General features: G+C 39.7%; 11 protein-coding genes across 14 annotated transcripts in view; 7 read left to right on the top strand and 4 right to left on the bottom strand.

Moving 5' to 3' along the window:
• Window positions 1–62,597: 62,597 nt before the first annotated feature.
• lingo2b (leucine rich repeat and Ig domain containing 2b) lies at window positions 62,598–65,757 on the top strand. Its single transcript, XM_087780111.1, has one exon. The coding sequence runs from the start codon at window positions 62,637–62,639 to the stop codon at window positions 64,503–64,505; it is 1,869 nt and encodes a 622-aa protein (XP_087636237.1). The 5' UTR covers window positions 62,598–62,636; the 3' UTR covers window positions 64,506–65,757.
• A 30,496-nt stretch (window positions 65,758–96,253) lies between these two features.
• c9orf72 (C9orf72-SMCR8 complex subunit) lies at window positions 96,254–114,334 on the top strand. Its single transcript, XM_087780010.1, has 10 exons — window positions 96,254–96,533; window positions 97,474–97,954; window positions 99,423–99,518; window positions 100,220–100,284; window positions 101,917–101,989; window positions 102,401–102,517; window positions 103,450–103,685; window positions 103,747–103,804; window positions 105,576–105,685; window positions 110,856–114,334. The coding sequence occupies exons 2-10, from the start codon at window positions 97,508–97,510 to the stop codon at window positions 111,040–111,042; spliced, it is 1,389 nt and encodes a 462-aa protein (XP_087636136.1). The 5' UTR covers window positions 96,254–96,533; window positions 97,474–97,507; the 3' UTR covers window positions 111,043–114,334.
• A 3,491-nt stretch (window positions 114,335–117,825) lies between these two features.
• Window positions 117,826–168,798, top strand: bltp1 (bridge-like lipid transfer protein family member 1). The gene is made up of 91 exons (XM_087779782.1): window positions 117,826–117,975; window positions 119,938–120,073; window positions 121,261–121,377; window positions 122,204–122,282; window positions 122,350–122,414; window positions 122,488–122,659; window positions 123,965–124,046; window positions 124,155–124,348; window positions 124,535–124,614; window positions 124,697–124,847; window positions 124,962–125,118; window positions 125,836–125,914; window positions 126,630–126,721; window positions 126,793–126,910; window positions 126,974–127,129; window positions 127,317–127,414; window positions 128,355–128,539; window positions 130,177–130,283; window positions 130,604–130,830; window positions 131,376–131,594; window positions 131,828–131,965; window positions 132,855–133,031; window positions 133,500–133,628; window positions 134,016–134,135; window positions 134,368–134,681; window positions 134,790–135,037; window positions 135,104–135,344; window positions 135,811–136,305; window positions 136,371–136,644; window positions 137,653–137,790; window positions 137,866–137,936; window positions 138,009–138,182; window positions 138,264–138,384; window positions 138,467–138,616; window positions 139,450–139,577; window positions 139,643–139,836; window positions 140,122–140,322; window positions 140,394–140,605; window positions 140,691–140,842; window positions 141,347–141,497; window positions 141,557–141,709; window positions 141,793–142,033; window positions 142,483–142,628; window positions 142,700–142,931; window positions 143,014–143,163; window positions 143,742–143,926; window positions 143,992–144,167; window positions 144,589–145,168; window positions 145,475–145,673; window positions 145,747–146,013; window positions 146,900–146,993; window positions 147,162–147,212; window positions 147,630–147,836; window positions 148,067–148,302; window positions 148,858–149,102; window positions 149,169–149,274; window positions 149,351–149,448; window positions 149,511–149,699; window positions 149,768–149,936; window positions 151,238–151,449; window positions 152,240–152,323; window positions 152,775–152,973; window positions 153,044–153,103; window positions 153,170–153,399; window positions 153,475–153,651; window positions 154,767–154,897; window positions 154,971–155,094; window positions 155,165–155,277; window positions 156,095–156,185; window positions 156,328–156,387; window positions 157,420–157,691; window positions 158,924–159,139; window positions 160,008–160,188; window positions 160,274–160,463; window positions 161,101–161,262; window positions 161,831–161,970; window positions 162,041–162,236; window positions 162,321–162,521; window positions 163,525–163,701; window positions 163,818–163,955; window positions 164,025–164,267; window positions 164,341–164,497; window positions 164,656–164,813; window positions 164,900–165,089; window positions 165,156–165,373; window positions 165,900–166,151; window positions 166,446–166,649; window positions 166,732–166,926; window positions 166,998–167,132; window positions 167,812–167,983; window positions 168,044–168,798. The coding sequence occupies exons 2-91, from the start codon at window positions 119,968–119,970 to the stop codon at window positions 168,258–168,260; spliced, it is 15,531 nt and encodes a 5,176-aa protein (XP_087635908.1). The 5' UTR covers window positions 117,826–117,975; window positions 119,938–119,967; the 3' UTR covers window positions 168,261–168,798.
• Window positions 168,799–170,495: 1,697 nt separating this feature from the next.
• Window positions 170,496–173,601, bottom strand: LOC148060564 (fibrous sheath-interacting protein 1-like). The gene is made up of 11 exons (XM_087779786.1): window positions 173,474–173,601; window positions 173,146–173,259; window positions 173,029–173,080; window positions 172,617–172,783; window positions 171,984–172,065; window positions 171,891–171,917; window positions 171,362–171,463; window positions 171,166–171,290; window positions 171,001–171,090; window positions 170,797–170,934; window positions 170,496–170,716 (listed from the first exon to the last, which is right to left on the bottom strand). The coding sequence occupies exons 1-11, from the start codon at window positions 173,507–173,509 to the stop codon at window positions 170,705–170,707; spliced, it is 945 nt and encodes a 314-aa protein (XP_087635912.1). The 5' UTR covers window positions 173,510–173,601; the 3' UTR covers window positions 170,496–170,704.
• Window positions 173,602–173,992: 391 nt separating this feature from the next.
• On the bottom strand, window positions 173,993–179,957 carry LOC148060563 (hepatic sodium/bile acid cotransporter-like). Of its 3 annotated transcripts, none has more exons than XM_087779784.1 (6): window positions 179,909–179,957; window positions 176,390–176,770; window positions 175,772–175,976; window positions 175,114–175,292; window positions 174,776–174,975; window positions 173,993–174,712 (listed from the first exon to the last, which is right to left on the bottom strand). In XM_087779784.1, exons 2-6 carry the CDS (start codon window positions 176,755–176,757, stop codon window positions 174,651–174,653), a joined length of 1,014 nt encoding a protein of 337 aa, XP_087635910.1. In that variant the 5' UTR covers window positions 176,758–176,770; window positions 179,909–179,957; the 3' UTR covers window positions 173,993–174,650. The 3 variants fall into 3 exon arrangements, with proteins under 3 accessions (XP_087635910.1, XP_087635909.1, XP_087635911.1); XM_087779783.1 differs by lacking the exon at window positions 179,909–179,957 and adding an exon at window positions 177,658–177,722; XM_087779785.1 differs by lacking the exon at window positions 179,909–179,957 and adding an exon at window positions 177,648–177,720.
• A 6,274-nt stretch (window positions 179,958–186,231) lies between these two features.
• LOC148060562 (protein max-like) lies at window positions 186,232–190,627 on the top strand. Of its 2 annotated transcripts, none has more exons than XM_087780625.1 (4): window positions 186,232–186,394; window positions 188,198–188,305; window positions 189,709–189,832; window positions 189,918–190,627. In XM_087780625.1, the coding sequence occupies exons 1-4, from the start codon at window positions 186,359–186,361 to the stop codon at window positions 190,103–190,105; spliced, it is 456 nt and encodes a 151-aa protein (XP_087636751.1). In that variant the 5' UTR covers window positions 186,232–186,358; the 3' UTR covers window positions 190,106–190,627. The 2 variants fall into 2 exon arrangements, with proteins under 2 accessions (XP_087636751.1, XP_087636750.1); XM_087780624.1 differs by having other exon boundaries at window positions 189,694–189,832.
• A 1,152-nt stretch (window positions 190,628–191,779) lies between these two features.
• On the top strand, window positions 191,780–195,393 carry LOC148060561 (ras-related protein Rab-15-like). Its single transcript, XM_087780622.1, has 7 exons — window positions 191,780–191,973; window positions 193,206–193,266; window positions 193,344–193,404; window positions 194,446–194,523; window positions 194,594–194,683; window positions 194,904–194,969; window positions 195,036–195,393. The coding sequence occupies exons 1-7, from the start codon at window positions 191,850–191,852 to the stop codon at window positions 195,180–195,182; spliced, it is 627 nt and encodes a 208-aa protein (XP_087636748.1). The 5' UTR covers window positions 191,780–191,849; the 3' UTR covers window positions 195,183–195,393.
• Window positions 195,394–195,948: 555 nt separating this feature from the next.
• gpx2 (glutathione peroxidase 2) lies at window positions 195,949–196,956 on the top strand. The gene is made up of 2 exons (XM_087780623.1): window positions 195,949–196,170; window positions 196,603–196,956. Exons 1-2 carry the CDS (start codon window positions 195,949–195,951, stop codon window positions 196,954–196,956), a joined length of 576 nt encoding a protein of 191 aa, XP_087636749.1.
• Window positions 196,957–199,268: 2,312 nt separating this feature from the next.
• LOC148060559 (signal-induced proliferation-associated 1-like protein 1) lies at window positions 199,269–239,683 on the top strand. The gene is made up of 22 exons (XM_087779417.1): window positions 199,269–199,476; window positions 217,230–217,288; window positions 227,055–228,678; window positions 228,744–228,874; window positions 229,548–229,736; window positions 229,996–230,170; window positions 230,595–230,698; window positions 230,802–230,959; window positions 233,287–233,866; window positions 233,927–234,201; window positions 234,267–234,527; window positions 234,596–234,733; window positions 234,931–235,076; window positions 235,134–235,213; window positions 235,278–235,627; window positions 235,891–236,085; window positions 236,873–237,035; window positions 237,104–237,302; window positions 237,362–237,493; window positions 238,460–238,577; window positions 238,656–238,734; window positions 238,808–239,683. The coding sequence occupies exons 3-22, from the start codon at window positions 227,229–227,231 to the stop codon at window positions 238,949–238,951; spliced, it is 5,067 nt and encodes a 1,688-aa protein (XP_087635543.1). The 5' UTR covers window positions 199,269–199,476; window positions 217,230–217,288; window positions 227,055–227,228; the 3' UTR covers window positions 238,952–239,683.
• A 6,358-nt stretch (window positions 239,684–246,041) lies between these two features.
• Window positions 246,042–250,252, bottom strand: LOC148060558 (cysteine-rich protein 1). Its single transcript, XM_087780131.1, has 5 exons — window positions 250,096–250,252; window positions 247,348–247,442; window positions 247,227–247,284; window positions 246,217–246,257; window positions 246,042–246,144 (listed from the first exon to the last, which is right to left on the bottom strand). Exons 1-4 carry the CDS (start codon window positions 250,133–250,135, stop codon window positions 246,217–246,219), a joined length of 234 nt encoding a protein of 77 aa, XP_087636257.1. The 5' UTR covers window positions 250,136–250,252; the 3' UTR covers window positions 246,042–246,144.
• Window positions 250,253–272,306: 22,054 nt separating this feature from the next.
• The window catches only part of crip2 (cysteine-rich protein 2), an 18,038-nt gene continuing 1,986 nt past the window's right edge, over window positions 272,307–288,358 (bottom strand). The window contains exons 2-8 of the mRNA XM_087779922.1: window positions 278,456–278,550; window positions 274,886–274,943; window positions 274,686–274,811; window positions 274,545–274,613; window positions 274,393–274,487; window positions 273,356–273,413; window positions 272,307–273,153 (exon numbers count right to left, since the gene is read on the bottom strand). Of these exons, the coding sequence (XP_087636048.1) occupies window positions 273,086–273,153; window positions 273,356–273,413; window positions 274,393–274,487; window positions 274,545–274,613; window positions 274,686–274,811; window positions 274,886–274,943; window positions 278,456–278,550 (569 nt within the window). The 3' untranslated portion in view covers window positions 272,307–273,085. The remainder of the gene's footprint in view (window positions 273,154–273,355; window positions 273,414–274,392; window positions 274,488–274,544; window positions 274,614–274,685; window positions 274,812–274,885; window positions 274,944–278,455; window positions 278,551–288,358) is intronic.

The following is a 288,358-nucleotide window of genomic DNA, read 5'->3' as shown; positions in this document are numbered from 1 at the left end:
AAACCTAGTTTGGAAAGTGAAGGTTACTTGTTGTCCATTGGAGTTCATTTGTACAAGGGCGGCTTTAAAAATGTCACCGGAACGTGACAAATGCCATCGCGAATCTTTTCTTTAGCCCACGGCTAAATCATCCCTAAGTAGCTCTTTTTTTTTTTTAAATCTGATGAAGCGTTAAGTGAGTGCAGCGCGTGTCTTCGACGCTCGACTCGTGGTGGCGACCTTTAAAGGTCGATTTCTTTAATGCGCGATACGCTTTAAGAAAATACTGACGAGGGAACGAATCCGCAGGTGAGATGATAAATGGAGGGAAGTGAAAAAATTCAACATGAACGCTTCAGGAACCTAAATGTTTTTTAACAGCTTCTAATGAGTAAAGGTGAATCATAGCCTGAGGGGGCGCTGTTGTACACACTTTTTTTTAAACTTTACACTCATTAGAGTTCCTCAAATTTGCCAAAAAATCATTTAATCTTTCCCAGTTTTTCTCCGTCTTGAATTTGTATCTTCTAGGAAATCTTTTCAGTTGTCAATCAATTCTCACTTCAACTAACTTTTCTCTTTTTTCGATAAACATTTTTAGGGTCTTGATAGTTTCTTACTTTTATATTTTTCTACGTTCTTTTCTTTATGATCAACTACACTTACTAGATCAATTTAAATACTAAAAAAAAGTCATTTTTCCACTGGATAGGGGTAATTATTTGTATTTAAAAATATATATACATTTTTGATAAAAAACAAGGATATCATTTTTAAATTGTGATATATTGTACGGTACGATATGATATGATACGAAATGTATCACGATAAAGTGTCAACGATGCAATAAATCATGATACATTGTAGGGGTGTGTGTTGGCAAAAATCTGCAAATACAATATGTATCACGATTCAGGGTCAACGATTCAATATATTTTTTAATATAAAGCCATATTGTAGGAACAAGGATATATTTGTAGTATTGTCGAGTACTTGACTCTGGTTACAATGTTCATTTGTTTTGAAACCAAAATATGTCAAAACATCATCTTTAAAAGCTGCCGGAGTCGAATGTATCCTCTCGTCCTCAGTTATCGCCAGGATCTCGCTGGATTTAATTTTTCCTTTGGCTGTGGAGGACGTAATGACAGCTGCCATCTAAAAATCAATACCGTGCTGTCGAATTGCGACACGGTATAGTGAAAAAAAAACATTGAAATAATCTTGGTATCAATATTTAAACACCTCTACTGTCTACGGTCTTTTTTATCCTTCCTAGTAACTTAGAATAAGCTTAAATTTACATCAATTATTGACATTTTTTTTTTTTACCTAAATAACTTTCTCTTAAAAATTGTTGTCAGCCAGAGTTTTTTTTAATTATTATTTTCACAATTTATTAAAGTTTCTAGATTCATTTAGGAAATATATATTTATTTTTGCCAGACATTTTCTTTGTTTACATTCATCACCATCAAAAAGACTTGTTAGACTATTTATTTTCTAAAAAAAAAACACATTTTGGCTTAAATTGTTCGTTGTTGGCGTCAAAGTTTTTATTTTCATGTCTAACTTTTGTTTGGACAATTGCGTATTTTATTAAAAAAAAGTTTTCTTATTGGGTCAATGCGAAAAATAAAGTCCACAGTTAAATGTCACCTTCAACAAGGTATAATTAAATATATATATTAGTAGTAGTAGTAGAATCACAACACCTAAAAAAAAAGGCAAAATCTGATACTTGAAAGTAGCCATGAGTGCAGCATTGCTCCCTTACTAAAGCTTACCTTCAGGTCCATAAATATTAGCTGCTCTGTCGATGGACATCTGCTATAAAATTCCAACTCATGAACACAAACACACATTTAACTCTGAAACTCATGAAATCTCAAGTTGCGTCTCAAGTTGTCGTCTGAGCCGCCGGCTGCAATAAAGCCTCCTCAAGATAAATCTCTGTTGGTTCGAACCACTAAACACACCGTTCAGGAAACACATGTTCGGGCGAAAAAAAAAGCAATAAGCGGCTACAACATCACTCTGACGCGGAGACACGGACGAAACAAAGGTTACGTAACGACCGCGGTTTAATTTGCGCCGGGCTAATAGTTTTCGTTCTCTTTCGGGTCCAGTCAGAAAAATTACTCCCGGGTTTTTGGTGCAGTGAGTCTAAAAAAAAAAAACGGGACGCTGTGGGAACAAACCTGGCGGCTGATTAAAACACTCGCTCTTCTCGCTCATTACGGTGGCTCTAACAGTCTGTTCGGATGTTAGTCAAGCAGCCATATTGGCCTTTGAATGCTTCAATGATGAGCATGAGTCGTGAGGAAAGCCACAAATGGGGTTCAGGCAAGGGACAGTTGTTCACAAATCATACATTCTGAGTTCTAAAAGTACTGTGTTTATCCGCTGCTCGTACTCCAAGCTTATCACCGCACGTCTGATCCCTGGCGACCAACCTCCTATATCATGATACATAGTATGGGAGCGATATAGTACGATACATATCACGATACCGGTTCAACGATGCGATATATCGTGATTCATTGTATGGGTACGATATACTATGGTACGTATCATGATACATGGTCAACGATGCAATATATCGTGCTACATTGTAAGGGTACAATATAATACGATATGTTTCACGATACAGGATCAACGATGCAATATATCGTGATACATTGTATGGGTACGATATAATACGATATGTTTCACGATACAGGATCAACGATGCAATATATCGTGATACATTGTATGGGTACGATATAATACGATATGTTTCACGATACAGGGTCAACGATGCGATATATCGTGATACATTATATGAGAACGATATAATACAATACGTTTCACGATACAAGATCAACGATGTGATATACAGTATGTTGATACATTGTATGTGTACGATATAATACGATATGTTTCACGATACAGGGTCAACGATGCGATATATCGTGATACATTATATGAGAACGATATAATACAATACGTTTCACGATACAGGATCAACGATGTGATATATGTTGATACATTGTATGTGTACCATATAATACGATATGTATAACGATACAGGGTCAAACATGCAATACATTGTGCTACATTGTAAGAGTACAATATAATATGATACGTTTCACAATACAGGGTCAACGATGCAATATATTGTGATACATTGTATGGGTACGATATAATACGATATGTTTCACAATACAGGGTCAACGATGCGATATATCGTGATACATTGTATGGGTACGATATAATACAATATCTTTCACGATACAGGGTCAAAGATGCGATATATCGTGATACATTGTATGGGTACGATATAATACGATATCTTCAGGCAAGGGACAGTTGTTAACAAATCATACATTCTGAGTTCTAAAAGTACTGTGTTTATCCGCTGCTCGTACTCCAAGCTTATCACCGTACGTCTGATCCCTGGCGACCAACCTCCTATATCATGATACATAGTATGGGAACGATATAGTACGATACATATCACGATACCGGTTCAACAATGCGATATATCGTGATTCATTGTATGGGTACGATATACTATGGTGCGTATCATGATACATGGTCAACGATGCGATATATCGTGCTACATTGTAAGGGTACAATATAATACGATCCGTTTCACGATACAGGATCAACAATGCAATATATCGTGATACATTGTATGGGTACGATATAATACGATATGTTTCACGATACAGGATCAACGATGCAATATATCGTGATACATTGTATGGGTACGATATAATACGATATGTTTCACGATACAGGATCAACGATGCAATATATCGTTATACATTGTATGGGTACGATATAATACGATATGTTTCACGATACAGGGTCAACGATGCGATATATCGTGATACATTATATGAGAACGATATAATACAATACGTTTCACGATACAAGATCAACGATGTGATATACAGTATGTTGATACATTGTATGTGTACGATATAATACGATATGTATAACGATACAGGGTCAAACATGCAATACATTGTGCTACATTGTAAGAGTACAATATAATATGATACGTTTCACAATACAGGGTCAACGATGCAATATATTGCACTTTCATTTATCTAAAGCAGATCTTTTTATGCTCGTGAAAGGCTCAATTGTTTCGCCAAGAAATGTAAAGCAATTAATTTGTCCTTATGTTGATCCAGGGTTGCTAACAATCAGGAAATTGTCTCGTTCGTTACGGGGATGCAATCGGTGTTCAGAGCTGGGTTCTTTATCAGCTTTCATTGGGCGATCAATTTCCCATGGGCCCCTTATTTCCAGCATGCTTTCTTCACCCTGGAGACCTGAGGATCAATGCCTGGATTTGTTAGCGTAGATTAAGCGAGTAAAAGGTGGTAATCAGTTGGGTTGTTAGCCGACAGTTGATGGACGGTCTTCGGATCACAATTAATGCCTGTGCACATTCGCCCCGGCGTCCCCCAGTAAACGCCTCGGAGCACATAAGGCCAGATCACCGTCGCGTGGAGTCAACATGTTGGAGGTTTTTTAGTATCGATCCAGGCTCCCTGTACACCTGTCAGAGCCGATACTGTATATATAAAGCCCCGCAAATCAGGAGCAGCACAGAATTACCTCAATGGAGCTCTCGCTGCAAGTGTAGCATCGATCTCACCCGCGTCTCCCCGACGTCCGACAAGCGCTCGCTATTCATCTTCCGTCTCAGATTCACCCGGGAGTGTTGGTTCAATAGACTGGACCTGATCCATGTTTGTCGCGACTAGTTTGATTAGACTCAGACGGTAAAGTTAGATCTATCTATAGACCCGGGCCTGATCCATATCCTCTATACTATGGTGTACTTGAAAAATGAGTCACACCATTCACGTGTTATTGATTGTCAGACATTTTATAAAATCCCAAATTTCCCTACCGCTCCGAATAAAACTCTAAAGCAACGTGTCATAATCTTCTTTCTTTATTTCACGTCTATAAGTCCTGTTTGAGTCCAGCAATGCCTGAATTCCAGCTTCAGCCCAGTATTAGTGTGTTTTGCTGTGTTTGTCTTCTTTTTGTGTTTGTTTGTGTTAATTTGAGTAGTGTTTTTGGGGCGTTCGTGTTTATTTAACTTGCATTTTAGGTGCGTTTGTGTTCCTTATATGTTTCGTTTGAGTTGTGTTTTAATTGCCTTTGTGGTTTGTTGGTGTTCAGTTTGCATTGTGTCTGTGTTTCTTTTGAGTTGCGTTTTTGTTGCATTTGTGTTGCGTTTGAGTTTAGTTTAGTTTGTGTTGCATTTGTGTTTCATTTTTGTTTAGTTTGTGTTCCTTTTGTATATGTTCATTTTAGTTGCATTTGTGTTTCACTTTTTTTGTGTATTTTATTTGTGTTTCGTTTGTGTTGATTTTAGTTGCGTTTATGTTGCGTTTGTGTTCCTTTTGTATTTGGTTTGAGTTGCGTTCTTGTTGCCTTTGTGTTTCGTTTGTGTTAATTTGAGTTGTATTTTTTGTGCGTTTGCGTTCCTTTTGTGTTGCTTTTTGTTGCCTGTTGTGGTTTGTCAGGGTTCAGTTTGCATTGCGTTTGTGTTTCTTTTGAGTTGCGTTTTTGTTTAGTTCCTGTTCCTTTTGTATTTGTTCATTTCCGTTGCATTTGTGTTTCATTTTTTGTGTGTGTTTTATTTGTGTTTGGTTTGAGTTGCGTTTTTTGGTGCGTTTGTGTTCGTTTTGTGTTTGGTTTGAGTTGCGTTTCTGTTGCCTTTGTGTTTTCCCTTTGTATTTCAATGTTGTCGTATTTTTGTTTTTATTACTTGATGTGGAATATTAAAAAAACATAATCCTATATATTTTCGACGGCATTATTTTTAGTATATTATATTTGAATTTAAAAACCAAAATATAATTTTGAATCTCTATGTATACGTAAAATCAAACGACCAAAAGATAAACCATGCATTTTCTCATACCTTTACTTCCTGTTTATCACCAAAATAAAATGAAATATAAAAAGTATCAAAAGTCTTCAATGCTAATCTCCATCACATCTTAAAGGCAAAGACGTTAATGGTAATCAGGCTGATTTTTCAAAATAAAAGTTCAATATCCTGAAGGAGAAGAAGGAGAGGAGGTGAGTTGAATTCAAGAAGGTGGCAATAAAAACTGTCACAATGAGAGACGCCGCTTTAAACCTCCAGCATTTAGCTCCAGTTGACCTTGTGAGCCCACACCTGTTCCCTCCAAACGCCTCTCGTCCGTCGCTCTAATGACAGGATTGATATTTTGTGTGTCGCTGTTAATTGACGCTCATTACTTTGGTTGAACCGAGCCTCTCCATCACACCGACTCATTAATTGTTGCTAATTCCATTCAGCGAGCGTCAGCGCTGTCCTTTAAGACTCTGGCGCTCATCGCTATTCCATACGTTAGCTCGCGCCGCGACGACCATCCCGGGGTTTGAGGAGCTCTTTGAGAAGAAACTCAAGTGGGTCAGACGGAAACATCCTGCATGAATATATTCAATAAACCCCCATTACATTCCCGACTAGTCAGGAGATGTGAGGTTACACACCAGGTGTTATGTAAGCTAGTGTAGTGTTACGTAACAAACAGCAGGTGTCTTTTATTCTGAAATCCTTATGTTTGTCAATAAAAACATTTTCTCTTGGCTTTGACGAGTCGTATGAATATAACTCTGATGAGAACAGATGCAGAAATTGTTTCTTGTGTTGCATTTTTGTTGCGTTCTTGTTCTGTTTGTGTTCATTTTGTGTTCAATTTGTGTTGTTTTTTGTTACGTTTTTATGTTGCTTGTTTCTTTAGTTTGTGTTCCTTTTCTTTTTTAGTTTGAGTTGCAATTTCTTTGTGTCTGTGTTCTATTGTGTTTGTGTTAATTTGAGTTGCATTTGTGGTACGTTTGTGTTAATTTGAGTTGTGTTTTTGATGTGTTTGTGTTCATTTTAGTTGTGTTTTTGTTACCTTTGTGGTTCGTTTGTGTTCAGTTTGCATTGCGTTCATGTTTTTTTGTGTTTCGTTTGTGTTCATTTAAGTTTCAATTTTGATGCGTTTGTGTTCCTTTTGTGTTAATTTTAATTGCCTTTTTGTTGCATTTGTTTTCCATATGGGTTGAGTTTGAGTTAGTTTGTGTTCCTTTTGTTTTTGGTTTGAGTTGTGATTTTGTGTTCTTTTTGTGTTTCGTTTGTGTTCATTAGAGTTGCCTTTTTGTTGCATCTCTGTTCCATTTGGTTTAAGTTGAGTTGTGTTCGCGTTTGTGTATCGTTTTTGTTTAGTTTGTGTTAGTTTGTGTTCCTTTTGTATTTCTTTAGTTTTTTGTGCGTTTGAGTTTCTTTTGTGTTTCATTTACTTGCGTTTTTGTTTAGTTTTAGTTGCGTCTGTGTTTAGTTTGTGATGCTATTCTGTTACATTTGTGTTTCGTTTAGTTTGTGTTAGATTGTGTTCCTTTTTTACTTCCTTCGTTTTTTGTGCATTTGTGTTTCTTTTGCGTTTTTGTTTAGTTTGTGTTGCGTTTGGTTTCAGTTTGTGCTGCGGCAGTGTTTAGTTTGTGATTCGTTATGCATTTTTATTGGGTTTCTGTTGCTTTTTTGTAGCTTTTGAGTTGCATTCATGTTGTGTATTCCTTACATCCTCCTCCGTCACTCGACGTGTGCTTCCGATCCCCTCCCTGGTGAACGACAGACGTGAACTCCTGGTCTAAGAAACACGATCTAGTTCTTGGAGGAGCTGATCCTCATCATGGCCTTTTGCTTGTTTATATCGTCATATTTTCTTTATAAAACACCTCCGGCCATTCTGAGCCGCCAGGAGCCTCCGAGCGACGCTCTCTCTTCGCCGCCCACCTCGCAGGCCACTGTCACTTTGGTCGCTTGTTATCCGCCGCTAATTCCCAACCGGGACACGCATGTACACGATGTGCGTGAGCGTCTTGTCGACAACATGTTTTGTTTGTGTGCGTAATTGCTCCTCCGAGGCGTGTGATGTAGGTTTAACTGCTGTGAACAATATTCGGAGCGGAACTCTGCAGGATATCGCTTCGTGTCATCTAAACTCCTTGTGCCGTGTGAAGCGAGCTTTAGAGCATCGTCGCTGGTAAACACGGAATATAAAAAGCTGCTTCTCCAAAAAAAAAAAAACTGGTCTGCGGACAACATTCCAGCACCTGGGGTGAGAGGCAGGAGACTTCGCTGGCGAGGTCGTCGGTTCCTTCAGAGTCTGTGGGAGGAAACCAGAGTGCCTGCAGGGACCTCACGGAAACACAGCGCACACACACGCTAACAAGTGTCGACTCCGAATCTAACATTATCAGCGCATGTCAGTTCGTAGCCGTCCAGGACGAGCCACATGTTGGACCGTCTGTCTCTTCTGCTTCATGAACAGCTTCCCTCACGAGCAGCTGCAGGACACCCCGAGGCTTCACCTCCACCACCGTCCGGGAAGAGAAAGTCTAGGTGAGTTTCGACATCAGTGCGTAGAGAGAAAGAAGAAAGAAGTGAATATGACCATAAAAAAGTTAAGAGATGTCTTTAGTGCCCTCTGTTGGACATCGAGGTCAATTTTTCTTTACTTACACAAAATATAATTACAGTAGAGTAATACCTCGTCAGATCACATTTATATTTAACATGGTTGCTGAATACTGACTTTAAATTTGTACTGTTATGTTACACTTGTGAAACGTTATGTTTGCATTACTTTTATGTTGATTAATTTGTGTAGCAAAACATTTTTGCTATGTTAAGTTTGCACCACATTACACTGCATTGCTTAACGTTTGTATTGCGTCACATTTGTACTAAGTTGCCTTATGTTTGCGTTACGGGGAGTTTGCAGTGGGTTACGTTACGTTTGCATTGTGTTATGTAACATTTGCACTACATCAAGTTTCCCGTTATGTTTGTGTTGTTACGTTTTCCCTACATCAAGTTTTTTGTTTGTTATGTTTGTGTTGTTACATTTGCGTTACATCAAGGTTTTTCGTTTATGTTACATTGTAATTGTGTTGTTACATCTGCGTTACATCAAGTTTTTCATTTATGTTACGTTATTTTTCTGTTACTACATTTGCGTTACATCATGTTTTTGGTTTATGTTACGTTATTTTTGTGTTGTTACATTTGTGCTACATCAAGTTTTCCATTTCTGTTATTTTATGTTTGTGTAAAGTTACATTTGCACTATATCAAATTTTCTGTTTGTGTTACGTTATGTTTGTTTAAAGTTACATTTACGTTACATCAAGTTTTCCGTTTGTGTTGTGTTGTGTTTGTGTTAAGTTACATTTGTGCTACATCAGGTTTTTCGTTTATGTTATGTTATGTTTATGTTGTCACATTTGCGTTACATTAAGTTTTCTGTTTGTTTTCGGTTATGTTTGTGTTAAGCTACATTTGCGTTAAATCAAGTTTTTCGTTCATGTTACGTTATTTTTGTTTTGTTACCTTTGCGTTACATCAAGTTTTTCGTTTGTTATGTTTGTGTTAAGTTACATTTGCGCTACATTACATTTTTCGTTTATGTTTCGTTATGTTTGTGTAAAGTTACATTTGCACTATATCAAATTTTCCGTTTGTGTTATGTTTGTTTAAAGTTACATTTACGTTACATCAAGTTTTCCGTTTGTGTTGTGTTGTGTTTGTGTTAAGTTACATTTGTGCTACATCAGGTTTTTCGTTTATGTTATGTTATGTTTATGTTGTCACATTTGCGTTACATTAAGTTTTCTGTTTGTTTTCAGTTATGTTTGTGTCAAGTTACATTTGCGCTACATCAAGTTTTTCGTTTATGTAAAGTTATATGTGTGTTGTTACATTTGCGTTAAATCAAGTTTTTCGTTTGTTATGTTATGTTTGTGTTAAGTTACATTTGCTCTACATTAAGTTTTTCGTTTATGTTTCGTTATGTTTGTGCTAAGTTACATTTGCACATCATCAAGTTTTCACTCAATCTTATGTTATGTTTGTGTTAAGGTATATTTGCGCTACATCAAGTTTTCCGTTTGTGTTGTGTTTGTTTATATTACATGTGTTGCAATACTTTATCTTACATTTCATTGAGCTACACGTTTCATTTTTTAACTTGTGTTCATTTTTAGTTTCAATTGAATTATGTTACATTTGTGTGACTTGATGCTTGTGTTGCATTATTTCAATACTGTATGTTATATTTGTATTGTACTTGTATTGGTCTAAACTTTTTTATGTTTTTACGTTTTAAATGCAACAATGGTGTGCATTTAATACATCATCTTATGTCTCAAGCAAGTTAAACACACAACTCAAAAGATGAGTTACAACAACGATACGAAAACAGTCACGGTTGACTTCCCACAACTCTTACTGCCAAAGTGAAACAAAGCCAAAAAACATCTTTAATCACACGACTGGTCCATACGGAAACAATCCAAGCTTCGATGATGGTTCTCGTGAAACATGGCAACATTAATTGCGTTGTGCGACGAGCACCACCTCAGACGCTTCATGTTGGGATTCTGTCAGGTTGCCATAGCTGCCAGAATCTGGCTCGCCTGCTCTCTTTGATTCCGTCTTTACTGCATCTATTTTGGGCCCTGGCTCGGTCCAAAGTGTCAGGTGGCACAGGAGGGGAGTGGTGAACCCGTCTTTCACCGCGGGAAGGGGGGAACCGACTTCCAGCCCGTCTAGCCAGAACCCCGCGGAGGCGTTTGCCCCGCAGGAACATGCTAATGAGGACGGCGGAATCAATACACCTTCCATCTTCACCCGCCGCCGCCGCGCTAGCACACGTGCGCACACTACGCTCATCCATCATCGCCAAAGACAGCCATTAAAGTGATGGAGATTAATTTCCGAGAGCGTCATCCCAACCCCGTACCTTGAACGCCCCCTCTGCACTTTTAACCTGGTTAAGTGACGTCCTAGGGAGGTCGGACGCGCTCGGAGCTCTCGCACTTGACACTGAAACCATTGATCAACTTACAATTTAATTAAACACAGACTTAAACTCTCGACCTAAATATTACCTTAAACTCTCCTTCACCTTGTAATGTGTCGTCGTTTAATACATCGTGGTAAGAAAGAGCTGAGCCAAAATACAAAGCTTCCACCAGTTTTCACGGAAGGTTGCTGGACTTATTCCTAGAGCTCAGTTATTCAGGAGAGACTCAAAGTATAACCACTCATCCTCCAAGAGAAGCAATTTGAAGTCGCTTGTGACTCCCTAGCGCGGTGAGTAACTGGCAGGAAGTCTTTGGCCAGTCGGAGAAATTTGTTGTGTCTCCGACCGCCAGAAAACACAATGAAATCTCCCTTAAGAAACGGTGTGGAAGAAAAACAGGGTCATTTAAGTATTTATAGTCTGGATTTTTTGCAAGCCTGAAGCCCAACGGATTCATCTGTGTTGTGTAGTGGTTGTGTTGAACCTGTACATTTCATCGAGTTGTGGAGTTGAAGGAGTGACCCACTTATTTTTTCTTTTTTTCTCTCTTTCTTTGTTTCCCTTTTTTTTCATTTGAGTGTAGTTTTTCGTTGGGTTTAGTGTTCTTTTTGTGTTTCATTTTTGTTTATTTGATTTGATTTTTGGTACGTTTGTGTTTTATTTTATGTTCAGTTTGCATTGGGTTTGTGTTCCTTTTGTGTTTTTTTGAGTTGCATTTGTGTTCAATTTGTGTTTAGTGTGAGTCATGCTCTTCCTTAGTTTGCATTTCATCTGTATTACGTTTTTGTTGCATTTGTGTTCCATTTGTGATTAGTGTGAGTTGTGTTTTTCTTTAGTTTGCTTTACATTTGTGTTCCATTTGTGTTTAGTGCGAGTCATGTTTTTCTTTAGTTTGCATTGCATTTGTGTTCCATTTGTGTTTAGTGTGAGTCGTGTTTTTCTTTAGTTTGCATTACATTTGTGTTCCATTTGTGTTTAGTGCGAGTTGTGTTTTTCTTCAGTTTAGTTCGCGTAGCATTTGTGTTCCATTTGTGTTTAGTGTAAGTTGTGTTTTTTATCAGTTTGTGTTGCATTTGTGTTCCATTTGTGTTTAGTGTGAGTTTTCTTTTCTTTCGTTTAGTTTGCATTGCATTTGTGTTCCATTTGTGTTTAGTGTGAGTCCTGTTTTCTTTTTTTTAAGTTCCAGTCGTGTTTTTCTTTAGTTTGCATTGCATTTGTGTTTAGTTTGGGTTGAATGTTTGTTGCATGTGTTTAGTGTGAGTTGTGTTTTTCTTTAGTTTGCGTTGCATTTTTGTTCCATTTGGGTTTAGTGTGAGTCGTGTTTTTCTATAGTTACATTGCATTTGTGTTCCATTTGTGTTTAGTTTGAATTGCGTTTTTGTTGCATTTGTGTTCCATTTGTGTTTAGTGTGAGTTCTGTTTTCTTTAGTTTAGTTTGCGTTTCATTTGTGTTCCATTTGTGTTTAGTGTGAGTCTTGTTTTCTTTTTTTTGCGTTCCATTAGTGTTTAGTTTGATTCGTGTTTTTCTTTAGTTTGCATAGCCATTGTGTTTAGTTTGGGTTGAATGTTTGTTGCATGTGTTTAGTGAGTTGTGTTTTTCTTTAGTTTGAGTTGCATTTTTGTTCCATTTGGGTTTAGTGTGAGTTGTGCTTTTTTTCAGTTTGAATTTCATTTGTGTTAAGTTTGTTTTCCTTTTGTATTTGTATGTTTTTGTTGCATCTGCGTTTCACTTGTTATTTATATCCTGTGTTCCATTCCCTCTCTGTTTTAGCTGCGCTGAGCTGAATAACAACTTCACGTGACCAACTCAGAGATCGTAAATTGCCCCATTTCCTACGAGCACTCAACGAGTGCAAAGTAGCTCGACCTGATAATTGATTAAATGTCAACGACTTGTACGCATCGACTCCTTTAAAAAACAATGAGCTTAGATGTCAAGTCATAGGCTTCGAAATATCGTCTTTCAAATGAATTGAAGGATTTGGTTCAAACATATGCTGGATGAATTCTTTCCTGGCTACTATAATATTAGCTCATAGTTGATGTGATGTTTAATTTCGTCGTGTAAATCGAACACTCTTTAACTCGTGGATATGTAAGAACCATAAGAACATGAATATATCGCACATCTTGATTATGAAACTCGGGGTCTCCGGTGACTTCCTGCGGATGCGTGGGAGACTGGTTTGTTTGAGGATAAGAAAACAGAAAAAAAAGCACATTCAAAGTTGTCGGAATAGGAGAGAATTGAAGGAAACGAAGGCAATCGATGTCAAAAAAGCGAAACAAGATGAGACCCTGTCGGTGAGCTCGGCTCGACGCTGCTCACTCACATTAGCCGAGTGATTAACTCGGAAGGCAAAGCTTCCGAAAATACAGCACGTCTCTTCCTGTGGCGTTCTCCAAATTAAAAGTTAGGTTAACTGATCTAGATATTGACCTTTGGTCGACGTCCCCGGATAAGACCATCTGGGAATGACCACCTCTGACGATTCAATCCTTTCAGCCGGGGTTGATTGAGGAGCGGATCGATGCTGGGAGGTCTATAAGTAGCCGCGACACCTGATCCGAGCACACATTGATGCTTCTAAACTTGAAAAAAAGAGGATGTTAGCTGCTGGTTTGGAGCCAAGACGGTTAAAGGTTGCTCTTTTTTTGGGGGGGAAACTGATAACATTGGGTCGACTTCAGATGCGTGTCGAGCAGTGACTTTTCAAATCTGGATTCAAGGTCAATCAGGAATGACTTTGGTTAGTGTAGAGCTGGAAAAGACAGTTTTTTCTGTGACTATATTTGAGTCTACACTCTCGCTCCCTGGTCCTCTTAACTTCCACTGCAAGTACAACTTTCAGTCCGGCATGCTATTTCGGTCTGGGCATTATGTGATGACGTCACACGCCAAAAAGGCTAACGTCTTTTTCAAAGGGTCTCATGAGTGAACGAGACTTTAACTGAGTTATTAAATGACACTTTGTACCAATATCAAAATGTATTTCAGCAAAAAGACAGGTATCTTTTACTCCAAGGGAATGTGTCCAGGCTGATTGGCTGAACCGTATCCCATTCTAGTTCGACACTGCAGAAAACTGACCAGGAACTGTTTTCTCCAACAGAGAAAAATCTCTAAACTAAGAAAAATGATGTCACAACACAATCTGGAGCTTAAAATCCATGCGTTTGTTTCTTCTCGTCTGGACTATTGTAACAGTTTATTTTCATGTCTAAACAAGAAGGATCTGTCTCGCCTGCAGTTGATACATAACTCTGCAGCGAGAAGTCTGACCCGCTCTAGTAGGAGAACTCACATTTCCCCGATCCTTAAAACTCTTCACTGGCTGCCAGTTACTTACGTATTAAACTTATGAGTACTCAATACATTTCAACAGTTTTCGTTTTATGGTTAGAACATATATTTATTTGGCAACCCCTTTTAGTCACTGGATTGTTTATATTGCATTGTACGGTTAAAAGTATGCGATTCATCAAATCAGCGTATTTGTCGTCACATGCAGCCCGGGCATGTTCTGTTGCGGTAAAAGTCACTTGTGTCGTGAGACCAGGAAGTGAAAAATTGTGGAAAATTATACGATTGACAAAGACGGTCCTTCAGTCAGTTCGATTTCTGTTCACTCATAAAAACTTTTTTTTTTAAAGAAGTTCGCATTTGCGGCATGTGACTTCATCACGTAGGAAGTGCCCGTACCGAAAAAGCAGGTCGGACCGAAACGGTACTTACACCGGTAACTCTTTTTCAGGACAGGAATTGTATCTTTACCGAAAAGATTACCAGGTGCGTGTATGGATAGAGATGGAGAACAGGGGACCCCAAGCAATTTCTTCATCTTCTGTCTGTTTTGTACTTTACCCAGACTACATGGTTGTGTCTTTATCTTTCCCACTTTGGCATTCTATGTTCTATCTGCGCCCCTTACGGATTAGCAAACGCAGCCATTGCGGATTAGCACCTACATGTAGACGATAATTGCTTCGGGGAGAAATGGGTTACCGTCGTAGGTTGTGTACGTCTGGGGGCGGTCAATAAATAATGAGTTCACAGGAAAACCAACCACTTGAATCAAGATGGGGGTGTTCAGAGTTTTGTGTATACCCACAATTCATTGTTGCCTCATAATGTATCCCAACTTTATTTTCGCATGAGTAAGCATTTTCTGACGATTCAGAATATGGAGATTCTGCCATTGGGCCTAAGGGTGAATACCTTAGCATCTGCACTTCAGCCCACACAGCCAGCATCATCATCCCCCGAAAACTTTCCACTCTGGAGCCGCAAGTTGTCCAGTAGTTGCCAGGGTAGACAGAAACAAAGTATGATACTTGACCTCGACAGATTCAGATCCTTGTACAAAAGCCCTTTTTGTCTCAAAAATGGTGACCTCTGAGTCCCTTAGTCCCTTTGCTGTTGGGTGTTTGGGCCATTTATCAAAAGACACCTACGGACCAGCAGGACTCATCACAGGCCGAGAAGGCGTGGGCGGCCATTTTTGCTTCCCCCCCCCCATTCACGCTTCTTAGCCACTGTAGGAACTTCCTTCTATTCTACACGTCTTTTGATACCGCAACCCTTTGTTTCTGCCTCTGCTACAAGGTCGTATGTTGTTTATACCTTTGAGGTGTATGAAGTAAAATTCCGTAGCTTTCATCAGAAGTTATTTTTTTACTAGCAGAAGATTCTTACAGGTGTCCTACAGTATATCTTTCTAAACACACTCACCTACCCTGGCGAAAATACTAGCAGAGAGACTGAGCGCTGGACAGACGAGCTCCACTCTGTGTGACAAATGGTGCCATTAGTGGGATACCCAAAGTACGCTCTGAGTCTGTGAAGATTCATAAAGGTAGAAGGACACAGAGAAAAGAAAACGTTTTATTGGACTCCCTCTTATTTTAATAGTTTCAAACTTGTCTTTTAAATTCTCATATTTTAGATGAAAAGTATTAGTATGTTTTCTACTGCCAAGGCGACTGGAGTCTATCTCAGACAACTTTTTCGTGGAAGGGAAAACGGATCCAGTGCTGGGCAATTCAATTTTGTTTTTGGGGCCACATTTTATACTCAAATAAATCCAGATAAAGATGCTAATTTTTTTAATTATTTTTTTGTATAACATATACGTATATGGATATATATACATGTACACAGGCGAAAAGTGCTTTTATATGACATTAAATATGCTTTATATATATATATATATATATATATATATATATATATATATATATATATATCATATAAAAGCATGTTTCCCCTGTATTTTTATATTCACTTAAATATTTTTGAGGGGCAATTAATAAATATACACATTTATTGATAAGAAAATGATAAAAGCGGAAGAAAAAACGAAAAAAAAAAAACCCTATAGTCATATCTAGAGACTGGTAATGAGTAAATGGAAATAAATACGAAATAAATAACATGGAAAAAGTTTTTTACGTGATCTTTAATCTCATGAGGGGCCACTTGTGCATAAATCTGGAATTCCACAGCTTTTCTTTTTGTTCATACAAAAAGTTAAATATGTATTTTATTAGATGAATTGGTTAAAAAGAATATTATTTAAAAATATTAATTGTTTGGAAACAATATTTTTATATGTATAGTTATTTTTAAAACCATCAATTAATATAAGACGAATAAGCAAAACATGTTTTAACTCATTCTACGATGACTTCATAGAACTTAGAAGATAAACGTATTCTGCTCGTGACTCACATAAAGGCTTTTATTCTGAAGGCCTCTGTGTCTGCCTCTGGCTTTATGTGTCTCTCTCTCTCTCTCTCTCTCCTCCTCCTCTCTCTCTCTCCTCCTCCTCTCTTCTCTCTTGTCATCCTGCACGCTGCAATGTCTCGTTAAACCTGGGAGCTGTCGCCGGGAAGGATGAGCTGCCGGGGAGGAAAACCCCATCACTGAGGAGAGAGAGAGCGAGAGAGAGAGAGAGAGAGAGAGAAAGAGAGATTGAAAGAAAGAGAAAGAGAGAGAGAAAATAGTCCTGCGAGGGCAGACTTTGTGCGTGGAACACAAGAGTGGAAGAAGTCGTGAAGATCCCCGCGTTTACAAGTGTGTCAGAGTGACTCGGGACCCGGAGATGTGAGGTGGATTTTGGCATGTGGAGAAGCAGAGGAAGATAAAAAAAAAAAAAGAAGGTAAGACTCTTTAAGTTGAAAATCTCCCAGGATGACTCACAGCTTTAAGTTACACCTGGTAGACTGAAAGGCGTAGCCCCCCCCCCCTCTCTCCCTCCCCTTTGGTCAAGCAGAAGGGGGGTTGGATTTTGGGGGCTCGGAATAAAAAAAAAAACTTGCTCCCTCAGGTGATGACAGGCAGGACGACGACAACTCCCTCCTCAGATCAATAGGCCGTGTCACAGGTGAGGAGGGCGAAAGCGTCGACGCACATCTGGGTGACACGTTGACAGTGATTCACTTCGCCCTCTGGTGGGTGCACCCACGGAGACCCCCGGGAGCGCCCACGCTCGCCCGCACACGACTCTGCTCGGAGGACGACATGATTCTCTGCCTCGCTCCCGGTGACATCCATCTCACTCGTTCACCTCCCGTCGTCGTATCGTGTCACACGAGCTGAAGAGCAACTAGTTTAGAAACTGATTTTCTAAACTGTCGTCGCGTCGCTGTCTGACATTGTTTGAGCTTCTTTCTGTGTGGTCTGCAGTGGTCAGTGGCGGGGAAAACCACCTTCTTCTTGAGTGCTCTCCCGTCTCCCATCTTCCACCTTAACCTTGATCATCCTCCATCGTTACAAAGACGAAAAAAGGTTGTAAAAAGAACTTGTATTAACAAGAAAATTTAGTAACAAGAAGTTAAAATTAGGAAACTGCATATATATATTTTCGTTGACCACTAGAGGGCGTTCTAGGCGCGATAACTTAACCGATTTTGAAAAACCTTTTTTACGGATTTAAAAAACAACAACTTTTAGATATAACTATACGATTAATAGTCGTTTAAAATTGAACTATTTGGAGTATAAATTGCGTTAAAACACTTTTTATTTATTAACAATTGAACGCTAAGATAAGTTCGCAATAAAACGAAAATGTGTGAAAATGACCGAATGAAAGATAAATTCCATTTAAAACTTGTCGGTATTATTATATTATATTATACGATGTTGTTTCGAAATGCTTTTTGAAGGTTCATCACGAAAAAACAAGCTAGCTTCGGAAAGTGGTGGAAGAATACTTAAAAAAAAAAAAAAAACCTTCCTTAACCATTAAAAAAAAAAACGAGTTACATTCCTGATAATGCTGATTAAAATATGACAAATAAATGTTTTCTTATGAATGAAAGAAAGACTGAAAAGTTATGACCAAACTGACTTAATTTATTATTAATTCAAACGCGATAATTTAAAAATTAAAATAAAAAAACTCTCCATACATTCAGGAGATTTTAATGCTAGTTATGGTAATGTTACGGAGTTAAATTGTCAAATGTCCTCAAAAACAGACATTTTATGGGGAAGGACGAGTAGAGCTAGATTGGTTTTGGGTAGACAACAAAAGTGGTGATACATTTTTTGGTAACTTTGTTCACCTCTAAAAACTTTTAAGGGCAAACATATTCAGCTACAAAAAAAATTTTTTGCTTCTTTTCCTGATGTTTTTGGTACTTTTTTCTCAACGATTTTTATGTAAGAAAATGAATACAAAATACGTCACAGCTGCTCTACACAAACTAAAATAAACAGATCACTATCATCCGAAAACACTTCAGCCTCTCTGCGGCGTCTTCTCGTAGAGAAAGAGATGCAGACATTACCGTCGCAGGATACGGCGAGCAAAGAAAAAAAAAAAAAAAGAAAAAGAAAACGCGTGCGAGGCGTTGCCGTGGCAACCTGACATGGGTGTGTTTGGTCCCGGGAGACGAGTGAGCAACAGAGATGAGAAGCGAGGAGGAAACTATTCCTCGTTAAGGTTGAACATGGGGGGGGGATGGTGCAGGAGATAATGGAGGGAAGATGGAGGAAAAGGTTCCTGCTCTTCCCTCCCCTCCTTTGTTTGTTTTCATCTCTCCTGTTGCCGCTCTCGCCTTCATTTGGAAGTCGCTTGCATGTCTACTGCCGGAGTCAGGCGGGAGATTCCGATGCTTCATATCAAAGTGCGTTTGAACTCGTTGGCGTCATCCACTTTGATTGCCCGAAGAGTTGTTTTTTCATCTCCTCTCTTACGTCATTCACACTTGTGGCGCCGCAGAGCCCGTGACCTCGCTCCTGCCGGCGGGGCTTGATGAGTTCAGGTGTAAATCGCGGATCACTTTCTCCAGCGACACCTCGCCTTCCTCCCACGAGGGCTTCGACGGCTCCACCGGACCGTCTGGGAGGTGAAGATACTGATCCGTGTGTGCGCTTCAGTGGGTGGGTGGTGGACATTTTGTCCTCGGAGTTGTTGTATTTATCAATGGAATTTGCTACTAAAGTCAATGCACATCTTTCTCGGCGCTCCCTATCACCTAACTCCTCTTCCTGAACCACCCTGTACCTATTTAACTTCGTCTAAACAAGAAGGAGCTGTCTCGCCTGCATTTGAACTCTGCAGCGACTTGCTCTAGTAGAAGAACTCACATTTTAACCGGTCCTGAAAACGCTTCACTGGCTGCCAGTTTCTTTCAGGATCAATTTTAAAATTCTGGTTCTTACTTTTAGATCTGTTCATGGTCAGGCTCCTCTTTACATCAGTGATCTGATCCAGACTTACACCCCAGCTCGGGCTCTGAGGTCTGTGGATCAGAATCTACTGATGGTTCCTGAACACACTTCCAGACCAGAGGAGAGAAATCCTTCCAGGCTGTTGCTCCTAAGCTTTGGAACGATCTCTGTGTTTGATGATCTACTGACTCCTTCAAGAAACATCTTAAGACGTTTTTATTTGTTCAGGCTTTTCCTTGATTTTCTGGAACTCCCGTGTTTGTCTTATGTGTCTTGGCCTTTTAAAGTATATATTTTAACTGTGTATTGTTTTTGATTGTTCAAGCGCTTTGTGACCCTGGTCTAGAAAGGCTTAATTACCTACTTACTTTAGACACACTCCACCGTGCCTGCATTCTCTTCTTCACCTGGATGCTGTTTTATATATGTGGTGATGTTTCTATTTTTGGTTGAGCTACAACCTGTATTGTGTTGGACCTGGTAGTAGGGACGGTTATCAATAAGTTCTGACACGAACGGGACTATAGAGGCTAAAAAGCAAGAGATTCTGGCGCCTAATTTCGGTGTAATTTTTCCTAATAAATTATTTTGTGTAAAAGCCCCTCATGGACTCTTGCGCGCACAATTTATCCCCAAAGTTATACTGAAGAAACTTATCTTATGTCTGTTACAATTTTAGCCACTAAAATACTGACAGATATTCAGTTTTTACCTTTTGGGAAAACGCTTTTTTAGTGACATTTTAATAAAGCGACTGAGGGCCCAGGGACGAACCTCCTCCAAAAAGTGTGGAGGTATTTGGATGTTTTTAAGCATCTTTTTGGAAGAAGTTTGTCCCTGAGCTCCAGCCACTTCATTGAAATTAACATACATTTTTAAGGGTAGAAATAGAGTGAATTGGGTGAACTATCACTTTAAATGCCTTTAATCGCTACGAAAGTACCTGTTTGGCTATGGAACTGGTGTCAACCATGTCCAGAACAAGGACCGAGATGGTGCAGGTTATTATTAGTTAATGAGTCAATCACACACGAGTTAATGAACCAGCTGTCGGCTCAAACAAGAAGCACCTGACTGACAAACAACTGATTGCTGTCTTCAGACGCCTGATTGGTTCAACTATATGTGCTTGACTGGTTCGATCAAAAAACCTTTTCTGGACCGGATTGACACCTTCAGGCCTTGGTATCGGTTAAAAAAACTATACGGTATCAATCCCTAGATTGCAGTTGCCGGAAAAAAGTTAGGTCGCCTTATGATTCACTTTTGCTGTGTCTCAAATTGCAAACTTGCGTACTCAAAGTTAGTATTTTTAGTGCGTAAGTGCCTCTTAATTCTTAGTATGCGAAATGTAGTGCACCATGCACACTAAATCGGCGTACTAAAACTGCCGCAAAACTTAGTATGTATCGATGGACACTATCCACCCTAAACAGCTGCCATCTTAGTGATGTTGTAAACGGAAGTTGCGTTATATATATGCATAAATATGCTTACCTTACCTTACTTACAGGTGCATTTTCAGCCAACACGTCTTCGGTGCTGATACCAGCGTAAATATCTTGTAAATATTTCGTTTCTCATATTTTTCTTCCAAACTTGTAAAATGTGCTGCCAGCAGGTGTCGATAGCGTTCAAAAAGCTGGTTGAAGCCATCGTTAAATAGTAGTGGAGGAAGAAGAAAAGAAGAAAAAGAGTTGCGTCATTTCCTGTTAGTGCGTAGCAGCAGTGTTTGATTTGAGACGTACTATCTGTGTAGAATTCGCGTACTAGTTAGTATGTACACTATCCTGATGCATACTAACTTCTAGTATACTAAGAGAAGTATGCGATTTGAGACACAGCATCTATAACCCAAGACCAAGTGTAAATTATGAATTGCTTTCGCTTAATTTTTGACTCTTCCTTGGTTCAGTAAGACAGCAACAACTAGTGGCAACTGCAGTTACTACAACAATAAGCATTTTCTTAAAGGCTTGACCAAAGTACGGTCTGGTAGTCAACTAGTCTTGAGAGATCTCGCTTAGTTGACCGTACCTTTTAGTATTTATTTGGTTTCTATCAGGAATTAAAATCATTCAACTGCTTTCTATGGACGTCAAGTCTCCTATGAGCAAAATAGTTCACCCCCCCTAACTGAATAATACATTCAGTGGAAACCTTAAGTCAAACGTCACATCGGTTTGCCGCCTGTATCATCCCTAAGAGATGGTAGCACCACCGTCCAGCTAGCTGATGTTGGTCTTCAGCCTTTTCAATTTTTGTATTCTCCAATGGGAGATTAGAGTTTTTCCGCTAATTTATTAAGAGAACGGGGGATCACAAGGAATTTAAAGCTGGGACAAATTTCATAAAGCATCTGTCACCCCAACAGGGTACTCTCTTTAGATTATATTCCGTGGGAAATATGTCAAACCTTTAGGAGTGTCTGGCACCAGCGAAAGCCAAAAACCTTTTAGTTACTCCTTCAAAGGCTTATTGAGACCGAACCTCAACATTACATCCACCATGTTTTATTGATCAAAAATCCTGTTTAGAAAGCCGTAAGGTAAGCGAGAGACAGAGAGTCCCAGACTTCAAAATGGTTAAGAAAACTTGTCAAAAAAAAGAGAGCGCTGGCAGCGATACGACTGGAGAAGAAAGCTGGAGCGCCTCGGTGAGAAGACAGGTAATTAGACACAGGTGAACCACGCGAGGGCAAAACAAGGAAATGGCAGGGGCGGGAAGCTCAGAAGCGAAGGAGTGTAAAAAAAAGGGGGATGGCGCTGATCAGAGAAGGTGTCGGAGAAATGAATTCGTAAACGGGACAGAGGAAGATAATTGACGTCGAAACTGGAGCAAAGATTTTTCACCTCTGGTGTCATCGTGATTGTCAAATTTACTGTCAAAATGTTAGCCAAGTTCATGATCCACCCAACATGGAACACCAATGCTGCGTCTCAAACCCCATACTTCGCTTAGTGCACTGGCGGTTAGTATGCATCCGGGTAGTGTAAGTAAGTAACTAGTACGCAAATTCTCGACAGATAGTAAGATTCAAACCACACACTGCCGCTACGCACTACCCGGAAATGACGGAACGGCTTCTTCTTCTACTACTATTTAACGATGGTTGCAACCAGCTGTAGGAACGCCATCGCCGACACCTGCTGGCAGCACGTTTTGCAAGTTTGGATCAAGTAATATTAACCAAAATATTCACAAGATATTTACGCCGGTATTAGCACAGAAGATCCTGCTACAGCTGGCTGAAAATGCACCTGAAATGCACTCCATTTGACTGGTAGTGAAGTAACTTCCATTTACAACGTCAACGTCACTAAGATGGCGGCCTTTAGTGTTAAGTGTCCATCGGTTTATACTCAGTTTTGTGAGCATTTTAGTACGCCAATTTAGTGTGCATAGCGCACTGCATTTCGCATAATAAGAATTGAGACGCACTAAAAATACTAAGTTTAAGTACTCAAGTATGCGATTTGAGACACAGCTCTACATGGCAACCCACGCTACTGAAGTATGGCTGGTCTTTCCTTCCAGGGTTGCCTTAAGACTCACCTTAGAACCAAGGTACTATTGCTGGTTCCAGGTGTGGTTTTCGGTACGTCAATCAAAATTCCCTCAGATGTTTTTAGCAGGAAGTCGTTGCACTCTGACTGTGGCGCCAATGCCGGAGATATCCTTGCTAATCATGAAGAATCCGCTGTCAAAATTGGCAGCTCTGGCAACAAAAGCAATAAATCTTTCGGGGTTCCTATGGCGAGGACGTCACCTCTAGCAACAAAGAGCCGGAGCGTAATGGATTTACCCGCCTAAGAAGACAGATGGAAGTGTCTTCGCTAATAAGGGTTAGATAAGCAATACCACACTGTAGTCCCTCGTAAAATGAAGGAGTTGTTGCAAATGTTTTTACTTCTTGAGGTGCAAATGTTGATTCTCGCATTCTGGAGAAAAACCCCCCAAGAGATTTCAACCTTTTTCATATTAACTGTCCATTCTGTGTATACTTTCCACGGAAGTAAATGACAAATTTCAGATGGCAAATCTGAGGATTTGGCTTTAAATCCTGAGGTTCTTTTGGGAAAAGTGAAGCATCTGGTGTCAGAAATTGTTGTTCCTGGATATCAATGTGAACTTTTAATTGCCAAAATGACGATCCAGGCAAAACTAATTTGGTATTTTTTGGCTAAAAAAAAAAAATCCTTTTCCAATCTCATCAGATCCAAGCAGTAATAGTGTTTCCTCTGATAGCAAAAAAAACCCTCTGAAGTAAATTCTGGCCAAAGTGATTAATTCCAGCAATGAAAACCATGGATTTTGTTCATACAAATGAACATTTTTTCTTTCAGCAGAAATATGTATTTCTGGAAATAATGAATTGTTCCAATTGAAAAAGTGTGGATTGTGTCTTGAACTTGAGGTTTTTCAGTTGTTTTAAGTGTTTCTTCTGGCTTGAATCACCAGAGGACTTGACCTACCACATGGCCTCCGGTCGCATTGACCCGACTAGAACAATTAAAATGGCCACACAACATTTTCGATGACAAAACACGTGTTTCTGTCGCCTCGCCGGTCTTCGCCGTCCATTGACCGGTCGTGACCGGTCGCGGTCCGAGCCCCTCCTCCTCTGCCGGGGCTGGCCTTCATCAGGGCTCGGCCAGACATGACAAATTGAAAGATAATGAGTCCTCGATACAGATGATGCTGCGCTTCCTCTCGCTCATCAGCTTTATCGAATCAGCATTCGGTTATTTCGGGCTCATGACTCACTGACGGAGTCACAGCTTCGATTGTACACAATGTTTATTTCGCAAACAGCTGTTGTTCTGGTTCAAACAGAGTTGCTGACGTCACCCGACTGCCTCCTCTACCAACGTTTTACTTCCTTGTGTATCTATTTCACAACAAAAGAGATGATAACAAAAGAGCAGCTTGTATACACAAGTTTAATTGCTTAACAATTATCTTTTGTGTTTACCCCAAAATGATCGTAACAATGAAGCGAGCGAGGCGTCGAAGCTTTGTCGCCGTAAACCAATTATGTTGTTCCAATGAGCAGCATCGGGTTTTAAAAAGTGAAGCATTAAGTGTTCAATTGAGGCTGAAGAAAAGTATAGAAAGTAACGAAACCCAGCCAAAGAAATGACTTTGGCGGTGTTGAAAACATATTTACATCAGTTCACAAAACCTTTGGATTAAATCCTTGCTAGGAGTCTGCATTTCTAAGATGGCCGATACCTCAGACTGGTAAAAAACCCATGATTCAGTAACATGCTTTCTGTGACAGATACTACATCCAAATCTTCTACAGTCTTTTGTTGGTGTATTTAACACACTGGTGCGTTGATTACTGTGTTCATTTAGGACCTCAAGGAGCCAATGGATAACAAGTACTGTAAATACCAGAACGATGGTTTTGTTTCTGGATGGATTGGTGGCAATTCTAGAGGGCTGGTTGTTTTTAAAATGTTGTTGACACCATCTGGTTGCAACAGTTCCATTTGTGTACGTACAAAACCTCTTCGTCCGGTCAAAAGAACGAGAGTTATGAATCTGGTGGCAAAAGTTTGAGTGATGATTCGGTGGATGCTATTGTCTAGAAAGTTGAATCTGGTGGTACCTAAGTAGTAATGGTCGACGAAACTTCAAAGATTTTGTGGTTCCAACTGGATTAATCGTGACGAAAACAATGACTACGACGTCACGGTAGATAACTTGGGTCAGAAAAATGGTTGATTTGGATTCTGGTGATAAAAATGTCAAATCTGTAGGCAATAGAGACGATTCTAGCAGCGGGAAAGCTAGTTCTGGTGTCGAGAGTGATGAGTCTAATAGCAGAAGTTTCAATTCTACTGCAACGAGCGATGATTCGTTGGCAAAACTAAAAGGTACTTTGAGCCGGAGAGCGAATTCTCGTGGCGAAAGTGTTGCTTCCGTTGGCTTTATCTTTCAATTTTGTAGCCAAAATCATGACTTTATTGTGGCAAAAGTCCTCATTTGAGCCAGAAAATGTTAGATCCTGCAACAGAAAAATTTAAAATCTGGCTTTCCTTTTGCTGGTTCAAGCATCAAACATGCAAAAAAAAAGGTCAAATCTGTCTTCACCAAAGAATATTTTGAATCAGATTCTGTTGGAATAATTTGGTAGAGTTAATTTTGGCTTGATCAGGTGGCGAAAATTGAGGCTGGGTCTTGCGCAGATGGTAGATAAAGTATCAACTTCTCAGCGGCTTTTGGCAATTGAAAGCGATAATTTGTGAGTGTTAAAAGTGCAGATTCAAGTGCCAAACATTTTTTAGGTATCACCCTGTGGAAGATAAAAATAGGAGGTTGAAGAAAACAGAAAACATGACCATCGTGTTTTTACCAACTACACATCGGAGGGATGGAAGTGCTTGGGAAAAGCACCAGTAAAACCCAAACAAGGTCGTATTTTTGAGTCCCCGATCGGATCCCGGCGCCACAAAGCCTCAGACGAACACGTTTCTGCTGTTACTGGAGAAGATATTTCGTAGTCGTAAAGGGGTCTTCGGGGCCTCTTTTGCCCGAGCGTGATTAGCATTGCAGATGCATCTTTCTGTAGGCGTCAGTTTCGACAAACTCAAGGTTCGCGCCGTCTCGGGCCGCATGATTAAAATGTTACAGTGGTGCGTGGGAAACTCACAAGAGCCGGATTACGCTCCGCCACTCCAAAACCGGCCCCACTTCTGCTCAGGTGTTCTGGCCCCTCGCAAAGCTCCCTCCCTACCCTCGCAAAGGACTCAGCGGGGAATCTCAAACCACGGGCGACTCTCGTTGGATCCAGAATAGAAGTGTGATTTTTGCCAGGAAACGATTCCCCTCGAGTCGCGGCGAAGCATAATGATGCTAATAAACACGTTGGTTATAAAAAAGGAGCTGACGTCGCTACAGGGCTGCTCCTGGTGGATCAGGCCGGATCCCGATCCTCCCACCAGCGGCCGATACGGATCGATCGGATGACGCTCCATCAAACAATCGTGACTGACGGGGGCAGAAAAGTAGCTGTTATTTAATGAAGGTGAAAACGATTCGGCTCGTTCGTCAGGGGATCGATGTAGTTGTCGTCACACACACACACGTTACACACATACGAGAGGAGATACATGTGTAAGAAAGATTTAGAGCTCAGATGTCAAATATTAACAAATTTGTTTGATTAAAATCAACCATGATTAACATGATGATTTAACAATACCAGCTTTGAAAAACAACAAAATCAACAAATATCTGTAAATGTAAAAGAAAATGTTTTTTTTACGATCAAATAAACACATTTAAAAGTTATTTAAACACAGTGTTAATTACAAAAGTCCAAACTGTCTTAAGAAAAATACAGAAAATGCTGGTCTTGATCACAAAACTACAGAGCATCAAATTCAGGGGAAAAAGTTTAATATATTGGAAAATCCATTGGGTATGAACTTAATTTAAATTAGCTAACATTTTAGGAAAGAATCAAAACGTTTTATTTTAGCGTCATTACTTGTCATTGTTACTATAAATCTACCCCTTTTGTGGCTTTTACAAAGAACACAAAGTAAGCTCCAAATTATTCATTCATTCAAAATACTTTTTTTTAAAATTAAATATATAGTAACAATTATGTTTAATTACGAAAATATAAAGGTTCAAGTCCTTTTACAACCTTTTTTTGTAAAAAGGTAATGTAAGCTGATGTTATGTTAAATTTATTTAATCAAAGAAATGTAGTTATTTATATATTATCTTCCCCATTATGAAAACAATTGGAAAATCAATTGTTTTCAAAATAATCTAAAATGTTTGTAAAAAGATAAAAACTATACATTTTAAAGTTGTTCAATCTACACTTTTGACTCATTTTTTCAATTCAATTAAAATAACTTTATTGATCTCCATAGAGAGCAAACAAAAAAGATAAGATCACAAAATTACCAACCATTACATTTACTGTTAAAATGTGAATATCACTTGTTTAAGGGCAATTCAACTAAAAATGAAGGTATACATCTATGTTTGTATAAGTATATATATATCAAGTAAATGTAACCTAAGCAAGTATTTGAAATTTAAAAAAAAAAAGTACAAATAAAGTTTCGATAATTGCCTGTTACCTCACTTCCTGTTTTCCCTTTCCACTTCCTGTTCGCCTGCTCTGTCCATTTGTTTTTTGTCCTATTTTAGTTTTATTTAGAATATTTGCCCTCATTCTACTGTCCTACTTTACAAACAAACAGATTCAGCACAAATACTATTTATCTCTGTTACGACCCACTTTACAAGAGCGTTATTATGATGAGTCGTTGCGTTTGTGTAGTTGACAGACTTTCAAATCAAACATGACGTTATTGATGGCGTTTGAGTGAGCGATCGATCCTCAGATCCATGAATGATGTCAACAGGAAAAGGGAAACAGTATCAGCCTCATTTATCAGGAAATCAATGCGAAAAATCACACACATAATTTGAAGCTCATCAATTAACACTGTAACAAACAAATGTATTTCAGATGATATCAAATGATCAAATCAGCTACGCCATACCAATGTATTTATCACATTCTGAATGTTGTATCTGTCATTTCCTGTCATTTATGTGGTCTTTTGTATCACCTCCTGGTTTTATTGTGAAGTTGTCTTGGCAACTTCCTTTTGTGCTCCTGTTAGCCTGTTGATAATAAAGTAGCTCATTCTTTAATGCTGTTTCCTGCCCCGAGTTTTTAACTTGTTATAATCAAAATGATTTGCTATATAACAAAAGGTTTTTTAACTGATAGTATTCTTAATAATCCGTTGTATACAGTAACGTTTTTCAATTCATAGTATCCTTAATTATCCGTTATTTAAAGTAATGTTATTTTTAATTGATATTTAATTAAGTACATTTGTTTTAATTATAGTGTTCGTAATAGTCCGTTATTTAAAGAATGCATTTAAAAAAGACACTTTTTAAATTGATAGTATTCATAATAATCTGTTATATAAAGGCCATTGTATTCATAATTATCCAGTTTATAAAGAAAAGTTTTTTTCATTTATTGTATTTCTAATCATCTTTATATAAAGTAAACTATTTAATTATTCATTATATAAAGAAACGTTTTTTTTCCATTTCATAGTATTCTTAATTATCTGTTATATAAAGTAAGGTTTTTTTTATTTATAGTATTAGTAAAAAATCTGTTCTGTAAAGTCAAGGTCTTTAATTTATCCTATTCTTAATTATTCAATATAATATATAAAGTACTTTATTTGCTCATATTATTTAACTGGGAACGAGAGCAGCAGATGTCAAAAATGAATTAAACAATTTTCGATCCAGATGGAGCTTCAGAACAAAAGCTGAAATGAGCCACAATAACAAGTTAGTTGAGGGTAAAACTGTTAGTGAGTCTGCGTTGTTCTACACACAAACACATGAAAACAAAACTTGACAACTTGAATATTCCGTGCTTCCCACCACTTTAATAATTAATAACTTGATTTGTTGCTTAAATAAAAGATCGGCTGCACGTCGTACGACCCAAAGTTTGGTTTTTAAAACAAGTCTGTCACGATCACACACATCATTGACGGTGAGAACAAAGCAACACAAGCGTCTCTGGAGGGAGAAGAAGTCCTGTAAGAGAAACGATGCTGTTAGGTTTCTCCCGGCGAGGATGCCATGTTGTCTCTGGAGGAACCTTACATTAGCAGTAGTTAGACCTGACAGGCGGTTCAAAGAAGCTCTACTTGATTCTATGCATTGATAAAAAGCTTCTTGATGTGTTGACAGGTTCACTGCTACTTGATTGATGCTTTAAGCTCCGTAATAATATCACGATTCAATTTTATTCTGCATTATTAATACATTTAAAGACATTTTTTGATTAAATACATTTCATTATTATTTCGTTTTTTAATTGATATACCAAATATTTTAGAAATCCAGTGGCTAAGAATCATTTTAAAAGTTTCCAAAAATGAAATAAAAGTTATTTCTTTTGAATGTTAATAGAAATCTTATTCTCCTTTTTTGTCACCTTTACGATTAACAGAGATGATATCCACAGTTGGCTCCTTAAATATTTATTCAATATACCTGCAATTTTTGTATTTTTTCCTAACATCTATGTCTTTAATACAAATATATTAAATCGTTAAAGTAATTTTACATTGAATTTATTCATGTCCATGTTATGTCCATGTCCATCAAAATAATCAAAATGTATTCAAAAGAATAAAAACTGTCTATTTTAATTTCATTTGTTTAAATTTAATTTTCAATTTTTTTTTTTTGGGATCATGGTAATTATACAATCAATAATAAAATTATAAGTAAAAAAAAAGGTTGCCACACAAGGGAATATTATTTTAAGTGTTTTTATTTATTTATTTTACATTTCATATATTTGTTTACCAAATACTTCAATCCTAATGGAATAATTTCTCTATAATTCTTTTAAAAAATTCTTATATAAAAACTTTATATTGTAGACGGACGATTGGGACTAACCTACCGAAGAACTAGTTCACCGTCATACACTTGGTGCCGCGACCCGGGATACGAGTCAAACTCTGCATAAACATCGGTAATGAGATTACGTGTGCGTCCCGGCTCTTGCCACAATAGGACTTTACTGCGAAGGAGCGTCGTTGACATGACAGCGGCGGAATTAAATGTGACATATGACGCTGATTTGACGCCGGAGTGTCAGAGTAGCTCCCAGGCCTCGTGCCCTCATCTCCACGAGCTCCGCCTGCATCTGTGCCGCGTTCTATCATTAGCCCGTCGACCTCTCCCCTCGCTGCCATCGCCGCCTCGCCAAATTTACTTAAGTCACACATGCGGGAAGGAAATAAGAGCACGTCGGCGTTGAACAGATTACAGATTTTCTGCTCTATAGACAAACGACGGGCTCGGGGGGGTTTATAAACCTGGAAGACGACGGAAATGGGACAGGAAAGGTTATAAAGTCTTGGCTGAATTAGATAAGAGCCATGAGTCAACGGGGAGGCATTTTGGCGAGTGGCAGTGAGAGTGCACAAATTGTACGGCGTCGAAATGAAGCAAAGCTGATTCTCCAAATGAAAATGAGAGTGGAGGCAGGTGAGAGGAGGCGTTCTCTGAAGACTGATGAGCCAAATGTCAACTCGCGTTTGGATTTCTGCTGCCCGGAATCTTAATTTATGTTCCATGGAAATGAAGAGGAATGTGCCGGGAGTTGTTCAGCTCTGATGGATTCATCAAAATTCTCCTTTTCATGGACGACTAGTGGGCTTTTGTTTTAGCTAGATGAAACTTGGCTCCTTACTTTGAAGTACTTCCGTAATCCTACGAGACGGGATAATAGAAGGATGACGATGTCGGTTTCATCCCCAAAAAGAATGTGTTTTACCACAAGACAAGTCACGGTGCTGTCCCTTGTGATGTCGACATCTTTCACGCAGCATCTTGGTGACTTAACCAGGCCGAAAATCCAAAGTACTTACCCTTACTGAGGTGCACCTTGGCTGCCTCCCCACCATTTATTGTGTAGTATCAAAAGATCCCTTAAAAAAATCCTCTTTATGAAAGACTAGTCAAAGTATTCAGCATCGCCTGGGGATTTTTTTTTACAAGATACAAAACCACAAACAACATTTGAAATTAAAAATGCAAAGGCAATACATGTACGTTTTAAATATTTTATTGTCTATTTAACATGCTTGCAGGGACTCTAAAGGGTCCTGGTGTTATTTTCCGGCCAATCGCGGCAGAATCCGAAAAGTACACCGGCAGCTGCTAGGGGCTAAAAAAGGGCCAAAAATGTCGGAGGACTTGTGACTTTTAGCAGGCTGTAACTTGCCCGATATTTGAGCATTGGAAAACTTGGAATGAGACAATGAAAATGAGTCTATTCCCGCTAATAATGATTAGGGAGTAGTTGGCGCACAACTTTTTTCTGCAATTTTGGCTGGTCACATAAAGCCAAAAACAGACAAAAATAAGGCTTAATCCAGGCACAGAGTAACGGCAATTTTGAGTCCAAGAAGATCTCTGTAGGACCCCTGTAGGACCCATGAGAGGGTCACTAAGCTGACCCAAGTCATCCTGAGAGTCTCAAATGACGTTTTACCCAAGAAAATAGGACCACACCCAAGACGAGGTATGGGGCTACCCGGTATGACATGAACAACTTTTACGCTCCATTCAGACCCCTTGAAACTGCGAAAAATCCTAAGGTCCTTTCTCCTGCTGAGATGCCGCTTGGCTGCCACCTTTTTTTCTATCCTTGTAAAGGTGTATTCAATTTAACGATGTATGCATTGAAATCCCCCCCAACTAGGTTAATTTAGGCTCAGCTATTTTTGGAGCCAATGCATAGTTATTCATTTCGCCTATAGAGAAAAAAAACTAGTCCCACGAGACTGCTAGCGAAAGGAGGAAATAGGATTCACAGCTTGCGTAGAAACTACCTAATGTGAGTCTGTACTCGCCACTAACACTGATCTCCAACAGGGAGATTGACTTTTCACCATCTTCGATAATCTTCAGGAGGGTCCGACACACCCCGGGAGCCTGTTCCGAAACAGCCGATGTACTGTAGCGCCCGTCGATAGCGCCGCCCGCATCGAGCTGCAGCCCTTAATGCAGTCGCCCGTCATCTATCTTCGTTACAGGAAACTTGAAAGAACAGAGAGGTCATTAGATCAGCGGTGGAGCCTCCGGACTGTCAGCCGTCCAGCTGTGTGGACACCAGCTGTCTCACCGACTCTCTCCGAGAACACTCCTTGCTTGGGGGGGTCGGTGGGGGGAGCCGAGCAGCTAATTGAGGGTGGAAAACGTCGCTTCAGTGGCTCTTAAGAATGTCGTCGTTTCACGGCTGCTGCACCGCATTTGTGTTTAGAAGAAGCCTCGAGGACACCAAGAAAATGAAAGAATATATAGAATCCATGTTTGCTTCTGACACTGACCACCGCCTCCGGGAAGCCCCCCTCCTCGGAATCAAAAGAAAAAAAAAATCCCTCAAGTCGGAGCGATGATGTAATCTCGCCACCTGGTTCTCACTGTTGAGCCCTTCAGTGCCGGGTGTCCTTACGATACTTGAACCTCAGATACCTCCTCTTTTTTTTAGGAAAAGGCGTAAGCAAGAATGAGCATCATATCTTATTTGATCCTAGGAAACCAGTGCCAGTTTTTAAATCCTTCAATTCAGAGCATTTCATCTTGACCACCCCAGTAACAACGATTTATTATTTTACGGCATACAGCAAAATGCACTCCATTTAAAAAAAATGTTTCTTCTCGTAAAAATCTCTACAATTTGATATAAATAGTTTTATTTAATTAAGTGTTATAGGGTGGTACATTTCACCGAAGAATGACTAGGGCTAGCACTGGCTAAGCTAGCACGTATACCCATGTTACGGGGTGTTGTAGAGTTAAGTTTAATGACTTTATCCAACTACCCAAAATTAAGGAGGATAATTTGTGAGAGACTTTTGGCTCCTGGAAAAGGGATTTAATCTGCTGTTTTTGACGCAAAATAAAGATACAGTGTCTTTGTAATAGCAATAACGTGAATGTCGTTGAATCAAGGACTAATAACATATATTTAAGGGGGAAAATTGACAGGAAATCTTGCGGGAAAAGCTAAATTCATGACGTGGACAAATAGAAGAAGAATGAAATAAATCTTCAATCCATCTGGCGATGAGAGTCGAGACAACAGAAAGTGTTTGCTAGGAAAATAAAACTTTCCACGAGAAGAACTCCATTTGTCACATTTTGGAAGTGGATGCGTGCGAACAGAGCCGAGACAATTAGAGGAAGGAAAATCTCGACTGTGTCTATCTTGTAAAAAATGTGCGAGGATTACGCCAAACTGTGTCCGTCAGCTGCTTCAGCAATTAATTAGTATAGCAGGTTTTTTTTGGTGGGGAAAAAGGATCTGCAGACGTCTCTTCCTTCCAGCACTTCAAGTTAGTCACAGATTGTCGCTTTTCAAGGCAGCAGAAATGAAACGAAGCCGAGGCTTTAATACACAAGTCTGGCTGCTGTTCGCACACTCGCGGTTGTGAGCTGGAGGTTGTGTTGAGGGTCAAACACAGAGATGAAAAGATGGATTGTGCGACAGGAATCAGACCAGGAGTGTCTTCTGAGGACACATTTAAAGTGTTTAGGAAGGAATATGAAGGGATTATTCTGTGTATCTACCATTGAACATTTGTCTTTTGACGTGACCGATTTGAATATAATAGTCCAGAAGTGTTAGTGAAGTGAAGATGATTTAATTGCTTGTGTTTTTGCAGTTTCAGACTCTGACATGATGTGTTCAAGTTCAACCTTTGAATCATTGTAGAATGGTCAATAAAAACACTTATACAATATTGTAACTCAGACTATGAAATGAGCAATACTAATGATACAAAAATCATTGAATTGAATACATCTTTAGTGCCTTGACTTCTGGTAAAAATCAACATTTACAAATTGATGTCCGATCTGTAAACACAAAAGAGACATTTCGGGATAATTTTTTTTTTTTTTCCTAGTAAGATTTTAATTTAAAATAGGATGTCCATTCTTTTTTTTGTATTATTATTATTATAATATATATTTTTTTAATGTTTAAGATATTCTGTTCAAATGCAAAACCCCTTTCTTCTCCTTTTGATTACTTTAAAAATAGATTAATTTATTTTTCAATTTAAATCATGTGGGTCTAATTGACATTTATTACATTTATTTATTTATTCTTCCAACTGAAACTGTTTTTTTTAGAATTCCAATAGGTTCTTTGGCATTTCTTTTTTTTTTTTTTACAAATGCAAAACATTAAAAAATATATATATATAGATGCAAAACGTTTTTCTTCTCTTTTTGTTAGGTGATTGCTTTAGAATAGATTATTTTTATTACTCAAATCATTTGGTACTAATTTACATTAAATTATTTATATATTTTTTTTAAATTGAAACTTATTTAGATAAAACTAATTTGTACAATTCAAAATGTATTTTTTGGGATTGAATGAAAATCATTAATATAATATATATATATTTAAAAATATTTTTCTTTTTCCAATTTTTGTACAGACATTTTGTCAAAATGCAAAACTTTATTTTTTTTGGTTTTGTTTGTCTTTTACTTTAAAAATAGATTGTATTAATACTGGAATTGTGTGGGACTATTTAATATTTATCCAAATATAAATATTTTTGTTTATTTATTTAATCAAAACCCCTATTTTTTTTGTTTAAAATGGTTTTGGGGAATATTTATTTTGACCTTTTCTCATTTATTTATATGTTTATAACATTTTATTTCCAACCTTAATTAATGAAACATATGAATTGAACTAAAAACAACATCCATGTAGCTGTGGTGTCGAACTGTGTAGTTTATTCAACGTTTTGCTGAAGGTTCTCAAGAACTTTGAGGGAAAATGGCCAACATGAAATCGAAAGCTCCGACTTACTTCAATGCAATAGAAAGTCGAGAAAGAACAGTTTGAATTTTGATGAATTATTCTATTTTACCTTCACTTTAAACCTTCCGTCGACCAGCGATCGAGTATTAAGAGCGTCCGACCACGTGACCCGGACTTCTGCGGTGACTCTTCAGCGAGCGACGCTCAGAGGCTCAGGATCTATTTTTGAACTCCTGATTCCCGAGCAGGTGATCGTCCGCTTCGGCTTTCATTTTAATAATTGCGTGCAGGTGCTGCAGCCACCTGAGAGATTAACAAATGAAGGCGCCGAAGGCAACATGTGCGGCGGCGAAGGATTAACTCTGATCACCAAAACACGCTCAATCTGCTTCTCTCGCGTCACCTTCTCCATCTATTAACTATCGCCAGGCAAAGCGTCTGCACTCCAAATGGACGAGTGAATTACAGCAGCTGGAAGAATTAATTTGGTCATTTGTTGAAACTCGACTCCAGCGATTAGAACGAGCGACCATAAGTGGCGCTAATGTTTCCTGCCATTTGTCAGCGTTTAATGGAATCGCTCGAGGAACGGAAGCTCGTCAGGTTAGCGTGGTAAGTGCACTCAGTCAGTGCTGGTGAACCGCTCCTGTCTCCATCTTTGTATTCCCGGTAATCTCAACGTGGACTCCCTTTTTCAGTCTTTTTTTGATAAGAGTAGTAGTAGTTTTTTATGATTCATTCTTCTACGACTAAGTGTCCTTGACTCCGAATGAACTGTTTAATAACTACAATCCAAACAATTTCTTTCTTTTTTAAATTTTTAACCAATTATGTCCAAATAAAACCCACAAAAACCATTAATATAAGTTTAAAAATATTTTATGCTTGCTTTGTTCCTACTAATTAAATTTGTTAAAAGAAACAAGCACTAAACTAATCTTTACCACCAACAATTACCTGCTCTTAATACTTATTTTTTCTATTTTCCTTTGAAAAAATGACATCAATCCAATCCAATATGACTTTGACTGTTGCTAGCTTACATTTAGGGCATTTATCTCATCTTTTACTCTCCGGTTTGCCTCTATGTTACATCACAGCTGAGAGAACCAATAGAATTATCTTAATAAAGAAAAAAAAATGGCGTCATCATCCATCCGGTCATTTGATTGTTATAAAGTAACTCATTTTTTTCAGATATTTTCGCTTTCTCGCATTATTCATGAAAAATATTAAGTTTTTTTTGGTCGGTTTCATTTAGATTTTTCTGTTTTCTTCTGTCAATTTCAGTTTATTTACAACTTTATTGACACTATACCCTGGAGAACATTGTTTGGGCTGATTGGACCAACCCTTTGCTACAAACAACAAAATGAAAAATTTACCAATAGGCCGCTTTCTTTGCCATAAGCTCCGCCCATTGAGTCGGCGCAAGGGTTTTCATTGGTTAAGAAGAAGAATCAGAAACCTTTTATTGTCATCGCACAATGTACTTTGATAAATCTTTATTGAGAATTAATCTTCTCATGTATAAAAAAAAGCACTTCTATGGCTTCAAATCCCATGATGCACTGCAACAATCATTGATAATGGTAAAGGATATACATCTAAGAGAACCGCCCAAGATCAGAATTTAATAGTTTATGAACTTTAAAAGTCATTGGCTAATGGATATGTTGGGACAGTCGGAAGAAACTAGAGTTTGCGAAGTAAACCCACAAATAGAACTTAAAAAAACAGCCTCAAACTAACTAGCTTTGCACCTTCCTAGTTGCTTACCTTGCTAGCAAAACCTGAAGCGTGATCATTAAGGAAAAAGGAAAACTGTGAAAACTTCATAAACCAATAAACCAACGTCGCCAGCCTGGAGCTGCCTCGGATGTGACTGCGTTAGCTTCTATTTACTCGGCCGCTCGCGTCCCATGATAGAGAACAGATGAGGCGCTAATGGACGTGACTCACCGCTAGCTCTTGGTTTCTCCGTGTAAGACACCGGCTCGGCGACAGAGACGCCTTTGTCATCGGCTTCTCTCTATTGATTTCCTGGCATGCGCCGGGCTTCCTGAATCGCACAATTTGTAAGACTCTGAAAAGTCGGGACAGATTAGCCGCCGCAGACAGAGGAGTGTGTCGGAGAATAGAGATGCCGGGGTTTGCGTTGCCATTAAATCCTCTTGGAAAGCAGCTGTGCGCGAGATTGTGCTGGGAAATCTGGGATCACAAGATTTAGGAATCCCTGGTAAAAAAAAAAAGATTTCTTCTTGTCGTGTTACCCCAAAAAAATATATATATATCTGGCAGTAGCTCAGCACAGGTTGGCAGGAAGGAAGAGCTGTCTAGAGGAATCGAGGCGAGAACAGAAAGGGTAATTGGTCTGGCCTTTTTGCTCGTCGAGTTTCCGCGGGCCGGAGAAAAATAATAATGTTTGTATTCTACATTTTATTTTGATGATCCCGATGCCGAATGATTTTCTTGTTAGAACTCAGTTGGTTCATCCAAAGTTGACGTCGTCCAGGAGTTTCTCTTCCTTCAAAACTTATTTTGCAGGAATTCAAGGTCCGCAAACTATTTTAAAATTAGTTTTTTTTCCTCCAAAAGGTGTGGTTCTACTTCATATTGGTGCTCTGCCCTCTTTTAGCTTCGCTGGGCGACGAGGTCAGAGGGGGCCGCACCAATTCGTAGAACCTGAGATTATGATAGATAACTCAGGGGTTATTTAAGTTCTTTCAGTACTGTGGAGAAATCTTCAAGTAATGTATGGATCCAGATGGTAATTTGGAATATCTACTGCAATTATTTACAAATATTTTTGAGGTTTTTAGATTGAATTAAATAATGAAAACGTAGACAAAAGCATACCTCCTTGGCAGAGGTCGAAATTGAAAAGTTGTAACATGTTTAGTTTATGCCAATATTGGTCAAAAACATGCTTAATATCTCAACATAACCTTTGGTGAAATGTTTTTGATAGTTGATGAAATAGTTTGGGGAGAGATCTTTTAGGAAGATAGACTTGCTGAATATTTTTGGATCCAGATTTGGAACACCACATTTATTAGATTGAAAGACAGTAAGCAGACAAAAACATACTTGGGGAAAAAAATGGTATACGTCAAAAAAATGCTAAACATATGAGATTCAACTTTTGGAGATCATTTTGCGCAAAAAAAAAAAGAAAAAAGTTTGGAGAACCTTGAATTCCTGAAAAACAAATAAAGACATTCAGAGACTACCATAACCAGTGTGGATCAAAATGTTTATTTGGAACAACTAAAATTTTTACCATTTACATAAATTATATTCATGTTTTTTTGTTAGTTATCAAGATAGAAAAACATGTAAATATAGACAAAAACTTACCTTCTTGGCAAAAAGATGCACAACATAACTTTAGGGGAAACGTTTTAAAAAAAACCCCCAAAAAAACAGATTTTGGGGACCTTGAATTCCTACAAATAAGATAGTAAGCATCACAATGGGGAACGGAGAAACCCAGGCGCAGAGGTAATTTGCAGAAACTTGGTTTATTTTAATGGGGAAGGCAGAGGCGTAGTCAGGCAGTCCAGGAATCGGCATCAAGAGGCAAAAGCAGGGGCTTAGCAAACTCGGCATCACGGGGCAGAAACAGGTCGAAATAAAAATATAAATTGTGGGAAAAAATAGGTATTGATCAAAGACATGCTAAAAATCTATTTGGTTACTTTTTGGGAGATCATTTTGCGCAAAAAAACAAAAACAAATTTTAAAATAGTTTCCATAGAGAGACTTCCTAAAAATGTGTGGATCCAGATGGAAAGACCAAAAACAAAATCTACACAAATATATTTCCTTAGCAAAGGTAAAAGTAAATGATATGTTTCGTTTATAAACGTATTGCTAAACATAACCCCTGAGTTATCTATCATAATCTCAGGTTCTACGAATTGGTGCAAAGCCCTCTAACAGCTTGGCTGGGCGACAAGGTTAGAGGGCTTAGCACCGATATGAAGTAGAACCCTATTTACCTTTTACTCGTCCGTCGTCATGTCAGCCTCAGTAAAAACATCCGTCTGTAATATGACGACCGAAGCACTTCCTGCTTCACCTTCCTTCCTCCAAGACTCATAAACTTGGCTACGAAATCTCGCCCGGTCCGTCATTGTGGATCATTTGTTTTAGTTTATTTTTTAACTTTTAATACCGCTGCTGTTTCAAGATGCTGGTCAGTTCTGCGGGTTATGCAAATCACGTCGCCTCGATCCAATTTCCTTAATCCTAATTCTCTCTGGTAGTTTCTTTTTAGTTAATTGGCTTTTCTTTGGTTCCTTCTCTGAAGTTCTGTGAAGTGTTTTCAAGAAAATAGCTCGTAAAAAAGCTTCAAAACCAACCATCAGGCTACTCTGGTTTCCTACCTCAGGATCGACGGTGTCCCCTGTCTCTAGCCCTGTGTAGCTGGGATCAACCTCGCAGTATAAAACCAGCAATATAATAAATATAATTAGAACGGTAGGGTTTCCGAGTCGTTGCATCGTCTTGTGTCAAGACTCAAGGCGGGATAGTTAAAATAGCAGAGGATCAGGAATGAAGGATAAAGTGATTTATTGAACGAAAACAAAAGGATCACAGGAAGTCTAAACAGAAGACCGAGAACACTGCCGTGTCGCGACGGAGCTAAAGGTCAAAGCAGGGTTTCGATCCTAATCAGGGGGAACAGGGAGCAGGTGAGACGGCGACACAGGTGACACTGAGGTAATGAGGTCAGGAGCGCGGCAGGAAGTTGACGCGACAGGAACACACAGGGAATCCGGGCTTCACAATAAAAACAGGAAGTGAGACATGAGGGAACGCAAATCACGAGCGATGACAGTGTTGTATTATGTCGGATCATGTCTTAGTGTCGTGTGGTGTCATCTAGTGTCGCATCGTATTTTATTTGCGTTGTCATTGAGTTGTAAATGAACACGTTGAAAAAATGAATGCTACATTACTCAACTTTAGATATTTGAGTAAACCTGCCGTAAACTCACCTGCTGAGTCAGCAGCAAATGTTGACGAAGTGAGTCATGTACTACGAGTTTGTAAAGTAGTAGCTTAAGCAAATAGTAGATTAACATTTGTTGAATTTGATTAATGTATTTCAAGATAAGATAAACATTTGTCAGATCTGATAGCAATAGTTCTACCATGTTGATTTGTATTATATTGTGTCATGTTGTGTTGTGTTGTTTTGTATCATATCTTATGGTGTCATGTTGTGTTGTATCGTGTTGGATCATATCTTTTTGTGTCTTGTTGTATCATTTTGTATCATATTTTATGGTGTCATGTTGTGTTGTATCGTGTTGGATCATATCTTATCATCTCCGGTTGTATTGGTGTATTGTTGTATTGGATCATATCTTATGGTGTCTTGTTGTGTTGTTTTGTATCATATCTTTTTGTGTCTTGTTGTATCATTTTGTATCATATCTTATGGTGTCTTGCTGTGTTGTATCATTTGTTATATTGAATCATTATGTTATTTTCATGTTGTGTTGTATCATATTGTGTTGTGATTAATCATATCGTATTGTGTCTTGTTGTATTGGATTGTATCTTATTGTGTCATGTTGTATCATATATCATTGTGTCATGTCGTGTTGTATCGTTTTGTATCATATCTTATTGCGTCTTGTTATATCGTGTCATGTTGTATAGTATTATATCGTGTTGTGTTGTCTTATTTATCATATCTTATTGTGTCTTGTTCTATCTTATCTTATCATGTCATGTTGTGTTGTATCGTTTTATATCATATCTTATCGCGTCTTGTTATATCATATCTTATCTTGTCGTGTTGTATTAATGTATTGTTGTATTGTATCATATCTTATGGTGTGTCGTATCGTATCATATCTTCTCTTATCATGTCTCGTTGTATTAGTGTATTGTTGTATTATATCGTATCTTATGGTCTCATGTTGTGTTGTTTTGTATCATGTCTTATGCTGTCTTGTTATATTGGATCATTAGTTTATTTTCATGTCATGTTGGATTGTATCTTGTGTCATGTTGTATCATATATCATCATGTCATGTTGTGTTGTATTGTATTTGGTCATATCTTATCCGGTCTTGTTGTATCTTATCTTGTCGCTTTGTTTCGTATTATCTCGTGTCATTTTGTGTTGTATAGTATCGTATCATGTCTTATTGTCTCTTGTTGTGTGTCATCTTGTGTGGTATCGTTTTGTATGATATCTTATCAGGTCTTGTAATATGAAATCTTATTGTCTCTTGTTGTATTGTATCATATCGTGTTGATTCGTTTGATATTGCATTGAATTGTGTATCACATTGTATCGTATTGTGTCCTGTTGTACTGTGTCATATATCACGATGTCATGCTGTATAATTTTGTACGTTTTGTACCTTATATTTGTCACCAAACATAAGTGAAGATTCTATCCGTCCATCCATCTATAAAATCTTAAATACGCATTAGCATTAGCATTTTGAAATTACCATTTGCAACTTTAATAACAAGCTTTACTGTTTTCAATTTTCTCTACAACTATCATCCATCTATATGACATTAATCTGTGTTTACGCACTTTTTAAAAGTGTCTCTTCTGGTTCTATCAACCCTACATTTCGCGACAAGCGTTTTATGTCATTTGCTTCATGAACCACTGCTAACTCTCACGGTTACTAGTCGTGACATCGTGTTGAGAAAGAGCAATTATGTGGGTTTAAATGTCCCGTCGTGTTTTTGTACTGCAAGTTAAACGTCTCCTTTCAAAACGTTGCCGGTGTTGAGAGTGTTTTCAGTGTTTTGCAGCCGTGTCCTTTGACATCCACAGCAGGAATATTTTTCCCCGTTTCACTTCAGTCACAGGGCTCTGAGTGGATATCAGGCTGTGCGTAATGTTTTTTTTTTTTAATATTGATGCGAGCGTGCCGCGTTAAGCTAGTCGGGGATTTCCATGCTTTTAGCGAAACATTTAGACGGTTCACAGCGTCGACGAGTTCACATTTGCCACGCCATGTATTCACGGGAGCCACTCGAGCGGCAGGTGTAGACGTCAGGGCGAGAGCTTTTCAGATCCACATAAACAGATCACAATCGAGGAGCTTCTGTCTCCGGCTTCTGTCGCCGCTCTCTAACTGAGCTTTTATCGTATAGGGACGATTTCAGGGGCCACAAGAGACGCGTTAAGTGATCAATGATCGCCACGACTGACCGGGACAAACTGCAGTTTTTTAAGAGCCTGGGAATCGGCTCCGGAGAGAGTCGCGCTGTTGGGCGCTAAACTTGCGAGCGAGAGTTAGTTATTCATCGGGAATAATTCATCAAGAGAAAATGCAAATGATGTTGCTCCCCCCCCCCTTCCGACACAAAAGAGAACCCGTTGCCTCCTCGATTGTTTTCCGCGCAAATGAGCATGTTTGCGTTAGTGTCTACTTTCAAGCCCTTCGCCCTTTTATGCTGCTTTGTTATTTGCTAACCTTTTGTCTAATTAGGCGGAAAACTGCTTTACATTCCGCCGCCTTGTTAGTTTCTTAACGTCCAGCCGTTTTTGTAAAACATTTTCTCACCTCAAGGAGAGTCGAGGTGTTTGTAGGGATCGTCGTTCTTTCATGTGTTCTTCTGCTCTTTGGATTGAAAAGACGGCGCTAAATCACGAGAGGCTACTTTAGCCTCCAGATATTTACCTGCTGCTCTGAATGTAAAGCGTTCGGAACAAGTATGTCTTCGCAAGGTTTTTTTCTCTGAGAACACACCATGCTTTTATGGCTGGAAACAGGATCTTTTTTTTTTCTACTTTGTAAAGCAACACCTGCTTTCTCTCGGCATGCTTCTTATGAGTGAAGTTATGTGTTTTGCAACTTTCAGGGCTGTAGAAAAGCTGTTTGCAACCATCCTTGATGGGCTATAAAATACTATAAAACAGGGGCGTCCAACGTTTGTTCAAAGAGGGACACATTTGATGAAGAGAAAATGGGTAAACAGTGACATCATTCCATTTTTTTCAATGACAGATGTTTAAAATGACCTTTTAAGGGGAGCACCATAAACAATAGCAGCTTAACTTTGTGGTGTTTTCATGTGATCTTCAAAAGTTGCATTTTGATTTTATTATTGCTCTGGTTCAATAAAGCGGTTTATAATGAGGCGCAAAAATTTGCCTCAAAGTCCACTTTTGACACTGCTGCAAAGATGTTTTTATTCCAAAAAAATCAGAATCAGAACCTTTTTATTGTTGTAACTTAAGTGTTGTAAACACAACATTTTTTTGTGTTGTCAGTACAAAGTAAAATCCGATAACACACAAAATAAGCAATAGAGAAACAGAACCAAAAGACTTTATTAAAAGTTTTTTAACTGTTCCACGAAAATACATTTGAAAATTTTAGTACCAAGTACTTTTTCTCATTTCAAATAGTTTTTTTTTCAATTTCTCTGTCATTGAAATTCCGTTTGTTTGGACTTTGGAATACAAAAACTTTACCAATTGAAAACGGCTATAAGATTGTAATGATATAAATGTGTTATAAAAATAAGACTTAAATATGTGAACAAATTTGACACCTAATAAAATGCTAAAAACAAATCGATTTATTTCTTACCAGAATTAAAAAAAATGAATTGATCATTTTAAAGTAGTTAGAAACGGATAATATAAACAGTAGATAAGTAAGTTATTGTTTAATTTATGTTCAGTAATTAAAAAATGTTAGCAAGAAATAATTCTTATATTTTAAAAAAACAAACCCCAAGAGATTCATTTTTGACAATGAAAATATTGATAATTCGGTTTAAAACAACCTTTCTGTATGAATATGTTGGTAATATTTTGGCCAATCTATATTTTTGTTCTTTTTAAATACATTTCTGCACATTTTTACATCTTGGTGGTTCATCAATTGCCACAAGACTGCACAGGTTTGGTAAAAAGACCCTAAAACGGAAACCTTTTGTGAAAAAGTGGTGAAGAAATCACCAGGAACTGACTGATGGTTTCTCTTCCCATCAACTCTAATCCTGTCCGCACACCTGAAATATACATACGGGTCAATCTAGTTATTGACGTGGGGGTTGACAGGTGTGAACGCGAGCGTGAATACCAGAGCGCTCACCTGTCACTCAGCATTAGCCGGTCAGGAAATCTCAAATCCGGTGCAGCGTGTTGCATCACCTTTGTTATCGGAAAACAGCTAATAGCTAGCTCGGGCTCACGTCGCCCGATATCTCCGGACGGATCACGTCGAAGCCCTAACCGGCCCCGACAACGTCCGGGCCCCCGGAGATGGGACTGGAGTGGACGTTTCCAGGACGGCTTGTCCATCTGTATCTTACCTTAAACCACCTCTGGAAGTCAAAAGAGAAGCCGAATCTGAGAAAAAAATATCCCTCGCACTCGAGTCTCAGGGGCCATTGTTTGGATCACAGACGGTGTCAAAGTCACCTTGACCACCGCGTTTTTTTGTTCAGGGAATTCTCCGGGAGTGACAGAGAAAAATTGCTAATCCGTCAGAATGATGTGGTGACGGGCGAAATGTGCTAATCCCCCACCGTGTTATTCGGCGGCAGCGGGAACCGACGGCTAATCCTCTGCTGAGGGTCTGAAGCATAAAAGAGATGACGCTAACTAAACGTAGCATAATGGCAGAGAAAGTTCACACCTTAAGACGTCGTCAAAAAACAAGTCAAGCGAATCCCTTTTTGAGGCGAACTGTAAACAAATCCCACACAAAGATTAATAGGAGAAATATATCTATATTTGACGTTTTATTTTTGTTGTCCAGGAGTGGATGAATCATCCTCTTCAGAAGCGTGAGTGAGTTAGCGTTACGCGTCTGGAATTAAAGATCACTCACTGAGACTGCAGACAAGTTGTATAAGAACGGAAACGATCAATATTTAAATACTATGTTTGGTTTTTAAACACCACAAAACGTTCAAATAAATAAATGAAACGTGTTAATAACAAGAAACAATGAAACTTGAACTACATTTCTAAAGACTATTTTCACAATAAAAGTACAATAAAAGGTACCGTGATCTGCTCTGAATCAGCGGTCGTGGTTCTCAGTCTTGAATCTGTGTATTTGAAGATTCAACCAAAGTATCTTCAAGTCTTGCTCACGAGTCAAGGGAAAGATTTAGCCTGAGATTTACAGAAAAATCTGTTTCCTCTACAATAGGTCAGTCAAATAAGAAACACTGTTCCTTCACATTGAGAGATGCCAGTTGACGTTTGATTGAGAAGAATTTATAATTTTAATTAATTTATTTTGATTTACGTATGTATTTTGAGGTTGTCTCTGTGTTGTACGACTCTCTGGAAATCTAATTATTATTCATTAATTATATTTTTTGTGTATTATTGATTGTTTTATATCTTATTTGTTGGTTTAAATCATGAATGTATTTTTAAATTATTTATTTAATCATGGGAAGTATTGAATAATCTTTCTTTGAATGGATAAAAATGCACAGATGAGTAGTAATATACCCTTTTTTTGCTCTGTTTATGTCGAAAATAAGGCTTGATATAAACATTTTGTTCAATATTCCTCTCTTTTTTTCCTGTATTTGATTGTTTTAATAGTAAATATTAGGATATTTCGCTGTTTTCAACTCCCCCCAACCCCCCCTAAAGATAACTTAAATATATATAATATATAAAACTGATGTTATACTAGTTCAAAAACTTCTTTCTAAATGAATACAACTTAAATATATTTAATACAATTTATAAAACATGCAAGTTTAATGGCATTTTACAACAAAAACTAACTTTTCAGACTTCTTGTCTACTAGTTAGGCATCCATCTAGCCTCCCTCTCTTGGCCCCGCCCTCCACTTTGTTTGCCCGACAAAGTCCATTTCCTTTTGGTCATTTCAGAATCTTTAACGGACCTCCCTCCTCACTGATCGTCCGTGTAGCATCTGTTGAATCTCCAAATGAAGACGGGACTCGCATCGATCGGGCGGATCAATATGGACGTCGCGTAATTGCAACAGGCTGCTCTCGAGGACGGAACAAATGTCTCCCCAGAGTTCTGTGGGAGCGTTAAAATGTCGGAGCGATCCAAAGTCGCCCAGGCTCCGTTTTCTCTCGTATTTTTAGAGAATAACAGCAGACGTAAGTTTACACTTGACCTTTGATAAATGGAGAGGAAACGCCGCCGCCGCCGTGGTTTTTGCTGCTGTCGGAAATTGAAACAGACACAAAGTTTCCAGCGGCTGAGAATAACATCGTGTTCAGAACAGGCGATCCAGTAACCCGCTCGTAATTTGAAGGTTAAACGTCGGATACCTCGGCACTGCGCTGACATTTCAAATGGTCTTTGACCACCTGTGTATCAAGGTAAAGGTGAGTCGGAGTCCATGAGCCACCAGCTGGAGCCCCCAGGATTGTTGTAGACTTCAAGATAAGTAGTTTTTTTTTTATGCTCTACACAAGCCAGGTCTGCTTCTTCTTGACCTCTTGAGACCAAAGTAAAGAATCAAAGTCCAGAAAGAGATTCTATCTTTCGTGAGAGAGAGTCCAGGCCTGTACTGTTGCATTGTGTTTTCACAAAATCGTAAGCACGTTGCATAGTTGGGTTCGTATTGAGTTGGTCTGTGTTGAGTTGACTTGCACGGCGTTTCAACTGAGGTTTGTACCGCAGTGCACATCATTTGTCTTACCATGTATTCATGCTATATTAAGGTTAAAGTTGGGGTCTGTGTTGCGATCGCATTGCCAGTGTGGTTTGCCTTACGGTTGCGTTATGGTTGTATTACAGTTGCGGTTTGTGTTGTGGTTACGCTGCAGTTCTGTTGCAGTCACGTTGCGGTTAGTGTACGACTACCTTGAAATAACCTTGACAATACCACGGCTTTGTGGTTACGTGACTTGTGGTCAAGTTGTGCTTACTTTGCGGTTAAATTGCAGTTACGTAGTGGTTGCGTTTTACATTGCATTCATGTTGCATTGCCTTTGTTTTGTGTTCCATTTGCGTTGGGGTTGCTTTCCATATGCATTGTCATCCCAAATGCGTTTACGTTGTGATGTAAGTAAGTAAGTAATTTATATTTATAGAGAGCTTTTCCAGACTAGGGTCACAAAGCACTTAAACAATCAAAACAATACTCAATAAATATATACTTAAAATGTCAAGATAATACTGAGAACTACACAGGAGTTCCAGAAAATCAAGGAAAAGCCTGAACAAATAAAAGTGTCTAAAGATGTTTCTTGAAGGAGTCAGTAGATCCATCAAACACAAATAGAGAGGAAGATCGTTCCAAAGCTTAGGAGCAACAGCCTGGAAGGATTTCTCTGCTCTGGTCCTGAACCGTGTTCAGGAACCATCAGTAGATTCTGATCCACAGACCTCAGAGTCGAGCTGGGGTGTGAGTTTGGATCAGATCAGTGATGTGAGGAGTAACTTGACCATGAATAGATCTGAAAGTAGGAACCAGAATTTCAAATGGATCCTGAAAGAAACTGGCAGCCAGTGAAGAGATTTAAGGATCGTAGAAATGTGAGTTCTTCTACTAGAGCGGGTCAGAATTATCGCTGCAGAGTTTTGTATTAACTGCAGGCGAGACAGCCCCTTCTTGCTAAGACACGAAAATAAACTGTTACAATAGTCTAAACAAGAAGACACAAAACCATGGATCACAAGCTCCAGATCATGTTGTGACAACATTTTCCTAATTTTAGAGATTTTCCTCAGTTGAAGGAAACAATTTCTGGTCAGTTTTTCTGCAGTGTTGAACAAGAGACATGTCTTTATCAAATACAAAACCCAGGTTTCTCAGGCTCAGTTTGACAGACTGACCTAAATCACCCAAAGTACCAACTCAACCCTGAAACCTTATCATCAGGGGCAATAACCAACGTTTCAGTTTTGTCCACATTTAGCTGCAAAGTCTTTCACTCAGCCACTGTTTGATTTGTTGTAACCTGCCAAAATGCCTTCCACATTTTGCTTCATCAATCCCCTGGTTCTCATTCGCTGCAATTTACGAGAGCATTGTTGATACGAGCCGTACCTCCTTGTTAGAATCACCAGTTTGAAGTTCAACATGTCGACACTACTGTAGTTTCCTTCATACTCAAAGCACCCGAAATCAGTTTTGTAATGTTGCAGCATTCAAAGTGGCGACATTCATTAGTTTTAGCTCCAACTCATCTACAGTCGAAGTGACTCACTGCCCTTCAGCGTGTCTGTGCGTCTGACTTTCCACATATCGGCATCGTTACGAAGAATCCTCTGCTTCAGACAATCAAACTACTTTCGTGTGCAGCACTCTGAAAAAACGGTTAAAGTTTAGCGGAACCGCACGCGGCGGGGCTTGAACCAATCGCGCCGACGTTTGCGCGAAGGAGATAGCGTTATTAGAAAGCCGGCATGTGTAATCTCGCGCCGTGTGGCTCACGCGGATCAGTCTTGTTTTCGTAAACATGGAAGCATGAAAAATGGACCGACGTTACGTCCTGGGAATAAAATTAGACAGAAAAGTAATTTGTCAGGGCGTCCTTCAAGTAGCGCACGATTTACGAGCAACTAGGAGCAGCGATTGCGGGCGAGAGCCGGCTGTGATCAGGAGGGGAACATAATGGCGGTCGACACTGTGGAGAATCTGATTATTCCTGTTCGCCGAGAAGCTAAAGAGGAGGAGGAGGAGGAGGCAATCTTTTCATACGCCTTCTACTGGAGCACAAGAGTGCTCGGTAATATAGCATTATTGGATTATTATCAACACTTTTTCTTTCCTCTGCTCATTTCGTACAAGTGTTAACAACCAAATCATGCTGCTTAGTGATATGAAAACACCACTTAAACGTTGCTTAATCCTGGAAACTTTTATTATATTGTTAAAAACCTCCTTCACATATACAACATACAATAAAATCCATTTGTTGAGAATATTTTGTTCCTCTATGTCACAAAATAGGAGGATGAAATCTGTAAAATATGGATAAACACTTTTTAAAATATGAATCTGTTGTTGCTATTCTGCGACCTGAGGGTTTTAAGTTATTATCTCATCAGAAATAAGTTACTTGTTCTTTTATCAGCACAAAAAAAAAACTGTAAGGAAAAAAAAAAGGCTTTTAAAATATGAAAATGAGGTTAATCTCCATATAAATTTGTTTCCGAGACGACGTCTCCGGTGCATAAATCTGCTGTTAAATCTCATTTTCTGTTGTATTTTAAATCAGCACAGATGGAGCGGAGTCGTTCACACTTTTTTTGTTGTTGTTGTTGTTGTGTTTTTAAACCGAGGGTTATGTCACGCACCTAATCTTATGTAATAGAATAATCAGCCCGGGGCGACTGTTGTGATGCGGCTTCAAAGGAATGAGTAACTAATGGGTGAACGTCTTTTGTGCTTCCACATTGTCGGATAAAAGCTGATACAAATCAAGCGACTTCATGTTCTTGCTCACAATAAAAACTTTTTTTATAATAAACGCTATTAATTCCCGATTTACTTATTCTCAAAAAATTCTCTAGAACACAATTGCGGGTGAATTATTAACAAATGTTAATAAATCCTTCTTAAGCTCTCATGAGATGATAACTTTCCCAAAAAAAAGAACATGGCTGTCGGACATCTCGGATTGCTGATGAACTTTTTTTTTATTCAACACTTACCGAACTATCAATAATTAACGTCGCAGTTCTGATATTGTGGTGAATTATTCATCCTCACGTCCCCGGGAGTTGTGTTCGCCGCCGTGAGTCTCAAAAGTTTATGACGGGTAAAAACTACTGACCTAATTTCTGGAGGGAGTGAACGTTGAATTTCCAAATAAAAAAAGAAAAAAGGTGAAGATGCGTTTACGGTGGGAGTCGTTTTGTTGATTATTTCCCCCGGTGGGTGAACAGAATGGAGTATTTTTGATGTAGTACACTGGCTGACCAGCTGGTGACGTCTCACTGGAATAGGGCAAATATCCCTTAATTCGCCAATGTTAGCAAGCTAGCACGTTTTTGATGCATGTTTTATGGTAGCAGTAACCCAAGCTAGGTCGTTCATCGGGTCTAACATTGCACTGTTGCATTTGCCTGTTAGTTCCTCATCCGCCATGGTTCTTTTATGGTTAATAGTTCAATAAAGTGTATGTAAAATATAATATAACTATATATTTTTACATAATAATAAACATATAGTCATGGCAAGTTGATTTTTGAGTTTCAATAAAACTTTCGGCCGCTAGATGGCAGAAGTCATTACGTCCCGTGAGATCCCGACAATGACTGAGGACAAGAGGATACAGTCGACTCCTGCTGCTTTTAAAGCTGATGTTTGGACATATTTTGGTTTCAAAACAAATGAAAGAGGTTACGACTTCGTCGGGTGTCATGTGGTCTGTAGATTTGTAACTTCAGAGTCAAGTACTCGGACAATACTACAAGTATATCCTTGTCCCTACAGTATCGTTGCTCATGTATTGTTATATGTATCGTATCGACTGGTTCTTGCCAATTTAGACCCCTGCTCTGCAGTGCACCCTTGTTTATCAAATGGGGTCAAGTTCCAGGATCCCTGCAAAAAGCAAAAATCCGCTTGCACCACTATATTTATTTTTGGAATTTACATGCTGTGTAACGTGGCACTATTTGAGCCAATAAGCAACCAGGTTACAGAGTGTTCGCCTCTTGTCTGTATATAGCGAAGCATCCGATATACTAGAAGACCCACACACCCCCCAAAAATGTGGGATTGCATAAAATGTGAGATATAGTAAGAAAACACTGCCACATTACCAGGTTTGGTAGCAATGCTAGGCCTGCCACCTGGTACCCTGTCTTGCCGGGAGCATTTCCGAGCTTGATACTTACGATAGTTGGTATTCTAAGGCATGAATCAGTTTTTAATTAGTCAGAAAGTAATCTACTGTGACCTCCTTTCACAGCTAAGGCTACAAAGTCCATCACCTGTTACCCTTAAGTTCACGCCCCCTTGTCCCTGATTGGATAGGAGTTAGCTGCTAAGGCTATTCGAGCTAACACACAGAAAAATTAATTCATTCTATTGGATGGAAACAATCTTAAGACATTTTTATTTGTGCTGGCTTTTCCTTGATTTTCTGGAACTCCTGTGTTGTTCTTGGTGTTATCTTAACCTTTAAAGTATATACTTTATTGTGTATTATTTTGATTTTTTAAGCACTTTGTGACCCTGGTCTGGAAAAGCACTATATAAATATAAATTACTTACTTACTTACTTACATAAGGAAAGTCATTGTAAAAGGCAGAAAACTTAATATGACCAGACTCATCAAAGATGGCCGACATCAACGTGGGGAAGGAAGGCAGAGATATAAAGAACAACGGAGTCTAGATATCCTTGCACAGACAAACACCCAACACGGACAACACTCTGACATATAAAAAAGGTGACTATGTTGAGCAGGTATTCACATTATTCATGTCCCAGAATGCCGGGCGCTGTGCCTGAATACATCAACGTTTGTTATCCCCCGTCTCAGTCGCGGTGGCTGCAGCGCCGGACACGACACACACACACACACACACCGTACCCCCCCCCCCTTGCTCTCCACGTTTTTCTGCAAACAGTATTAACTCTAAATCCAGAAACTGCGGCGTCTCACTGCAGTGGGAGACATCAGGACACGTCGTTGATGGCTCAACAAGGCGCCGCCTCGGAGGAAACATGACCAGCGGAGCAGAAAGGAGTTGTTTAATTGGCTGATTTCCGGGCGCGCTAATTAACTCACGGAACGGGCCTCTGCGACCGAAATATTCCGACAGGATCATAAACACTGTGCTGACATTTTGCACTCTGCTGGGTGGTCAGTGCGTACGTGGACTGTCACTAATCCCAAAAATAGAGACGCTCTTGGCTTATTAGTGTTCTGGGTGAATACACAGTGCATTAACATTAAACCTCCGAATGGTAATGAGTTTGTCTTTGCGTGTCTTTGGAACTACACAAAGCCTAATTGACTTACGTTTTATCCTAGTAAAACCTCCGGCTGGCGCCCTCCAAATCTCTGTTTTTTTAGGTTAGGTGCCGAAAACTCGGGCATTGTTGTTTACTTTTGCCTTATTTTTACCCAACAAAACTTCCCAGTAATGAACTCGAAAATACCACACACCATGTAATGCTTTACGACTGTCGTATTGTGATACACTTAACTGTGCTTTACAACTTTGCGGCAAGGGTCCCCGACCTTTAAGACTGACCTCCAGAGACACACAATAAAATGAAAGGCAAAAAAACAGTTTTTTTGGTTCACAGGTTTATTTGAAGATTCAAAACCTATTGTTACCTTGGTTTCAGTATATAAACGCCTTTCAGACAGTATTAATCAAATGAAATACAATAATAATCCAAATTAAATAACCCCATACAGTTTAAACCATATATGTATTCAATTTTTTTAAATTTATATTTAACTGAAAAAAGCCACTAACATGTCAGTCTCAGTGATAGCATCGTTCTAAATATACAAAAAGCAAATGTTTTTGCAAAGATATGAACAACGCCATGATCGCATTATGGCATCATTTCAAGCGCTCAATCTAGACATAATGAATTGTTTGTTTTTGTTTTATTAAATGGCTTACAGGGAGGGCACGCTTGAGGCAAGTTCCTCCTCCTGTGGTGCCGCGTATGTTTTTGTAGTCAAGTTGTTTCTAACCTAGTTGTTTTTTCTGTATATAGTCTGTAAGCTTTTTACAGCTTCTCGGTTTTTATGTAAGATCGTTACACTGCACATCATTTTCAGTAAACTGTCGTACGGATGAAGATTTATCCCCGAATTAACTTGAAATTAGATTGTATGGATAGTGGAGAAGAAAATGATATATCGAACCAATACATCATGTACTGGACATTCATGGCTAATCTTTTTTTCAAAATAAAACACCTTTCAGGCTATATTCATCAAATTAAATACCTTTTTTGTTGCTTTCTGTGCAGCATCATAGAACACCATAAAGTAGAAACCATATTTGTATATATTATTTTAATACATTTTCATGTATGTATTTATGTAAGATTATTACAATGCCACCTATAGGTCTGGAATGTCATACAGATTAATTTATTTTTCCTTCAAAACTCAAAACAAGATTGTTTAGATTGTGGACCTTAAATGTATATCTATATCGAACCAATTCGTCATATACTGTACCTGTTGATTTATTTAAAAAAACAAAATAAATTATCTTATTTATACATTTTCGACAAATATCACAGTCTAAAGTAAACAATTGTTGCATCAAACTGTTTACTTTTACTCCCTTCATAGTCAAAATACTTAGCGATGATTGTCGAAAACGTAAAAAAAAAAAGCAATTTATCATCACAGTCAACAAGGATTCGCAGCTGACAACTTGCATCAATCCTTTTATTAATCTGCAGAATCAACGCCGGGCTTCAGTCGCACGCGAAATCGTAGAAGACTTTTTCCAGAAAGTGGAAAAGACGACGGCCTCAGCGACACGTCCTCCCGGGTACATTATCATGCAGCGAACGTGGGGTAACACTGCAGCAATAATCGGCTACATGTGAACTCTCTCATGTGAAATAATTCTATTATTCATGCTGCCATTAAATCCGGGATCGAGCTGGAGAAAACAGTCGTCTCAGTTTCCCACTTGAAGGAAAAACAAAAGGCACAATTGCAGCTCTTTTTTTTTTTTTATAGCTCTGCTGATCCAAAGTGACAAATGAAAGCAGCCGAGAAATACACACTGTTGTATTTTTTAATACCGGCAAACAACCAGGAAATGTGCTTTAAATTTCTCGGCTGTTTGTTATGATGGGAGCGAGTCGAATGAGATTTGTGTTGAGTAAGATAATAATGGCTTCTTCCCAAGGAGCCGGGGTGAGAAATAATTGCAGGCATGTAAATGAATTTGGAGCCGTGGGGAAGACGAGTGGGGATTTATAGGCCAAATTATTATTCTGGTAACCACCAAAAAGGAGACGAGCTTTTAATGTCGCAAAACCTCCGACTCCACGAGTGGCAAAAACAAGTTTGAAGTTTTTTTCCGACTGCAAATCAAAGCAGATGCGAAGAAGGCATTAGTGACAAAGAACTAAAAATAAATAATGTCATTTAGAGTCATTAAAAAATAAATCATGCGCTGCTGTACAAGCAAACAGAAGAGCAAAAAAAGTAGCGAGTCCTTAAATCTGCCGAACAGACTTCCTGTGACAACGATTGCATAATAACACATCGTGTTCCTTAATACAAAGTCAATACAGTTCTGGCTGTATTGACTTTCACGCGTCGCCAACTGGCTTCAGGCTAGCTTAGAAGATGTAGTACTTTAGGGTTCATCAGCTTTCAAGCATCAATAACTGGCATCATGTTAGCTGAAAATATGTAGCAACTCCAGGATTATGGACTTCCACGCGTCAATAACTAGCATCACACAAGCTTAAACCATGAAGCAACTCAAGGTTTATGGACTTCCACGGTTCACTAACTAGCATCACGCTAGCTTAAACCATGTAGCAACCTCAGGTTTATTGACTTCCACGCTTCATAACTAGCATCACGCTAGCTTAAACCATGTAGCAACTCCAGGTTTATGGACTTCTACGCATCACTAACTTGCATCACACAAGCTTAAACCATGTAGCAACTCCAGGTTTATGGACTTCTACGCATCACTAACTAGCATCACACAAGCTTAAACCATGTAGCAACTCCAGGTTTATGGACTTCCACGCATCACTAACTAGCATTACGCTAGCTTAAACCATGTAGCAACCTCAGGTTTATTGACTTCCACGCTTCATAACTAGCATCACGCTAGCTTAAACCATGTAGCAACTCCAGGTTTATGGACTTCTACGCATCACTAACTAGCATCACGCTAGCTTAAACCATGAAGCAACTCCAGGTTTATGGACTTCCACGCATCACTAACTAGCATCACGCTAGCTTAAACCATGTAGCAACTTCAGGTTTATTGACTTCCACGCTTCACTAACTAGCATCACGCAAGCTTAAACCATGCAGCAACTCCAGGTTTATGGACTTCTACGCATCACTAACTAGCATCACACAAGCTTAAACCATGTAGCAACTCCAGGTTTATGGACTTCCAGGCGTCACTAACTAGCATCTTACTAGCTAAAACCATGTAGCAAACTCAGGTTTATTGACTTCCACACTACACTAACTAGCATCACGCTAGCTTAAACCATGTAGCAACTCCAACTTTATTGACATTCAGGCATCACTAACTAGCATCATGCTAGCTTAAACCATGTAGCAATTCCAGGTTTATCGACTTCCACGTATCACTAACTAGCATCCCACTAGCTTAAACCAAGTAGCAACTCCAACTTTATGAAGATTCAGGCATCACTTACTAGCATCAGGCTATCTTAAAATATGTATATGTATAATCCTATTATTATATCATATTATACAGTATTTCCAACAGTTAGAAGCAAAGAAGATGGCCACTACAAAAATTTGAAAAGTAAGTAAATAAATGTAGTTTAGTATAGCTAAAATAAATTTTTCAAGAAAATCCTGAATAAATTGAGCATTTCTAGAACAATAAAGATGACATTTGAGTAGTTGTGTTACATTCCAAATAGTCAGACAGTCAAAAATAATTGCTACAGAACAATTAGGCTTAAAAACTTGCTCAATTTACTCTGAAGTTTGAATTTGTGACGCCTAAATTGGAATGCAAGTCATGTAATTTGTCAATTAAAGCAGGACATTGAGATTCATTTTTTAGGCAAGAAAAGTAATTAAAACTTCAATTCTTATTCCATAATATGTTCTGTTAACATTCCAAAAAGACAGAAACGAGAAAACCGTATTCCACTTTTAACAGGTAAAACTTCCACACACATCACAGTAAAACCTAAAAGCTGGAAGAAGCAATTTAAGCTAAAATATAATTGTAATTTTGAGCCCCTTTCAAAAAGATTCAACAGCACCGCCAATTAAGTTTTGTTCGGCTGTCAAAGGTCACATATTTGAGTATTGGTGGGATAATGAACAGAGATTTAATGACGCTCATCTTGACAGGACCGCGGATTAAAATCCGAGGTTTTTTTTCCCGGCTCTCACTTGGTAAAAAGCACATTATGAATCTCTGTCAACGTTTTCTGGCTCCGGCTTCTTTCACAGGACTCTCACAGTGACTCATGAATCCCCCCGCAGCTACCCCTTTTTTCTGTCAGGTATTCTACACTTTCACTGCGACTCTAAATTCAAAAGCAAATCCCAAAACCCACCGGGGTGCCCTTCGCAACGACACCCAGAATCATATAGGATCTTGTGTCTAAACATATAGACGCCATTAAAGAAACATGTCTTCAGCTCGGTGGGTCATCAGGGTCAGTCTGTTAGAGACCGGGCTGTTTACACTCTCCCTGATCCTCCTCCTGTGGGAGTGGAGGATCATGGGAAAATCGGCCACGTCAAAAAAAAAAGCTCACAATAAAATAAAACAAGGATTTGAGTCCTTACTGAGGTTATAAGACTGTCTTCTGGTAGGTGAAAGAATACGTCATCAATACCCGCCAAGGCTAAGTAATGAACTAACGGGTATTTGTAAACGGTTATATGGTATTCATCCGGAGAAAGTTGAGGCACCTTCTCGGCTACCTCTGGATGAAATCCCTGGTCACCTTATCATGGAGGTGTCAAGGAGATATCTACTTGCCTCGCATTGAAACTTTAGTGAATACCGTCGTCTACCAGACACGAACCAAAGTCGGTGATCACAAGTGAGAGTGGTACTTGAAACCTGACCTTGGGAAAAGCGTTGGTAGAGAATAACCACAGGGTATTTAAGAAAGCTGCCGAAAAGTACCCTTAAAAAAGAGGCTCAAATTAAGTAAGTAAGTAATTAACACCCTTCTGCTTTTAGTAGCTGTACTTTTAGTAGCCTTGATAGTAGCTGTCCTTATACCAGCACAGCTACTATCAGAACCTTAGGTCATGTTATTAAAACCAAGTTCAAAAGCTTGCAAAAAAAGAAAAACAGATCTGAGTCATTTCTGAGGTTTTAAAATGGTAGGTAATCGATAATGTAATCAATAGTTGCCAATTTCTAAGTTCAGGAGGATTCCTGACTTCCATGGAGGTGCGCAAAATCTACTTAGAGGATTGTTTGGGATTACAAAGGTCCTATCTTGCCCTGCAGAGAAACTTTCACAAATACCTTCTTTTTTCTGTTACTACCCAAAGCTAGTGACACCAGGTGAGAGTCGGATTTGCAACCTGACCTTGTGAAAGCGCTGGAAAAAGGAAAACACAGACTGTATTTTAACAAGCTTGCAAAGATTCCTTTTCGAAATCAAAGATCAAATTAACCCATGACATGTTGTTGTCAGATCCTTTGGCCACGTTATTAAGACCAAATTTATAGCTCAAAGAAAATAAAATCAGATTTTAATCAATTTCTGAGGTTATAAAATGGTCTTCTGGAAGGTTATAGATAATGTCATAATTGCTTGCCAGTTACCAAGTTCAGGACGCCTCCATGTCTTACTGAATACCAGGAGGACAAAATCTACTTTTTTTTGCTTTTTCTGGATTGCTAAGCTCCTATCTTGCCCTGCAGAGAAACTTAAGAGAATACCGTCGTCTTCCAGGTACTACCCAAAGTATGCTACCAGAGATGAGACCTTGACCTAACCTTGGGAAAAGCATTGGAAAAGAATTGCCATTTAAGAAAGCTGTCCAATAGTACCTTTAAAAAAGAAAGATCAAATTAACTCCCTTATCCTTCTCTGCAAACTGTCAACCGGGACATGTTGCTGTCAGAACCTTAGGTCATGTTATCAAGACCAAGTTAGCTGACCCCCCCACCCCCCACCACCACCCTGCCCTCTCCAGAACAACAACAATCCCAGCCTCATATTGGCGAACATGCGACACGCTCGTTCAATTATTCATATGGCAACATGTATTACTTCTCCACCTGACAAACGTGATCTTCTGCAACTCCAGCGGGAATACTGAGCTGAGACCTGTGGGAGGACTCGCCTCAGAAACCAGGAAGGTTTTTGTTTTTTTTGTTGAATGGTTGTCAATGTCGCTGGTTTGTTTTAACTTCCTTAAATGTTAGATCTGGAGGCAGAGAGGGAGTTGAGTTTGTTCCTCAACCGTGAAAGTGAACCTGGTCTTGCTGGAGTCGTGGTCTGAGGCGTGACTGGGTTTCTCGCCCTCCTTTTCCTCAGAATCCTTTAAATAAAGAGCAGGAACTTGATGTGATATCGAGCCTGAGTCGTGGGTAGTAATTGTCGAGTCGGTAAATTTCCAGACGTTCCTCGACTCTCTAAGTGCTTCATATGTAATTCATCTGACGGGTGTTTAATGAGGTTATGAATCCACTTGAGCTATTTGTGTTGCTACCTTTTACACAAAAACAGAATTTCTACTCCCTGATGTTTTTGCGTGGATTTAAATCCTCAGATTTTGAGTCAAAAAGTGACTTTTAATTGTGCTATTGCTATTTATTTTTCTATCCATCCATCCGTCCGTCCGTCCGTCCACCCACCCGCCTACCTTCTTACCTACCTACCTACCTACCTACCTACCTACCTATCGACCTACTTACCTACCAACCTACCTACCTACCTACCTTCTTACCTACCTACCTACCTACCTACCTACTTACCTATCGTCCTACTTACCTACCAACCTACCTACCTACTTACCTACCTACCTACTTACCAACTTACCTACTTACCTACCTACCTACCTACTTACCTACTTACCTACTTACCTACTTACCTACCTACCTACCTACCTACCTACCTACCTACCTACCTACCTACCTACCTACCTACCTTCTTACCTACCTACCTACCTACCTACCTACCTACCTACCTACCTACCTTCTTACCTACCTACCTACCTACCTACCTACCTACCTACCTACCTACCTACCTACCTACCTACCTACCTACCTACCTACCTACCTTCTTACCTACCTACCTACCTACCTACCTACCTACCTACCTACATATCATCCATCCATGAATCCATCCATTCATCTTTCACAGTCTCTACCATAGTTAGCAACTTGCTCTGGCTTTCATATTAAAAAAAAACAAATGCTTGTTAAATAAATAAATATAAAAGAGCTATTTTTGGGTCAACTACGAAAACCACCAAACTATTCACAGTATGTAACTCATATTGACACACCTCATAATTTTTATTAATGACGATAGAAGTTATAATGAAGTTAATCAATGTGGATTTATAGCGTCTTTTCCAATCACTACAACAAAAATCAAATAATAAAAAGTGGTACATTTTGTCAGTTGTACAGCGAACAATGTTAGCCACTTGCTAAACAAGCAAGTGTAACATTCAGTTTCAATTTGACCTTTCAATACATACTATAATGTGTTTTGTGTTTGTAAGGTTAACCTTTATAGCTACTTTCAGACTTCCAAAAAATACTTAAAAATGGTTCAATCAAATACATTTTTAATGGAAAATTTCTTGCTTATAATTTGGCGCATTATATACTGTCTTTGATGAACCAACTGTCTCTGTAAAGGTGGTATATAAAATAGTGGGACAAACATTAATCATTTTCTTTTACACTATATTAAAAAAAAACATGTAAAATGATTGACTCAGACAATAAGATTTATGACTTGATTCTATACATGTAGAGATTTGCAATATTCTTAGATTTACTGCTTCTAGATTTAATGCTTAGATATTTTTTTATATATACTGTATATGTATAAAATGCATTCATTCATGTAACAAGATCGTAGCTTTTGCATCACGCTGCGTTTTCACAGAGCAGCTGCTGAAGATGTATTTTATTTACAGTAAATATCTCCCACCAGCCAGAAAGTGATGTTATTTCCAGCCATCCCTGTCACCGGAGCATCATTATTTTATCATGCGTGTGTGTCTTGTTTTCCCCTCACGCCGGGATGTGTTTTAGCGTCCATCGAGCACAACTCTTAGACAAATCACCGGATCAGTTGAGCAACACGAGATCCAAAGGAGGAAGGCCCCGGACAGCGTGAGGATGGATAATAGGGTAAAACCGACAGAGCTAGTTACCAGCGCCTCAGATGGACGGGCAACAAGACAGGTCGACAAATAGCGAGGCGGCAGGAATGACAGCTCGGTGGGAAAAAAAACAAAAAAAACACCTTAAACCGAGTGAAGCTAGTTTTCATGAAAAATAATCTAATTGTGAATTTCTCTCTAAATATGGTGGACGGGGAAAAAAAATGTCGCCCCTCTCGCTTTGGCGACTTCCTTTCTTTTTTTTCCTTTCGGTTTATTTGATTGGCAGACTACACAGAGTGGATGAGAGCGAGGGCTTGTAGTTGCTGTGGCAACGGCCTGCTCTTTGTTAAAGGCTACATTCCCGGCATCTGATGTGTCTGCGAGGCGATCGATAGAAAACCTCGCCTGCAGGGACTGATGAACGAACCGGGGCTTTTTGCCAGGTCGAAATGGACCAGGGAGAGGGAGTCAGGTAGGAGATGTGTGAACTGGACGACGGAGAGATGAAAGCATGATTGCGTGAAGAGAAGGAGGAGGAGAAATGGGGGGGGGGGCGGGGTGTGTTGAGTGCAGAGTATCTCAGCTCCACTTTAGACGTCACTCACTTGACTATGAAAGTTGGGTTTTGTGCCTGACTGCGTGTCATGCGGCTTCGCTGTGATTGACAAGTGCTGCAGCAGCAGCTCCTTTTTTTTTTTTTCAAAGAGGTCGCTTTCATCTTTTTCAGACCTTTCTTTTTTTTTCGAGCACATTCACACTTCGACGCCGGTGAGTGTGTTTTCCTTCTCCAACTGCTAATTGGCAAAGACCCCCTCGAGCAGGCTGCGGATGCTACAAGCAACGAGGCAATTATGGTCGCCGTCCACAAGGCCATCTGGCGAGTCAACAACCTGTGGCTGCCGAGAGCTGTTTTTCCCTGACATCACGGAAACTAAACCACGCTGAAGATCATTATTTTTTTTCCTCGAATATAAATGTAGGTTACACATCCGAGCAGCAGGTAGCGCAGGTTGAAGGCAGAAATAAAGTAGTGGGTCTTAAAAAAAAAAGTGTATTGTTAAACAGTCTTTTCACAGGAGGTAGTATCCCATAGGACCACATGTCATGTGGGAATCGTATCAACTTGTAGTAGAGTGGATCTAGTTTTTGATGCAAATTAGAATTTAATTTTATATAATTATTTAGTGATTTGTGTTTGACCTTCGCTCTAGAGGTTGACTCAGGAACTCTGATAAACCACAAAAAGTTGTATTATACTAGAAACTTATTAGAGAGACTTTCAAAAAAATAACTTCAAGGTTTTAATTATTATTATACATTTTTGTTTGTCTTTTGACTCAACTATACAATTGAGTGGCCTCGGTATGAACCCATTCTTCGACCAATTTTTAAAGTGTACCTTTTGACTTATAGTTGACTTGGTTTATAGTTACACACTGTCTGTCTGTCTGTAAACAAAAGATCAAACAAGAGAACAGATTCCAATTTTAGAAAAATTGGAAAATGTTGATTATAGAAAAGGGATCAGATGAATTACAGTGGTGGTCTGATTTACCATCTGGATCCAGGAAACTTTTGAAGAGTCGTCACTCTCTGTGGTGCACAATGAGTTGTTCTGTGTCGCAACAGCCGCCTGTTGTTCCTTTAAGCTAATTGCTAGCAAATGCTAATATTGTTAAATTTACAAAAAAAAAATCTTAATATGAGCTAAAATGATCGGCTTGGGGGAGGTTTGCGGTCAACCTCTTGAGTTTCTTCATTAATTCTCTTTAAAGGTGATTTTAGGGGAATTAACTAAGCAAAGGTGATGAAGGCAACAGAAGTAAAACCTTGAGTGTCTCTCCTGATGAATAAGTCGGTCCGCCCCTTGGCCTCCTCCTAGCTTCCTTAAAACCCCCATTCCTTGGATTAAACACATCCATTCATAAGTCATGAACCAGTGCAAAGCAGATTTGTCAATTCTGGCTTATAATGACTCATCAGCGAGCTGGATATTTAGCGTGCATCTTGAAATAATTAGCGACTGAAGAAGCCGAGGGTACATTAATAAAAAATATCCCCCATGTCATCATTTGGTGTTTGACGATTTCGAGGCTATTAAGTCCCCCTATATTTTTCATCGACTAATCGCTGTTCATTTTCAATAAGGCGTTGAAAACAAGACAGAATAGAGGAGTTTTAATTAAACTATCATTTAAACGAAGTGCTTCATATATTCCGCGTGTTTAATTATAAAAGATCGCCGTCGTGTCAGGAGGAAAAAATGCGAGCCGGGAGAAAAGCACTGAAATCATTCAGTGTTGTTCGGATTCTCTCCACAGTCTTCGTCGCACAACACCACACTATCATGATGATAAAGACACACACACTGAATACTCGGTAATGAGGGTCATTTCTTGCATCTGCGCCTGAGACGTCTTCAATCTTTATAAAGCACTTCCAGTTAGCCTGCAACCTTTGTGCTAACACAGTGATTCATATTTCTCCCATGCTGATAATTCTCTCGCAGGGTTCTGGCAGAGCTGAAGGTTTAATTTCCACCTTGCCAACAAAGGCGACAGTTCATTAGTGGAGTGCAGACATTGTTTTATAGAGAAACCGGGTATTGAAGGTTGTATATTGTGCTAAAGAGGACTTTTTCTTCTGCTGTCTTTTACAGGCTGGGATCGTGATGGTGCTCTGTGCGGATAAGGAGTCGGGCCATGACGGAGGGCAACATGGGTAGAAGAGATATGCGGCACCCAGCTGGACGTCAGCGCCTCCTTATTCTGGGTGGGGCTTTGCTTCTCTTCCTCGTCAACACGGCGCTGAGTTGCCCTGCCCGGTGCGAGTGTTCCCCCCAGACCAAGTCTGTGAGTTGCCATCGTAAGCGGCTGAATACCATCCCCGAAGGCATCCCCATAGAGACTAGAGTCCTTGATTTAAGCAAGAACAAGTTGCGCATCGTCACACCGGACAACTTCTCCTCATTCCAGCAGCTGGAAGATCTGGATCTAAGTGACAACCTCATCAGCGTGGTGGAACCGGGGTCATTCCGCTCGCAGCTCGCCCTCCGCTCCTTGAACTTTCGCAGCAACCTGCTGCAGTTGGTTCCTGCAGGAGTCCTCACCGGCTTGGGAAACCTAACCCGACTCGACCTGGGTCACAACCGCCTTGTAGTGCTTCTGGATCACGCGTTCCAGGATCTGCGGAGGCTTACCTCGTTAGAAGTGGGTGACAATGAGTTGGTGTTCGTCTCCCAGCGGGCTTTCACAGGATTACTCGGCCTCCAAAGTTTGACATTGGAGCGATCCAATTTGACGGTGGTTCCGACGGATGCCCTTGCCCACCTGCACAGCTTGGTGGAACTGCGAATGCGCCACTTAAGCATCAGTTTTCTTAAACCATTTTCCTTTAAAAGGCTTTCATGTCTGAGAAAACTGGAGATTGATTACTGGCCATGGTTGGACAGAATCCCTCCGCTAGCTCTGCACGGCCTCAACCTCACAACCTTGTACATAACCAACACGAACCTGTCTGCCTTTCCTGGAGCAGCGTTACGCAACCTTCCCTACCTCACTCATCTCAATTTGTCTTACTGCCGCATCCAGCACATCCATCACGGTGAGCTGGGTCAGCTCCCGCATCTCTTAGAGCTGCATCTCCAAGGGGCGCAGCTGGCATCTATAGAGCCCTTCGCCTTTGCAGGCCTCAAATCTTTGCAACTTCTGGATGTGTCAGGAAATCAGCTGGACTCCTTAGAGCGAGGAGTTTTTGGTTCTCCGGAAAGTCTCCAGAGGCTTTGTCTGGGTAAGAATCCCTTAGTGTGTGACTGCAGGTTGCTTTGGTTGCTGAACAGCCAAAAGCCTTCATCTCTACACATCTTGGACATACAGCCCGAGTGCCGCGCTCCGGAAAACCTTCAGGGTAAAACTCTTAGAGAGCTTAGAGAACCTTTAGTGTCCAGGTACATGACTTGCACCAAGCCGAGAATCGGACCTAATACGACTCAGCTTCTGATGGCAGACGAGGGACAGCCAGCTCGTTTGAGCTGCATAGCGGAGGGAGCCCCACGGCCCTCTGTGGTATGGATTACACCTCACAGACGCTACGTCACGATCAAGAGTAGCGGAAGGGTGGAAGTCCAACCCGATGGCACCCTGGAGATCAAAGCTGCCGAGCTGCATGACAGCGGGGTGTACTTGTGTATTGCCAGTAACCCTGCTGGGAATGCGAGTCTGTCCGCCTCTTTAGCGGTGAAGGGCCAGGGAACCGGGGACAGGTTCCACGATAGCAACCGCAGTTCAAACTATATGATGGACTCCAACAGCACCTGGGGAAACGGGACCGTTTTGTACAACATGACAGTCCCCATAGACCTAAAGACCATAATTATATCCACAGCCATGGGCTGCCTGTCCTTCTTAGGTGTAGTCGTCTTTTGCTTCCTGCTTCTCTTCGCCTGGAGCCGAGGAAAGGGACGTCACAAGAACAACTTTGATATCGAGTATGTCCCGCGGAAATCCAACGGGGCCGCCACCGAAGTGGCAGAAACCAGCGGCCCCCGACGGGTTAACATGAAAATGATCTGATCCACGGACGCGACACAACCGGGACGCACTTTTTTTTTTAAAAGACGCAGTGGATTCGTGACAAAATGATGTTCAACTATAGTGGGTGTCAGTCTGAAGGTGATTTCGTGGTGAAGTGGAACTGTGACTATACAAGTGATATATGAAACCGTGGATGTGTTTATTTGACATCATGTTCTCTGACACATTAAGTATAATCTTATAACCGACATATCAATCGGGAGTGATGTCGTGCTGCACTTGTTCATCGGTGGTGACGTGACGACAACCGGGCGCCACTCGCTACGTCAACACCAACCACCCGTCGTTGCTGCAGTGTGAAAGGAGCGCGAATCCATGTGCGCATGTTGCATTTGTGTTTCTTTGTGCATGTGCACGCATTTGACTTTTTTAAATGGATGGAAGTAGTTTTAAAAAAAATAGATCCTGATGTTTAAAAACGTGTTTTTTACGTTGACCCCAGAAAATAAATCTCTTTTCCGAAATCACACATATATAATCAGGCACAAACTTAATTTAGCTTCTCCATTTGCATCATGATAAAAAGGTTAAGAATCCCCTTTTCACCGCATATTTAATCAAACAAAATTCTCCCTTTTTTTGCAAGAGAAAGTACTCTCAATTATTCATAGTACTACGACCTCACGCTAGCTTAATGTCTTTTAACTGCTGAATTTACTGTGCTCGTTTTTTATTGAATCTACTTCTTTTATACATGCAATAAATACACACATAAGTGATAAATATACAATTATTTATGTGACGAAGGAAGTCATAGTTAAAAGTGAAGTGTAACAATTACACTTAAACTAAAAGTAAAGCAATTACGCTAGTTTTTGGTGTATTTTTCTTATATTCTGCCTTTTATTTATAGATTTGAGTTATATTTTTGGTTTATCATCATCTATTTTGTTATATATATATATATATATATATATATATATTCTTTTTTTCTTTCTCAAAAATGTTTTTTATACGTACAGTATATTTTTGATTGTCGGCAGTGTTTTTATTTTGTTTGTTTTATAAAATAAATTGACAAAGAAAGAAATCTAAACTCTGATGAAATAAATTAATAAATTGAACATTAAAAAAACAAAACACACAAGTAAACACCCTCACAAAAATAAATTGGACCGATGGAGAAGAAAATACAGTGTATTTTTCTCATATTCTGCCTTTTATTTATAGATTTTCTTTTAATTTTTTAAGTTCTATTTTTGGTTTAACATCATCTTTTGCTATTTATATATTTATTGTTTTCCCATCTTTCTTTTTCAAAAATGTTTTTTTTTAAACACAGTATATTTTTGATTGTCGGCAGCGAAGTTGTTAAGAAAGAAATCTAAACTTAAATGAAATAAATTAATAAATTGAACATTAGAATCCCCTTTAAAGAAAAAAAAACACACAAATAAACACCCTCACGGAAATAAATGTGACCCTTACAAAAAGTGTTGATTAATCTAATTGTAGATGATAATAAAGAAAAATCATGCTAAAAGAAAAATAAGTCTCTTGGGTAGAAAATCTGATTTATTTTCTCGGGTGAATGTAAGACTGATGATCTGACAATGGAGTCATAACTGATCTAAAAAGTTGTTTTTCTGAAAATGTTACATTTCGCAGCTTATAGAAGATTTTTCCCCCCGTCTTGATATTGAGAATCGACGTCTTATCCTCGCAGGAGCACGAACCGCCAGCCGCGTCTGAGCTCAGTATTCTTTCCTCCAGTGATGTTATCACCCCCCAACCCCCCTCCCCCCCCCCCAAAAAAAAGCTTCCAGCTGTAGAAACGTTAAACCTGTTTATGACATCATAAATCACACTCGGATATTCTGCCACAGCGATCCCTCGATATGAAAAAAAAAAGAGAGAAGAATTTAAGATTTACTCGCCGTTTGGGAAAAGTTGAGCCTCTTCAGATTTATCTCCAGAATTTCTCCCCTTTGTCCTTTTTTTTTTGTTGTTGTTTTCTTATCTTTCCCAGAGGCTTCAAAGGGGGGTCATCTGTTGGGTGTTCGGTAGGTTGGAGGAGTCGTAGTGCAATTCTTGTATCGTTCAGTTACTCCGGGTGGCAAGTTTTAAATGTTTGAAAAAAAAAAGAAAAAGAAAAAAAAGGGCGATCTTTGTAATGCAGGGAACCGTGGCTGTTAATTTTGTGTGATCCTGTTGTGATACGATATTTAAAAAAAAAAAAAAAGGTTGTTTAATTGTTTTCATATGACAAATTTATGGGTATATTTTCAAATGGAATAAATATGAATCATGCCCCGATACTTGTGTGTCCTCTGTTTTCATGTGGATTTGAAGAGCGGTACACAGTCATACTAATGGCTGCTTTTCGAAAAAAAAAGAAAAGAGTTTGAGTCAAAAATACTTGATTTATTCATTTTCCCCCCCCCGTTGTTGGGATGTTCGTTTACTCCTCAGACTTACAAGTGTAAATAGGGTGATTGTAGGTTCCACGTGAATAATTTCATGGCTTATAGAACCTCCGTCACATCGTCGCGCCTCCGCGGAGAACGTCGACCTCTCTCCGGTGGCGTCGGCGGCGGCGGCGTCGGGTCATCTCGACCTCTTCGTCTCCGTCTCGTTGTGAAGTCGTTATTCATGTGATTCGGCCGAAACGTACGCGCATTAAAGATAGATGAGATGATGCCTTCAGGCTCTGTCAGGGAAAAAGTAGAATCACAAGTAGGGGCTGGTGCATAAACACACACAGGCCCCGGATGCGCTTCTTTAAATTCAGCTGACGGCTACCAGAGGTCAAAGACACACACAACATAAATATTATGAGCGTGTAAGGTCGCTGACCTCGACCAGTGGAGAGACTCTACACACAAAAAAAGTCACAATTTACACAAAAGTCGCAGGAAAAATTAAAAACAACCTTTAAATATTTGAACAGAAAACTAGATGGAAATATTATTTAATAGCTGAGGTTGGGATGTAGCCTACAACAAACACAATGTGACGAAACACAATGCGACGAAAACACAATGCGACGAAACACAATGTGACAAAAACACAATGTGAAGTAAAACACAATGTGCAGAAACACAATGTGATGAAACACAATGCAACGAAACACAATGTGACAAAAACACAATGTGAAGTAAAACACAATGTGCAGAAACACAATGTGATGAAACACAATGTGAAGTAAAACACAATGTGACCAAACACAATGTGATGAAACACAATGTGACGAAAAGACAATTGGACAAAAACACAACGTGACGAAACACAATGTGATGAAACACAATTTGACAAAAACACAATGTGACCAAACACAATGTGATGAAACACAATTTGACAAAAACACAATGTGACGAAACACCATGTGATAAAACACAATTTGACATAAACACAATTTGACAAAAACACAATGTGATGAAACACAATGTGACGAAACACAATGTGATGAAACACAATGTGATGAAACACAATGTGACGAAACACAATGTGACGAAAACACAATTTGACAAAAACACAATGTGACGAAACACAATGTGACGAAACACAACGTGACGAAAACACAACTTGACGAAAACACAGCGTGACGAACACACAGCGTGACAAACACACAATGTGATGAAAACAAAACGTGACGAAAAAAACAACGTGAGAAAAACAACGTGTCGGAAGACAACTTGAAGGACACAACGCGACAAAAGACCTATTGCAACATGATAAAACACAACATGACCTAATATAAAATGAGGAAACACAACATAAGGAAATAACTTGAGGAAACACAATGTTACGAAACACAGTTTAACGAATCACAGCTTGACAAAACACAACGCATTTAAACACAATGTAATGAAACACAATGTGATGAAACACAATGTGACGAAACCCAATGTGACGAAAACACAATGTGACGAAACACAACGTGACGAAAACACAACTTGACGAAAACACAGTGTGACGAACACACAGCGTGACAAACACATAATGTGATCAAAACAAAACGTGACGAAAGGAAACACAATGTTACGAAACACAGTTTAACGAATCACAGCTTGACAAAACACAACGCAATTAAACACAACGTAATGAAACACAATGTGATGAAACACAATGTGACGAAAACACAATTTGACAAAAACACAATGTGACGAAACACAATGTGACGAAACACAACGTGACGAAACACAATGTGACGAAACACAATGTGACGAAAACACAATTTGACAAAAACACAATGTGACGAAACACAATGTGACGAAACACAACGTGACGAAACACAATGTGACGAAACACAACGTGACAAAAACACAACATGACGAAAACATAGCGTGACAAACACACATCGTGACAAACACACAATGTGATGAAAACAAAACGTGACGAAAAAAAAAATGTGAAAAAAACACAACGTGGCGGAACACAACTTGAAGGGACACAACATGAGGAAACGCAATGTGACGGAACACAACGCGACAAAAGACCTATTGCAACATGATAAAACACAACATGGCCTAATATAAAATGAGGAAACACAACATAAGGAAATAACCTGAGGAAACACAATGTTACGAAACACAGTTTAACGAATCACAGCTTGACAAAACACAACGCAATTAAACACAACGTAATGAAACACAATATGAGGAAACACAATATAAGGAAACACATCCTGAGGAAATACAACTTGAGGAACTACAGCTTGACAAAAAGACAATGAGACGAATAATACAATGTGACGAAAATTGCAACGTGACGGGAAAAAAAAAAGATAAAAATACAACCTGATGAAAAAAAAATATACAAGATAACGAGATAAACCATACACAAAGTGTCGGTATACAAGCGGTAACATTACGGTTCTAAACGATGCGTTAAAGTGCGCTACGCTACACTGCATTACGTTACAATGCACAAACACAACCTGATATCACATAACATAAAGAAATACAACGTAACCAAACACATTTTAAACTTAAGTAGGGTTTTTCTATCAGCTTAAATGCAAATGCAGCATGAAACATTAGATCTTAAATGTGAATGTTCCTAACACTCTGTTAAATAACATGTTTCATTGTAAGAATCTACTTCTGCTCAACCTTTGCTACATTACTATAATTTAAACTCTTGTGTTTTGTGCTAATGTAAGTAAAGCATTGTTGTAGTTCACTGCTTGAATCAAGTTGTAATTGAATTTAAAGCCATTTGAAAAAAGAAGAAATTGAATCTGTTCAGAGCTTTGGAATGTTTTCTTCAGCGGGACGCTTTTGGACTTCAACGGTCTCAGATCAAATTTAAGGGGATTATAGGAGAGATCCTCTCGTTTTAATCGAGCACCAGAAGGAGCCTCTAGGAGGTCCCGCCCGGGGTCAATACAAAACATCTGCAGAGGTCAATCTGGAATTGAACACACGATAACAAATACATCTACATTTCGATAGCAACAAGTAGCACACAGGTTTGTGAAACACAACAACATCTCTTAAGCATCGACTAAAAGTGACTGATCTCATAACTCACTCTCAATCTCTTCAAAGGGTTGTAGACCAGCTCCCTCATGTCACATGTCTTATTCGACAAAATCCCTCCTCCCGAAGTACCCTGAGGTAGTTATCCCTGCAACATTTCACTGTCTCCTTCCTGCTCAACCCGTCTTGACGAATGCCTCGTCGTGATGAGGATCGATGGCAGATATTGGAGTTTGGGGCAGGAACTGTTCCCACTGCCCCGGGGCTCGCTGTTGAGGTGCCGACAGTAATGAAAGGTCATCCTCGTATTGAGCTGGTCGACCGAGTTAGAGGACCCCAGAGGAGGGTTCAGAGAGAAGCTGGAGGTGGTTGGAGTGGAGCAGCTGGAGCCCTCAAACCTCGAGGCTCGGACAGTCTGGTGCCTTTTTCAGTCGCAGTATTTCAATCTGCGTGACACTCATTATTCCAGCAAACATCTGCTATGATCCGCCATCAAAGGAGCTGCAGAGTCTTTTAACTAAACGTCACTTTGCTGGCGAGTAAAGACGCAAGAGTCGAAATGTATGATGAGATCTTGTTTTTTTTTTACGGTTGTTAACGTCTTGAAATGAAAGCCTGTATTGTTTACTATGTAGTTTTCAACACGTAGCACTCACCACGTAACATACGTAAGTAGCGTACGCCGCGTGACGTAATTGCGTAAATTACACCGCTTAACGTACACCACTTAGCGTACATCGCGTAACATACACCGCGCAACATACAACGTGTAACATACAACGCCTTACATACAACACGTGACATACACCACGTAACATACAAAACGTAACATACACCACTCAACGTAGACTGGGGAACATATACCACGGAATGTGTACTACGGAATATATAGAACGAAATATGTAGCACGTACCTACACCCAGTGACGTATCCCTTGTTACGTACAACACGTAGCGTACACCGCATAACGCAAACCACGTAACATACACTAGCAATGTACACCACATAATATACAAGGCGTTACAAACACAACGCAACATACACAGCGCAACATACACCACGTAACATACACTGCATAACGTTCACACCGTAACTCACACCATGTAACATACACTAGCAATGTACACCACATAATATACAAGGCGCTACAAACACAACGTAACATACACCGCGCAACATACAACGTGTAACATACAACGCCTTACATACAACACGTGACATACACCACGTAACATACAAAACGTAACATACACCACTTAACGTAGACTGGGGAACATATACCACGGAATGTGTACTACGGAATATATAGAACAAAATATGTAGCACGTACCTACACCCAGTGACGTATCCCTTGTTACGTACAACACGTAGCGTACACCGCATAACGCAAACCACGTAACATACACTAGCAATGTACACCACATAATATACAAGGCGTTACAAACACAGCGCAACATACACAGCGCAACATACACCACGTAACATACACTGCATAACGTTCACACCGTAACTCACACCATGTAACATACACTAGCAATGTACACCACATAATATACAAGGCGTTACAAACACAACGCAACATACACAGCGCAACATACACCACGTAACATACACTGCATAACGTTCACACCGTAACTCACACCATGTAACATACACTAGCAATGTACACCACATAATATACAAGGCGCTACAAACACAACGCAACATACACAGCGCAACATACACCACGTAACATACACTGCATAACGTTCACTCCCTAACTCACACCACCTAATATACACTAGCAATGTACACCACACAATATATAAGGCGTAAGAAACACAACGCAACATACACCGCGCAACATACACCACGTAATGTAGACTGTGGAACATAGACCACGGAACACGTACAATAGAATGTGTACCATGTACGTACACCCAGTGATGTACCCCTAGTTATGTACACCACGTAGAATACACCACATAACGCACACCCCGTAACGCACACCACATAACATACACCAGGCAATGTACACCCCGTAACATACAACACATAACAAACACAACGCAACGTACACCACGTAATGTACACCACGTAACATGCACCACATAAGGTACACTACACAATTAACACCACCTAATGTACACCACGTAGAATACACTAATACATAATGTCACATAAACCACATAACATACATCATGTAACATACACAACGTAACATACACAACGTAACATACACAACGTAACAAAACACTTCAAATTAAAAACACTGAAATGAAAGTCCATGTAAAAAACAAAACTTGACAAAACGCAACTTTATATTACAACACGTTATAAAACACAATCAATCAAAATAAACATACTCAAATATATTATATAAAAAAACGAAATATCACACCATGTCAAATTAAAAACATATTTAATACAAAACAAAATGACCAAATATATCAAAAAGACAATTTTTGAAACATGCAATCAAAAATCGAAACACAACAAATAAACCAAACAGAGAAACAAAAACGAACAATAATGTAATTCAATTAGATGCAGATCAAAATATGTTTCTTAAAGAGAAACGCGATAAAGAACACACAAGGATCAACAAGTATCTGTCATTCTCTACACTCACTCCTCGATGACTTCAAACCCAGTTGCTCAGAGGCAAAGTCACATACCAGGAAAGTTGTCATAATGTGTGGTTCAAAATTGACTCGACCGTTTTGTGAGAGTGAAATTTGCCGTCGGCTTTTACCAACCGTTTTCGTAATGAGCCCCCATTCTGCCGAGTGCTGCATTTTTATTATGGATTGTCAGCTTTGGTGGGACCCCGTTCCCATCAGCTCGGCCATTTAACCCCGGAGAGCAGCTTGTCCCGGAGGCCCGGAGGACCTGCCCCATTATAACAGGTCCGGTGGCAAGTGTCAGCCGGTTTGGCAAGTGTGAAAGATGAACGCAATAACCAAAAAATAACACAACGCCTTGCATCAGCGGCGGGATTGAATTGCCTGGTAAACCTTTGGGGTTGGATAAGGTTCAATCCGACGTCATGTTCTCAGGACGGGGAGACGAGCAGACCGGCTGAAAAAAAATAAAAAGCCTCGGAAGCCCAACAGGCAAGTGATTTGTGCTGAGGCCATGGAGAATTACAGCCGTATTACCGTCGTCTTCTGGGCTTTGGTTGGCCCGAACCCAACGTCACCGCACTTTAGATGAACCTTCAAGCTATAACCCCGAATTGACAGCTGAAGGAAAAGCATCATTACCATATCAGAGAACATTATACAGCATTTTTTTTTTTTTTTGTTTAAAATTAGCATGAACGCTGTGATTCATCATAAATGATTCATATTTGACTCAGGACTCCCTGCCTTGCTTCCTCCAGCAGATCATAAATCAGAGGCAGCGAAAGGAAAACTTGCTGCTGATTAATAGAAACATTGTTTCCTTTCCTAAACGACTCCCCGTTGGCTTTAAATTTGACCATTGTTGAGTCCACTCTCAACCGTTTCTTGATAGCATTGGTATCAGATTGCTAGATTTGCTAAGCAAAGTCAATGGTGCTTATTTTTTATAAACCCTTTCTATCACGCAATAATATTTCCAAACAAGCGGGTTTTTTACAAAAATTCCACGTCATTAATCTATTGGATTCTTCAGTACAGAAGGATCTGTCTCGCCTGCAGTTGATGCAGAACTCTGCAGCGAGAATTCTGACCCGCTCTAGTAGAAGAACTCACATTTCTCCGATCCTTAAAACTCTTCACTGGCTGCCAGTTTCTTTCAGGATCAACTTTAAAATTCTGGTATTTACTTTCAGATCTGTTCATGGTCAGGCTCCTCCTTGGCTCCTGGTCTAGAAAATCGCTCTACAAATATTACTTACTTACTTACATTATGTGCACACGTGACATCTATCCTGGACAGCTTGGTAAGCAAACCAAGCACACCTTTAATAGAAACCACAACCGAAGCCTCTCCTGTATCAAAGTTGGTTTGAGAGTAGTGCTGTACAAATATTCCGATTTTTAAATACAAAAAAATCCAATTTAATATCTCCCTTCCAGTCTAATACATAGTCAAACTACTTAGTTCATTCAAACAGTTAAAACAGAATAAACGTCTTTTGTGTCTATTATGTTAGAATAAAATATGTCTAAACAAAAAGAAGAAAACAAGAGTTAGCCTGTTCTTTAAGGTTTAGTAATCCCTCCAAATAATGTATTTTTATTGGTGCTAATACCAAAATATATAAACATCATAATAAGATTTTAAAAATATCAAATTCAAAAATGACAATAACAAACCAGGGCTCAAACGTGGATCTGGGTCCAGAATCATGTGCTCTAGCCATGAGTTCTATGGGTGATAACTTAAATCTAGTAAACTGCCATTGATAAATGAAGGGATTTAAATTATCTTGAAATACTAAGTGTAGACCCGGACTTTTTTTTTCTTTTTACCATATCATGTCTGGGGCTCCGTAATCATTTGTTCTTCAACCGGAATCCTAGAGAATCCACCACAGAATGTCCACCACGCGCAAAACGACTCGGGAATTTCCATATGAAAAACCCGACCCTGTATGAGGATGTGGTTTCCCTGTGGACACGTCATCATAATTATAGTTTACCTCGAACCAGCAGCAGCACCCCAGCAAAGATTAATGCACTTTGGCAAAAGGGTCCGCAAGCTGCTTGCCATCCACGCCGAGGAAGAAGTTGTGGGTGATATATCGCAACATTGCCCAAATGCTGGAAGAGAGAGGCGTCAAGTGGACGGCAGATGATTAACTAACTTAAGACGCTAACTAAAGCTAATCATCGTCAAGGTGGCGCCGTTGACTGTATGTTTTAAGCCACAATGTAACACATTTCTATAGATTATTTTGTGACACCAACCAAAATACTTCGGTAGTACCGAGTATCAAAGCTTGAAACATGAAAAACCGATAAATAACAAAGCAGAGAACATCAGATTTAATAGTCACTTTTTCGATTAGTGTCAAGAACTCAAAGTCGAGAGACCCAGATGCGGAAACAGTTCAGAGATCCAGGTAATAATCCAAAAACATTTTACTCACAGTCCCAAAAAAAAGAAGGTAATCAGAAAAATACAACTCCAAAACGTGCCCAAGAACGGGTGTCAAAAAACAAAAACGTATCCACACTCGGAATCAGGTAAACAGGAACTCAGAACAGGGGCGCGGCTGGCCGGCGACTAAAAAAAGATCAAGAAAAACTCACGTTAGAACTAAGGATGCTGGATAGAAACAGTTCGTCAATCTCAATAGATCGATCCAGAAACAAAGAAGGAGCCAAACCTATGTCAGGAGACGAAATTCTCTTCTTCTGGGACTAGACGCTCCTTTAAAATTGGAAGAACCCGCCAATCAATCAGCCGTAACCGTGAACTGTCACAGAAAAAAAACAAGGGCAATACATGACGGAATTGATCCTTTAAAATTGATATAATAAAAAGCATTGTTCAAGGACTGGTATCGAAGTGAAGGTATTGGTATCAGTTTTTCTTGTAAGATTTAAGGCAATAAAAGGAGAAAAAGTTGCCAACAAAATTGTTGTTTACACCTTAAAGCACTTTACTGATAACTGTTTTGCCTTACACTTAAAACAAGCTTCAATTCAAGATGGACGTAACAGACAAGAGGCATGAAGGTTTTTAGATGTTTCTGATCCAACACAAGGGATACCTCCGACACATTTGTTTTTGGTCCACCGGATCACCTTGACCCAAAGACGATACAAGGGTGTGTCTTTTTGGACAATAATGAGGATGAAGACAACTGAGCATCAGTTGCACCATTAAAATGCACATTTTTGTCTATTATTCTCAAATTTTCCCAACCCTTAGTCGACATGAGGGTAAGTAAGTAAGTAATTTCCATTTGTAAAGCACCTTTTGCCGCTAAAACAACAAAACAATAGGAATAGGAATTTTGGATAAACTATCACTACTCGTTGTTGGTCTACTTAACAATGCTCTCAAAAACCATAAACTTGACTAAAACAAACACAGTTCAAATCACAGTTCACGTGATAATGATGACAAAGAGTGCCATCATTGATCATTCAACATTGGTTAAGATAATAGAAAGTAGCAAATAGAACCGTGATCGTACCCTCCCTAGGGGTCCAGGGAGGCTCAACAGGGGGCATTTGCAAAGCTTACACATTGTACTATGTAGAAATAAGAGGGTTTAACTCCCAACAGCCGTTGCTGGATTTGGATTCTGAATGTGGCAAAAGTAAATGTGTACGTTAATAATCAAACTTTGTTAACCTTCCTTGCCCTGGGCTTCTGCTGTAAAATCTTTTTATTGACCGCGACACTGTATGGTCAGAGTATTGGTATGAAAGTGAGAATACTTACTCAAACATGCGACAGTTGTCCGTCCGTCTGGCTGTGTCCAAAATCGGGCACTTTTACTTTCACACTTAATATTTTGAGTGCATCCTGATGAGCTGTGTGCGAAAATGTAGCGCCCAATGAGCACTCAATTTGTGCACTCAATTTGTGCGCTCAAACATCGAGAAAATTGAGTGACGTAGATGACGCTAAACGGAAGCTACGTCACTGACGACGAATCTTCGGAGCAGATACCGGCGTAAATGTCTTGAGAAGACATACATTTTACAACAAAAACAACTTGATAACTTGTTTCTGTGGAAAAAAAACTGGCAATTATCGGCGATAGGGTTCAGCGGCTGGTTTCAATCAACGTTAAAAAAGTAGTAGAAGAAGCCGTCGGGCAGAAAAGGTCCCGAGCTGTAGAAACATTGCTATATTTAAGACATATTACCCGTCCGGAAGGTGGTCTCTTTCCGGCCAAATGGTCCTTTCAAGTTCCCTGTGTCACTAACACCCGCAGAGAGACATCCTAATTTGTTTTCTTGTAATCTAATCATTAAACTTTTCTCGGGCAGGGGTTACCTTCTCTTCCGTCTTTTAGCCCCCCTTTCCCGGGTGTGTCTTGCTTCATTCTTTGATCTAAGATTTAAGGTGTGATTTGCAGATAAACAGATGTTTCAAATTACCGGTGTCATATCTCTAATTCTGATCCAAGGTTGCCTCGAACCAGTGTGAATCAGTCTGGGTGGAATTTTGATTGTGAATGTGTAGTCAAACGTTCCCGCTCTCAGATCAAGCGAGTAATTTATACTTTATATTTTGATTATCTTTTAGCATTAATTTAAGTATGGCGTATACGTATATAATAATTTTAATTTAACACTGCTCAAGTAAGTGTATTTCAGTGTACTGTAACGCAGTGCACTTACAGAAGTGCGCGATTTGAGACACAGCACTTGTGTTGCATTCATTCATCCAAGGCCCACGAAATAAGTTGTTAAAGAAATTCACTTCTGAACAACCTCTTAGATTAAAGTGTGTTTGGTGGAGACTGACTTCATTAATACAAACGTTCATGTACAATTAATATCAGGTCTTTAATTCGCCGTCATTTTGACTCCCTCAGAAAGTCACGCGTTAACGCCACGGCGAGTTGAGGGAAGGATTCTTTTCTTCCGCAGCCAGAGAGCTGGGACTCAAACCAGATGAAGGGGTCATGGCCACGCTCGGGGGGGTCAGAGGGGCTAATTAGACAGAATGAATGACGGGATCCTGCGGGGCCGGGGCAATTACGGGGAGAATGAAAGGCCGGAGCGAGGAAGATAAACTCCTGAGATGTCTGACAGGTGAAGTTCTCGAGCTCCGAGAGATTCTACCAAAGTAGAATAGAGTTCGGAGGATATTCTGGTGATGATTATTGCCGTCTCTGGACTGAAACAGGTGGTCTTAACGTTAGTCGCTGTGTGGGGTTTTTTATACCGACATATGCTGTATCATCATCATCATCATCATCGTCATCTTCATCCTCTTTTTTCCCCCCACTCTGTTTGATGCTGACTAAAGACACATGGACACCACTGGGAGTCTCTTCATGTCGGAGCCGCATGCGTCTGCAGGAAGAAGACGCGATTCGTCGACTCAGTACACGACGCAGACCGATGTTGGAACAGCGGGGGGGTCCGGTAATGATCCCCGAATCAGCAAGAACACAGGAAAAAAAAGAGTGTACAAAAAAAGTACAACTTCAAAAATTCAACTCAACTCAGTTGTATGTCTTTATGAAGCATTAATATCCACCGCAAATATATCCACATAATGCAAAACATCTCAATAAGAAGAAAAAATATATATATATATAAACTTTATTGTGAATTAAAATGCAAATGGATTCAGTTTGTAAAGATTAAAGGAAATGTATTAGAAAAATATCACTTTTAAATTAATAAAATATAAGAAACGAAAGTAAAAAGTACAATAATAAAGTTGGAGAATAATTTTAATAATTAATCATTTTACTTAACTATATAGAAGAAGACATTGTGCCAAGAAAAATACTTGCGTTAGTTGAGTATATTTCTAAATAAACATCCAATAAATATAAATGAAACAATATCTTTAAAATGTTTTGTTTTTTTAATGAAAAAAGTACAAGACAAATACACAAATAGATAAAGAAACCCTTTTAATCATGTCAATAATAAATGTAATTTAAGAATAAATAAAATTGATATTTATCTTTCCAAAAGGTTTGTTCCTCATATTATGAACTATTCCATTAAAAAAAGTTACATTTGAATTATTTTATTATAAATGGAATTAAATTGAAAATATTGATTTAATATTTAAGAAAAACTGTAGGTAAATGTAAATAATAACAAAAATGATTAAAACAGAAGCTTAATACAGAAAATAAAACGTATTTGAAAACCCTTTTGTGTTAGACTCCAGGAAGTATATGTACACCATGTCGTATCAAGGGAAAAGTGCTCTCAGGACTGCGAATGTGTGTCGGTCTGATATTTCTACAAAAAAACAGCTGTTGTTATTGGGACAGAAGTAAGATTTGACATCATGTTGAGTAATTCTCTGCTCCACACAAGCCTAAGGCACTTCCACACCGGGGAACGAAAGTCGAGTTCAAAGAATCCAGCCGGCTTTTTGGTCTTGACCCGAGGAAACCTCGCAGGGACAAGCTGCGGCGGTGTTGCCGACCAGCAGGGGTGTTTGTGGAGGCGGCAATTTGCACAGGAGTCCAGACAGAAGCAGAACAGAGTGCCTAACAAGGCGGCGCCTCCATCATGGCCGTTCAAAAACTGATTAAACTTCTATTTCCTGTCAACGCAGATGCTTTCAAAGCACCTCCGGAATGATTCACTACTCCACCATGATTAGGGGCGAACGCACTCTCCCTGCCTGTGCAGGAGATTATTCATTTCGTCGCCACTGTTGGCGAGCTACCCAGGGTGAGGACCGACATTAGATGTAAATGTGTCATTATTTAGGTGTCGAGCAGTGAGGCGTTTTATTTGGCTTGTTTATGTCCTCTATTTCCCGACATTAGCACCTGAAAGTGTCGGAGTTTACATGTCTCGCCTCGTCAATTATCTCTCAACATGAGATGAACCTCCTACTGCTTCTCCATGACGGCGTGATGACACATACGTGCACGTGTTCTGGTGGGAAAAAAAAGAGGATTAATCAGGTTGTTTTATTTCAAGGAGGGACAGGGTTATGGGGTTCTATTACTCAGTGTATCAGACGAACAACTCCTCTGTCCTGTTCCGACCGCTAGCTCTATTTGCATCTGAGAATTGTGGGCCACTAGAGAGGAACCCTTGGGAAGCCCCAGCAAACATCGGAGAGACTACGCCAGTTGGCTTGGGGATGCCTTTGTGTTCTCCCGGAAGGTTTTTTGTGGAAGGTTAAGAAGTTAGTTCACCCAATATACAGTGGACTCTGCTAGGGGTGTTCTAAAAAGTCTCTCAGAACTCTTCAGCTCATTCAGAACTCTGCAGCTCGTGTCCTGACTAAGACTAAGCGGTGCGAACACATTTCCCCTGTGCTGTCTTCCCTACATTGGCTTCCTGTAGAATTTAGAAAATACAATTTAAAATCCTTCTCCTAACCTATAAAGCCTTACATGGTCTAGCACCAACATACATTAAAGATTTAATCCAAACTTACCAACCCTCTAGGACCTTACGATCCTTAAACTCTGATCTATTAGTTATACCACAAATCTCTAAATGTAGATTTGGAGCCAGGGCCTTCAGTTTTCAAGCCCCTCTGCCGCGGAACCAACTACCGGCTTCAGTCCGGAGGGCAGACACCCTCTCTATGTTTAAAAACAATCTTAACTTAACTGTTTATCTTAGCTGCTATAGGCTGAAAATGCTGGAGGAGTTTTAGACACCGAGCTCTGTATATCTTTCTTTTCTGCATTACATATATCACCTGTGCAGTTTAAACCCACACCTTTTTATTTCTCTCCCGGAGCCCCAGGGCTCCACCTCCAGAGCTGCTGCTGATCCAGGATCTTCACCACGTCATCAGATCCCGAGTTCTCTCCAGCACCTCCATGGACTCTCCCACACTTTCCTCTTTTTTTCTCACTATATCCTCCCTCACTCTTCTCCTTATCCATCTGTCTACCCCCCCACCCTTCCTCCCAGCCGGTCAAAGCGGCAGGCCGTCAACAATGAGTCAGGTTCCGCTCGAGGTTTCTGCCTTCTAAAAGGAAGTTTTTCCTCGCCATAGCTCACTGTACAGTGTTTCGCTTCTTGCTCTTTGTTGAATTGCTGGTATCTATTTTTCCTTAATCAACTATAGTCTTATTTCAACTGTATAGTGTCTTGAGATAACTTTGTTATGATAAGACACTTTAAATAAAATTGAATTGAATTGAATAGGGTAGCTGCTAGGCCAACATCCTGCATAGGTAAATATCGCAAGCCCACTGTCCCCAGTCTACTGTCTACCCTGAAAGAGCAGGCAATATTTACCTGTCTGTGCAGGATGTCGGCCTAGCAGCTACCCTCGCAGCTACCCTCGCAGCTACCCTTGCAGCGGCTGCTAAAAAAAAAAGCCTAAAACATAAAGTTTTTCCGGAACAGTTTCTCATGTCAAGGCTTCAATGCCACAAACGAACAGTATGGAGGTATTTCAATGTTTTTGACAAATATGAATACGATGAAAACTGAGCTCCTGTAGCTGTATTGAAATAAACGTACATTTTTGCCTATAACTATTAAAAAGAACGGATTAATCTGAAAAAAAAATCCTAGTTGAATTGCTCAATTTTTAAATGAGAATGATTATTTGGATAAACATTCAGTTTTTGGATGACCCATCCTTGGATAAGCGGTAGAAGAAAGATAGACGGTTTATGGGTTAGTTGTAATGGTAGTAGTTAGCCTTGGATAGAACTTGTATTGCACTAGTGTGCCTCTTTAGAAACTACCTACACCTTCGCGATATTCCATATGCCTTCCATGTTTTTCTCCTGTTGTTGTCGTTCTTCAATAATTGGAGTATTATTTACCTTGGGACTACTTGCAACATCTTCAGCCTTTCTTTCCCTTTCAACCTTGTTTTTTCCCCCCTTCTAAATAACCTATAAGGACTCCTAATGGATGTAGCAACCCGGGATGAAACACTCCATGTGTCAGTGAGCTATTCCTCAATGGTTTCTGTGTTTTCGCTTCAACTACTAGACTTAGTCTTTACAAGTAAATGTATTTTGTGTGTGTCCTTTGTTTTGACCTCGTCTGATCCCTTCTTAGATACTTGAGCCTGGTTTTGATTTGTAATCTAGACCCTGGACTGTTAAATAAGCAATTAAATTCAAGTCTTGTGTGCAGATTATTAGTTAGGTTTTCTCGACCAGTGGTGGGAAATTGAATTTTGTCACAGGCCACATTTTATACTGTAGCTCTTGTTAGGGGCCATCAAGAAAAAATAAAGGAGCAAAAAGGACAAAATAAAGCAATAAAATCAAGCTAAACATGCTATTTTTTTAAATGTATTTTATATACAGTGTATTGTTTTTTTTAAATTACAAATAAAGGGACTTTTTTGACAAATATGCTTTATTTACTTTATATATATACTGTATATATATATATAATATATACATTTATGACAAAAAAAAGACAAACGAAAAAGCACATTTCATATTTGATATTTAAGGACCTTTTTTAACGCCCTTGAGAAGAATATTATATAGTAGGCCAATCTATTGGGAGGCAGGTCTAAGGTTAGTGGAAAGTCAAACTGGTGGACCAGAGAGGCAGGTTTTTACCTTTATCTAATGGGCAAGTTTGAAATTCCGTCCATCGGATTGATTGGTTAGCCACTGAATGAGCTTATTAAATATTAGCAAGCACTTAGGTTTCTTGTGAATTTCTCCTTCAGAATATTGACTTATGACTAAGATTAGCGGGTCTATGAAATTAAATTGCCCAAGGTTCAAGTCTACTTAAAATAAAGAAGGGCGAAAAGAGTGTGAGTATGATGCAAATAACCAAAACATGTATATGATTTAATTGTACACAGCTTTAATAAAAACATATAATTGTTATAGAACAATGGAGAAAACAGCAATTTATTTCAAGATACATTTGTTGAACTTTTAATTATGTTCTTCTGGATTTCCTGCATTAATATAACATTTTTCAATAGCAGGAAAAAAAACATTAACGGATATATTACCTTAATCTGGAATTGTGTCATTTGAAATGTATATTTAGAGAGAAACTGGTGAGGAAAAGCAACAAAAAAAAACAAATAGATATTTTTCAGTCAGGGCTCTTGAGGGGAGAATAAATGCTAAAGCCACATGTGGCCCCTGAAGTATAGGGAGAGTAGTTTAGAGTAAGGGCAAGGATTGCTAAATATGTGGATGTTCATTACAGTTTTTGTATGCAATGTAACCAATAGAAACAAGGATATAAATTCCTGATTCGAGAAAGCAAGTGCTATTTGAATAACTTTACATAATGTTCTGTACATGACTGGTTGAAAGTGAGGATCTGCTGTTGAGGAAAATCATTTTCGTGTGAATAGTGAAGCAAGTTGGCTGCTGCAGAACTTTTTAAGGTCACTGACCGTCAACAGCAACTTTAAATTGTGTAGCTCCTGGCCACCGTGCCGCTGTGATTGCTCTCTGACAACATGGACACTGCAGTGCTGTCGTCGAGGTAAAAACACCAGCCTCGTAAGGGGAAAAAAAGAAAGAATTCAGCGCATTAATTCACTTCCCACATGCTGCTGCGATCATTAACGTGTCTTATTAACTCCTCGTGGGCCCCTGTGGGGTTCAAAGTGCATTTTTTAACCATAATGATGCCAGATTAAAAGAGATGGTTTCCATGAAACGGAAGGCTTACTTTCCCATCTTATATTTAATTCAATCCTGGGTGTGCACATGAGCGTATTATATTCATTATGAATGTTTTTTTCTCTTTTATTGTTGCCGTCATTACCTTTGGATTACTGCCGCGTTGACGGGCGGTCCATGTTGACTTTGATGATTAAAAAAAAAAAAAAAAAAAAACGCGTTAATAAAGCATGTCATTCATTTCTTTCTCTTCGTGTGTATTATTCTCCTGCAGCATCACAGCTGTTTCCACAGGCTTAAGGAAGACCTTAGGATACAGATCATGCTGCAGGAATCCAATTTGTTTGGACTTCTGAAGCAGCAATGTGCAGGACTCGATTTTATTTGGCTTGGTGATCCCTGCTGCTGAGGGTGAACTCTTTATTTGTCAGGTAGAAAACATACGAAACATTTTGGACGAGCGAAAAACAAATAAAAAAACAAGTAAAAAATAAAAGAAACAGGACAAGACACATAAAAAAGAATGGAGTAAAACACACAGAAATATAGAAAAATACAGAAAAATTATTTAGAAAAATAACATAGCGTCAACACAAACATTCAGCAGTAAAGAAAACAATAAAAGTGGGAACTCAAAACACCTAAAAGATAATTTTAAACTTATATAAGTAACTAGAAAAGCAAAAAGGCACTTCTAAAAAAACTAGGAACTAACAAGGAAGAATAAATAGGTCAACTTTAGAAGCGAGGACAACCTGACACCACAGACTGGAACAAGGAAGCTTAATTAGCAGATACTGTCGTTAACCTGTCAAGGAAGTAACAGAAGGGAAAGAAAGTACAATAAATGAAATGAAAAGGGCCTAACAGAATGCAGAATATATCCTGACACAAATGTTGTTTATTAAACTAACAATTAAACGAGAGACAAATGGTGTTCGACAAATCGGAAGGAAATACAAAAATACTGTAGTATTTTAGTATTATTATATACAGTCAGTAAAAAATCTGAAACGGACAAGAAAATCAAACAATCAGGAGACAAAACATACAGAAAATACAGTAGTATGGTTATATAAAAATAATATATAACAACATTCAGCAATAAAGAAAACAATACAAGTTGGAACTCAAAACACCTAAACGATCATTTTACACTTACATAAGTAATTAGCAAAAGCAAAAAGGCACTTCTAAAAAAAACCTAGGAACAAACCAGGAAGAATAAATAGGTAAACTTAAGAAGAGGGGACAATCTGACACCACAGACTGTAACAAGGAAGCTTAATTAGCAGATACTGTTGTTAAACTGTCAAGGAAGTAACAACAAGGAAAGAAAGTACAATAAATGAAATGAAAAGGGCCTAACAGAATGCAGAATATATCCTGACACGAATGTTGTTTATTAAACTAACAATTAAACGAGAGACAAATGGTGTTCGACAAATCGGAAGGAAATACAAAAATACTGTAGTATTTTAGTATTATTATAAACAGTCAGTAAAAAATCTGAAACGGACAAGAAAATCAAACAATCAGGAGACAAAACATACAGAAAATACAGTAGTATGGTTATATAAAAATAATATGTAACAACATTCAGCAATAAAGAAAACAATATAAGTTGGAACTCAAAACACCTAAAGGATCATTTTACACTTACATAAGTAATTAGCAAAAGGAAAAAAGGCACTTCTAAAAAAAACCTAGGAACAAACCAGGAAGAATAAATAGATAAACTTAAGAAGAGGGGACAATCTGACACCACAGACTGTAACAAGGAAGCTTAATTAGCAGATACTGTTGTTAAACTGTCAAGGAAGTAACAGAAAGGAAAGTACAATAATGGAAATGAAAAGGGCCTAACAGAATGCAGAATATATCCTGACACAAATGTTGTTTATTAAACTTACAATTAAACGAGAGAGAAATGGTTTGACAAATCGGAAGGAAATACAAAAATACAGTATTATTTTAGTATTATTATATACAGTCAGTAAAAAGTAGTTTGTTTATATAAAAATAATGTAACAACATTCAGCAATAAAGAAAACAATAAAAGTGGGAACTCAAAACACCAAAAGGATCATTTTACACTTACATAAGTAATTAGGAAAAGCAAAAAGGCACTTCTAAAAAAAACCTAGGAACAAACCAGGAAGAATAAATAGGTAAACTTAAGCATCATAGAAGCAAGGACAATCTGACACCACAGACTGGAACAAGGAAGCTTAAGTAGTAGCTACTGATAGCAGATTGGTTCAGGCTGGGTTTCGTTAACCCGTAAAGAAGGTAAGAGAAGGTAAAGAAAATACTATAAAAACAAAAAGGGCCTAACAGAGAGAATATAATGTTGTTTATTAAACTAACAATTGAACCAGAAAGGCATTAAAAACAAATACATCTTTAAATACATTAAAAACAAACAGGAAATTGTAGAAAGAATATATCCGGACACAAATTTTGATCATTTCTGTTGAGAAAACCATAAATGTACAGCCAAAAGTGTGTTTTATCCTGAATATTATTTCAGAAAATTCTCAAAAACGGTCAATTACAAAAATATAAGAAACTTGAAAAGTACATTAAAACACAAAAGTAGTATATACAGTGTAGTTTCCTTAATTTAATTTGAGTGATCAAAGACCATCATTTTAACATGATGTGTAAAAAAAGAGAAAATCCAATTATTGATACAGATTTTATATCTCTGCAACTTCTACCTGTTCTACCCACTGCACAGTAAAAAAAAGCTTCTTTTTGATATGGAAGAGCGAGACTCTCTGGTTTCCTCTCAGTCTGTGTGCACACAGCTTAAGCGTTGCATAACACCAATTTCCTATTCAGCCTCTTTGATATTTTTTAAACAGTTTTGGCAACGGAGACTCTTATTCCTTTGACAGGCTTTTCCTTTAAATGTAAAAATTCTCCCGACACCAGCGCAGCTCGACATGAAACGGGCTGTTGTCCTCGGCAACCGTTTCATCCCATTCTCGACCAGCTCGCGGCTCGTCATCCTTTTGTTTCACCGTGCATAATTAGTATTTGTCGATCCGTTAAGAGGTTTCTTTTTCTCCCGGAACCTTCTTTGGATTTATAGACAAACGCACCTGACCTGTTTGGCAGAGTGCATATGTGGGTTATTTGCATTGATCTACATAATCTTAAGAAATCCCTTGTGTGTTTAAAGCAACAACAGCAGCCTCTGACAGGCAGAAAGATGATCCGATAACTGCCGTCAAGACGAGCTCATCTAGATTGCTCTGTCATGTTCTTATCTTGATACAAGGTCTGATATGATATGGGAATGGGTCATAATAATGTAGTAATTACCAAACAATTGTCTTCCTGTGGGTGCCATGTCTAGCTGGCATTATGCTGGTTAATAGTGGTTCTACTGTGAGTCTCTATTGGATGACTAAGCAGGCCATCCTACTGCAAGACATACCCCGGTTACTGTGTGAAGAAAATTACTTTAATCCACCTTTTTTGATTTTCCCATCACCCTTTGTCGAGGTATGTCTCTCCATAGATCCAACCTGATGGTATTTTCTATTTAAAGGGGGGCTTTTCTCAGGAAAATTATGTGTTTTAAAGTACAAGTTGTAGAACATCGTTCAGTATTTGCTACTTTTTAATTTCGGCGTCCACCAAATGCATCTTAATTGAAGGAACCAATCTGCTATCAGCAGCTGCTAAGTAAGCTTCCTTGTTCCAGTCCGTGGTGTCAGATTTTCCCGTGCTGTGTCTCAAATCGAATACTTCTCTTAGTGCACTGGCGGTTAGTATGCATCAGGATAGTGCACGTACTAACTAGTCCGCGAATTCTGGACAGATAGTACGTCTCAAATCAAACACTGCCGCGTTTCGCACTAACCGGAAATGACGCAACAGCTTCTTCTTCTACTACTATTTAACAATGGTTGCAACAAGCTGTTGGAACACAATCGGCGACACCTGCTGGCAGCACGTTTTGCAAGTTTGGATCAAAAATGATCTGAAATGAAATATTCATGAGATATTTACACTGGTATCAGTACCAAAGACATGTCATTTTCCGACTGCTAGCTGAAAATGCACCTGAAAATGCACTCGATTTCAGTGGTAGTGACGTAACTTCCGTTTACGAACGTCACTAAGATGGCGGCTGTTTAGGGTAGAAAGTGTCCATCGATTTATACTCTTGTGGGCATTTTAGTACGCCAATTTAGTGTGCATGGCGCACTACATTTCGCATACTAAGAATTGATACACACTAAAAATACTAAGTATGCAATTTGAGACACAGCTCCAGTTTTTAATGATGATAAATTTGACCTCTTTATTCTTCCAACTTGCATTTGAGTTGTTTTTTATTTGCATTGAAATTGCAGTCATTCTGTGATACAGTCTGAATACAAGTTGAAATTTATAATTTCTTAAGTAGGAACGATTGTTTGCATATTTACTTTTCACCACAGCAAAAACATCTACTTCAATCTTGGGACGCTCACTTCGCCTGAGCACCAGGTGTCACTTCATTTAGACTTTGAATACAAGGTTCTTCAAGTCTTGACCTGTGTGGATTTAGATAATTTAGCTCTCATTGTTGTCGACTGTGCCTTAAGGCGCTCGTGACGCTTAATAGCTCCGTGGTGAGTCTGTAATGTGTTTTGTCAGTGATAATGCAATTAGCAGGTGGCTTTTAGGAACAAACCGCTCAATCGGAAGAGCGAGCGTTGATCTAAAAGCTCTGAGGTTGCCGAGTCGGTGTTGACGCCTGCGGATCTGTAATTCACTTCAGCTCTGCTCAGGGAGAAGTGATTGAGACGAGTGACACGTCCACATCTGTTTTCATTTGACAACACACAGACAGATGGGCCGCCGCTTTCGAAACAGGCTGGCTGCCTGTTGCACTCCGCCAAAATCCATTAGGATCGGCGGAACATCAGTCTCTTACGTCTCCGCTAACCTACATGGCTCCGAGAAATGGAGCAAAAGTGCCCTCAGAGCAGCCTCCAGGGGTCTCCCATGAATCCTTGTCTTCCTCATTCCGCCATCCTTCCTCACCTCTTTGTAAGCCATTTTAGATCTTAATATACAGCTGAAGAATCTGTTGAAAAACGTCTCGAGTTTTGCTGCTGTGAAATAGGGAAATTAAATATTGATATGTCTGAACATCGCTGTTGCAGGCTGAAACTGAAAATTTAAGAAGCAGGAGCTTAATGGTTTGAGCTTCTGAGTCCTATTCTATGACGCACATACCAGAAACGTAGGTGTCTTATCATAACAAAGTTATCTCAAGACACTATACAGTTGAAATAAGACTACAGTTGATTAAGGAAAAATAGATCCCAGCAATTCAACAAAGAGCAAGAAACAAAACACTGTACAGTGAGCAATGGCGAGGAAAAACTTCCTTTTAGAAGGCAGAAACCTCGAGCGGAACCAGACTCATTGTTGACGGCCTGCCGCTTTGACCGGCTGGGAGGAAGGATGGGGGGGTAGACAGATGGATAAGGAGAGGAGTGAGGGAGGATATAGTGAGAGAAAAGAGGAGAGTGTAGGAGGGTCCATGGGGGTGCTGGAGAGAACTCGGGATCTGATGACGTTTTCAGATAGTTTGAGACTATTAATTTGGGCGACAATGGTAGCATCCCCTTATAGACGAACGCCATATCTGAGTCTGAGTCGCGGGACAAATAAGGGATTCTAAAAAAATATATATAAAAAAATACTCAAAGTTTGAGCCAATCCCGTATCTGTCCAAACGGCTTCTAGACGATGGCTACGGCAACGTTATCCATAAGCAAACAATAAACAAAAAAGACGATGATTCAAACACATCCGTCCAACTTAAAGATGTGTTAATGATGATCAATTTTTATTCAAATCAGAAGCTGGAACAATGTGTCACCATTCAAACAAGGGAACATCAAAGAAGCTCATCTTATCTTGCAGCGGCTGCCGACGAACCCGTCGCCATAATGAGGAAAACCTTTGGAATCTTCGGATAAAAAGGAAACCTTTGATTATCTCGAACACGGTATGGCCTGATGATCATAACACAGATGATATGAAAACATCACATTACAGAATAGTACATTGTTAAACTAAAAGGGTATGAATTTTTTTTTTTTAAATAAGGTTATCGGGAACGCTTACCAGTGTCTTCCTCTGACTTCAAACACCCCTCGATACTGTTGTTCCATGTCGCCTCACATCCACCCTCCACTGTGGTATGACCCCACTTGAACCCAAAGATCCACTTTTCCTCCTATAGAGACCTGGCAGTTATAGGTGTGTCTAGTCCACGGACCTAATTGGTAAGCGGTGTGAACCAGTGCTCCAGGAGATGATGCATTCAGATGCAATCCGCTTGATGTCTTCTGCAATTAAAATGTGGAGAAAAAAGGGGGTGTGTTCCTAAACATTTGGCCGAGACTTAAGTTGTGAACGCTCGCCCGTCTTGTAATTACATTTGAGTTTAAAATTGGAGCTGCCGCAGCAACTTTTTGTCTCGTATTTTTAAGGTTAGAAGCGTGTTCAGGAGGAAGTCATTAACTTTGAGAGGTAGTCGTGAAAGCAATTACGCTGGAACTCCGGTTAAATGGAGCAGAACTGGTATAGTTTGACCTCAAGGAACCTTCCACTCTCTTTAATATTTGCCTTTTTTTTCGTTTCTTTGGTACGTCATGATGTGGCTTAAAGAACAAGAGACAGTGGTTCTGAGGGTGGTATACCCTGGTGAAGGGTTTCAAGCATCATGGGGTCTTGCTCAAGAGTGAGGGAAAGGTTCAGGGTGAAGATTGAAGTATAGCTCGATACAGCATCCTTACCTTAAAGACCAAGTCGTAGTCTAGATGGACTTTCTTTTGAGGAAAACGTGACGAGTCTCAAAGTAGAACTGCTGCTTATCCCTACAGGACGCTTCCTGGAGACCCTTGGGAGGAGGCCCAAGGACAAACCCAGGACACATTTGAGAGATTCTGTAATAAGGTTAGTCTCGGAACGCCTTGGTATCACACCAAAAGGAATTAAGTTTTCTAGGGAGAGGAACGTCTTGGCCTATTGACTGTTTATAGAGCAAAGCTATTAAATGGATATATTATATATATATATATATATATTGTGATTGGTATTTCAACTCTCAATATAACTTGGTAAAACTTATTAGCTAACTTTATTTAAGTATTTCTGGTTGAAAACAAAGTTATTATATATTTTATTTTGTCTGAAAAGTCCAGTTGTGCAGTGATCCATCTACATGTGATGTGTCCAGTGCCTTTAACCCTGAGTAGCTGGGATAGAATCCAACCACTACTGACACCATGTAAGGCAAAAAGAAATCATGTTAATCATACTGCATTTAAACGTTTATATTGTGTTATAAGACCGATACATATGCATTTTCTGCTCTTTAATATTCATTTATGTCATAATTTAGGTCATGGTTATGGAGCATTAAAAGCTGAATGATATAAATAAATAAATACATAACGTAAACGTGGCATCAAAGTGATTATTAAGTAATTCAAATTTAAATTTCTTGAAGGACGAAACATATTTATTAAGAACTAAAAGCAACAAAATAAAAAATAAAATAAAATAAACCATAATTATTAATTATATACAGTATATAGAATGACATTTTTCTTTTCCTGTTTTTGTTGATTTGTTGTTGAAGTAATTGAATCGCCACATATGTGCTGAGAACCCGCAGGTCAAATCCATGTCGGCGTCTACATAAAGAAGTTGTTAGAATGTCCGCATGTTCTCGCTGACCTCGAGATTGACTCCCACATGTGTCAGAACATTAATTAACCCGCGTCAAATTATTAGACGAGCCGAAATCCAAAAATGTCAGACGGGGTCGATACAAACAAACTGGACTTTTCAGACTCTGCACGTCCACGGCCGCGGTAGATAACGATCAATAGAATCCTCCCGTAATGGAGACAAATGCGATGTGTTCTGTTGGCTGCTGTTTTAATGATAAGTTCGGCTTCTTCCTCGACGAGCCACGGCAATGAGTCATGTCAACACAACACTGTCGCCCCAGGGCGGACCGCTTCATCCATGAAAACACCTGAGACACCAGGGACGTGCGGTCAGGGTAGGCAGGTGAGGCAATGCCTCACCTCTCAATGCGCAATCCTTAAAAAACTGATCATTTTTGCTTATTTGCCTTGGTTTTACAGTCTGGCTGATGTCTTTAACCATTAAAGTTTAATGTTTGAAAGGTTCTTAGTTTGTTTCGCTGATTGGAAATACAACCGCAGTCAAAGGGCAAAGTTGGAGGCACACACTAATGTGCCTCATCTAACCACGTCACATCTCCATTGAGAGAGACTTTTAAAATGAAAGAAAATAAGTTGGACTTTTACAACAAAGTAACAGAGGTTTCTGTGGTGAAGGAAAGGCTGGACTTTATCTTCAGATAAAATTAAGGCCAGAAACGGTTTTAATTTAAATTATACAAAAAAGAGATAAGACTAAGAAAAATAATAAATATATTATATATTTAAATAGAATATTTAAAAACTACATTTTGGTCTGAAATAAAATATTATTTGTTTTTCTCAGGCTTATATTAACCCATTTAATGCTCAATATTTATCTTTTCACCATAATTAACATTGTTCCCGTTTGCGTAAATCTAGCCAATCACGGAAGGCCTGACGCAATATAAACCAATCAGAAGCAACAAAAGGGGGTCAATCTGTCATTACAGCATCACTTGAACTCAGGATTCTTCACTCTTGAGCCTAACTTAAATCTGGAGATTTCTTGCTAAACTTTACGATAACTTCCCCAAATGCCATTTATTAGGAGGAAATAAGCGCTCGGCTTTCAAATTAAGAGCATTGAATCAGCTGCGTCTTCCTTGTAATCCTTTATTTTTACGGTCATACTCTATACTGTTTAAATCCATGTAAGTAAGTAAGTAAGTAATTTTTATTTGTATAGCGCTTTTCCAGACCAGGGTCACAAAGCGCTTAAACAATCAAAACAATACTCAATAAAGTATATACTTTAAAGGGCAAGATAAAACTGATAATACAACAGGAATTCTAATCCTTTTAAATTATGTATTAGTTCATTCATTTTTCTATATCCATTGATTGTTAAAAAGGAATTTAGATTTTCAGCCAATTGAAAGGTCAATTAAATATGGCAGGTTAAAGATTTTAAATATATAGCTTTAAATAAATGAATAATTTCAACTTAATATTTCAGCTATGAGTCTTATGTCAATGTCAAAGATGAAAACTTTATGAAGCTATAAATCAATATTTATCCACGATCGATGGCTGCCATAGATCTAAAGGATGTAGACTAATATCCTAAAAAATATCACAACAAGTCAACAGAATAGACTTGTTGAGAAAATATTAATGAAATCATATATTTTTTAAACTTCATATGTGTATAAAGAATGCTGATGAAATATGAAATAACCAGTAGCCAATTGAATAAGCTTCTCTTTTGGGTTGATGTACTTGTAAAACTGACTCTAAAGGAGTGAGTGTCTCACCAACCATGAACCTCACCGCACGTCACTGTGACACACACACACGTATAAACTAAAAATAACATCCCCTGATAAACAAACATCATGAGAAAACATCACATGAAATATTGAAGGCCAATCGTTTAGTAATGGGCAGGTGTGAAGAGAAGGTATAGTTTTGGGAAGAATAATAGGCAATTATTTCCAGTTGGGTTAGTTTCTTTACAGTGATGACGTACTGACAAATAATGACAAGACAACTGTCATTTCTATGTTTTTTGTGACCAAATATCTTTTTTTTGACATGATTATAAAAGTGAAAATGTTTCTTTTTTTTAATACTGTGTATACGTGTGTAGTAGTGTATGTGTGTGAGTCTTTGTGTGTAAACAATTCAAATTAAGAGTTATCAAGTTAATGTAATCAATACAAATTAGTGCAAAATAAAAATGTACCTGAAAAAAAAGAAATCTATTCATTTATTTATTTTAAACTGCTGTGTGAGAGGAAACCAGAGAACCCAGAGTAATGGATGCAAGCACAGGGAGAAATTGCAACCCCCACACAGGACTTAAATAAATGAGGGTGTTAATGTACAAGCACAGAAATAGAAAAGGAAATTATTTATTAACCATAATTTTCTTGATATTAATTGTCAGGGTTAGGAATCTGATTTTCTCAGTCTCTTATGTTTGTCTCTGTGTTGTCTTGAACATTTAAGTATTTATTTTATAGGGTAATTTTTTTAATTATTTAAGTGCTTTGTGACCTTGGTCTTGAAAACAGTCTATACTAATTACTTACTTACTTAAGAAAGTCACAACAATTTTACTTAAAGCAAGGAGAGTAATACAGAACCTTCTTCATACAATGTTCTATTTCACTATGAAGTAAGAACTTCTTCGGTCGCATCTTTATACTCTATCATATCTTATTGATTATCCAAGAGACAAAAACAAAGTTCAAAAAGCACAGTCTACATGAATTACAGCTGCTTTTAAATTTATGTAAGCATACAAACCAAATCAAACAAATAACTAAAACCAAGCAGTGTTTTAAAACACAAGCAATGATAAGCATGTTAATACCTGTGTTTGAATAATTTGACAACACACTCAACACACTAGCTCAGTCATTTTTCACAAAAAGTGAATGCAGAATGTAGAGAATATATATTTGTGCTTTAAATAAATCATTATAACCAAACAACTAAGGTGAATAAAACAATATTGTATGTGAATAAAATGATAAAGGATACAATTTAATAAATGAATAAAATCAACAGAATCTATTGTTTAGCATCAATTTCATGAGGGCCAGACACATACAGGCGTTGGCCGGCAATCGGCCTGCGAGCCACATATTGCGTAAAGAGCATCTAGTGTGACATCTCAACTTTCCTGACTCATGTTTAAAATATTAAAGTCTTCCTCTCTAAGATGAACTAAGTCCCTCATCGTGACCATGTTATTTAAGAGTTATGCAAAGTTCTGTCTGAAATCTCGGCGAACGAGAGGTTACGAGAGCGGAGTCTGTTATGAAGTAATAATGGCTTCACTCCTCCTCCAACCAGCAGTAATCACGCCTTGCTTTGTTTATACAACCAGCACCTTGGCTATGGAGACTTCCAGGATTGATGAACGAAACTTGATGCTTGACCAATCACAGCAGAGTGGGCGTGGCTATGGAAAACAAAGCTTTGACCAGTGAGAGGATGATCAAGAGAGGTAAATGCGTCTGATGACTAACAGGTGAGAGCGACAGGTGGTCGAGACTCCCCCCCCCACATGCATTTGTTTGATACACCAGACTGATGAGTGTCATCGTCGTCACCCCGGCTGTGATGATGTTTGATGAAAAGATATCCTCCTCCGGTGATGACGACGCCACTCAGCGCAGGTTTAATATGCCACCGGAGACCCTGAAATATTACCCGGGTAATTTCACGGGATGATAGGAGTGTTTGCGGCGGCTGTCGCTCATCCTCCTTTCATGTGCCATGTGGTGATGCATATCCCCTCAGCGACCTTCTGTGCAACACAAGCCTCGCCGCCTACAGAGGAGTCTCCTCATTAGGCGGCGCTTTCAAGTGAAGGTGTCTCCAAAGCGACCTCTGAGAATAAAAAAAGCCTCTGCAGCTCCCCCCCCCCGCCCCCCGAAACTTTTGTTGCTCCTCCTTCTGAGTGGCTGGCGGGTCAACGTACTGATGACAAGGAAAAGCTTTAAATGTAGACTTGAGAAAAAACGGCGTGATCCCGTCGTTTGTATTCCGTCACATGTTAACTTCTGAAGCCGTGACAACAGATCCTTCAGACGGGGCCACATCTGAGAGGGGGCCACTTGAAACTATAGCCTCTTATGTCTTATTAGAAGGCTCACGGCGAGGAGGTCTTGGGTTTGAATCCAGCTTAAGTCAATTTGGGATCAGCTCTTATGTGCTCTCGCCTACGGGTACTCTGATTTCCTCCCATAATCTGGAGCAAAACCAAATTAATTCGTTTTTTTCAGTCTATCTACATGTGTTCAGTGCCTTACACCCTGAGTAGCTGGGATAAAATCCAACCTATATTATGCAAAAAACAGCTTTTATTACTAACACTTAATTTAAACTGTTATATTATGATTCATATGCCTTTGTCTACTCCTTAATATACATTTGTGTCATGATTTAGGTCAAGGTTAGCATAGAAGTGTTGAAAATACAATAATATTTAGAAAATAAATACAGAACGTAAATGTGGTATAAAATGTATTATTGAATAATTCCAATTTCTTGAATAAATAAAAATAACTTATTTATGAATAAAAGCAACATACTGTAATTAAATAATGAGACAATACATTGTTAAATTAATTATTAATTAACTAAATTGTTTATATATTTCTTTAATAAAATGTATTATTGTACATCTTAACATTTATGTGTATTATGACATTAAATGTATAGTAATATCTGACTTTATACCGCTTTACAATAATAAAAATAGGTGTATGAAGCTGTCACAACCATCAGGTGACTAAATAGACACCAGTTATGAATTTAACCCGGGCTGAATAATAAGCTCTGCAGACTCTGAATTGCTGATGAGACATTTGGACTCCCATCCCATTAGTGTTTCACTGGGACCGGCAGGAATAATATTGTGGATCGGGTGAAAGCTGAAGAGCAAGACTGTGTCCCTGTTAATAATCAGAGCTGAGAAACACCAGCAGTGTTGTGTTGGTGTGTGAAAAGGTGTGAGACGTTTCACTCCTCGCCGCCTACGCAACTACCTCCTCTTGTTAGAAATCGGACAATACTTTGTACATGCATTTTTAAAGAATATTTTGACTTTTTACTTTTGACACTAAAATGTTTTTATTCAATCATTTAAGGTATCTCAGTTTTTTTGTTTAATTAATTAATTAATTTTAATACATTGTATACACCACTTTAGTATCAACAGTAAAACATATACACACGTTTTAGGTAAAACATGTGCTTGTTAAATAAAAGAAAAAAAATTATGCATTAAAAAATATATATATATATCATTAAACACTTATAATGTTTATAAGGTTTGCATTAATCGATTTAATTATATTTCAAATATAATAAATTCGGCAAGGATTCAAAGAACTTAATTGAAAATGTTTGCAAAATACAGCTGCTGCAAATGACGTCGTTACATTTCATTGTTTTTTTTTGTTTTTTTTCTTCTAATTCGTCAGAGGGCGCTGATGTGCGCCAGCAGAGTGATGACGTACACAGTGACGTATACGGAAGTGTATTGCGACAGCTCGCTGTCCGTAGCAACAACATTTCGTTTTAAACATGTGACTCTCAGCAGATTTAATGCATGATTTTAAATCCCGTGTTCTTAGACAACGTCATTTGGTGGAGATATTGTGAAAAGCAGAAACCAGTACGTATTTCTTTTTGTGATTTTAATGGCTAATATGAGCTACCAAGGTTAGCATTGACGAGGACAGCGATTTATATTTTAGTGGAATAAATCGAATATAACACAACAATGACGTCTAAATGCTCGTTTTACTCAACTATACATTTTGTATTTCTTCTTCGTTCGGGAAGTTCATTTTAAAGCATCAGTTTTATAGTCTGGTTAAATAAATCTAGCAACAGTTTTCTATTAGCATCGAGTGAACCAAGGTTTCATTTCTGCACTTAAAAAGGAGAAATGATCACTTTTTGGTCTGATATCATATGACATATTTCTATATTTTATTTTAAACTCCTCTAGGATTTTCGTTTTAATAGCAAACGAGTCTTATACCTGAACATAATAATTGAGAACATTTGAATCAATATTTATTGTTGATTGAGGTTCATATTGTAACCATTATTATTCTTTTTTGTGTTCATATTATTGTATAAATACTACTTTTTTTAAAAATTCTGCATCATACTATATGGGGTGAAACGTACTGTGGTCATGACTAAAATGTCTACAACACAGAATCTCAAGTATTTTCTTCAGATAGATGTCAATAAAGCCAAAAAATACTCCATGTTGGAATTTTTCATGATGCTAAAGTTGTCCAAAGTAGGAATTGTTTTCAATAAGAAGTCAAAGTTGATATAAAATATCAGCATGCATACCAGAAAAAACAATTCCTGTTATCATACATTTATTGGTACCAAGTAATTTTCTAATTATTGTTATTTATCATTGCACAATAATATACATTGGTGTCATAAAATCGACTCAATATTTTGTAATTTATTGTTCAATATTTTTAATTATTTTAAACGAATATAAAAATGAGGAAATTGTTGTAAATATTAAGCAATGTTAACATATTTATTTCCTTAAGAATTTAAGTATTTGTTTTTTGTTACAGACTGAAGATCAGTAAGCATCACAGTTTAAGCATAATGTCGTCAGGCGGTCAACCTCAATCACCCGCCGTGGCCAAGTCTGAGGTCACCGTCGAAGGAGAGTGTCCTCTTTTGGCCGCCACCTTTGCCTACTGGGACAACATCCTGGGCCCACGTGTGCGCCACATTTGGACCCCGAAAGCCGATCAGGCCATGATCCTCAGCGACGCAGAGGTGACCTTCCTGGCCAACCACACACTCAACGGGGAGATCCTTCGCAGCGCCGAGTGCGGGGCCGTCGACGTCAAGTTCTTCGTCCTCGCGGAGAAAGGAGTGATCATCGTGTCGCTGATCTTTGACGGAGAGCTGAAGGGGGATAAGAACACGTGCGCTCTCTCCATCATTCTCCCTCAGAGCGAGCTGGCCTTCTACCTGCCGCTGCACACCATCTGTGTGGAGCGGCTGAAACACGTCATCCGCAGGGGACGGATTTGGATGCAGAAGGTACTTTTCCCCTCCACTTCTTTTAGACTGTTTGCCTTCTGGAAGACGCCACAGGCTAAATATAAAAGACACGTCGGTCTGACAAAGTAATATTAGTTTAGCCAACTGTCTGGGAGAGCTTTTGAATTTAAAAATTAAACGTAATACCATGATGGACTATATCAAAGATCTCTGCAGATTATATATTTTTTATTTCACTATTCTATCAATTATTCTTTGAATTAATTAAACTCATTACTTTGCTCATTAGTGGCGTGTATTGTCATGAATTTGTTTAACATGGAGCAACAATATTGTTTATCGCAATACTCTAGAAACATATTACAATATTTTTAATATTGTCAGAGTAATTGACTCTTAATGGACCGCATGACTCTTGACGAAATTAATTTAATAATTTTTAAAACAAAATATGTCCAAACATCGGCTTTAAAAGCCGCTTGAGTCGACTGTATCCTCTCATCCTCGGTCATTGCCGGGATCTTGTGGGATTTCATAGTTCCTTTAGCTGTGGAAGACCCAAAGACTGCTGCCATCTAGCGGCCGAAAAATGTAATGGCAACACAAAGATTAAGAAGCGAAGTTAATATTTGCATGTTCATTTTAAATCAAAATCTAATTGTTTAAATAAAAAACATAAACATGTTAATAAATATTATCTAAAAGCCAATTCATTTTATGAAAAAAAGGGAAAATGAGTACATTTGCTGATTAATATCGATACAGTATCGTCAAAGAAAAGAAAACTTGAAAAATATCAGTTTATTTATATTTACTTCCACCATTATTGCTCATAGAGCTGGAGTTACATCCAGGTAACTGTACCTGACTAACCCTCTTATAGATTGTCACTAAAAATGTTGGTCCTAAAATTAGCCCAGGAGTCCACCCTTGAAATAGGTTAGAGTTATAGTAAAGGAGGAGTTAGAGGAAAACAGTCAAACTATCAAACCCAGTTTCAATCTAGCTTTTACTGTCTTAGTAAAATGATCTGTCATACGAGTATTTTTACTTGACTGGATATCTTAAAGTTTCTGCTATAAAAAATGTTGTTTTTTTTACTAGATTTTGCTTCATTTTGAAATTGGCAAGTAGAATCTTAAAATACTGTAACAAGAACATCCCTGTCTTGAGTTAAGCAAACACATTTTATATATTTGCTAAAATAATTTATAAAATCTTGCTCTACCTTGTTATTCGTCAAATATGGCTCTATCAGCTGTTTAAAAATAACGATTTTTAATTAATTGCTGCGCCTTCTTTTGGCAGAAACTATTATTCCCAGTGTCAAAGTCACAGATGAGGCCGAGGTTTAGGTTGTTTGGACGCACATGGTCAAAACAGGCTGTTTTACTGGAGGGTCTCCTCAACACGGACCTTGGATGAGCTGAGAAACTAGAAAAAACAAACATATAATTTAGCCTGCAGCATATCCATAGAGACGGACTTACTTCATGTTTGCTTTCAGGGCTACAACATCATCTCGGTGCTGAGTTTGGAGATCATCCCGATTATGGAGCTGCTGGCTTCCATGAAGACGCACAGTGTTTTAGAAGATATTGACGTGAGCTACTCCCCCCTTTTCTTTCTTCTCTTTCTCCGCACTGACTAATACATTTTTAGGTTTTCAGAACTTTCCCATACTATCAACCTTATCGATTGATTTTTTTTGGAATTGGAATAATGAGTAAAACCTAGTTTTGAGGTGAGGGGTATCACATGGAAGATTATGCGATTATGCTCACAGCCTGCAAGGTTTATTTTAACAAGCTACTGCAGCGATTTAACACCAGCAGGAGGCTGAGGTTCTGTAATCAGGTTGTTGGTGCTTCTTATTAGGAGTGTTGCGAGAAAGAACTGCTGCAGATTAGGTGCTGAAATCTCATTCCCAATGGAGTGCAGATCTACAGGCAGAAAGCAGATTCCACTTCTTGGAGTGTTGATTGGTTTATTAACTTGAACTCTTTGTTTAGTTAAGAGTTGACAGTGAACACTTTGAAAATGGAAATCCTTTTAGCATGGGTGTGTCGTTTAGTAATATCAGTGGCCATAAAATAATGGGTTTATGTTTATGTTTATATTCTCTTTCTCTCTCTGTCGCCACCTGCTGTGATTTAACGCATGTATCCTCCTTGAATATGGAAGTGCCACATGAATAAACATTAATCGAAGCCCTGGAGGACGCTTCGCAATTACAACCGCTCTTCTGGTCACGTGACTTTCTCCGATGCTAAAATGTCCGACTGTTTCTCTCCCGCCGCGTAGATAAAAGACACGGTGCTGAACGATGATGACATCGGGGACAGCTGCCACGAGGACTTCCTGCACAAGTAAGCGGTCCAGATGACGAACAATGCCCGTTTAACAGCCATCAACCTTCCGCTGATAAGTAATTGCTCGCCACTTTAGTCAAGTTTCCCCCTGGAGGGGAAAGTAAAAGCTGCTTGATGTGAGAGCTTCATCATAGCTGGACTTTCGGTTTCCTGGAGGAATGAGGGGTTTAACATTGTTGGCTTTTATTGTATCGATGCTTCCCCCGGGATGAATGGATGTAAAAATCCCAAAAGTCGCAGTAGTAGCTTCAAAATAACTTAAAATTGCATCTTTTTAAGTAGTTATTATCTAGATGCTGCTTATCCTCATGTCGTGCTCGACAATAGACACGATCCGAGAGACCGTTTTCCTTTTGCACTTCTATTTCTACTTTAGACCACTTCCTTCCCCTTCTAGTGGTGTGTATTGGCAATACAATAAGTATCACGATACAGGGTCAATGATACGATAAAAGCGATGCAGTAAAAAGTATATAGGTGTAGTATTGTAGAGTACCTGACTCTCATGTACACAATTTACAGACCACATGACTCTTGACGAAGTCGTAACTGCTAATATTTGTTTTGGAGACCAAAATTTGTCAAAACATCATCTTTAAAAGCCGTTGTAGTCCACTGTATCAACTTGTCCTCAGTCGTAACTGCTTATGTTTGTTGGACACCAAAATATGTCAAAACATCATCTTTAAAAGCTGCTGGAGTCCACTGTATCCTCTTGTCCTCAGTCGTAAGTGCTAATATTTGTTTTGGAAACCAAAATATGTCAAAACATCAGCTTTAAAAGCTGCTGGAGTCCACTGTATTTTCTTGTCCTCAGTCGTAATCGCTAATATTTGTTTTGGAAAACAAAATATGTCAAAACATTAGCTTTAAAAGCTGCTGGAGTCCACTGTATCCTCTTGTCCTCATTCGTAAGTGATAATATTTGTTTTGGAAACCAAAGTATGTCAAAACATCAGCTTTAAAAGCCGCTGGACTCCACTGTGTCCTCTTGTCCTCAGTCGTAACTGATAATGTTTGTTTTGGAAACCAAAATATGTCAAAACGTCATCTATAAAAGACGCTGGAATTCACTGTATCCTCTTGTCCTCAGTCGTAAATGCTTTCATTTTTTTTGGGATTGTGTTGTTCCTCTAGCTGTGAGGACGTAATGACTGCTGCCATCTAGCGTCCAGAAGTGGAATTTCAACACAAGAATGGATATTGCTGTGTACATTTGCATGTTAAGTGTACCCATAAAACGGAACCATAAAAACAGTAGGATAAAAAATAAAATTGGAAAGCAAATAAAAGAAAAGAAGAAAACAATACAGTATTGTTGAATATATATTTATTTTCTCACACACTTCCTGGACTCCTTATCTTTCATTTAACGGAAGCCTCTGTGTTTCTCCACCTATCTTGTAGACTACAGAGACGAACAAAATCTTCTTACGCCTCCTTTGCTGCCTTCTTCTAAGTGGTTCCTAATTATGTACTTTCACTAGTTTTCTCTGAACGCTCACCCACTCATTATGTGCTTCAGTCGACACATTTTAGAAAATGAAGTTTTTCAGGTTATGATGCTCTGACACCGATGTTAGCGACGCCAAGAGTCTCATTCATGCTCCTCTTTCCTGTCGTCTGCAGGGCCATTAGCTCTCATCTGCAGACCTGTGGCTGCTCAATCGTGGTTGGAAGCAACCCAGAGAAAGTTAACAAGGTAAATTTACTGGATCACTATCTCTTCTTCTCCTCCGTTTGACTCCCTGCGGCTCGTCGACGCTGTTATTTTAGGAATAATCAACGTCTGCTTAGTGAAGCCAAAACTCACCCGAAGAAATCCAAATCGCAGACGGTCATAAAAATGGATTTAGTTTAGGGATCTCTGGTCGAAGGAAGCTACAAACCTCGAACGGAGTCGATTTTGAACGCATCGTTATGTGAAGTTTTATAAGCCGGAGCACTAAATCGATCCATAATTGAATGACAAATTTAATTGTGTCTCATAAGAAGGCTCTCGGCGACCAGAGGACGGACGTGTGCGGCGTATCTGATGAAGCTCCACTAGCCAAAAAATCCACTTTGAATTATTAAGATCTTCCTTTAAATAATATTGTCATTATTTCCGCAGATCGTACGGACGCTGTGTCTCTTCCTCACGCCGGTGGAGAGGAAGTGCTCTCGCCTGTGCAAGGCCGACTCTTCATTTAAGTACGACACAGGCTTGTTTGTCCAGGGTCTGCTCAAGGTAAACCTCCACCGCCCTGCCGTCGCACGCAGTCGTTTAAAATTGCAGTCCAGGCCAAATGCAGACTTGTTTGCTCAGACTGTCTGAAGGTGTTTATCTGATATGACTTTTTTTAATTCCATAATACGAGACAATAAATGACTATTATTGCAGACTCTGTTGTCGTGTCTGTATACCATAAATGTATATATATAAATATATATAGGTATTTTCTTTTATTATTTATTATTGTATTATTTTAGCCTTTTCCGTTTTACTTGTGTCTTAAATTTATATCTTTGAGTTTAAGCTGTGGAATAATGTTTATATATATACATTTTTATTCATATGAATATTTTATAATATTTTATCTCAATAGAATCAACCTTTTATTAGTTGTTTATGCTTGTCTATAACTTTATCTTTATTTAAGTTGTCATTTAACAAAATTTATTTGATGTTTTTACAAAATTATTTGTGTTCATATTTATATTCCATTAGTCTATTGTCTTTAAATTAAATATTACTATTTATGAAGTTGAAAAATGTTGTTTAAATTATTATTTAAAAAAAAATGTATTCTGTATTTTAGACTAAGGTTCCTTCTTCTTTTTTTTCTTTATATTTTAATTTTATCACCAAAATGATTTAATTTAGATTAATTTCTGGGAAAGATTCACAATATGACTTTAATGTCACACAATTAATTGTTTATTATTTTAAAAAAAAATTGTATTATCTTGCATTTTCTCACTGATTTTAAACATAAACACCGATCTAAAAATAATTTTACATATATTTTTTTAATGACATTATATAAAACATTGTTTAGTAGTTATATAATGTTGAATATATACCAGATTTAATTGAAATGACATACTTACAATAATAATGATTATAATGTTATAAAGTTTATCTATATAATAATATTTCTTTTGTTCGTTCTATGCAAGGACTCGACCGGCAGCTTCGTCCTCCCCTTCCGTCAGGTCCTCTACTCCCCCTACCCGACCACACACATCGACGTGGACATCAACACGGTCAAGCAGATGCCGCCGTGTCACGAGCACACGTACAACCAGAGGCGCTACATGCGCTCAGAGCTCGGCACCCTGTGGAAAACGGACAGCGAGGACGAAATCCCCCCCGACACCGTGATCCACACCGACGAGACCTTCACCCCCGACCTGTGAGCCCCCATTGAAATGTCGTCATGGTGGGCTGGTTCCTAACTTTCTTTTGCTTTTTAGGAATATCTTCCAAGACGTCCTGCATCGAGACACGTTGGTGAAGTCCTTCATCGACGAGGTGGGTTCACACTTTTCACTGCAGGGTTGATCACGACTGTACTCATTACTCCACAGCCCCTCCTACTGTAGTTAAAACACATTAGTACTGTGACAATTGACGGCATTAAGGAGACATCGAGCTGTATTTGAGTCAGTCTTTGCTGATCTCCGGGGCCGCTTTAATGATCCTTCTCTTCCAACCCTTGTCGGCTTTCATTCAAAACATGTTTTTTCCTCATTTATCAGTTTAATCACTCATTTAAATGTTGGTTCTGAGCGGTTTTCCCACTTAACTATCACACTTTTCTAACTATATTCCAAGTTTTTATTCATTAAATTGTGCCTACATTCTGAACTTCTATTTAGTTTAATAGCTAATCTAGCCTCTCATGTGGTAATTTTAGCTCGAGGGAAAAGCTGTTTCCTTTCCGTGGTTATTGTGAGTTCTCCTCGTACTTGCCTGCATATCCTCCGGACACTGTTGCTTTCCACAGTCCAAAAACGGGTTATTAAAAACAAGAGGTTATTTGTTGACTCTAGATTACAAGTTACACTTGATACAAAGTATCCTTTTTGGATATTGATTAGTTGGGTCAACATCTACACCTGTTTGGGTTACAGGAATAACTAATCATAACCTTTCGAAAAATCAATAACAAGTTTACTTTTTTTTTTTCTTTCCACCTCCTTGTTGATTTCTCACCAATATATACATGCCAGCAAGTGGCATTGAGCTGCTCTTGACCAATGAGGCGTGTGTGTTTTGGTCATGTGATGTGGGATTCAAGACAACTCGCAAGCCTTTATAAACGATTTAAAATAAAGTAAAGACATTTATTTTTACATAAATGTTTATTGTAATTATAGTTTAAAATGTTCGTAATCAAAAGTTTATATAGTTACTTCTCACTCATGGAGTAATACTATGGTTATTCGCGGTGCGGTTTTATGTCGGTAAGCAACTCTAAATTATACATAAGGTTTATAAGGTGCACTAAAGCTTTTTGAGAAAATTAATGGATTCTAAGTGCGCCTTCTAGTCTAGAAAATATGGTAAAGGAAGTCATGTATTTTACCTGATATGTTGGCTATAATTGAGTTCCTATCCTAAAATGATTTTGGTCTGATAACTACCAGAAGGGCTTTGCTGTAATGAGATTAGGAGGTGTTCGAATGGAGACACTAGTCGTCATACAGTATATAACAACTGCATGTTACCCGTTACAGGCCTAGACTACATGTTTAGAAACTATTCTAAACATTTACAAACTCCTAATATTGATCCTTAAAAATGTATAACAGACAAAAATAATGAAAACTTTTGCTTGCTTAACTATACTGTGCATATGTTAAATTATGTTCTAAAAAAAGTTATTAAACAACAATGTTAGGGTTATAACATTTATTTATGGTTTATTTCAATATTGACTATAAATAAAAAATAAACAGAGGAGGGTCCAAAATGTACTCTCAAAGATGAGTTTTAAATGTTTTATTATTGTTTCAATTCACTGGCGATGACCATCATTTTCTATAGCAAACACCGGACCTGGCTCCATCACACAGGTCTGGTCCCCAGAGACGGAGAGTAGAACTGTAGAGCTTCCCCGGGAATCACTCCTCACTTTTTTTATATATATATACCTTGACACGACAGCAGTCGCAGGGTTTTTCTCCTGACAACAATGATGCGTTTCCTATTCAAGGTTGCCACAACGGCGAGCAGGCCGTGTATTATTCCAGCAGAGCTCAGGTCTGGACTACTAATTGACATCCTGTGTTGCACCCAGGTGTTCATGCTGAAACCCGGCTTGTCCCTGCGGAGCACCTACCTGGCCCAGTTCCTGCTGCTGCTCCACAGGAAGGCGCTCACGCTGCTCAAGTACATCGAGGACGAGACGTAAGAAATGTTCAAAGTTTTTCAGCTCACTGATAGAAGATATATATTTAAAAAAAAAAAGAAACTTGTCTGGATTTAGGCTCCAGGTGTTAGAAACTTATTGACGCTTAGCATCTGAGTAGCACGTTGCAGTGACTTCTTACTGCAATGATTGGTTTCTGTTAGCATCATAGCATCTTATATCGTCACACTTGAGCATCTTCACACTTTTATACAATTAATAACAAATTCCCATTATCACGTTTCAATGGAGTTTCAATATTTTATGATGTTGACGCCATTAATTTATTGATTAATTCCTGTAATTCCAAAGATGACCTTGCTATTAGTATTTGTATATTATCGTTGAAAGTTTTAAACTAATTCTTGTTTCTTATCTATTAGAATACTTTAATGTCTGGTTATTTTTAATTGATTCACATTGTGAAATACATTTTTTAATGATATTTATTATCATTACGTTTTGTATATTCAATTTACATTTGTTTTCCATTAATTTTTAAACATCTTATCAATCTTTATAATATACAGAAGACTTCAAATAGGTTAGTTTTGTGGTTAAGTGGAAGAAAGTTTGAAGAAAAGAAGTACAAATATAGTTAAAATAAAAGTTAAAAGAATGTGAAATTAATACGACATTGCATTACAATAGATAGATGGAACTTTATTGATCCCTCAGGAGGTCTCCCCTGGGAAATTATTTACAATAAGAATAGTAAGAATAATAATAAGAAAGCTGCCTAGATATTAAATAACCATGTAGTTTTAATCAACTTATGGATCGGTACACTTTATTAACGGCTTTGGAAAATTGCTTTGGAGCTGCCTATATCTCGAATGTGTGATCCAGTGCTTGAGGCATATTATTATAAACATTCTCGAAAAATCATGATGTGTCACAGCTGTAAAAAAAGGGTTGAGGCTTATTAAGTTCCAGCAAATATTGGTGTTTCCTCTGATGGTGTTTGAGAACAGAGACGTGAATGTTCACCAGCAACACTCACACTTGTCGCCTGTGTTTGCCACCATCCCGGGGGGTGAATTAAGGATCGCACACACCGCTGCACAACAACACGACAGCATAATCTCCCGTTGGAAAACATCAGTCGGTACTCTCTGAAGAGAAAACTGGATCACATCTGAAATGCCACTCGTGGATTGACAGCAGGGAAGCCGCACGCCCTCAGAATTTCAAACAAAGCGCGAGCGGTTTTTTCGCATGCAGAGCGCAGCCTCGCTCGTACCTGTGTGGTCTGAGCGCTGGATGGAAATCCACAGAAATAATGGCAAGCGCTTCTGTTTTTGAAGACCCGGTTGACTGGAGGTGTAAAGCAAAGGCTTCGAATCAGAGGTGTGCAGGAAGGAACACACACAAACCGGCAGTCGAGAGAACATCGGGAAACACAACGCCGCTTACCTCCAGTGGGGAGTTTTGTCGATCTGTGAAAAGATGTGATCTTGTCTTCTTGCACAAGAGGAGCAGCAGAATTTTGATCAACTCGGCTGCTTTTTATGTCTGGTAATCAAAAGCCACGCGAAAACTGGATAAACATAGTCTCATCGGGTTCCTTTCTACAGCAGCTGCGAGGTGAAACGGCATCAGGCATGTGTCTGATAATTGGCGACGTCAGCAATCCTGATGATAAAGTATATTGGTTTTTGGTCCTAAAAGGTGCATTCTTTCATCACATTGAAAATGCTTTGCTACATCTCTTCAGTCTCTTCCTCCAATAAAAAAAATAACTGCAAGTAAGAAGATGGAAAAAAAAGGCTGCTGTTCCTGTTGAGGGTCTGAACTTTCTCTTTTTATACATAGTACTGGAGACATATCAACATATCCTTTCTATGCTGTCAAGCTAGCCCTTCTTATACTTCTAAATGATGACTAGAATCAAAGACCAGTTCCTGTTCAGTCTGATGCTCACTATCATGTCCTTCTAACCTCCTAGCCGGTCACACTTTGTGACCCTGGTCTCGAAAAGCGCTATATAAATAAATATTACTTACTTACTTACTTACACTTGGAGGCAAAAGTCTGGTTCTGCTCGAGGTTTCTGCTTTCTAAAAGGAAGTTTTTCCTCTCCACTGCCACTGACCGTTGATTCACTGACTTTTGATTCACTGGGATCTGTTTTTTATTTTCTCCAATATAGTCTTACTTAATCTGTAAAGTGTCTCAGGATGACTTTGTTATGATACGACACTGATTTTAATTTAATTGAGTTGGATCGCCTAATCACAGACTACTAAGCTAAGTATCTTTCCAGTGCAATTAATCCTGAACGATTGTTGCTTTAAAAGTAGTCTTGTCTAGTGTAATCTTTCACTGTTTTATATAGTTATTTCATTTCCTCTGGGACAAAAAAGAGGAGTCGGTGAGTGATTTACTTTGAGTGAGAAGGTTAATAAACCAGTGTTGCTTCACATTAAAAAAAAAAAATCACATTATCACATTAAATGATTAAAAAGTTGATTCAGAACTCTGCAGTGAGAATTCTAACCCGCTCAAGTAGAAGAACTCACGTTTCTCCGATCCTTAAAACTCTTCACTGGCTTCCAGTTTCTTTCAGGATCAACTTTAAAATTCTGGTTCTTACTTTCAGATCTATTCATGGTCAGGCTCCTCCTTACATCACTGATCTGATCCAGCCTTACACCCCAGCTCGGGCTCTGAGGTCTGTGGATCAGAATCTACTGATGGTTCCTCGCACACGGCTCAGGACCAGAGGAGAGAAATCTTTTCAGGTTCCAACAGTGCTCCTAAGCTTTGGAACAATCTTCCTCTCTCTTTGCGCTTGATGGATCTACTGACTCCTTTAAGAAACATCTTAAGACGTTTCTATTTGTTCAGGGTTTTCCTTGAATTTCTGGAACTCCTGTGTTGTTCTCAGTATTATCTTGATCTTTAAAGTATGTACTTTTTTGAGTATTGTTTTGATTGTTAAAGCGCTTTGTGACCCTGGTCTGGAAAAGCGCTATATAAATAAATGTTACTTACTTACTTACTTACTTAATAAAAAAAAAGTATTGCCTAGCACGCTGGGTTAAAACACCTGAACATTGAACTTGGCGCCAGAGCGACCACACTTAATTAATCTGGTTGTAAGAGCACTAATGAAACTCTCAGAGCTCCCAGTGCTAAGAGTACAAAAAATAATATCAGATTCATTTTTTTTAGTTTTGAATTAAAAGGCTGATTCGGCTAATATGCCTAATGACTAATGAGTGCAGTTTTAACAACCACCGAGAACGACCTCCTCTCCTGAGGGACCCTCCTTGTTAACGCTCTGAAATTGATTTACTGTATTTACTTTAAAAACGCGTGGATTCTGTGGCTCCTGCTCGCCCAGTTCCTCCTCTCGCTACAGTCCGCGAGGGGGACCCGCTCTGCTCCCCATCTGCTCCTGACTCATCCAGACTGACCTTCACACGTCTGTTAGACAGCAGGCCCTCCTGTCCAGCCCTCTGTTTTCCAACTTGACTTAAGTATTGAGCAAAATCTTCTCCTCGGTTTCTATGTTCACGTGCTGTTTGACGTCGCTCCTCACATCATGTTTGTGATCACAACAGGACGGCAGTAAAGACTCTTGACTCGCATGAAGAGTTTTGAGTTCACAAGCAAAATGTTGCTTTATTAACATTTACTTCATACAAAACTTCCTTTAATCATTGTTAAAATCAGTATAATACATTTTGATAACTAGTAATACATGTTAAATCCCCTGTTACACTTGCACGTACTGGCTATTACGAATACACTGTTTCTTTAAGTGACATTACAAACAGCTCATGACAATTCAAAACCTTGATGGGGCCACTTTTCCACATTCCATTCAGTCCATTGAGATAATCCTTAAAACACAATAACACAATTATCTACCTGCTAGCTTAGGTAGTTGATAATAGTTGAATACACCACCCTTTAACACTTTGTATTTTTTGAAGGTTAGACTCTTATTCTCTTATTATTATTATTATTTCTGATTTATCTTTATCTTTAGACTTAGATTGTGTCATCTTGTTCTTTCTCTTTATGTTCTTCTTCTTATTTTATTTTTTATTTATTATTTTTTTATTGTTTATGAAAAATTGCTGGCTATTGGAAAAAAAACTATTTCCCGAAGGAGACCTCCTGAGGGATCAATAAAGTTTTACCTTACCTTACCTTACCTTACCTTATTAGACATTCTTAAGAGCAAGTTTTACAATAAAAAAAAGCATTGCATAATGTTAGAAAATAAGTGCATCTGGTCAGTGACCGAATAAAGATAGAATTAATGGATTTATTTCTGTGGAAAACAAAACTTTTTTTCTGCTAATATGCGTTCTTTATTACACACATTTGACTCTTAATGTCCTTTCAATGGGAGTCATGATTCATTTTTTGGAGAGGCGAGTTCTTCACAGAAGCTGCAGACTGTGCGGGATTTCGGTCCCTGTTTAGTCAGCAATTGTTTTAACAGCCTTGGATGTGTGTGTGGGCGGAACAAAAACAAGAGTTTGTAAATACTCTGTGGACAAATGACAATAGAAGTAGTACCACGCTGTCCCGATGGGTTCAAAGTTCAGAAAAAACTCTTGTTGACTTGATTATCCGCGAGGGCCGGCTCAGGCTCAAATGCGCCTCTTATGTTGTCTGTGGCATTGGAAGGTGGGAACGCCGTTGCGAGTCGATTGTCTTTGACTAAGATAGCGTTTATCCGAAGGCGTCGGCTCTTAATGGAGACACTTTTGTCTGCAATGTGATTCTTACCCACGTGCCTCTATAATTCTCCCTCGCTAGTTATGAGCCGCAATGAATTGACTAATCGCTCGGATCCCTTCTCCTCGGTCTGAACAGTGTCGTAAATATTTAATTAGTTCCATTTTATAGGCGCGTCGGCTCACCAAACGCTTCGCCGATAACGCCGTCGACAAAAGCCTTGTTTTCATGTCGTGGGGGCATTAACGCGCTCGTGTTTATCAGCCCGCGGTCGAAGGGCAAACTATATTACAGGTGCCCCGACAACGTTTACGCTCGCCTGACATCCAGAAGCACAAGCATACATAATTCATTGTGGCGTGGCATTCCGGCGCGCAGCTGCAACCCAACGAGATGCAAATCCTCCGACGGAGACTTTTTTCTGCGAGTGGTTCACTAAAAATAAAATAAAAAGTCTTCTCTTCACAGGCAAAAGGGGAAGAAGCCGTTTCGCTCGCTGCGTAATTTGAAGACCGACCTTGATCTGACGGTGGAGGGCAACCTGAACATCATCATGGCCTTGGCGGAGAAGCTGAGGGCCGGACTGCACTCCTTCGTGTTCGGGAAGCCGTTCTACACCAGCATGCAGGAGCGAGACGTCCTCATGAGCTTCTGATTCAACTTGGAACATCTGGAACTACTTTATGAATCAAAGGTGATCCAGGATGAGGAGGAGGAACTCCAGATCACTGACGGTGGTGAAGTAACAAAAGGTGACCTCCAAAGACGTTCTTTATTTTAACAAACTTCACGGCCAGAGTGAGGAGTTCTCTCTTTCAAACTGAATCTTTTGAAAACTGCCATTTTAAGTGCACTAAGCAACCGGTTACATTTTTTTTTTAACCTTTAATGATGGGTCGAATGTAGCCACTTTGGTGGTAAGAATCCATTATGGGAACCCTTTTAGTTTACAACACTCGAATGGTAACAATGTTGACTTTAAATGATTTTAAATGGTTTACCAATTTATCGGTCTATTGTCAGACAATGGGAGAAACTAAACGGTACTTCATTTGTTAAAGTGATAGTTCACCCAAAATCTAAACCTCACTCATTTTCTACTCACCCTCATGTCGACTAAGGGTTGAGATTATTTTAAGAGTAATCGGTTCCTTTTCCAGTTATAGGCAAAATGTATGTTCATTTTAACGTAGTGACAGGAGATCACTTTGTCCAAAAAGAAAACACTTAAAAACATCCAAATAAATCCATACTGCTCTTCCGTAACGTCCATCTTAGCTTCGATATGAGAAATTGTACCAGAAAAAATTAAACAATTCTGTATTTTAAGGTGTTTTCTAGCGGACGCTGTTGATTAACATCGTAAGCGTTTCCAGTCTTCATTCAACACGAAAACCACTTGGGATATTTACCCAGAGTACTTCCTGTCGGTGTGGGATTTCGGCATAGCAGCTAGCATAGCAGTGTCTGCTAAAAATACTTGTTTTAAGTTTTTCCGGAACAATTCCTCTTTTCGAGGCTTGATGGACGTTACAGATCAGTATGGAGGAATTTGATTGTTTTTAAGTGTCTTTTTGGACGAAGAAGAGGACAACTGAGCTCTAGTTGCTACATTAAAATGAACATACATTTTTGGCTATAACTTTAAAAAGGAACGGATTACTGAAATATTCCTACCCATAGTCAGCATTAGTGTGAGTAGGAGATTAAAGTTTCAATTTTGGGTGAACTATCACTTTAACTGTCTTTTGGCGGCTGTTTTACCTCTGGTGACTGCTGTGTCTATTGCTTTTGTCGCACAGCCGAGAAAAGGAATGAATCAATGATTTTGTAGATCATTGCCATCATCGTGCTTGTTGTGCCTATTTCCTTTCAACCGTCTGCCTCGTTTTTAATGAAGATTGTATGATCTAACAGCTGTTGGTTTGCTGCCGACATGAGCTCTTAGCGTCCGCATCAACTTTTATCATAATATAGCAGTTTAAAGCTTTTAGAAGTCCTAAATTATTCCAAGCGCCATGAATAATGCATCGCGTCTCTGCCATCTCTTCGCTCTGTATTAATTCATGGTCCTCAAATTGGCTGGAGAGCCCACCAGGACTTTTCCCAAATTAAATTTAAATATCATTTTATTAAAAGATGAGTTATTGCTTCAGTCGGTGCCATTGTTGTACAAAAGATCAGTCTTTTATTTGAAACCTCCATTGATGAATGTCGGCTGATAATGAATGTAGCTTTCAAAGGAGAGTGTAGTCTTTCACTGTTTTATATATTTATTTCTTTATCCTCTGATCTGAAATCTATCAAATACAATTATTAGTGTTAAAGAGACACTTTTTTTTTTTTTTTTGTTTGCTTTTAATTATTTTTTATTTTAAATCAGGGAACACTTTCCCATTAATAAACTAGCAGCAAGTAACCAGCTAGTAACCTTGTGAGTTCAAATACTTTCATTATAGCAGATTATTACGACTAAATAATCAAGTAATGAGTTTATTAATGGTTAAAATTGTTCCCTAATGTGAAGTTTTTTTTTCCCTTTTAACCTGTGGTTTTGAGCACAAGTATTATTTTAAAAAGCCTTAATTGAAAATCAAATAACTGTGGTTACATGAAGGTACATGAAGGTACAACTCCAGCCAAGACTTTTTGTTTTTGACTTGGAGACACGGATACTGATATATTTTACTGTCTTAAATTATATATAAAAATTGCACATATTTGAAATAAAATGTATTGTTTTGTGTGAGGTAGGTTGAAAAATGTTCCTGTAAGTTTGTGTAAGTGAATGCATGGGTGTGTATAAGCGGTAATCTGGATGCGTATCACAATACAGAGTCAACGATACCGTGTATTGCGATATTTCAGGTACAACTATATATGATACGAGTACTTTAATCTGGTGGAACCGAGTATACAGACCACATGATGAAGTCGTAACTGCTTTTATTTGTTTTGAAACAAAAATATATCTAAACATCAGCTTTAAAAGTTGCTGGACGTCGACTGTATCCTCTTGTCCTCAGTCATCGCAATTTATTCAACTACTGTATAAACCATAAAAGAACTATGGTAACGCATGAAATGTGATTTGCAAGACAAACATAAAAAATATCCGATACAGAGCTGTTAAATATATCGATACAATACCATCGTTAACAATATCGTGAACTATAACCATATCAATATTTTTTAGCAACCCTAATTAGGATGTTGTCCAAAGGAAGACCTTAATCAATTGTTAAGAGTTGTTAATGTTGTCCGAAAAGACCTTAATCAATTGTTAAGAGCTTCTACAATTGCTACATCGTTGCCTTGAGACATAATGGAAGTCTCCAGCTGATCGGGTTATATTATAGTGATGTATTTTAGTAATTACCTGTATTGAAACCACTGAGTTGAGTCATAATATTTCACTACTTTAACACAATAAATAAATTAAAATAATCGACGAAAGTCCTTGTAGATTTCATGTACGAATTCAGTCATCGAAAAAGATCAAATGTTGTCCAGTACCTTCGGGAGGAATCTCACTACCAACCAACAACACAGGCAAGCATGTGAACACACTCCTATAGAAAAGAGGCTGGAGAAGACACACACCATGTCACAGATCCATCTATCTTTTTGTCTTGAAATGCTCTTGAACCGAGGGTGTAACTTCTAAATCCGTACCTGCATCTGCGAGCGTGTTTGCCCAGCTGTGCTCGGAATAGACGTGCACTGATTATGCTCCTCAATTACAACTGCTTGTTTACTGTTTGGATGATCCGGCCTCGTCGTAAACACAATGTGATATTAAAGTCAAACAGTTTAGTCGGTGTGCCTCGGAATATGCTAATTGATTTTTGACATTGTGGTGAGAAGCGTCGGTGATTGTCGGGTTTAAATATTTACATGTGAATTGGAATTTCTGGGATGAAATAAATTGGTTCGGAATGTTTGAATTCTTTGTATTTATTCATGTTTTACCAAAAGGGAAGGCGATTTAAAAACAAACAGATTATAGTAACCGGTTAACAATCTTGCTCCCAGATTGACTATAATCAACCTATTGGTAACTTTTCCAGGCTCTCCAAGGTCAAATTTTCGGTACAATCTCACAAGAAAGGTCATGGGTTTGCTTCCTGATTACCCAAAGAAAACTGTCTTTCTCACTTTATTACCTTTCAGAAGTGATGTTTTTCTTAATTTTGTTATGATAGGAGGTGTCAATACATGCAGCAAATGACCCAAAGTCAGAAGTCGCACAATAAGTCAATGCGTACAAACTACGGTATGGCACAAAAGGCCAAATATAGCTCACCAAGTCAATTTCATTGGACCACCGGCGCATCGAATGTGGATAGTAAATTAAACGCATAATTATAAATTGATCATCTGGAAATTGCCAAATGCTGGATGGAAGGGAATTTGATGGAACATTTTTTCTGTTGCTTCATGCTAGAATTAGCCAACAAATATCCTTTGGAAGATTCATATTGCAGTCTATTTAGACTCTTGTTTCCCATTTAAGACTGTTTTTGACTCGTTGTGGGATTGGTTTATACACCTAAATACCATTTATTAGCATCACTGTTAGCAAGAGGGAAACATTCCTTCGGAAAACAATCTTACGGATCAAAGGAAACTTGAATGTTTTTTAGTAAACGTGGTAAAGTGGACTGAATAACAATAAGCAACATTTTATTATTTGACTTACTGCGCTATAATAAATCTAAAGAAGGGAAATGAAAAGCATGGCGGGGAATTCAACCGGGGCAATTTAGAAATCCCTTTCCTATTGGCCGTGCCAAGCAATCGAAGCGACTGGAGGAAAACTTGAGGTGCAGGTACATGCGATTCTCTTTACGTCAGGCATTAGGACGTGTTGACTGCGATCAAGTTCATCTATCCTTCCAGCTGGCGGTTTGAGTGGGGTTGAAAATAAACGGGTCAGCCTGGAACAATGAGATCTCATCTCCATAAGATTGTAAGTCAAATACCACAAGTGTGTTTGTGTGAGGAGCGAGTGCCAGAAGGCTGCAGAAGAAAACCTCTAAACAAGATCAGAACAGTTCGAAAAAAACTTACTTGAAGTTTGTAATGGCCCGTAGCTATAAAACTGTTTTCTCCAGAGATTCTAACACTGCTGCGGAATTAAAAGGCGCAGAGAAGTGAAGCCAGAACCACCAGCGTCTGAAGTATGTGCCACCTCGGAGGCAAGAAGTTAAGGAACGAGACGTTATTCAACAGAGTGATGACCAGGATGGTGTCGCTCATACATGGAGGACCAACAAAAGGCATATATGACCCAAATAATAACTTGTATAATTTTTTTCTAAAGGGAAACTAATCTGATAATCCAACTCTCCTGACTCACATGTTTCAACAAGAGGTTACAAGAGCAGATTTCATTATGATGTAATAATGGGTTCAGTCCTCCTCCAGCCAGCTGTGATCACGCCCTGCTTTGTTTATACAATGAATTACTTGGCGGTGGAGACTTCCTGTTTTGTTGATACGCGGTGACAAACCCCGGCATGATGGCCCTCCATCCTGGCCCCTGGCACCAATGTCGAATTTATTAAATGCAACAATTGTACTAAAAATGCCATTTTAAAAAGAAGAAGATATTAGGCCGAGGGGATTTTTCTTCATCTTATTCACAATAAAAAATATTTTTATAATTGATTCACAACACGATCTGGAGCTTGTAATCGTTCTTGTAAACCTGTTTAGACTATTGTCACAGTTTATTTTCATGTCTAAACAAGAAGAATCCGTCTCGCCTGCAGTTAATACAAAGCTCTGCAGTGGGAATTCTGAGCCGCTCTAGTAGAAGAACTCACATTTCTCCGATCCTTAAAACTCTTCACTGGCTTCCAGTTTTCTTTCAGGATCAATTTTAAAATTCTGGTTCTTACTTTTAGATCTATTCATGGTCAGACCTTACATCAATGATCTGATCCAGACTTACACCCCAGCTCAGGCTCTGAGGTCTGTGGATCAGAATCTACTGATGGTTCCTGAACACGCTTCAGGACCAGAGGAGAGAAATCCTTCCAGACTGTTGCTCCTAAGCTTTGGAACGATCTTCCTCTCTCTCTGTATTTGATGGATCTACTGACTCCCTCAAGAAGCATCTGAAGACATTTTTATTTATGCAAGCTTTTCCCTGATTTTCTGGGATTTTCTTACTAATCAATTTCTGAATTCATTATTAGATCCTTTTCTTTAATATAATGAATTATTTATGTCTTTTAGCCAGTTATCAATCCTCATCAGTCAACCGAGAAGATTTAAGTGATTTAACATGAGCACACGCGCCACACCTAATATATTTTGTGTACAACAAAGAGATAGGCTTGACTTTGATCTAGTAATCACAAAGTATTTGATGAGATTAATATGGAAACCACTTGGAAATGATTTCTACGCTTTAGTTCACCTGTGAAAATGAGGGCTTGAAAAAATGTAAGATGAAGGTCTAAATATAAAATTAAATTTTACGGTTTAAATACAAACTGTATCATGAAGGTCTAAATATTTAATTAAATATGAAGGCAAAAATATAAAATTAAATATGAAGGTGTGAATTTATAAAATTAAATATATTATGGTTTGAATAAAAAATGTATTATGAAGGTCTAAATATGGAATTAAATATGAAGGTAAAATATTGAATGAAATATGAAGATATAAATATTAAATTAAATATGAAGGTAAAAATATGAAATGAAATATGAAGGTAAAAAATATTAAATTAAATATGAAGGTAAATATATTAAATTAAATATGAAGGTGTGAATTTATAAAATTAAATATTACAGTTTAAATAAAAAATGTATTATGAAGGTCTAAATATGAAATTAAATATGCAGGTAAAAATATGAAATTAAATATGAAGGTAAAAATATGAAATTAAATATGAAGGTAAATATATCAAATGAGATATGAAGGTGTGAACTTATACAATTAAATATTACGGTCTAAATACAAAATGTATTATGATGGTCTAAATATGAAATTAAATATGAAGGTAAAATATTAAATTAAATATGAAGGTGTGAATTTATATTAAAAAAAAATATTACGGTTTAAATACCAAATGTATTATGAAGGTCTAAATATGAAATTAAATATGAAGGTAAAAATATTAAATTAAATATGAAGGTGTGAATAAAAAATAAAAAATATGAATGTCTAGGGATAATTACTATGATTCAAATTCGGGGAATCGAATTTATGTTTTCAATCCATGCTTTAAAACCTCTTGTTTCAAATCAGTGCACGACAAAAACACTGCCATTCTTTCTCGCCATATAAACATTGCCTTTGATAGGCGGCTTCAACTGCCTGTCAATGACGTCATCTGTGTCGCCAACGCGGCCATCTCATTGGTCGCGGGACCGGGCTGTCATTTTTCCTATTGGCCAACACCCTCGACTGGTGACATCACACCAGGAAGAGACGCAGGCTGGCTCTCCGCCAGGTAAATATTCAACAGAGGATGCTAGCTCTCCCCATGTCCGCCGCGACGACAGGACGACAACTCTTCCACTACTGGAGCGAAGATGAAACCACATGATTCAACCCCGGCCCTGAGGTATGTCGTCGTGTCGGCGGGACTCCTGTGTGTCGTTCTCGGGTGAAGAAGTTGCAGGGTGCGGCCCGCTGTCATTAGCCTCGGAAGCTAAACTCAATGCTAACGACAGTGAGCTTAGTAACTTCCCGGGATAAAATATCCACCCGGTACAAACTAGCTACAGTTGGCCAGATGGGGTTTAGCAGAGCTGGCTGTAATATTACATAAAGAACGCCATAATTCCTGGGAATGTTAAGAAAGCTGGGGGAAATGACAGGGATTTAGCTTAAGCTAGTTTTGGCTTAAACAGTGATTACAAACCTCTATAGTGCATCTGTACTTCAAACCCTCCATTACTTCCATTACAAAACACATATTTACTTATTCAAACGAATATGCACGTATTATCATCTCCTTGTTGTATCCTGTAGACCTATACTACCAATTGTATTTGAGACATCCTGAAACCAATTGTGGTATTGCAATTGATGTCATGGCCAAACTATTTCAAATACTTTGAAGCTTTATTCAAACGTGACCTACTTCTCTCTGGTTTGTCTTCTCTAGCTGACAATAAGTAGATGCTTTGTGTAGATGGAAACGTGTATTTTTGAGACATAAGGTGATTTGATTTGTGTGTTAGAAGTCTCGCCTTGTGATGTATCCCATTCAACTATTTGTTTAGGTTGGATACTTCTGAGTACATTTATTTTCCCTGGTACCACAGAAGAGAAATCCTTCCATGTTGTTGCTCCTAAGCTTTGGAACAATCTTCCTCTCTCTTTGTGCTTGATGGATCTACTGACTCCTTCAAGAAACATCTTAAGACAGTTTTATTCGGCAGGCTTTTCCCTGATTTTCTGAGACTCCTGTGTTGGTCTCGGTGCTGTCTTAACCTTTTAAGTATATATTTTATTGAGTATTGTTTTGATTGTTTAAGCACTTTGTGACCCTGGTCTGGAAAAGCGCTGTACAAATATAAATTACTTACTTACTGACTTACTATCTTGACCACTCTCCCAAGCCACCTATCCTATCTATATATGACGTCTATGTATGAAGCATATCTGTTGTATGTTTCTACGTATAACCTTGTGTGTACTGACTTTAAATAATGCTTAAAGGTGAATTTCTGATTTTTAATTATCTTGGAATGTTATTGTGTCTTAGTGCCTGACGTTGATGTTCTGCTCATACTCTCGCCCTTTCTAACCAGGTAGTAAATGGTGACTCGATTTCAAGCCAATGCTTTCAAGATTAAGATTCATGTCTTATTGGTCTTCTTGCATGGAATTCTTCTGAATAAACGGCTATTGTTTTTGTAATCCTCAGAATGGCCTCTATGTACTCGTCATGGCTCATATAAAGATAACACGTATATTGTTGTGAACTTGATACTCATAATTGCACCTGGCAGGATGTTTGAGAGGGATTTACCTCAATCTAAGTGTTCCCCACCTGTTAGAGATGTCAGGGATGAGAGTGATCCACTTTTGTTAATTCTAAAATTTGAGGTTATAAGGGAAACACACGTTTGATGATTCACTTTCTTTTGCATTCCACATCGACAAGTAGATTCCTGTTGTATAACTTTCTCTATTTCTCCTCTGATTTTCTGCCCCATCTTATCAAACAAATCTTTGATGTATAAGTAATGTAACCTTTACCTTAATAGTGAGTGTATATATACTACTTTTCTTTTAATATATTTAGCTAAGTTTTTGATCAGGCATCTGACAGGGGAAATCCTGTTGTTGAGTCTAGCGGACGGAATCACATATACCTATGTGTGTTTTCATTCGATCAAATAAGATATACCTGAAAACTGTCTTGCTCGGTTAGTTTCTATTTTGTCGAAACCAAATCGAAAGTTGAAATCTGAATTGTTGTTGTGCGTCTCATTGTTTTGACACGCGATGGCACTGTGAGTCATGTTGATACATGCTTGGTCTTGGACTACACTTTGAATTGTTTTTCTTGTAGTTTCAGGCTTCGAGCTGAGAGCCAGTAGCCATGGATGGGCTTGGTTCCAAAAACAATGAAAGCACCTTCCCTACTTTGGGGGACCTGGATGATTTCCTAAACAAGCACGACTCAAACTTCGTCTGGTTGCTTGTGGGTAAGTGAAAGCAAACACATGAACACAACATGAGAAGCGGGTTGTCTTCAGGTTGATGGTATTGGGTCCAGTGAATTTGAGGATTTCCTTTTTAGGCAATACTTGCTTTTGTCATTGCATATTGTCTTTAAATTAACACACTTTTCTGAAGAAAGCTCACCAAGAGGTCACTGATTTCATTGTTCATGGATGATCCATATTAAAAGCTCAAGCTATCATTTCTTTTATTTTGTGATTTGAGAAAACGTTTATTTACCATATTAATGATGACATCTATTGTGTAATTATGTAATTGTATTGTGTAAACTTTGATATCTCACCCTAATGATCCCCATTTTGTTTTGACACAAGTAATCTTTTGGTTACACACAGTATAATATTATAATTTGGCGTTGTATATTTTCCATTACTTATTATGTGTTGTTTTTACAACACTGGCAATAAAATGATCTAATTCCCGTTCTTGTATACTTCTTTGTTTTATCATGTATCTTATATCGATGATATGATTCTTGAAATATGGAAGTGTTTTTAATAGTTTTTTTGTTCTAAAGTCACATAAAATGATGATCTCTCTCAGTGATTTTCTACTTTGGTTTTATTAGGAGTTATTTAGCTTTGTTTTGCATACTTTAGCCAGCTATTCCCGTGTACAATATCTTATCATGCAGAGTTGCTTGATTCATTGTAGAGAATATCTTGTGGCATTGTTAAATCTTGCCGTTTAGACTTCACTTTAAGGCAGAAGTTTCCCTGGGAGTTCTGTGACACTAATCGATGTCGTTAAAGATCCTTTTCGTTAGTATCGGGTGGTATGGAAGTGGGTGGTGCAATGTAACGGACAGTTCTAGGACACACAACCGCTGGGAGAGCAAGGCCACCATTCCCTGCCAGGTGCTGAGATGCCAAATATCTGGGTCACTCTTAATTGCACCTTGGTCCCCCTCGAAGATCTCTCCCACACATGCATTAGCTAAATTTGATTAAATTCCGCTGACACTTTTGTTTTAAGCCACCCAGTCAGACTTTGAAAATGAAGAAGAATCCCCATATTATACTGCAGAACATTTTTTGTATAAAGAGTATTATTTAAAGTAACTGTAGTCACTTATTTGTGCTCATTTCCTCTTTATTTAAAAACTGGTTTTAACTTTGTTTCATTCTGATATCTTTTTATTCTTTTTCAGCCACCATTCTGTCCTGTGGATGGATTATCTACTTAACTTATTACAACTCGCGCAACATCGGCCTCATCCTCACCCTCATCATCAACAGACTCTACAAAGATGGCTGCATTCACATCGGTACGTGTATAACCACGGCGGGGGGGGGGGGGTCCACAGCTTTACAATTTACACTGTTGACTCCAGCGTTGGTGAATATTTCATGATGAGATTATCTCCACCGAGTCTGAAAAAAGATCGGATTGAATTCCATCTCTATATATGACGTGAAAGGTGATTTATAAAACCCAGAGAGTGCCTCACACAAGTGGCTCATATTTCCCCACAACTGTTTTAAGACTTTTACAGAAATCTGTCATAATTCTCCCAAAAGAGCCCGTCTCACAAAATCCCCTTAAAACCTGGATTATGTTGGCTTAAATAAATTAAGAAATACAGTGTAAGAAATGAAAGGTCATTTTTTTGTCGGTTTTGTGGTCCTTCATATATTTTCCAGTTATCTTAACCGTTTATAATGTAGTTTAACCATTTTATGGCTGCCAGCTGAATCGATAAAGACAAAAAGTCATGGTTTAATGATTAATTATACTCTAACTCCTGGACTATTTGTTTTCTTTCTGTCCGTTGACATGTGAGTTTCTAGCTGTTTTTAGCAGGACATGGACTGAAAGTTAACTTGCTTTCTGCTCGGTTTTGAGTGAGACTCCCAACATGTCAGACAATTGCACACTAACTTTTTAAGTCTTATAGAAAGTTCTACTGGGGTTAAGTGGCCATTATTTATCGGAAGGACAAGGCAATGGTGCAAGTGAAAGAGTTATTCCTGGATGAAGGAAGGAGTCTGCAGGTCCTGGAATGATGCAACACTTTTGGATGGACTTAATAAAGCAATAACAAACTGTGGATAAATAAAAAAAGATGCTAATTCTTTCATGTCACTTTTCAGGCTCCTTCTCGTTCTCCGTCCTATCTGGGAAAGTCATGTTTCGAGACGTCTACTTCATCAACCGAGACATGTCGATCAGGTAATCCGACGCTCTGCTGCATTATTAACTTCACCCTAATAAATCCGCTCTTATGAATCTCCCTCAGAATTCAAGATGGCTTCCTCATATTCCGATGGTGGAAAATGTATAACCCAAAGCAAAAACAACACGGTGCGTTTGTTCACCTCGCCGCCTCATCGACATATACAAACACGCATTAAACTCTGTCACGGCCTCTACTCAGACCCCAAGGCGGAGACCAGGCTTTACGTGACGGTGAACGGGTTTGAGTTTCACGTCTACAACCGGACCGACCTCTACGCGCGGCTGCAGGAGACATTCGGCCTGGAGCCCACATTGATCACACCGAAGAAAGATGACGACAGGACGCGGGGGCGCAACAAGACCCTGGAGAGGTGAGAGCAACAGCACCACAAATCATGGCTGGTTTTTGCTCTTGAAGTCTCCGCATTATTGTGTTTTGAAGTTTCTTTTACCCAGTGAAACATGTTTGTTTGCTCAACAGTACAAGCAGAATGTGGAAAGTTATAACCAACAGTTTAGTAACACAACTACATCTTTCACTACACAAATAAAACCTTTTTGCTTCCTCTATTATGAAGCCTTCATTCCAAAGTCACATTAATCTATAGACGGATATAGTTTTACCCGCTTACATGAGCAGAAATATTATCGTGTCCTTTTCAGCAATCATTTTTGTCATCAACTTAATTTCTTCGTTAAAGACGTCAAATATTTTTTATCCATTTCATCAAGATAGAAATTTGGTTGTCCTTAAATAAAAGAAAACTCTGGGTTTTATGTTTCTTCCCACATGCAAACGTCAGAGTAAATATTGGTTATTAAAATAAGTTATGTGTGAGTTAAATATTGTCACATTATGAAGGTACATTTTTATTATAATAAATTACAATACCAGAGTTCTCCATTTACTTAAAAAAATATATATTAATATTTTCCAAAATAAATCCTTAGTTTATAATGTTTTTAAACATTTATTTGCTCTGCCACTTAATTTTATTTATTTATTTAAAAAATAAGTTTTCCATTTGGAATTTGTTTAAACAAATTAAGTCTAATTTCAGCTGACCCTGCAGTCAGCTCGATATAAACATCTCATCACAAACATTGACTGAGCGTAAGAACAAGAAGTCTTTGCTTCAGGGTGATTGTTTTAGAGAAACCAGGTCATCTAGGATGGTTTCAAAGTAGAGCTTCTGATCATGATGTGCAGAAAAATATGTATTAATTATGTATGTATTAATTAATTAATAACAATTTATATTTGAGTGGAAAAGTGATTACAACTTACTAGATACATTTTCAAAATTTTTTCCCTTCATTTAGTTTTTAGGGTTTTATTTCTGTCAGTAATTCTTTAGAAAACATTTATAACCATTGTCTCAGATCAACCCTTAAATAATCTTCCTATTCTATCTCAATTTGATGACACATTTGTATTACATATCTGAAGTTAAGGCAGATGTAAAAACATTAAATCATGACGTGATTATTATAAAGCCGCCTCAGGGCGTGAGGCTGTCTTAATGTTTTAAAAGCTCCTCAGTCCAGCATTGATTTAAAAAGGTAAAACTTTAACGACGCTCTCGTAAAGTTGACTGATGGAAGTGCAGTTTAATGGTGCAGCCATTTATATTAGATTCCGAAGATACAGAGGTGTGTTTTTTTGGTCCTTGCAGTGTGAACATCAAGACAGAAAGTCCGGAACCGGCTTCATCATGGCGCTCGCTCATTCCCGTCATCAAAGTCAGCATCAGCACGGTCAGTCCTCGCTCATGAATACGATTCAAGACAGTTTTTAAGAGTCAATCGTCTGAGACTTGGAGTAGAGCTTGTGCAGTCTGAAGTAGCCTGATGGTTTCTTTCCAGGGTCGTCTGGCGTTCGGGAACCACCACCTCCCTCAGACGCTGTGCGTGAACTTCGAAGACGCCCTCCTCACGTACGCCACCAAGCCTCCGTCCAGTCACCTGGACCAGTTCATGCACATCGTCAAAGGCTCGCTGGAGAACGTCCGAGTTATGCTGGTCCCCAGTCCGCGCTACCTGGGCCTGCAGAATGACGAGTGAGTCAGCAGAGTGCTCATAGCAGTTATAAACCAGAAATATTGGACAATTTCCAATTGTCCTTCAAGTCTCCTGAAGCTCAAAGGCAGAGACTTGTGTTGTTACCAAAGTTTAGCTCCTATGATTGAGTTTTGCTGTATGTTTTGTAACCGTTACCACTACAGTAAGTCTTGTTTCTTCTCCAGACCTCCCAGACTCATGGGTGAAGGCTTCGTGGTCATGCAGTCCAATGATGTAGACATCTATTATTACCAAGATGAACCTGGTATGCACTCACTTGCGTACGCACACATGCACACACACATATATACACAATAATACAAGAGCTGGGACTCGTGTGTGTGAAGGTCTGGTCCCGGTGGAACATGATGGCGTGGAGGAGGCAGAAACTCCAAGCGAGAACGACAAACTTCAGGACCTTCCTCCCTGTTGGGGTCTGGACATCGTCTGTGGGAAAGGAACAGACTTCAACTACGGACCCTGGGCAGACCGCCAGAGGTGAGATGAGTCATTTTAATCGTAGTATTAAACCGTCAAGATTTTAAAGGTTTTCTTGGTTCACTTTTTTTTGTTATTCGTGCTGGTGTGACTACGAGGCTCTCTCTCCCACAGAGACTGTCTGTGGAAGTTCTTCTTGCCGGCGGACTACCAGGACATGAAGGTGACGGAGGCGGCTCAGCCCGGAAAACCCCGACAGATCCAGGCCTTCGAGCTGCGAATGAACATCATCGCAGACGCTACCATTGATTTGCTTTTTACCAAAAACAGGGTGAGTCTATGGTGTGCAGTTCTTTCCTTCTTACTTTCTTTATTTTCTTTTTCCTGCTATTTCCTTCCATTCTTTTGTCATTCATTTTTTTGTGTCATATTTTGTTATTTCTTTTAAATCCTTAATGATTCTCTTTTTTTAATCATCTTTTTCCCTTGCTCTTCGTTCTATATCCATTAAAAATCTCACTGTTGTTCATATTTAAAAATTTAATTAACTTACTTACTTTCTATTTTTTTTCAATATATCTTTGTTATTTTTTCCCTTTTTTGACTTTCCTTCTTTTTTCCTCCTCGCTTCTAAGTTCCATCATTTATTCTTTATTAACTTTTATACATTTTATGTCCTTTTTTAACCTCCCATTTCTCTTATCATCATACTTCAAATCCTTCCTTAATGTTTCTGCTGTTACCCTTTCTCCGCTTCTTTATTGTCATTTAAATCAATGTAGTTTTACTAAATGTACTTAATTTTTCACTCCTTACTGGTTTTATTCAACTTCTTTTTTTCGCCTCCATTTCTTATGTTGTTTGTTTATTGCTTCTTTTTCTACTTCATGGTTTATGCTTTTTATTAGGTTTCTGCTGCAGGGGCTTCGAGCAGCATGTCTTAAGTGCTTCAAACAGAGAAGCAATAATAACATTTAAATCACTGCTTCCAAATGATTCTTCAATTTCCCATCATCGCTGTTAATTATTTATTTCTTCTCTGTTTCAGGAAACCAATGCGATCCATGTGAATGTAGGTGCTGGTTCTTACCTAGAGGTCAACATCCCCATGACGACAGGAGACAACGGTGCGTCTGAATCTGCATTATGAACTGCTGTTTCATGATATGTTCGAACCTATAAGCAGACTCTGATTTCAATCCACTTCGATAAGTTAATGTGAGGTGAAATTAATAGTCAGTGCCAAGAGGCAACTTATGTCTGAAATTTTAATTATAATCTCCTCAGTCTTTGAAGTCTTCCCTCTTGATTATCTTAATACTTCTCTAAATTAATCCGCAAATCTGATCAGCTTTAACTCCATCAACATAAAGAAAAATCTTTTCATCTCACTTAAAAACTTCTGTTAAGGCATTAGAAGCTCTTTAAACTAAGTATTTTAAGTGATTTTTCAAGTTTAAAGACATATTGACCATGTGCTGCATTAACACAAGGACACGTACACTAGGATATAGAAACAATTACTTTATCAGCACTTTTAACGGTACTACACACTTGAACACACAATTGAAGTGGAAGCATTTTTTTTTTTAATTAAAGGAGATAAATGAAGGTATTTAGAAACGTATGGTTATATATTTAGTATTTGCTTTTGAAATCCTCTTAATGTTTAATGCTGCTTGATAAATATAACCAGGGAAGCTGGCAGTCAGCAAATACAGGAGGCGATAATATCCCCATCTGTTCTTTGTTAACAATGATTAAATGTGAAATATCAGTTTATTTATTCAGTATGCTCAGTCTTGCTTTTCTCAACCTGCGTTTTCATCTCGTTCTCTTCAGGCTACTCCCCCACCATCAAAGGTCAGCTGCTCCACGTGGACACCACCAGCAGCATGCAGTACCGGACGCTCCTGGAAGCCGAAATGTTAGCTGTAAGTTCAAGAAGTTTGGAAAGTAGCTTCAGCTTGAGGTCGTCGTTAACCTGACCTGCCTTTAATTCCAGTTCCACGTGATCGCCAGCTACCCCCGAGTCTGGAACATGCCTCAGTCTTGGCAGTGTGAGATTGAAGTGTACAAAGCCACCTATCATTTCATCTACGCCCAGAAGAACTTCTTCACCGGTCTGTTCAAAATCAGCCAATCAAATAAATGACTTATAGTTTTAACATGTTCTCCATTTGCAGATCTGATCCAGGACTGGGCGAGTGACAGCGCCCCAGACATCTACTCATTCGTCCCCTACGCCTGGAACTTCAAGATCCTCTTCCACCAGTTTGAGATGATCTGGGCTGCAAACCAGCACAACTGGGTCGACTGTTCGACGAAACAGCAGGAGAATGGTAAGCTCAGATGATCCATTCCTCTTTTTCATTCCGGCTCATGCGTTACAGCCACCCACAGGGATTTTCTTATATACTGTAAACCTGACGTTTTGCTTTTAGCTTGATCACGTTGACAGACTGTATCTACTCCGCCGAATCCCTGCACTGAAAGACTAATCAGTGTTGTTATTGATCTTATCCTCAGTGTACCTGGCAGCATGTGGCGAGACGCTCAATATCGACTTCACTTTGCCATTCAATGAATTCGTTCCTACCACCTGCCATATGCGCTTCAGCTTGAAGGTGAGTCCAGCTCCCGGGGTTGCAGAATAAATAGATTTCAGAAGTAGATCTCATTGGTATGATCATCAAATATTGCGTGAGTCAAGCTCCCATGACCGTGGATCAGGCATTATCTATAGTTGGTGTGATGGAAGAAACGCATGTTCTTGTCGCCTCATTTAGGAGAGCGTTGTTAACACTTTTTTGATGAAAACAATTGGCACTACATTACTCCTCTCTCTATCTCACTCCCTCTCAGTGAACTGATCCACGTAAACAGACACAAAAGAAGCTTACAGAAAACACATTGCATTGATTTAATGGGTGTTAAAATGAATTTCTTTAAATAATTGGTTTATTTTGAACAATTATGACTCGTCTAGTAGAACTTTCCTGCTGTTATTTTACAATATAACTAAAATGGTGAAAAAAAGAATTTACGAAATTAAGATTTCAGCCGGACAAACTATTTTTAAAGATACTAATGGGGCCTTTAAGCAAGCTCTATAGTGACCTGTCACCTGTAGTTGACGGGTAATGGATACATAGGCGGCCTGTTAGACTGCACACAGAGATTGACAAACCCAAAAGAAAAAGCAGGAAGTGAGAACGAAGAGATTTTATGGAGACGCTGACATGGCAAAACACCTGTGAAGCAAGACACACGCAATCCAGCCATCATCCTAACAGAGAAGCTGCAAACTCACTTGCAACAGAAACTTCGGTTGAAACAAACACGATTGTTAGTCATCGATGGAAGTTTGAATCAGACCAATTTGTCGTTTATTATCTGAAAATATTTTATTCTGTTTGTCTTCTGTTTGATCTGAGCCGCGTTGACTGTGGATCTTTTCCATTATTCATACCGTTGTAAACTTTTTATTTTACCCTGCTGGTTTCCCTGACACTAATAATGGTCCACGTGGGCGTATTTCAACCTCTGCGTTTTTGATCTCGCCAGGCGGAGGACACAGACATGCGATTGTCCCTGCCGGAGTGCCACCCCAGCCGCTACCCCCTGCTCACCCTCGCCAAAGACTACCAGAATGTCAAACTGCCCCCAGACATGTTTATGTCGACGGAGAATCAAGGTCCTCCCCCTCCCAAGCCCAGCAAGTCCCGGTGGAGAAACATCACCCACGCAGAGTAAGTGAAAAGATCAAACCTTTCAACTTGTGGTCGAAAGAGTGAGCTTGTTAGTGGCGTCTGGCGAATCGTGCCATCCTGAACCTGAAGCTGAATCACTGGATGAAGTTTGAATCTTAGTGGAATTTTAAGTCAAGTGAATGTATTGAAGTAATAGGTTTTTTTAATGGGCTCCGGGCTCAGGCTAAGTTTGGAGGTGGAGGTGCACGAGAAAAAAAACTATCTGACAGAATTTTGATCATATAACGAGCTGGAAAACCCGTAAACAAGCTGCTTGCTGCTGTAGACTCTACTTGTGGTTTCTTTTAAACCTTTTTTGGCCGCTTTATGCTAGGTGATGCCACTGACACTTTTTCTGTGGTGTGCATTGCAGTTGCATAGATATTTTGTTATCAAAGGGTGAAACTAAAATAATATTGCTTTATGACTCGCTTTCTAACTTTCAATGAACTCATCACTGAGTCCTTTAAGCTACATTTACCACCATCAGACATCTTTGGAATGCTCTTGATTTTGTGTTTTGTTAAATGCTTTTGTTAAATACTCATACTCATTTTCAATAGTAATATTTTTCAAGTCAACTTAACCAAGACTTCTGTTTTTAAATAAAATACCATCAAAATAGACGGTAGTAATCAATTATTTTTCTCTCTCTGCGGGCTGATAGAAAATGCCTTTCAGACCAATATAGGACCCCGACCTGGTGGTTGGAGACCACAGCTATTGAAATAATAAATCTTGGAGTAACAGGAATTTCAAATATGAAATCCTGCTGGTTATGGAGCGTAAGTTTAGGGATCACAACAATCAGTTATTATTATTATTATTATTATTATTATTATTATTATTGGATTTTGCAATGTCCGTCAGGAAGATCAACAATATTATCTAAAGCCTGTTATAAAACCAAGACTAAGTTATTATTTAATTGTATATGACTACATTGTATATTCATATCCTTAATATAAATGATATAGGAACTACTACAACAACACAATAGTATAGTATAAACAAACTTTAAATCTGTAATTTTCATTTATCTTTCCACTTATTTTGATGTTTTTAAAAAAGGACAAGAAAAAGCCCTTAAAGAACACATTATATTTAGAAATTACCAAGTCATTAAAAGTAAAAAAGCAAAACCAATAGTTGTTTTTTTTGTGATGGAAATATTTCAACATTAGTATTTCTGTACATATTGTTCTTAGTCTAAAAGTGTGTTTAAAACCAGTTGCCTGTTCGGCTTAAGTTGCGTGACGCTCCTGTACAAGTAGAACACCAGTGTCGTTTTGAATTGTTTAAGCCTGCACGGGTCAGCAGAGGTTTGACAGAGACATCGCCCTGTGGGAGAGCCACACATGCTGAGATGTATACATAAAATCTTAACACTTGGATCGTTTATAATGTATAGCTCGGACTCAAATGGAACAGCAGCTTTTCCCCAGAGAGCGACGGCGATCGAATTGTCTCAGGCTTGTTGCGCTCCCTGCTGTATAGGAATGAAGGCGAAACTCATTTGCTGGCGGCAGTAACCTTGAGCTGCACGATTCATGGAGCACACAATGAACTAGAAAATCTACTTAGAATGATGATGAAGTCAACTTTGTTGTGACCACGTGTTGCTGTCACTCCTACAGAGCCGGATGGGTGGACTGCTGGAGTGTGCCGAACTTCCTGCTCATCATCGATTACACCTGGCACCCGATTTATCCTCAGAAAGCCGACGAGCAGCTCAAACAGTCCCGTAAGCTAAGCTTAGTTTAATGCAGGGGTAGGGAACCTGGTCCAGAAAGAGCCGCAGTGGGTGCAGGTTTTTGTTCCAACCGATCAAGCATATACAGTTTAACCAATGAGGTTTCAGCTGAACAAGCAACACCAGACTGACAATCAACTGATTACACTCCTAAGACACCTGATTGGTCAAAATGTGTCCCCTTGAATGGTTGGAACGAAAACCTGCACCCACTGCGGCTCTATCTGGACCAGGTTCCCTACCCCTGGTTTAATGTCTCCTTTATATAAGAAGAGATATTCATCTCAATCCAGGACCTTCTTCTCACTCAGTGTCGGAAATGGAAGAGTCCATGCTGTCATCTCTCCGGCCGCCTGAGTCAGCTCCTCATCATGTTCCGCCTCGCTTCGCCTCCGCCTCTACCTCAGCCGCCCACAGCAGGGCACCCGCCGACCCGTCAGAGCTGCCTCCAGACAGACTTCACGTGGAGATGGAAATGTCTCCAAATTCTCAAATCATCCTCTACGGGCCTTTACTGCGAGCACTGATCTCCATCAAGGTAGGGGAGCGCGCTTCAATCTCATTATTTTTAGGGGTCATTCTAGGTAACTGGGGCCATTTCTACAACAGAAAAAGAAGATCATTAACAGTTTTTGATACATACAGTTTTTTGATATTACATTTTGACACTTTTTTAGAACAGGGGTCTCAAACTATTGGCCTGTGGTATATTTGTGTCCCCATACATGGTATTTTGCCACTTTTCGTTTATTGTCTAAGTTTTATGAGGGCAGGCAGAGAAAGGCTCTACATTTTTAAAGTCAATATATCATCATTTTTTTTATTCCAAACAAAACTAACAACAGAAAATAAGACGGCAAATCTGACGGTGAAACTTTAAATCCATTAAAAAAATTAAATGCGGAATATAAATAATAAATCCAACTTTTCAATAATGTTCAGAAAGAACTGTGGCCCCTGCAATCTGTGGACTAGTCTCCTTAAGAATGGACCTCTGGTCCCCCACAGCCAGTTGTGAGATGACCACTCTACTATCTACCATTTATAATAAATAAAACCTTTTTCTCCTCTTGACTTCCTTAGGAGAACTATTTCGGTGAAGACGACATGTACACAGACTTTGAGGAGGTGGTCACCAGCCCGGTCCTGTCCACCTCCACCTCGTCGGGCCTCGGCTGGTCCCCGCTGGGCGTGGAGGACGGCAATTGGAAAGACACCTCGAACATACATCCGCTCGACCTGCGTCCTTGGGACATCACCGTGTTCATCAACCTCTACAAAGTCCATGGCCGACTGCCAATGGTAAGACGGGCGCCGGGTTCCTTCACAGCTGGCTCGGGCATGATCAGTGATAATGGAACGCCTTTCTGAGTCGGAGTAACGACGGCAACACTACAGAGGACAATTTTAATTGTCGTATTTATTCAGCAGAGTAATCCCTGTTTGTCATTTCATTTGAAAGTACTGCAGCTCAGTAGCTTCCAGCAACTTCTTTCTTGACTATACATTATTCCACAATCACATCTTCTTTGCAGCACTGCAGCAGCGAGGGTCCCGAAGGTCCCTCTGGCTTCTTGGAGAGACTGTGTTTTGAGATGAAAAAGGGCTACAAGGAGACGAAGCTTCAGCTGCTCCTTTCACCCATTCACATCTTCGTCAGCGACAACTGTCAGGTACCACTGTCACTGTATTCTCTCCTCATGCTGCTCAGCCGGCAGAAAAATGCATCAAGTCACACAAAAATACTGATGAAGTCAAGGTGATCATGGAAAGTCTCTTCAGATTAAACTTTACTACTGTAGTCTACTCTCTTTCATTGCCTGAGGCGCTGCAAAACAAGATATTTCCGCATAATACAATTCTCAAGTAGCTGCAGGGTTTAGGTTAGTCGAAACAAAGGTGGTGTTTTCTAATGCTTGATTGCTTCACTGCAGCATTTCCTTCCTCTATGATACTGCTGAGAGTGCAGCCTCATGGCCTCCAACCTGCTTTTTTTTTAAGGTTCTTGTACTGAAATTGTAAGTCAAGATTAATATTGGGAAATGTATTTACAATATTAAAATTATGATAATTGAAATTTTATCCAATTGCTGATTATGTGCATTTAATCTTTTCAATTATTATTTATTTATTATTATTTTCCCAAAAATTCAATTCATATTTTTGTTCATGTTTTAAGTTAAAAATGTAAATAAGAAATTGTAATACAAAATAGTCAAATTAAGTAAATTCCATCAAAATATTAAAAAACAAAACGAATACAAAATGATTATTAAGCTTAATTTAATCTCGGCACCTGAATGGACCTTCCTCTTAGTTTAATTGTTTTAATTTTTTCTTCCTTTAAGGTGCTCCACCTTAATCTTAGTTACTCTCCTTAGTCACACATATTGTTTTCATGTCCCTGATCCTCATAGGTTTTCTTCCCTTTCCTTCAACATTCAACTTTCTTTGTCCGACATTTACCTTCATTTCTCCTTTTTAAAAATAGCATTTTTTTATTCGTAGCCTCCTTGAGATGCTGATGATTGATTCAAATTCATTTTTTTCGTTTGTCTTCAGCGTCCGACGGCAGATGCAGTTCTGAGAGACGGTCATCTGAGTTTATCGGGGCTGCAGATGAGGGCGCACGCCATGTTCTCAGCCCAGGGTCTCCCACTGGGCAGCGACACCCTGGAGTACGCCTGGCTCATAGACATGCAGGCCGGAGGGCTCACTGGCAGGGTCACCATTCCACAGGTGTGTGAGGAATGAACCCAGGCCAGAGATGGATGTTGCGAGGGGCAGTAAAGAACCTTTACATGATGTGAAATCTTAAAGAAAACACTACAAAGATAAATGGGGGGAAACCACAATGTTTTTAAGTCTTTGATTTAAATAATTGTATTTTTATGGACAAATACCCTAAAAAGGATAAAAATTAGGTTAAAAACATCCCAAAGCTACACTGACATATTAAGAATATAATTTCTCATAAATAAAAAAGTCAAGAAATTAAGTCTTAGAGTAAAACTAATCATCTAAATGTTTCAGCTGACAGGATTGAGGACTCACTCGGATTGGCTGATTCTATTAGTTAATCCCGAGTATCTCTTCCACCTCAGCCATTAAGCTATTCCACCAGATTTTGATCTGCCACTTAACCTTTTTAATCCAACTTGGAAGCCCCTGTTGCCTCGTCACTGAGAACACACTATGTTTGGTCAGGTGGCCAGCTTGATCGAGTGGGGGGAGACTTTTGTTTTCCAAGTGATGTCCCGCGAGTTCCAGCTGGATCAACCCAAACCCGTGGTCCTCTGCCAGCATGGAGTCGACCGGCGCACCTGCGACGCGAAGGTAAATGCTTGTGTTATTGCTCCCGTTTAGTATCGATTCTAACACTAGGAAAAAAAAGATTACAACGAGTAGAAAGCAAATGAAGACATTTATACTGTGTGACTGCTTTTGAGCTTCAAACGTTGGTGTTATAGTGATTTTTCTAAAATTTGATGGATCAATGCAAAGAATCAAACGACAACCACAGACAATAGATTCCAATAAAAGCAAATGTCAAACACTAAGTGGCTCGGGGTGAAGAAAGGGTGTGTTTTGAAAGTCCCAAAATCCCTCATTAGTTCAACTGAGTCCACTGAGACTTTATCAAAGTGTGCGGAAAGAATAAACTTCATTTTCTCCACAACTTCTGGAACTTTCGGTCTCTAAAAGGTTTATTTGTCTTCTCAGCTGAGCTGCCTGCCGAGTCACTGTCGCACCTCCGAGGAGCTCAAGTACACCATGACCCGTCTGGCAGTTGATGGAGTGGACCTGTTTGTTGTGGAGCACGGCTGCGCTGCCAGTGTCAAGGTAACCAATCTTTTTTTTCTTTTTTTAACATCGGCTGCTGTCACAAAAGGTTCTCTCTATGTGAAATTTATTTAAAAAGATAACTTTCCCTGTCGTAACATTGTCCTCAATTTCCTTACATATTATACACAATATATATTTATTTCATCTGTAAAATCTTAGCCAGTAAAGACAGATTTGAATCAAGAGTTTTTGAGTTATTTACATTAATCTTTTGTTGCATCTTACCCAGACTGGTATCATCCGAGTTGCCAACTGCAACCTGCACAACCAGGCTGTGGGCGAGGGCATCAGCGCTGTGATGCAGGACATAAACATTCGGCAGTATATTGAGCAGCAGCAGCACAGCGAGGCGTCACGACTGCAGCCAGCTGGGCAGGGTCAAGGGTCAGGTCAGCCACCTCTGCTGCGACGCTCAGTGTGGCTGGAGGCCGGCTCGGTCAACCTGAACCTCATCACCGCCGACATCGCCCTGGCCGCCGACCACTCGGCCAAATGTGAGGTCCAGAGGCACTTTTTGGAAACACACGACGCGCAGACCAAAAGGTAGGAACACAGACTGATCAGATGGAGCTTTTGTTTACTTGGATAATGATAACATATAAAAAATAAAAGCTCAACAGAATGAAACAATGTGGCTTTTTTTCTACTCAGACTCTGGTTTCTGTGGCCCGAGGAACCCAGTCGCAACAAGCGCAACAGGAACCGCTGCGGCTGCCTCGGAGGCTGCAGGTTCTTTGGAGGAACAAACATGGGTCTGGACTACTTCAAGCTCGAGGAACTCACCCCCTCCACCTCGTCTGCCTTCGCCTCCACCGCCATTGAGTCCGACATGTGTTACGGTCAATCTCTGCTTCATCCTGCCGAGTGGATCATCACCAAGGAGATTCCCAAAGTGGACGGTAGAGACTTTTGTAGCTTTCTGGAGGTGAACTATTTTCTTTAAACGCTTCTTTTTTTTTCCTCAGGGAGAGTTGTCGGACTAAAAACGGAAATGCACTCCCCGTGCATTCCACCAGAGGTGCCAGAGAGGCGCGGTCAGCAGCACCTGAGTCTCCAGGTGCCCCACTGCTCCCACAGCTCTGTGTCCTCCTCAGAGGACAACAGCACCTCTAGTGCTGCGCTGCCTCTGCTGGCCAGAGAGCGGGACAGTCCCTCTCCCAGCACCGAGGAGAGGATGTTCCCCATGAACGGCAAAAGTCCTGCAGAGTGAGTCAAAAACTTTATTTTTAATTCTTTGAATAAAGGTAGTGAGGGAAAATTGAAGATCTAGTTTATCAATTTTACAAAACCACACGTATTGACATGTAAATGTTTGTGTTTAAATCATTGCCTGGTTTAAGCTGTTACTTACCAGGTTTTACCGATAAGCCTCCAGGAAGAACACTTACCTTTCTGGGCTTTATTTAAGACCTCTGTGATTTACTTCAAGTCTGTGTTTTTCTGCTTTTTAACTTTGTTCTTGTCTGTCGGATAATGAATAACCTATGGAGTGTAAAGATGCGACCAAATCAGAAAGAAATCAGACAAACTATAACAATGTTTGGCATTAATCTCTCCTTGCCCAAGAAAAATGATTGTGACTTTGAAACCATATTCGATGTCTGAGTTTCACCACTAAGGCAGGTTCCTAACACGACACTTACTCATTATTGATTTCCCTTGTCTGTCCCAGCACTCTCGGTGACGTCCCAGAGATCTCGCCCGTCTCCCCAAACGGCTCCCAGGATCGCTCGTCTGTTCGTTCCCCCCTCTGCTCCCCTCTCAAGCGCCAGTCCTCGGTTCAATCGGGACGCCTCGGCAGCACAAAGAGCCTGTCCGCCGCCGTCTTCACCGCCGACAAGCCGCCACCGGCGCTACCCAGCGGGGTCCAGTTCAGCGGCGAGGTCTCGCGCAGTGACGAGAACGTCTTGGATTCGCCTCGTCAACGCAGGAGCTACGGATCCTTTCCCTTCACGCCCTCAGCGGACTCCAACACCTTTCATCAGTATCGCTCCGCCGACTCCAGCATGTCGGTGGCGGACAGTGAAGCCTACTTCTCTGCCACTGAGGACTTTGAACCCATCAGCAGCGCCGACGAGGGTCCCGGGACGTATCCCGGTCGCAAAAAGAAGAGGAGGCAACAGATGCAGCAGCCTCAACAACCGCCTTACTACATGGAGAACTACAGGTCAGTCAACTTGCTTTCAGTCTAACTGTTGGAATCTCTTTCAACCAAACTTTTTTTTGATGCAGCCGGAACTCAATCTACCACAGTGTCGAAGGACCACTCACCTACGTTCTCAACGGCGAGCTTATTACAGAGCCTCGCCCCCTGCCTATGCCGCCCATGCTGCCCCCGCTACCTCCACAGCCGCTGCCCAGCCACATCTCTCAGGCCTCCTTCGTCTCAGCTCTGGCCATGGAGGAGGAAAGCTCGGTGGAGGCGGAGAAGACTGCCGAGCCAGGACCTGTTACCCGACAACCTCACGTCATGGCCTGCTACCAGAGCTACCTGGCCCACTATCAGGTGAGACATTAATCCTTTATAGGACTTTTGCTACTTGTCTCTTTTAATTAATTGTTTACTTGCACAATTATAAAAACATACAATTACAGTTTAACAAAAGAGACTGAAAATTAGGTAGATACCCACAATAGGTTTATTTTTAAGCCTCACATATACTGTAAAAACAACTGCGCATTTCTGGTATATACATACAAGAATGGGATCCAAAAGACGAATCAATACAAGGTATTAGAAAAGGGCAGTATCATATCGTTGCTGTCCGATAAAATAATGTATCATGTTTTTTTTTCCCAAGAGCATAAAAAAATATAAACTACAGCATACATATTAAAATCGTGAATAACTATTAACTAGGTCAGAACTTTAACACAGATTTATAGTTAGACTTTACCTTGCTGGTGAATGAAATAGGATACCAGCAAGTGTTGACCACGCCGTGAGAATGACTTAATGATAAAACGTGTATCCCTGGGCAACAAATACTGCTTGTTACCAGGAAGGATTGATTGAAAAATTTGTGAATCTTAAAAAAAAAGTTTTTTTTTATCCAACAGTGATTAAATGGAACAATGTGTTCATTCTTGGTTAAGAGAAACAGTTAGTAAATAAATGGATATAATTGTTCCATAACTGTGCTCATCTGTATCTTAATGAGACCGTCTATGAGATGTATGGTACAAAGATATTAAGATATAAGATATAATAAGATATTTCTATTGAAATATTGATAACCTTAGGAGTACAAATGTAAAAAATGTTGCAAGTCTGTAGTCCTTGGTAAATTTTTGAACAATGTTTATATTAAATTATATTAATGTTTGGAAAATTCTAACAAAGTTTCTGAAGTAACTATATTTTCTAGAAATATGTGGGGAAATGCTATTTTATTTTATTTAGTTGTCTCAAAATGTCATGTGACAGATATTAAAGATGCTAAAAGTTATTTATTCATTTAGCACCAAAAAAACAATTAATTATAAAACTGTTTCAATCTTTACTTACTGCTAGGTATCCAACTGGTCTGTCAAACAGCCCACCAACAAGAGAACCTCAAAGTCTTCCCTACATCGCCCCCTGGACCTGGACACGCCCACAAGCGAAGAGAGCTCCAGCTCCTTCGACCAGCTCTCCGTTCCGAGCTTCAAGGTCTGGTCTAGTCCTTTCTCGATTGTTCCCTCGTGCCTCTCACTCCAGCACTTAAGTTTCTCGTCATGTTTTCAGGTGGTGAAGCAGGGTCTCTCTGCCAGCTCTCTGCTGGATAGAGGTGATCAGCTGATGGGGGACACTAACAGGTATCAAACATTACTCCTCGTATAGATGTATTTGAAGCGATGATGCCATGAAATGATTTGCGTCTCCCTCAGTACGCCCTACACGCCGCTGGATAAGAGGGCGATGGACAACACGGATGAAGACACGGCGACAGACGACTGGACTCACGATCAACCGTTGGCTCAGACCAGAACAACCGCCATCGTGGAAGTGAAGGGAGCGATCAATGTGGTGCTCACCCCCCTCGTGGCCGAGTCCCTGGACAGGTTAGAAATCCCTTTCTAGTGCTACTTTGACTTTTCCTGGTTCCAGTTGTTGTTTGTGATAACAAAAATGTTTGCCTTCAGGTACATCGATTCGATGGTTCATTTTGTAAGCGTCCGTCAACCTGCAGCCATTCTCGATGACCTCCACGGCAAAGTGCTTAATGAGGCGTACCAGATCAGCAAGTCCACCGTCACGGAGTCTGTAAGTGAAAAACAAACATTCTTCATAAGTTTTTCCTTTTTTATAGCATCTGCCAGCGTTAATTGTTTTCATCCCGTCGCAGAGCCAAGCAGGCAAGCAGGAGCACAAGCTTTCCAAGACCGAGGGCACGACCCCTGGCTCCCTCAACATCTCCCACGGCCAGACTGACCTGTCCGTCAAACCGGATAATGTGAAAATCAAGGGCCTCCAGGCCAACGTGTCCATCCCCAAGGTGAGACCCGTGACCCTGGATAATGAGTCTTTCGGAAAGTGTGCCCTTTACCAAAAGAGGTTCAGCAGCTAAAAAGTGGACGTTTGCGGAGCTTCAATTAAAAGTTGGAACACAATGTAGTCAGAGTTTTGTCTTGAATATTAAGCTTTTAGCAGACAGGAAAGCACTAAACCCTCAGAAGTCTCCCTTCAAGGTCAAAGTGACTTGGTTTGTTCTCAAATAGTGCAGTGGATCAATGATTTCCTTTAATCAATATTGCTGTGACGGCATTCTGCTTTTTATCCGTAGTAAACAACTGCGAATTGTTTAAAGAATAAGTGGAATTTGTATAACTTGTCAGGGTCATAGATTGAATCTGAATGTACTGGTCGTCTTGTACAACTGATACATAATTAGTGATTTTTATTTAACTGCGATACTCGTTACAAACCTTGTAATAGTTGATTTAAATATAGTTTATTTTCTAACATATATATAACTATATATATATAAAATGTAGTTGTTCATTAAACATTGCCTTTTTTGTTTTAATTGTAATGGTTTCATTGTTTAAAATATTTACTTTATGATAGTATTTTTTAAACTCTATTGTTTATCTAATATTTTGTATTTAGCTGGTTTATTTTAGATTGATTTGCTTTTTTTTAACCATTTTATTTTCATGATAAACAATTTTGAATTTATATTATTTTCTTATTTGTCTATATTCCTTAATTAAAATTTCCCGACATTTTATGTAAAAAAAAACAAAAAAATGTTTTTAAGTTTTACTTTGTGTTTCTGTTACAGTACATTTGTCCTCTGGGGACTAACTTTGTCATTTGTTCTTCCAGGTGAACCTGTGTCTCCTGCAGGCCTCCGTAGAGGAGGGGTCTCCATCCTGTTCCAATAAAAGTGTCACGCACGTCTCTCTCGTCGCCCTTTGCTTCGACCGGATTGCCACACAGTTCAGGATGAACAGGTAACGTTTTGACTCATAAAATCTGATGATTTGATTCTCATAACTTTAAATATTTTTTTTACCAGGGGTATTGTGGAGGAGAACCCTAACACCACAGAACAAGGTCGTCCCTCTGTGATGGACGCTTCTGCCAACAAAATGCAGCCGCAGTCGTCCGGCTCGCTTCGTTCCAACGCTGGCATTGAGAAAGGCAAAGAAATCGCTGCGAGATTAAACATCCACCGGATCCACAGTCAGCTGAGGGGCCTGGACTCCACAGGTGAGTTCTCACTGACCATTGTTTTTAGGGTTTGATAGAATATGATGTACTTTTTGCTATATTACTTTAAATACCCTTTACACTCTGATTGTAGCTAACTTATGGAACACTATTTTGGAACACACATTTAATTTAGCCTTCAGTGGCGCACATGGTTCTTAAAAAAATAGCAACCCATTTAGAATAATAGGTTGGTGGGTTTTAATCAAACCCATATTCCACTTGTGGATTGAAGCTTGTTCCAAACATGTACCCCACTTTGAAGTCTCTCATCATCTTCTCCAGACATTGGTACGTGTGCCATCACTGCCATCCCCTTCGAGAAGTCCAAAGTTTTATTTGGACTTGAGGAAATTGAGGAGTTTTCAATGGTGGATGAGACGGACAGTGGTGCTGCGTCGGGGGATCTGGGCCGCTCCTCCACATTCCTGGAGAAGTGGGGCTGGATTATGTTTGAATGCGGGATTGAGAACCTCACAGTGAAAGGTAAGGGCGCCCCAAAAACGCTGTTTTTTTGACAGGTGATTTCATATTTAACCTGGGGTTCGTTACTAAAGGTGGCCGTCAGTCGGGAGCTCTGCTTTATAATGCCTTCGGGGTGATGGGGAACTCGGACGCCGCGGGAAAGACCGGCACGTCCAAGTCTAATGGATCTTCCAGCTCCAAAACTGGCAGCGGCTACAGCACGGACGTTTCAGACGACAACCTGTCTCACGATGACGCCAGCCGCTCCGACGATGCCAATGAAAATTCAGACTCAGACGATCAGGTAAGAAACTATCATCAAAGACTACACAAATATCGCCTCAATGTATTTATTTTCAACATTTGGTGAAATAATCGTTTCCGTGCAGGATGAAGGGGTGGAATCGGACGACCTGAAGAAAGACCTCCCTCTCATGCCTCCTCCGCCAGACTCCAGCAGCATGAAGCTCACCATCAGAGAGATCTGGTTCAGTTTCGCGGCACCTACCAACGTACGCTCCCCTTCACAGGCCATCTCCAGGTAAAATTCATCACCAATCCTTATTCATTCAATTATAAAACGCATCTTTTGGATGTATATTTGGAAAAGTAATAAATGATCCCAAATAAAACCATTTTGGTTTTGTTTTTTTTTGCCTCTGACAACAGTCCTAGTGAATAATGGGGTTCTTTTGTCCTCTTTTTCAAAGTGGAACTTACTTGAAGATTCAGCATTTTCTTCACTTGCATCTAAGTGCTTCTTGGCTCCGATCTTGTTTGAATGAATCTTACTCACTCCTTTACAGCAGATTATTACCTTCTTGGCAGCTGTACGCTTGGACAACCTTTCGTGCTTTTGTACTATTAATAACCCAGCAACTTTTATTAGTTTAGAACTGAGTTTTGAGCAGGATGTGCTGCGGCTAGTTGAATAGCATCACTTTAGGTCCATTTAGAGAATTATTTCTGTATTTTAGTAATCTCAATTTTAGAAACCTTCCATTAAACAATATATCAAACTTTTTTTTGTGTGCTTCTTTCACAGGCAATTGAATCTCCTGAGCACTGCCACACCAGCCATTGGAGCCTGGCTGGTTCCTATCGATCAGCTGAAATCCTCTTTACGCAAACTGGACATGGAGGGCACTCTGAGGGTGTGCGCAGTCATGGGGTGTATAATGACCGAAGCCCTTGAGGTAATCAACCTGCACCTAAAGAGTTTTGAACTCCAGTTTACTCTGTGCTTATCTCGCAGAAAAAGAGCATCCACATCCCGATCCGGAGCAAGTACAACCGCGTGACCAAACGAGCCCGCTACCTCCACGAGAACCCGTCCTGTATGCTCTGCAACATCCTGCACCGATACCTGCAGCAGGCCGACTACTCTGTCATCGAAGAGGCCACCATGGTTCGTACCTTCAGCGTCACTTAATCAACCTAAGTGCTGCCGAGTGCTCTTGGCCCCCAGTCAACACTCTCCTCTCTTGGCAGAACGACGGCGTCCCGGCTCTCGTCACTCTGAAAAAGGGCCTGGTGGCTCTTGCCAGGCAGTGGATGAAATTCATCGTGGTCACTCAGGGCTTTAAAGCCATCGGGCTGATGCGGCCCAATCAGCTCGCCAAACCCAAAGAGCCCACGCTGAACCTGGCAGAGACCATCCTGGGTCTGGACAACGGTGCCGCACTGCAGAGCGACACAAGTGCTGATGGAGCAGAATTTGAATATGACGCAGGTGGGACAAGTACTGAAGCAAAGCCTTATGGGAGCAGAGACTTTCTTAACACTTTATTAAAGCAAATTTAAATTACGGGGTTAAAACTAGCAGGGGTTTAAGACGATTCATTTAGATCTGCAGTTATTTCAGTTCAACACAAAATGAACAACTTCTTCAAGGCCTTCAGGAAAATTACTTGAATGGACACTAGCTTAACTCATGATCTATAAAACATAAAAAAAGAAAACTTGGTACTGAAAAAAGTGTAGTTCAGATATCAGTATCAGAGTCAAGGTCTGTCTATCAAAACGGGTATCTTAAATATTTATAACGATATCCAGCCGTAGCTCAAGGCCAATCATTGAGGTTTTATTTAACTCTTATGATACTTTTTATTTAATGCTGATTCTTGTTATGGTGGTTTTTATTTTATTTTCCCGGAGTTTAACTTGATGGAATTTGTGAAGCCACAGTGAGCGAACACACCATGCTGCTGGAGGGAGCATCCAACCGTCCGCCGCCGAAGGAGGCGACCGGACCGGTCAGCGGAGTGGAGATCATGAGGAAACTCTCCAAATCTCACACTCAGCACGAGTCGGCAATGAGAATCAAGGTGAGCGAGAGTCCTGGTGTACGACCCTGGAACTAAACAAAGCTCATTGTGGTTCTTCTGCGCTCCTCCAGGGCTCCCATCCCTACCAGTCTTTGAGCTACACCAGCGGCGACACGGCAGCCGACTCGCCCGCCCACGTGAGTCGGGTCGGACTTCCCGTGAAGGACAGCCCCAGGAAGGAGAGTCTGCTGAGCAACCTGACGGGAAGCTTTCGCAGTCTTCACAACCTGCTGGAAGGAACGCCACAGAGAAACCAGCCGCCAGCATCTGCAGCGCCCAAGACAAGCTCACTCACGCGCACAGGTATTTTTATTATTGTGGAAAAAACTAGTTTTAAAGTATATTTTAAATCATAACTGACTTTTATTCCTTTCCTGTCTTTCAGGGACAGAAATGCTGACGGAGCACCCACTTCTTTCTGAGCCGTCCTCCGTTAGCTTTTACAACTGGATGTCCAACGCTGTGGGTAACAGAGGCGGCTCCGCTGTGCAGGACTCTCCTTTGACACGCTCCCAGCACAACAGCCTGCAGACAGGTCAGTCTGCTTCATCATCTTCTTTCCAAGTCGCCTTTTTTTTTTCTTTAAAAAAATTAAAGTTTTCTCTCAACGCTGCTGCTCTTTAAGACCCGCTGGATTCTCCCTGCAACGATTATCGCTACCATTCTTTGTCCAGCATTCACAGTCCAGACGGAGGTCAGGGATTGTCTCGGTGTCGTGTTGATGGTGGAGTCCAGTAGTCGCTTTAGGTCCCCTTTCTAGTTAGATCTTAGTCAGTGTCCTCTGATAGATGTGATCGATCCTGTATTGAATTGTATTCGTGTAAGGGTTAATATATTTTTTAGTTAAATTCAAATGTTAACTCACCTGGAACATGTGAACACCATCGTGCCAGGTTCGTAACAGTACCAATAAAAGTAAGTGCTCTGTAAACCAGGATCAAGAAAGGTATATTTAAACTTGTAAGGTTCAATTTATGTCCTCTGTGTGGTTCTGTTTTAACACACTGTCGCAATTCTATAAAGCTAAATGTTTCCCAGAGCGGAAGTAACGTTCTCCTGCAGCACTCTGCAATTGTTTATCGTCCTGGTGTAACCCGTGCGATGTCTCCTTAGGCGGGACGTGTAACCTGCCCACCATCCCCTCGGCGTCCGACTTCAACACGGTTCTCTCCAGCGACCAGAACACTCTGGACGGGACACAGTCGCAGCACTCTCAGCACAGCACCAGCCAGGACGACCTGGCCGACATCGAGGAGGGGAACCAGTGTCCGGCGGCGGTGCAGCTGGCCGACGCTCAGGTGTGACATTTGAAACAACCGTAGAATTATCTCGGTCCTCAACTTGTACGTTTCACCTCTTCAAGGTTGTTTTCAAGCCCTTGCTGAACTACACCGGCATCCAGGCTCAGGACACCACCCCGCTGAGTTACAAGATGTATTTCGGGGAGCACCTGTCATTCTCGGGAACCCTGGAGTGCCTCCGTGCCGACATCGTGGACTCGGACGCGTCCAAGGAACGCAAGAACAAACGATCCAGAAGGTAAATCTTATTACTGACGCCAAGATGCATATGGTGTGAAAGTGTTATGGATAGATTTATCATTTTAATGCAGGATTAAGGGATGTTTTGAATGTTTCATTCTTCACTTGTTTTGGTTTCTTTCTTGGTAGCAAAAAAACAGAAAAAGTTGACTTTATAGAAATCTCATTACTGAAATAAATGAAAAGTTTTTCGTAAATGGATGTTTTATGAGTGGTTGTTCTAATATGTATTAAATCAGATGCATATAATATACATCTATGAAAAAGAAGCCAATCCCTAAAGGCATTAATATCATGTATCAAATTCAATTATAGATATAAATATGATTATGTAGATTCCAAGGTTATTGTACACTGGTAATTATTGATGAATGATTTGCACCAATTTAATCTTAACAAACCTTATGTGGGACTCTCAGGCAGGGGATGGTGAACCTCCCTCCCCTCGAGTTCAAACCTGCTCTGCTGATCGAGACCTTCAGCCTGAACGCGGTCGTGATGGAGAAATCCACCAGCGCCCCACAGGGACCCACCGCCGCGCCGCTCTCCTTCCACGACCTCAACCGCCGCCACTACAACACGTTCCACTGCGACTTCACCACCGCCTGCCAGTCCATCAGCCAGCGCGTGGACATGGCCCTGGTCCGCCTCATCCACCAGTTCAGCACCATGATCGACGACATCAAAGCCACTCAGACCGACATCAAGCTGAGCCGCTACACCGCCGGCTCCGCCTCCCCGACGCCCACCTTCAAAGCCCGGCCGTACCGCCATTTCAGGTCGTCGGACTTCAGTCGCAGCTCGCGGGGAAGCCTCAACGGGGGGACGCGGAGCGGGACGCAGACGCTGAAGAGCAAGAGAGGTGTGGGTGCCGGAGCAGGAGGAGGCGTCGCTGGTGTTCTCCCGCCCAACGGACCTCCGTCCGGCATGGACACTTTGGGGAGGAGGGAGCCAAGAGGACGCACTTCACTTGGACGCTCCGAGAGACGAACATCAAAGGTATTAGAAGTTAATCAGTCAGGGATTTTAAATAGACCTGAGTAAAAGCTAAATTGCAGTAAAATTGTAAGATTATAAGTACACAAACTACAAAGATACAGTCACAATGTTATTGTAGTTTATTACCTTACACCTCAAATGCATCTCTGATATGAGACACTGCTGATCCGACAAGAAATCGCAAGGCACCAATGCTGCTGCATCAAGTACTCTCCAGCTTTTAGTCGAACCAATCTGACCCGACAATCTGCATCTTGGCATTTAATGTATCTATAAACGCACAAACTCTCTCGCTAAAACCTGCAGGTGTCGAGGAAAGGGTCCCGTGACGTGGCCGACCACATGGCCAACCAGATGGACGACTCGGACTCCATCACAGTGTCGGAGCAGAGCGAGCCGTCGGCGGAGTGTTGGCAAAACATGTACAAGCTTCTCAACTTCTACTCGCTCATCTCCGATCCCACCGGCATCCTGGAGAAGAGCTCCCCGGAGAACTGTCTTCCAGGTGAAAATTAAATCGATTAGCTTAAGGTCATCAATTCAAGACAAACCGTGCTAAACTTCTCGCTCACCTGCAGAAGCTGTGCGTCGGCCGTCGGAGCCGCTGTGTAAGGTGATCTTCGAGAACGAGCAGCAGCAGGAGCCCGCCACGCCCAACAAGCCGCTCGGCGCCGGCGGGCGGCGTCGCAGCTTGGTGAGCTCAGAGCCGCACCACGTCACCCTCATCGTGTTTGGCATCGGCATGGTGAACCGCACCCACCTGGAGGCCGACATCGGCGGGCTCACCATGGAGGCCGAGCTGAAGAAGATCCACGGAAGTTTCACTTTGAAGGAGAAGATGAAAGGTGAGATTCTTGTTTGAAGAATCGGTATTAACCTGCAGATGTATGTATATTAACATGAGTATAAAAATGCAAACCCAGGTCATGCCAGAGACAGAAAGAGAGACATGTCAGCAATTGCGTCTTTTCTCCAATAAGCTTCTCTACTGCTCTTTAATAAATAGCTGTATGAAGTGTGTTAAGTGTTAAAATGGAATAAAGGTAAATTTAAACCGAAATCAATCACATGTTTGGTTTCTCAGACTAGTTTCGCAAATGGCTGGCAGAAGTTTTGAGTGACATTTGATGCTGTAAAGAGCAGACATGTCCTGCAGAATCAAACGAGGTCAGAGCGTGGGATGTGGAAAACTGAGAGCAGATCAGAAAAAGATTTATCACATTTTGTTTGGAAATACATGTCAAAGCAAAAAAAAGTGTTCATAAGCCTTTGCTTATCTTGGGGTGGACATTTTTTGTTGCTTGATTATTCAAAATGTATTTGATTTGATTTCTGACACTGAAGCTAAGCAGAGATGGTTCATATTTGATCCTTTGATCTAGTGAAACACTAAAACTAAGATTCATCTGATTAAAAAAAAAACAAAAAAAACATTCAGTTAGAAAAGAAAAGCCTCAGAATTTACAGTGAAATATCCACAAAACATTAAACTGCAAAATAAAAACTCCAACTTGTGCAGAAACAACGGCTGCAAGTCAATAAGAATTGACCTCTGGTGGCCCCTGAACCAGTCGAGTCTGAAACCTTAAACCTCCTTCACTGATATAAAGGAAAATAAATTTGACGTCTCACCTAAAAGTGGCTAAAATAACAATTTTCCTTTCAGGACGAAGACTTGAATTGTAGCAGCGTGTTTTAATATTTTTGTCTCCAATAATCCATTCCCTGCAGATATCCTGCACCAGAAAATGACAGAAACCTGCGCATCAGCTCATATAGGAGGAGTCAACATCGTTCTGCTGGAGGGAATCACACCTGATATCCAGTACGTCTCACATCTTGTCACACTTTAATTTACTGAGAACTCACCTGCTAAAGAGTTTCTCACTCAATCCGTAAGGTGTTGAAAAGTTTCACATCTCACTGTTTCACACTCTTTCTCTCTTTCTCCTGCTTTTCTTTCTCTTCCGCCTTCTTTTTACTTTCTGCATAGACTGGAGGATTTCCCAACTTCTCCCACCAGCACAGCTAAACAAGAGTTTCTGTATGTTTAAGAGACTTTTAAGAGCTACATATTCATCCATCTGTCTGGTGTCAACAACATGTGTTCTTTGAACAAAGTTGTAATCTCCTCGAAATACAAAATCTTTGCTGAAATTAAGATATCAGACCTAGGTGTTGATATTTCTACCAAAGATGTCTTACTACAAATCATATATCTAAGGCACCTGTTAAAAAAAAACAACCTGATTCTGTCATGTTATTTTGGTTCTTGTGGTGTTAAATCCACCCCCTCTGTCACTCATGGTGAACTTCATTCTCCTGTCAGCTCAACACCGATTCATTCCGCTCCGTGTCTCTGTCATGAGCCCGGATGTCTCATTGCCACTCCATCATGTGTTCTTGTCGCCTGCACCCCCCCCAAAAAAATCGAAATTGACTTCTTATCCTTGTTTCGCAGAACCGTGGTGAAGTGCAACATCGCGAAGTCTCAGGCCCTGTACAGCGCCCAGCGAGGCCTGAAGACCAACAACGCCGCCGTCTTTAAAGTGGGAGCCATCATGATCAACATCCCACAACACCCGGCCACGCTGCACAGCATGATGGTCCGCAGCTCCCACCAGCTCTCCAAGCAGATCTCAGACCTCATCCGACAGCCTTCCAATGTGTACGTCCGCTTCATATCCATTTTTAGATCGCTCCTTTTAGTGTTTGAGGGAAAATATTCAAGGATATTTAAGGGTAAATAGTTAAGTTCTGTTTCTTAGCCCCAGATACCCTGTAGCAGTTGACCTAGAAAAAGACTTAAATATCCAGGTTCATTACAAAAGTCCTCCTGACTGTTCATCACAGTCAAAACTACAGAACGATCTGACAGGCAATCGTCTCCTCCCGCAGACAACCACCCAACAGGGAGGACACGCCCACGCCGCAGCCCTCCGACAAAGCGCCCAGCATCAATCAGACTCCGGTCGAGGCCAACGAGTTCCCCCAGCTGCCCGAGGGTCTGGAGAAGAAGCCCATCGTCCTCAAGTTCAGCGCCATGATGGATGGCATCACCATCGGGGCGGCCCTGCTGCCCTCGCTTAAAGCCGAGTATAAGATGGGCCGGATGAAGAGCCACGGCATGACAGGTGGGATCACGAGGGGGAAGTTGTGAAGAAGTTTTGTTAAGAAAATGGTGAAGATGCAAGCCTGGATGTTGCAACTTTATAAATCAAGAATTTAGAAACTTAAGTTATCAATTATATACACTTTATATTATAGAAAATGACTTCAAACTTACTTTAGAACTAAAATTATGAATTGTATTCAGTATATATTTTATATTACAAAAAATATGTATATGAATTAGATTAGTTGGACTTCAATTAATCGCTCTGGAATTGATACAGATTTAAATAATGTAAATATGGAATATTGTATTATATTATTTTCTAGAAAAAACATCAACTTGTTTTTTTGTATATTAATAAAGAATAAAAAAGTTTTTTGAATTGAAATTTAGGAGATCTCTATTTGTAAATCTGTAAAGAGAATATATATTTAAATTATGAAGATGATAGAAACCATTTTGAGATTTATCACATTTATATTTTTGATATCTGAATATGTGTGTATCACTGCAGTAAAAAAAAAAATCAAATTGACATGGAAGATTGTTGAGATCAATTTTCTTTCACACCCAGGGGCTCAAACCAGTTTCACCTTCGAGCTGCCGAACCACAAGCTCTGCTTCCAGTCCAAAGTGTCCCCCGTGGACATGTCCACCATGCCGCCCTCGGCCAGCCTCACCCTGCCCCCGGTCACCATGTCGGGAGAGTACATCATGGAAGACCACGACAGCCACTCGGACCAAGGCCGGGCTCCCGACGACTTCTCGGCCAAGCAGGGAAACTACCTCCAAGGGAACTACCTTCGTTGCGTGGCTGAGGTGAGACTCGGATTTTACTCGGACGCTTAAAAGGACACGTGTTTGAAACGAGTCTTCTCTCCTCAGATTGGATCTTTCGAGCACAACCTGACAACCGATCTCCTCAACCACCTCGTGTTCCTGCAGAAGGTTTTCATGAAGGAGGTCAATGAGGTCATCCAGAAGGTCTCAGGTAAAAGATCTGAACTGTAGAGGGATTTATTTTTGGTGCCAGGACAGAAAAAAGATACATTTTTCTGCCGCCTCAGGTGGTGAACAACCCATCCCGCTGTGGAATGAGCACGACACCTCAACAGATGCAGACAAACCCAAAATCCTGCTGTATTCCCTGAGCCTCATGTTCAAGGTACCAACGTCTGGCTCGCCGCTTCACTGCCGATCGCATCACGAGTTGTTATTTTCTCTCAGGGGATCCAAATGACCGCGACCACTCCATCCATGCGAGCCGTGCGCTTCGAGACCGGCCTGATCGAGCTGGAGCTGTCCAACAGGATCCAGTGCAAAGCTCAGCCCGGCGGGAGCAGCAGTTACCTCAAACTTTTCGGAAAGTGTCAAGTCGATCTGAACCTGGCCCTGGGACAAATAGTCAAGCACCAGGTACAGAGGACGGGAGATTAAAGCATTATTTTTGTTGCTTTTGTCTGACTGATGTTCACGGATTGCAGGTTTACGAGGAGGCCGGCTCAGACTTCCACCAGGTGGCGTACTTCAGGACGCGGATCGGCCTTAGGAACGCTTTGAAGGAAGAGATCAGCGGGTCGTCCGACAAAGAGGCTGTTCTCATCACGCTCAACCGGCCGATTGTCTTCGCTCAGCCCGTCGCCTTCGACAAAGGTTTGAGAACTTTGATTTAAAGCCAGTCAAAGAACTTGTTGTTCTGCATAAATCAAGTCACTGACATTTGCAGCCCATGTACCGCCATTAGTCGTCCAAATGTAGCATCTTTAGCTCACTTGAAAACATCTGGTCGCTGGAGAAACACTGGATATACCGTTACTTTAAAATAGTAACTTGAGTACATTATTCTTTGTTGTTTTTTAAGTAACTGTGTTACTTTACGTTTCTCATTACTTTAAAAGTTACTGACACTAAGGAAAGTGTATGTTTGGATGCCGTGATTAAGCAAACCAGGCAAAAGGTAGGAAAAATTAAAAAAAAATAAACTATGGCAAATAAAACAAAATAAATTATGATCATAAGGATCTTCAATTTTATGGACAATACAGATTTGTCCATTTTATTTCTCCTAACAACTTAAAAAATCAAAAGTAAACCTTTTTTGTTCTATTTTACTTACTTTTTTAATTATGTGATCCGGTTTCCAGTTAGTGTTTGAAGTTTAGTTTTAAGAGTTCTTGAATGCACCATAGCAATCCTGTTGTCTTTGAATGCATCATGGACGTGCGACGAAGAATAGCAAAGAAAGTTGGCTTACGTCGGGTCGTCCTGTCTTTACTTCATCTAGCATTAATTGTTGATTTATTTTTTAAATGGTAATAACAAAAACATATATTTATCTATAATCTTATATAAATAAAAAAGATTTTCCTTGATTTTCTGGAACTCCTGTAGTGTCATCAGTTTTATCTTGATCTTTAAAGTATATACTTTATTGAATATTGTTTGGATTGTTTAAGCACTTTGTGACCCTGTTGTGGAAAAGCGCTATATAAATAAAAATTACTTACTTACGTACTTACTCTTGTAAAAAATGAAAAATATATGCTCGCGTTGGTCTTGAATTGTTGATCTTTCGTATGAAACGCTGCTGCTCTGCCAAGTGAACTAAATAAACTGAAGAACTATGCCTGAAATAACAAGTAACAAACGTGCTTAAATCACAGTAACAATTAACTAGTTACGGGTTTTAAAAATGTGATTAGTTACAGCACTACTCGATATGAGTTCAGTCATTTCTAGAAAACAATAACTATTACTTAAGCTGCAAAATCCCACTTAATAGGTAATAATGTCACTAAAACACTTGGTATCACCGAACTTAAAGATAAATTGATACTCGCAAAGGAAAAAAAACAACACACATACAAACAGAAACACAATGCAACTTTTTACCAATGCTGCAGTGCATGCTGGGATGTCACATTAACAACTGAATCGCCTGTGTTCCGACGCAGCCGTGCTTTTCTGGCTGAACTACAAGGCGGCGTACAACAACTGGAACGAGCAGCGCATGGCCCTCAACAAGGACATCCACGTGGCCACCAAGGAGGTGGTGGACAAGCTGCCGGGCATCCAGCAGACCTCGGCCCAGGCTTTCAGCACTCTCTTCCTCCAGCTCACCGTCAACGACCTGGGGATCTGCCTGCCCATCACCAACACCTCCCAGGTAGTGGAGCACGTTCACTCCTTACTCCTGATTTTGAAAATATAATTTCAAACACCTTTTTATGTCGGACACGGGTGTTCCCATTACCGAACCCATGCTGTCTGTGGAGAGAGTCTTGAACATGTGAAGTGAGAATGAATGTGTGAAAGTGTCGATGAGTTTAAATAGTCTTTTAATGAATCTTTAAACGTTCTAAATGACATAATGGGTTTTTTAAATGTCTTAAAGGGAATCTTTTATAAAGAACATTTATATTTTCCTTTTTTATTTTGTGTTATTATTATTATTATGACCACATAAAATATGTAATCATTGATCAAAGCATTCCATTAATAATATACTTTTATTTTTTATAAAATGATTATTTATTAAAAATATAAATCATTATCCACGCCGTCCTGCATAACGCTTTAGCGTTCTTGCTATTATTCAGATGTTTTTTTTTCAATTGACATCACTCAAATTCTTGCAGGATTCAAAGTCACACACAAGCCTTTTTGTTTTTGGTCATTCTTAGTTGGTTGATCACGCCACCAAATTTAAATTGAGAAGAAATGTCAAAATATTGATAAACTTGCTAGCTTAGCCAATAGATCATTCTGATTTAAACCCCCCTAGATAGATTTCTTTTAGCACTATACAGAGTTGGTTCCACTCGGCGACCGTCGTAGCCACTTGTTTCCTCCTGGCTTTAAATCTCTTATTATCCTCATGTTGTGTGTTGATTTCTCCACATCCACCATTTCCCCTGGAAACAACACTCGCTGTTATTTCGCACTTATTTCCATAGAGAGGACAAGGTCCACCTACAGATGGCACCAAAAGCGACGCTGGGGCCGCCCCTTCTGTGGGCCAGCAAAAAAAAGCAAGAAAAGTAACCAACGATTCATTTACACCTCCTTTGTGATGGCTTGTTGTGTTGACTCTTTCTATTGATGGACCGTGTGTTGAAATGACGGCGTCTGACGGAGCCGGTTCCGGTGGGTCGTGTGATTCTGTGACGCTCACGAGGGCAAATGTAACCTCTTGTCACCACAACTGCATGTTTGAATAATCTGTTTTGGGTTTTGATTTCTGATTTAGTCTTCTGTGATTTGGGTGACCATGATTTTTAATTTTTTTTAATTGTCTCTTTAACACGGCTGGTAACATTCCACTCTGCAGAATAATCCGACAAACTGATCCAGATCTGATTTAAGTTGCTCTAACTTTTGACCGAAAGGCTCCGCAGAGTGAAGTGTTGCTTCATATTTATACTCGTTGTTTAGTCTCATCTAAATCATCATCTTTTTTTTTCTTCTTTTTTTATTTTAACTTCACTCCAGACCAACCACAGCATCGATTTCGACACCGGCTCCGCCCTGGTTCTGACCATCGAGAGCACCCTGATCACCGCCTGCTCCTCCGAGTCGCTGGTGAGCAAAGGACACTTCAAGAACTTCTGCATCCGCTTCGCCGAAGGCTTCGAGACGTCCTGGGACGACTGGAAGCCCGAGATCCGGGGCGACATGGTCATGAACGCCTGTGAGGGAGATTTATTAACTTATCTTAAGTGAAGTGAACTACAGAAGAGTAACATATGTTCTGATCGCAGGTATCGTTCCCGACGGCACTTACGAAGTTTGCTCCAGGACGACAAGGCAACCATCTGCCGGTATGTTCTTCGCGTTGTCTTCCTGACGCCCTCGTCGTTGAACTTCTTCTTCTTCTTCTTCGTCAGCCGAGAGCAGCAGCGCCGGCACCTGGACCCTCAACGTGCTGTGGAAGATGTGCGGCATCGACGTCCACATGGACCCCAACATCGGCAAGCGGCTCAACGCCCTGGGCAACACGCTGACGGCGCTGACGGGCGAGGAGGACATCGACGACATCGCCGACCTGAACTCGGTCAACATGGCCGACCTCTCGGACGAGGACGAGCCGGACAACATGTCGCCCACCGTCCACATGGTATCACTCTCTTACCGCTGCTTTAAACTGAAACCCTCGGCAGGTCTGCCAAGTCCCACCCTCCCATGTTTGCAGAGTCCAGAGGCCCAGTTTAGCCCCCGTCTGACCTTGAGGAAGCGTCTGGTAAACCACATTCTGGGCCTCAGTCCCAGGCCTCAGAGTGTGTCGGTCTCGCCCGACTACTCAAACTGTTCCTCGCCTCGCCTCAGAGCGGGCAGTGCCAGGGCCCAAAGACCCCTCTCCTGGGCCTGCGTATGTAGAGCGCCACAGCGTTAACTTCTCTGGGCTGACGGAATCAAGTGTGCGGTTGCTATCAGTGACCTCCAGCTGTGGATTCTTAAAAATGCGGAGCAACACTGGTGTTCGAGTAGTTTTGCTTTGCATTCGCTTTCACTGACCTTTTGAAGTTCGATTAGGGTGGAAATGAATCGCACTGACGCTGTTTTCTTGTGCACCGGTGATGGTGGTGGTGACTCCAGCGTGTGAACTTACACTAACACAATCCACCAGATCATTTATTAACACTGTCGTCCTGCGAAGCTGATGCCTTTCATGTCTGGTTTGATCTCAAAGTGAACACAATTGTCACAATAAAAGATCAAAACAAGTTTTTAAAACTGATTATAAACATTCGTAAATACTTTATAGTCCTTTTTTTATGTCCTGAAGGTCCAAAAATAAAAAATTTAAAAAACAAAATGTAACTATAATAACGCTTTTGATGCTATTAAGTATAATTTCTATCAATCATAATATACTGTATTTACGTTCATTACATTTTTCATCCCTCACTGAAACTCGTTTTGTTATTTTACGAAGACACTGTTTCTTTAAGTGACATCAATTAAACATGCAAGCTCCCACACATTTCGATACGATTAATTTGTGGGTTTTTTTAGATTAAAAAAAAAAGTGTAATTAAGCTCAATTGACACCATGTAGCTTTTAATTGATTAATTGAAAACTATTTTGAAAAGGTTTTTTTTGGATCGTAAGGACATTTTTAAAACTCTATTATAGTAATAGCTGCAGTTTTCCGAGGAGAAATTTGCCACCACTTTAAACATTTGTAATTTTAAATTAATTTCGGTTTTTATCTTAAAAAGTCTCAAATTCAGTGCATTTGATACGAGGTGGTAAAGTTGAATTAACCTCTATTTATCTTCGTATACGCCTGGAGTTTGTTATTTTTCTATTTTTTCTTAAAACAAGACTAATCTGGCATCGGTTTCGTAAAATGACTCGACGCACTTTTGATCAAATTTTCTTCGGTCTATTTGCAGGTTTTTTATCATCTGTGATCATTTTCCTAAAAATAAGAAAATCCTCTTGGGTCCTTGACATGTATCTTGCGTGTGATATTTCAGGAGACCATCGACCCCAGGAAGCAGATGGGAATAGGCAACCAGGCGAGCGACGCACGAGGCAGGAAGTTCACCAAGCGGGTCGTGGACATCCGGGAGCTCAACGAGCAGGCGAAGGTCATCGATGACCTCAAGTAGGATCCCAGCCCTCGAGGAGTTTAGACCAGTTTTTTTTTTGCGAAGTTGGAATAACATCTTCGTTTTCAGGAAACTGGGTGCGAGCGAGGGAACCATCAACCAGGAGATCCAGCACTACCAGCAACTGGAGTCCGTCGCCGTCAACGACATCAGGAGGGACGTCAGGAAGAAGCTGCGGCGCTCCAGCATGAGGGTGAGCTCCTCCCCCTTCACACAGAATCACTCTGAACCCTTGTATTAAATATTTTAATTCTGCTTCCCAGGCGGCCTCGCTGAAGGACAAGCTGGGTCTTGGCTACAAACCAAGTTACAATCGTTCGAAGAGCATTTCTGCGGCAGCAGGTCGACCCCCGCTGAAGAGGATGGACAGACAGAGGTGAACAACTATCACACTTAGTTCAGTTTCGTCGCTTGGGTCACAAATTAATGTGTAGTATTAAATCTAAGGTTTATTTTCCTGCATCATGCTCTGCTTTAAACCTTCCACAGAAGGATTTTAAAGCGCAATTAGGGCACTAACTAAAGCATTTACCGTATTTTCCGGGCTATAAGTCACAGTTTTGTTAATAGTTTGGCCGCGGGTGCGACTTATACTCTGGAGCGACTTATTTGTGAAATGATTAACACATTATTACCGGTATATCATTTCACATGTTATTTTCACACTAAACCACAAGAGGGCGCTCTAGGCCTGTGTTGATAATTTCGACGTAGAAGAGGAAGCGCCGCATCTTCTACCTCCGGAGTTAGCGGAGTTGTTTAAAAGTGACACCGAGGACGAAGATTTCATTGGATTTTAGTTATTTGCAGTTACACGGATGGTTTGGTAAACTTCTTAGCATGTTATTTATGCTATAGTTATCTGAATAACTCTTAATATGTTATGTTAACATACCAGGCACGTTCTCAGTTGTGTCATGTAATGTAAGCATACCGTACAATTATTCAGCCTGTTGTTGCCTCTATTCTATTTTTATTTTAAATTGCCTTTCAAGATGACATGACTGTTCTTGGTGTTGGATTTTATCAAATAAATTTCCCCAAAAATGCCGCTTATACTCCAGTGCGACTTGTATATGTTTTTTCCTTCTTTATTTCCGGTATGCATTTTATGGCTGGTGTGACTTGTACTCCGGAAAATACGGTTCTGTTCAAAAATAAGTACATTTCATGAATTGGCTTCTTGCTTGTAGTTCCAGATTAGGAGACGCCGAGGACTTCCCAGACAGCCGAGTGGACGCCTCCTCGCCTGGACCTCGAGTCACCTTCAACATCCAGGATCCGGTAAATAAACAAGCTGTGGTTAAGACACATGTCCTGTATTGATAATTATGATTACTATGTCTTGATTTCTTGACGTTTTATCAAGAGGTCCTGCTACTGACCAGCCTTTTTTATTGACCCTAATTCTTGTGTTCAATTGAAGATGAATAATCAGGCTCTGGAGTCTGCGTTCGCGCCTGCTAGTCCCGGAGTGGTATTCAAGGTATACGGTCGGAGGAATAATCAAAAAAAAACATTGCTGTGATCTAACCAACGACTTCCTCTTCTCTCCTTCTGAATTAACCGCGCTAATGCTGGGTGGATTTTGTTGTGTTGAAATCCAGACGGGATGATTAAGGAGGGGAAGGACTCTTGTTGTTATGGCGACGGGTCTGAAGATAATTTGGCTCTCTGAGCAGAAATCAAGGGAAAAGCCTTTTATCTCTCTTTGGTATTTGCGACGGACGATCGTGGTAGAAAAGAAAAGAGATGATTGTTTGAATCCGTTTTTCATCTTCAGCCAAAAAATATGTCGATAGTCACATTTGAAGAAGTGGCTCTTGCCAGTTGTCATGGAGACACTGATCTAATTGAAGTCTAGGCTTCTTTTTATTTTAGCTGCTGCCTCCTCAATGCCATTTTTGGAAAGGTTGTAATCACTAGAAATTAATGATATTTTGGCGGTTAAAATCTGTTGTGATATGTTAAGATCTGGGAGGATAAATTAAATATGTATTTATGTATTTTTTTTAGTTATTTACAGTTAATGTACCCCAGAAACATGTTAGAAATCAGAGTTTTGTGAGTCAAAACTTGCTGCTTCGCCACAAACCCTGAATCATCCTGCTTCAATCCCACCGTCATTATTAACTGTGATGCACGACCGGGTCTGTTCTCCAGCAGGTTAATAGAAAACGACGCTGAGTTCAGGCCGTCCTCTTCCTGATCTAACTGCTCTCGCTCTTTTCTCTCTGGAGTGGTTCTTCTGCTGTCCATGATGCACGGTGTCATGTCATCTCCACGCGTTTGTCTTTCATACGAAGACTGCATGAGCTGCTGGTGTTCTGTCTTCTGACTGAAATTGTGAAGAGATCAGACGATTTGTTGATTTTTGTTATGTCTCGGTCAGAACTGCAGATCTCCGTTTCTTCTCCTCCTCAAGACGTCTTCTGGATTAACCATAACCTATGTCTTGCTAAGAGGAGGCTCCATTTCTTCTGCTGAGTTTGACTCTTTGTTTTCCCCCCCCCTGAAGTTTCCCGAGGAGACGGAAGGGGAGCTGTTGTCCGTCACCGTCGACGAGCCATCCCACCCTCATTCTCACCACCTCCACCCTCATCCTTCATCCGTGCTCGAGGACCAGCACTCAGTGTTCAGTACGCCCGGCACACCCGTTGTCTTCTCACCTGCCATTCCCTTCCAGCATGACGACATGAGGCGAGACGACCCGTCCTCGTCATCGTCGGAAGACTCCGAGAAGGAGGACGAGTTTGAGCGCGAGCGACCGTCGAGCTATCGGAGGCCACTGTGAGTGTTTGTGTTCTGAACAAATATAACTCATTTACAACTGTGTGTTTGACATGTGATCTCGAGGTCTGATGAATCCACCACAGCACTTAAACGTGAATAAGTGTTGATAACAACGGAATGTTTTGCACTCAAGTGACGTCCAGAGAAAAATAATGAATGTATTTGATCAGAAAACATTCCCATACATGCACTCGCCACAGAAATGCACACACCCAACCACCCCAACACATAAAGAGAACTTTAAACATGCACCACACAACCAAGGCACATACAGAAATACAACGACAGAAACAAAGTCACAAAACCCTAATCAAAATAAGACCTCAACAACAAAATAAATACCACCCCAATACCTAAATTGAATCATATGTGTCACCCTAGCACGGAAATAGAAACGCACATGTACAACCCCAACACGGAAATTGAAACGCACATGTACCACCCCAACACGGCAATAGAATCACATGTTCCACCCATACCCTAAAATAGAAACACACAGGTACCACCCCAACACGGAGATAGAATCACATGTTCCACCCATACCCTAAAGTAGAAACACACATGTACCACCCCAACACGGATATAGAAACGCACATGTATCACCCCAAAACGGAAATAGAAACGCACATGTACCACCCCAACACGGATATAGAAACGCACATGTATCACCCCAAAACGGAAATAGAAACGCACATGTACCACCCCAACACGGATACAGAAACGCACATGTATCACCCCAAAACGGAAATAGAAACGCACATGTACCACCCCAACACGGAAATAGAAACGCACATGTACCACCCCAACACGGAAATAGAAACGCACATGTACCACCCCAACACGGAAATAGAAACGCACATGTACCACCCCAACACGGAAATAGAAACGCACATGTACCACCCCAATACGGAAATAGAAACGCACATGTACCAGCCCAGCACTGAAGTACATACAACCCTAACACTGACATAGAATAACATGTACCACCCCAACACTGAAACTGTAACGCACACCATCCCAACTCAGAAACACACATTGTCTCTCGTTCCATTTCTTGACAAAATCATGTTTTCTAAAACTTTTCCATTTGTTCATGTTTCATTTTCGCAGCTAAACATGTTTTTAAGAAACTTTGAATTCGCAAAAAAAAGCGTTAACCGCAACATTCCCCCGAGGTATTATGTATTTTAGGAAATTCTAAAAATACTTTTGATTTGGACTCTTTACAGCCCAACTCCACACAGGAAGCCATCGGGCTTCTCGGCTGTGAGCCAGCTCTTCAGTGAGCGCTGGCCGAGCACCCCGGCCAGCCGCAGCTTCGGCAGCCCCGTCACCGAACGAAACATCGACTTTGAGCTGGACGTGCGAGTAAGAATAGACAGCGGGAAGTGCGTCCTCCATCCAACCACTCAGCAAGCAGAGCATGAGGACGTCTCCTTCCGAAGGTACCTGCTCCTCTGACGTCCACAATTTACTGAATTTAAAAGCATTAATTTTCCTTTCCTGGGTCAACAAGCTGGTGGCAAACATTCTTTATGAGACATTATAGAGCAGGAGGAAAGCAATATAGTGAGTCTTTGGGGGAAAGTAGCTTTATTGCAGGTTTATTTGAGCATTCTTATTAATGTTGTTAATATTGCACTTTGTTCCTTTGACGACCCCAAATATTGTGTGACTGCAGAGATACTGGACAGAGATATGATAAAAGATCGACAAAGAAACGATAAAACTTATCATTTTTCTAATGGAAAAAATAAAAATGTCATTGTATACTTGTTTGTTTTTTTCTAAATAATTCAACCCCCATTTTATTGTTTTTCCTTCTTGTCCTTTCAAGTTTAACTCTTGGAAAAAACATACATGTGGTTTATTTCTAAATAAAAAATGAATTTAAAATGAAAGAATAAATCAGTTTTAGCCCGTATTTATGATCTTATAATAACAATAAAGTAAAACAGAAACAGAAAAAGTATCAAATGTAAGTAATAGATTACACAGTTATAATAATACAATTTTCCATCGTATTAAGGCCATTTTCCCTTCTCTGGTCTTTCTTTTTATCTTGATAACACCTCACGTTAGCCAGTCCAATAAATATCCACCCTTTGCTCATTCTTATTGTTTTGCGATGCTATTGATGAATGAAGATTCAGGAAAGAAAATGTTAAACTTCAGCAGTTGGAGGTTTTTCATAGGTTTTTCATAAAAGTCGAACCCCAAAACCTATAGAATTGTTTAATTGGTAATAAAAGTGAATAATAAAAGAGTAATCTGTACCAGGGTCATATCAAGTTCTAAACTTTTTTCCTGAAGAAGCTGTGACCGCAGTCTGAGGAGCTTGGACCAGGAGTCTCCGCCCAAGAAGAAGAAGCTGCAGCCAGCGTACTCGTCGACGTCTCACCTCCTCGCTGGCAAGAAATGCCCGACCTCCCTCCAGACCAAGTCCAACGACCTGGAGACCACCGTCTTCTACATTCCAGGAGTCGACGTGAAGGTTGGCGTCTTCCTCCACCGTCACCAAAAACGGTCTCACCCAACAACAGTCGCCATTCATTGTCGAATTGCTTTCCTTTTTCCAGTTGCACTATAACTCCAAGACCCTGAAGACGGAATCTCCCAACGCCTCGCGAGGATCGTCTCTCCCTCGCACGCTCTCCAAGGAGTCGAAGTTGTTTGGTATGAAAGATAACGGCCACCCCACTCTCCCCAATGCTGTTCAAAGCAAAACTAACTCGCTCCTACCTCCTCCGCCCCCACCTATTCCATCAGGTACTGAGCGTTTCCTCATCCGTAATCGCATGCCCTCTCACCGGCTCTCGTCATTGGCCACATTCACATGGATGAATCATGTTGTAAACCTAACAGATCTGATGCTGGATTAAGTCAAAATGTCTATTTTTTTTAACCGAAACTCCACCTTTTGCCCCGAGTAGCTGGGAATAAGGCAATCGGTTGATGTTATGAAGTAAATAAATAAATGAACATTTTATCATTGAACATTAATGGCTGATATGACTTGAAACGAGGTCATTAAGTAATAGTTTTTGAACTTCACACTGAGAACTAAATACATATTTAAGTCAAATTGAAATAATTTTTTTGATTGTTTTGCTTATTAATAATTTGAAGGAACATTAAGCTCCAAAAAACAAATAAATATCAATTTCAAAAAGAAAATACTGAGAGATAAAAAATTGTGAGTGATTTTCAATGTGAATGTGGCCAGTTACACGAGAGGATTTCATCCACCGAATCAGCTGCATGCAAAGATCTCCCCTGGGAGAAGCGATGTGTGATTTTGACGGAGCGATTAGAAATCGCCGTCTGTTGACTCCGTCTGACATTTGACTATGAATGACTCTCGATGTGTTGAAATGCCCTGACACGCCGCCGTGGGTCTCTGCAGCTAAAGGAAAAGGCAGCGGGGGAGTGAAGACCGCAAAGCTGTACGCCTGGGTCGCCCTCCAGACGCTGCCTGAGGAAATGGTCATCAGCCCTTGTCTGCTCGACTTCTTGGAGAAAGCTCTGGAGACCATCCCCATCACGCCGGTGGACCGAAACTACTCAGGTTTGTGGGAAAGAAGTAATTGAAATATCCACTAGGGCAAATAGTGGCTATTTGTTATTGAATTGTTTGGCTTCTTTTAAAGCATCTACTTATTTGAGTCAATCTTTTCTATATTGAAACGTTAAATTCATTTTTATTTAATAGTTTAGGTCAATCAGTTCTATAATAAAAGGTTGAATTTGTTAATATTTAAAGAATTTTGGTATCCCTTGTGTTGACTTTGGGTCAAGGTGAACACATTTGGTATTGTCTGGGTCACCTTGACCCTTGATTCAAAATGAATCGATCTTTTTTTACACACAGTTTCTTATTCTAATTCCAGTAGTTAAAAATTATATGTTCTAAAATCTTTATTTTTTAATCCATAGCCTTTTTAATTCAATATAAAAATGTTGGTATAATACGGCCACTAGTAAATACCATGAGGTTACCGAGCTAATTGATTGATTGGTCACATGATCGTCTGCATGTCGCATGATTGGCTCAAAGCTCAAACCATTTCAGTAAAAATGTCAAATGACCCCATTTAATGTCTGGATGGCACTGATCCTCCTATCTCCTGTTTCAGCTGTGGCCTCCCAGGAAGAAGACATGGGTCAGTTTGACCCTGTAGAGCCTCTTGAAGAATCCACCACCTCTCTGGTGTCGTCCTCGACATCGGCCTACTCGTCCTTCCCGGTGGATGTGGTCGTCTACGTCAGAGTCCAGGTATATTGAGATCACTCGGATGAAACAAGATGTCCCTAAACGTAAACTAAACTCCATCTCTGTGTTCCAGCCTTCACAAATCCGCTTCAGCTGCCTGCCCATGTCCAGGGTGGAGTGTATGCTCAAACTCCCCTCCCTCGATTTGGTCTTCTCCTCTAACCGTGGAGAGCTGGACAACCCGACAGGCTCTCATTCAACCGATGGACCTCATCCACCGTCCTCCACGCCGCCAGGACAACCCAACCCCAAACTGCCAACAAGCAAAGGTAGCAGATCATCTACACTTCGATACAGGATTGAACCTCACATGAGCTCCCACTGGACGGCTGAATCTTCCCTCTCTTTACCAGCCTCCCCGTTACTAGGCAGCCCACTGGGCAGAACCCGGCACAGCAGCAGTCTGTCGGACCTCAGCGGCCCCCCCAGTACCTCCTCAGGCCTCAGCTTCACTGCCTGCATGTCCGACTTCTCCCTCTACGTCTTTCACCCGTATGGAGCCGGGAAGCAGAAGTCCGCCGTCACGGGTCTGCCCCCCGGACCCGGACCACTGGGTGAGCAAGCAGACAAATTTTTCTTCATCCATTAACACCGACATCACTTATGAGTTGCTGATGCCGGTTTAGAATTGTAGGTTAGGTACCACGACTATGAGTGTAGATGTTTGCACAGATATCAAATCATAAACGTTTAAAAAACGTTTTATTTCCCACCAATGTATTCATTATAATAATCTCTATTTATATAGCGCCTTTCTAGACCAGGGTCACAAAGCGCTTTGACAGCCATTCACACATACTGATGGGAGTAGGCTGCACCACATGGCGCCGAATCTGCCCTCAGGAGCAATCAGGGTAAAGTTTCTTGCTCAGGGACACAACGACACAAGCTTGTCTGGAGCTGGGATTGAACCTGCAACCTTTTGGACTGCAGGCAACCACTCTACCATCTGAGCTATGACGCCCGTATTCATTCCTGAAAGGGGGCGTGTATACTTTTGTCATGTGATGTGGGACTCGGACGGTAGAGACGAAATAGACAATTGTTAAAAGATACAACAAGTACAACAATTGCAATTATACTCGAGTGTTTATTGTACTCGTACAGTAAGACGTTCTTAAATTACAAAATAAACATAGTGCAGTTTTGTAGTATTGCTCTGCAAGGCATATTACTATGGAGCCTACTGGAGTAATAGTTGAACTACTTTTGAGTGCAGTGTACCACATAGTATTAGTAAGAACAACCAATATTAATACTTAAGGCACACTTTCGATAAATGAGAAGATGAAAGGATTTTAAGTGCACTTTATAGTCTGAATGTATCCGTTATTTGGCTATAATTTAGTAGCTATTTTAAGTGGGTCTACGAGAAAAACTTTTGGCCTGGTGACTACTTGAAGTGCTTTAGTGTAATGGGATTCTAAAGGTGAGGTGTTTTTAATATCTAATAGTGTAACTGTGCGTAAACAATTACCCACCTTTTACAAGCTACATGTGTAGAAAAAATGGTAAACCTTGACGCTCTCAATCAAAATGGTTTTCCTTTTTCTGAAGGATCAGTCGACGAGGAGCCGTCGTCGGTGACGGGAAGAAAAGACTCGCTGAGCATCAACCTGGAGTTCGTGAAGGTCAGTCTGTCACGGATGAGGCGCACCGGCGGACCCACCTTCATCGAGAGCTTCATCCCTGGAAAGGGCGGGAAAATGGACACAACCCTCATCAACATCTCAGGTACCATTTCGGCGTCTAGTTCTGTCAACTTTGTAAATCGACGCGTGACATTTTACAAGGAAGGACAAGTGTATCTACCTTCCCTAAACGCATCTGATGGTTTGTATTTTGTGTAGCGGTTTGTGACATCGGCTCGGCTTCCTTCAAGTACGACATGAGACGACTGAGTGAGATTCTAGCGTTCCCGAGAGCCTGGTATCGACGTAGCATCGCCCGACGCCTCTTCCTGGGAGACCAGACCATCAACATGCCAGGTGACTTGCAAACTCACACCCTTTACTTTTGTTTGCATCCGGTGTGATGTCATATTTCTGTCTGTTCAGCGTCTGGACCTGCCACACCTGACTCGGCGGAAAACATCACGTCACACCTGTCCCCGGAGTCCAGCCAAAAAGCCTACTGGAGGACGTGGGACGGCAGCATGGGGTCTCACCTCCCTCAGTCGCCCAACGTTTTCTCCGAGCACTCGGCCGCCAGCAACATGTCGCCGGGCGGGATGGGTCACCTCAAGTCGCCGGCTCCCGGCCGCACCAGGAGCGTGTCCGACTCTTCGGCACCGAGACGAGGTGACGACACAGAGAAGGACTTTCTTTTTGTTTTTTTACCAGTTGCTAATGTTGGTGATTATTGACCCTAAAGCAGAGTCCGTGTCCAAGACGTCCACGCCCTCGTTCGGGAAAAACGGCAAAGCGATCGGCCAGCAGGGGGCCCCGTGGGAGACTCTGGTTGTGTTTGCCATCAACCTGAAGCAGCTGACCGTCCAAATGAACATGAGCAACGTGATGGGGAACAACACGTGAGCCCCTTTTATACTGTAACCTTTCACCTGTCGTTATGAGGCCACAGGACACACAGAAAGAGACAGATAGACTGCGATAAAAAAGACTAGATTGTTTGCCCTTTAAAAAAAAAAAAAAAACATATAAATGAATATATTTTTATGTGACTCTGAAGCTGGACCACCAGTGGACTGAAGAGTCAGGGCCGCCTGTCTGTGGGCAGCAACAGAGACCGAGAGATCAGCATGTCTGTGGGTCTGGGCCGGTCCAAGCTGGACTCCAAAGGCGGCGTGGTGGGCGGCAACATCGACGTGAACACGCTGGAGATGGTTTGTAAGTGAACGCAGCTTCTACTTTTGAAAGTTTCATCGCCGTTCACGGAATTCAAATTCACTTTTTTTTTTCCATTTTCTCTCCAGCGCACATCTCTGAGCACCCGAACCAGCAGCCCAGCCATAAGATCCAGATCACCATGGGGTCCACAGAGGCCCGGGTGGACTACATGGGCTCCAGCATCCTCATGGGAGTGTTCAGTAACGCCGACCTGCAGCTGCAGGACGAGTGGAAGGTCAACCTGTGCACGGTGGACAACAGCATGTCTGAGAAAAGGTTTTTTTTTTTTAATCCTCCATCTCCATCCATGGTGTCCTCATCCTCCACCTCTCCTCCGTGCAGTGAGATCTTCGTCCACGGGGATCTACAGTGGGACATTTTCCAGGTCATTATCTCCCGCTCCACCACCCCAGACCTCATCAAGATCGGCATGAAGCTGCAGGAGTTTTTCACGCAGCAGTTCGACACCAGCAAGCGCGCCCTCTCCACCTGGGGCCCCGGGCCCTACATCCCCCCCAAAACCCCCGTCATTAACTCGGACAAAGGAGGCACTGAGCTTTGTAAGTTACCAAATAATCAACAGAAATCTGACAAATTACTATTTTTTCTTTGGGGCCCAGTAACGAATGCCTCACGGACCGTTACCAGTCCCTGGACCAGGGGTCCGGGACCACTACTGTAGGATGTATTTGTAGTATATTGTCCGAGTACTTGACTTGAGTTCACAGACAAATGACTCTTAACGAAGTCCCAACTTCTTTTATTTGTTTTGAAATAAGTTTTAAAAACTGCTGGAGTCAACTGTATCCTCTCGTCCTCAGCCATCACCAGGCTTATATTGTTACTTTAACAGCATAGGACGTGTTGACTGCCTAGTGGTCGGAAGTTTAATTGCAACACAAATATGATCGAATGCAATGAATATTTTCAAGATCATTTGTAAAAAATATTTTATTTACACACTTTCTGGAGATATAAATCATAACATAACTATGATAAAAGTAAAATATTATTTGAAAGCCAAAAGAAAAGGATGAATATCTTTTTTTTTTTTTCATGGTACCGTGTTCATGTGTCAATTTTCAGACATGGACGCAGCTCACCACCGCCACTGGCCCGAAGTCCTGAAGGTCATCGCCGGGTGCCACATCTCCCTCTTCCAGATGCCGCTGCCCGAGGACGCCGTGCAGCTGGGCGGCTCCATGAGTCTCCACGGCAACCACATGACCCTCGCCTGCTTCCACGGGCCCAACTTCCGCTCCAAGTCCTGGGCCCTGTTCCACCTGGAGGAGCCCAACATCGCCTTCTGGACCGAGGCCCAGAAGATCTGGGAGGACGGTGAGTGTCTCTGACCTTTTGACCCCTCTTTTTGGCGGACTTTTAACTACTTTTTTTGAGTCTGGACCCAGTACGCAGAGGTGTCAGGGAAGAAGGCGAGGAAAAGGCAGGGCCGAGTACAGAGAAAGCTTTCTCAGTGTTTGACAGGAAAGGTAATAGAAAAGTCCGAGCAACAGTCAGAGAAAACCGTCAGTCAGGTTCAGGCGTCAGGAAAGGGATCAAAGAAATCGAAAACTCTCCAAAACTTCTAAAGGAATCGCTTTTGTCTTGAGTTGTGCCTCGTTGTCCCTCCAGGCACCAAAGATAACTCCACCTACGTGGTCCAGACGCTGGACTTCCACCTGGGTCACAACACCATGGTGACCAAACCCTGCGGCGCGCTGGAAAGCCCGATGGCCACCATCACCAAGATCACGCGGCGGCGCCACGAGAACCCGCCGCACGGAGTCGCCACCGTCAAAGAGTGGTTCAACTACGTCACCGCCATGAGGAACGAAGGTAGCAAGGACTTATTATCTTGTGAGGGAGTCACAGAACTGGAGAAAAACCAACTTTTCTTCTCGTTCATTTCTTCTTCCAGAGTTGAATCTGCTCAGGAACGTGGAAGCCAACAACCAGGAGGCGGGAACGGCCGCCAAGAGCTCAAGTCTGCTCAGCAGCTTCCGCAGCAACTCCAGCTACAACCACGAGACCGAGACCATCTTTGCACTTCCCAGGATGCAGCTGGACTTCAAATCCATCCACGTACAAAAACCCAACGAACCTTCGATCTCGGGTACGTTTTTTTAAAAAAAACTCTTCGCCTCTTCCTTTGATTAACACGTAGACACCTCGTCTCCCCGGTAGACGCCGACAGCAAACCTAACGTGGAGTGCAGCGTGGTGACCGAGTTCACCGACCACATCTGCGTGACGATGGACGCAGAGCTCATCATGTTCCTGCATGACCTGGTGTCGGCTTACCTGAAGGAGAAGGAGAAAGGTTGCTTTTTTTTGGTCGTCAAACATGTTTTAAATCGTGTTTTTGACATTTCTACTTGTTAAGTTTGTTAGTGTTGCAGGAGTAGATTCAGCTCAGTTTTATTTAAAGTGTTGAATCATAACAACAATATCGAAAACACACTTTACAGTTTATATAAGACTTTATTGGAGAAAAGAAAAACGGATCCGAGCGAATCACGGTGTGACGTGGCGAGGAAAAACCTCCTATTTAAGGCAGAAACCTGGAGCAGAACCAGACTCGTGTTGACGCCCTCCTTTTGTGATGATTGACTTAATGATATTTGGGTTTACTTTTTTTTGTTTCTTCTCTAAATGGTATTATTAGGTGCGTTTACACAAAACGCAACAGCGAAAAAAATGGAGTTAAATCATTTAAAGTAGATGTTGTTCTAAACGGTTACACAATAAAGGAGTGACAGAGAGAGAGAGAGGGGCGTCACAACTTTTAGCCAAATTTTCCCCGTTACATAAAGTAACAATTCTGTCTCTTTTAGTCCACCATTTTGACTTTCCAATAACATAAGACCCGCTTAACAGATTGACCTACTTTTTCGACTTCAGAGGCGGCACTAGATGGTTTATTAGCCAGGGGACCAACAGGTTACGTTTTGTAAAAGCTTCATGACCTCACCACGACCTCTTCCCTCGACCTCCCTCAGCCCTGTACGCCCCGCGGATGTTCGCGGCTCGGCCGGGTCAGAAGAGTCCCACCGCCCTGCACGACAACAGCTCCTCGGACAAAGACAAGGACAAAGACGAGGGCACCGCCTACACCACGGTGGACTGGAGGGAGTTCATGTGCAACACGTGGCACTTGGAGCCGACGCTCAGGTGAGTCGACCCCCGTCTCTAGACTCCAAATACTCTTTTTCTGACATTTTCCCTCCTCAGACTTATCTCCTGGACCGGAAGTAAGATCGACCCGGTGGGCGTGGACTACATCCTGCAGAAGCTGGGCTTCCATCACGCCAGGACTACAATCCCTAAATGGCTGCAGCGCGGCGTGATGGACCCGCTGGACAAGGTTCTGTCGGTGATCATCAAGAGGCTGGGCACGGCCCTGCAGGACGAGAAGGAGAAGAAGGGCCGGGACCGCGACGAGCACTGAGAGAAAAGAGGGTCGACAAACACTGGAGCACTGAAAGCCACTACTGTACAAACCTGAACCTCCGCAGCCGCCCGCTGCACCCGACTGTGACTGACGGTTATCTGTATATTTTTGAACAAAGTAGGGAATTTTTAATTTTGGGGGACGACGGCGAAACACCGACGCCTCCTTAACCCGCCGTCTAACGCTTTATTTAAGACTCGCCGATGTTTCATGCGATGATTTCCCGATTCATGGCCTTTCTTTGTTTCACAGGGAGACACTAGATATGATTTATTTTTGTTAGAGCAGCCTTTGGATATTTAAGACCTGGATCAGTGAATTTCTGGATGTGAACTAATTGACACAACGTGAGGAATGGTATTATTTATAGGTGTGCGTGAAGCTAAATGTCTGTCAAGTGTTAGCTTGGTGTGTCAAGCTTATTTTTATCCTTTTTTAATCCACATCATAGAGCCTGTGTACATAAGTCGATTTCTTAAACGTGTTGGTTTCCTAACTTAATAAAGAAATGCCATTTGATTTTATATACAAATCACTTCTAGTGTTTCACAGAAATGTTGTGGACGCTCTGTGTTTGTTTGTCATCATTTGTTCCGTAGAATCGCGAGTTTCTATAAATAGTGATGGTTTTCCTTTCTTTTTTTTTCATAATGATCCTGTTTTTATTTTACTCTGTTATATGTAAATTAGTAAGTAAGTCATATTTATTTCTAAAGCGCATTTCTAGACCAGGGTCACAAAGCGCTTTAACAATCAAAAACAACACACAGTTCAAATAAATACTTCAAAGATCAAGACGCATAAGACAAACACAGGAGTCCCAGAAAATTAAGAAAAGGTCTGAATGAAAAAAAAGAATGTCTTCAGATGTTTTTTGAAGGAGTCAGTAGATCCATCAACAAAAGAGAGGAAGATCGTTCCAAAGCTTAGGAGCAACAGTCTTGAAGGATTTTGTTTGGAGTGTGTTCAGGAACCATCAGTAGATTCTGATCCACAGACCTCAGAGTTTGAGCTGGGGTCTGTGGATCAGATTATTGATGGCAGGTCTGACCATGAATAGATCTGAAAGTAAGAACCAGAATTTCAAAAGGATCCTGAAAGAAACTTGCAGCCAGTGAAGAAATTTAAGGAGGGGAAATGTGAGTTCTTCTACTAGAGCGGGGCAGAATTCTCGCTGCAGAGTTTTGTATTAACTGCAGGCGAGACAGATCCTTCTTGTTTAGACACCAAAATTAACTGTTACAATAGTCTAAACGAGACCCAAACGCATGAATTATAAGCTCCAGATCGTGTTGTGACATAATTTTCTTTAGTTTAGAGATTTTTCTCAGTTGAAGGAAACAGTTTCTGGTCAGTTTTCTGCAGTGTCGAACAAGAGACATGTCTTTATCAAATACAACACCCAGGTTTCTCAGGCTCAGTTTGACAGACTGACCGTCACCCAAGTACTGACTCAACGCTGGAATCTTATCAGGAGCAATCACCAGAGTTTCAGTTTTGTCCACATTTAGCTGCAAAATGTTTTCACTCAGCCATTGTTTGATTTCTAGCAAACAATTGACTAAGCTGTTCAGCCTCTGGGGCTCAGTTGGATCAAATGAGCAGTAGAGCTGGATGTCATCAGCAAAAATGTGGTAAGAAACATCAGAAAAAGAAAGTACCCAAAACAGAACCTTGAGGGACTCCACGCGACAGATCCGTGGAATCAGACCTTATTTGATTGGCAGATACACTGAAACTGTGCCCAGAACGGTAAGACGAGAACCACTGTTAAACAGACCCTGACGGTGTCACTTCATCCCTCAGTCTTCTCAGCAGGATCCTTTATTTTCAATTGAGATTTTAAGGTTATATTTTTTTTCTCTAAAATATTACTTTTTATTCATTATTTTAAGGAACAACGTTTTCGTATTTTTTAGTTTCCTTTTTTAGTCGTATTTACTTTTCTTTTTTTTTTACATTCGATGATTTTTGTTCTTTGTTTTTAAAGTTTATTTTGTTGTATATTGCTTTTCTTTTATAAAAAAAATGTATTATACTATTTTATTATTTAAAATAATTAAATATTTAGTAGTATGGTTTTTATTTTTCTTATTTCTTATCCTTCTATTGTATTCCTATTCATACACTATAATGTAAAACGTGTTCTTTATTGTTCTTTCTTCTTAAATAGCCAAATGTATTCTCAAATGTTTTTTCTGTTTATTATATATAAAAAATATCACATAAGCATTTTGCTCAGATAATACCTTTATGACACAGCAATCGTTCGGTTGAAGCTCATCACTCCCTCTAGTGTTTGACTCGGAGAAAAATAGACGGATAATGACTTTTATTTCATGACCGGTTCTCGTAATGTTTTGTTTTTAAGTATAAGATCTTTGTTTCTTTTGAAGGTGAGGATGTCCTCTAATGTCCGTAAACAGCCGTTACATGAAGCGTCACGGTCCTTCCTTCAAAAAGAAAATCAGAAATAATGGTTTATTTCTTTTACATTTGTCGTTAAGTCGATCTGATGGAGTCGATCACGTACCAAAGTACTCGTGAAAGTGCTTTGCACGGAAATATACTCTTCGTCGGAGAGGAGGTTCCGCAGTTTGGCGTCGATTTCTCTGAGGGCCTCTATTTCAGAGTCTCCTGGGGTGTAACCGTTGGCCATTGAGACGTTCCTCTGTAAGATCAACATTTTAGTCTTCGCTTATTTGCACAAAATTACAGCCACGCATGATCATCCTACCTCGCTGTCCCCCTCTCCGTTGATGTCCCAAAGAAGCTCGGCCAGGCGAGCCTTCTCCGCTTCCGTCATGACCATTTCACCATCTTCAGCCTGGACATGTTTTCGGGAGACAAAGTCCTGAATCTTAAAGGGAATCTCTTAAAAAGCAGACTTTTGATCACGTACCTCGTCGTCGTCTTTCTGGTCCAGGCTATGCTCATCGAAAAGATGATCAAAAGTCGTTCTCGCTTGTTTCCCCGGAAGTGTTCTTTGACCACTCGAACCAGCCATTTCACCAAACTCCTTCTCTCCTGTCGAACCAGAGATCATTCGCACCACCTTGACGTTCTCGACCATGTTTGGTCACTTTAAGAAGGCTTACCTTCGCCAAGTTTTCTTATCGGATCGGATGTTGAGAAAAGAGGTGAATCCGGTGACCACCGAGACAGCTCCGGCTCACTGCCCTCTGCGCTTGGCGGTGATGCTTGCACACAATCGTTTTTTCAGGATTCAGTAAAAAAAGGAAAAAAGTGATTCTTGCAAACACAACCCCAAGACTGGTGTTTCGCCTCTGGTTGAGTATGTTGACCTTCCCCTTGACCCTGGTATACAGGGGGATTGAAAAGTGTTGAGCCAGTAAGGATTAAAGCGCCGACCTCCTTCATTGCTTTAAACCAGAAGTTCAGAAACCTTTCCTTATCAAGAGTCAGGAAGACGGGCGCCTAGCGTGATGCTCCATCAACCCTACCTTTGGATACGTGAAAGGAATGCCTTGAATTTGAGTCACTCCCGAATCATTTCCACTTATCCTGCCTTTGTCTTGGTGTTGCAACCTAAGCTACGATATTCCTTCCCCACAAACGAATCAGATTTTCATAACAAATGCATTCGGCAGATTATTCGAAACTCACCTGCGATGTCTTCCCTCTCATCCGCCCCTGTTAAAATTGAAATAAGTTCTATGGTTGACACACAGCCGAGCGGATTGCTACGATGCTACCTACCTAAGGTCGTATCAAGAGCCAAAAACATCTCGGTGTTCTTTGCTTCTTTGGCAGTCGTGTTGTGGCCGTATGGGAGCCTCACCTGTCAAGCGTCAAGGGTTAATATTCTTCTTTTTACTAGAACCTTAACAAGGTGGCGAACGCTTACCCCAGCTAGATGGGGTAAGAGACAGGGAAGACAACCTTCATGAAAAATACAACTACCAAGTCTCCAACGATGCGAGCCCAGTAAGAGAAAGTTCTTTATGATAATAAATACTGCTGACGATGCGTAAATACATTCTGTTGACTCTGCTTTCTTAATGGCAGAACTCGGGATATGTCGGTGTTATTTTTTTTCGCAGCTGACAAGAACAGATGATGAAATGAAAGAAAGTAAAGAAATGGCGCCAACTCAGCATAAGGGGTAAAAACACAGTCGCACTGGGAACCAGGAGAACTTTCTCAATAGATTTTCACTTTAATATAGTTTATCTTTGAGACACACTTCTCATAATGATTAGTAAAGAACAAATAATAGTAAATACTTTCTACCATAATGGTGCCTTCATTTCATCCATTTGTGGTACCCAAAAGGTTCAGGACCTGACCGGCAAAGGCCTCAACCCTATGAAGACTTGATTGAGTATCTACCTGTAGGTCATGCCACAGTTTGGACTTTGAGTCCTTCAGTTGCCTCTTTGCCATTTTCTCTTTGCAGGCGGCCGACAAAAGAAGTGCATCCAGTCTTGCCATTTCCTCGATGGCCTTCTGAAGTTGTTGAGGGTCCGACTCTTCATCCTCTGCCACGGTATACTCACCTATAGGAGCATGTTTTAAAGACATGTACACTTTATGTAATAAATCTTTTGTGTAGTTCTAGATGTACGTTGTAGTCATCATCTGACTCAGCATTAAGAAAGACAACATCTTTGATACTAATGCCTACATTTAGAAAAAATCATGTTCTAAGCTTGATGATTGAAGTCGTATTAAATATTTCTGTTTGTTCACGTAGGCAAGACAATATTCACCAATAATTACGTAAACGAAATGCCTCACAAACCTATGTCTCCCAGTCCAGGTGAGTCGGGCTCATCATCAGGGCTACTGGGACTCTGTTGGGAGTCGACTCATAGATTCACTTCCAGCTTTAGGCGGCGTCTATCAATCATTCCATTACCTGGCAGTCGGAGTTGTACGTGACGTCGCTACTCAAAGCATCGGAGTCGGACGTGAACGATGGTTGATCGCTTGTGTGTGCTGACGGATCCCTCGAGCTGACATTTCCTCCGCCCTGCACCAACGTCATGGTAGAATTTCACTTGAGCTAACGTCTCTTTTTTAGTTTAAAACACCATTTTGTGAACCGCTAATTTAGCTAGCTCAACATGCCAATCTAAGTCTCCTGACCTGCTGTTTTATGAACTATTAAAATTTAGCATTTTCTAATCAATCCATGAATACTGCCTTCTTACCACCTTTCCAGACGAAAGTTGTTGGTTACGTACATTTTTTTTCAGTCGAGGAATCTTTGACTTGATCATTTTTCAACTGAAGTCAGGAAGTTCTGAAAGTTTAGGTAGTTGGACTTGGAATTCACCGAGTGCTCCACCAACACAACCATTTGTGTGCCCAATTAAAGGAAATCTTGTTTTTCTTAGTTTATTCTCATCTTGACAGAACAAAGACGCCTCATTTTTGGCTTTTAAGATTTAAAAAGGACGGTTCAACTTTGACACCTTTATGACCGGTCAAGTTAAACTGGTAAATAATACTTTGTTATTTACAAAGTATTACTATACCTCGAGTAAAAGTCCTACAGCTGAGGTACTTCTTTTTTTTGTTGTTGCTATAAAGCATACACTAGAGGGAGCCCTTGAGCCGCGAATAGGTGAAATTATGTAGTTGCAAACCTACGTCGTGTAACCGGAAGGACATCATGTGATCTTTGGCTGGAGATTATTTGGTGTAAACATTTCAAAAATTGATTTAGAAAAAAAACAAAAACAAATAAACAACAACTTAAATCCAACATCATTCCATGAGTTATTTTAAAAAAGACATTTAAAGTTGTTTTACATCATTTTATTAAAACAAAACACATCTCAACTGTAGGAAAATATATATTTACAGAGACTTTCTTTGTTAAATAATTATACATTTTGTGATTAAAAATTTAATAAAAAAAAGGAAACCTTTCTGAAACAATTTAGCACACTCTTTTTTGGACCTTTGGAAGTTAATAATTGGATCTGAATGCACAGAAAACTATCCACGAGTAGGAGGACGTAACATTGGAGGGACCATGTGGTTTTTGATGGAAGGAATTAGGGGGGAGTGGTCTAAGGAATAGCGGACGCCCACTCAGCTCAACTGATTTACGTCCTGCAACATCAGGACGGTCCGAAGGATTGTGTTTATTTAGTCGATGGAATTGCCCAACAGTTCAAAGTGGGCGGGCGTCACTCAAAACATGTAAAGTCGACTCTATAAAGGCTGATTTAGATGCAGAATGCAGGATTATTAAGGTTAGTGGTCGACTTGATGCATTTTCCTTGAAATTATTAATTACTCTCTGGTGTTTACATTCACTCTATATACTTCCTTGAGTCATATTTCGAGGGTGATTCACTACATTGGGCGAAGCCGAACAACGAATACGATCACGACGGACCATCCAGCTGTTCAAACCTGCGGCAGCTTCACCTCCTCCTGGTTCACGCAGACACATTTGTACGCCTGTGTTTCTGTGAAAGAGCCACAAGTTGGTGAAAGTGACACAAAAACAGAAGGACAGCTGTGACAATTACCCGCAGCAGGCCGTTTTAACCTCTGGTAACCTCTGTAGCACAGAACGAGCAGAACCACCTCGACCCACTGGGCCACGTAGAGCAGCAGCGGGAAGAGAAACATGGGCCCGATGACCTGTGAGGGAAAGGCCACTTTTAAGATGGTGGTGCTCAGCTGGATGTTTTGGCATCCGGTTTCCATGGAGACCGTTCGGCTGCATCTAGAAAGACAGAATGCTGGTGTTAGTAGAAAGCAACCACATCTGAAGGAGCATCAACAGACCATTGCATTTGGTCAAAACCAGATATCCTACACTGTCCCACTGGTACCATTGGGTCGTGGTTTTGGAGTGACTTACTGCTGATTGAGTCGGCACACGATGGACAGAACATATCCCAGGATGAATCCGATCAGTGGCATCAGGGCAGCGGCAATGATGAGATCAGGCATCAAGATCATCCATATGGTTTCTTTGAGGGACAGGGCTGAGAGGGTGAATATAATGATGGCGGAGAAGATCATGATGACAATGCCAATCTGTTGGTGAAGATCGAACCTGTTACTGTTTTGACCCGTTTTCAATGTCGCCCCGAAACAAATCCATCAGGGAACACCTTAGGAACCATCGGCTATGTAGAATTAATCTCTAATCTTCTGTAAATTGGCATTAAAAGGGCCTTATCTGTATCCCCTTGCTCCATCAGGGTAGTCAACCTTATTCATGGTCTACAAAGGATTTTAAAGCACCAGTCTAAGCTTACTTTCTTACTTACTCTCTCTGGGTTGTTGTAGGCAAGTCCTTGGATACCTGACACAGAGGCAGCAAGCATGTAAGCCTTTGTTGGGAACTGCCTTGCACATCACATCACAGGTTTACTCTATGTGTTTTGGTCTGTGTGCTCGCCATAGACATGCCTCTTTGATCCTCAGTATCGGGTGACTAAGGAGATGCCAAGGGGTTTGGAATCTAGGGTTCCCCCATTCCGTACATCTCAACGGAAGCGTGTTGTACTCACGTTTAAGATGACCGTACAGTATTTAGGCCTGAAGTGCTTCACAGCGATGCCGATGCCGCAAGGCACCAGGGTGAGGACCAGGGCGATGACAATGCCGCTGTATGGCACTGCGTCATGCAGACCTGGAAATCCTTTGCAGTACAGCATTAGCATCAGCGGCATCAGACCCAGTGCCGCAAAACTGGAGCACGTGGTCATCACGATGCTGGAAGAGATTGTAGTGGAATCAAATGCTATTACTGGGGGGGGGGAATACTTTTGACATAAGATGGCGTCTAGAGACGGGATGAATCAGAGAGTTTATGGTTGGGATCAGTTTCAGGGATGAGCTCGGTTCGGGAATGTCAAATGGATATTTTCGCCTATAGCTCCAAACGACATGGATTACTCTGAAAATAATCACAACCCCTTGTCGATGTGAGGGTGAGTAGAAAATTAGTGAAATTTGAATTGGGGGTGAATTATCACTTGAAGTTTGGGGCAAACCCAAGACACTTGGTCTGGGATAGTATCGTTGTTGTCCAGGAACAGCTGAAAGAGGATTCTGGGGAGCCATGGGCTGTTTGGTAAAGCCGATTGAGTAACAGTTGGGGTTTAAGCAACCACAAGCGTTCCTACCTCAGATTCATATCGCCGTTAATCGCCAGCGAAAAGGCGTTGGACAAGGTTCCTCCTGGACAGCATCCACAGATCAGGACCGTTACAGCCTTAATGGGCTCCATCTCCAGGCCTTTAGCCAGGCAGAAAGCGGTGAGCGGCATAATGCCGAACTGGGCCAAAATGGCGATGGCGACCCCTTTGGGCTTCAGCAAGTGAGCCCCGATTTTGGAAATCTCCATCGTGCATCCCAGCGAGACCATGATGATGAAGAGGATGACCACGGCGAAGATGTTGATGATGCTGCTCATGGGGCCGGAGAGGAAGTCACCGCTTTTATTTCCAAACACCTGGTGGGGGAGTCCATCGAAGGCGTCGGTGGTGTTCATGGTCTTGTTTTGCCTGACGGAGAAGATTGCATCAGCGACTAGTAAGAACCAGATAGTCTTTAGTCAAACATCAAATCTTTTGTATGGAATATTTTGTTTGTTGTACACACTGTCCTCAAATTAAGTGTCACGTCAAAAAAAGTCCTTCAGGAACTTATCGCAAATACACTGAACCAATTTTTAAAATTGGTTTTAAAATATTTAACAGAAAAGGCAAAAATATAAGTTCACCTGAAAAGTCGTACAAGAAACAATTTAAAAATATGAAAAATGCATTTTTTCTTTATTTACAATCGAGTGAATACAACAAACTTTTTGGAAACATTTTTTGATCTTATTGTTGGGGGTTTCCAACGAAATTATGAAATTGATGTAATTTTCAAAACAGACAAATACTTTATACAGATTAACTTCTACTATATGCTATTATTTTTTATATTTTATTTTATTATTTTGGAGACCTCCTGAGGGATCAATAAAGTTTTACCTTACCTTACCTTACTTCCTTAGTGTCCCATTTTTGGTTCCACTTTTCCGCTCTCTATTTTTATTCTTGATGTTACCAGCTATTAGCATCTTTTTTCATATATTTCAATTGAAAAAGTCTCTTTGTTTAAGTAACTTTAACTTCTTTTTTTTAAAACTGTGATTATTATTTACTATTATTTCTATAACAATGGTCATGCTAAACATTAGCTAGTGATGCTAACACGTAAATTGAAATTAAATACCGTTAGCATCTTTTGTCTCGTTTCTTTCCTTAACTTAAAAAAAAGACTTCTGTTGTAACCATGACTCCTGTTTACTCAAATTTCTGAAACAATAATAATGCTAAACATTAGCTAGTGATGCAAGACCCCCTGCAGTTGGTGTGGAAGATGCCATCGTACCTACTCCCACCTGGATAAAGGAAGCGGTTCAGGGAGGATCCTGTTCCTGGACTTTTCTAGTGCCTTCAACACCATCCAGCCCACTCTGCTGCAGGACAAATTGACACAGATGCATGTGGACCCTGGTCTGGTCTCCTGGATTACGGATTATCTTACTGATCGACCACAGTATGTCAGGCTGAAGGACATCACGTCTGACACTGTGGTTTGCAGTACAGGAGCACCTCAGGGGACAGTTCTGGCCCCTCTCCTCTTCACCATCTACACTTCAGACTTCTGCTACAACTCAGAGCTAAGTCTCGTCCAGAAGTATGCTGACGACACTGCCATTGTTGGATGCATCAGGGACAACAGCGAAGACGAGTATAAGAGTCTGATACGTGACTTTGTGGACTGGAGTGACAGGAACCACTTGCAGCTGAACACCTCAACGACCAAGGAGCTGGTCTTGGACTTCGGGAGGTCCAGGACAAAGCCACGTCCAGTGTCCGTCAGAGGCGACGAGGTGGAGATAGTTGATAACTATAAGTACCTCGGCGTGTGGATGGACAGTAAACTGGTCCTGCAACACAGACCATGTATATAAGAAGGTTCAGAGTAGACTGTACTTTCTGAGGAGGCTTCGATCATTTAACATCTGCAGGAAACTCATCTGCATGTTCTTCCAGTCTGTGGTGGCCAGTGTCCTGTTTTATGCTGTGGTGTGTTGGGGTGGAAATGTGTCCAGGAGGAGTGTCAACAGGTTGGACAGACTGATCAGAAGGGCTGGCTCTGTGGTTGGAATGAAGCTGGACTCACTGGTGACAGTTGCTGAGAGGAGATCATTGAACAAACTACTGTCCATCATGGATGATGACAGTCATCCTCTGAACACTGTCATCAGTGAGCAGAGAAGCAGAATGAGTGCACGAATGCTCCTGCCCAGGTGCAAAACAAATAGACTCAAGGACTCATTCATTCCTCGGGCTATTAAATTGTACAATTCTGAGTTCGGGATCAGGAGTGGAGTGAGAGTATCTGGATTTTCTGTTCTATGTTAGTCTTTGTATCCTTTGTCTTTGTTGTTTTTCTTTGATCTATGTTCTTTATCTTTAAACTTAGATTGTATCATCTTCTCTTTATTTCTCTTTGTTCTTGTTCTTATTTTATTTTGATTTATTTTTTATGAAAAATTGCTGTATTTTCTGTGGCTATTGGAAAAAAACTATCAATAAAGTTTTACCTTACCTTACCTTACCTTAACACATAAATTGAAATTAAATACCGTTAGCATCTTTTGTCTCGTTTCTTTCCTTGACATAGTTTTTTTAATAACTTTAAAAAAAAGACTGTTTACTGAAATTTCTAAAACAACAATAATGCTAAACATTAGCTAGTGACGCTAATACATAAATACTGACCACAGCAGACAGTTGAGTAGATAGTTAATTCTTTTTTTTAAAGTAACTTATGAAAGAGACTTTTTTACAATGTGTGACTCTTGTTGACTATATCAACGCTAAACATAAGCTGAATAGAGAACAGAGGGTAAATAAAACGTATCACAGCAGACAGGTGAGTCAATAGCAGGTCAAAGGTAAAAGGCTAAAACGCAATCTATTGAATAGTTGACGCTAACTTGGGTCAAGGGTTATTTTTTCAAAAGCCGTATTTTTGTTAATGTGTTATAATAAAGGATTGTTTTCCTATTTTAACTTTTTTTTTCTTAGGGTCAGATTTTTCTTTATTATAGATAATTGCTATAACAACGGTAATGCTAAACATTAGCTAGTGGTGCTAACGCATCAGTAGAAATTAAATTGACCACAGCGGACAGTTGAGGCGATAACATTATACATTCAACTTTTTTTGGGGGGGAAATTTTCAACTGATCATTTTCTTATTCTACCAATTTAATCTTCCTTTTTGTTTTTTCTTCCTTCGCCTCCCATTTTCCGTTTTCCACTGACGATGACTTCAGAACAGACTTTTTTATATATATTTATTTGTTTTTAATGTCTAATTTCTATTGACAATCAAAATGCAACTCACAATAAGTGCATATAAAACGTTTAACTCCTTTCTTTTTTTAAATTAACTCATTTAAAAGGATTGTTGTTGTTTTTTTGCTCTATACTTATACTCATTTCATCAATTTGATTTGTTATAGAATACGAAAGATATAGAATTGTATTTAAAATGTGCTGCAAGTTTCAACCAACAAACCACCAGCAAAACGTACATTTCTCCCGATAATATATATTTTAAGTGAAGATTCTTACCTGGTTCCCCCAGATTCGCTCACACACTGGTCTGCAGGTCTCTGACTGTTTTCTCTGGAGAGGAAGAGAAACCTCCTCCTCTCGTCCTCCACCTCCCTCCCATGTGACCTCAAGCTGGATCACTTCGTACGACTTCAGGTCCTGAAGGCAAACGCCAGTAAAAAATTCTCCAAACAACATATTTGTTTCTTTAATCGTTCATGTCGTGGGAAACACTCGCCGTCACCGCGGCCGTCAAGGCGACAGTTATTCACGAGTGACCAGCTCTTTATTGGGGCGGCCTGGCAGAGCGACCCCTCTCTTTCACGGGAGCAGTTTTTCGTTGCCAGGCTGAGGCGCTGCCTCACAAAGAACTTTGATTCACGTGAGGAGCCCCCGGAGTTTAATCTCCGGCAGCAGAGAGCAGATTATTACGAGTTGGATTCACACGTGTCGCCTCCTGGAATCTACAGTTGAGTCTGAACAACACACTCTGATGCGCCACTGATCTGGATAAATATGCTCTGGTTTCCTCCCAAAGGCATGATTATGGGAACTGATGACCGTTCTGTAGGTGTGAGTGGTTGTCTGTGGAGTGGGCTTTCCAGGGTGTCCCTTGCCTATCTCCCTATCTTTAATGGTTAAAGCTTCTCTTTTTTTTTTCTTTTTTTTAATCCGGCATTTTATGAAGAAATGGAAAAAAGCCATTTTGCCTCATTATTCTTTTCCTGGTCAACATTTAGAATGGCATTTTTCCTTATTAGTTAAATACTGAGAGATCAGGGCTGTGGCTTTTTATGTCTTATTGAATTTTTTTTGTCATTTTCCAAACTAGAATTTTTTTTTTTTTGTGGCTTTCAAATAATACTGGTTGGTTTCCAGCAGTCCAAATAAATATGACGCAATTTTTTTTATTTTTTTTTATTTGAATGTTTTTATATTATAATTTTGTAAAATGTAAATGAAAAACATTATAATTTTGTTAAATATAGTTTATAAACCGTATAATTTTGTAAAAAATAGTTTAAAAACATAATTTTGTAAAATATGAGAAAAAGAAAAATCATTTTAATTTTGTTAAATATATTTTAAAACATAATACTTTGTCAAATACAATTTAGAAATATTATAATTTAGTCAAATATAATTTAAAAACATTATAATTTAGTAAAATATAATTTAAAAACATTTTGGTTTAGTAAAATATTATTTTTATTTTTTTTATTTTGTAAAATATAATTTAAGTACGTTTTTATTTTGTAAAATATAATTTAAGTACATTTTGATTTTGTAAATTATAATTTAGGTACATTATGATTTTGTAAAATATAATATAATATAAAAACATTATAATTTAGTAAAATATAAAAAACAAATCATATAAATTAAAACATTTTAATTTTGTAAAATATAATTTAAAAATATAATTTAAAAACATTATGATTTTGTAAAATCTAACATAATTTTGTTAAATGTAGTATAAAACATTATAATTTTGTAAAATATAATTTAGAAACATTTTAATTTTCAAAATGTAAATAAAAGATATAATTTTGTTAAAAAAAATTTTTTTAAACATTTTACCTTTATAAAATATAATGTAAAAACATTTGAATTTTTAAAAATATAATTAAAAAATATAATTTTGTAAAATATAAAATATTTTTGTTAAATATAATATAAAAACATTATAATTTTGTAAAATATAATTTAGAAACATTTTAATTTTGTAAAATGTAAATAAAAAATATAATTTGGTTATATTTTATTACAAAACAAACACTTTTGGGTTCAACACTGGGTGACTTCAAGGTGGATCTGAACAAAAGGTAATATCTAGTGAGGCTGAGCTCTGTTGTTTGATGAGCTAAAACAACTGATCTGAGAGAAAGTGTTCCAGGTGCTCACAGCAGCTGAACTGCTTCAACACAAGAGTTGATGCAACAAACCTGTTGTTGAAGAGCGAGTTTGAAACTATCACTTTCTTATCAACCCTTTTCTTTAGCACTTAAACTGCTATGTTTAGATCTATTTCTGTATCAATGTATCTATATATCATTCATCTATTTATCCATCTATAAATCTATCAGTCATTCATTCATCCATTTATATATCTATCTTCATCCATCCATCTGTATATTTATCATTTATTGATGTATAGACATATGCTACATCCATCTGTCCATCTGTATATCCATCATTCATCCATCCATCCATCTGTATATGTATCATTTATTGATGTACATACATATGCTACATCCATCTAGCCATCGGTATATCTATCATTCATCCATCCATCCATCCATCCGTATATTTATCATTTATTGATGTATATACATATGTTAAATCCATCTATCCATCAGTATATCTATAATTCATCCATCCATCAATCTGTATATTTATCATTTATTGATGTATATACATATGTTACATCCATCTATCCATCGGTATATCTATCATTCATCCATCCATCCATCTGTATATTTATCATTTATTGATGTATATACATATGTTACATCCATCTATCCATCAGTATATCTATCATTTATCCATCCATCCATCTGTATATTTATCATTTATTGATGTATATACATATGTTACATCCATCTAGCCATCGGTATATCTATCATTCATCCATCCATCCATCCATCCATCCGTATATTTATCATTTATTGATATATATATATATATGTTACATCCATCTATCCATCTGTATATCTAGCATTCATCCATCCATCTGTATATTTATCATTTATTGATGTATATACATATGTTACATCCATCTATCCATCAGTATATCTATCATTCATCCATCCATCCATCTGTATATTTATCATTTATTGATGTATATACATATGTTACATCCATCTAGCCATCGGTATATCTATCATTCATCCATCCATCTGTATATTTATCATTTATTGATGTATATACATATGCTACATCCATCTGTCCATCTGTATATCCATCATTCATCCATCCATCCATCCGTATATTTATCATTTATTGATATATATATATATATGTTACATCCATCTATCCATCTGTATATCTAGCATTCATCCATCCATCTGTATATTTATCATTTATTGATGTATATACATATGTTACATCCATCTATCCATCAGTATATCTATCATTCATCCATCCATCCATCTGTATATTTATCATTTATTGATGTATATACATATGTTACATCCATCTAGCCATCGGTATATCTATCATTCATCCATCCATCTGTATATTTATCATTTATTGATGTATATACATATGCTACATCCATCTGTCCATCTGTATATCCATCATTCATCCATCCATCCATCTGTATATTTATCATTTATTGATGTATATACATATGCTACATCCATCTAGCCATCGGTATATCTATCATTCATCTATCCATCCATCCATCCGTATATTTATATATCATTTATTGATGTATATACATATGTTACATCCATCTAGCAATCGGTATATCTATCATTCATCCATCCATCCATCCATCCGTATATTTATCATTTATTGATATATACGTATATATATATGTTACATCCATCTATCCATCTGTATATCTAGCATTCATCCATCCATCTGTATATTTATCATTTATTGATGTATATACATATGTTACATCCATCAATCCATCAGTATATCTATCATTCATCCATCCATCCATCTGTATATTTATCATTTATTGATGTATATACACATGTTACATCCATCTAGCCATCGGTATATCTATCATTCATCCATCCATCTGTATATTTATCATTTATTGATGTATATACATATGTTACATCCATCTAGCCATCGGTATATCTATCATTCATCCATCCATCTGTATATTTATAATTTATTGATGTATATACATATGTTACATCCATCTATCCATCAGTACATCTATCATTCATCCATCCATCCATCTGTATATTTATCATTTATTGATGTATATACATATGTTACATCCATCTATCCATCAGTATATCTATCATTCATCCATCCATCCATCTGTATATTTATCATTTATTGATGTATATACATATGTTACATCCATCTAGCCATCGGTATATCTATCATTCATCCATCCATCGGTATATTTATCATTTATTGATGTATATACATATGTTACATCCATCTATCCATCGGTATATCTATCATTCATCCATCTATCCATCTGTATATTTATAATTTATAAATGTATATATATATATATATATATATCGTTCATCCATTCATCTATCCATCTATATATCTATCATTATCATAATGTCTATTATTCGTTCATCCGTCCATTTTTATATTTACGATTTAATCATTCATGCATCCATATATCTATCATTCATAAATACATCTATCTATCTATCTATCATTTATTTATGTTTATAAATATATCGTCCATCCATCCATCCTTCCATCTATATATCATCCATCCATCCATCCATCTGTAAGGCTATCATTTATCATATATATTTAGCATTTGTTCATCCGTCCATCTCTATATTTACAATATAGTAATTCATGCATCTATATATCATCCATCCATCCATCCATCCATCCATCCATCCATCCATCCATCCATCCATCCATCCATCCATCCATCCATCCATCCATCCATCCATCCATCCATCTGTATAGCTATCATTTATCATATATATTCAGCATTTGTTCATCCGTCCATCTCCATATTTACAATATAGTAATTCATGCATCTATATATCATTCATCCATCAATCCATCCTCCATCTATTTATGTAAAGTTAATCACACATCATCTATGTATTTATGTATCTATAAACCTGTCTGTCTATCCATAAACTATTCATGTATTCATATATCCATCCCTCCATCTATTTCTGTCTTTCTCTCCGTAGACTCAAGTGTCTTGTGTTCAGGTTCAAAAGAGCGTTTGGAACTATTTTAATTGGTCCAGATCTGAAAGAGAATGTGTTCATGGGCTCTGAAAGGACATTGATGTAGCGAGTGTTCAGGGTCACAGTCAGACGACCATCTGGCCTCATTTCCCAGCACAAGAGCCGCGTTGTTGTGCAACAGTTCCCCGCTGACCAAACCCACCACTCGCACAACATACCTCAGCTGGAGCAACATTGAGTGACGCCGTACGTCAGGAGAACGGATCATATCTTAGGGTTTCACGCTGGTTTCTTTCCCCCTTTGTAACTCGTGATAAACTACGCTTATGAGGCCCTCATCAAAATGTCATTTGGTCCCGCCTTTATACCATCACCATAGCAACAGATGCTTTATCATTCCAGAAGCACCTTTGTGTTTGTGGTGTAGAAGTGTGTACTTGTGTCAACACACGACACAATAAGTTCCCCAATGCACTTTTTTTTTTTTTTATATATTCAAAAAAAATACTCAAAGGTTTTTCAGAATGTACATCATCAGATGACAAAACAATAGCAGATAACTTTCACATTACAGTCTGAAAAAAAGACAGTTTTACGACAGTAACATTTATTTATTACTTCAATAAAACCACAACAAAATAGAAAAAATGTGTAAAAAACAAACATAATTCACGTTTTTTTTTTCAATATATTTTGACAAAATGGGTTGAATGTGATCTTGCAAAATTTCATGTTATTAAAAAAATATTTAAAAAATACAAATGCAACAGTTTTTCCACAATACTGTATCAATATATTTGACCACATTGTATCCTTTTTTTTTCCATAAAAAAAAAAAAATCAAATCACTTTATTTTCATCAGTTATTTTTGGAACATAGTTCAATTAAGTGTTTCTAAAATAAAATGATACAAATTTCATGTGCAATTATCATGTTAATATTCACGGCGTTTGTTAATTTTTATGTTTCAATCAAACTTCCGGCCACTGGATGGAAGCAGCGTTTACGTCCTCTGCATTAAAAGGAACAATTTAATATCCTTGCGATGACTGAGGACGAGAGGATACAGTCGATAACAGCAGCTTTCAAAGCTGATGTTTGGACATATTTTGGTTTAAAAACAATTGGAAAGCAGTTACGACAAACATATCATTGTTCCTACAATATCGCAATATGTCGTATCATTGTCCCTTAGTCGTAATTAAACAATACTCACCCTAGTATTTTAAGTCACTTTTTGTTGGAATAATGTTTAATGATCTGGAATGGTCTGGATCAAAGAAGAAAAGTCTGCTGTAAATGAAGTAGAGTCTGTTTTTCTTCTGTAGCTTTAAAATGATTTAGACATTAAAACGCCTTTTTAAAAGCTAGTTTTGTTTCGTTTTCAAGCGGCGCGGCACAGATGACTACATCACCCACAATTCCTTCACCATTGTGCGCATGCGCTTTCTTTGTTTTGTATCCATGTGTAGGCAAATCACGTGTACCAAGTCGTCTGTCGTCATGTCTGTGCCGTGCTAGAATTCTTTTGGTTTGTTGCTTCGCTCCAGCACTTTTGTCGCGACAGCTGCACGCTTTCCGTCTCACATCCACCGAAGAATGAGCGAAAACGATGACGTCGAAGTCGACAGCGATGTACGTGCTCTTTCCCCTCAGCGACTCTTTAGCTCGTTAGCTGTTTAGCTAGTTAGCTTCCTGTCTCCAGAGTTGAGCTCAGGCGGAATATTGAGTCGCTTTTCGCGTTTGACTTGTACCTCTTCGCTCGTGTGTTCGGTTCCCTCGTTGCCACGTTGACAACGAATATTCGGTATAATTCTTGAACCGACGTGTTTTTAACCGTCTGTTCCATGCTAAACCACCAGCGTGCTAACTTGTGTAGCATGTCTGTCAGTGAGGATAAGCACCAGGGCGTAATACTCTGTCGAGTTAATACAAATATTCCTGCCGTGTCCTAATATTTACCGTTCTTTATTTGATCAACACGGCGAGGATGTGACTTATAACCACCTTCGTTTATTTATCATACAATCTGTGTTTTGACACTTGTTTTTGTCGAAGTAGCAAACGTTTCATTCGGGTTTTTTTCCGGGAAAAGCCGACGTTGTGTTCCGGAAGCGAGAAGCAGGGGACACCCTGGAAAGCTGGCCAGTCCGTCACAAAATGCATAACTGGATTCGAATTAATTGTATCCACAAATCCAACAGCACAAACTGTTCTTTAAGTTCAAAGCGTGTATTTCCTGTGTGCTGTTTGTGTAATTTACCAGGAACTCTGATTTCCTCCCAATGTCTGTTTTTATGTGACGTTTAAGAAAGTAAAAGTAGTAAATCTTGCAAAGAGGAGGAACAGGGTAGTAAAGATCTTGCTGCACTTTTTATTATTCAAATCTATAGTTAAAATGTAACAAACAGGTGTTGGGTAGATATAAATAAGCATACGTTTAAATGTAGCTCTTTTAATGAAGACATTAATGTCAACACATATGTGTTTGTGCTTATGTTTGAAGGCCACGATGTGTAACTGGATCCTAAAACCTGTCATGTTAGATTTTGGTTGCGATCATGACTCAACTTACCTTCTGTCACATTGTGTCCCTCGAAACTAAAACCATTTCAGAACATGAGTCACAGTTTTAGTTGCAGCAAATATAATTTTTCCTCATTTAAACCAACTAGTCTGTGCCAGAACCAATGAGCGTGAAAGCACCAGATCTGACGTCTTAATGTGTCTGTCTGTCTCAGTTCACGCTTCCAATCTCCCAACCCCCCCATAGTGATGACGTTGGGTTCATTAACCCCGTTTTCACCTCCAAACCGGGACAGACTCAATAGCGGCCCGGCTTATTGGGACGCCACAACAAATTAATCACCAGAGCATTATTAAAGCGATAGTTCACCCAGAATTTTCACTCATTTTCTACTCGCCCTAATGTCGACTAAGAGTTGGGATTATTTTCAGGGTAATCCGTTCCTTTTTGGAGTTAAAGACAAAAATGTATGTTTATTTGAACGTAGTAACTGGCGCTCACTTGTCTTCGGCCATCTTGTATTGAAGGAATTATTCCGAAAAAAACAGTCTATATTTTTTTAAATCAACGTAAATGTTGCGCGCTGACACTTGCAATGTGTTTCAATGAGGATAAACCGGAGGAGACCTAGAGCTGCGGCTTCAAACAAACTTGAAATATAGGTTTATTTTGTTGTTTTTTGGAACAATTCCTCATGTCGAGGCTTCAATACAATGTGGACGTTACATACCAGCAGCACTTTTATTTCTAATTTTAAAATAAATCCCATAAGTCTCTCTTCCAAATAACTTAATTATCCTCCTGGATTTATTCTCTACATTCCTAAACTTTGTCTGGTCTCCTGACCAATAACGGTCGTATAGTAATTCGGACAACAACAACTCATCTTCACTTCTAATGGTCGTTCACAGGCAGACAAGCGAGCACATCACAACGCGCTGGAGCGTAAACGAAGGGACCACATCAAAGACAGCTTCCACGGATTACGCGACTCAGTCCCCGCACTGCAGGGAGAAAAGGTGAGGAAAACTTGTTGTTAGTACAGAACAGTGAATCCATGTTTGAGGATAACTGTGGTGTGATGTCGGGAAGTTGTTTATCCAACACCAGTCCGTCTCCTCTGAGCGGACATTTTGTTGTTTAACTCTTTAGACAAGATGACATGTTCCAAAACAAATATTCTGAGCTTGTTTTTTTGAGCTTCTATGTGCTCTGTGGTCTCCCCCTGGTTCATGGTGATCTCTGGATCTGACGCAACCAGTCCTTGTGATAAAAAGACGTGTACAGAAAGATCAATACGTACGTTAGCAAAACATCCTGAAAATAAGATTAGATAAAGGGCAACAATTGACAAATAACCCACTTATTGCTACCTTTTAAAAGGCAATATAGTACATCCTAAACTTGACAGAACTTTTCTGTTGAATTATTTTTTGAAAACCAGACTATGGAGATCAACTGATTTTTTTTTAAAAACTTTTAACAGTCGGATTTGATGATGTAATATTGATCAGGCCAATCGTTGAACCTCCCACTTGAACTGTTAAAAGCATTTGAAGTTACAAATAAAAAACATTTTACCGAAATACTTTAATCGAGAGAAAATGGTTTGTCATAAAACAACCTTTAGTTTTAGTCGATTATTTGTTAGGTATGGCTAGATCAATAAGAGACCTGGGCGAAGTGAGGCCATATTTGGCCCTTAGACTGCAATTATGTGGCCCTCATGAGGTCAAATATCATTTAGAAACTTAACAATTTTGTATTTAATTATTTTTTTCATTAGTTATTATCGGACCAGGGTGGAGTGAGGCCTGGGGGCCACACGCGGCCCTTAGACTGTATTCATGTGGCCCTCATGACGTCAACGATCAGACATTTATTTTGTTCATTATTTGTTTTTGGAATTGAATGTATTTCCTGTGGTAATGTAGAAACTAACAAGTTTATTTTGTAATAATTTAGATTATTCATGTGTCGTCTCTAACTGTATTTATATGGTTTACGGTTTAAGGACTTTTGTGTGTATTTATTGTCTTTCATAAAGATTGAAATATTAAAATGTGTAAAGTGTTTTTGTATGAAATTTATTTTATAAAATGAAAGTTGCAATAAAATGCAATGAAAAAAAAAACGTTAAACAAAATGTGGCCCCTGATGAAAGTAAATCGGCCACCACTGGTCTAGCGGATGGAGGGACTTGTTTAGGGTCCATCCATGTAGTTCAGGACAAAAGCTAGCGTTACTGACGGGAGAAGTATCTGATCCAGCGAAGACTTAAAAGTCCTAGATTCTGTCTCGGATGTGTATCGTGTGACAATCTTAAAGCTCAACTGTTGACTGTGATGACTGTTGTGTTTGCTCTGACTCCATCACTTCGTCACTCTCTCAAATTCTGTGCTGACAGAGCTCTGTTAAACAGGCGTCCAGAGCCCAGATTCTGGACAAGGCCACAGAGTACATACAGTACATGAGGAGAAAAAACCACACGCACCAGCAGGACATCGACGACCTGAAGAAGCAGAACGCGCAGCTGGAGCAGCAGGGTCGGTCCACAGCCTCGCGGCCTCCATCCGTCTTTACTTGAGCGCCCGTGTCACATGCGCGCTCTGCTCTCTCTTGTGTTTGCAGTCAGAGCGCTGGAGAAGGCCAAAGGGAACACTCAGCTCCAGACCAACTACTCCTCCGACAGCAGCAGCTTGTACACCAACCGCAAGGGCAGCGCCGTGTCGGCGTTCGACGGAGGCTCCGACTCCAGCTCGGAATCGGAACCGGACGAGCCGCCCAACAGGAAGAGGCTCCGCGTGGAGCCCAGCTAGCCTTCTGGACTCACCGGAAGTCCAAACTACAGTCTCTTAAAATAATAATTAAACAAAAAAAAAAGAAAAAAAAAGAAACCCACCAGCCCTGAACATCTCTGACCCGTCTGACCCCAGACCGCGAGAGATCCGTGTAAAAGCTCAACAACTCCTGAATCTAGGCAGCTCTGCTCAAGACTTGACTCCATTGACTCTCAAAGTTTCCTGTTGAATGTCACAAGATGCAGTTTTCTGTTGTGAATGAGCCTCTGTGTCACGTGTCCACCTCTATACTCCAACATGGTTTTGAAAAAGAAAAAAAACCCTCCACGTCAAGTCCGCTTGTGCTGAAAACATTTTGTGGTTCTTTTTTTTTTTTTTTTGGTTCACCCCCTCGTGTGAGGTAGTTTTCATTTGCTCGATCCTTTTGTTCCATTCCACGGACGTTCTCCGGTATGTTGTACATACCGCCAACAGTTGTCTTGCGAGTTGAGGCGAACCTTTACGAGACTTTAAATAAAACTATTTTATTTTTTTGGGATGTATTTGTGACTCTGTCTTTTATTTTTTACGATTGGGTTATTGCAGAAGCGAGTACCCACCCGGAAAGCTAAGTTAGCGTCGTCTTTATGGGTTTTGTTTTATAACCCTTAACAGGTTTTTTACGAGATAATCTCGCTTTGACCAAGTGTTTTAAATACATTTACACAATATATTTTATATCTGATATCTTTGTGGTGAGTACAAAAAATGAAACTATTAGTTGACAAACGCAAACCATTATGCTTTAGAACTCGAATCAAACTTTTAGGGGTTTTCGTGCAAAAAAACCAAAGTGAATTCCACATTTTTCTGACAAACATTTACAAATTAGCTATAGCTGTTAGCATAGATGTAGCCCACATGTCACCCTTTGACTCTATTTAATAGAAAATGTCTAACACCTAACAATTCTATGTTTTTTTTATTGTATTAACTATAACCATCTAAAATTATTTGTACTTTAATCTTTTTTTTTTCTTTTGGAGAATATTAATTGACCCTAAAATGTTGCGTTACATTGAGAGTATTGGGAAGAAAAGAGAAATTGTATGCTATACACTAAAAACAAAATTATAATTATTTTATTGGGGTTAACTTTTTGTTCATATACTTTGTCCGTTTTTTATTTACTTTTTTTACTTGTGTGTTTTTAGGGTCTTTTGGCTTGACAGCCCCTCACAACAGTCATAAAGAATTGACAACCCCTCAGTTAGCATCTATACTGAAATGTTTTAACTATAAAATAAAACTTGTTTATTCAACTAATACAATTGTAAATTTAAATTACTCAATTGTAAATTTAAATATTCTTTTTTTTTTTTTTATCTTGTCTGGTTGTAACTATTAAATATTTTAAGTGGAAAACAATGTTTGTTCATGTAAACAGTGTTAGCTTAGCATGAAACAGCCCGCCTTTTAAAGTATACTTCACGATCCGTTTAACGCCCCGGGCGACACTTCTACAGTGGTGATAACGACAATATATAAATTGTTAATTACTATTTGAAATGTTTTAGTATTGCTAGCACTTAGCAGTGGGTCATTCCAAAAAAAAAAAGTGTTTAAGAAGTAATTCGATTTATTAATCGCGTGAGTTCTTCACCTCTGCTGGATTGTCCGAGCCGCAGTGAACGCGGCAGTGCGCCGGCGGAGTCTTGAAGGCATCACGAAGAGCAAACATGAGAGAGTCATGCTTCCTCTGGATGGTGTCTGATCGTCGGTGATGGCGAAACAGTACGACATTCTCTTCAGGTTGCTCATGCTCGGGGACTCGGGGGTCGGGAAGACGTGCATGCTCCGCAGGTTCACAGACAAAGAGTTCGACCCGTCTCACATTTCCACCATCGGTAAGAATCCACAGGTTCACCTCTCATGTGCGCGCGTAGGCCACGAAAGTGTCACGAAAAAAATACAAACAGAAACTTACTCTGGTTTTTTTTTTAATCTCGTTATTGTTCATAAAAAATGTAGCAGAACTGAATGTTTTTTTTCTCCAAGATGTTCGATTCAAGCTGGAGTTGAAGAACAAGTCAACTCATTTGAATACGTAAACAAGACGATGGCAGTTTGTCAATAAACATGACGTCATAGTGAAGCTAATTCTAAGATAACAATTATGAAAAGAAAACGCCTTAAAGATGGAGTTTAACAACAACAGCATCATCCAATTCATCTCGTTGGTCAAAAGTTCTGGTCACATGACCTTTAATCAGATGTTTTTTGAAGTTACGTCATAATTGAACATGTAGCTAGACGTGTCCTTGCAGTGGCAAGTACTCGAACAAACTGTCCATCTTAGATGCATCTATGACTTTTTTTTTCTTTTTTTTTATGATTAGTAAAGTCAAATGTTTGCTGTGGATCCATCATGTGACGCCAAGTGTGGGTGTGAGTGTGACACAGATCTGACAGTGGCTTGTTCTCTACATGGCACAGGGTTTTTGTCCCAGCTACACAGGGGAAAAGAAGAGGGACACCCAGGACAAAACAGATTAACATTTTCTTTTCCAAACTAAGTGCTTCACCATTGTATTTATGGGAGGGTTTTTAATTGCATGTCCTTTAATAAAAACAAACATTTTCCATCATATAATTCTGTTAATTTTTTTTGTATATAATTGTTTATAAATTACGTTTTATATTAACTATTATTATTACGTATATCTTATTAGTATTCAAATGCTAGAAAATGTAAAATATAATTATTGAATATACAGTTTAAAGTAAAAAAAAAAATGTTTACATGAATAAAATTAATCTCTGTACGTAAACATTTTCATTATTATTATATTAAAAAAAATCCAAGGTTATTATAATATTAAAATAATTCAAAATTCATTTTTTCATAAAATATAAAGGAATTATTAATATAATATAACGATAATTAAAATAAAAGGAATACAACATACAATTTTTATTTGCATGTAAGTTATTTATTTTGAACGAGAAAAAAAAAGAAAATAAATTAAAACTGTCAAAAGTAAATGATTTTACTTTGCTTACTTTAACACTTTGCCGACTTTGTCAAACTCCGACATCTGGCTTTCCCCACTCATGACTCTGCATCTGTTCCATCCAGGCGTGGACTTTAAGATGAAGACGTTGGAAATCGACGGCATCCGGGTGCGAGTGCAGATATGGTGGGTGCGGCGGCCATCTTTGTAGTTCTTCTCAAACATAGGTGAGCTCATGTCAATGCTACTCTCTTGCTGCTCAGGGACACAGCGGGCCAGGAGCGCTACCAGACCATCACGCAGCAGTACTACAGACGAGCGCAGGTGAGAAAATTGATAAATAATTATTGTTGTTGCTGCTTATATATATATTGTTTTTTCATAATTAAAAAAAACAAACAATTTAGAGGACTACTGTCCTTTATTGATGATGACATCATGTTCTGAACACTGTCATCAGTGAACAGAGAAGCAGATGAAGCATGAATGCTCCTCCCATAATGCAACACTAATAGACTCAGGGACTCATTAATTCCTTGTGCTATAAGATTGTTATAATCTGAGTTTGTGTGCAGGAGTGGAGTGAAAAGATGAGTCTATTCTATGTTAATCTTTGTATCCTTCTTTGATCTATGTTCTTTAGATTTAGATTTAGTCATCTTGCACTTTATTTAGCACTTTATTTAGTTCTTGTTCTTGGTTTATGAATCTATCGTTTGTGGAAAAACAATTTCCAGAAGGAGATCACCAGAAGGATTAGGAGTTTATCTATACTTGTGAATAGATTTGACCCTAAATACTATTAATATTTTGGAATTTTTTAATAATTTAAATGCCGGTGTGGATGATACTAAAAGCCCCAAAAATATATTAATAGATAACATTGCTTTGATATAATAGATATATAAACAATATAATATAATAGTTTTTAATGTCTTTGAGTCATTTAATAATAACAAATAACAAAATAATAACAACAATTATTTTTTATTTAATAGGAACATTTAAAAAAGGCACAAGGACACTGTGCAAACAGATTGAAAAAAAGGTGAAAAAGATTAAAGTTATAAAAGTTAAGAGGTAAATAAAGTTTTTTAAAAGGCAACTACAAAATGAAGAAACTATAGAACAAGAATTGCATTGAAAAGCCTGTTTAAAAGGGTGAAGATTCTATTGTAAAATTAACATTATTTATGAAAGATTTTAAATAAATACATTTTGGTAAGTTAAAAGCCATAATCTATTAAAATTCAACATTTATTTTAAATGAAATTCAAGAGGAAAACATTATTCACAATTTCAGTATCGGGGATAAAGTTCTGTAATCACAAAATATTTAAGAGAAATCTTTTGTATTTCATCCAGGGAATCATCTTCGTGTACGACATCACCAGCGAGCGGTCGTTCCAGCACATCACCAAGTGGACCAGTGACGTTGACGAGGTGAGTCTCTGAGTCACCGGCAGCTTCTGTTTACCTATATATCCTTGTTGATTTTATTGTTTTCATTCAGTACGCGCCTGAAAAAGTGCAGAAGATCTTAGTCGGGAACAAATGTGACGAGGAGTCGTTCAGGCAAGTCGGCGTGGAAAACGGAACCAAGGTTCGATTCTTCTTTTGCTGACTTTTGTCACTTTTGTTCGGAAGGTTAAACCTGGTTAAAAGTCTGAGCATCAGTGATTACACAATCTTTCCTTGTTCCTTTGAATCACTTGAGAGTTGAGTCACTTGTAGATGGATTGATGGATGGATGGATGGATGGATGGATGGACGGATAGATAATCATGAATCTTTAATATTTAATTTCATGTGTTCACAATAAGCTTGCCGAGACGTACGGGATGGAATTCTTCGAGACCAGCGCGTCCACGGGCGGCAACATAAGCGAGGTAGCGGAACACGCGAACCGAAAATTTGATCAAAACACACCCTTAAAATGACTGTTTTCCGTGCAGTCGTTCACCAGGATGACGGAGATGGTGCTTCATGCGCACAAGCGGGACGTGGACAACCTGCTGGGCTCCCTGGACGAGTATCTGGACAGTGCCGTCCTGGACGACGACGAGGGCGGAGGAAACAAGCTCAAGACATGTGCCTGTTAGCTTAAAAAAAAAAAAGAAAAAAGAATGATATAGTTATATTTAAATTTCACCTCCGAAATCTGTGCTCAGAGTGCAGTTACCAGTAGCTGCCAGCAGATGGGGGCAAAGCTACCCGAGAACGTGACGTAAGCGTTAGTACATCTTTGTATAGAAATGAGCTGCGAACTGAATCTGATCTTTACGAGACCTCTGAAGATGCTGTAAAAACGAAAGCGCCAATAAAAAAAAGTTTATATACAAAAGTGCTGAGTCATTGAAAGATTTGGGACAAAAGGACGTTCATGTTTTTTTAATGACGAGCGCAGAGTTCGACATTTGATCGCGTCTTCAATAATGGATGAGTTCACAGATGTGTTCATCACGACGTTACCGGTCGTCTTTTTCTCCGACATTCTATCTGGTCCCTCCTGAGTTAAACTCGAAACTTCTCTTCATAAACTAAGATACGAGGTCAAAGTGTGGCCCCTGGGCTCCATGAAGACCTTGGCCCGGTCGTTTTCTACCGAGAGTTTTTCTCATATTGTTTCTACTGTTTACTTCAACAAAATATAAAACAAAGCAAAACTAGGAGGTCACTAAGGAGAACTACTTAGTGAACACTTAAGGTTCTATAGAGGAAAAAAAAGTGACGGAAGTGGTTTTGTGAGTCTGTCATGGATCAGTTTCCTGCCACCCGACACCAACTTTCAGCACCCAGGAGAGTCAGGTGACCCAGGTCCTCTCAGGCACACTCTGATCCGGTCCACCTGCAGAAAAGGAAGCAAAGATGACGTTCATCGCCAAGACCTTCTACGACCTGAGAGCCACCTCTCTGGAGGGGGACCCGGTGGACTTCAACGTGTTCCGAGGTCGGGTGGTCCTGATCGAGAACGTGGCCTCACTGTGAGGGACCACCACCCGGGACTTCAGCGAGCTCAACCAGCTCCAGAGCAAATACCCGCACCGGCTCGTGGTCCTGGGTTTCCCTTGTAACCAGTTTGGATATCAGGTGAGTCCGACTGGGACATCTTTGGGGAGATTACGATAGGCGGTCATAATGTTATGGCTTATTGTTGTATCTTCACACTAGAGATTGAAATTGTCCCATTTTGTCAAGGGGGTCATTTGACATCGAAAAGTAAGGATGGGTATCGATCGAAATTTTTGATCGGAGTGAACCTGATACAGATACCTTCCCTTCCATACCGGTTCCTGATCAATACTTTATTTCGATACCAATTTTATAAGATCAATTCAAGAAAAAATACATCGTACATAGTACAAATACTCCAAAAATTATACCTAAAGACGAAGCATGTTTTGATACTTTGGTACTACTGAAAATTGTCAGTACCACCAAAAAACCGAAGTTCGATACCCAGCCGTACCCCTCGAGAGTAGATTCGTAGAAGTCAAAGTGACCAGAACTTGTGATCTCCAGGAGAATGGAACCAACGGCGAGATTCTCAACTCCCTCCAGCACGTTCGTCCCGGGAAAGGCTTCCAGCCGAACTTCACTTTATTCGAAAAGTGCGAAGTCAACGGAGCGAAAACGCACCCGGTCTTCGCCTACCTGAAGGACAAGCTCCCCTACCCCGACGACGACCCGCACTCCCTCATGCAGGACCCCAAGTTCCTGGTCTGGAGTCCCGTCAACCGGACCGACGTCTCCTGGAATTTCGAGAAGTTCCTCGTCGGGCCAGAGGGGGAGCCCTTCAAGCGATACAGCAAGAAGTTTGCGACCGCGAACATCGAACCGGACATCCAGCGACTGCTGAGGCTGACCAAGAACTGAACCCGAGTCCGCTTTCCTTTTAAGTCTTATTTAATGAAGGTGACGTTCTCAAGTCCGCAGGGATGTCACCCGAGGTCGCATAAGTGCTTAGAACAAGTGGATCCAAAAACTTAATTATAACAGTTGGCGACACCTATTGTTGCAATACACTAGTAATACCAGCAGATGGTGCTATGACTTCTCCTGACAATTAAAAGCACCAACAACTGTCCTGTTTTGTCTTTTGTTAATAGTTTAGTTTCTAAAGGAAAATAAAAGTTGATGAACTTTAAACCTTAAATGAATTCTCTAATATGTAGAGGAAGTGAAGATGTTTAAAATATGCAAAATTCAATGTGTAGTTTAGTTAGAAATAATATTATTTAAAGATAAAATAAGGAAATATACATATAAATCAACAGGAGATTATCCTGTATCTTTCCGCCATCCTTTCCAATTTAGTTCCCCTTATTTATTCCTGAATTTCCATCGCAATACCATTCATTTATTCATCAAATCAAATTGACACATTTAGTTCAAATAAATAGTCAAATAAATACATTTGCCTGTTTATTTATTTAAACATAGACAAAGGCCTCAAAATATGTTTTATGATTTTTACTAAAATATTTAATTACCACGGTGAAGATATTTTCCCCATAATAATAAATGATGTAAGTATAATAAATGTGTATCTGCTGATAATGAAATGGAATAAAGAGTGAAGCAATAAACTATTTTTTTGTTTTTAAATAATCCAACTGAAAATATATTCATGTATTATTTTTAAGGTATACTATAACAATACAATAAAGTTAAGTTTAGTTCAAGTTAGTAGAGAAAGTGATGCTGTTTTCAAGAGTAATAAATAAATATGACTTTATTAGGTTGTAAATTAGGTTTCCAGTACACAGAAGATAATAGACGGTGCAGCAGTTTCATGAAGGCAAGAACAAGAACAGAGTGCAAATAAAAAGAGCAAAGTGCAAATAGATGACAAAGTGCAAATATAAAGAGCATGGATCAAATGAAGACCGGAAATGGTACAAACAAAGACAATTTATGTTAATTTATATTATTTTGACTGATTATTGTATTTTATGTTAACTTCTCTCTATTTATTTCGTTAATATTACATTATTTTTATATTCTGTAATGCCACCACAACAAATCATTGTGTTGTGTTTACAACACTGGCAATAAGGGTTTTCTGATTCTGATCAAATATATTATAAATATGACTAAACTATATTTATATGACTAAAAAAAAAAGATCAATGTTGCTAGAATAAGGGATTTTATGTTTAAATAAATATTAAATTAAATATTATACATATGGTATGACTTCAAAAAATGAGACAAGGTGTTTGGAAAAATGTGTTGTGATAAAAATAATAAATACATATAAATATGAATAAATAAAATATATTATCGATATGCAATTACTCCAAAAAAGAGAGTTTACTAGAGATATCGATTTTAAGTTAATAATAATACATAAATATGAATAAATAAAATATTTTATCGATTATCAATTACTCAAAAAAAGATAGTTTACTAGAGATATCGATTTTAAGTTAATAATAATACATAAATAGGAATAAATAAAATATTTTATCGATTATCAATTACTCAAAAAAAGAGAGTTTACTAGAGATATCGATTTTAAGTTATAACAATACATAAATATGAATAAATAAAATATTTGATCGATTATCAATTACTCAAAAAAAGAGAGTTTACTAGAGAAATCGATTTAAGTTAATAATAATACATAAATATGAATAAAAATATATATATTTTATCGATTATCAATTACTCAAAAAAAGATAGTTTACTAGAGATATCGATTTTAAGTTAATAATAATACATAAATATGAATAAATAAAATATGTTATCGATTATCAATTACTCGAAAAAAGAGATTTTACTAGAGATATCGATTTTAAGTTAATAATAATACATAAATATGAATAAATAAAATATTTGATCGATTATCAATTACTCAAAAAAAGAGAGGTTACTCGAGATATCGATTTTAAGTTAATAATAATACATAAATATGAATAAATAAAATATTTGATCGATTATCAATTACTCAAAAAAAGAGAGGTTGCTCGAGATATCGATTTTAAGTTAATAATAATACATAAATATGATTAAATAAAAATGTTATCGATATGCTTTTACTGAAAAAAGCTATAACAAGGTGGAACAACAAACTCCCGCTCAGCCTCTCCAGGTGAGCTCTGTTGCCACGGGAACGTTTGCGTCCACGCTCTCGCGAGACGTCAACTCGCGCGAGAGCTGGCGGCCCTGGATGAGCTCATCCCTCCAGCAGCTGCATAGCGCAGCGAGAGCCCGAACCGCCGAACTTTCTATCAAACTTCCCAGTCGCTCTCCGGCGGAACACCGCGGCCCCGTTTTCCGCTCGAACCGGAGCCTCCCTGGGCGGACGGGGAATACACGCAGGTTCGCGGGGGGATAGACTCGCACAACAAAAGGGAGCCGCTCCGGTGCCGTTCATCCGGGGCTGAGAAGGTGAGTCGTGTTCCGGGGGAACCAGCAGCGTGCTGCTTCAAGAGCACTTCTCCCCGGGGAGAGGACTCGCAGGAGACACAGGTTGTTTCCCACACCTGTGTCGTCACATCGGTTGCTGGTTCGAGTCCCAGTTGATCAATAAGGCCAGATTGTCTTTCCTTTTTTGTGGCGACTGTTCCTGAAGTGTTGCTGGTTCATTGTCGGCACACAGCGGTCATGTTACTCACCGACCACGGCTGGTTCTTCTCGATTTGACTGTTGTTGTCGTTTTGGAATCACGTTTAAATGTTCTTTACATCTGCTCTGACGCCCCCGTGTCATAATCCCGGGTGTCAATGTTATCAACGTGAACACATGGGTGTAGATCCGAGGTTTTGTGTCTATGATTTTTTTTATTTTGACTTTTAAGTTGTCGCAGTGAATAATACATTCGATTTTCACTTTAAGGGGCCACTAGTCAAGGCATGGGGTCGAACCATAAATAAACGATAGCAAGAGAAGCCAAAAAAAAGAAGAAGCCACAATTGGATATTTGGAAGTTTCCGATTAATTGTTGACGTTTCACTTGCTGCCCATGCTGTAATCTTTATGTGGATTTAAGTGTGTCTTAAATCGACGTTGGACTCTATTGTACTCATCAGTGTGTGTCTGTTTGTACAAAACTCTCTTTTCATTGGATTATTTACGTTAGAACATGTGTTTAAGCCTCGACCATCGAACACACTTAGTTTTTCTGGAGATGAAATCTTGTTTACCATAACCACACCCACTCTGCTGCGAATATCTATCTATCTATCTATCTATCTATCTATCTATCTATCTATCTATCTATCTATCTATCTATCTATCTATCTATCTATCTATCTATCTATCTATCTATCTATCTATCTATCATAAAGGTTTGTCATCAACCCTGGAAGTCTCCATCTCCAAGGGACTCGTTGTATAAACAAAGCGGTGCGTGATTACAGCCGGCCAGAGGAGGAGTAAAGCCATTATTACGTCATAATCTCGTAACCTCTCGTTTGCCAAGATTTCAGACGGGGGAGAACTTTGTAAAGTAATGAGTTCAAAAAATGGTCACGACGAGGGACTTACTGCCTCTTGGAGAGTCTTCAACATTTGAAAACATGTGAGGGAGTCAAGAGAGGTTGGTCTCGTGTATTCACAGCAATTGTGGGTCGATTCTAAGGACTTGGTCCAGGCCAGATTTGGCCCCTGCACAATTTGACGATGTGCTTTATGGGATAAAACAAAGGGGACATTGAGGGATCAACGGCAATACATTTACGAGTTCAATAAGTTACCAAGTGACGACTTCTACGGTGCGAATCGAAACTATTTACGGTTCAAAGCCAACTTCTTCACAGGGGCCAAAAACAATTGAACCCTTAAGCAAGTTATTTCGTCCAAATTGAAAACCTAAACTAAGGAGATACGTTATATAAAGATACAAGTTATCATTTTATGATGTGAAGGAATTCAACGGTGTGATACTAAATGTCCTAGCATGACTACCTAGTTTGAGTTGATGGTGCAACGTCACCTGAAACTGCTTGTGTTGCAACTTCTGCTTCCCCTTCTACCTGTTAGCAATAGCTGTTGTCAGATTGTTTAGCAATTTCCCTGAGAAATCCGGCTCAGCACCACTGGCTTTACACATTTGATACCAACGAGTCCATCCCAGCTACTCGGGGGGAGAGACGGGGATTCATAAATGATATTTTTGTGTTAAGAGTGTGAGAGGAAACCAGAGAAACTGTTTTGTTTTGATAGCAAACGTGCCCTCGCTGCTGCTAAGCTCTTCAAATATGCAGCGCAATGTCCAAAAGTGTTTGAACCTTGGAAGTTACTTATTAGCTTCTCCGTCGGCTTGCGCTCCGAATCCTGAGCTCAGACCACTTGACCAGGTGCGGCAGGAAAGAGTTCAAAAGTTTGACTTTTGGCTGGAGACCAGGAATGTTTGGGATTCTTTGTGGGCTTAGCTGACCTGTGGTGGCATGACTTCCCACAGCTCTCAGCTGCTGCCTGTGTTCCTGCGTCAGATCGCTGTTTTTGTTCTGGAGAGTCTCTGCTTTTTGAATTTGGTGGAGGGCATGTGCTCGGTTTGATTCCCAAACTGCAGGAAGTGTTATGAAATCAGACCCTTGAGCAAGACTGTGTGAACCCAGAAGAAGTGGCTGAATTACAACACATTCACAAATGTGTTGTAAATGTTGTTGCAAGCATCCATCTTTAAAGCTAACCGCCTCTATATGGTGCTTTTTTACACATTCCTTGTGGATTTGGATGGTTTATCTTCCGCTTTAGCCATGTTGCTACAGTTCCAGTCCATCACCACCATGACGTTCCCTGTGCCCTCCCTCATTTCATGCTAGCACATGTCTTTTCACTTATCTATGTGACTTTTATTTGTGTACTTTTATTCTTGTGTGCTTTCAATATTTTCACCACTTTATGTAGGCAATTACTCCATGAATTGTTGTTGTTGAGTTGTTTCGTCTTAATGTTGGTTTGTGTAAGTTACTGCTTTATATAATGCAGTGAACATATGAAGCTACTGACTATACGTTAGCGCTTCATTTATGTCGGCTCTATGTAGGCTTTTATGTCTATGCGGTTTATCTTCTATTTCTGGACTCAATCTACGTGTTGGCATCTATAAATGTTGTACATGTATGGAGGCTTTTTGAGCTGCGCTTCATACATGTTGGTATCGCATTTATTAAGTCCCTTAAACATGTTCGCTTTACATCTTTGACAGCAATTCATGTACCTCCTCACCACATCTATGATGGTGCCTTATGTAAGTCAACACCACCTCGATGGCAGCACTTTATATATGTCCCGCATCACATTTATGACAGAAGCTTATATATGTCAGCACCACATTTATGACACCACTTTATATATGTTGGCATCACATTTATTACACCACTTTATATATGTCCCGCATCACATTTATGACAGAAGCTTATATATGTCAGCACCACATTTTTGACACCACTTTATATATGTTGGCATCACATTTATTACACCACTTTATATATGTCCCGCATCACATTTATGACAGAAGCTTATATATGTCAGCACCACATTTATGACACCACTTTATATATGTTGGCATCACATTTATTACACCACTTTATATATGTCCCGCATCACATTTATGACAGAAGCTTATATATGTCAGCACCACATTTATGACACCACTTTATATATGTTGGCATCACATTTATTACACAACTTTATATATATTTGCATCACATTTATAACAGCATAAAGCAATACATTAATGAGAGAACCATATATACGTCAGCACCAGATGTATGACACCACTTTATATATGCCGGCACCACATTTATGGCACTATATTATATATGTCGGCATCACATTTTTGACAGAACCTTATATATGTCAGCACCACATTTATGACAGCCCTTTATACATGTTGGCATCACATTTATGACACCACTTGATATATGCTAGCACCACATTTATGACAGCCCTTTATATATGTTAAGGTAAGGTAAGGTAAAACTTTATTGAAATTGTTTTTTTCCAATAGCCACAGAAAATACAGCAATTTTTCATAAAAAAATAAAATAAATCAAAATAAAATAAGAACAAGAACAAAGAGAAACACAGAGAAAGAACAAGATGACACAATCTCAGTCTAAAGATAAAGATAAAGAACATAGAACAAAGAAAAAAAACAAAGACAAAGGATACATAGACTAACATAGAACAGAACATCCAGATACTTTCACTCCACTCCTGCCCCCGAACTCAGAATTGTACAATTTACAACGAGGAATAAATGAGTCCTTGAGTCTATTTGTTTTGCACCTGGGTAGGAGCATTCATGCACTCATTCTGCTTCTCTGCTCACTGATGACAGTGTTCAGAGGATGACTGTCAGCATCCATGATGGACAGTAGTTTATTCAATGATCTCCTCTCAGCAACTGTCACCAGTGAGTCCAGCTTCATGGCGCTACATTATATATGCCGGCATCACATTTATGACACCACTTTATATATGTTGGCACCACATTTGTGGCAGCACTTTTTATATGCCAGCACCATATTTATGAAACCACTTTATATATGTCCGCATAACATTTATGACAGAACCTTATTTATGTCAGTACCACATTTATGACACCACTTTATATATGTCGGCACAACATTTATGACAGAACTTTTATATATGTAGGCATCATATCTATGACACCACTTTATTAACGTTTGAAGCAGTGTCATGGATTTGGTGCAGACAAATAAGAAATGTTTTCAGAAATGTGGTGCCGACCTATATATAAAGTAGTGTCATAAATGTGGTTCAAACATATATAAAGTGGTATAATAAACGTGGTGACAGACATTTATAACAGAACTTTGTATATGTCGGCACCACGTTTATGATACCACTTTATATATTGCGGCACCACATTTATGACACCACTTTATATATGTCAGCACAACATTCATGACAAGACTTTGTATATGTAGGCATCACATCTATGACACCACTTTATTTTTGTCGGCACAACATTTATAACAGAACTTTGTATATGTCGGCACAACATTTATGACAAAACTTTGTATATGTTGGCACCATGATTGTGACACCACTTTATATATGTTGGCACCACATTTATGACACTACTTTATATATGTCGGCACCACATTTCTGAAAACATTTCTTATTTGTCTGCACCAAATCCATGGCACTGCTTCAAATATGTCGGCGCCACATCTATGAGGGCACTCCATAGGGCCATATCTCTCACTGCACCTAAACCATGGCGGTGCCACACATCATCTATGACGGTATTCTATCTTCGGTGCGCCGACAATTCTCGCATGAGTACGATTGATGGAGCTGTAGCATCTTTTTTCAGCACCTCCTTCACATCTGCCCGTCTTGCATTCCTTAGGTGAACTTCTGTCGGTGCTTTATGTCGATGCTGCCGTTTATTCGGCATCTTTGTGCCTTTGGCACTGTGTTTCCACCGCCAGGAAGAATATCTCTTCGTCTGCCCCTCTGATCCCACTTTTATGAATACTTCCTTTACCTCTGTCCAGGTCTGTGCTTCGGCAACATCTCAGTTAAAAAAGGTGAAGTTAAAGATATTCAAGCGAAGTCGGCATGAGCTACCGTCGGTACTTCTCCTGCCACAGCAGTGGAGTGAGAAGCAGATGATTTAAAGTTTTCTGGAAAAAAACATTCATTCAGCACTTCACTATGCTAAGCTGCGGAACACATCAGAAGTCGCTGTCGTGCGCCGATATCAACATGGTGCCACATCAAAACCGGCACGAGCGCCGGAGTCGCAGAAGCAGCGCTGCTTTTAAAAGTGTTTCTCAAACAACAGGGGGCCGGCGTGGTTGGGGGAATGAAAGATGTATGAGCGGGCGTGTTAGGTGGCACATTTAAACGTGAGTGGGAGTGAGGACGTCGTAAACCAAGAGATTATCCTTAATTCCAGGTTTCCTTGGAGATTTAAGACAAAGAACCCTAGAATTACCTCTAACGAGTAAAGTGGAGCCTGATGATTCCAATTACATTTGGATGGAGGTAACGGCGCTGTTAGTGCCGCTAGATCACGTCTAGATTGCTAAATTGTCTATGAGCAAGACTCTATGGTCTAGTTTCTGGCTATGAAAATTGTTTTAAACGTGCTACTTTTTTATAGTTGAAAAATAAAAAAAGATTGAAAATAGCATTATTGAAATCATTATAGAAAAATAATTAGCCTTGAAATAATATTAAAACGAAACAGTGAAACAACATCAGTGAAGAGCACAAAACATGTTATTGTAGAAACAGAATAAACGTGAAGTCACTTTGAACATTTAATGTTGCCAAATAAGTTTTCCTTTCATGTAAAATTTTGTAAACCTCTGTGCTGCTTCCTCTCCTTTAAAATCTGATGACTTCTTCAAAAAAAACAACTTTTCCTTTCGTGTAAAATTTTGATTTGAAAAAGGATTTAAAAAAGTGTCCTCCACATCGGAGACTAAACAGCTGGTTGCAAAAATATTCTCTTCAAAATTAAACAGTGGATGAGAAATAATAAAAAATTGTAAATGTGTAATTTGAACAAAAATATAAATAAAATATAAACAAATTAAATGCGTTGACAAAGCTTCTTTGTTTTTCTTGACCCCTATTTATCAAAATGTAAAAAAAAAGGCTGAAATTATTACAAAATTTAAGGCAGAATGTGAGGAAAAAGATGATGTTTCAAATTTGGATTTGTCCCTTGTTCTCCTCCCATTGAATTCTTATTATGTTGCAGATTGTTTTTAATTAAATGGTATTTGTTTATTTTTGTTTCTAAGTAGCCCAACTGTTGGAGTGAGGCTAATAGATGCTTCCTTCTTTTGTCAAGTGCCCTTGAGCAAGACTTCAAACCTCTAGATCACGAGTGACTGTGACTTTGGTTTATTGGGTGGAGGATCTGACTCCCCTGCAGGTTTCTAACTTCCTGCATCAACACGATTTCAACGTCCTCCTGAAGGACTCGCTATTCTATTTTGGCTCTTTGCATCAGCAACAATCGCCACGTTGTTTCCCCGCGCACATTCACGCGGGGACGGTTCCTGTTGCTAAGTTAAGCGTATGTTTCTATTGTCATCGGAGCGTCGGAGCAGGGGGAGATGATGAAAAGCAAAGAAAAACAAGGAGGGCTTTGTGCTGCGTTCTAATTTGCCACCCCGGAATGTGCGGCCTGCAATTACGCTAACTGGCCGTCATCAGACGCTGAAATTATACGTAAAGAAGGTTATCGTGGAGTTCAAAGTGATGGATGACTTCATGTTTATGTGCTGACAGGACAGTTTACGTATGAAAGTTGGACGAATCAGAAGAGTGTGTTGAAATACTTTCTTAAATACTGGTCAACTTCAGTGTGGCCTTAGTGTTGAACTTTCCCTTTAGGCACTTCTTCAAGGTCGAATCTACGCTTTGAACTAGGGGTGTGAAAAATATATAAGTATATTATAATCGTAATTTCTTTTCAGATACTGGATTGATGTACAAGAGCACTGTATTGATTATTTTGCTTTCAAATCATTGGATTATAATTCAATAAATTGAGATTAATATAAAAGTATTAGATTTTTGTTCATTTTTGTGTTGCAACACAACCTCAGCAGTTATTATGTCGCAGCTAAAGGAACAATGGAATTCAGAGAGACTTGGCGACGACTGAGGATCAGAGTGTGCTTTTTTTGGTTGAAACTAATTAAAACAGTTATGTCTTCATCAAGAGTCATGTGGTCTGTGAATTCTGCAACACCCGAGTCAAGTACTCGACAATACAACACTTGTATCATTGTTCCTACAGTATCACAATATATTGTATCGCTGCTCCTTGTATCGCCAGATTCTTGCCAAAATACACCTACTATAAACGTTCTTTTTCTTTACTGTAACTTATTTTTGTTTGATTTCTAGTGGACACCCTGGAAAGGTTAGCAGAGTCATTGTTGTCATTTTTACTGCCGTTCTAATGCTTTGACCGAAGCTCATAACAATAATGCTACCCTTCTGAAGGGCCAACGTAGATGGTAGTTATTCATTCCCTTTCTCTGATCATATTTCGGTCCCCCCTACAATATCGGTCCCCCCACTTCCTACGTGATGACGTCACACGCTGCATATGCGAACGTCTCTTAAAAATATTTTTTATGGGTTAAAGAAACGTCAACAGAACGTTTACATGATAGTTTTTACCACACATAAAATATTTTTATTGCCAAAAAAATGATCTTCGTCAACATAATCACTTTCCCTGCTTTCATTTCCTGGTCTGACGATACATATGACGTTGATACCAACGGTACTAATAATAATAATAACGCACAACTGTACAATGCAATACAAAAATTCGAGTTCCGGAATAATTCGCTTTAAAAATAACAAAAATGTTAGAATATTCCCCTTTCTATAACTCATTCTACCTCCTAGTTCGAATCATAAACACCTCAGTAATTATTTCGTTTTCAATTCGATTTTTTACCCCCGATTTAAATCGATTATTAAATGTACATGAGCGAATTATTTTTGAACTCGAATGTTTGTATCGCATTGTACAGTTGTGCGTTATTATTATTATTATTATAAGTAAAACAGCTTCAGCCAATCAGCGGCTTTGTCACATGTAGCGCCAGCACTTCCTGTTGGTGTCAAAGTCACATGATCGTCAGACCAGGAAATGAACGAACAGAAAGTGATTATGTTGACGAAGATTGTGTTTTTGTCAATATAAATGTTTTATGTGTGGTAAAAAGTATCACGTCAACGTTCTGTTGACGTTTCTTTAACCCATAAAAAATATTTTAAAGAGACATTAAATTGTACCTACACCGGCCACTGCCAACGATGGTTACAAAGTACAAGGCAGTCGGTGTATGTAAGGTCGACACGCTCAATGATATCAAGCCTAGCATTGCAGCATATTCTGTCCCACCGCCGCGGTGACGATGTGTCGAAGCTCCCTCAGCATCAACACTGCCGGTTGTGCGGCGAGAGAGCGGATGACGTGGCCCCGGATGACGTGGCCCCGGATGACGTGGCCCCGGATGACGTGGCCCCGGATGAACTGTTGCAAAAGCGGCGAGGTCGGTGTTGAGGCTAACGGCGGTCGTTTGCGTGCGAGTCATGAAGTTCCAACGTGACCTCTTGTCGGCGACCCGAGCCGTAACATGTTCGAGGAAGCTGTTAGTCAGTCTTGGTCACTTGATGATGATGAAGGTGATGATGACGATGATGATGGTGAAGTGGCCTAGTTACCAGCCACATCGCTTTTCCAAAATCTCTCGCTCACGTCTGCGGTTAACTCCGGATCTACAAAAGTACTTTTCGTTCGCCATATTTAGCTTTTGTCTCCAGAGAAGCCATCAAGCGTATTTACTTTCAGTCTCTGCGCCTTTTTTATGACTGCTAATCCCGGGATGTAAACAAACCAAGGTAACGGTGCTAATTTTAGCCGACTGGAAAAATGCGTGGAGCGCTGCCAGAGTAAAACGGATGCGTAGTAAATTTACTTTGGAACTCATTATAAAATCCCAACTTTTCCTTATTGAAGCCGATTCTTCCGGGCAGCGAAAACGCAGGAGAATGTGATGATGTAAACCTCGCGTCATCGGCTGTACGGCGACCGCAGTGGTGTGTGACACCAGGTCGGAACTTCCTGTCTGCTTAACTGCTGGAATTCTCTTTTGTGCCGAATCCACTGGCCACTGTACGCCGGACTATAGAGGAAAGCAGAGGGCTCTGGCACTACAATAGCTGTGATGTAATCCCCTGTCAAGAGTAAATGTGCTCGCACAAAGAACTACCCCCCCCCCACACCCCACCTGCCTGCTGAAGTTTTCCCTGAAGTTTGACCTCGCAAAAATGTCGCTACCGTCACAGGGCTCACAGAAAAGCGAGGCGGTTTTTTTCGACTGCGTCTTGACTGACAGGTTGGTCTTCGCATCACGGTCAGCCTGTTATAGGAGCTAAAGCAACATGGTGGTGACTGGTTTCTCTCAAGAAAAACCCACAGAAATTCCCCGCCTTTACCGTCATCACGGAAAAAAAGAGACAGCTGGAATTCTGGAAAAAGATCCCTACGAAATGGACAAATAAACTTGGATAATTGGAGACACGGCTTGTTGGGTCTAAGACTCTTGTTGTCCCACACATTTAGCAACACTAACCCTGACACTTAAAGTCCATTTTGTTCAAAAATAAAAGATGTGAACACAAAATATCTCCGACCTCTCTAGTGATACGTTTCAGGAAAACCAGCAGGGGTGCCATATTTTGCCCGAGGCAACTCGGGATACAAGAAATGAAGAAACCAACATGAATGTAAAATTTAAAAGGATGTTCCAAGGGTTTTCGTGTTTCAAAGATTCAAAATATAAACACCATCCCACCAGAAATGCTAGGGTTGTATCCCACATTAGCACGCGTTGTCGAGCCTGTTATCTTTTGACAAACAACAGATGGACTTTAGACCGTCTGGATCTGTGCCTGTAGGGAGAACGACCTAAAGAACCAGAAGCAATGCTAACTTTACTTAACGAAACTGTCTGTGGTATGGTTAGAAAACCAACAAGTCCTATTTGCAATGTGTTCCAACGTTATCTGCTGTCCTTAATAGGTGTTTGTATATGCCAATGCTAACATGCTACAGTTAGAATTTTCAGGAAATGATAAAGAAAAATGACTGAATGTGTAAACAACGATGCAACAAGACCACTGCGTTAATGAACGGCACATGGATTGTAGCATTTCTGTCAAGTTACATTAAGAATTAAAATGGTTTTGACCGAAAATCGGATGTAAGTTACGACAAGAACGTGCGTTGCGGGAACGTTTGCAGGTATGTTTTACTCGAAAAAAAACTGACATGGTCGAATCACTTAAATCCCACTGAAATGTTAAATTCTGAAGCTTCGAGAAGATCAACACTCGGGGAAAATACATTCTCTAAACACGGGGCTGCCTACGGCCTTCCGCAGTGATGTTGTTCCCGGCCTCGTCCGGACTTGTCTGCCAGTCCCTGCCTCTGCTTTGAAACCTGCAACTCAGTCAGTAGCAGACATCATAAACATCAAAACATTTGCTGGCCTGAGCTGCACGCCGAGTCTGTGCAGGCTGGCGTTGGAGGAAAAAGAAGAGACGGGGGGAAAAAAACACATATTTTTCTTCTGTTATTTCTGCTGCGCAGGGAAATCTGAGAAGGAGGCAGGAATGTGTGAGGGCTTGGCCTGAGCGGAGCTCGGTGCAGAGACAGGTTGGTTCAGCTCGTCCTCATTCCTTGCTCTGTTGCTTCCAGGAGCAACTTTTTTCTCCGCAACGCAAAGCCCCGGGTGGTGGAACTGGAACACTGGCAAAATAAAACAAAAACACTTTGTCAGCACAATGTTGTTATACGGGTTAAACCGATCATGTTCAAGGTCGTGTCCTGATTGTTATCAGACCAGGAGCTGAACTTCTGTTTTGTCCCAATCGAATGTTGCTGGTGGTTTACTGTCTATCGTTCAGATCTAAGAATATATGATGTAGGGATGTCAATTAGCAAGAATATTGTGATACGTTATGTATCACGGTACAAGGGCAACGATCAATTTGTAGTATTGTCGAGAACTTGACTCTGGTGTTGCAGAATTAACAGACCACATGACTTTTGACAAAGTCGTAACTGCTTTAATTTGTTTTGAAACCAAAACATGTCCAAACATCAGCTTTAAAAGCTTCTGGAGTCTAGTGTATCCTCTCATCCTCAGTTATCGCTTGGACTTTTACAGGATTTCCTTGTTCCTTTAGCTGCAGACGACATTATATAAATAAAAACAATTCTGTAGTGTTGTTGAATATCGATACTGTATTATTAAAAAATAATGTCATATATCACTGTATGAATATTTTCTCCCACCCCTAATGTACCTCTGGTAGCCTAGCATCTTTCCAATTCAAATCCAAAATTCACATTTTTAAGAGTTGCTATTTTATAACAGTGAGTTTATTATGTCTGAGGCACGTTTGTCTCTTGGACTCCACATCCTTCGTTTTGGAACTTGGGAATTAATTTCCAGCCCCCCCGAGTTCCTGCTCCACTCCTGGAAAAATAAAAAGCGAGGAAAGAATGAAACCTCTGTGCTGCTTCCTCTCCTTTAAAATCTGATGACTTCTTCAAAAAGTTTGAGGAGGAAGTACCTCACTATCCAACCTAATTAATTTTTAATCTTCAGCAGTGCAACTGCGTCCGTGATCACACGCCGGCGGATTCAGCTTTCAACCGTTGTTGCAGGTGCAAAGGGCAAGATAGAGCCGGTTAATAACAAACATGGCCACTCTCCCTGCCTCTCCTCTCTTCCGGTCCACTTCCTGTCTTTCATTGTTGCATTATCGGCTGCTGGGTTTATGAAGCCTGCAGGTAGACTCAGGCGACAGCTGCTGAAGGTGAGCCATCATCAAATATTTGCCTTTTTTCTTCTTCAGTGTCTTTGCTGTGCAAATCTCTGCAGAACTTCTCTCTCTTTTTAGAGTGAGGTGTTGCCATGTGGAGGTGAAAATCTCTCCTGCCTTGAATGCTGATGAGCTCCGAGTTTTGTTTGCTCCTAGGCGAGGGAGATGATCTGCGTCGCTGCCTGGGTTTTGTCATGCCGGGATGTAGACGGGGATATTGATGCTGGTGGGAAAAATTGATTGACCAATCGGTCCTTATCGATCACTGAGGGGGCTCGTGTGGAAAAAGCAGTTATAGATTCCGCAACAGGAATTCGAGCAAAGGCATAAAGGTACAGTTATTATTAGATACTATTTAAAAGTGGGTGTTTGTTGTGTGATGTCCACATTTTGGACCAAACTTTTTGTTGCAACTTCCACAATTCAAGAGAAAATTGTAGTAGATTGAAGGTTTATCACGATAAATACGATGTTCAACTGATACCGATAATTTTAGATACAACAAGTTTAAAAATAAAAGTATCTATATTTTGAAAGAAATATTCTTATTATCAAGACAAATGCAATTATAACCTGTTATAACGTAACGATTAACAGGACAACAATAACATTAGTAGTGCAAAAGAAACTATGATAACAAGTTTAAGTTCTAAGGAAGTGCAAAGAATAAATAAAATAAATAACAATTGGAACAATATTATAAGGTTGAATGTTTTGCGCATCTAAATGTGAGGCAAAAAGCCCAAGTGTTTCTTTCCTTGGCTATGTTCCATCGGTGGTATCGATACTTTTAAAAAAGAGAATTGGATGTGAATACAAAATTTTTAGTATCAATACTTTTTTGAGCGTTGATGTTTTTGCCAACATCAGTGGATTGTAGTGTTCTTTCGTTTTAACGTCATTCTGTGACGCAGTCTTGTTAATCGTGATATAACTTTTAAAAAATCTGATCACTCAACTTGCTCAATTTAATGCGATAATTTGGACCAAACTATTAAATAAAAATGTCAACCATCAATGACATCCAAACTTTAGGGCTATACGGACTATAAATACTTTAACGTACATATAATTATTGTTGTGGTAATGATGCTGCTGTATACATAGATGACACCTTAGATGGAAAATGATATTGGATTGTAACATTTCTATCGTGTGAACTTAGTATGCACCGTGTTAACTGCGTGAACTTTTTTAAAAACTTGAAAACTCATTATGCTGAATCAATTACCATAATTCCCCTTATTTTAAATCTCAATAATTTTCAATAATTCAAAAGCTGCAGTTGGACCTCCAAACTTTTCCATTAACTCAGACCAAAAAACCCTTGTTCAAACATGTCAAATAATTACTTGGTGCGTTTCTGTGAGTCATTCTGAAAAGTATTTTAGTTTTTATTCTGATTAATGAGGGTGTGCGGTTGCTTTATTGTATCTCAAGCATTTTGAACGCCTTATTTGAAAGGTAACTTTGAATGGATATGTTGCAACCTCAAAATCTTGCAAGGTTTGACTCTAAATCCGAGAAAACTTTTAGCTCCAACTAATTTTAAGATGTACCAAAAAGTTAGTAAAAGGGACGGATTAAGGAGACTGTTTATTAAATACTTACTTTTCTCTAGTCCTTTTGTATTTTTGCTAAAAGTAAAAAAAAATCCCTAAAAGCCTGGACTGTTTATTTCGCCTAGAGTGGTAATAGTTTTAATCTAACCAGGCATCCAGAGAGACTAGTGACATACCTTTTAATATCCAGAAATGTCTCCTTAATTCAGTGATGCTGCCTTTTCCATCAAATGACTTTCACTCAGACATATTGTGAAGTGATAGTATGACGGGATCTATGAAAAGCTCAGCCTATCATGAGGCCTGAGAGAAACTGGATTAGAGGCTTTTATGTCCTAGGATTGATAATGAAGTTCACGATGTCCTGTAGAAATGTCACTAGACTGTTGTGGAAGACGGGGCGCCTAGTGTTGCTTCTTTAAATGTCATGTGACTTGTCTGGGCCTGAGCGTGTGGCATGATAAAGGGCGCATACAGAAACAGCTGGAGCAGGCCAGTAAATCATGCAGCAAGACACTTATGTGGGTTTTCCTTCTGGCACGTACCGCGACTTAACCAACCCGGGCCGCTGTTACGCAACACCCAGCTGACTTATGGCGGCCCGAGCGACTGCATGAATTGATAAACTCTGAGGCTGGTCTGATTTGTAATTGGACAGGAAGTGCGGCGGGCGCTTGAACAAGCGCCAGAATCAATGACCGCAAATGGTTGATGTGTATCATTTTGTCGTGATGTTGTGTAGTCAAGGTGCTTAACCAGATTAGTTTGCAAGGGATAAATGGCATATTTAGCCTTTTTGAATATGAAACTGAAACCACCACTGAGCATGATTAGCTCTCACTTCAATGTCTTTCAAATGTCAAAATTGATACATTTGTGTCCAGTTACAGATTGATCGTTGTACAGTTTCATCCTAAAGCTCGGTTAACACACTCCCTTCTGCTACCACTGGCCCAGATGATACTCTTCCTTCTGGACCAGAGTCAGCTGGGATTTGCTCCAGTAACCTCATGATCCTCCTCTGCCACAACAGAATTCATTGCTGGTCCGATATAACCAGCTTACGTCAGGCTTTCCCAATCCCTTGACTTTTCAGGCCAGCCTTGATCCAATCTTTTCCCTCTGCTACGAACACAAGGCCAAGGATAAACTAGCAAAACAAACATGCCGGTTGAAAAGAAAAGAAAAGAATAATTCCCAAATTTTTGCATTTTCAAATTAATCTTCTCAAGAGTTCCAAACTGTTCCTTAGCTGGAGTATGGTTAGTTTGGACCGTCAACCTAATCTTCTATCAATTGAAACGTAATGAAACTTTATACTGTATAATTCATATAATTACACCTTTGTTGAGAAGCAAAAGCTCTACCTTAAGTCTCTGATAAATTACCTGTATAAAAAAACAAAAAAACAGACACTTAATCAAAAAACCCCTGCATGGATCATAGCACCATAGTTCCTGCTTAAGGGGTCCACACTGGTTACCCCACGGAGATTTAAAGCAGCATTTTCCCCCTTCTATACTGAAAGTATTGATGCTTCCCAGTTAGCTAGTGCTTTTCCCCTCAGGCTATTTCTTAAGTGTGTTTAATGGCATGGGATGTCGGTGGTATACAGGTGTGCGCCTTCAAAAATAATTGGGCAAGCCTGGTAGCCCCAATAGGAAATGGCCTCAATATCGTCATCTATTTTTATGTCTCTAACAAATAGCAGCGTACAAAATGCTAATATGACACTAGCGATATTTGAAGATATGGTTGAGACCCCCCTTATCCTTTACCGGCGTAAACCTCTGACCAGCTTTTCTTCAGAGAATCCCTCTGAGACTTTCTGAGGAAGTAATGAGTCTTCACCCTCCTGTCACCTCACTACAGCATTCCCTCACGCTTACCTGGTTGAACAGCTTTCTGAGCGATACCTTTAATTATTTTGCTCTTCTGAACCAACCTAAAGGACGTAATTGCCAAAAAAAAAAGCAGCTCTGCATGCAGACAATTAATGTCTGGTCGCAACCGGGCAGCAATTTTACCGACGTGACGGCAGATTAATCAGGCTTTCACCTTGACTCTGGCCTCCCTGGATGGATGGCTTTGTTTTTCTCTCTCCACATCCAGGAATCCTTTTGTTTGCTAGCACTGAGCTAACGCGGCTCTGTCACATTTAATAAGTCCGTGGGGAATCTGTGTGCAGTTACAAAAAAAAAAAAAAACCCACTGTGGCTTCCTCTATTCATCTGTGTAATCAGATTAGATGATGTGTTGCTACACTTCCCTCATCCGGTCAACTGTTGATGGATCGGTCGTTCCACGTCGAGCTCCGTTAATAGATTCGATTGTTTTCCTCAGAGGTTGTTTTTTTTTTTTTTTTAAACGCTGCATGACCAGATACCGCGACGGTGGTGAAGCTCATGTTTCGCATAGTTGCTCTGCGGGGTCTCAACCCTTTTTAGAACGCCTCAATCAAATCACCACAACTACTAGTGTTCCGTAACGTCGGCTCAAAACTTGTCTAGACACACTCCAGGTTGTGTTGTGACAACGAAATTCCACTTTCATTCTAACCAGGGAGAGTTTAAGCTAGGGAAAGTCGGGTCGAGGAAATGGACGAGTACCATGGTGGCACTTTAATTTCCTCTTCCATGGCACATTTAATTTCCAGGTCTGGTGGACCCCCTTAAACTCCTTATTAGCATTGCTTCAGTAGTTCACTTCCAACCTAACACAGCTGTTATGAAAGGTATAACGTATCAAAAGAAGTTGTCTCCTTATAGGTTTTAATCTGAACAAACTGAATCTTAATCCTGTAAAGGTAAAAGTATCCTTATTGTTGTTTTTTGTGCTTATACAAGGTCGCAGGGGCAGCAGGGAATCCCGGATAGTTCCTCTTTTTGCCAACTATCTCCATTTGCTCTACCTGTGTTCCCAAAAGCCTTCTCAGGCCAGCTCAGAGACATGGTCTGTCTTCTGCCAGGCATCCAGGGCCACACTTCTAACCCAAAGCCAGGCCACCCTGCTTAGGGAAAACTTACTTTCGTTCGTTGTACCCACAACCTTGATCCTTGGGTCACCAACCACTGCTCGTAACCATTGGTGTGGTTTGGGACGGACGGGAAGGGTATCGTTCGACTTGAAATGATACCTGAAATGGTGGTTAAAGGATGGGAAAAACATGCGGACTGCAAATCCTTGAACTTTTTTAAAGTTGTTTTTTTTCTTCATTTTTTATTTATTTCTATTCCTTTTTGCTCTAAATAAATATTTAGGAGTTGGGACTAGACCTTTGCCTTTAATTCAACCGGCGTAAACGCAATTTGTTAAAAGCTTAAAGAAAATGTAGACTACTATTGTTTTAGAAGTTACCCATTTTTATCTGGTCTAAAGGGAATAAAAGGAATTTTCAGGACTCGTGTCCAGGAACCCTAAAAACGGATCACAATCAGGAGTTCAAATGTTTACTTCCAATGCCAGCTTGAGCTTCCTTCCAAGTACGTCAGGAGCTTTTGTGGTATTGTCAGTATTGTATTGAGTTCCATCTTCGGTCCTTCCTGTCGTTCCTCCTGCGCACGGGAACAGTTGGAGGACTTGTGAACGACTTCTAAACATTGCAGCGTTCTGTCACATCCACACCCCCGCTGTGAGAATCTGTGGTTCGGTGACCTCACTGCTCAAACACAGTCGTGAGACTGGGCTGGTGTCACCTGACCAAACTTTGCACAGTTGCTTTCTCCATTTGAACAACCTTGTGTGTGTCACAGTTCGCGGACAAAAAGCCGAAGTCAGCATTTTCAGTGCGATAGTAAATTTGCTTTATGATGCACTTTTCCGAGTCTTTTTTTATCATCCAATCTTTTCTTGAGTCTGGATTTTTTACTAAACCATTGGACCATCGAAGATGTTGACTCCGAGGATGAGTGATGTGCGCGATATTTAAAGTCAATATCAAAGACATTCTTGGCTCACGAAGAAATTAAAGTTTTGTCATTTGGATCCGTTTCCTCCCATTGGCAAGAAAATATGTCTTATTTTAAATCAAAGTTTGTGCCAACGAGTCCTGGCAGAAACGGTTGTGCTTCAATTTAATAGCAGTAGCTATAGTTACTTTTTCTTTTTCTAATGGATTTGAAACCAGATACAGCAAAGCCAGCTTCATTTTCTGAAATGAAAGAAATGATTAAGTAATTGAAATCTGTTTTGAAATTTTCAAAATTTGTATTCCAGGTGTTGGTGGAAACCTGCGGGAAGCGGTTCTGGACGAGAAGCTCTCTAGGCTCGAAAGAGTGAGTCACATTTCAAATTTCTCTTGCAAAGAATTGTTGATGAATGGGGCTGCTGACTAGAATAATAGTTATGATCTATTTCCTAATATAACCGCATTTCCTGTTGTTAGCGAGCTAGCTAACCAGTTGCGAGAATGAATGGAGCAAATTTACAAAGGCTTGATGGCAAAAATACCAAATAATAAACAAAACAATGTATTAAACGGGCTGCTTGGGCTGTTTTTTTCCCTTTTTTTTTTTAAGAATGACACACAGACGCATCCCTTGGAGTGTCTTATTGGCATCCAGATGGGAAGATGCATGGAAGCAGGCACTTTGAGAGACCATGTCTCCTGCTTGGCCTTGGACCCCCTAGGTATTCTCCCAGAGGTGCTAGAGTCTCTTTTTTCGGCTGTTAGGACTGAAGTTACCTTATCTGGTGGTCCTGCTATAGATGCTCCACAGCCTCTCCCCGAAGGAAGAAGGCAAAAGAGCACATCTAGGAACTAATGCCTACTATCTCTCAATGTCGTGGACAATGCCTTGTCAGGTTTTTGGCTCTTCCAAAACGATTCCAAACTTTTACGTTTGCAATCATCTCTTCCGTAGACCCGCTGTTTACAAGTTGCGCTCGCGTGTCCATTAACTGTCCCTAGAAACACTAGATCATTATCTCTAAATCATTATCTCCAAGTATTTTTTGTTGGAAAAATTGCAAGATCAATATTTGTCAATTTGTTGCGGAATCATTGTTGGAAAAAAGGGGAAACCGTGTCGTCAGGTTGCAACTTTTTTCAGACCATTTAAGACAATTTGCTGGAGACTGTTTTATAATTTCGACAAACATGTTTCGGTTTCAAAGGGATTTCCTAATGGAAACAAAAACATGTGGTTACGAAAGTCCTGCAGACCCCAAAAATCAATCCCTGCGTTCAATAAGTCGCATAGGTTTGTTGCATGTAAACAGAACAATGGTCGGTCATAATATTGACCTCCTCCGATTTCCTCCCTCGGCATCATGACTCATTCGATGTATCGGACCCGTCCAGTACTGATGTAACTCAGTCATGTGTGCACGCACACACACACACACACAATCACACACACACACCACCTCCAGCTCCTCCAACACAAACCATTTTGTGTATCCATCTCCCCCGCGCGCCGATAATCTGGATTGATGGCTGTTATTCAGTTTCCCAGAGTGAATCATCCTGTGGGTGTGATACACTCGTGTGGTAGTTGTGACGTGAAGTAGCCTTTGAAGTATTAGAAGACCCACCACCACCACCATCACCCACAACACCCCCCCGGCCCTCGCCCCCTTCTTGCAGCACGAGCTATAACCCATTCACGCCGCCGTTAATTACATCGCCGCCGCGCTCGCAACCGTCTATTTTAATCGCGCTGATGTGCATCCCAGAAGACATCCCAGCCCCTCGGAGGCGTGACGGCCCCATGCTGAGCCAAGAGTTTTTTGTTGTTGTTTCGGATCCAGGATGTCCCCCCCCCTCCCCCCACCACAATATTATGAGGAGATTTTCTTTTTTCCACTGCCTGAAAAATCTTCAGTCTACATTTCTCCGCAGTGAGAACAGCAGGGAAACTCTTGGACTGCCCACATCCGTGTGTCGAACAGATGATTAGCATAATCGTCCTGTAATAGGCTTTTCTGTTTCTTTTTCTGTGTTACTTTGATGGATTCTGGTCCAAGCCTTGTGTTGAATATACATTTGCTAGAGTGTCTGAGTAACCATGGTTCCAGATAAACCTATTGTAAGTAAGTAAGTAATTTTTATTTATAGAGCGCTTTTCCAGACCAGGGTCACAAAGCGTTTAAACAATCAAAACAATACTCAATAAAGTATATATTGTGTAAGTTAGAATACGCTATCGTAGCTTATTTATATTAAATGAAATATTGTGAACTTATTTTATGGCATAATGTGTTTGATATACTTTATTTTTAATTAAAAACAATGTGAAATGTACTTCTTTTTTTTTTAATCCTTACATGATTGAAAATACATATTTTAATTGAATGATATACGAAGCTTATTTAAGAATTTCCTTTGATTCCTTATTTTTTGTTGTTTGTTCAAATTCTCTCTGCCTGACGGCCCCTTATAACAGTCAAAGTATATAATGTGTAAAATGCATTTGTCTAATGTAAATGCTAGCCACACCGCGGGTGAAAGCTATTTTTTTTTTTTAATTTCTCCTTATAATGTCCAAAGAAGCTTGATTTCTCCACTACAGAAGCCAAGTTATCAATTATCCCAGCGTTTGATAGAACAATTGTCGTGCATTCGATAGAAAACATTGGTGAATTGTACTTTGCCCCTTTGACCTTGTCGTGTAAAACACTTTTTTAAACCGAGTCCAGGCCATGTGTCAAACAACTTTTGTACTTATATAAGAGTGTTTCACACTTTATACTAGATGAAGGTGAATTATAGCGACTGCTTTTCGCAAACCTTTGAAACTCTGGTAGTGACCAATAAATCAAAAATATTTCTTGTCAGGCACCATTTGTGCCTTTTTGTTTGACAAGTTCAACAAGGCTAGGCCAGGTGGGAAGTACCTCATGCCACAAGAGTGAGTGCTGGAAGGTGATTTGTTAGCAAAAAGAAAATATCTATTCAAGTTGAAAAGGTTCCACTGATAAAGGTGTAGGTCAAGATTCCAACCCATAGGCATGGCTTGAGCAGTCTTTTTGGAAGTCGCCCGCCAGACATCATTTCTCACTGACGTGTCGCCCGTCTTCCGTCCGCGAATATACCTGCTCATGTGTGTCCCGGCTTTATTTATAACGGCGAGTGCAAGGAGAGGGAAAGTGCAGCCTTAAGCAGACCTCCATTTTTTAAACCCCCGCTACCGGTTCAGCCGCCTCATTACAATCTTTTCACATTCTTCTTCAGGCAGCAGCACTTTCCTTCCTCCACGTCGAGGCTCCAATCTGTACTATAAACTCAAACCCTTTTGGTCGGAGAAACCTTGGCACTCAGAACCCACCCCGGTTAAAGGGGGATCCTGTAAGCGGTTAAACGCTGTTTGGACCACCAATGCCGCCCAGCGCTCTAGTTTAGGTAAATGACCCTCCGGGACAAAGACGCTCTTTGTAACTCCAGCTAGGCCCACCTAGTAATTGGTGTCTGAAAGTGATGGTTCCCGGGTTTTAAGATGCAGCTATGTGGGGAGCTTTCAAGTGTCTATTTATCTGCCCACACGGATAAGGAGTGGGGAGGACGACCCTGCCTGCAGTGATACACGCCGGCACGTCTCCGCGACTGTCCTGCCGTGGAAAGACAGGCAGCCAAATCCTATTTGAGCGTGTTTAGCTATAACGGTTTGCTCACTGAAGTGTGCTGCTGTGATAGAGAGAGGCCCCGGCGTCCCGGGAACAAAGCGAGTGATGAATGTCCGTCCGCCGCCGCCGCTCACGACTGCATGTGCTGTTTGCACTGCAGAGGAAGAGCGGGATTTTTCACCAGCGACGGTGAATTATGAACGTCCTCACCATTTATTTAGAGTCGATGAAAGATTGAGAAGAACAGACTCCGACACGATTTTTTTTTTTGCTTCACAAAATGCGAAACCTGTCCCTGCGGAGTGGAAGCCTCTTTCGGGAAATTAGATTAATAATGCATGGATTTTTCCACTTTAAGAAACATTTAACATTCAACTGCTTCATGGTTTAATATCAGACGATCATAGTCGGATGAATCTCCTCCATTTTCTGAGAGTTTTCAGAACGTTATTATTGTTTATATATAAGTTTTATAACTTATTTTTTTTAGGTTTTTAAGTATGCAATGCTAACTTTGCAAAAAACTAAATAAAAACCAAATTGTGCTCATTAATGAAAATGCTTTTATTTATTTAATAAATGATTTCTTCTTATATTTCTTTCTTCATTTTCCATCCAACAAACAATTATTTGGTCTCCTCATGTTTAAACTACGTGTTTTTATTTTATTTTAGACGTAAATTGAAAAAACTAACAACAGTCAGTTTTCAGTTGGCGTCACTTTTCTACCAAAATGTTTATTTTCATAAAAAGCGTTTAATAAATAAATACAATTAAAGTATTTAAGTTGTAATTGTATGATGGTATTATCTGATATTATGTCGACTCAATTTTAAATAATGAGAAAAAGGCTAATGGGACACAGATTACCATCTGGATCTACAAAATAATTTGAAGGTTTCTTCGTTCGTTTTAAAACAGAAATGCAACATCATAAATTTCTTTATTTTTGAATAGTATGACCAAATTCTTTACCATCTTCTGTTTGCCATCCCCTCTTTGTTTTACTCAGGAATTTGTGAGAACTATTAACCAAACAGTTTTTTGGGTGTGAGAAAACAACAAGACGACCTAATTCCGAATTGCAGATTGAGACATTTTTTAAACTCTGCGTCTCATAGTTTCAATCACCACAACAGTTCGTCTTCTCTTCAAGAATTTGTCCCAACATGCCCGACAGCTCTTCTCTTGTCCCGCTCCACTTCCTCACATAAATTAGTGGAATTCCAGGATCCAGCTCGAGGAGGGATGATGCCGGTGTCTCTCGAGGAGGCGTCGGGTTGTGAGCTCCGTGGATCGGGGCAGGTTCGAGCCTGGTCTTGAGCCAGAGAAGGGAGGGAGCAGACAGAAGGGAGTGGTGCCGAGGGTCTCCGCTACTTCCTGTGCATCTGTTGTGGTCGCGGGTGCCTGTGGTCGGCCTGGATGTGCATTCTTGTTGTTGCCACATTTTGAAGACGCACCCTTTTTTGTTGGCTACCTCCCCGCACTGAAGGCATCTTCGGCAAACCTTGGAGAGGGCTACGAGGGATTGTCATGGTTATTGTGGCCAGTAGAGGTCTCCCTGGTGCGATAATCGAAGTTAAAGATCAACTTGTCAAAAAATAAAACTTTCTTTTTACGGCAAGAAAATCGATCGACACGAATTCAGAACAGACAAACTCAAATAAAGCCGAAAGTAGTTCTCACTCAATGACTTACGCCTTTTTTTCTTTTTTTTACGCTAATGCTACTTAGTTCAATGTTGTGTTGGCTAATCGCTAATGGCGTCTGAGCTTCTAAGTCGTTGAGAGCTGCCATCCAAATAAAAAAGAAAAGTATTCTCTATTAAGAATGTGATTTAATTGAATGGAAACTTCACCTCATTTTCTACTCACCCTCATGTCGACCAAGAGTGTGAATTATTTTCAGAGTAATCTGTTCCTTGTTACGAAAACATATATCCATTTTATTGAAGCAACTGGCGTCCAGGGATGGATTTCCTCCAAAAAGACGCTTCAAAACAAGCGTTGAAGGCTGGACGAGAAGAATTTTTCCGGAAAAAATAAACAAGTGTGTATTTTACACTTGTCTGTGGCAGGCGTTTAAAGAATAACGGTAATGTAAACCAGTAGTAATCCGGTTAAATATCGCAAGCGCTTTTGGATGCTCTTGAAACAAAGATACTTGATGTCGTTCAGCTGACTCATGACTTCACATAGCTTGCACTGACATCCCAATTATACAAAGGATTTAAAAAATATTTTGTGATTTGTTAATGGAGATTATTTAACCCCTCGAAAGAGGAAGCTATAGAAGGAGATTGGCTCTATTGAACATTAAGGTGTGTCACCATGGACAGCTTCAATCTTCTGCAGAAGCAGAGGAGCTAGTTATTCATTACTTTAATTGATAACACTACGATGTGAACCTTGGATTGAACTATAAAAGAGACTTATGATGCATGAGTTTAAGAATCTCTCTCGCCACATATTAGAAGTCTTACACTTCCTTCTCTATATCATGTGTTAATTTGTGAATTTTTGAAGCTATTTCATGTTGTTTCCCATATGAGGGGTCCGTTACTTCCACCATAAACTCTGCTTTAATATCACCTTAAATGCAATTGCAAAGTTCTCTATTCACTGAACTACCTGTTGGTTAAGCTTTCATACATGTCTAGGCATGATGTGACCGCTTGAGTGTGTGTCAAGTATTCCATAAAAATGATTAATTTAGTGGTTTAGTAAGTTCACCGACAAATCTCTCTGATCATTATCACATTTTGTTTCATCATCCTCAGCTCATACGAGGTAAAAAAAAATGCGATTTAAAATAATTTCACTGTATTTCCACTTGTGTTTTTACAATGGAAGTCAATAAGATGGAAACTTCACCCACTGATGTCAGACCAGAGGGTACAGTTGAAAAATAAAAACCACCCACATCTTTTGAACCGATAAATGATCCAGAAAGTAACTACAAAAATTCACTTTACCCGCACTTTACGTCTGGCTTTGACGGCATATTTTGGCACAATATTGCAACACTGTGGCATGTAGCTGAACAAATGGCTAGCTGTGTGTAGATGCTCACATGTTGAAGCCGTTACCCCCGACCCGTAAACATTTTCCGCCCAATAATCATCAACCAGCCTGAATGTTTTTCAGATGACGAAGATTGTTTGTGACTCTAATTTGAGGTGACGTTGAGTCGTGGCCAAGAGTGTCCTCAGTGGTGCGTGTGGGCTTTTCTCCTTTCACATTAAGCATGCCCTCATAGTTTTCGGAGCTTCTTATGTTTGTCGTGTTTGGTTAAGCCTTCATCTGTTGCTGCTCTGGTTAAATTCCTCCTCGTAATCACTGGCGCACCAAGGGTCCGTGCCAGGCCATTTTTTTTTTTTCAAAGACTTCACTGTGCTGGAAAGGAACCCCGGTCCCAGACAGACGGACCTTTGTGCGCAATGCCCAACATCCCAGCGAGCTCTCAGGATTAGGGTACGGGGAGCATCGGCACCATGAATGGAGGGTGCTTGTTGAAAGCCGCCGGTGTCAGCCGAATAACCCCTCGACTCTTTTCAAGCACGCCTGGTAATTACCAGCTTGTCGGACAATCTTTTGTCGTCGCTTTCGGAAACACTTGCTCAGCCTACCGAGAAAACTTCATGTTGGCATAAGAGTCTCAATTCCAACATGTTTTCCTTTCATGTGGAACACCAGCTCAGCAGCTGGGATTCCCCCTTCTGGCGACTCTGGTTTTTTTGAGAATGTCTTGCGTCCCAGAGTGTTGAGCTCATCCGTGAGACCTTTTTTTTGGGGGGGAGATGGTTGCTCAACATGACTCAGCATCCGGCGCGACTGACTATCGCCCGTCTCCGTCAAGGTCCTGAGAAGGTGCATCGGCGTGAGTCACCTGAACGACAGCCGATGTCTAGACTCTGATCTTTCGGCCTTGCTTCCTCAGAAATCCTCTGAATCAGCCGGGAGCTGAAGTCCCAATTACATGTTAACCTCATTAATCATCGGTGCTCCAGCTGTCCGGATCTCGCGAGCAGCCGTGTGAAAACGTGATTACAGAGAGATGGCTTCAGGGCGTAGGATGAATCCTGATTTTCCTTTTCTTTTTTTTTTTTTTGTGAGAATGAGTCAGTTACCGCGCTCTCATGCTGTGGTGTTCATCCCGTAATGAAAGCCTTCTTTTTTTTTTAAATCAACTTCTGTTTAAGAAACGTTATGGCAGCAAGTTTTCATCATCACACAGGAAGAGTTAAAGATACGAGGATTATCATCTTTTCTACTTCTTTTTAATTGTCCTGGAAAATATGTTCTTCTTTATAAAGAGACCCGCAGTTACATTTTTTGACCCCCCTTAAATTTAGCCTCAATCACGGTAGCTAGTACTTTTTTCAACTAGCTAAGCTACCAAGTATACAATTCAATTTGTATTACAGTATTCCTATCTGTTATACCACATGTTAAACTCGAAGGGCGTGGCACAAATGTTTTGAGAAAATATCAATGCGGCTATATTCTTTTCCACAATACTGTATCGATATTCAACAGAACTGTACTGATTATTTTACCAGTTTTGGCTTGCAAATCATATTGTATGTTTATATTTAATGTTTTATAGTTCAAGTGTTTGTGAAATAAAATAATTATTTTTTCTTTTCATTTTACAAATGACATGCATCTATTCATGCCCGTGTTCATTTTTTGTGTTGCAATGAATGTAAACATCCGGCCCGTCGATTGCACTAGTCATTACATCCGCAGCAGCTAAAGCAACAATGGAAAAACTGCAAGTTCCATCCTGGCCATGACTGAGGACGAGAGGATACTTGGGATATGTATTGCTCGCTAGATTCTTGTCAATACACACTCCTACTGCCAAGTTATATGAGCTTCAAACGCCTATAGTTTAACATTGATTTGGAGCAAAAAAAATCGTTTGTAACCACGAGGGGTGAGAAAATAAACATTAATTTTGCAAGTTATGCTAAATTGGGCGTCATCTGTACTGTCAACATTTTAAGAATTTTGTTTTGATTGATTACGACCGCTACATCTTCCAAATGTTCCCCCTGTTTGTTGTTTTAGTTTGAGACCCCTCTTTTATTGTGGGGTTCAATCTTAATAACGACCACCAAGAAGAGCAAGCAAATGATTTATTAGTATGCTGTAACTTGAACTTGAGACCTTGGCTCCTTTAGGTGTTTCAGTGATATAATTTAAAAAAAAACTTGTTTTTGTACAGAAGATTTATTTTCGTAAACATTTTGTATTGACTGGTTTTCTTTTATTTGTTTGCTGCATTTTTCAGCCTATTATTGCCCCAGGAAGCCCTCTAGTGGTTAGTAACGACACATAAGTAAAACTGTATAACAAACTCCAATCATGACAAGCTAATCCACTGTAGATATCTAAATAGCAGTAAGATTTCAGAAGGTTTTGGGTTCTAATAAAGCATGAATCAACAGTTCAAATACTTGAAAATGCTGATTGATGTCCTTCTGGAGGATTGTCCCATGGTGTCCCCGCCTCATACCCCACATAGTTCATTTGATCATCAAATTAAGTGAATGGATAAAAATAATAAGATGTCGCGCCGGTTGTTAGCAATAATACATTTGACGGATTTAATCTTGTTAAGTAATGAACATCACACCTCACTTGAACTCCGTCGCTCTCCTACAGAGACGTCGTGCTTTGATGGGATTGTGGCGCCGACGTTGGGCCGCGGTGTGAAGGTGGAAGCGATGGAAGTCCGTCACAGAACACAGATTGGTGGCGGCTAATGTGATCACGGCTGCTGTTGGCTGAAGCTTACGGGGAGCGGAACTTTAATCTGCACTAGTGTCTAACTGCCAATTTGGCAGCGTCATATCCCATATGACTTTCAAAGGGCTTCTTCTGCCGTTTGATGTGCTGCTCGGAATATATCTCGCAGGAAAAGGAATGTTTCAAATACTATTTTCTTCTGCTGGCTACGGAAAGGGAACGCCAGGATACACCAGGGATGAACGTGGGCGTAAATATTGGCACTGTACCATGGACAGTTAAAATGAAAACCTTTTTACAGCCCCGTGCAGATTCCAAAAGTGCAGCAGGTTCTATAAATAGTGTCATTATCATAATTTACTAAATGTCCGCTGAATAAAATACACCCATCATTTTAAATGAGTTTGGTAATTGAGGTTCCTTGAGTTGACGCTGCTCTGAGAGTTCCTTCGTCAGTGAACCTATTGAAGCGTTAAAATCCAAATATTACCTTGTAACATTGTCAAGTACATTATATAACATAAAACAAACTAAGAATTTATTTTTGAGTATTTATTTCTAATAATAGAAAAGCTTATTTGTTGATTTACTTTTGGTTTTGGGGAGTTTCTTTTTTTCTTTTTTCTTTTTACATGTTGGGACTAGTCTGTTTAATTGTATAATATCATTCTGCTTCCCACTTAACAAGCTAAGCTAATGAAGTGTTTCTTTTTCCCTCCAGGATCAAGTTGAGGACACAGCAGGATGTGTGCTTAAATGCTAAGGCAGCAGAATTTGCCTTTTTTGTAGTTGCTGAAAATCCACCTGCTCTTCGGTCGGGGAGAGAGGAAGACGACGGTCGCAAGCGCAGCCATGTTTTTTCTCTGAGTGCCTTTAGCCTTTTGGCCCCTGTGTCATGACCAGCCTGAAGCACCCACCCATGGAGTGCACGGTGGGGGGGTCCGTACCTGCCACTGATGAGTTCTACACTCACAGAGTACGTGTGGCGAACGGAGCTGTACCTGCACGACCCGACAACGTTCATCCTGCGTCGAACACTGGGGTTCCTAAAATGGGTGTCCGGGCCCGCGTGGCCGACTGGCCTCCTAGAAAGGAATTATCCGGGCCAGTGTGGCACCCGACAACTGAGCCCGAAAACTCTGCTGTAAAAAACCACATCAAGTTGGGTGCCGTGCTCAGTCCTCAGGACTCTTCGATGTTGCGCAACATTCACAATACTTTGAAGAGCAGAACTCAAGCGCAGGCTAACAACTACAGCCCAAGGTACCTAGCGCCCGGGGAACACGGCAGACCACTTTACAGAAACCCACGACAGCGACGAATCCGTCAGCGTAGCAACAGTGACATGGCCATCAGCGAGATGGAGGCAGCAGGGGACAGTGACGAGGACTGGGGTCCGACAGGCGGCACCAAGTGGTCCCCACTTCATCGGGAATATGGCAGCACGTCTTCAATCGATCAGCACAGAGCGCCAGGGCAGAGCTTCTTTGACATGCTCAAGGGTTACCAAGGCGATAACGTTGACCAACGGAGTCCTGCTCCAGAGAAACTGGAGAACCTGCTTAATATTGGGACAAAGCCGGACAACATCGATCTTCAAGGTACGGTTACTGACGGTTTACTGCCAAAGGCCAAAGATAAGCCTCCGAAGCGACGCACTAAATCAGAAACGGGTGGCGAGTCTATTTTTCGTAAGCTCAGGAATGTGCGGGGAGAGTCGGACTCCCCGAAAGGCGGGTCTGATGCCGAGGATAGCCGGACGGATGACACGGTGGCAAGCATAAAACCTTGGGTATGCCAGAAAGGTTTCGCCCATTATGACGTCCAGAGCATCCTATTTAACTTAAACGAAGTGGCTCAGCAGCGGCAGACGGCGGTGAAAAGGAAAAACACCACCACAGGTGCCTCTGCCGCTGCCGTGGCCTCGGCTACCTCAACCCTCTCGTCCACTCACAGTCTGCCTTACAGCTCCCCCAGCGGTAGCCAGGAGGAGCTCAATTCTAGAGACAGCCCCAGTCCAGACGATGGGGACGAGCAAAGCAATGAAATTCTACTGAGCTGCCCATGTTTTCGAAATGAGATCGGCGCCGACGGCATTGGAAGACGCCGACTTGGAGTCAACTATCACGGCCTGGTGACTGGTGGTACCGGCAGCTCCATGAACCTGAGCAACGAGGGGAACTATTACGACACATCTGTCAGCACACACTGCACCAACGCCGGAGTGGCTGTACTGGAGGGACCTAAAGAGGGTCCAAACCAGCTTAACGAAAAAGGCAAGCAGTACATTGTTGAGCATGTGGACCTTGGCGCTTACTACTACAGGAAGTTCTTCTATCTAAGAGGTACGAGACTATTATTTTTGAAACTTAAAATGATTCTCTACTAAACTTATTATTCTCTGACTCAGAACATTGGAACTATTTTGGGATGGATGAAATTTTGGGTCCAGTGGCTGTTAGTCTTCGGAGGGAGAAGCTGGAAGAGGACAAAGAACATGGCCAGCAGTACAGCTACCGCATCATCTTCAGAACCAGTGAGGTCAGAGTCACTCCTACAATAATGTCGCCTGGACTTGTTTTTTTTTTCGGGTCATAAAACCTGTTTTTCAATACTCCCTCCCTTTCAGTGAACTCATCGCTGCACCTGTGTGCATTCAGCATATTTTTAAGGTCATCATTCAGCAAAGTTTGTGTTTTAATTTTCTAGCTCGGACAAACATTTGAGTTACAGCTATTTCAAACAGGGTCTTTAATAAGAAGGTTTAGCACTTATAACTATCTTGTCTTCTCGCCGCAAAGACACTTCACAACTTGAACAACTCAATCCTCAAACGCATCTTGTTTATCGTACAGTGTTTTTCCAAATGACAGACTGGAGGGGTGAAGTCTGGGGAAGTTCACTGAGATGGACAGGGACATGTGATTACCCCCCCCCCCCCCCCCCAGCCCTTTTGGTTCTAGACACTGGAGCATTGTTAGCGAGAAAGTCGGTCCAGCTGCTCTGATAACTGGTCACTCCTCTGCTCCAAAAGACTCCCACGACCTCCTTTCTGTATACTAAACATCACTTCCATGATTCTTTATTCCTAAAGAATGCTGGCATGCGATTTTTCACCACAGAAAGTTCAAAGTCTCCACTGGGATTCCTGAGGAGCATTCCTGCTGTTCCCACAATCCCACCCATAATCTCCTCTTCCTACTCGTCTTCGCAGCTTGTTACACTTCGAGGCTCCATCCTGGAAGACGCCGTGCCTTCAACTTCCAAGCACGGCACCACAAGGGGGCTGCCCGTCAAAGATGTGCTGGATTACGTTCTGCCCGAGCTGGACCTGTCCTGTCTTAGACTCGCCCTCAACACACCTAAGGTCACGGAGCAGCTGATGAAGCTGGATGAACAAGGGGTAAGGATCTGGAGAGTCTGGACATTATATCATGAACTTAAGGCCTGAGATCCAAACTAATATAATGCAGCCTTCTATCACATAGTGTTTAGAGTTTTGGTTTAAAGGGGGATACTCGTTTATACTCGTACCGTTTATAGGATTTCATACAACATTTTGACTGACGGTTTGACGCAATTATTGCCAAAGACACAACTGATCCATTCTTTCCTTTGGGCTCCAACATAAGTCATGTTAAGTCATTCTTTGTGTTCCTCAGCTGAGCTTCCAGGTTAAGGTGGGGGTGTTGTACTGCCGGGCGGGTCAGTGCACAGAGGAGGAAATGTACAACAACGAGAACGCCGGCCCGGCTTTGGAAGAGTTCCTACAGCTGCTGGGGGACAAGGTCCGGCTCAAGGGCTTCACCAAGTACAGAGCTCAGCTGGACATCAAAAGTAACCAAACACTTGCGCACCTTCCATACATCATTTATAGTTTTTTTTCTCTACAATTTCTTACCACGGTCAAAACGTAAGACATTGATAACTCTTAATACAGGTAATGGTTTGTGGCCGCATTCCTTGCCTGAGGGCTCTGTTAGCTCTTGACATACTAAATACTTTGGAGTATTTTTACAGCCGAAGTTTACTATTTGATTGACTTAAGAGTGAAATTTGAAGGTTAGATTCCATAGAATTGTTTACAAATATTCAGAATAGTTGACATTTATTCTATTATTTATCCTGAAAGATGAGAAATAAACCTTAGAAATCATCTGACAGCTTCTCCACTAAAGCCGTTGTGGTGTAGTCGTCTTTCACTGACACGTTTGTGATTCGATCGTCCAAACATGTGACGCTTCTATTGCGTGTCCTGCAGCGGACTCCACCGGCACCCACTCCCTCTACACCTCCTACAAGGACTACGAGCTCATGTTCCACGTGTCCACGCTGCTGCCGTACACGCCCAACAACAAGCAGCAGGTATGTTGTCCGGAGCAAGAGATTCACAAATCAAGCGCGATCACGTGACGCCGCTCGTGTCTCCCTCCATGTGAAACTTGTTGTCCTGTCTCCCCCCTGGCAGCTGCTGAGGAAGCGGCACATCGGAAACGACATTGTCACAATCGTGTTCCAAGAGCCGGGCGCCCACCCCTTCACCCCCAAGACCATCCGCTCGCACTTCCAGCACGTTTTCATCATCGTGAGGGTTCACGACCCCTGCTCGGACAACACCTGCTACAGGTGCGTCTCATCTGACACCTTTCCGTCAACCTTACTAGAGAAACTCTTGGGTCAAAAGAATACATTTAAAACCATCATCGAGGAGTTATTAGACTAGATTATGTGTACGATCCAGAGTCAGTTAAAGGACTCGTAACTCCCGTCAGGTGCTTGAGTCAGACTCTTAGTGAATATCTTTGTGTGTCGGGTGAATTTACCAGATTATCGTCAGCGTTGGCGGTTGATCTGATGCTGCTCTTCTCCTCCACCGAGTCCCATGGCGATCAGACTGCAACTCTGTCACACTCGCGTTCACGCTCCGCTGACCAGCACACACACTCACGCACCAATCTTCCTACCTTTTTACTCCTTTTTTTTCCCCCCTTCCTCCTCTTCCTCGGACTTACTCCCCTCACTCACCAGTCGCTCTTCACACACTCGCACAATATGACCCCCTCCTCATCCTCCCTGTCGCCCTCCTCTGCCGAGTCCCTCTCCCCATCCTCCCCCCTGCCTGCCACTTTGCCTTTGGGCATCATGAGCCCGAGTGGTCTGAAGCAGTTAGCAGCGTGCACATGAAGTGCTTGCTTCAGACCAACATGCATGTGGGTGGAGAGCACAGTCCGTCAGATCGCAGCCAGTCGCCCTGCAGAGCGGACGGGTCCATCTCGTCCCGTCTTACATTTTTGTTTTGTTTTGCCGCAAACTTTGTCCGGACCTCCGCTGCCCTCCTTCCTCTTGTTTCTGGGGGGGTCACTGCATGTGGTTAGGGTGCAGAAATGCAGGTTCTCCTGGTTCCGGGCGAAATGGAGAAGCGCGGGACACCGGATATGTGAGGACTATCCCCACCCAGAACCGCTCGCACTCCCTCTTGTTTTGTTCCTGACTTTGTTCATGTGGAGCGACAGCTGACTATTGTAGTGTGTATTGTTAGCATCACGCTAGCAGTAGCAGGACTCTTGACCGAAAGGTAAGTTTAAGTGGTAAACAATTTACTTTAGGACGAGCTGAAAATAATAATAACTAATAACTAGACAACAGCTAATAGTTGCTTCCTATATTGTCCTCAATTTTTACCTATTTTAAACATTGTATGACTAGAATTATATTGTATTTATTTCGATTTTATAGGATGACTTATAGTTTGAAAAAGTCCAAAAGGTGATTGTATTGTCCCTTTTACTTTTGAATGTATTGATTCAAAATTGTGAGTTTTTTTTACTTTATAATAACAGTTTAAATTAAAATGTATTGTAATGCTATTGTTTCTTAATGTTGCTTAACTAGAATCAGAAAACTTTTATTGCTAGTGTCTTTTTTGTTACAGGAAGGAAGGGAATATAAAAATGAAAAATGAAATAATACTATATATATAATACATTAAGAAAATAAAACACAATACATTCAAAAAAACGTGATACATTACAATTAAACGGCATATGAATTAAATTTAAACACAAAAAATTTAAATTCAAACCAGAATTTTAAAAAAATCGGACTTATTAAAAACGCAACTTGTTTGATAACACCTCTTTCTTCGTCTCACCCCATCTCAGTGAACTCATCACTACAGCTATGTACATTTGGTGGATTTTTACTGCCATGCTTGGGGATTACATCATAAGAAATTTCTGCCTTTAGAAACACTGAACTCTTTTGATCGCACAGATAGTTCAGGAGGCATCTTGAGCAGGTGAATCCGGTCTAGTGTGTTCCACGATTCTACTGAAACGAATCTAAGAAAGCATGGAATCTCTACTTTCGGATTGTGTTTCAGTTTTCTAGATGGCATAAACCCTTTTTGTTTTTTTGTTAAGTGTATTGTAAAACGTTCTTCTGATGTTTCCATTTGGACTTTCTTTCTGGTACACCATGTGCATTTCTTGATGTGCCGAGTCATCCAGAAATGACCAGCTAGCTCGGACCACCTTATTCAAAGCGTCCAGCGGTGATGGTTTCTCTCTCTCCGCTGCCTCGGAGTCACGCAGCACATAGATTACATAACTTAGTTTGAGCTGCTCACGCCTGCCTGCACCTCGAGCATCAAGAGCGCTGGCTCGTCATCTTCGATCAAACGTATAGTTTTAATGTATCGTGTGAAGTCGGGTGGGGTCACACGGAGCCCTCGCGTCGGCAGTGCACTGGACTGGAGCGGGACGTGTCAAAACCCTCACGTCAGAAGATTCAGAGCCGAGGTTCACTGCTGGCAAAGTCACAAGACTGTGTGAAGAGGGTTTTCCGTAGTTTCATGACCATCTCTTCACGCTCGGTCAGGTCCAGTTCTGTGTCAAACGTTTTCTTTTCTTCCCAGCATCCTACTTTACCTGGTCCACTTCTTCTTTCTACAGTGTCGCCGTGACTCGTTCCCAGGACGTCCCATCGTTCGGGCCACCGATCCCTAAAGGCGTGACGTTCCCCAAGTCTACAGTGTTCAGGGACTTCCTGCTGTCCAAAGTCATCAACGGAGAGAACGCCGCCTACAAGTCGGATAAGTTTGGCGCCATGGCGACGCGGACGCGGCAGGAGTACCTGAGGGACCTGGCGGAGCGGCACGTCACCAACACCCCGGTGGAGCCGCCGGGGAAGTTCCCCTTCATCTCTCTGGCGCCGAAGCGGCGGGAGAAAGTGCGTCCGTACAGCGGCGCGGAGCTACGTAGCCTCGGCGCCGTGACCTGGCAGGTGCACGCCGAGGACCAGGTGGCGGGCGCCGAGCGAGAGTGCCTGCTGGCCATTTCCAACGACTTCATCATCCTGCTGGATCAGGAGGCCAAAGCGGTCGTGTTCAACTGCGCCACGCGGGACGTGATCGGCTGGTCGACGGGAAGCCCCGCCTCCATGAAGCTCTACTACGAGCGTGGCGAGAGTGTGTCACTGCGGTCCATCAACAACAACACCGAGGACTTCGGAGAGGTCGTTAAGAGACTAGAGGTCAGTCGTAGTCGCACCACAGTAGCGTCATCTTGCATGCTAACCTGTTTTCTGCTACAGATGCTGACGAAGGGAAGTCAGACGGCGGAGATGACCCTACGGCGGAACTCTCTGGGTCAGCTGGGCTTCCACGTGAACTTCGAGGGCATCGTGGCGGAGGTGGAGCCGTACGGTTACGCCTGGCAGGCCGGGCTGCGGCAGGGCAGCCGACTGGTGGAGATCTGTAAGGTGTCCGTGGCGTCTTTGTCCCACGAGCAGATGATAGACCTGCTGAGGACATCGGTCACGGTTAAGGTGGTCATCATCCCCCCTCACGACGACTCCACGCCGCGCAGGTAGATATTGAGACACAATGGCGATCGACATTCCGGTCGTTAAATGCATTGATCTCGTGTTGCAGAGGCTGCTCTGAAATCTACCACATGCCCTTGGTGGACTACAAGAACCACAAGGAAGGGACGCCTTACGAGCTCAAGTTCCCCTTCCGGCCCTCCAGTGCCAACAATAACACCAAGTGGCCACGTACGTCCTCCAGTCCTCAAACTCGAGCTGCCGGATCAGGCGGGACGTTGATCAAGGCTCCGCCACCAGATTTCGCCGAACGGGCCGCCGCCCTGCCACGCAGTGTGTCCAGCGACGGTCGACCCGTTCACCCCAAAAGGTGCCCATAAACAGACCCTAACCCAAAAGTGGGCGAGCTCTATAGTGAACAATGGTTTTGTCCTCTAGGTACTCCCCGGGTAACGAGAACTACGCTCTGGCCTGCTCCATCATGATGGGACGGACGCTCCATAATACCAACCCCAGCTTCTCCTACAACGACTCGCCCGCCTCCAACCAATGGAGGCAGAAGTCAATGCCCGATGGGTCAGTACCTTGATTTTCTGGAACTCCTGTGTTGTTCTCAGTATTATCTTGACCTTTAAAGTATATATTTTATTGAGTATTGTTTTGGTTGTTTAAGCGCTTTGTGACCCTGGTCTGGAAAATATAAATATTAAATACAAATACTTAGTTACTTCTGGGTGTTAACTTGTTTCTGACTGTCTAACCGTCTATCTCAGGTTCAACAACAACAACTGTCAATCGCCTGTCACGTCTCTACGGCAGCTGACGGACACTGGAAACGGTGCTAAAAGTTCCGGTGCCGCATGGTGCCGAACAAGTGAGAGCGACATGCCGAGCAGACTGATGGACAAGAGTAACGCAGGTGAGACGAGACACTTCGTCTTTTTCTATTCTCCGGCCAACAATATATGTTGTACAGAAACGCTGCTGTCGAAGGCCCCGACTCGTCTGCAGCCCTCAGAACCGACTGGACACGTGTCTCCGAACAGGACTAACAAGGTGAGTCAACAAGTCTCGAGTGACGACCCGAGACTGACGTTTGGCCGCATGTTTTCGTCTCCAGGCGGAAGCGTCGTACTTGTCCAGTCAGTCCAGCAGCAACACGCTGTCCAGCAACGCCAGCTCCGCCCACAGCGACGAGAAGTGGTACGAGGTCGGGTCTCGCTCCGGCCTGAGGGGCGACCTGGAGTTGAACGGCTACCTGCAGGCCGCCTCCGCCGACAGCGGCATCGACGCCACGTCCTTCACTGCCACGCAGAGCAGCACGGCGTCCTCCAGAACCGCCGACAAAGTCCCTTGGCAGGAGGAGGCGCCTCAGAGACCCGCCAGCGGGTCGCCCCCTGCTGCCGACGATGCCGCAGGAGGATCCGAAAACCCTCCGAAGAGTTCACCGGATGAGTTGAGCGACTCCAGGTTGGACGAGAGGCTCTGCCTACTTACTCAGCTAAAATAAAATATGCAGTGTTTTCAAGTTTGTGTTGACAACTAAACGCACAAAGAGCTTCCGCAGTTGTTGGCTTATTATTTATAGATTGTTGAGCATGAGTTTCCGAGGGAAGTGTTGAGGTTCACAAACGCTGCGCTAAATAATTCATGTACAATTTATGCTGAATCAACTTTTGACTCTTTTGACGAATAAATCACAGCATCTCTGTATCTGACCTCTCGTCCTTCAGCGCGCCAAGTTCCGGTCATGCCGACAGTCAGGTGGGCAGCGACCCCTCGTCCCCTCAGGAGGAGTCGGCCTCTTCGCCCACCTCACCGGGAGCAAAGAGCTTCTACCCTCGACATGGCGCCACCTCCAAATACCTGATCGGCTGGAGGAAACCCGGAGGAACCGTCAACCCAGTGGACTTCGGCAACACTCGCAAGTAAGTCAGACTTCTGATGGAAGGTTTGCAAATGCAACACTGACATCATGTGGTGAAGCAAATAAACTGCAGTGTTAAAAATAATGAGCGCGATTAATGAGCGAACACGTGACTTGACAAACTTTTACGGAATACTTCTACTTATATTAGATTTTTTGTCTAATTTATGTATCAGTGCCATCAGAAAATTGAATAGTTGATTTAAACATGTCAAATATTTAAAACTTTGATTGTTTTCTTTAATGTTGAAATTGTTTTTGAAGTATATAATTCGATATTGAAAGAAAAAATCGAATGTGTTTTTATTGAATAATGGTGATTCAAAAAAACATTAAACAAAAATATTTTCAAAATGAATGATTTATCTATTTAGTTTGATAAGTAAAAAATAAATGTAAAGGAAAAATGCCTTAACACACATTTATATATATTAACTAAAACATATATATTAACTAATATTTATATTTTTTTTCTTTGAAATATTGTAATTAGAATTACAATTTGGTAAAATATTTTATTAATTTTGAAAAATTTCCATTTTTTTTAATTCAACCATTTCAATATGCCATATTATATATGATTTTATTTAAATGATTCAATTAAAATGAATTCAACCACTGCACTGATATACTGGCATGAAAATGTTGCTATTGATGCTAAAGTATTAATAAGGTAAAAAAGAAGAAGCTAATGGTGGAAACTAGAGGAAAAAAACTTCTGGACCCCTTTGCCTGATTTCCTCGTCTGAATCAACTTACTCACTCACTGAGGATGGTTCTGTGTTCAGGCGGCACCAGAGCGACGGGCTGTTGGGCGGTCAGCCGCAACTCCGCGCTAACCTTCGGGGGGCGCAGTCGCCTCAGCGCCACACGGCCAAGTCCAGCCTGGAGGAGGACCTGAAGAAGCTCATCACTCTGGACAGTCCGCCGCCCACCAGCGTTGAAGACAAGGTGAGGGACGCAATCCGAGTTTTCTATGCAATCGTTCCCTCTAACGTCTCCTGCGTCTCTCTCGCCAGCCTCTGTTCCCGGGACCGGCGCCCACCCGGCGTACCTTGCAGAGGACGCTGTCCGACGAGAGCATCTACAGCGGTCAGCGGGAGCCGGCGTCCGGCGAGCAGCGCAGCACGCCGACTGACCTGTTCAGCTTCTCCACCGTCCCTCGCTCCCCCACCGCACGCCAGACGGCCGGCAGACGGACCTCGCACAAATCTCTGGGTACTCTTCTAGAGTCTCTGAAGTCCTGATGTCCTCCATCCTAACGACCTTCTCTCCAGGAGATCTCACCTCCGCCGACTCTCCGCTCCAAACTCAGCCGCAGGATCCAGCTCTGATGCCACTGCCGGACTCCAGAGTTGACGCCCCGCTGGACTGGGCTCACCTGGTGGACGCCGCCAAGGCTTTCGAGGGTACGACCGAGTCACACAGATGTAGACCCTAAGCTATACATTTGCTTAAATTTTTTCTTCAACGGTAATCTTGACTTTACCAAAATATTTATTAGAAATGCAGAAAGAGGCTTTTTTTGGGGGGAAAAAAAACTTGAATGTACGATAAACACAGCAGAATCAGTGTTGTTAAGATAACACAGTCTTGTTTTGTGTTGACGGTGTTATTGAATAAAAATGAATAAAATAAATATAAATTTAGATGAATAAAATATGAATAAAAAAAGGGTCACAAATGGACAATTAAGGAATTAAACCTTATTTAACAACACATTATTATATATAAATAAATATTTTAATTCTAATTGATATTTTGTAAAAATATTATAACCTGTTTGTTTAAATAAAATGAAAAAATTCAAATCAATATTATAGACAAAGAAGAGTAGATGGGTAGATTCCATCCTTAATATTGTCTGTGTATATATATATATATATATATATATGTCTTGAAACTTTGTTCTTGTTCTTATTTTTATGAATTATTGTCTGTATTGCTAATTTGCTATTAAAAACGATCGATAAAGATCTATCCATCTATCAATCTATCCATCCACCTATCTATCTATCTATCTATCTATCTATCCTCCTATCTATCCTCCTATCTATCCATCTTTCTATCCATCCATCCATCCACACCAATTCTGCAAAAACAAAACAAAAAAATCGCAATATATTTATTTAAAAAGCAACAAACTACATTAACTGTATATAATAAATTATGGAAACATGATTGTAAAACATGAAGAAACGCATTATACATTTGTTATTTTAGTTTCCTTTGTGCTGCTGTAAACATTTCTAGTCTTAGATTCATAATGAATCATTTACTTGATCGATAATGTCGGACATCGCCGCTGTAGTTATTCTCTGCGCCAGCAGATGGTGCTGTTTCTTTCCCCGTCTAACGTCAGCGTGTCCTCACAGAGCAGCGGCTGGTGTTCCTCGCTGCTCAGGAGGAGAACTCTCCCGCCGAGACCACGTCCTCCAGCAGTCCTCAGCAGGCCGAACCTCAGGCCGCCCCCCTCCGACAACTGTCCCCCGGGTGAGGACGCAGGACTTCTGGTCCTGATCGTTAGCTCGGTTGGCGCGACGCTAATCTGGGTTTCTCCCCTGTCCACAGAGAGACCCCTGCCTGCCTGCTGGGGAAGGTGAGTCAGCTGGAGACCATGGTGACGACCCTGCAGGACGACCTCAAGCATGTGAGTCTCTAAGATCTGGAGATCCTTCAAACTGGACTCTCTCTCTTCAACTTCTGCTCCTTCTTCCCACCAGGAGAGAGACGCCAAGGCCTCGCTTCAGGCCGAGGTCCTGAGCCTGCGCGAGGACAACCAGCGCCTCCTGGAGGAGTCCTACAACGCCTCGGCCAAGCTCAAGAAGTTCACCGAGTGGGTCTTCAACACAATCGACATGAACTGAGCTGGACGCCAGCGACCGGTGCTGCATCACCACTGACCTTCAAACGCCGCCGCTAAAACAAACCGACGTGGACTTAGACCCCGAGACACCGCTTCGAACCGGCATGCTCTGTTTCTCCAGGTGGATTGTGGGTAACCCTGCATGTGTGAAAGAGGAACAAACTGATAGATGAGCGTGTTGTGTATATGAAAAACTAACTCAAGACACATAGAAACACACAAAGAGTTTATGTAGCAGACGCACACACTCACCCCTACAAACACACACAGACTTACTCGGGTGTAAATATATGTTCCAGCTGCCATATTTTAAATGTATTTAAGAAGCTAAGAAAATGAAAGTTACATTAAGATTTATTTTATAAAAATATATATTTGGGACGAGCTACTGTCGATGGTGACAGCGCCCCCTATCTTGTCCCCCCCCCTCTCACAGCATGACGATGACTCCCGAAACTCTCCATCAATCAATCGATCGGTACGTCTCACAGAGCAAGAATCCACCACTGAACCTGTGCATCATGGGATTTTTTTCTTTCTTTTGCACCTTCATTTGTAAATATCTATTTTTTAAACGTTATTTTGTGATGTGAATCTGCTGTACCGGGTCGAACCGCTTTCGGGTCGTGGCACCTTCAGACTGGAAGTGTGGCAGCATGTGATTCTGTTTCCATTCAGCTGTGACGTGTACAAAAAAAAGTTTATATCTATTAAAGATATTTTGTTGGAGTACAACTTCCTCTAGTGTGTCCATGAAGGTTCTCATTCATCAAGGTCAAGTAGAATGATAAAGGCCAATGGATGGTTGGTTATTACTTTTGGTATTGAAAATATGTAGAATTTTCAACTTTTTTTGAGGCTTCAGATAACAACATTTTCAACATTTAGACAACTGTTGGGAGAACTTGATCATTTTCGATGCCTGGACAGAGTGAAGAACAACACAGAGTCAGAACTTGTTACTGGCGAGGGGAGACACACAGATCACAGAGACACGCTCAACAGTCCTGAGTGAACTCCAACGATCTGAGGCCCCCACACACTCTTTTGTTTAGATCAACAATTACGTCAGCCACAAACGGCCATTAACGATGTTTAGAAAGAGCACACGCTCTAGAGGAGTCGACCTTCGGTTTTCAAAATAAGACAAGAACCATCTACAGTTTGTTGATTAAAACGTTACGCATGGTATGTGGTTTTATCAGTCACGAGGCACAGAATACTGATATCATTCTTAAGTATTCTGACATTTTTTTACATTTTCGGACACGTTGATTTTTGCCCATTTTTTAAAGTTTGAGTGATTAAAATCTGACGAATTATACCTTTTTTCGAGCCTTCAAAAAACATCATTTTACAAATTTGGGCAACAATTTTTTGCGCTCACATGTTGCGTCTGATATCATACTTAAGTATTCCGACATTTTTTTCCATTTTCGGACACGTCGATTTTTGCCAATTTTTTTTAAGTTTGAGTGATTAAAATCAGTCGAATTATACCTTTTTTTTCGAGCCTTCAAAAAACAACATTTTACACATTTGGGCAACAATTTTTTGTGCTCACATGGTCCGTCTGATATCATACTTAAGTATTACAAACTTTTATTCCATTTTCGGACATGTCGATTTTTGCCCATTTTTTAAAGTTAGACTGATTAAAATCGGTTGAATTATACCTTTTTTGAGCCTTCAAAAAACAACATTTTACACATTTGGGCAACAATTTTTTGCGCTCACATGGTCGGTCTGATATCATACTTAAGTATTCCAACCTTTTTTTCCATTTTCGGACACTTCGATTTTGGGCCATTTTTTAAAGTTTGAGTAAAAAAAATCGGTCGAATTAGACCTTTTTCAAGCCTTCAAAAAACGACATTTTACGCATTTTCGTAACAATCTTTTGCGCTCACATGGTGCATCTGATATCATACTTAAGTATTCCGACCTTTTTTTCCATTTTCGGACACGTCGATTTCGGGCCATTTTTTTAAAGTTTGAGTAAAAAAAAATCGGTCGAATTAGACCATTTTTTCGAGCCTTCAAAAAACGACATTTTACGCATTTTCGTAACAATCTTTTGCGCTCACATGGTGCGTCTGATATCCTACTTAAGTATTCCGACCTTTTTTTCCATTTTCGGACACGTCGATTTTGGGCCATTTTTTAAAGTTTGAGAAAAAAAAATCGGTCGAATTAGACCTTTTTTCGAGCCTTCAAAAAACGACATTTTACGCATTTTCGTAACAATCTTTTGCGCTCACATGGTGCGTCTGATATCATACTTAAGTATTCCGACCTTTTTTTCCATTTTCGGACATGTCGATTTTGGGCCATTTTTTAAAGTTTGAGAAAAAAAAATTGGTCGAAATAGACCTTTTTTCGAGCCTTCAAAAAACGACATTTTACGCATTTTCGTAACAATCTTTTGCGCTCACATGGTGCGTCTGATATCATACTTAAGTATTCCGACCTTTTTTTCCAAAATACAAAATCCGAAAAATACGCACACTTTCTATAATAGCCAAGACGTAGTGGTTCCCTGTATCTGTACAGGGACAAGGGCCCTTGACGTCGACAGCCACTCTCTCCATGGGAGCAGCGTTGGCCTGCTGCTGAAGCTGTGCTCTGGATTGCTCAGGGGGTTCTTTGTACAAAGGTCACATCGGCTGCAAAAGTCCTCTGTATCATGTCTGATAAAATCCTTGTCGAAGCCGGAGTGTTTTAATTCCCCCGAAATGACCCTCACGAACAGTCCCATGAGCTGTTTTTAGCACATCATCCCTCATTGAGGCAGGAACTACCACCTGCCACCTCTCCTCTCCCATAGCCGGTTCCTTCCAGGCCATCTGTAAGACTCCATCCCTCAACCTCAGTGAATCGAACAATGTCCACAGTCCTTTAATTCTCACTGAACTACCTGCAACCACCCCTGTTAGGTTTTACTCCTTCCTTAATCCAGAGTTACACAGGCTGGAGGTCTAGGTCTTGTTCCTGTTGTGTTTACCAATCAGCTGCATCCAATTTCTGGGTTTGTGTGTCTAGCTCCGGCCCTGTGCAACACTGTGAAATCATAGGACTGGGGCGTTTGTATCCACCGCGCCGCCTGTCATTCTGGCTCTCAGAATGACATTAGCCACTGCAGACAAATGGTCGGCCACACAGATAGTACTTGAAGTGTTTTATGGCTACAACCAAGGCCGGAAGTTCCCGTCTTGTCACATAATATCGCCGTTCAGCCTTGTTGAAGGACTTGATGAAGTATGCCAGCACCCTTTTACCTTCAGTTTCTTTTTGTGCCAGGGCCGCACCCATTCCCACGTTGCTAGCATCTGTGTCGAGGACAAAATGCAATTTCTGGTCAGGGGGAGCAAGGATGGGAGACTCTATGAGCGCTGCCTGAAGAGAGCTAAAGGCTTGTTGGCATTCTGGTGACCAGGTGAAACCTTTGTCATTCTGCAGTAGACGATATAGGGGAGCAGCTATGCATCAGAAGCCTTGCACAAACTTCCTGTAGTAGGAGGCCAATCCAAGAATACTTTTCAGATGTCTTTGGTTGGCTGAGATTGGCCAGTCTCTTAGCTTGCAGCATGCTCCTTTTCCTCTAGTGTGCTGGTGCCCTCAACCCCCAGTCTGTGCCCTAAAAATTCCACCTCTCTTCTCATGAAGCGGCATTTCTCCGGTCGCAATTTTAAACCTGCTGCTTCCACCCTTTGTGGGACCTTCTTCAAAGTCCCTAGGGCAGCAGCAAAAGAACAACTGTGCACCAGAATGTCATCCAGATACACCAGGCATTCATGACGTGGAATACCTGCAAGCACCTTGTCCATGAAACGCTCAAAGGTGGCTGGAGCATTGCAGAGACCAATACTCAGGACCTGGAATTGCCAGAGGCCCCTGTTTGTGCAAAAGGCAGTCTTTTGTCTCGCTGATGGCCTAAGAGGTACCTGCCAGTATCCACTCCGCAGGTCTAGTGAGGAAAACCAGGTGGACCCAGAAACAATGTCCAAAGACTCATCCACACGAGGTAGTGGGTAACAGTCTTTTTTGGTCACATTGTTCAGGGGTCTATAATCCACACAAAACCTCATCTTGGGGCTGTTCTTCTTTGACACCATCACCAAACCCTAGGCCCACGGAGTGTTGGACTGTTCTATGATGCCAGCCTGATGCATTTCCTCCACTGCTCTTGTTGCAGCTTCGCGATAGCCAGGGGAAGGCAGCGAGGTTGATTTTGCGAGCCTCCACGGTGTCTATTTCGTGCTGCACCAACTGTGTCAGAAATTCAACAAGTGCTCACCAAGGTCAAGTTAACACCGTTACAGATCTCAGAAAACCATGTCCAAGTATACATGCATCTTGTATTTGCTTTCCAAGCATGGGAGCAAGTTCACCAGTTACTGTCCGTAGCTGCACTGTAGTTTCCACGATGTCTGCACCTGGTTGAACAACATAGACCCTGCGTTTACAAGAGCAGTGCAAGAAGTTCCGTTTATGGCGACTGGAACATGGCAGAAGTTTACAGCCTGTGTCCAACCAACCACCATGGCTGATTCAGTAGGATCATTTGTGTCCAGTGAATGTTGAACCCTCAATCCCGGTGCGGGGTGTTTCGCTGTCTCTCCACCTGAAGGTGAATGTTGGGACTCATAATCAGGGGTTTGTGCCGTCCCATCTACACAGCCCCCTGCCCATTTCCCTGATTATTTGCATACTAGGGCCAGTCTCTGACAAGGTGACCTGGTTGTCCACATCCCCAGCATACTCATGAACTCTGGCGAGGGCGAGAGCTCGATGCTGGTGGCTGCATTGACACTACTCCTATCAGTTCAGTCATCTCCTCTGACCACCTGGGTCTGGTCTCTGCAGGGTCCGTGTACACAGCAGTCCTCACTGCAGAAGGTCCGCTTTCTTCCGCTCCTCCCTCCACAGTCTCACGTTCCAGAGCAAGCTCCAAAGCATCTTGAGTAGAGCGGGGACGGGCCAGTTGAGTTTGAGCGCTCCATAGTCTGTTCTCTCTTCTGGACTGAGCAGCAGTAAACAGGTCAGTGCATCATCGGTCAGACATAGGGCAACGCTTTCTCAGCCTCTGTCCAACCTGCCGCAAGAGCAAGAAGCTCAAATTGTGCATAGAAAGCGTTTGCATGGAGCTCGGCTGATATTAATGCCATTTGCAATGTTTTCTGGGCGCCCATGCTACACGGATGGCAAGTTTTTTTGAGGAGACTGCACTTCGTCCTTCTCTCCACTGGGTGTCAGCAGAACCAAAGCCTGCATCTGCAGCCATGCGTCTCACAGCGTCTCTCATGCGATCCTTCAACAGCAGGAAAGACAGTTCTGTAATCTTCAGCTCTGACACCAGTGTGATGTCTGGTGTTGTTATTTGCAGGATTCAAATAACAATACTATATTTTCTTTTCGGTAAAACTTTGAATACTTGAAAAAGTAAACCACGTTTTTATATTGTATTTACTTTAATTCGAATGATTTCCTGCGATCACAAAGGTTAGGAGATGTTTTAAGAGACGAGTTGAGAAGGAAGGTTTTTTTTAATATCGAATGTAAATAACGTACTTTACACTAGAGGGCAGCATTTCTTTATTTTAGTCTTATAGTTTAGTTTCTCGTTTCCAAAGTTTGTTTAAACGTTAAATTATTCTTAATTAAAAATATATTTTTAACACGTTTCTACAAGTTTAAAATTAATTTGATTTAAAAGTTAGCCTTTAGCTAGCGTTGGCTAATGGTCAAATTAATGAAATAATGCTTTAGAAACCATGAAATAAAAACGTAGCGAATGAAAAAAAATACCTCTATAGAGATAGATTCTAATATATAGATTTGAAACACCCACAATGCTTTGCTACAACTTAAACCTCAAATGATGGTTTACGTGTTCCTGCATTTGACCGCTAGAAGGCGATCCAACCCACTGTTTGCTAGGCTGTTTGCTTCCTGATTTATTTTTATTTATTTATAATTTGAATTAAATTAAAAAAGAAATGATGTCAGACGTTTTTTTTTTGTTTTTTTTTTAATTCAAATTCTGTAATTCTACGTCACTTCCTGCTTCATCCTCGTGTGTTGGGTTAGTCGATGGTTGCAGTGAGAAAAACGAGCGGAACCACTGTTGTGCTACGTTTACGTCTGTTGCCATAGCGACCGTGGAAGCTGCGTAAAGACCAGTTTAAGTGAATCACCACCAGAAAGTTTCGCTGACACGCGGGAAAGTCCGCGAGCATGAAACCGGAAGCATCTGGAGGATCAGATTAGATCGTAGTCCAGCTGCCGCCAGACCATAATTCTCTTTTCTTCTCTGCCTCTGAATACTTCGGTGGCCACACTTTAGTGCAATTTAAACTAAACTATGCTACTTACCATTCCAATAAAAAAACATATATTTTTTTCAGGCTTTAAATAATTGATTTTAATATTTAAAAACTTAAGTTGTTGTTTGTTTGTTTTTCTCATTAAATCTAGTGATTTCTAAATTGATCGTTTTATTCAATAATCTTTGAATACATCGAACATTTTAAAAATAATATATAAAATGATTTTTTATTTTTTAAACATTGATCTTGATTAATTTTAATTCCAATAGTTAAAAAATATGTATTTTTAAATTATTATGTTCTCATTCGTGGTCTTTTAAATTCAATATAAAAATGTGATGTTATTAAAACTATATTTACACATAGACTTTGAGTTTCTAATTCCAATAATTAAACAAGAATACAAATATTAAATATACATATGAATATATTGTTTGTTATTTCGAATAATAGTTATAAATAATAATAAACAGCACAACAAAAAAAAAACGTCGGCTGATTTGTTTGTTCGTCCGCTGGTGTTTGCATAACTTGTCGAACAGATCTCTTCACTCGAGCACTTGAGCCTTCTTTTGGGATGTCAGCCAAGGGTTGCTGGTGCAAACGCCCTCCTGATCCGCGCTTGGCTCCGACTCACAGCGGTGAGCAGAAGTGATGACGGTTGATATGATGGAGTGATCCACGCGAGGCGATGAAAGATCAACAAGCTCATTAAAAAAGAATAGTTCGTATCACAGTGAAGTTCACAAGAACACGCGTGTGTGAGATGTTCATTTCTGCATCTTTATTAAACAAACACAAACAGTCGACCCCCGACCCCGGTCCTGTGGGCGGGTCCCCCGTCTCCTAGCAACCGTTTCCTAACCTGAGGGCACAGAAACCTTGTTTATCTTGATCTAAACAAATCTAAACAAATGTGACATGCTCACAACGTTACCTATTTGTAGGTGTGGCTCTCGGCGCCCCCTCGCCCGAACCCTGACAGAAACACAAGTCAGTCAGAAACATGAAGCTAATTTCTATCTTTAGCTTCTATGCAAGTAAAATAATAAAAACTATTTTGTTTTACAAAGAAAGCATACGTAAAAATTTCATTTAGCTCAACAGATTTCCCGCTCTTTGCTCACCGACTTCCATTTCTTAAAAACAGAACTTTCTAGGAGCTAGATGCTAACACTGCTAGCATGTGGCCTAGCATTGAGGCTAACTCAATGACTAGTCAATTAAGTGTAATCCGGACTACAATGTTTATGATAATTCATTAAAGATTTAACTAGAAAAATATTCCAAATTGATTTTTAGTTTAAGCTAGGCTAGTTAGCAGTAGCAACCTAGCAGAAAGCGAAGAAAGAAATGAAGACTGTTTTGTGTTTAAAGCATCTATAAACCAGAATTGTTTCAAAGTGTCTTCACAATAATCCCGTTAATTTTCCATTAAAGATCAAACTATAAAATAAACTACGTACGTTTGTCCATCTACTGCTACATTAGCCTTAAGATAGCATTCAAAACTTGTCCAAAGACGCTATTTACGTATCGAGTTAGCGTAAACAAGTGGAAACTAGCTTTTGAATTCAACCAATGATCATAAAAATCAAGTTATTTCAAAACTTAAAAAGAAGGTTTTTGAAATGTCAACGAGGAACTAACACTAGCAGCTAGTTTAGCCTCGAGATAAAGCTAACTAAAAAAGTCTGTAAGTACATGTACTGCAGATACTTTAAGAAGCATCTTAGTCTGAATTTCAGCTCAATAGAGTTAAGATTTACTTGAAAATGAAATGTTTCGAGTTCAAGCTAGGCTTGCTAGCAGTTGCTGCTAATATGACTGAAATTAGTTGTTGAGTATAATCAGTATTTCAATGCATTTAAATTTCTTTTTGTAACATTTGTATTGCTCATATAAAGGGTTTTATATTGTTTCTTAATTCCAGGCTAACAGACGCACCTTTAGGTCCGAACAAGGCGGCGTAGCACGGCTTGTGACAGTAGGGTTTTCCTTCGTGCTGCAAGAAACGTGGTTTTATTTGAATTCACAAATCATCAGATACCACATGACTTGTGTTTACCTCTGCGTGTGCGCCCGAAGTTAACGTCTTGTTGCACTTGACGCACTTCAGGCAGGGCCTATGCCAGTCCTTGCCCAGCGAGCTTACCCTCTCGGCTGTAAAACAAAAAGTTTTATGAGATGGGATTTAGGATCTTGTCTTGAGGCGTGGTGCATCAAAGTCACTGATAAAGACTCCGTATCTCGGACAATCTCTTCATATAAGACGGTATCTCGGCCATAAAGGATAAACCGACCGGGGTGTTCCTTGTAAACACCTCAGGAACGACGGGATCCTCCATCAGATTATCGGCGGTTGCATAACCAAAAGGCCGTCCAGGGTGGGCGCCTATCGCCGGCGGGCATGGAAAACATCAGAGGGGAACGTCGGGGTCTGTCCCGGAATAATTGCCACACTTAAGCTCCAATAACAAACGAGCGGTCTGAACAAACACCGGGATCCTGTTTGGACGGCTAATGGCGGTCCGGGGTTATTCCGAGCTCCGTGGGGCTCCAAAGATAGACGAGACGATTGAGAGCCATTAATTTGCCGCCGCGACCCGAATCCTAGAAGAAAGATGATGCAACTCCAATGACCCGGAGCTCCGTGGATGCGTTCCAACATCCACAACCCGGATCCGAGCGGAAAATCAGACTCAAATAGTTCCAAACCCAGATTTAGGGAATTTCTTTTTGTGAACGCTAAGGCTCAAAAGTGGGAGCCAAGTTTCAACCATTAGTGAGAAAGAAACAAACCCGTTTGAAGAACATGGAAAGAATTTTACCACTTTTTTTCTGTCAGTGTAATGAAGAGAAACTGCTGAAATGAGGAATTCAGTATAATTTTCATTTTACAGTTTTTTACATCATAAATAAAGCATTCATTCTGACAGTAATTCCACATAAACTAGCTACCGATGCTAAAGCTAACATTTAACTTTTGTATCAAAATATGCTAGCATGTGCAAGCTACCTTTGAATCAAAACAATAACAAATTAAATAAACTTGTTAATCCAAAACTTTAAGCCTCAAATGACAATAAGATACCATCGCTAACAGCTAGCTTAGCCTAGAGATTAGCCTCTTTCAATAACTACTGCTACAAAATGCTACAAAATGGTGTATTCTGTAAGATATCTAGAAGTAACATGTTGTTTAATATTCAGCATGTTCAAAATTGAACTCACTCTTGAAAATACCTTCAATTTATGCTAGGCTGTTAGCAGTAGCCGTGTAGCACAACACAACACAAAACAGTGACTTATGCTAATGTTAACGTCAAACTAAAACAATAAAGGAAGGTTAAATGTTACTATTTATCTTGTTTTGTTACAAGATAAAGTAACAAAAATCATTAAAACCAAAAAAGAAACACGCTTTTATCTAATGACCTATTTATTATTTTCTTTTTCCAAGTCAATCATGGTCGTTTATACCTCGTTCCTCTTTCCTCTTCCGTTTAAAACCACTTCAGACTCTTATGTGGACACAGTTAGTTGAAGTTTAGCCCATAAAAGGCAAGAAAGCGAAAAAGACGAGTCCCACGGGGACCATCATTCCGCCAGTCCAGAGACTTCGCTAGAAAAACAATCTGGCGTCCCAGCAACTCGGGAGAAGACGGAGGCTGGAAAATGGATTAAGACGGGAGTGAATCGAAGCTTCCTCTTCCTTCTCCGGATGCGGCCATTTGGACGCGGCTTTGTCGGAATCCCCACGAGATGGACGCGCAAGATTAACATGGAAAGAACGAACTCATCATTTGTCTGTCGTTTACAAATGAACTTGTGCAGGGAAACAGTTGAATCCTGTTTACAGTGGAAATTAATAGTAAATACACGTTTAATTTCACATTTAACTTTTATTTGGTTCATAATTCAAATCTTTTGACACTTGCTAGCAATGCTAGCTTCACTTTAGCCGAAGTTTCCACGGATTAAATCGTTCTTAAGGAGGTAAGAAGGTTCTTAAGAAGATCGTAGCACTTCAACAATAAAGGTAAAAACATATCAAAAATATACAGTATCTTTAAGAAAACTTTATGTGGTGATATGTCATTAAAACTCAAAGCTAGCTTGAACAATTTTAGCATAAATCGATACAAAAGTGTTTGAATACAAATGTTCATATCTAACCTAAACAAAAACAAAAATGTGAGACCTAGAAAATTTCCAAAAAACTAAATCAGACTTTTTTGTTTATATATATATATAAACAAAAAAGTATATATATATATATATATATATCATGTTGCCAAAAACAAGACAACATGGCAACATGAGAAAAAACACAGTATAGGAAAAGGAAGATATATATTTTTAAAACACTTTTTTGTTTATTAACATTTGCTAATAGGAAAAAAAAAAGTTTGGTTCATGTTGCGCTGCAAACGAAATTGAAAAAGTGGCAGTGGGCCAAATAAAATAAATAAATAAATTGGCCCACACGCCACACTTTGATCATCACTGTTTTGACGAGTGACAGTCAGATATGCATTAAAAAAAACAACAACTTTTTTTTAAATTTAAAATGACCATTTTTGAAATCTGCAACTAAATGTAATTAACCTTAAACAACTTTAATTATCGTTAAATTCAGGAAATGGACAAAACAATTGATATTATACAAATACATTAAATTAAAACTACGATCAAAGTCAACACGTCAATTAAAATAGTGGTTTTTCTACCAATAAATCGTGTATTAGTGACACGTGCAGTCACTTCCTGTGTCAAACAAACAGCACAAACACAAACAAACAAAAAATCTCACCGAAGTAAACCTCCTTGTCACATTTGGGACACTTGGGCATGATGCAGCAGCAGTGTTGTATCCACCAGAGGAAGTGTGTGTGTGTGTGTGTGTGTCTGCAGCTCGTCCACCTGACCACACCTCGGACGGAGGTTCACGGCTTTTATAGCCGCGATCGTCGCTCCTTTTTTCCTTTTTTTTCTCTCTCTGAGAGTGGGAGAGGCTTCAGTCTCGCGGGTCTCTGAGACACATTGTTCCATCTGGTTCCTCCCTCTTCAGTTCCATGCATTAGGTCAAACAAATCCACATATTTATTTTATTTTCAAGCACAATTTCATGAAAGAGAAGTTGCTCCTGCAAACAAACTGTGGATGTAACGGATAAACTCTGAGTCATTTGAAGGAAGTTCACATTAAGAACCAACTCAGGAAGTGGTTAAAAGTCGTGAACTTCTAAACTCACCTTCGTGCAACTACTATCATGACACACACCAAGCGAGTAATGAAGCTTTTTAAATGCACAGGAAACAAGATTAAAATCATTTTTTGTGAAACTTAAAAAATGCAGTTGTTTAAACTTAGTTGCAATTTATGATAAAATATGTTTAAAGTGCGGGATTTAGTGCATTCATGCTGATATTTCTGACACAAAATAAGATGTTGAGATGTTTTTATGAAGTTAAACGACAAATTAAGACTTAGCTTCTCTTCTAAGATCTAAAATAACTTAATTTTCATGATCAGTTGTTTAATTTAAAAGCTAACAACGACTAAATTCAGTCGTATTAGCAGCATCTAGGAATGCTTGACTTTAGCCGAGGTTTCCCGGAGGAAATCGTTCTTGAAGAGGTAAGAAGGCGCTTAAGAAGATCTTAGCACTTAAGAGCTCTTGAACAATATAGGTAAAAACATATTAAAAACTTTAAGAAAAATTGATGAATAAAAGCTAACAATGGCTAAATTCAGGCATATTAGCAGGAACTGCTAGCAAGCCCAGCTTGAACCGGAAAAAAATTGTTTTCAAATTAAACTCAAAACTCGAGGCTAGCTTGAACATTTTTAGCTTAAATTGATGCAAAAGTGCTTCAATTCAAATCTTCCAATCAGACTAATCTAAACAAAAATGTCTGACCTCAAAGATTACCAGAAAAAGTTGAAAGCTAGCAACGGCTAAATTCAGTCATATGAGCAGCAACTGCTAGCAAGCCTAGCTAAAACTGAAACATTTTTTCCGTCGTTTTCAAATATATCTTAACTTTATTCAGTTAAAAGTTTCTTAAAGTGTCTGCAGTACACTACTTACATTCGGAGCTACATTTTTAGGTTTATCTCAAGGCTAAACTAGCTGCTAGTGTTAGCTTCTCGTTGACATTTAAAAAAAAACTTTTTAAGATTCGAATGATTTTATGATCAGTGGTTGAATTTAAAATGTAGCTTTCACTTGTTTACGCTAACTCGATACATAAATAGCGTCTTTGGACATGGTTTGAATGCTAGCTTAAGGCTAATGGAGCGGACAAATGGAGGTTGTTTATTTTTTTGTCAGAGCTTTCATGTGAAATTACAAGAATTTAAACATAAACACACAACATTATTTATTTCTTTTTTTGATTTCTGCTAGGTAACTACTGCTAACTAGCCTAGCTGAAACTTAAAATATATTAAAAATATTCTTTGAACTTAATCTTCAATTAATTATCGTAAACATTGTAGTCAGCAGTGCACTTTATTGACTAGTCATAGTTAGCCTCGATGCTAGGCCGTTCTTTTTAATAAATACATTTTATGACTTTATACATTTGTTATTTACATTCAGTTGTATTAGCAGCAACTGCTAAAGCTAAAAATACAGAAATGTGAATAATTTAAAGCCCACATAGAAACTTGCTTTTTGTTGTCAGGAGCCGAACGTGTGACAGGTAATAGGAAACTCTCTGATATACGACTCCGACGATCTGCCACATCGTCGCCTCTGGATAGATAATCTGACAAGATTGTTCTGGCAGCGACGACACATTCGACGACACTGTTGTGAACTCACACCACGTGGTCGTGAATGTTCACCAGCAACTGTTGTCATTACACTCGTGTGTTTCTGGTTAATATCGTTTCTGATTAACTCCACCCCAGCGATGATGTCACCTGGATTAGAACCGTAGGGCGTGAGCTACACAACGGAGTCACGCCCGACCCGACTGAACGATCACAGATCGATGACCCTCTCCGTCCTGATCTGTGATCGTGTCGACGGTTGAGGAGTGCGTTTGCTATTTTTAAACGCACGGTGGACTTTGAAAAGATGGTTAATCCCGTCATGCAATAATATTGGATCGAGTCTCCATGGCAACCAAACAGAGTCATTGTGTTGTCGCAGCTGATTGTGTTGCTACGGACCTTTAGAGTTTGTTTGTCGAAGTTGAACCAAGTTCATGTTTCTCGCTGCATCGAGTCATTAAGACACTTTCGGATCGATGTTGCAGTGAAAATTACAATTTAGTTCAAGATTTGACCTTAAATTTTCATTTTTATTAACACACTTCCTGCAGTGATTCTACACAAGTACGGTGGCCTGAAGAGGACAAAACGCAAATATCAAAACAGTTCTATAAAGTAAATGGAAGAGTCAGAGTCAGAGTCAGAGTCAGAGTCAGAGTCAGTGTCAGTGTCAGAGTCAGAGTCAGAGTCAGAGTCAGAGTCAGAGTCAGAGTCAGAGTCAGAGTCAGAGTCAGAGTCAGTGTCAGTGTCAGTGTCAGAGTCAGAGTCAGAGTCAGAGTCAGAGTCAGAGTCAGTGTCAGAGTCAGTGTCAGTGTCAGTGTCAGTGTCAGTGTCAGTGTCAGTGTCAGTGTCAGTGTCAGTGTCAGTGTCAGTGTCAGAGTCAGAGTCAGAGTCAGAGTCAGAGTCAGAGTCAGAGTCAGAGTCAGAGTCAGAGTCAGTGTCAGTGTCAGTGTCAGTGTCAGTGTCAGTGTCAGTGTCAGTGTCAGTGTCAGTGTCAGTGTCAGAGTCAGAGTCAGAGTCAGAGTCAGAGTCAGAGTCAGTGTCAGTGTCAGTGTCAGTGTCAGTGTCAGTGTCAGTGTCAGTGTCAGTGTCAGTGTCAGTGTCAGAGTCAGAGTCAGAGTCAGAGTCAGAGTCAGAGTCAGAGTCAGAGTCAGAGTCAGAGTCAGAGTCAGTGTCAGTGTCAGTGTCAGTGTCAGTGTCAGTGTCAGTGTCAGAGTCAGAGTCAGAGTCAGAGTCAGAGTCAGTGTCAGTGTCAGTGTCAGTGTCAGTGTCAGTGTCAGTGTCAGTGTCAGTGTCAGTGTCAGTGTCAGTGTCAGAGTCAGAGTCAGAGTCAGAGTCAGAGTCAGTGTCAGTGTCAGTGTCAGAGTCAGTAAGTGTCAGTGTCAGAGTCAGAGTCAGAGTCAGAGTCAGAGTCAGAGTCAGTGTCAGTGTCAGTGTCAGTGTCAGTGTCAGAGTCAGAGTCAGAGTCAGAGTCAGAGTCAGAGTCAGAGTCAGAGTCAGAGTCAGAGTCAGAGTCAGAGTCAGTGTCAGTGTCAGTGTCAGTGTCAGAGTCAGTGTCAGTGTCAGTGTCAGTGTCAGTGTCAGTGTCAGTGTCAGTGTCAGTGTCAGTGTCAGTGTCAGAGTCAGAGTCAGAGTCAGAGTCAGAGTCAGAGTCAGAGTCAGTGTCAGTGTCAGTGTCAGTAAGTGTCAGTGTCAGAGTCAGAGTCAGAGTCAGAGTCAGAGTCAGAGTCAGAGTCAGAGTCAGAGTCAGAGTCAGTGTCAGTGTCAGTGTCAGAGTCAGAGTCAGAGTCAGAGTCAGAGTCAGAGTCAGAGTCAGAGTCAGAGTCAGAGTCAGTGTCAGTGTCAGTGTCAGTGTCAGAGTCAGAGTCAGAGTCAGAGTCAGAGTCAGAGTCAGAGTCAGTGTCAGTGTCAGTGTCAGTGTCAGTGTCAGTGTCAGTGTCAGTGTCAGAGTCAGAGTCAGAGTCAGAGTCAGAGTCAGAGTCAGAGTCAGTGTCAGTGTCAGTGTCAGTGTCAGTGTCAGTGTCAGTGTCAGTGTCAGTGTCAGTGTCAGAGTCAGAGTCAGAGTCAGTAAGTGTCAGTGTCAGAGTCAGAGTCAGAGTCAGTGTCAGAGTCAGAGTCAGAGTCAGAGTCAGAGTCAGAGTCAGAGTCAGAGTCAGAGTCAGTGTCAGTGTCAGTGTCAGTGTCAGTGTCAGAGTCAGAGTCAGTAAGTGTCAGTGTCAGAGTCAGAGTCAGAGTCAGTGTCAGAGTCAGAGTCAGAGTCAGAGTCAGAGTCAGAGTCAGAGTCAGAGTCAGTGTCAGTGTCAGTGTCAGAGTCAGAGTCAGTGTCAGTGTCAGTAAGTGTCAGTGTCAGTGTCAGAGTCAGAGTCAGAGTCAGAGTCAGAGTCAGAGTCAGAGTCAGAGTCAGAGTCAGAGTCAGAGTCAGAGTCAGAGTCAGAGTCAGTGTCAGTGTCAGTGTCAGTGTCAGAGTCAGAGTCAGAGTCAGAGTCAGAGTCAGAGTCAGAGTCAGAGTCAGAGTCAGAGTCAGAGTCAGTGTCAGTGTCAGTGTCAGTGTCAGAGTCAGAGTCAGAGTCAGAGTCAGAGTCAGAGTCAGTGTCAGTGTCAGTGTCAGTGTCAGTGTCAGAGTCAGTGTCAGTGTCAGTGTCAGTGTCAGAGTCAGAGTCAGAGTCAGAGTCAGAGTCAGTGTCAGTGTCAGTGTCAGAGTCAGAGTCAGAGTCAGAGTCAGAGTCAGAGTCAGTGTCAGTGTCAGAGTCAGAGTCAGTGTCAGTGTCAGTGTCAGTGTCAGTGTCAGTGTCAGTGTCAGTGTCAGAGTCAGAGTCAGTGTCAGTGTCAGTGTCAGTGTCAGTGTCAGTGTCAGTGTCAGAGTCAGTGTCAGTGTCAGTGTCAGTGTCAGTGTCAGTGTCAGTGTCAGTGTCAGAGTCAGAGTCAGAGTCAGAGTCAGAGTCAGAGTCAGAGTCAGAGTCAGAGTCAGTGTCAGTGTCAGTGTCAGTGTCAGTGTCAGTGTCAGTGTCAGTGTCAGTGTCAGTGTCAGTGTCAGAGTCAGAGTCAGAGTCAGAGTCAGAGTCAGAGTCAGAGTCAGAGTCAGTGTCAGTGTCAGTGTCAGTGTCAGTGTCAGTGTCAGAGTCAGAGTCAGAGTCAGAGTCAGAGTCAGAGTCAGTGTCAGTGTCAGTGTCAGTGTCAGTGTCAGAGTCAGAGTCAGAGTCAGAGTCAGAGTCAGAGTCAGTGTCAGTGTCAGTGTCAGAGTCAGAGTCAGAGTCAGAGCCAGTGTCAGTGTCAGAGTCAGAGTCAGAGTCAGAGTCAGTGTCAGTGTCAGTGTCAGTGTCAGTGTCAGTGTCAGTGTCAGTGTCAGTGTCAGTGTCAGTGTCAGTGTCAGAGTCAGAGTCAGAGTCAGAGTCAGAGTCAGAGTCAGAGTCAGAGTCAGAGTCAGAGTCAGAGTCAGTGTCAGAGTCAGAGTCAGAGTCAGTGTCAGTGTCAGTGTCAGTGTCAGAGTCAGAGTCAGTGTCAGTGTCAGAGTCAGAGTCAGAGTCAGTGTCAGTGTCAGTGTCAGTGTCAGTGTCAGTGTCAGTGTCAGTGTCAGTGTCAGTGTCAGTGTCAGTGTCAGTGTCAGTGTCAGAGTCAGAGTCAGAGTCAGAGTCAGAGTCAGAGTCAGAGTCAGAGTCAGAGTCAGTGTCAGTGTCAGTGTCAGTGTCAGTGTCAGTGTCAGTGTCAGTGTCAGAGTCAGAGTCAGAGTCAGAGTCAGAGTCAGTGTCAGTGTCAGTGTCAGTGTCAGTGTCAGTGTCAGTGTCAGAGTCAGTGTCAGTGTCAGTGTCAGAGTCAGAGTCAGAGTCAGTGTCAGTGTCAGTGTCAGTGTCAGTAAGTGTCAGTGTCAGTGTCAGAGTCAGAGTCAGAGTCAGAGTCAGAGTCAGAGTCAGAGTCAGAGTCAGAGTCAGTGTCAGTGTCAGTGTCAGTGTCAGTGTCAGAGTCAGAGTCAGAGTCAGAGTCAGAGTCAGAGTCAGAGTCAGAGTCAGTGTCAGTGTCAGTGTCAGAGTCAGAGTCAGAGTCAGAGTCAGAGTCAGAGTCAGTGTCAGTGTCAGTGTCAGTGTCAGTGTCAGTGTCAGTGTCAGTGTCAGTGTCAGTGTCAGTGTCAGTGTCAGAGTCAGAGTCAGAGTCAGAGTCAGAGTCAGAGTCAGTGTCAGTGTCAGTGTCAGTGTCAGTGTCAGTGTCAGTGTCAGAGTCAGAGTCAGAGTCAGAGTCAGAGTCAGAGTCAGAGTCAGAGTCAGAGTCAGTGTCAGTGTCAGTGTCAGTGTCAGAGTCAGAGTCAGTGTCAGTGTCAGAGTCAGAGTCAGTGTCAGTGTCAGAGTCAGAGTCAGAGTCAGTGTCAGAGTCAGAGTCAGAGTCAGTATTACTAGTCTTAGTACTATTTAAAACATTTGAACTGTTAAAAAAACATTAAAAGTAATAAAAACAAGAAGCTCAGACTAACACGAGCTCATCACAAACATGTTTCCATGTGAAAGTTCAAGTGAGGACAAGAGAAGAAAAAGATAAGGAGGATTCAGGAGTTATATCTGATGAGTCAGTTGAAGTTTGGACGAGTCATAAAAAGATATGAATCAAACGCCGAGATAAACGAGTGCTGAGTTAAGACCTCATAAAAGCTCTTCTTTTTTTCTTTAACATTCACGCGGTAACAGTGGAGAAGTATATTTTTTGGGGTGGGTTGCCATAGTGACCGCTGCCCTTGATTGACGAGCACATGTCAAAAGATAAACCTTATAAGCTTCTAATCACGGATCCGTTCGAGGAACTCGAAGAATAAAGACGTGTGTGTGGAACGGCCGGAGTCGTTCGTCTGCACCGCATCATCCTCATCATCATCCTCATCATCATCATCATCATCATCGTCATCATCGTCGTCGTCGTCATGGCGACGCCCTCTCTCTCCAGGCCTGCTTGAACCTGCTGCTCAGCCACGGCTGAGCTGCCGCGACGAATGTGGGAAAACTGGGTGTTTGCTTGTTTTGTTGAGACGAGAGGAGGAGCCGAAAATCAGGTTTGATTTTTCAAATCACAGGAAAATCTTAGTAAATAAATAAGTAATTTATATTTATGGAGCGATTTTCCAGACCAGGGTCACAAAGCGCTTAAACAATCAAAACAATATTCAATAAAGTATATACTTTAAAGATCAAGATAACACTGAGAACAATTTGACGTTGATTTTCCACATATTCACGTTTCAACAAAAAGCATAAAACTTTCCCATAGAAACTTTAGTTTTTGTGTTTTTTCATTTGCATCTAAGGAAAATACATTATTTAGACCATTATTTACACTGTGACTGTTTAAGGGGGTGTCAAGCAAAATGAATGAACAAAAAAAAAGAAAAAACACAAAAAGAATAAACAAAAGGAAATTCTTAAATAATCGTATATTTTTCAAAGTTTAATTTAAGTAAGTAATGGTTATTTGTAAAGCGCCTTTCTAGAGCAGGGTCACAAAGCGCTTATATGTATTTTATTTTGGGATTCTAAAAAAAAAAAAGTAAATTTAATTTAAATTCCATTTTAAAAATGTGTTTTTCTGAAAATTCAAATCACCAAGATCAGTAACAAGTGACATGTACTAGTGATAAAATTGCAATTTAGTCAAGAGTCGCTAATTGTTTGTGAAACAGGGGTTGCCGTGGCAACAGCTCGTGAATAACAGGAAACGAACGGGCCGGAGGAAAGTGTGTGATCATTTCCTTTTTAGAGAGAAGAATGTGAAACCGTTTTGGACGGAAGTTTATGATCTTTAGTGTCGTGATTGTGCGGTGCAAACTACACAACTCTGTATAGTTGTGTAGTTGTGTAGTTTCTCCTGCTTCTGTTTCGGAGAGAAAGAAAATGTTGGAGCCCCCGACGGAAAAAAAACAAAAAACTGTTGGATCGTTCACAGATTTGTTCTCGGAGTCTCACAGAAAAATGTTCTTTTGTGTTTAATCTTTACTGTAAATGTTTTGATTGGACCTCGTGTGCCAGTGGCCGGAGCCAAAACACACATTTTGTGTAGCAAAGTTGAAACAGAATTCAAGTCTCAACAAAAAGAGCATTTTTTTAACTGTTTTATTCGTCTTTGCCGAGAGTTTCTGAAGATGTTTCTGCAGAAGTTCATCAACTGTCTCTAAAAGTAAAATGAATAATTACACCTTCATTTTTTAATCTGTAATTATATCATATTTCACTATTTCTTCAGTTTTTAATTACATTTAATGAATAATTTCCCCAGTTCAACAGTTTTTAATAAATAAACAAACACACTTTTAAAATTATAGAGAAGTTAAAAGCTACTGGACTCCACTGTATCCTCTCATCCTCAGTCATCGTTGGGAAATAGCGGGGGAATTTCATTGTTTCTTTAGCTGCGGAGGTTGTGACGACTGCTGCCACCTCCTGGAGACCGAAGGTTTAACTGCAACAACACTGTGATTGTGTGCATTCAGTTGTATGTGACATGTTACATTTAATGAATGCATATATTTGAATGTTTTACACACTTAATTGAAATATAAAGTTTAATTTTCTACCTTTTATTCATTTTATTAAATAAACAATGCAGGGTTGTTCAATATCAAAACAGTAACATGAAAAAACATGGATATAAATCACTATATGTTTAAGAATAAGGCCAAGAAATAAGAATAAGTCCAGACACACATTATCAGTTCATGGTCGTTACGAGTCCAAAAAGATTCCCCTCTTTCTTGTGCAGAACCTTCACTAGAAATGGGTCGTAATCCTGACACATTTTTGAACCACTTTCTACTGGAGCGTTTTATTAATGACGTCTGGAAACTCATAGCTTTTCCATCACACTGTGGTTCCATCTTTTTGCTCTTGTGGTTTCTGCCTCGAACACAGAAGTCTGTGTGTAACATCTTGGGAGTCGTCGGGATTCGAACCCTCGCCCTGACAACGAATCATGTTCCCACACAACATTTTTAGACCGTCCTGAATATGTCTGGATGCTGGAATGTGAGAGCAAACATCCTCCGCGAGTTTCCTCCGTGTTGTGTTTTCAGCGATCACATGAACCAAGTGTGTACGCGTCCCAGTCGAGGCTCGTTGGTCATTCGAGGTCATGGAAACCACTTTGAGGTAAAGTGCGGGGATTATTTTCAGCCGAATTTTTGGATCATTTATTGGTTCAAAGTAATATTGAAGTCATTCAAGTAAGTAAGTAAGTAAGTAAGTAAGTTCGTAAGAAAGTTAGTAAGTACGTAAGTACGTAAGTACGTAAGTACGTAAGTAAGTAAGTAAGTAAGTTCGTAAGTAAGTAAGTACGTAGTACGTAAGTAAGTAAGTAAGTAGGTAAGAATGTAAGAATGTAAGAAAGTTCGTAAGTAAGAAAGTAAGTACGTAAGTTCGTAAGTAAGTAAGTACGTAAATTATTAAGTAAGTAAGTAAGTACTAAGTAAGTAAGTAAGTATGTAAGTTAGTAAGTATGTAAGTTAGTAAGTATGTAAGTTAGTAAGTATGTAAGTAAGTAAGTAAGTAAGTACGTAAGTAAGTAAGTACGTAAGTAAGTAAGTAAGTAAGTAAGTTAGTAAGTAAGTAAGTAAGTCAGTAAGTTAGTAAATACGTAAGTAAGTAAGTAAGAATGTAAGAATGTAATTAAGTAAGTAAGTAAGTCAGTAAGTTAGTAAGTAAGTAAGTAAGTAAGTCAGTAAGTTAGTAAGTACGTAAGTAAGTAAGTAAGTAAGTAAGTTAGTAAGTAAGTAAGTAAGTAAGTAAGTCAGTAAGTTAGTAAGTAAGTAAGTAAGTAAGTCAGTAAGTTAGTAAGTACGTAAGTAAGTAAGTAAGTAAGTAAGTTAGTAAGTAAGTAAGTAAGTAAGTCAGTAAGTTAGTAAGTACGTAAGTAAGTAAGTAAGTAAGTAAGTTAGTAAGTAAGTAAGTAAGTAAGAATGTAAGAATGTAAGAATGTAAGAATGTAAGTAAGTAAGTAAGTCAATAAGTTAGTAAGGACGTAAGTAAGTAAGTAAGTAAGTAAGTAAGAATGTAAGAATGTAAGTAAGTAAGTAAGTAAGTAAGTAAGTCAGTAAGTTAGTAAGTAAGTAAGTAAGTAAGTAAGTAAGTAAGTAAGTAAGTAAGTAAGTAAGTAAGTAAGTCAGTAAGTTAGTAAGTAAGTAAGTAAGTAAGTAAGTACGTAAGTAAGTAAGCAAGTAAGTAAGTAAGTTCGTAGGTAAGCAAGTATGTACGTATGTACTTAAGTAAGTAATTATCTAAGTAAGTAAATAAGTAGGTAAGTAAGTAAGTAAGTACGTAAGTAAGTAAGTTCCTAAGCTAGTTAGTAAGTTCCTAAGTAAGTTTGTAAGTAAGTAAGTAAGTTCGTAAGTAAGTTTGTAAGTAAGTTCGTAAGTAAGTAAATAAGTTCTTAAGTAAGTTTGTAAGTTCGTAAGTAAGTAATTATGTATGTGTGTGGACACGGGCGCCCTAAATTCAGTCTTTTTTATAATAAAAGGGTAAACTAGTTTTTAATTAAATAATTGAATAAAAAGATGAAATTAAAATGTATTTTTATGTCCAATTTTATTTTGTAATTGACGTAATAAAATATTATTAAACTTTTTTTTTATTTTTTTTTTAAGAATAATTAAATGCTTTAAAGAAAGAAAAAAAAATCCCAAATGTGAAACTTCCTTTTTTTAAAGAATATAATCAACTATGATATCTTTCCTGAGGTTTTTTCTGGTCGTTAAGTAAACACAAAATACAAATGTAACATTGTCCTTCAATAGCTCCTTTATTTCCAGCCTCGTGGCAAACTTCCATCTCCGCGGTCTCTGCTCCTCGAGGAGGTTTGAACCCGGAGCAGGAGATTCGAAACAGGAGTTTGAGGACTTTTCAAAGAGAACCACAGTGTGTTTGTGTTGTCGTCAAGGTTGTGTGCGTTCGGACCGACAATGTGCAGAACCTCCACCAAACCACCGTGACTTCACAACATCTGGACCAAGATAACAGGAGTGTGTGATGTGGGTGTGCGTGTGTGTGTAAGTGTGTGTATGTGTGTGTGTGTGTGTGTGTAAGTGTGTGTGTGTGTGTGTGTGTGTGTGTGTGTGTGTGTGTGTGTGTGTGTGTGTGTGTGTGAGGTCCAGAAACCTGAGTTTGATGTGGGTTTGGACGTAAATGGATTGTGACGCAGCTGAACCTTCATCATCGATGACTTAATCTTGATCCTGAGAAGCTTCAACAAGTCTGGATGTCTTTTTCTTTTTCTTCTTTTTCTTCTTCTTCTTCTTTTTCTTCCTGCTGTTGTTCATTACGTTCTGCTCTGAAGGTGTGTGAGGCTCAAGACAAAACACACTCATGCTGGGCTGATGTTGAAAAGACTTGAATGGATTTCCTCCCACTTTTGTACTTCTGTAGAGTTGGTACTAATGTTTGTTGTCGATGATATGTTTATCATTATTTGTGTTTATTTTAATGTCATGCTATAACATGATATTTTATGTCATGCAATTGCATGTTAGTTTATGTCATGCTATAACATGATATGTTATGTCATGCTATTGCATGTTAGTTCATGTCATGCTATAACATGATATTTTATGTCATGCTATTGCATGTTAGTTCATGTCATGCTATAACATGATATTTTATGTCATGCTATTGCATGTTAGTTCATGTCATGCTATAACATGATATTTTATGTCATGCTATTGCATGTTAGTTCATGTCATGCTATAACATGATATTTTATGTCATGCTATTGCATGTTAGTTCATGTCATGCTATAACATGATATTTTATGTCATGCTATTGCATGTTAGTTTATGTCATGGTATAGCATGATATTTAATGTCATGGTATAGCATGATATTTTATGTCATGCTATTGCATGTTAGTTTATGTCATGCTATAACATGATATTTTATGTCATGCCATTGCATGTTAGTTTATGTCATGGTATAGCATGATATTTTATGTCATGCTATTGCATGTTAGTTTATGTCATGGTATAGCATGATATTTAATGTCATGGTATAGCATGATATTTTATGTCATGCTATTGCATGTTAGTTTATGTCATGCTATAACATGATATTTTATGTCATGCCATTGCATGTTAGTTTATGTCATGGTATAGCATGATATTTAATGTCATGGTATAACATGATATTTTATGTCATGCTATTGCATGTTAGTTTATGTCATGCTATAACATAATATTTTATGTCATGTTATTGCATGTTAGTTCATGTCATGCTATAACATGATATTTTATGTCATGCTTTTGCATGTTAGTTTATGTCATGGTATAGCATGATATTTAATGTCATGGTATAGTATTATATTTTATGTCATGCTATTGCATGTTAGTTTATGTCATGCTATAACATGATATTTTATGTCATGCTATTGCATGTTAGTTTATGTCATGTATAGCATGATATTTAATGTCATGGTATAGCATGATATTTTATGTCATGCAATTGCATGTTAGTTTATGTCATGGTATAGCATGATATTTAATATCATGGTATAACATGATATTTTATGTCATGCTATTGCATGTTAGTTTATGTCATGTATAGCATGATATTTAATGTCATGGTATGGCATGATATTTTATGTCATGCAATTGCATGTTAGTTTATGTCATGCTATAACATGATATTTTATGTCATGCTATTGCATGTTAGTTTATGTCATGGTATAGCATGATATTTAATGTCATGGTATACCATGATCTTTTATGTCATGCTATTGCATTTTAGTTTATGTCATGGTATAGCATGATATTTTATGTCATGGTATAGCATGATATTTTATGTCATGGTATAGCATGATATTTTATGTCATGGTATAGCATGATATTTTATGTCATTCTATTGCATGTTAGTTTATGACATGCTATAAGATGATATTTTATGTCATGTTATAATCTTTTTTTTGTCATACTATAACATGGTATTTTATGTCATGCTATTGCATGTTAGTTTATGTCATGCTATAGCATGATATTTAATGTCATGGTATGGCATGATATTTTATGTCATGCTATTGCATGTTAGTTTATGTCATGTATAGCATGATATTTAATGTCATGGTATAACATGATATTTTATGTCATGCTATTGCATGTTAGTTTATGTCATGGTATAGCATGATATTTAATGTCATGGTATAGCATGATATTTTATGTCATGCTATTGCATGTTAGTTTATGTCATGCTATAACATGATATTTTATGTCATGCCATTGCATGTTAGTTTATGTCATGGTATAGCATGATATTTAATGTCATGGTATAACATGATATTTTATGTCATGCTATTGCATGTTAGTTTATGTCATGCTATAACATGATATTTTATGTCATGCTATTGCATGTTAGTTCATGTCATGCTATAACATGATATTTTATGTCATGCTATTGCATGTTAGTTCATGTCATGCTATAACATGATATTTTATGTCATGCTTTTGCATGTTAGTTTATGTCATGGTATAGCATGATATTTAATGTCACGGTATAGCATTATATTTTATGTCATGCTATTGCATGTTAGTTTATGTCATGCTATAACATGATATTTTATGTCATGGTATAGCATGATATTTTATGTCATGCAATTGCATGTTAGTTTATGTCATGGTATAGCATGATATTTAATGTCATGCTATAACATGATATTTTATGTCATGCTATTGCATGTTAGTTTATGTCATGTATAGCATGATATTTAATGTCATGGTATGGCATGATATTTTATGTCATGCAATTGCATGTTAGTTTATGTCATGCTATAACATGATATTTTATGTCATGCTATTGCATGTTAGTTTATGTCATGGTATAGCATGATATTTAATGTCATGGTATAACATGATCTTTTATGTCATGCTATTGCATTTTAGTTTATGTCATGGTATAGCATGATATTTTATGTCATGGTATAGCATGATATTTTATGTCATGGTATAGCATGATATTTTATGTCATTCTTTTGCATGTTAGTTTATGACATGCTATAAGATGATATTTTATGTCATGTTATAATCTTTTTTTTGTCATACTATAACATGGTATTTTATGTCATGCTATTGCATGTTAGTTTATGTCATGTATAGCATGATATTTAATGTCATGGTATGGCATGATATTTTATGTCATGCTATTGCATGTTAGTTTATGTCATGTATAGCATGATATTTAACGTCATGGTATAACATGATATTTTATGTCATGCAATTGCATGTTAGTTTATGTCATGCTATAACATGATATTTTATGTCATGCTATTGCATGTTAGTTTATGTCATGGTATAGCATGATATTTAATGTCATGGTATAACATGATCTTTTATGTCATGCTATTGCATTTTAGTTTATGTCATGGTATAGCATGATATTTTATGTCATGGTATAGCATGATATTTTATGTCATGGTATAGCATGATATTTTATGTCATTCTATTGCATGTTAGTTTATGACATGCTATAAGATGATATTTTATGTCATGTTATAATCTTTTTTTTGTCATACTATAACATGGTATTTTATGTCATGCTTTAGCATGTTAGTTTATGACATGCTATTGCATGATATTTAATATCATTGTATAGCATGATATTTTATGTCATTGTATAAACTTTTTTCCTGTCATGCTATAGCATGATATTTTATGTCATGCTATTGCATTTTATCTTATGTCATGCTATAGCATAATATTAAATGTCATGGTATAGAATGTTATTTTATGTCATGTTATAACCTTTTTACCTGTCATGCTATAACATGGTATTTTCTGTCATGCTATAGCATGGTCTTTTTTGTATTGTATTTGAATTATTTGTTAATATTGTTTTTATTGTTTTAATTTTTATCACATAGTTTTTATTTAGATTGTTGTCATTTGTAACTATTATAATTGTATTTATATTTTAATTTCATGTTATTTTTTTTATTTTAATTTAATTTAAATATAATCAAATATATTATTATTACTGTTTCTATTGTTGTCATTTCTTATTGATTATTTTTCTACTTCTGTTACTTCTGTCTTAATATAACGTGTACGTATGTTTATTCTTTTTGTTGTGACGACTCAAATTTCCCATATGTTGCAGATTTGAACCACGGATAAGAATCACGTTCAAAAAGTTTCCACAAATAAAACGATCCCATGAGTCACAACATCAGGAAAATACAAGTTTGCCAGATGGAATTAATCCAGATTAGAACCACATTATGTTCAGCCGTTGCAGCAAAACCACTTTATAAATACACGTTTTAGTTTTCTGCATTTAATGAGACTTAAAATCATCTTTTAATTCATTAACTTGTAAAGCGCTCACAAGTAGTAACCACGGCAACTCTCCATCATTGACATGAACTGAAACATTGTTTACAAATAACTCAGCGAGGCTGAGAAAGCGCGGTTTCCATGACGACCGTCTCGGCAACAACACAAACAGAAGCAGCCGGACTTTGCCAGGCAAATCAAAGGCAAAAATGTTTCCCCGAGAGAGTCTGCGTTTCACTCCGTGGACGACTGTGAGAAACGATATCGGAGTGACAGCTGTCGACGTCAGCTAGCGTTAGCATCTGAGTTTAAGAAGCTAACTGTGCATTAGCATTAGCTCCATCACGAGTGTGATGAAACTGGACGTGAGTTTGACTCCAGGCGAGGAAGTAACACTTACACACACATCGTCCTCCTTTTTAAATTTGACGTCACCAGATGGCGACGAAGAGGCCGAGCCGCGTAAACCTAGCTAGTCGCCGTAGCTAAGCTAACTGGTATCGTCATCTCTGCTCAGAGCTATCGATGGTTAGCCGTACAAATGTGGACATTTGTTCGGATTAACCATCCGGATTCTACCAATAACTTGAAGAATCATCGATGGCTTCTTGTGTGCAGTGTGTTGTGCAAGTGAGTAATTAAATCCCATCGAGCTCAATGCTATCATATGATATTTACAACCACATATATTTGAAATTAATGTAAATAATACATATATGTATGGATGTAAATGAGCTGCTTGGCAGAGGTCTTCCCTCTTCAAGTGCTTCTTGAGTTTTCATTCATAGCTTTGTTGGTTGTTTCTCTCAATGATCTCAAACCAACAACAACAACAGCAACAACAATAACAACAACAACACAGCAACAGCAACAACAAGCAGCAACAACAACAACAACAATGACACAACAACAACAACAACACAGCAACAATAACAACAGCAACAACAACAACAGCAACAATAACAACAACAAAAACACAGCATCAACAATAACAACAGCAACAACAACACGGCAATAATAACAACAACAACAATAACAACAACAGTAACAACAACAACAACAACAACAGCTCTTGTGTCTCCACTGCTGCACTGGAAAACGAGCGAGGAGGACGAGTGATGTCTGGAATGTCGAGAGAACAAGGCTGGATTCAGTTCTTCGGGTCATCTCAGCACCAACGGGTTAAGTAAGTATTAGTTATTTGTAGTAACCAATGAAAAAGCAGCCTCAGGTCACATGCTCGCCTGGGGTTCTTCGTCCACTGGACCTGCTTGAAAAATCACACAATAATAATAATAAAGCGTGTATTTGACACTTTTTCATTTCTAAAAGATAAAATCTTTCAATAGTTGTAACTTTATTCACTGTTATTTTATTTATTTTGACAGTTGTAATTCTAGTGTATTACAATTGTAATTATTTTTTTTATAAATGTTTATACTATTTTATTTATTATACATGTATTTATTTTTTGTTATTGTTTCTATTTAATTTAATTGTAATTGTAAAATTTTTTGTTACTGTTTGTATATTTTCTTTAATTTTTCTTTATTACATTTTCATTAATTTGTATTACTGTTTATGTTGTTGTAATTTGTATTAATTGTAATTGTTTTTATCTTTATTATAGTACATATTTTTGTAATTTCTATTGATTATAATTGTACATTTTATTGTTGTTCATATTGTTTTAATTTTATTTTAATATATTGTATATATTTATATGATTGTTTATATTGTTCTAACTTGTATTAATTATAGTTGTATATTGTATATATTTGTATTATTGTTCATATTGTGGTATTTTAGTTTATTATAATTGTATTTATCATCATTTATCCCTTTTATAGATTATAATTGTATTTAATTGTATTATTTCTATTTTTTTTGTCATTTGATCTGATTACAATTATTTATTTATTTATATTATTGTTTATATTGTTGTAATTTTATTATAATATAATTGAATATATATTTATTATTGTTTATATTGTTGTCATTTTTATTGATTATAATTGTATTTATTTCTTATTATTGTTGATATTATTGTAATTTTTATTGATTATAATTGTATTTATTTGCATTTTTTTCATATTATTGTAATTTTATTGATCATAATTGTATTTATTTGCATTATTGTTCATATTATTGTAATTTTTATTGATTATAATTGTATTTATTTGTATTATTGTTCATATTATTGTAATTTTTATTGATTATAATTGTACTTATTTGTATTATTGTTCATATTGTTGTCATTTTTATTGATTATAATTGTATTTATTTGTATTATTGTTCATATTATTGTTCATATTATTGATTATAATTGTATTTATTTGTATTATAGTTCATATTGTAACACTTGTGTGTGTGTGTCTGACACACTCGGTCCTGTGTGTGTGAGAAAACCTCTGAGAAAAAACAGCTGCAAATATCTTGTTCAGACCAAGATCCAACTTTTCCGAAACCATGACAAACATCCCTGTAGTCGCGGGCGGGTTCTGACTGAGGGTCCGGGCGTGAGACTACAAAGGGTCCAGACAAGAGGTTCTGGCACGAGGCCCGGTGGCTCCACAGTCTCATGTCTGGAGAATTTTTACTCTCCTGGTGTCGTTTTCACACATGAACCCTTCAACTGTTTCTTTGTATTGTCGTGTAGAAACAGTTAAGTTACTTTTTACTATTCGGCATAAAAATATTTGGTGTTTGAGGCATTTTTTACTTGTTTTTTCTTTTTTTATTCATTTAGTATTTTTTTAAATCGACTAATAGTTGACATTTAAAAAATGTGCCTATTATCATATATTATATTTGATTTCAAATTTTAATGTCATGACGTAAATACATCTATTTTATTTTTATTTATTTTTTAGATTTTTTTCCATTTTTCTTTGGGCTTGACGGCCCCTAACAACAGTATCTTGACGGCCCCTGACAACAGTCAGTATATTATGTGGCCCCTGAGTTAGTTTTCACATCCAGAAAATGCCAAACTTTTTTGATGTTTCTTTCGGGATTTTGTCACACTAAGACAAAAAAGTTGTCAAATTTTTGGTATATAATTTTTTGTTGTAATTTTCTAATATTTTTTTTTTTACCAATAAATACACAAAACCAAAAATATATTGAATTGCTGAAATACTAGGCTTTGCAAAATATATAATATTTATATATTACTTAATAAAAAAAATAATAATAAAAGAAACTCATGATTATTTTAACAAAAATAAAGTTGTGATAATAAATGTTGTTCATGAAAGGAATCTGGTTGTTCCTGACACACTCATACATGTCTAAAATGACAAAATAATACATTTGTTTAAGATGATTTGCTCCAGTCTTTGGGATATAACAGCGAACTAACAGCTTCAGAAAGATTCTGACACGCATGTAAACTCTGTATAATTCTCTCTGACTTATACAAGCAAAACATGTGTCTTTAAACCGGATCTGATTTCTATTATTTGTTTTATTCAACTGTAAGTGAGATTCCCACCCTCACAACTGTATAATAACAAAAACATAATAATCACATTTTAACAAATATAAAAACATGATAATAAACGTTTATGAAACATCTGGTTGTTCCTGACACACTTTTCCTTCTCGTAAACGTTTATAGACGCTGTAAAGCAGTTTATAGCCGTTGAATTTTTAGAAAATAATTATGGAGGCTGGAAAAAAAATGGGCTCCAGGTTTTAAAGTGGGATCTGAACTAACTAGATTATCGTTCCGGTCTCACCGCCAGGAATCAAATCCCGCTTCTCTAATGAGACATTTGAACCGCTGGGATGGAAAAGTGTGTCGAGAGTTGGATTAAATCACTTAGAGTTCGCCGAGTGGAAAACTTGTTGGACAGAAATAAATATAAAACCAGAGTCGAGTTTTGAGTTTTGAGTCACAGGAAACAAGAATGTGGAATAAAAAAACAAACCTGAGACACAAATAGAAAAGTGTTAGCTCTGAAGGGTTAGCATTGAAACATTAGTCTAATGTTCTTTTAATTAATCACTATTTCTTATCAATTTTAAAAATATCATACTATATTTTACAGATATTTTATCACACTTCTAAATTATTTATTTAATTATCATTTACATTTAAAAAATAAAAAATAAGCCGAGTTAGCTTAGCTGCAGCATAAGTTGTCAATTTTCTATCTTCCTTTTTTTATTTTGTTAATTATTATAATTAATTAGTGTGAATGTTTTCATTAAATACTTAATTAATATTTTAAAATACAGATGAAAACATATTCAATTAAAACAGTCTGGTGTGATTTAAAATAGCAACTTTACTTTTAGCTATCACAATATAGCATTAGCTGATTCCTAGTGGCATCAAACATTAGCTTTATTAGCATTATTAGCAAGTAAACGCTAAAGAAAAAACACCACTACTTATTATATATATTGTGAATTTATATCTATTTGTTGTACACAATATTATTTCCCTAAAATCAATATAATTATCAAAGAGTAGTTCTTTAGAATTAGCATCACATTAGCCACAACAATAGTTAGCAAAAGGCAAACATTGTGCACATATTTTTGTGCTACAGTTATTAGCATTATTAGCAAGTTAACGCAAAAAAAAACACCACTACCTATTATATATATTTATTATATTTATTATTTTTATATATATATTCGTTGGACACAATATTATTTCCCTTAAATCAATATAATAAGTAGTAGTAGTAGTAGTAGTAGTTATTTAGAATTAGCATCACATTAGCCACAACAATAGTTAGCAAAAGCCAGACATCGTGCTCATGTTTTTTATGCTACATTCAAGCGTCGTGAACTAAAAACCCTCAGACAACTTTTGCCTTTGGCAGATGGAGACGTTCAAAATTTTCTCTGGGAATTAAAGTGTTTAATAAACGTTTTTACGACGTGAGATTTTCTTCTGGTCCAGGAGGAAGTTGTTGAAGCAAAGAGTCAATGTTTTACTTGTTCTTTTTTATTATTAAACTCAGCATTTATGAGGTGAAAGTGACGCTTCCCTGGATTATCTTCTGTTGTTTAATGACAAATCATTTTTGTTTCTCGTCTTTCACTTTTATTTCCTCAATTCTTCCTCGACAGTTCAATAAAAGAAGTCAATAAAGTTCAACGCCTTTATTTTAGATTCACTTCCCATAAGTCACTTGATCTCATATAAACTTCTTTTTGTCAAAACCACTGACCACCAAAAAATAAATCTCTGGATTATTTATTGATCCCACTTTAATAGAAAGATAGACAAAAGTTTGCTTCGTTTCTTATTAAGAATAAATAATGGAAACTCATTCATGTTTGCAAAAAAATGTATTTTATTTATTTTAATGTTCATTATTAAATTCATAATAATATCTTTGGTTTTTTTTTCCATTCTTTAAGTCGTTTCACAAAATTGCATAACAAAGTCAGATTCCTACTCTAACAATTGTATAAAAACAAGAAAACGATTTTCTATTTATTAGTCTTCAAGGATACATTCAACTAATGAATATGTGGATATTTTTTCCGCACTTTTACGTGTCTACAATTACATTTATTTAAGATTATTTGCTCCCAGCTTTTGGATAAAACGGCGAACTAACAGCTCTGTGCTTCAGAACGATTTAGAAAAACATGTAAACTCTGTGTTATTCTCTCTGACTTAAACTCTGTCTTTAAACCAGATCAGATTTTTTTTCTTTGTTTAATTAAACTGTTAAGCAGATTATTAACCTAACAGCTGTATAAAAACTAAAATACATATATATTTCGAAGTCTTCTAGGACACATAAAATGTTCATTTGTGATGTGCGAAGATGTTTTTTTTTTTTAAATAAGTTACTTACTTTATATTAAAAAAAATAACAAGAAAAAAATGTTGATTTAAGATTATTTGCTCCCAGCTTTGGGCTATAACGGCGAACTAACAGCTCTGTGCTTCAGAAAGATTCAGACAACTCTGTGTTATTCCTTCTGACTTTTATACAAGTAAACTCTGTCTTTAAACCAGATCTGATGTATATTGTTTTCACTAACATATCTTAAATTTAATGAAAAAAACTTTGATTTAAGATTATTTGCTCCCACCTATAACAGCGAACTAACAGCTCTGTGCTTCAGAAAGATTCAGACAAACATATATACTTTGTTATTCTCTCTGACTTTTATACAAGTAAAATCCATCTTTAAACAAAGATCTGATGTATATTGTTTTCACTGTAACACGTCTTAAATGACAAGAAAAAAACATGAATTAAAAGAGTATTCGCTCCCAGCTTCGGGGCATCGAGTGAAGTATGTTCTCCGGGTGCTTTCATGGGTTTACTCCGGTTTCCTCCCTCAGTCCAAAAAAAAACCATACAGATGTCGATTTAAGACCCAGACATCATAAGTCGGTAAAATAAATGAGCCTCGTGGCTCAGCATCTGTTTCTTCGAGCGGCGGCTCCGAAATGAAAAGTGACCACTGGGATGAAACTGGAGCTTTCATCTGGACGTGGACGATGAAGAGCCGCGAGTGTGGGCGCGAGAAAAATGACACCAGAGCGAATATTTGAAGAATGAAGTCAGAATCAAACTGAACTAGAGACGCGTCAGACGAACCCGAACAGAGAAATGATTGTTTCTTCAGACGCGTCGGTGTCACGTCGCTCTCAGTTGACGTCTGCTGGTTATTCCCGTTTATTTTCCCCTTTAGGGGGCGCCAGAGGGATGGAAACACCAAATTAAATATATTTGTTTAAATTGATATTTGTTGAAAATATTGATTACAAATATGTGGTATTGTTATTATTGCAAGTTTTGTGAAAAAGTAAATTTATTTTTCTGTACTAATCCTTTATCATTCAAAATGTCCAAGATTGTGACAATGCTAACTGCTAAGTACGTTAGCGGTCTGTCCGTTGAAGAGTTAGCTTAGCTTGTGACGGTCAAAACACTTAGATTCAAAGGCAGAATGAATGTATCTAGTCAAAGAACACAATCGTTCCACGTGAAGTCTCATTTTATTTCGATTTACAAACAGAAAACAAGTTCAGAACCTGTCAAATACTGAAGTAGCACAGACGTGGAGTTTCAAATATTTACTCGTGGGACTAGAACGACAGATGTAGGAGAGGAACTGAGTCCTAACAACCCCTAAAAGATCGAGCACAAAAAACAATAAGAGCGCATTCTTGCTGAACGACTTGTCTGGAGCGGCTACATGCTAAGCTAACGTGTTAGCTAACAGCTGAACAATAGCGTTGTTGAACATCAGAAAATCCGCAGGATTTTCTAGCTTACATCACAAAGTAGTGGCGAGTAACAATAAATACACACTTGTGGCAGAGAGAAGTATTTCCTCACCACTTTTGGAAGTTGTAACCCCGAAATATTAACGGCTGGAATCTGCGCCGTTTGTTAGCATTTTAAAAACATCTGATCGTCACAGAAAATACTCTTAGAAAAACAAATCTTTTACATCTGGAACGAAACAATTCTCACAAGCCAGACCGAGAATAAGAGTAGCTTTTGTTGTGCTCGTGAGCGCCACCTGTATGTGGTCCACACCTGAGTCGCGGGGCTAGCGTGGCTAATCGCGCGTTAGATGGCGTTAAGTCTACGACGTTGTTCACGACAGATGGTGGGATTATTGTGGTCGTTAGAGGAGGATGGATGTGCGATTGTGGCGCCATCGACGGGCGGGTCGGGGGCGGAGCAGAGACGGAGGAAGGGGAGGGTCTACGCTTGATGGTCACGGAGGGATGGAGGGGGTCAGGAGGTTCAGGGCTGGGTCACGGCGCTGGGCTCCTTGTCATAGATGTAGCTGCCCACGCCACCAGTGTTCACGCCTGGAGAAACCACAGGGGCGGGAGAAGGGGGTTGCGGGTTAGAAGCCGAGGGTTAACTGCAGGGCGGATGTGTTGTGATGAGATTAGAAGTGATGAGTTACAATTCTTGTGTCCAGAGCGTGAAGGCTCTCTGACATTCAGCTTCAAGTCTGGAGGAATCAGTGTGTGTGTGAGTGAGAGAGCGGCGCCCCCTAGCGGTTACCTTTGGGCCCGAAGAGGACGGCATAGCAGGGCTTGTGGCAGTACGGCTGTCCGTCATGCTGGAAGGAAGACAAACGGAATATGTTCAACTTTTCTCTCGTTTAAAGTACTTTTTAAGCAAAAAAATATGTGTATAAAAACATCATTTTAATTCAATCCTTCACTAATTACAACAGGAAAAACAATTGTAAATCAGATTGCATTTTCAAAAGACAACAAAATAAATCATAAATAAATAAATCGTTCATTTTGGTTCTAGAAAAAAAAGGAAAACAAAAATATGTTTTTGATAATAACATTTTTTCCATAGATCACGTAAAGTTAAATTCAGTACTTTCTAATACGTTTTAATGACATTTTTTAAAGGAAATTTTACTTGAGAATTCATCAAAATCAATTGCATACGGTCAATTTTAAACAAATGTTTATTTTAACATACGCGTTTCTTTTTGTAAGAGCCACCATTGTGGGGGGAAAAAATGTTTCAGATAAAATCTTACTTTAAACTAAATTCAAAACATTTTAATGCAATTATTTTTTTCAAGATTCATGAAATTTTTTTAAGGTTTAAAAACCCAAAGCTAACCCTGAATTAAATATCAAAATCAATAAAAATAATAATAATAATAATAATAAGGAATTAAAAAAATGCTATGCATTGAAAATCTGCAAAAATAAATACATATTAAACACATATCTAGTAATCGTCTGAATTATTATAAAGGAATACGACCATCATAACAACATTTTAAACAATAAACACAAAGAATATAAACTTCTTATGAGCATAAAAAGATGAATTAAATAGCAAACATTCACGTCATTGAGCCAAACAATGCATTCCGGGAAGGAAAAAATATCATGATTGGTTCACGACCAAATGTAAAAAGTTGTTTAAAGATAATTCAAGAGTGCACAAACCTGCCGGGCCAGTTCATATTTTCAAATTAAATACATGTATGTATCTACACATAAAGATACTACCTTCATGGAAAATGTGAAACCCAATGAGCTCCAGCGTCTTGGTGAGTGTCTCACCTCTGCGTGACTGCCTGGCGCGAGGGTCTTGCTGCAGCGCTCGCAGCGCAGACACGGTCGATGCCAGTCTTTGCCCAGTGACGTCACCTTCTCAGCTGCCAGACACGTCACTCGTTACATCAACTCTTTCTTTTTCCTGAGGAAATACTCACCGAAATACACCTTCTTGTTACACCTGGGACACAGGTTGGCTTCTCCAGAGAAGGTGGTGACGCCGCCAGCTGTTGGCGCCAGAGAAGCCGTAACGAGAAGTTCAAATAAAATAATAAAACACGTCATGTCACGACTTTTACCTTTGGACGGCGCTTTGGGAACGAACGTCTTCTTCTCCTCGGCTTTGACGGCCGAGTCCACCCCGGTGGACGACTGGTTGGCCGGAGTGTCGTACACGTAGGAACCGGCGCCGCCGATGTTCACTCCTGGACACGATTAAAAACACATTTAAAGGAGAATTTTAACTTTTATACGTTATTGTCGGGAGGATGTACTTCACCTTTTGGCCCAAAGAGGGCGGCATAGCACGGCTTGTGGCAGTAGGGCCGCCCGTCGTGCTGCCGGAGACACAAAAGAACATCAGTGTTTGCCATGTGTTTGGGGTTTTTCAGGGTGACTGGGACACTGCAGGGTCTGTCGCCGTATAGGGAGATGATGATGTCATCGTTGAAAAACGTCATCACAACCAGGCTGAGGTCCCCCCCCCCCCACCAGTGCATGATGGGACCAAAGAAGGGGAGGAGGGACGAGCACTGGTCCAGCACTCGATGACCAAAAGATGAGAGTAGGTCGTGTCATCGATGAAGAGTTACTTTAGCGTCAAACAATTCTCCGTCACTCACTCGGTGACGCGTCTCCTAACCTCACTCATTATGTAAGTAAGTAAGTAACTAAACACTGATTAATTCGTTTAATCACTGTGACCTCATTTCACTATTTACTTCATTTCCCCGCATCATTAAGTTGCCTTTGGCAAAATATCTCACCCACACTGTGAGCCTGCGTCAGGAATAAAACAAAAGGCACATTTTTTTAGTTTAGTTTTTAACTAAACATATTTTAGAGTGTAGTTAGGGATAGGGGGTGTAAAAAAATATCCATATAATGATATATCGCGATATCTTTATTCCCGATACTGTATCAATATTAACCTATAACCTATATTTATCTTATTTTTTTACCTGGGTAATGACATTTAGTCTTAATTTAAAGTTATTTTATGGTTTATATTTCAATAGTGTGTGTATAAAAGACAATAAATTTGATGTTTTATTTTACAATTTAAAACCCAAATATTCATTGCGTTTATTCATTTGTGTGCTGCAATTAAACCTCTGGCCACTAGTTACCAACATTCGTCATTTTCCCGGTGCCAAAGGAACAACAAAAAACTGCGAAATCGCCAGATTCTTGCACTAGTCAGGAAAAGCATCTGAGCTATAAAATTAGCAAAAGATGAAAAACGATCAGAAGAAAGTTTAAAAAAAATCAAACATTCCTTTTCATTTCAATATGTTCTTTAAGAATTTAGATAATTCAATTGTTATGTTACAGGACATTTCATTACTGATGACTAAAATACTTTGTTTCAACAAAAACTCAGCCATCTTTGTTATGTTAGATGAGATTTTTTAGGACTAAGTTTTATTATTATTTATTTATTATTATTCATTCATTTATCAACAAAACATCTTAGTTACGTTACAGGACATTTTATTACCATTATCTAAACTATTTTTTTGTTTCAACAAAAACTCAGCCATCTTTGTTATCGATTTTTTTTTCCTCATAATAACCAAGTTAATAATGTTTATCATGTTACAGGACCATTTTTAATTTACATATTTATTTCTTAACAAAAACTTTTTTGTTACAGGAGAATTTTATGACCATTGACTTTCTTTTTTTTATGACCATTGACTAAACATTATTTTATTTTAATTCAACAAAAACGTTTAATGCTACAGGATATTAACTATCTCTATCATCTCTCTTATTTTACAGGACCGTTTTTTATTTACCATTTTTTTCCCTGACAAAAACTCTTCTCGTCTTTGTTACGATTCAGGATTTTGTTTTGTTCATTTCCTCAACGAGACGCTGCCATCCTTGTTTTGTTGCAGAAGCATTTATTTGTTGCAGAATTTTCTTTTCAATGAAAGAAAAAAATATTAAAACGAGTAACGCAGATGTTAAAATCAATCAAGCTAATAAATAAAGATGTTTTATTTAGTTTTTTAAAAGAGTCCATTCACCAGCAGTGATGGTTTTAAGTCTCACACGGTTCCTCCTTCCATCTCCACAGACTGATCTGGGACTGACGAGCTCCTCAGGTCTGGACACAGAAGCCACATTGTGACACTGTATAGTAGAACTAATGTCTCCGACGTGTTAAAAGCCTAAAAATGGATCATGATTCAGTGGACGGCCCACTCTGTTCCCAGCAGCATCAGCTTCCCACATCCTGGAGACTCCTAATCCATCTTTTCCATCCATTAACAGACTTTCTCTGCTGTGACGGAGGATTCTAAGAAGCTTCTTAAGCTTGTTTAAGAAGTGTTTTCCTCTGAACGGCCGCGCTGGAGGTTGATGGAGCAGATGTGGAGACGAAAGTAGTCGTCACTTTGAATTAATCATGGAGTGTTTAGGAGGAAGTCTGCAGGGACTCGAACCGATATCACTTCCTTTCTCGTGTGACACTGAAGTTGACGGTCGTCCTCGGACGCTAGAGTCTGGTTATGTAACGGAGCGTCTTCAGACATATGCATCCCAGGCACGGAGATTTAAGAACAACATCAAGAGTGTAATTTCCTGCTTCCTTTATGACGCTGGAAACTGAGTCGGGTTCAGAGGAAAACATTCTAATCTGAGGCGATTTCAGTTTTTGTTACGTCTGGAAAGAATCGTTTATTTGGAGCGAACCTGAGAAAAGTGTGGGTCGCGGGCCACGATGGGCCTTTAGACTTCAGCAGGTCACAGTAAAATATATATATAATAAATAACATTATATAATATAAAACATGTTTATGTCATTTGTTGAAGGACTTTCATTTCTCTGGTTTGTCTAAAAAAATGTGTTTTTTTTTTAAACATAAAATGTTGTAATAACCTAAACTAGAGCATTTAAACTTTTTTCCTTCAGTATTTCTTTTCCCATCGCATTAAGAGATTTTTATTTGTCCTTTTTTTGGGGTGGGGGGTATTTTATCATTTGTATTAAATCATAAATGTCATTTTGTTTTTAACACATTTTTTTTATTTTTTTGTATTTTAATCAAGATTGTATTTTTGCCATTAGGAATTGATAAAAAAAAAAGAAGGTAATTTTGTTTTTAATTAAGATTGTATTATTGTATTTTTTTAGTATATTTTATCAGGATTTCATTTTCCATTTTATCGAGAATGCATTTTTGTACATTACCAAGATTATATTTTTTACGTTATCAATATTGTATTTTTGTATTTGATCAATAAAATATTTTGTTTTTGATCAAGATTGCGTTTCTGTATTTTACCAAGATTGTATTTATTGTTTTAATCAAGGTAGTATTTCTGTATTTTGTATTTTAAACTATCGGACATTGATGTGTATTTTCCCCCGTTCTACTTCCATTTGTAAATAGATTGTACTAGAAATATGAATGTCTCTCTGTGAGATCAATAACGTATCTATCTATCTATCTATATATATATATATATATATATCTTGACATTGTTATTTTGCCCCATCCCTCGCCCACCATGGAGTTGATCCAAGCGTGGGCTCACTAGGAGGGCTGAGGGGGGGGGCGTCCCAGAACAGGGGAGACCATGTCTCTGGGACCACCTCCAGTTCCCACGACTCAATGCAAAAGACCAGGAATGTCTGGGTAACCTCAGACCGCCACTGCTTTTGTTGACGAAGGGCCCGAGAACGTCCCGTCGCTCGTCCAGGCTTTAGATGGGCATAAAATGGAAACTGGGATTAACCCGCACGGTGACCGGAGAACGCGGAGAGGATTAGACGTCCATCCTCTGACCCACAGAGCATAGCGGTGTGTTACTGGTGTGTTACTGGTGTGTTCCTGACCTCGGCGTGGCCTCCGGCGGTGAGTAGTTTGTTGCAGCGGTCGCACTTCAGACACAGCTTGTGCCAGTCCTTCCCCAGCGACGACACTTTCTCCGCTGCGGGAACAAAAAAAAACACCGAAAATCAACGCCCGTGACTCTCCATCCATCGACATGTTTGTGACATCACAGCAGATTGATCTGCGCTCTTAAATCCTGTCATCCTGCCAACTGTTCCATGTGTGGGGGGGGTGGGGAGGGGGGTTGGGAAAACTGGGAATGCCTGCCTGGGTCTGAGAGGATGTGGTGATGTCACTCTGAGACAGTGGTGTGACTCCCAGTCCAGCTGGAGCAGTGGGGGGGCGCCTACACTCAACCCAGATCTATTGTCTGGACACCCCAAAACCCTCCCCCACTTTTACTGTACACACATCCCACCCCTCGACCCCCTTTCCCTGTCAGACGCCCCCCCCACCCCCCTCGCCCCAACAGCCTAATTATACACCCTTAAAATAATGCATGTGTTTGCTAACAATGGCCGAAGGAGAACCACGGACCAGGAGGAAACACCTTCTCTTATCTGGCGAGACCACAAATAACCGGAAGCGGGGTCTTGCTTCCTTGAAGGCGAAACATGAGCGTAAGGGATGTTAAAAATCGACTTCCCCTTGTTCCTCCGTCAACTATCGTTTCCTACCAACGACCCCGGTTTTCATTGTGGGGGTCACGTCCAAACCATTTGAGATGAACAAGTATTGTTACCCAGGAATACTCGGAACACTAGGTGGGCTTTCCTTGTAGAGCTGTTCTTACAGCTTTAACCATTGTGTTATCACTGGGTCAGGGTGACCCGAAAGGCCCGAGAACAAATGTCTTCCCCTTGACCCAGAGATAAAACAAGGGAAACCTTTTAAGGTCTTCTGGTCACCTTGACCCCGAGGTAAAAAGGGTTAGGGCGAGTTAAAGTCAAGACTTTTTTGACACTAAATGAACAATAAAATCCTGCAACATCCCAGCGATGACTGAGGACGAGAGGATACAGTGACTACGGCAGCTTTTAAAGCTGATGTTTGGACATATTTTGGTTTCAAACCAAATGAAAGCAGTTAAAACTGAGGATGAGAGGATACAGTGACTCCAGCCGCTTTTAAAGCTGATGTTTGGACATATTTTGGTTTCAAAACAAATGAAAGTAGTTACAACTGAGGATGAGAGGATACAGTGACTCCAACAGCTTTTAAAACTGATGTTTGGACATATTTTGGTTTGAAAACAAATGAAAGAAGTAACAACTGAGGACGAGAGGATACAGTGACTCCAGCAGCTTTTAAAGCTGATGTTTGGACATATTTTGGTTTGTAAACAAATGAAAGCAGTTCCAACTTTGTCAAGATGGTCTGTAAATTCTGTAACACCAGTACTGGACAATACTACACATATATCCTTGTTTCTACAGTATCACAATATATCGTATCGTTGCCACTGTATCTTGATACAGATCGTCAGGTTCTTGCCAAGGATAGTAAGATTGCTTACAATTTTTAAGTAAAATTAATAACTCAAAGACTTGCTGTTACTCACTTGAAATTTCAACCTTAAACCTTGTTTATTAATATTATTGTTTATTCTAATCTCTTCATATTGATCTATGAACCTTATTTCTGCTAATGATAAAGTGATTACACACAGCGTACTCTAAGAAAACATGGTGAAATATATAGTCCTAGGCTGTGTCCTGAATCACTCGCTTCTCCGAGTACACTGGTTTACATTAAGACAGCGCACTTTGGCCAGTGCTCAAATTTCGACAGGATAGTACTGTCTCAAATCAAACACGGCTGCTACACACTTGCAGGAAATGACTCGACAGCTTCTTCTTCTACTACTTTCTAACACTGATTGAAACTGTCTGTTGAAACTCCTAGTGTATCACCTACACTTGACAGCACTTTTCAAGTTATTAAGTTGTGTTTCATTGTGTTATTACTGTTATTTTGTGGTAAAATTAGTGTTTTCTGGAGACATTTACGTCGGTATCTGCTCTGAAGACGCGTCGTCAGTGACGTAGCTTCCATTTAGCGTCACTAAGATGGCGGTCGTTGGGGGTGGAAAGTGTCCATCGATCCACACTCAATTTTCTGGCCGTTTGAGTGCACCAGTTAAGTGCTCATTGCGCACAACATTTTCGCACACTGAGAAGCAGATAATATTAAGTGTAAGAAGTGCGCGATTCAGGACACAGCGCTAGACTACTTTTTTCTTGGCAATAAAACAACATTGTGGACTGAAAACAGGGAAATCTTGACCATCGTTGGCGCAGTAGCGGCACCAGGACACTAAAGGTAGTAGTAAAATCTGATTGTACGAACTACGATCTGAGTATGTGATTCATTTCCTCTTGAATCTTTGCATCACTATGCATTTTAACTGCGTGTGAACCACGTCGTAGTGTTTCAATGAACGAAAGGTCTCAACAGAAGTGAAACGTGAATGGAAACAAACGTCTTTTTTGTTTTCCACTTTCAAAGTTGCAACAGCTCTGTCATAAAGGGCATCTGTTATTCTAAGAGGGGAGAGTCGCTCTCTCCCTCCGTTATTTGCGGTGGGAGTTATAGTCCGGGGGAGGTTTTGGCATCTGGCGCAGGCTACCAAAACTCCATCCTTTATTATCCTTCATATAGCCTCAAGTACAGGATTTAATCCACCAAACATGCATCTGGGCGGATATTATTTTAGCGAGTGATAAAAAATCTCTTTCTATCTGCTCCAGTTCTCACCGCGGAGGCTCGATTTATTCTGATGAAATGTGACTCGTGAGTCAGAGCTGTAACAAATCTGAATGTTTAATCTTGAATTATACATTTTAATTGAAATGAGGGGATACTTTTAAGAATCATTTCATCTCCTGTGCTAACAATTTACTTAAGCTAAAAGGCTAGCAAACTCACAACAACAATATATGCATCTTTTAATCCTCTCTCATTCTGCCACTTTTAAATCATACTTTTATATATTTATTTTTATATTAACAACCCTTGGGTCTCATGTTTGTTCTATATCAAAAGAAAGACTGGAAGTAAAAAAAATCAAACACTGAAGATAAAATAAAATGATAATCTTCATGGAGCAGCTTGAAAACCAAACACAATTCCATTACAATTCCCTCTACGTCAACAAACAACAACAGCAGACTGAAGCGACAATTCTCTCTGGATGCATCTGTGGATTATCGCTCTGGTAGTTAATACTGGCCACACTTTTGGCACTTACTGCGGCCAAGAGGACAGATTAAAGCATGAAATCGGCAAAACTGAGGGAAAATCATCCCTGAATGGTTTTAAATAAAACATAAGATTTAATAAACATATGGCTGCTTTTACTATTAACCGGATCGAGGGACTTTATTTTTAATGATAACCCGTAAAGGAAATGGAACATCACTTTTTGTCTTGTTATCGTCGACATAAACCCAAATAATTTATATCACAGCCAAAACGCAATTTGGCTACATGTAGCTAGCTCGCCGACAAGTTCAACAGAGTAAAAAAAGTTTAAAAAAAATTCAGAGCTAATGTTCACAGTAGATGCGATACTGTAGTAATATGTGTGATATATGTGTAGTATTGTCGAGTACTCGACTCTGGTGTTGCAGAATTTACAGACCACGTGACTCTTGACGAAGTCGTAACCGCTTTCATTTGTTTTCAAACCAAAATATGTCCAAACATCAGCTTTAAAAGCTGCTGGAGTCACTGTATCCTCTCGTCCCCAGTCGTCGCTGGGATCAAGTAAAGTTTGATTTGAAGAAACCCTGTGAATATTTGCATTATAATTGTAATTTAAAAATCGAATTATTCTATTTTAAAGACTCTTTATTGAAATGTAAACCACAAAAGAACTATGGTGAAAAAAAATAAAACGTTATTTCATAGAAAATCATGTTTTGGTTTTAAATCTTTGTAGAAAATATCGATGGAGTATCGTGTAAAAACATATTGTGATGTATCTCTGCATCAATATGTTCTAACACCTCCAGTTTATCGACGTAAAAGACAACTAACTTGTAAATATTTAAAATCGACTTAAACCCAGAGTTGATAGGAAGCCATGCCATTAAAAAGGAATATTGTTATTGTTAAACAATTATTTATATTTTGCAAATATATATCAACCAGAGGGAAAAGAGAAGCGTCTACACAAGTTTAACCTTCAGATATTAAAGAAAGATGCTGCATCAAAACAATCTCCCTAAACGCATTAGAACTCATCGGTGGTAACCATCACGTGAAGTTTGGATCGTACTGCTAATAAATGCCCAATAAAAGTAGGATTGAATTTTGATCTGAAGTTACCCGCTCAATGAGTTGTAAACTGTCACTCAAAATACACAATGGTCAACATTCTTATCTGGACTCTGGACTGCTCACATGACTTTTATTTCTACTTTAAACTTTATTTTAGGCTTTCATTTTGCGTCATTAGCCAATTTTATTGGAGATCTGAGTCATGGATGTCGAATCAACCGCCTCAGATTTAATATAAAATTAGGTTTTCAAACAAGTCTCTCATGATTTTCCCCGGATAACGAGTTAATTGAGAGTAAATGCACTTCAAGCGTCTGAAAATTGGAGCCGTGTTGTTGTTTGCTTTGGTTACATAATGACTTTATCAGGGCCGAGGCCATTTTCTCTTTGAAAGTGGAGCATCACTCAGACGGCAGGAGACGCAGCATGAGAGCGAGACTCCACACAAATGCACGGTAATTCGGAGTTTAACAAGCAACCTTGAGACGGAGGAACATAAACAGCTAATTCCTCCGAATGACTCGATTATTCTGTTGACAAAAAAGTCCAGGATGAACTCGGGGTCGGAGCGTCGCCGAGACGGATGCGGCCGATCTCCCAGCATGCACTGGGGAAGAGATGAATGTGCTCTTGTGACACGATGATCTCATCAAAGGTTCGATGATGGAAATCATTTGACGAGTGGCGTGACTCTAGAACGGGGAATGTAAGAGGAGTCAGAAAATAGAAACGCAAAAGTGCTCAGACTTGAACCAGAAGGAAATCATTTTTCCGCCAAGACTATTTATAAACTTAGTGACGTAACCAATGTGTTCCTAAATCATGGCTGGGTGGGTTTTTGTTCCAGCCTGTAGTAACGCGGACTCATCTGCTCTCCCCCGCAGCAAAGTCACAGAAAATAAACAAACATTAAAATCCATCTCAGCGGCTTAATGTAAACGTTTTCACACCCGGAGTCGGATTATCTTACGATGCAAAACTCCTCATCCGTTTACGCTGCTCCTAGGTGATGCTGACTCGTGGTTCTCTGTTGGAGTAGAAGGTCAACTTAAAGTTATATGCATGGATTTCACGATTCCATCATCCCTGGAATAGCTAACCAAAGGGCCTATAGTTGAGCTATACTTGGTTAGGCAATACACCGACCTCACAACCAATAAAATGTGATGATCCGATACATTCAGCTCACAATATGATTCCATATATTCCGCTCATGATACGATGCCATATATTGCCAAGATATATTTCGATACACAAAAATTTTCAAAACAATTTTAGGGGACAGCAAGTTTTAGTGACATATTGTGATTGATTAACTCTCTCTTTGTTGAAATAATACAACTGAAATACAAAATATATCCAAACATCAGCTTTAAAAGCTGATGGAGTCCACTGTATCCTCTCATCCTAAGTCATTACCGGGCTGTTCCTGTTGCTTTAGCCGTGGAAGACTAATGAACGCTGTCATCTAATGCCAAAAATAAACAAAATCCGTGAATAATTTGGAGGTTAATTGTTAATAAAAAAATCAAATTATTTTATTTCAAACACAAATAAATATGAAAAAATGTAATATGAACAAGAAAAGCTGAAAATCACAGTTTGACCTAAATAATAAAGAACCTTGGCAAAAAAATGATGATCTAAATATTAAAAAATTGAAGACAAATCTAAAATCTTGGTATGGAAAACTATGTTTTTCTAGAATGTGTCATCTGGCAACGGTCTCTGGAGTCCAAACAAGAGTGGTGACCTCATCAACAATGGCCATTCATAAGGATAATGGAGACAGTAGTAGTTATCACTTGAGGCGATGTCCATGAGGCAAGAGGTTAACGTTTCTTTGAAAAAAGCTCAGAAGCTTAAAAAAAAAGACTGTTTTTGATGTACTTTTGTTCCCTTCAAAGAACTGGAAGGGAGTTGACCCCTGGTGCTGTGCGATGAGCAATTCGAATCGATTAGTTCGGGTTCAATGTGCAGTTTCCCGTGGTGCTGACTGAAAACACACGGACAAGCAAGAATGGATTTAAAACGAGTGCCTCTGCGGCTGATGCAACCTTGTGGTCTGTAGAGGTCGTTTGGATTCCAGAACCAGGCAAGGTCAGCTTAAGGCTCTTGACGTCGGTCCCCCCACAAGTCTGTGAATGAAAGGAGTCGACCTCGTGAAATTCTGCCGGCTGACGAAAATGGTCCGCAGTTAACACGCATCCTGTCTGTGCTGGTCAGCGGAGCCGTGGGCAGTGAAGCGCGTCAGTCGGTCCCGGACTGGAGAACTGGTTCGAACCCTCATGACCTCTAAGGCCACTTCCTTAACTCCAAATCTAGTAAATCCGGCAGACACTCGTTGTCTAAAGTTACAAGGACTTATTAAAAAGTCTGAGCACTAGGTTTACAAAGAAGCTTGTTAGTAACCAGGTCTTAGATGTGCCTCAGGGATTCCTTCGGACCACCTCAGCTGGGTCTATCCAGACCGGATACAGAGTCAATCCCTTCCTTAATAAAACTCCATAAGTACTTGAATTTCTCCCACCTCTTAGAGTCACTCATTTTCCCAATCTTTTGTAGGCATTTTACACGTTTGTACTTCTGATACTTTCTCTTTAAACTTCCACTTGACTGAGGACGAGAGGATACAGTGGACGCCAGCAATTTTTGTAAGTATGATAACAAATCTGGTCACAGATTCAAAGAAGCCTCACACATAAACTACAGACTACAATAAATACTAGCGATGTGTATTGGCAAGAAAATAGCGATACTCTACGTATCATGATACAGGCGCAACAATACAATGTATTGCGATATATAGTGATACTGTAGGAACAAGGATATATTTGTAGTATTATCGAGTACTTGACTCTGGTGTTGTAGAATTTACAGACCACATGACTCTTGACGAAGTCATAACTGCTTTCATTTTTTTCCCAGACCAAAATATGTCCAAACATTAGCTTTAAAAGCTGCTGGAGTCAACTGTATCCTCTCGTCCTCAGTTTTAACTGCTTTCATTTTTTTTCAGACCAAAATATGTCCAAACAACAGCTTTAAATACTGCTGAAGTCGACTGTATCCTCTCGTCCTCAGTCCTTGCTTGGGATTTTGCGAGCTTTCCTTTAGCTGCGGGTACAGAATGACTGCTGCCATCTAGTGTCCAGGTTTAATCTCAACACCAAAATAAACAAACGTGAATATTTGAACGTTCATTTTACATTTGATAAAGTGTTATACAAGAAGTATCTTGAATATTTAAGTGATAGAAAATGTCCTATTCCCCTATGAGATACCTTTTCCAGTCTCAACTGATTCAGGGATGGTTTGGTGTATATGACAGAGGCGGTTACAGAGATATAGCCTCTTCTACGCTGCTTTCTTTCAGAGTATTACAGTTGCCAACTTCCATCCTCCTACTTCTGCTGTTGCGCAATAGGTCACAAAGGAAAACCCGAACAGTCGCACCTGTGTTTAGGAAGCCGGGCTGACATTTAGGGAGAAGTCTAATAGCTTCTCCATTAGGGGGATCATATTAGTGCCTCCAAAAAAAGAGCCAGAAAAAGGGACCTTCATTCACGAGTGCACAGTAGCTGACAGGTTATGCAACGGCAACGAGCAAAGGCAGCGACTCAAGAAACGACGTTACGTAAGCGACGAGGCACATTCACACAACCCACTGGGCAGTCGGGTGGAAAACAAGGTACTCTCGTGTTGACAGATAGGACCTGAATAGAAAGGATATTGTGAGGACATTTTTGGCTAAAAGCGGGATTAGAAGGAGGTGTGTGGGAAACACTCCATAGCTGGAGCCCGAGAAAGTGGACTCGGCGACGGAGCCTTTTGTGACCACAAATGTCCTTTCTGATTATAATGCATGGCGCACTTTCAGAGTAGTAGTCGCACACAAAAGGAAGTCATCGCGCCCCATTTCCCCCCTCATTCTTTGGTCCGGTTCAGGAGGAGGAATCTGAGCCTGAAGGCAATATTCGTGTCACTGAAGAAGACAAACCGCAGAGAGAGGAGAACTTGTGAATGAAAGAAGAGTCTTCATCACTCGTTCATTCATGTAGATGATGACATGATCTCATAGGAAGTGTCAACAATAATATATCAGTAGACTCGCCAGACCTAGTTATGAGATATGCTCAAGATATCTGAAGAAGAAGTAGTCCAATGAAAAGATATTACAGGTGATAAAAAACAACAACAACACAAAACTGCATCTTTGTTCTTAAGAAAACAATGTTTTCCTTCAAAGCTGTAAAAAACTCACAATTATTATTTTATCTATATAAATAAAGATTGCATAACTAGAACAGTACTGCCTCAACATGGATGTTGACACTATGACAGAGTCCTAATATTTGTACTTATTAGGGATGTCAGTGTTTACAATGTTTTCTACAGGTATAGTCGAGGGTTGTCACCGTTGTGTAACTGGTTCCACGCACTTGCACTATACTGTATAACCACTAAATGTTCTGTCTCCATTCAATCACCTCCTAATCCCATTACAGCAAATCCGTTCCAGTAGTTAACAAACAAAAAAATAATGTATTCTTGTAGCCCTACTTCAAAAAGGAACTCAATTATAGCACATAAAAGATGTATCACAGAACTTTATGAAACTACAATTACAATTAAAATACAATTGGTATTGCGATATTGGCATGTGCAATATGCATATCGAAAACACGTGCGATAATTTACAATTTTTTATTGTATAATTCAAGCATTTCCTAAATGTGCACTTTGACGAATCAGTGTCACGATCTGTAAAGTTGTCAATTTGTACTTCTATGTCTACTCGTTGTCGTTTATGTCTCGGACTGTCTATGCGGCGCAGCTTGCTAGGCTGAACTTCCAAAGAAGTGTAAACCTGTCCGTCTTCGTCGTATGCTAACGAGCTAAGTTGTAAGCGTCAGGTCATTTATAAAGTGTTATGTGTGCGTGTACAAGGAGCTTGATTTATTATTGATTTGGTGATATCGTGACGCGCCGGCGGCTCCTCTCTGATATCGCTCAGTTACGCAGGACTTGCATCATGTTCCCCCGAAGTTGTAAGTGATATTTTTCTCCAATCATGTCGGCACTGAAGCGCGGAAATAAACTAAAGGGAAATATTGCGTCTTTTTCCATATCTAAACCCATTGACCTCCCCTACAGTAACTCGCACCTGTGCCTGCACACGGCTACATTTTTCGATGAAAGAATAAAACATCGCATTAATATCAATATCGCAATTCAAGACACCAATATGTAATATCGCACTTATTCCCAATATCGTGCAGCCCTAGCCATGACAGATGATTTTTCAAATCCATATAAATCTACAGAACATCATACCATTGGTTCCTTGCTTGTTATCAACAGTTCCTGAAAATGTCACTCAAACACTTTTCAGAGGTATTCGAGTTATTTTGCCAACATATAAACTGGTCAAACCATTAAAAGATTAACAGCATGTAAAGCCTCGATCGTGCAAGAAAACGATGGGATCATTAAGCCTTTCGCTTCTCAGACCAATGAAATTTGAGCAACATAAAAAAATGCGTCTTAGAATCCAGACGGTGGCTAACTACCAGAAGCCTCTCGCAGCAGTCCAGAAAACAAGTCTGGGAGATAAGAAG

The sequence above is a fragment of the Callionymus lyra genome, chromosome 18, assembly GCF_982586985.1.
Source record: "Callionymus lyra chromosome 18, fCalLyr1.hap1.1, whole genome shotgun sequence".
Taxonomy (NCBI): Eukaryota; Metazoa; Chordata; class Actinopteri; order Syngnathiformes; family Callionymidae; genus Callionymus; species Callionymus lyra.
This window is presented reverse-complemented; position numbering and strand designations above follow the sequence as displayed.

Excerpts from the sequence above, each read along its gene's own strand:
- lingo2b (XM_087780111.1), top strand. The coding sequence starts at position 62,637 with ATGACGGAGGGCAACATGGGTAGAAGAGATATGCGGCACCCAGCTGGA.
- c9orf72 (XM_087780010.1), top strand. The coding sequence starts at position 97,508 with ATGTCGTCAGGCGGTCAACCTCAATCACCCGCCGTGGCCAAGTCTGAG. Across the intron at positions 100,285-101,916 it reads CACGAGGACTTCCTGCACAA|GGCCATTAGCTCTCATCTGC; the intron begins GTAAGCGGTCCA and ends TGTCGTCTGCAG. Across the intron at positions 105,686-110,855 it reads AAGTACATCGAGGACGAGAC|GCAAAAGGGGAAGAAGCCGT; the intron begins GTAAGAAATGTT and ends TTCTCTTCACAG.
- bltp1 (XM_087779782.1), top strand. The coding sequence starts at position 119,968 with ATGGATGGGCTTGGTTCCAAAAACAATGAAAGCACCTTCCCTACTTTG. Across the intron at positions 134,136-134,367 it reads GCTGCGCTGCCAGTGTCAAG|ACTGGTATCATCCGAGTTGC; the intron begins GTAACCAATCTT and ends CATCTTACCCAG. Across the intron at positions 146,994-147,161 it reads GGAATCACACCTGATATCCA|ACTGGAGGATTTCCCAACTT; the intron begins GTACGTCTCACA and ends CTTTCTGCATAG.
- LOC148060564 (XM_087779786.1), bottom strand. The coding sequence starts at position 173,509 with ATGATCAAGTCAAAGATTCCTCGACTGAAAAAAAAT. Across the intron at positions 172,784-173,028 it reads ACCTGGACTGGGAGACATAG|GTGAGTATACCGTGGCAGAG; the intron begins GTTTGTGAGGCA and ends ATGCTCCTATAG. Across the intron at positions 171,091-171,165 it reads ACCAGAAAGACGACGACGAG|GCTGAAGATGGTGAAATGGT; the intron begins GTACGTGATCAA and ends AAACATGTCCAG.
- LOC148060563 (XM_087779783.1), bottom strand. The coding sequence starts at position 177,722 with ATGGTGTTGAAGGCACTAGAAAAGTCCAGGAACAGGATCCTCCCTGAA. Across the intron at positions 175,293-175,771 it reads ACTGTACGGTCATCTTAAAC|ATTGGCATTGTCATCATGAT; the intron begins GTGAGTACAACA and ends CTTCACCAACAG. Across the intron at positions 174,976-175,113 it reads GTGTGCCGACTCAATCAGCA|ATGCAGCCGAACGGTCTCCA; the intron begins GTAAGTCACTCC and ends CTGTCTTTCTAG.
- LOC148060562 (XM_087780624.1), top strand. The coding sequence starts at position 186,359 with ATGAGCGAAAACGATGACGTCGAAGTCGACAGCGAT. Across the intron at positions 188,306-189,693 it reads CCGCACTGCAGGGAGAAAAG|AGCTCTGTTAAACAGGCGTC; the intron begins GTGAGGAAAACT and ends CTGTGCTGACAG. Across the intron at positions 189,833-189,917 it reads CGCGCAGCTGGAGCAGCAGG|TCAGAGCGCTGGAGAAGGCC; the intron begins GTCGGTCCACAG and ends TTGTGTTTGCAG.
- LOC148060561 (XM_087780622.1), top strand. The coding sequence starts at position 191,850 with ATGGCGAAACAGTACGACATTCTCTTCAGGTTGCTCATGCTCGGGGAC. Across the intron at positions 193,405-194,445 it reads AGTACTACAGACGAGCGCAG|GGAATCATCTTCGTGTACGA; the intron begins GTGAGAAAATTG and ends TATTTCATCCAG. Across the intron at positions 194,524-194,593 it reads GGACCAGTGACGTTGACGAG|TACGCGCCTGAAAAAGTGCA; the intron begins GTGAGTCTCTGA and ends GTTTTCATTCAG.
- LOC148060559 (XM_087779417.1), top strand. The coding sequence starts at position 227,229 with ATGACCAGCCTGAAGCACCCACCCATGGAGTGCACGGTGGGGGGGTCC. Across the intron at positions 235,628-235,890 it reads GATGAGTTGAGCGACTCCAG|CGCGCCAAGTTCCGGTCATG; the intron begins GTTGGACGAGAG and ends CTCGTCCTTCAG. Across the intron at positions 237,036-237,103 it reads CCACCAGCGTTGAAGACAAG|CCTCTGTTCCCGGGACCGGC; the intron begins GTGAGGGACGCA and ends CTCTCTCGCCAG.
- LOC148060558 (XM_087780131.1), bottom strand. The coding sequence starts at position 250,135 with ATGCCCAAGTGTCCCAAATGTGACAAGGAGGTTTACTTCG. Across the intron at positions 247,285-247,347 it reads CTTCGGGCGCACACGCAGAG|CACGAAGGAAAACCCTACTG; the intron begins GTAAACACAAGT and ends CGTTTCTTGCAG. Across the intron at positions 246,258-247,226 it reads CGCCTTGTTCGGACCTAAAG|GGTTCGGGCGAGGGGGCGCC; the intron begins GTGCGTCTGTTA and ends TGTTTCTGTCAG.